General features: G+C 47.8%; 8 protein-coding genes across 46 annotated transcripts; 4 read left to right on the top strand and 4 right to left on the bottom strand.

Annotated features, from left to right (window-relative positions):
• Positions 1–9,355: 9,355 nt before the first annotated feature.
• On the top strand, positions 9,356–20,867 carry ATP5MC2 (ATP synthase membrane subunit c locus 2). Of its 2 annotated transcripts, none has more exons than XM_084802875.1 (5): positions 9,356–9,703; positions 13,679–13,747; positions 16,393–16,470; positions 16,951–17,144; positions 20,589–20,867. In XM_084802875.1, exons 1-5 carry the CDS (start codon positions 9,371–9,373, stop codon positions 20,701–20,703), a joined length of 789 nt encoding a protein of 262 aa, XP_084659001.1. In that variant the 5' UTR covers positions 9,356–9,370; the 3' UTR covers positions 20,704–20,867. The 2 variants fall into 2 exon arrangements, with proteins under 2 accessions (XP_084659001.1, XP_084659002.1); XM_084802876.1 differs by lacking the exon at positions 9,356–9,703 and adding an exon at positions 10,108–10,285.
• A 29,791-nt stretch (positions 20,868–50,658) lies between these two features.
• Positions 50,659–149,192, top strand: LOC311579268 (cyclic AMP-dependent transcription factor ATF-7). Of its 5 annotated transcripts, XR_014773101.1 has the most exons (13): positions 50,660–50,813; positions 76,491–76,559; positions 108,770–108,866; positions 114,531–114,649; positions 120,627–120,764; positions 124,269–124,426; positions 125,675–125,774; positions 126,271–126,384; positions 126,945–127,097; positions 129,515–129,712; positions 132,229–132,337; positions 140,335–140,668; positions 149,071–149,192. XR_014773101.1 is itself a non-coding variant. In XM_084749646.1 (12 exons), the coding sequence occupies exons 2-12, from the start codon at positions 76,512–76,514 to the stop codon at positions 140,547–140,549; spliced, it is 1,449 nt and encodes a 482-aa protein (XP_084605772.1). In that variant the 5' UTR covers positions 50,659–51,142; positions 76,491–76,511; the 3' UTR covers positions 140,550–145,783. The 5 variants fall into 5 exon arrangements, 4 of the variants coding, with proteins under 4 accessions (XP_084605772.1, XP_084605771.1, XP_084605773.1 ...); XM_084749646.1 differs by lacking the exon at positions 149,071–149,192 and having other exon boundaries at positions 50,659–51,142; positions 140,335–145,783; XM_084749645.1 differs by lacking the exon at positions 149,071–149,192 and having other exon boundaries at positions 140,335–145,783.
• NPFF (neuropeptide FF-amide peptide precursor) lies at positions 146,176–149,472 on the top strand. Its single transcript, XM_084749724.1, has 3 exons — positions 146,176–148,838; positions 149,071–149,192; positions 149,283–149,472. Exons 1-3 carry the CDS (start codon positions 148,707–148,709, stop codon positions 149,383–149,385), a joined length of 357 nt encoding a protein of 118 aa, XP_084605850.1. The 5' UTR covers positions 146,176–148,706; the 3' UTR covers positions 149,386–149,472.
• Positions 149,473–149,615: 143 nt separating this feature from the next.
• TARBP2 (TARBP2 subunit of RISC loading complex) lies at positions 149,616–154,832 on the bottom strand. 2 transcript variants are annotated; one of them, XM_084749709.1, is made up of 9 exons: positions 154,635–154,832; positions 153,982–154,151; positions 152,748–152,850; positions 152,205–152,297; positions 151,337–151,409; positions 151,039–151,156; positions 150,658–150,785; positions 150,172–150,373; positions 149,616–150,059 (listed from the first exon to the last, which is right to left on the bottom strand). In XM_084749709.1, exons 1-9 carry the CDS (start codon positions 154,685–154,687, stop codon positions 149,902–149,904), a joined length of 1,098 nt encoding a protein of 365 aa, XP_084605835.1. In that variant the 5' UTR covers positions 154,688–154,832; the 3' UTR covers positions 149,616–149,901. The 2 variants fall into 2 exon arrangements, with proteins under 2 accessions (XP_084605835.1, XP_084605834.1); XM_084749708.1 differs by having other exon boundaries at positions 153,982–154,259; positions 154,635–154,765.
• On the top strand, positions 154,805–172,288 carry MAP3K12 (mitogen-activated protein kinase kinase kinase 12; the record flags this gene model as incomplete). 3 transcript variants are annotated; one of them, XM_084749594.1, is made up of 14 exons in its annotated part: positions 154,805–155,028; positions 166,522–167,000; positions 167,409–167,592; positions 167,747–167,938; positions 168,327–168,485; positions 168,560–168,718; positions 169,260–169,368; positions 169,564–169,673; positions 169,758–169,874; positions 169,952–170,089; positions 170,189–170,813; positions 170,935–171,005; positions 171,090–171,363; positions 171,568–172,288. In XM_084749594.1, the coding sequence occupies 14 exons, from the start codon at positions 154,805–154,807 to the stop codon at positions 171,661–171,663; spliced, it is 2,937 nt and encodes a 978-aa protein (XP_084605720.1). In that variant the 3' UTR covers positions 171,664–172,288. The 3 variants fall into 3 exon arrangements, with proteins under 3 accessions (XP_084605720.1, XP_084605722.1, XP_084605721.1); XM_084749596.1 differs by lacking the exon at positions 154,805–155,028 and adding an exon at positions 155,775–156,302; XM_084749595.1 differs by lacking the exon at positions 154,805–155,028 and adding an exon at positions 161,789–162,471.
• Positions 172,289–172,729: 441 nt separating this feature from the next.
• Positions 172,730–198,920, bottom strand: PCBP2 (poly(rC) binding protein 2). Of its 29 annotated transcripts, none has more exons than XM_084749661.1 (15): positions 198,676–198,896; positions 196,087–196,204; positions 195,501–195,524; positions 195,377–195,409; positions 194,780–194,896; positions 191,288–191,419; positions 188,322–188,450; positions 187,395–187,481; positions 185,648–185,740; positions 184,604–184,645; positions 183,408–183,480; positions 182,871–182,909; positions 181,920–181,975; positions 180,924–181,093; positions 172,730–173,167 (listed from the first exon to the last, which is right to left on the bottom strand). In XM_084749661.1, the coding sequence occupies exons 2-15, from the start codon at positions 196,153–196,155 to the stop codon at positions 173,131–173,133; spliced, it is 1,101 nt and encodes a 366-aa protein (XP_084605787.1). In that variant the 5' UTR covers positions 196,156–196,204; positions 198,676–198,896; the 3' UTR covers positions 172,730–173,130. The 29 variants fall into 29 exon arrangements, with proteins under 29 accessions (XP_084605787.1, XP_084605789.1, XP_084605791.1 ...); XM_084749663.1 differs by having other exon boundaries at positions 181,920–181,972; positions 198,676–198,895; XM_084749665.1 differs by having other exon boundaries at positions 181,920–181,972; positions 187,395–187,469; positions 198,676–198,894.
• Positions 198,921–206,814: 7,894 nt separating this feature from the next.
• PRR13 (proline rich 13) lies at positions 206,815–209,786 on the bottom strand. 3 transcript variants are annotated; one of them, XM_084751451.1, is made up of 5 exons: positions 209,645–209,742; positions 209,080–209,175; positions 208,948–208,986; positions 208,365–208,714; positions 206,815–207,398 (listed from the first exon to the last, which is right to left on the bottom strand). In XM_084751451.1, exons 3-5 carry the CDS (start codon positions 208,964–208,966, stop codon positions 207,351–207,353), a joined length of 417 nt encoding a protein of 138 aa, XP_084607577.1. In that variant the 5' UTR covers positions 208,967–208,986; positions 209,080–209,175; positions 209,645–209,742; the 3' UTR covers positions 206,815–207,350. The 3 variants fall into 3 exon arrangements, with proteins under 3 accessions (XP_084607577.1, XP_084607575.1, XP_084607576.1); XM_084751449.1 differs by lacking the exon at positions 209,080–209,175 and having other exon boundaries at positions 209,670–209,786; XM_084751450.1 differs by lacking the exon at positions 209,080–209,175 and having other exon boundaries at positions 209,645–209,765.
• A 6,070-nt stretch (positions 209,787–215,856) lies between these two features.
• On the bottom strand, positions 215,857–225,185 carry AMHR2 (anti-Mullerian hormone receptor type 2). Its single transcript, XM_084749611.1, has 11 exons — positions 224,958–225,185; positions 224,571–224,753; positions 224,193–224,384; positions 223,879–223,950; positions 223,588–223,706; positions 223,235–223,465; positions 217,800–217,914; positions 217,490–217,662; positions 217,170–217,317; positions 216,885–217,021; positions 215,857–216,250 (listed from the first exon to the last, which is right to left on the bottom strand). Exons 1-11 carry the CDS (start codon positions 225,004–225,006, stop codon positions 215,993–215,995), a joined length of 1,677 nt encoding a protein of 558 aa, XP_084605737.1. The 5' UTR covers positions 225,007–225,185; the 3' UTR covers positions 215,857–215,992.
• Between the last annotated feature and the right edge of the window lie 7,462 nt (positions 225,186–232,647).

Below are 232,647 nucleotides of genomic sequence, written 5' to 3' on the forward strand. Positions count from 1 at the left end.
CTACCACTGAGCTAGCTGATCTTCTGGCCTTAGATCCTTATTCCTAGCTGAGCTCCCAGTCAGATGCATAAAGCAAGACATAGTGACTCAGGGAAGGCTGGAAAAGCAGGGACAAGAGCTGGGCATGGTGGCGCACGGCTTTAATCCCAGCACTCAGGAGGCAGAGGCAAGAGGATCGCTGTGAGTTCAAGGCCAGCCTGGTTTACAAAGTGAGTCCAGGACAGCCAGGACTACACAGAAAACCTTGTCTCGAAAAAGCAAAAAAAAAAAAAAAAAAAAAAATCAACAAGGAAAAAAATTAAGGATATCTAGATGAGGTTTCAATTTCATTTAGAGGGAAGGAAAGCTGGAGTAAAGAAAAGATTAAACAAATGTGGATATGAGAAGGTCAGCAGGGAAGCTGAGGAGGTTAGGGAGCCCTTGGAGTTTGGAGATGGGAGGACCAGGCTTGGAGAGTAGGGAATGGCGCCACTCGGTGGCCCAGGTCAGAAACTGCACAGCACAGCACAGCACAATTAGTCTCTGAGGCCTGTTAGGCATCGCTTTTAAACCAGAGCTCAGCCTGCGTCTCTTCATCCTGCTATGACCCAAGGCTACACAGAGAAACCTTGTCCTGAAAAAAAAAAAAGCAAATAAACAACAACAAAACAAACATAAACAAAAAAACATCAAAAAACCGTGAAGCTAGTTTCAGGCTAGTCTGTGACCTGCAATGCAGTCAGATGCCATGAGAGAGAGAGAGAAAGATAGGGAGGGAGGGAGACAGACAGAGAGGGAACCAATCTTTGTATCCCCCTACAAAAGCACAATATCTCTCTCTCTCTCTCTCTCTCTCTCTCTCTCTCTCTCTCTCTCTCTCTCTCTGAGATAGAGTTTCAAGGACCCCAGGCTGGCCTGGAACTCAATATGTAGCCTCCATCTCTCAAATGCTGTGCCATAGGCATGTGCTATAATACGGTTTATGAGGTGACTGGGCTCAAACCCAGGGGCTCACACATGCTAGGTAAGCAGCCTGTAAACTGAGCTATGATTATAAACTGTACATCCAGGCCAAGTGTGGTGGCACACACTCACACTTCCAGCACACAGGACATCTAGGCAGATGCATCCTGGCTGGGCCGTACAGTGGCACCTGCCTAAAATAAGACAAAAATGAGAAAGAAATGGGCTCTCTATTGCACAACGCTCATCATTCACAAAACTGAACAAATCCATTGCCCTAGGGGAGCTTATAATCCAGAATAGAAAAAGAGCAATAAAATCGAATATAGGGGGAGGCAGAGGCAGGCAGATCGCTGTGAGTTTGAAGCCAGCCTGGTCTACAAAGTGAGTCCAGGAGGACATCAAAGGCTGCACAGAGAAACTCTGTCTCAAAAAAACAAAACAAAAAAGTAAATATAGGGGTGGTGGAGATGCCTGTCACACAAACATGAAGACCTGAGCTAGGATTCCCAATGACCACATGAGAAAGCTGCGTATGGTGTGCACCTGTAGTCCCAGCTCTTGGGAGGCAACCAGGCAGATCTTCGAAACTGGCTGGCTGGCCAGGCTAAGTGTATAAACTCCAGGCTTAGCAAGAAACTGTCACAGAAAGATAAGACGAAGAGCGATCCAGACAACATCTGACATTGACTTCTGGCCTACAAACACACACACACATACCACACACTCACATACACACACACCACACACATACACACACCACACACATACACCACACACACACACACACACACCACACACATACACACACACCACAAACATACACACACCACACACATATACACACCACACACACATACACCACACACACACACACACCACACACATACACACACACCACACACATACACACACCACACACACATACACCACACACACACACACCACACACATACACATACACCACACACACACACACCACACACATACACACACCACACACACATACACCACACACACACACACCACACACATACACACACCACACACACATACACCACACACACACACACACACCACACATACACACACCACACACACCCACACACCATACAAACACACCACACACACACACACACCACACACATATACACCGCACACATATACACACACCACACACACACACACACACACACACACACACACACACACACAAATAAAGACAGACTGGAGAGATGGTTTAGAGGTTTAGAGTACTTGCTGCTCTTGTAGAAAATCTGGGTTCGGTTCCCAAAACCCATACGAGGCAGTTCACCGCTGCCTGTCAATTCTAGTACCAGAGGAATTGATGCCCACTTCCAGCCGATGTGTGCACCTGCACCCATGAGTTCAAGGCCAGCCTGGGCTGCAGACCAAGACACTGCCTCTAAGAAACAAAACAAAACAACACAAAAAATAGCCAAATGAGAGGTCTTGTGAAATTTTAATAAATGTTAGAAAGAAAAACAACGGGTTGTCAAAGGGCCCGAGAAGGGAGTATGGTAGTTATTTAAATAAGGTGGCCAGGAAAACCCTGAAGAGGTGATCTCTGAGAGGTTCAGGGAAGAGTGCGTCAGTTCCCTGAGTTCTGTGTGTCTAACGAGCAGTGGGCACCATTACAGCTGGACTCTGTTTGGTTTGTTTGGCATAAAAAATATATTATTATTATTATTTATTATTATTGTTGTTGTTGTTATTATTATTATCATCATTATTCATTATTATTATTGTTGCTATTGTTTTTTGTTTCTGAGACAGTGTTTCTCTGTGTAGCCTTGGCTGTCCTGGACTTGATTTGTAGACCAGGCTGGCCTCAAACTCACAGTGATCCGCCTGCCTCTGCCTCCCGAGCGCTGGGATTAAAGGCGTGCGCCACCATGCCTGGGCGAGAGACCTTGTCTTAAAGGAAAAAGAGAAGGGGCTGGGGAGATGCTCTTCCAGACAGAGGTCCTGAGGTCAATTCCCAGCAACCACCTCGTGGGTCATAACGATCCATAATGAGACCTGGCGCCCTCTTCTGGCGTGCGGGTGTACACTCAGGGAACTGGCTCCGCGGTTGAGAGCACCTGCTGCTCCTGCAGAGGACCTGGGTTCAGTTTCCAGAACCCACACGTCGGTTGACAAGCATCCGTCTGTAACTCCAGTTGCAGGGCACCAGGTGCCCTCTTGTGACCTCCTCGGGCATCGGACACACATGTGCTGCACAGACACGCATTCAGGCAAAATACTTGCACAGGTAAGAGAGTTTAAAAACCTTTACAAATAAAGGAAAGAAAGAAAAGGTGGGTTGAATGACATGAAAGGTTATCCTCTGGCCTCCGTGAACATGTGCTCACACACACACACACACACACACACACACACACACACACACACACGATTCATCGTGATCTAGTCAACTCCTAAAAGTCAGCGAGGAGATAACAAATAACCCAATAGGAGTATGGGCAAAAGACATACATGCCGAGTCATTTCACAGAAGACAGAACATGAATGGCCAATAAATATATGAAAAGATGCTCTACCTCATTAATAATCAAGGAGATATGAGTTCAAACTGCCATGAAGTTCCACTTTATGCACAATAAATTGATTAAATACCAATGTTGGCCGGGATGGTATAGCAACTCAAACTCTTTTATACTTTGGGAGATATAAATGTTGAAAAACAAGATGAGGTTAGCTAGAAAAGTTACATTAAAACTTTTTTTTTTTAAGACAGGGTTTCTCTGTGTAGCCCTAGCTATCCTTAACCTCACTCTGTAGACCAGGCTGGCCTCAAACTCAAACACTCAGAGATCTGCCTGCCTCTGGAGTGCTGAGATTAACGGAGTGCGCCACCATGCCCAGCTCTGAAATATTGAATTTTCTATATAGTTTGGTTGGCTGTTTTTGTTTTTTGAGACAGGGTTTCTCTGTGTAGCCCTAGACTCACTGTAGACCAGGCTGGCCTTGAACTCACAGAGATCCACCTGCCTCTGCCTCCCAAGTGCTGGAATTAAAGGCGTGCGCCACCACACTTGGCTAAGCAACATAATTTGTAAAGGTAAAACCAGGGAACAAATTTAAATATTCACCAGCAGGATAAATCAAAGTGCAGCTATCTACATCAGCATGAAAAAGTCTTGAGGGGCTGGAGAGGTGGCTCAGAGGTTAAGAGCACTGACTGCTCATTCAAAGGTCCTGAGTTCAATTCCCAGCAACCACATGGTGGCTCACAACCATCCATAATGAGATCTGGTGCCCTCTTCTGTCGTGCAGGCAAGCACTGTATACATAATAAATAAGTAAATCTTGAAAAAGTATTTTAAAAAAAAGAAAAAGAAAAAGTCTTGAAATATAGAGTAGAATGAACAGAGTAAGCCGGGCCATGGTGGCGCACGCCTTTAATCCCAGCGCTCGGGAGGCAGAGGCAGGCGGATCGCTGTGAGTTCGAGGCCAACCTGGTCTACAATGAGGGTTCCAGGACCGCCAAGGCTACACAGAGAAACATTGTCTCAAAAAACAAAACTAAACAAACCAGAATGAACAGAGTATGCAGAAGTTACAAACACTGTATGTCACACTCAGAAAGGTTCACCAATAAAGGACAAAATCAATACAGTAAAAACCGAAATGCTAAATATGCAACTCCTGGGTTACTGTAAGAAAGAAGCACTGGGACTTGCAACGGTAGCTGCATGTTGGTTTGTTTTTTATGCTGGAGGATTTTTTATAGGCGCCCATTTTGTTTTATTATTATGCCTCATGGTTTATATAAACTGTCAGCTCTCTGGATGGACGAAGGTTTTTGTTTTTTGTGATGGTAGTTCTGAATTGAACTTAGGTCCTCACACACACGCTCAGCAAGTGCCCTACTGATTTTTTTGGGGGGGGAGGGGGGTCTTGTTTTGTTTACATCTCTTCTTTTCTTTCTTTCTTTCTTTTTTTGTTTTTGTTTTTGTTTTTGTTTTTCCAGACAAGCCTCGTGCCTGCCTCCTGCCCCAACCTTTGCAGTGTTGGGGACTGAATCCAGTACAAGCTACCTCCCCAGCCCAGTGCAAATACTTGCGGGGACCTAAGCTTCCCACTGAGCTTCCCACTGACCCCACCTCCTCAGAAGCTGAATATCAACAGCCCCTTCTTGTACTGTTTCTCTCTGCCGGGGTCAAGAAGTTCACTAGAACCTTCCGTCCTGCTATCTGGGGAGCTGATTTAGGAACCAAAGAGGAGAGGCCAGCATCCGTCTCACCCCAGGAGCCTAAGCAAACGCTGACATCAGCTATCACAAATGGGCCGGGAGTATACGTCAGTGCCAGAGGCACTGCTCAGGGCGCTGGAGGCACCGGGCTCAATTCCCAGTACCAAAGCAACTAAGAATGAAAGAGAGGAAGGAGTTCAAGACCAAGGAGGAGTCGTTATTGGAGTGCCAAGCCCTTAAACGTGTCAAAGGACGACTTCTGGAAAGTCAGCACTGGGTAGGTCCTCCCTTCTGTAAATCCTTTCAGACTAGGAGACTAGGGTGTTGAGGGTAACAAGAGTAATTCTTGTGGGTATTCAGCCAATTAGTGTAGACCTGGAACTGGGCTCCTCCGTTCCTGCCTTGAGGACAGGTGCTCATCCTGTGCCCACTGCCTCTGGCAAAATAAAGTAGCCTACTTTTAAATCATCAGAATGAAAAACAAACTATGCAGCCCTTTACACTTCTGTCTGAAAAGATATATAATATTTATAAGACTAATATAAATATATTATTATATAATAATATTATATATATTAGGGTTTTTGTTTGTTTTGGGGGTTTGTTGTTTTGTTTTTTCAAGACAGGGTTTTTCTGTGTAGCTTGGCTATCCTGGACTCACTTTGCAGACCAGGCTGGCCTTGAACTCAGAGAGATCTGCCTGCCTCTGCCTCCCGAGTACTGGCATTACAGGCGTGCACTACTGCGCACAGTTTGTTTGTTTTGAGACAGTCTCTGTATTTAGTCTTGGCTATCCTAGAACTTACTATGTAGACCAGGCCAGCCTTAAAGTCACAGAGATCTTCCTGCCTCTGCCTCCCAAGTGCTGGGATTGAAGGCACACCAGCTCTCTGGAAATATATTTACTTCTATGTATATGAGTGCTTTATCTATATGTACATCCACAGGCCAGAAGAGGGCATTACACGGCTGTGAGCCACCATGTGGTTGCTGGGAATTGAACTCAGGACCTCTGGAAGAGCAGACAGTGCTCGTAACTGCTGAGCCATCTCTCCAGCCCCTGGAAATACTTTTAACTGACAAATAATAATTGTGTCTATTGAGCAGGGAGTGGTGGCACATAATCCCAGTACTCAGAAAGCAGAGACAGGTAGATCTCTGTGAGTTTGAGGGCAATCTGGTCTGTATAGTGAGTTCCAGAACAGCCAGCCAGGACTAAGTAGAGAGAGACTCTGTCTCAAAAAAAAAAAAAAGAAAAGAAAAGAAAAGTGTATCTTTATGGACATAATGTGATGTTTTGATCTACATATACATTATAGAAAGATTCTACCTAGCTAATTAACATAATTATCCAATCAATTCATTTGTGTGAGAGAAACTTAAAAATCTATTTCAGCAGCCTTGAAATATCCAACACATTAAGTGTAGTCACTTCCAAGTAAAATTTATTACTAAAACTTATTTCTTAACTCTAACTGAAACTTTGTATCTTTTGACCAAAATCTTTCCTTTCTCCTTGTCATCACTTTTTTTCTTTCTTTCGCTCTGTCTCTTTTATGTTTCTTCCCTAAATCCTTCTGTCTGAGCTTTCATATTGAACAGTGGGTGTGCCTGTACTATCTTTATATTGATTTTTTTCCCTCTCCAAACTACTGTGTCTCCCGGCCAAAGAAAATATATTCAAGACAGTCAGGGTTCTTTCTTGGTGACCTTCGTGGAGAAGAACTCCTGGAATTTCGGTGTGAGGGACGGCCGAACCTCCTTCCTACCTGTCAATTAAAAGGAGTCTCTGTGGCCCCCTGAGGGTTGTTAACCAATCCGCGGAAAGGAAAGATCAATCTCATGTCACTCTCGCGCAGGGAGGCGGCTAACCAGTTAGCATCTGCCACTAGAAGGCACTAGGAAAACTGACCAATCAGGCCCGGTGGGAAGAGCCGGGGACGGGTTGGACGGGATGGTTCTGGCCGGGCGCCCTCACCCTTTCCTTCCCGCGCCCCGGGTCCCTCGCTGTGGTGGACGATGGACCCTTCCCAGCCTCCCCGGACTCTCAGCAGATCTTCCCTGGGGTCGCCCCCTCCCTCACATGCCTCGACTCACTTTTGGTCACGTCCCTGCTCTTTTATTGTCCAAGTTTCCTGCCTCAAACCTTTGTTGCAGGAGTCGCAGACTACCCACCCCAGACGTCAACTAACTGGCTTGGCGGGGTTCGTGCGGTTGGAAAGTTTGGGCGGTGCTTGAGTCCCTTTCAGGAGATAACTGTGCAGGGGTCTCACGATAAACAGTCTCACGGGAGCAGGCAGAAATTGAATTTGCCATGATCCTAGCCATAATACTGATGATAATGACTATGGCGGTTATTGAACTTTTTACTGAGTGCCAAGGCCTTTGCGCTAAAAGCTTCACGCTCATTATTATCTCAATATAGGCTGCAGGGTAAGCGTGTTATCACACCCGGTTTTAAAAGGAGGTGGGGGTGGGGGGCGAAGATGATTTAAAAGGGTTAAATAACTTGCTCAAGGTCACATGTGGTTTGGGAACCCAGGCTCGTCTTAACCTGAATCCCACCACTGGGGATAATGAAGTACCAGACTCGGCGGGGTTCGGGGGAACCAGGCTTAGCCTCCTCGCCAGACCCTTTCCCTCTGATCCATCCTCCCCTGGGATTTTTTGCTAGCGCTTATACGGGATTCTCCTAAATTGTCGCAACCGACGACAGCTGCAACAGGCCATTTGGCGGCGGCGGCCCCCAAGAACTGTGGGTTGTGCCTCTTTAGGGTTATGGAAGCTGCGAGCTGAGAGGAATTAATTCAGTTTTGGCGGGCGGGGTGTCGGGTGGGACCCTCGAGGGATCAAGCCCTAAGCGAGCCCTTGCTAGCCTGTCTTCCTTTTCCTCACACCGCCTAGTAGTACAAGGGGGAAAATAACCTGTTGATTCCTAAAGATCCCGATCCCGCCCCTGCCCGGGTCAGCCACTGGCACTGGAGGAAGATTTGGGGGGCCCCCGGGAGAACCTGTGAGAATCCTAGCCCAGCTGAAGTCGAGGGTTTTTAAGAAAGGCGCGTGTTTGGGGGGGGGGGAGTGGGGTGGTGTCCACCACCCTCTTCTTCCATTTCTCCCCCACTCCTTTTCCCTTCCCTTTCAGGAGCTCGGGGCCATAAAAATGCAGATGGAGGATCGGTGTGAAATAACGGGCCCATATAAATCCCTCTGCCGCCCGCCTGCAAGATGGATTGGCCGCATTGAAATTCCTCCGCGAGGATAATTAAACTCGGGGCCTCATCCGGGCAAAATTACATTCCTGTAATGGCGTCGCTCGGGGTCCCGGGAAATTGCTCCGTGGGCTTTCAGCGGCGGTTTTTATCGCCGGCCGGGGTGTGCCTGGCTGCGGCTCGCCTCTCCTCCGGGACCGTAAAGCTGCTGCCGTGATTTATCCTCCCCTTCTCCCAAATCCGATTAAATGGAGGAGCTCCGGGCCGGGGGGCGCCGCGGGGCCGGGGCGGGGGTAGGGGCGCCCGGGAGGGGGTGGCGGGAAGGACGGGGCCAAGGAGGGGAGGACAAACGGCCCCTCAGAGGGTGGCGGATTTGCCTTTATTTACAGCCGCGGCTTCTTTCTTTTTTTTTATTTATTTTATTTTATTTTATTTATTTATTTTATGGGGGTGGGTTTGGTGAGCTCTTCCCGTCTTTCTCGCGCTGCGCCCAGGCACCCGGCCCGGACAGCTGGGCTTGTGGGCTTGGGTCAGCCTGGCAGCCCTGGCCTAGGCCTCGCCTGGTCCCGCGTGGACACAAAGGCTTAGGCTGGGAAGGACGGACCGAAGAAATCAGGGGCTCGGGGAGAGCACCTCAAACCCCTACTGCAGGTCACAGGTGCGGTTGTTCCTAGCTGGGCCCGGGACTTAAAAAAAATAAAAATAAAAAATAAAAAAGGAGCTTCGGGCCATGTTTACGCCACCTCGATCTTCTGACTCGCAGGTGCTGGGTTTTTTTGGGGGGGAGGTGTTTTATTTTGTTTTGTTTTTCCTTCAAGCTCGACAAGCGAGGTAAGGAAAAACAGAAAGTTAAAAGTTAAAGGCCGCAGAAACAGCCGTGGCCCATTTGGTGGGCAAGTTGTCATCTCCCACCAAGGCGACGTGGAGTTCCGAGGTTTTATGTCCCCACCCACCCACCGACCCGTTACATTTTAGGCACTGAGCCCAAATCCCCGCTTGTATGCTACAATTCCAGGGTCCAAGCCTCCCGAGTGCCGCGCCGCCCACGAGGCCCGCGGCCACGTTGCGGGACGGGCTTTCTCTGCAGCGGAGCTGGCGGGTCCTCCGAGGGGCTCCTTTTGTAGTTCCCCCGGCTGAACGCCAGGTGGCGCGCTTGTCCCGCAGGGACCTCCAACCCGGTAGGGGGCGTCGCTGTGGCGCCGCGGGCTTGCGGTCACTCTATCCGCGGAGGGGGGGGGGGCGCGACTCGTTGGTGCTGGCCGCGCGTGCGCAGAGCCTTCCCCCGCGCCGGCCGCGCCCCCGCCCCTCTCCGTCTTCTCCACCCCGGGAGCAGGTAAGGCCTTGAGGCCACGCGTCCTCCCCGGGCCGCGCAGGCGCGCGCAGCCGTGTCCCCCTCGCGAGGACGCGTGGCCGCCCTGACCTTGCTAGCTCCCACCCGGGTCCCCGCACCCTCGCGGCCGCGGGCCTCGCCTCCCCGCGCCGGGAGCGGCCCCTTCCCCCGCGTCGGTGACCTCCAGCCGCGCGGGCCTGGCGCCATCTTGGCCGTCGTCTCCCTGGGGCCGTGGGAGCCCTTTGCTCACCCTCGCGCCTTTTCACCATCGTCACCACCCCCAAATCTTCCCCTCCTATCCCTGCTTCCTCCTGTCATCCTGAGTCAAAATAGCCTTTTTTTTTTTCCCCTTAAGCCTGCAGACTGGGAACCTGAGGACCTCTGGCGCTCAGAGTAGCTTTAGCTCACTGCCCACAGCCCCCATAGAATTTGAACTAAACTGACCGTGGTAAAGAGGGACAGAGCAGTGAAGACTGCCCGATGGGCAGGGGCCTTGGGGAAGGCAGAAGTGAGCCCCGTCTCCTCAGAAACTGTGATTGGTTGCCCAGTACGGACCTGTGCTGAGAGCCCTGACGTGCCAGTGAGGTTGGAAATAAAATCTTAAATGGTGGGCCAGGATGGGAGTCTCTGTCAGGCGGCAAGCCCAGAAGGTGGGAGAGGTCCAAGCTGTTACAGTTTACACCTGCCAGGTGTCCCGGTCACATGCCCCTCGGATTTTGCTAGCAAGAGGGAAAGGTCTAAGGAATGCAGGAGTTCTGAGTTTGAAAGGTTTCTTTGCTCTGGTGTGGCCTTGGCCAGGTTAGGTGACCGCTGGAAGGGCTCGAAGATTGATGCTCTTTTGGGCTTATCATATGCCAGCTACAGATTGTACTATTGACATATGTTAATTTGTAAATTGCCAAATTTAATCACCTATACACACACATATATATATATATTTTAGAATAGTTTATTGAGTACACTGCAAGCAAGCACTGGGTTTGGCAGTAACTAGAGTGTTGCAGAACTGCACTTCAGAAGTGATAACGTTGGGGCTGTTTTGAGGGGAAAGCGGCTTCTCTTTTGTTTTTGTTTCTTGAAGACTGTCTCCAAATAGCCCACGTCGGCCTGGAACTCATGATCCTTCTGCATCAGCCTCCCAACTGCTGGGATTTCGTGCGTGCACCACCATGCCTAACTTCACACACCTCCCTTTATTGGACTGTACAGAATCACGAGTGCACACTGAGAAGTTAATTTGGAGGGTGGGCAGCCGTCACTTTGAGACAGGATGTCTTACTGACGTGAAGCTCGTAAACTCTGACCAGACCGCAAGCCAATGAGCTTCAAGTATCCACCTGTTTCTGTAGACACCCAGCACGGAGGTTACAGTAAAGAGCCCCTTGCTCTGTATGTGTACTGTGGTGTGGTAGGACTGTTCACTGAGCCATCGCCCCGTACCGCGCCTCCCTTTATTCTAAACGCTTTAAAGCATTTTGGGTTTTGACTTGATAGAACCAGAATAGTTGGGCAGCAAATTCGTATTTAGGTTGCATAAAGGCAAAGGCAAGATTTTGTTTGTTTGTTACAGGGTCGCACTGTGTGGCCTGGGATTCCCTAGGTACCCTAGGCTGGCCTTGAATTCATAGAGATCTGCCTGCCTCTGCCTCCTAAGTGCTGGGATCACGGGTGTGTTCTACCATGTCCAGCAAAAACTGAAGTGTTAGATAAAACAAGACCTGAAGACCAACCTAAAAGTAAAATTCAGGACTTATAAGTAGCATACCTACCCTGTACAGGTTGAGTCCAGTTTACTTAAGGGAGCAGTGTTTGTTTGTTTTTTCTCTTATGTATCCTTGGCTGTCCTGGACTCACTTTGTAGACCAGGCTGGCCTCGAACTCACTGGGATCCACCTGCCTCTGCCTCCCGAGTGCTGGGGTTAAAGGCGTGCGCTACCACCGCCCAGCAGAGCAATGTTTAATGTGCTCTTGAGTATCGAAGTTTGTGGAACATTCAAACTTCAGAGTGAGAAAAAGAGCGAAGGATGTAGCTCAGGAGAGCATGGACCCTAGTATGCACCAAGGTCCTGCTTCTGCCTCCAGGGTGCTTCCCCAAAAGTGAAATTACAGAGTTAAAACCCTTGAGTGTTGTTGAGACCATGTCATTGCACACCTTAAATATAAAGGTGGTGGCGCACGCCTTCTATCCCAGCACTCGGGAGGCAGAGGCAGGTGAATCACTGAGTTCAAGGCCAGCCTGGTCTACAGAGTGAATCCAGGACAGCCAAGGCCACACAGAGAGACCCTGTCCACACAGAGAGACCCTGTCCTGAAACAACAACAAAGATGACTGGAGAAGTTGTTTAAAATATTGGCAGCAGCCAGGTGGTGGTGGCGCACGCCTGTAGTCCCAGCACTTGGAAGGCAGAAGCAGGCGGATCTCTGTGAGTTCGAGGCCAGCCTGGTCTATAGAGGGAGTCCAGGACAGCCAGGGCTACACAGACCCTGTCTCAACAACAACAAGGCACCAGAGATCTTGACTAGATCTAAGATCCAGGGGCGCCCTAGAACTTTCAGGGGCTGGAGAGCTGGTTCAACAGTTAGGGCACCTGCTGCTCTTCCAGAGGCCCCAGGCTGGTTCCCAGCACCCACAAGGTGGCTCACAACCATCAGTAACTCCAGTTCCAGGGGGTCTGGTGACATCTTATGACCTTCTTGGGCACTAGGCATGCATGTGGTGCACATACATACATACATACATATATACATAAATACATAAACATATACATACATACAATCAGATAAGCATACACACAAATCTAAAAATGTACTGTTTTATCCTGTGTGTGTATGTGCATGTCATGGTGCACATGTGGATAGCAGGCAACAGCTCCTCAAATGTTTTTTTGTCAGGCTTATAGGTGCTTTCGTTCTATGAACCATCCTGCTGGCCCAGTGACATGCACTTTTAATGTATATACTGCCACTCGGGTAATTCTTGCCCAGGTGGGCTTCTCGCTTCATTGGGGTGAAAACAGTCTTAAGTCTTTAACTCGCCTATTTTTCCTTTGGATCTTGAGGACAAAAAAGAAAAAAGTAAAGCCCCTTAATGGAGTGGTGAAGTGAGCTTACAGTCTGTGCTAGTTAGAGTGATGCCAGGTTCTCACTGATTGGCTGCACGCTGTTAACATGGACATCAGTATGTAAGGAGTAAGGTGCTTCAGATAATAATTCAGCACTGGAAAGCTTGAGTGAAGTGTAGGGATTTCACAGGGTGAAGGACTAGCCAGCGCTACCTCGTATGCTGAGGTCTTGCGTCCTAGCCCTACTGCCCCTGCTTCCACACAATGAGGAAGAGTACTAGTTCTTCTTGTTTTGAAATAAGGTTTTAACTCTGTATCACAGGCTGTCCTGGCACTTTGGGCAGCCTTGTCCCTGCGCCCTGAGTGCTGAGGTTACAGGGTTAGAACCCCCACACACTGCTAAGATTCTAGTCTCTAAGAGACATCTTTTCTGGGCCCAGACACTGAGGCCAGGGAGGAGAGCCTTTTGAACCTTAAAGAAAAGGAGCTTAAGCAAGGGATGCTGGGAAGATGAACAGTCCCAAATCATGAAGCTATGGAATGGGTGAAGGGTTTTTTAAAAATATATTTTATTGATTTATTCATATTACATCTCAATTGTTATCCCATCCCTTGTATCCTCCCATTCCTCCCTCCCATTTTCCCCTTACTCCCTTCCCCTATGTCTGTGACTGAGGGGGACCTCCTCCCCTGTATATGCTCATAGGGTAACAAGTCTCTTCTTGAGGGTGAAAGCCCTTAAAGCAGAGACAAAGTGACTACTTGTGCAGGCCATAAGAAAGTCACTTGATGTCAGGATTCTGGTGTTGTGGTGCCCTGAACCCGTCTGAGCTAATGAAGCTTCCTAGAGCTCCTCGGGTGTGCGGATGAAGTTTAGCAAGCAAGGAAGGTTTATAATGCTGCTGCTTCTTTCCAGCTGTCCTGCCTTGGCCCCTCACCCCTGAAAATGTATGCCTGCTCCAAGTTGGTCTCCACTCGCTCCTTGGTGAGTACGTTTGCTGGAACAGCTTGTTTCTTCTTATTAGTGCCAGCGTGTCCGGTCTCTTGGTATGGGGACATGCACTGTCACGGACAGATGTGAAGTGGTGCCTGCAGCCTGTGGCCATGGGTTGGTCATGCCTGTTAGACTTTGTTCCTCACAGATGAAACGGGGGCGATGAGTGAGAGGCTCTGGGAGAGCAGGCCCTGTGCGTAGTTGCTGGCAGGAGTGGATGGTTGCTCGGCATTCCCCTGGCCCATGTGCTCCGGAGGCCAGTTAGTGTACATCCAGGTCACGTCCTATCCCAGTTAGTGTACATCCAGGTCACGTCATATCACTGTTGGTTTGTGGTATTCGAACTCAGCCAGTTTGGTAAGCAAGCTGTTACATAGCTTGGGCAGGGTATGTATTACATACGGGCTTTTGACTTGAGTGAGCATTAGCTAGAACTTTACTGTGGGAATGTAAGTCTGGAAAGGAAGCTGGATACTCTCTGGGAACGTGTCAGGTCAGAAGCAGCAGGACGCTGGGCATTTAAAACTAATAAGATGGAGCCGGGCGGTGGTGGTGCGCGCCTTTAATCCCAGCACTCAGGAGGCAGAGGCAGGTGGATCATGTGAGTTCAAGGCCAGCCTGGTCTACAAAGTGAGTCCAGGACAGCCAAGGCTACACAGAGAAGCCCTGTCTCAAAAAACTAAAAAAACAAACAAACAAATAAAACTAATAAGATGGTGCGGGGAGTTCATAAGTGCACCGGTGTGACGCTCTTGATAGGTACCAAGTGTGCCTGACACTGTTCACCAGTCTGTATATTCCCCATCTATTCGTCAGAATCCCCCACCCCCACCCCCCGAGATTGCTCCCATTTGACAGATGAAGAAGTAGGCTGAAAACCATGAAGTAACGTAGCCCTCAAATCGCATGCTTGACAGAAAGTTAACATTCCAGGTTGGAGAGATGGCTCAACAGTTACCAGCCCTGTTGCTCTTGCAAAGAACTTGGGTTTGGTCCTGGCACCCACATGGCAGCTCATAGCCATCGCAATTGCAGTTTCAGGGGATCCAGTGGCCTCCGGCCGCTGAGCACCAGGTACCCACAAGTCCTCTTAAATACTTGTAGGCAAAACTCTAGTGCACACGGAGGAGTTAGAGGGCCGGGGACATAGCCCAGTGCACAGTGCTTACCTAACGTACAAATCCCAGGGTCAACTCGGTCCCTGGTACAAAAGAAGAGAAAAGACCAGACATAGTGGCTCGTGTGTGTAGTGGGGAACTTGGGAGGACGAGGCAGGAAGATTGGTTGGCACACTTTAAGACCAGCTTAAGCTACACCGAGACCCTGTCAAGAAAAGGAAAGGTATGTGTGCATCTCAGTTCCATCTGTCAAGACCTGACTGTCAGCTGCGTGTATCTTAGAGACACTGTCTTGGGCTGAGAGCGGAATCCATGACCCCCTGTGGCCACGTTCCTTCCTCAAAGCAAGAGGGTGCTGTGGCCCTGAGTTGAGGGTTTGCTGACTCAGCATGTGTGAAGTCCTGACACCCGAGACCCTGAGGCTGCAGGGTCGCCTGGGCCTTTAAGGCCAGCCTGGGCAACACAGCGAGATTTTTGTTTGTTTCGGTGTTTGTTTTGTTTTTTAAGATTTTCTGTAGAAAAGTATTTCATGTGTCTGAGTGTTTTGCATGCATATTTGATGTATGTACCATATGTGTGGCTATGTACCATATGTGATGTATGTACCATATGTGTGGCTATGTACCATATGTGATGTATATACCATATGTGATGTATGTACCATATGTGTGGCTATGTACCATATGTGTGGCTATGTACCATATATGATGTATGTACCATATGTGATGTATGTACCATATGTGTGGCTATGTACCATATGTGATGTATGTACCATATGTGTGGCTATGTACCATATGTGATGTATGTACCATATGTGTGGCTATGTACCATATGTGATGTATGTACCATATGTGTGGCTATGTACCATATGTGATGTATGTACCATATGTGTGGCTATGTACCATATGTGTGGCTATGTACCATATGTGTGGCTATGTACCATATGTGATGTATGTACCATATGTGTGGCTCGTACCCAAGGTCAGAAGGTGTTGGAAACCCTGCAGGTGGAGTTAGGGATGGTGGGGAGCCACTGTGTGGGTGCTGGGAATTGGACCCGGGCCTTTACAAATGCTCTTAAGTACTAAGGAATCTCTCCAGTCCCTCTTTTATTATTTTTTTTTGTTTGTTTTGTTTTGTTTTTCGAGACAGGGTTTCTCTATGTAGCCTTCGCTGTCCTAGACTCGCTTTGTAGACCAGGCTGGCCTCAAACTCACAGCGATCCACCTGCCTCTGCCTCCCGAGTGTCTTTTATTATTATTTTGTTGTTTTGAGACGGTCTCACTATGTAGCCCTGGCTGGCCTGGAACATGTAGAAATCATCCTTCCTTTGCTTCCTGGGGGCCTGAGATTAAAGGTGTCTGCCTGTCTCTTAAACAAATGAAGTTTGCTAAAAGAAAGAATGAAACTTTGAAAGAATGGAAGGCGCATCAGAGAGCATCCTACTGGGTGCAATGACATGCTTCAGACAGTCACCTCCAGCCTTCCTTGACCCTCCTGCCCGTGTCTTTCCACTAGGTCAGGAGCACCTCCCAGCTGCTGAGTCGTCCACTCTCTGCAGTGGAGTTGAAGCGACCACAGGTGCCAGCAGATGAGGTACCTTGTTGTGGGGTTGGGACTGTGGTTTGGGTGGGGGTAAGGAGGGTTTCCTCCCAGGGCCAGCAGGGGGAGTGCTGAGGACAGGCACCGCAGACTAAGGTTGGCTTTAGGTAGAGATGGAAGGCAGTTAATACTCTGTTAGCCGTTACCACCGGCACTTCCTGCTTTGTGTGCCGCTGTCAGCTCCCATTACTAGGCCTCATCTACTGACTAGGTGCTGGGTGTCAAGAACAGGCTCGTGTCTCAGATTTAACACTTCTACACCATACCTGAGTCATGAAGTCATTTGAACTCGACTTCCTACATTAAAACGTTCTCTCGCCGGCATTGTAGGGAGGGTTTCAGGGAAATAAATGATTTTCCGTTGGGGGAGGAACATCAGATTTGACAGCCCAGCAGTTTGAAATAGTACAGTGTTTCCAACGCTAGACAGTGGATTGATAACTAACCTGCCTCCTGCCTGCCTCTTCTTCGCAGGGCCTCCGTAGCTTGGCCGTCCAGCGGCCTCTGACCTCACTCATCTCTAGCCGCAGCTTCCAGACCAGCACCATTTCAAGGGACATCGACACAGCCGCCAAGTTCATTGGGGCTGGAGCGGCTACAGTTGGGGTGGCTGGCTCTGGGGCTGGGATTGGGACTGTTTTTGGGAGCCTCATCATTGGCTATGCCAGGTAAGGTTACCTGGGCCCTCAGTGGCTCTGTTTTGTATTCCAAAGGACGGGTCTAGAGCTGCACTGTCCTATTCAGAGGCTCCTTTTTATTTACATTTCTGGGTTTTGTTTGTTCTTTGGCTGGGTGTGGTGGTGCACACCTTTAATCCCAGCACTCGAGAGGCAGAGGCAGGTGGATCACTGTGAGTTTGAAGCCAACCTGGTCCTCAAAAGCGAGTCCAGGACAGCCAAGACTGTTACACAGAGAAACTCTGTCTCAAAAAAAACCTGGGGAAAAAAATGTCTCACTATGTAGCCCTGGCTGTCCTGGAGCTCACTCTGTAGACAGGCTGGCTTCAAACTCACAGAGATCCACCTGCCTCTGCCTCCCAAATGCTGCTTTGTTTAAATTTTAACTAATTAAAAATACAAGCTAAGCTAGGCATGGGTAGCACACACCTTTAGTCTCAGCACTCAGGAGGCAGAGGCAGGTGCATCTCTTAAGTGTGGGGCCTGCGACTCTACAGAGTTAATTCCAGGATGGCAGAGGTACACAGAGAAACGCTGTCTGGGGGGGAGAGAAAACAAACAGTAAGGTGTCAATAAGATGGCTTAGTGGGATGGGCACCTGACGCCAAGCCTGACAACGTGACAAAAGAGTAAGCCAACCTGTACCAGTTTTTCTGTCCTCCACATGCATACATATGAGCACACATATGAGCACACACGTGCATATACACCCACACCTAGCTAAACATAATTTTTTTTCCTCATATTGCCCTAGCTAGCCTAGAACTCAGAGTTCTGCCTGTTTCTGCCTCCTGAGTACTGGCACTAAAGGCATGTATAGCCACACCTTGCTTTAATTTTTTTTATTTATTTTATTTATTTATTTATTTATTTTACTATAAAGACAACAAACTAAGTATGATGACACAAACCTATAGTGGTGAGCCTAGGCTACATGGTGAGTTCAGGCCAGCCTGGTCTACATCAGACCCTGTCCTAACATAGAATGGAGGTTTTCGGGCCTTCTGTTGTGCAGTTTCAATGCTTTGGGGCTGGAGATAGTTAGCAGTACAGACACAGCACAGTTGTATCACCAAAGTTCTGTTGAGTGGCCACAGTGTGAGCAGGGGTGGCAATCCACGCCCGAGGCCTGTATGTGGATCACAACCTGGTTCTCTCCCTCCCGATACAGGGTTTCTCTGTGTGTCCCCAGCTGTCCTGGACTCGCTTTGTTGACCAGCTGACCTCAAACTCATGTTGATCCTGCTGCCCCTGCCTCCCGGAGCGCTGGGATTAAAGGCGTGTGCCACCACACCTGGCCATAGCCTGGCTTTCTTTTTTTTTTTTTTTTTTTTTTTTGAGACAGGGTTTTTCTGTGTAGCCTTGGCTCTCCTAGACTCACTTTGTAGACTAGGCTGGCCTTGAACTCACAGTAATATGCCTGCCTTTGCCTCCCAAGAGTGCTGGGATTTAAAGGTGTACGCCACCATGCCTGGCCCATAGCCTGGTTTTCTTTTTCTTTTTCTTTTTCTTTTTCTTCTTTGTTGTTGTTGTTGTTGTTTTGAAACAGGGTCTATCTGTGTAGCCTTGATTGTCCTGGACTCGCTTTGTAGGACAGGCTGGCCTTGAACTCACAGCGATTTCACCTGCCTCCGCCCCCACAAGTGCTGGGATTAAAAGTGTGCGCCACCACAGCCCAGCATTTTTTTTTTAAGATTTATTTATTTATTATGTATACAGTACTCTGCCTGCATGTACACCTGCAGGGCAGAAGAGGCACCAGATCTCATTGTAGATGGTTGTGAGCCACCATGTGGTTGCTGGGAATTGAACTCAGGACCTTTGGAAGAGCTGACGGTGCTCTTAACCTCTGAGCCATCTCTCCAGCCCACGTAGCCTGGTTTTCTATGGTTGAATTAAAAATGGTTTTTACTTTGTTTTTTGTTTGTTTGTTTGTTTGTTTGTTTTCGTGTGTGTGTGGGTTTTTTTTGTTTTTGTTTTTGTTTTTTTTTCTGAGACAGCATCTTAACCGTATGCCTCTGGCTGCCTCAACTCCTGCTTCTCCAATGCTGAGATTACAAGTGGAAGTACCATCTAGTTTATACATTCCTTAAAAGTACTTTTAAAAGCAGCAAGAGGAGGTTTTTCATGTTCTTACAACGAAACAACAGGGTTAAAGGCTGGCTTGATATGTATCCGTGTGCTCCATCATATGCACAGTCATGTTTACACTTTAGAATTTTAGGACAGTAGACTCTGTGGTCAAAAAGCCTAAAGTGAAAATTTTCTGGCCCTTCACAGAGAAAGGTTGCTGTCCCTGGGCTAGAGCTCAGTCAGTGCCACAGCCTTACGGCTGTTTTCCTCATCTCTGGGAGTTCCTCGGTTGCTCCTGAGACAGCTGCCTCTGCTGCCAGCCCAACTGGGCCAGGCACCTGGGACTACCTGGTCTCTACCACCTCTGGACAAGTCACTGAAGAACTAAATTAACCCTCTAGAGACCAGCAAGTTATCCTAATGTCTGGGGAAATAGGGTTATTTTTTCTGAATTTGCACTAAGCAAAAAGCCTGATTACGGGGCCGGAGAGATGGCTCAGTGGTTAAGAGTATCTGGCTGCACGTCCAGAGGTCCTGAGTTCAATTCCCAGCAACCACATGGTGGCTCACAACCATCTATAATGAGGTTTGGTGCCCTCTTCTGTCATACATGCAAATAAATAAATACACTTAAAAAAAAAAAGCCTGATTACTTCAATGGCTACAATTCTGCTAAGAATTTATTGATTTACCTTACTGTGCTGTAGGTACCAGGATAAAGGAAGTGAAAATTATATATTGACTTTCAAACTTAGTGATTCATATCATAAATACATACCACAGCTACTTTCAGCATCTTAAAGCCTAAAATCAAAGCTGTGGTGACACACACCTTTAATTCCAGCACTCAGGAGAGAGAGGCAAATGGATCTCTTAGTTTGAGGCCAGTCAGGTCTACAAACTGTCGGGATAGCCAGGTCTACACAGAGAAACCCTGTATCAAAATCTAAAACCATAACACACACACACACACACACACACACACACACACACACACACACACGTTGACTGTTTTCAGATAGCCAAAGAAAGCCAGCCTTTGTCTCTGCTGCGTTCCTGGGACACAGGTGTGAGCCACAGCCCGCCTGCACTTTGCCCCGTGTCCTGTTAGGCTCTTGAGAATGCAGCCTGCAGGTCTACGCTACTGTGGTACGGGTGATCAGGGGAGGGTGACATTTACCGCGTGGCATCTAAGACGGTCCCCCTCCACCCTTTTTACCCCTGCTGAAATCTCAGTGCTAGAATTTGGGTACAATGGGGTCTCCCTATAAATAAACTTAAAGGGAATTTTCTCCGTCCTCTTAGACATTTGGCATTTTCCTTGTGTGGACTAGAAACTCAGTCTTCTCTTTTCTTTCCCAGGAACCCTTCCCTGAAGCAGCAGCTCTTCTCCTACGCGATTCTGGGCTTTGCCCTCTCAGAGGCCATGGGGCTCTTCTGCCTAATGGTGGCCTTTCTCATCCTCTTCGCCATGTGAACCCGCTGTCTCCACTGTCTCCGCTCCCACCTCCCACAGTTGTTTTGTGTCCCGGCTGCCCTGTGTGCGCCTTTTCCTGTCCCTCCCCAGGAAGTCTTGGGGAAGTGCTCGGCTCAGGGTTTGACAGAGAGAAGACAAATAAATACTGTATTAATAAGATGTTCCTCGAGTCTCCTGTGTATATTTCTTTTCTGCAGTTGGCAGAGTGCCTTGGTGAGAGTACAAGGCCAGGGTAGTGGTGGTTCTGAACTGCAGGGATCTGGCTGGGTTTGTTCTTTTTTTTTTTTTTTTTTTTTTTTTTTCTTTTTTCTTTCAAGATTTATGTATGTGGGTGTTTTGTCTGCATGCACATCTGCACACCAGAACAAGGCATCAGATCTCATAGGACTACAGTTATAGACTGTTGTGAACTGCCATATGGATGGTGGGAATTGAACTCAGGACCTCTGGAAGAGCAGCCAGTGCTCTTAACTGTTGAGGTTAGCCTGGGCTACATGTACGACGCTGTCTCAAACCTGAAACCTGTATCAGAAACTAAGGTGGGCGATCCTTGGTGATGTCTTCTGGCCTCTACATGTGTGCACACACTAGGATACACAGAAAGGGTCTGCTGTGCTCAAGGGTTGAGAGCAATCTCTCCTCTCAAGGCTTGGCTCCCGAGCACTGAGCTGTCTGCAGGTAACTCTTGTGGGCTATGGGCCTGACTGACGGACTTCTCCAGTCAGCAGTAGCCCTCGCTGTGGTGGGGGCACTTGAATTTGGCGGGAGGGGAGGCTGCCCCGCCCCAGCTCCCCCTTCAGGCATCAAGCCCGTTGTTTCCCCTTCCTGACCCTGACTTGACTTGAGCTGACCCCTTAGGAGAAAGCAAAGCTTCCCCGCCCACATGTTTTTCTTCTAAGGTGATGATGAAATGGTTCTGAAGACACTTGCAGATTTATTCAGGAGTCCTCTCAGCTGAGGCCCCAAGGGAGATTGATTGGAAGCCCGAGTTGCCAACAACTTGGGGTGAAGGAGTGTTATGTTTAGCAGAGCAGCTTTTCTAAAGACCTGTCCAACTTTGGTGACCTTGGTTTCTGCTTGGCCTGAGTTTTAAATAGTCCATAATTTGTCATCAAGACGCTTGAGGAACTGATTTCTCTTGTAACAGTAACTGGTTTTAACCAGTGACTCTCCAGGACTTGTGGTTTTTCCCATCTGTGAACAGGAGCAGCAGTCCTCATCCTGGGAATTGTGCAAGGATGTGTAAAAGATAGTTGGAGTGTTCAGAAAGGTCAGTGTTGTCAGAGCTTGGCGTGCTGGTTTCAGTTTGTTTTCTCATTCTTCACGGCCTCCGTGTCTGTCTGAGCCATTTTCTAGGCAGATTCCCCTAATGATTGACATAAGGAAGGGAATTGAAAATCATCTAAATGTTAACCTGGGCCTGGTGGTGCAGGCCTTGAATCTCAGCACCTGGGAGGCAGAGGCAGGTGGATCCTGAGTTTGAGGCCAGCCTGGTCTACAGAGTGAGTTTCAGGACAGCCAGGGTATCACACAGAGAAACCTTGTTTCAAAAACAAGAAAGAAAGGCAATCAACCAAAATGCCACATTTTGGAGGAGCTGTTTCCCATGCCTCTGAGGATGGGGTAGGGTTAGGGTAAGATTTTCTCAAGGTCATTAAGCCTGGGCAAACCACAACCAGCAATCTGTGTGACTTAGCTTGTGTTGGTATCCAGGAAGCTGCGGCTACTGTGACCTCCAGTCAGGGAGCTAAGAGGAGGAAACACCCTAGTTATTCCTGCTGTAAGAACAGCCGCAGTAGGGGGTATTGCTGTAGTTCTCCAAGGTTTGAGCAATAAAACTTTATTGAGGAGCTGGAGAGATGGCTCAGAGGTTAAGAGCACTGGCTGCTCTTCCAGAGGTCCTGAGTTCAATTCCCAGCAACCACATGGTGGCTCACAACCATCTATAATGTGATCTGGTGCCCTCTTCTGATGGCAGGCACACATGCAGGCAAATATTGTATACATATAAAATTTTTATTTATTTATTTATTTATTTATTTGGTTTTTCAAGACAGGGTTTCTTTGTGTAGCTTTGACTGTCCTGGATTCCCTTTGTAGACCAGGCTGGCCTTGAACTCACAGTGATCCTTCTGCCTCTGCCTCCCAAGCGCTGGGATTAAAGGCGTGTGCCACCACCGCCTGGCTTAGTAAATTTTTTTTTTTTTAATGGAAAAAAAAGTCATTGAACCATATCTCAAAATACCTTGACTTTCCCAATCTGTTCTGAACACACAGCACTGGTCAATCTGGTAAGGAAAAACTAAAGCTTGAGAAGATCTTAGTCCCCAGGCATTCCTCAAATTTTCCTTATTTTGCCAGGTGGTGGTGGTGCACGCCTTTAGTCCCAGCACTCATGAGGCAGAGTCAAGCAGATCTCTGAGTTCAAGGCCAGCCTGGTCTACAGAGTGAGTTCCAGGAGAGCCAGGGCTACACAAGAAACCCTGTATCAATAAATAAGTAAATAAATAAATAAATAAAAGCAAACCATCAAAAATCCTTACTTTTTGAATATTTACTTCAGGACACTGTGGACAATCATACGTTGTGACCAAGAGGCCACTTTACAAGCAGCAAAGGCCATATATAGCTACAAAGGTCTACAAAGTGAGTCCAGGACAGAACTCTGTCCTGTTATACACAGAAACACTGTCTTGAACCCCACCCCCCAAAAAAAGAGCTAAGCCAGGCTTGGTGGCACACGTTGGAAGGGTCTGGAGTTTGAGGTCTGCCTAGGGTACATAGTATGACCCTGTTGCCCAAACAGAAGATAGGGCCCTGGAGAGACCGCGCAGCGGTTAAGAGCACTGATGGGTCTTCCAGAGGACCCAGGCTCAATCCCCAGCACCCACATGGCACCCACTATCTGTAACTCCAGAATCTGACACCCTCACACAGACATACATGCAGGCAAAACACTAATGCACATAAAATAAATAATTTTTTAAAAAACCCATAAGATAAAGGAGCTGAGGGTATAGTTCTGAGGTAGACTGTTTGCCTGGTGTGTATGCTATGCCCCTTGTTCCATTCCCCAATACCTCAAAATAAACCAATGACTCCTTAGACATGCCCTGCTGTGAGCCCCAGATTTGCTGCATTTGACACCACTCTCCTGCTTAGGTGCTGGGAGACTGCATGGGCCACATCCAGTCACTCACATTAACAGTAGCGAGCTTTCTTTCTTTTTCTTTTTTAATTTTTTTTTTTTTTTGTGGTTGTTGTTGGTTTTGGGTTTTTTTGCTTTGTTTTTCGAGACAGGGTTTCTCTGTGTATCCTCGGCTGTCCTGGACTCCCTTTGTAGACTAGGCTGGCCTTTAACTCGCAGTGATCCGCCTGCCTCTGCCTCCTGAGTTGCTGGGATTAAAGGCAAGAGCTTTCTTATACTGTCAGGGTTAGAGGAAATCAGACTCAGGGTTAAGAGGAGAGGATTTAACGGACTATTGCTTGCTTCGTAGCCAGAGAGAACCATTGCAACAGACAGAAAGTAGTCTCTCTGCTGAGAACGGCATCCTGACTGGTGGCCAGAGTAAGCAGAGAGCTTCGCCTCACGGCTGCAAGAGGCTTTTGTCGGCGGGTAAATCGAATTCGGTTTTTTCTCAGAACCTCCAGAGAAAGGCCCAGCGCCAGACAGCAAGCCTCCTAACTTCATCGGGTCAAATGTAGCACAGAAGGCTGAACAGGAAAGACACTCAACCCAGAGGGGCGCGCACGCTTCAGAGCCGAATTTCCATTCGTGTGAAGTAGGTGCCTTTTACTCTCGTGTTTAACAATCAAGGCTTGTCCAGGCGTGGTGGCACATGCCTGTCCTTGCGTCATACAACACTGCCCCCAGGATGCCATGGGACGCAAGGAGAAGAAATCTGGACAATTTCTGAGGTTTCTCAAGGAAGACTATTTTTAAAATTACCACCCCTGCCGCTATCTTGCAGGCGCGTCCTTTTTTTTTTTTTTTTTTTTTTTTTAACCACACTGGGGGTTCTGAGCGCGCTCAGTTTAGCTGGCACAGCTCTGTCCCCTTGGTGGATATTTTTAACCGTGGAGGATCATGGCCTTCCAGGAACTGCGAAGCTGCTTTTTACAGAAAGGCTCTCTCTGCACGGCTTGCTGAGGTGGGGGTGGGGGAGCTGGCTGGCGTGAGGCGTCTGTATCCTGGGAAGGGATGGTTTCTTCTGCACTGCCCCTCTGCACTGCCTATGGCTTCTCCATCCACATCTCCCAACACCTGGAGCCGGAACTACAAAGTTTCCAAAACATAGCTGCAGACTAACAAACAACCCTGGCTCCCTTAGCAACAGGGGAACCACCGCCAATAGGGATTTGAGGTAGGGAAAAAAGTTTACAGCAGGCAACAGTTGACTCAGTTACAAAAGACACAAGGGCTGGGGTTGTTTTCTGGTAGTAGAATGCTTATACAGTGCGAGCCAGGCTGTGGATTCGATCCCTGGAACCACGAAAATAAATAAATAATTAAAAAAAAAAAACCTGAAACCATAACAGACTCATGCAGTTTTCAGAAAACAGCTTGGCCCTGTGGAATCATCTAGATGGAAAGTTCCAGAATCCTGGGCTCAAGTTACTCGCGGAGCTTTTGTTAACTTCCTGCTGCGCTGCTGTGTGTCCCTCCCTTGTGAAATGAGGGGGCATCTGCCCCCTGGGATGTCACAGAACTAGATGAAAGTAGTGCATCTTTAAATCTGTTTTTTTGTTTTGTTTTGTTTTGTTTTTTGTTTTTTACTTTTTTGCTTTGCTTTAGTATTTGGTTCTGGTCATTGAACCCAGGGCATCACCATACTAAGCATATGTTCTACCACTGAGCTGTGCAGAATTAGCCCTTAAAACTTGTTGGAAAGCTAGACTGTAAATTCTTGCTCTCTGCTGTTTCCTAGTTACCAATTTACCAAGAGTAACTTAACACTAGGATTCCCTGCCAGCACTAAAATTAGACTCTCCCACTCTTCTTTTCCCTCCTTGCTTTTGTTTAGAAGATGTGGGAGAGACATCTGCCCTGCTAGATCTAGTCAGTAATGCGCTGAGGACTAAAGAAAACGTTTTAGGAAACACTTTACCCAGCCTGCTATCATCTTTTCAAAATAACCCAAGGCTGCCCTAGATGATTTGACTCTGTTGTAGAAATGTACATGAGAAAACCTGGGAAACGAAAAAGGATTAGCCCGGCATGGTGGTGGTGGCGGTGGTGGCGCACGCCTTTAATCCCAGCATTCGGGGAGGCAGAGGCAGGAGGATCTCTGTGAGTTCCAGGCCAGCCTGGTCTACAGAGTGAGTCCAGGACAGCCAAGGCTACACAGGGAAACCCTGTCTCAAAAAAAAAAAATAAAAATAAAAATAAAAAGAAAGAAAGAAAGAAAGAAAAAGAAAGAGGACTGGAATGCTGGGAAAGGAAGGGAAGCTGGCCTCCCTCCCTTTCCCAGCCTGAGAGGCTTTTTCTGCCACTAGAACTAACCCCCCTGTCATGTCACCAAAGGGCCCAGAGTTACTCCCGAGTGCGCGGACATCTCTAGGGGTGGGAAGGTCGAGTAGTGGGCACCTTTCCTGCCCAGGGACACAGGACTAAGGAACAGGCGAGGGAGGAACGCAATCCTTTCCAGCTGCAACCCAGAGAGAAAAGGAACAAATTCTTCACCAGGGAAGATTGTGTAAACAGCGCCTTTGGCTGCAGCAACAGCGCTGGGGAAGGAAAGAAAGGGATCTTTGTTCTCCCTGGCCGAGCCTGAGCACAATCGGAGAGCTGGGGTTGTTTGCTTTGGCAAGGGACGCCGGGCCTGGAAAGACTGGTGAGGCCTCTGCCGGGTTTCCCTGCGGTGCTGGGAAGAAGACAGCCCCCCAGCCTAACGCTTCCACCTAAGGAAGTAGCTGGGGAGCAGCAAGCCTCAGGCTTCTGGCACGTTCCCTGGCTTTGTTCACCGCCTTCCTTCTGACCCTCTCAGTACAATTTGTTACTGTACTTGACTTCCATTTCCTGTCTTTGGGGGAGCTTTCGGTTCTTGGCACTCAGTGTTTGACTGCTAAGGAAGCCACGTCTTTGCTGGGCATGGTGGCTGTGGTCCCAGCTTTTGGGAGGTGGAAGCAAGAGAGTCAGAGGTTCCAGGCCTCGCCACACAGAGAGTATGAAGCCAGCCTACACTGCAATGCACTGCCTCAAGCACCCCACCTCACTACTGCCTGTCCCCCCCCCCAAAAAAAAAGCCCTACATTTTGATAGAGCAAAGTAATGTCCAGGCGTCTTCTGTAAGGAGTCCTAGCTCTATAGGTAGAGACAGGAGGAGCAGGGGTTACCCTGTGGCTACTTTGTGAGTGTGAGGCCAGCCTAGGTTGCATGAGACGCCAGAGGGGCTCCCGGGTCATCTTGTTCATCCTGTGATCTGTAGGTACACCTCCAGCTGATGCTCACAGACAATTGCAGTAGTAGATTTTAAATATGAAATATAAGCCACACTACAGATATGATATGTAGGAATTTATTATATAATCATGGGGTGAGAAGATGAGAGGCCTAAAAGATTTTTAAGAACAACTGAGTGGTGGCGCACGCCTTTAATCCCAGCACTCGGGAGGCAGAGGCAGGTGGATCGCTGTGAGTTCGAGGCCAGCCTGGTCTACAGAGTGAGTCCAGGACAGCCAGGGCTACACAGAGAAACCCTGTCTTGAAAAACCAAATATATATATATATATATATATTGCCCAGCAAAGACGTGGCTTCCTTAGCAATCAAACATTGAGTACCAAGAACCGAAAGCTCCCCCAAAGACAGGAAATGGAAGTCAAGTACAGTAACAAATTGTACTGAGAGGGTCAGAAGGAACTGGCTAAACCCCAATACAGACAGACCTATGGAGTAGCTGGGGCGCTCATTCCCTTCTGAGCTAGCACTGGGGAGTGCGTGAGCTAACAGGCCACCACAAATGACCTTGGCACCTATCTGAGGGTCACCAAGTTCTTTGAAGAAACAGACTTAAAAGGTGTGTAAAAGAGAGAGAGAGAGAGAGAGAGAGAGAGAGAGAGAGAGAGAAAGAGAAAGAGAGAAATTTAAAAAGATAAGATTTGAGCTCACAGCTACAAAGAAAAGCCAGCAGAGATAGCGTTGTCTGGTAGTGTCACCAGCAGAGATGGGATTACTAAGAAGACACTTCCCTGAGCATAGAGAACACAGACAGTCACTCCATAGGTGGTCTTGGCACCTTTTTCTGTAGCTGGTTGGACATTAGACCCCCTTCTGTTAACTAGGACCCCCCCTTGCTTAGGGGGCACCTAAGGGAAGTGAGGAACTTATAAAAGAGTTCCCAGGTCAACGCCTGGGGTTGCTTCCAGATACTTTAGATTTGGTGTTGGCGGATCCAGCTTGAGCTGTAACGTTAAAGATTCCTCTTGTATTTACAGCGGTTTTGAGTCTTTCTGGTTCTTTTGGGGGATCTCAGGATCTGGGTAATGGCCAGGCGGTGGTGGTGCACACCTTTAATCCCAGCATTTGGGAGGCAGAGGCAGGCCGATCGCTGTGAGTTCGAGGGCAACTTAGTCTACAAAGCGAGTCCAGGACAGCCAAGGCTACACAGAGAAACCCTGTCTTGAAGGAAAAAAAAAATCTGGGTAACATGTGGTGCTTCAAGGGGAAGAAGGAAGAGGGGCACGAGAGAGAGAGAGAGAGAGAGAGAGAGAGAGAGAGAGAGAGAGAGAGAGAGAGAGAGAGAGAGAGATCCTGGGCAGGGGCCCACCCAGTAGTGACGTCCTAGGTTGCTAGGCAGGCTGGGGCCTGCATGTTAACAGTGCACCTAGGCCGTCATCCAGCATTACTCCTGTATGCTTATCCACGTGCGCATTCCCCGCTTATCATGGTTGGGGGCACAAAGGGTTAATCCTTCGCCTTATTAGTTGTGAGGTGGGTGCAGTTCAGCCCCTAGTGAGAGGTAACCTGGCTCCCTTCGCTGTGCTGCGCCACCTCCTAATAATCAGAAAGTGAACGCAGCGTCGCCGGACCTCCAGCGCCTCCCTTGGAATTCACGGTCCACATTGCTGCTCTAGCTACCCTGGGAGCCACGGGCTTGACCAACTACCCTCCTGCTAGAAGAGCCACTCAGGGAGTTCCAGTGACTAAACAAAGTCCAGATCACTTTTGGTGGTAAATTAAGTCAGGGCATGCCAAGGGATGTCTTCCTCGCCTCTTTTCTCTCCGCTTCTCAGCGCTCCTTTGCCCCATCACTACAAACTCCACGTGCCCCGCCTTCCTCCGCCTTCCTTCGCGGTGTGTCCGCGCCCCCTCCTTCAGATCTCGTTCCCCGCATGCATGGCTTCTCCCAGTCAGTTGCTTTTATACTCCAGAGATTCGCATGAAACCCAGCAGGCGTCCTTGGTTTCCTTCACTCCGCTCAGCCACCTGGGGTGGCAGCCACTATGGCCTGTGGCTTACAACATCCTCACAGTCTCCTTGCCTCTGTCTGTGCCTGCTCCCTGGTATAGCCATCATCTATAGCAAAGTTGTGTTATTCAGGATAAAACTAACTGCAACAGGGCTGGGGAGTGTGCGTGCGTGTGTGTGTGTGTGTGTGTGTGTGTGTGTGTGTGTGCGCGCACGCGCACGTGTGTGTGCGAGTGCGTCTCATTTGGTTAAATGCAAGTGTAACCAAAGGGACTTGACTTGGGTCCCCTCTTCCCTTAAAAGGAGCAGACATGTAGTAGTTCCTACCCTACAGTCTCAGAGCTGAGGAGGAGGCAGACACACACACATGGTCACGTTTCCTTTATAACTGTGTGATTTGGACATTTTTTATTCCAACAAGTTCTTTTGAAGCTTCTGTAGGAGTCCCACCCCACCCACCACAGCCTCCAGCAAACACTGATCTGGTTTCTGTCCTTCAAGTTTGCTTTCTCCGGAGTGTTCTAGAAGGCTTCCGAGAGTCAAACATAGAAGGGCAATGCCTCCATGCGTTTGCTCCTTATTGCAAATGCTGTCTCACTGACGTGTGCGCTGTGACTTTTTATCTGGTTGCCGGTTGGTGCGCGTTTGTGTGGGCTGTAATTCAGGGCTGCTGGAGTAGAGTCGCTATGAGAAGTCATGTGCAAGTCTTTGTTTGAATGTTTTTATTTCTCTTGGATTTCTGGCTTATGTGGTAATAAGTGTAGGTTGAACTTTATAAGGGATTGCCAAAAACTGTTTTCCAAAAAGTGTGTCTCTCTCTCTCTCTCCCTCTCTCTCTCTCTCTCTCTTAATTTGGCAAACTCTCTATTCAAATCTTTGTTAATACTTAAGACTAGTCTTCTTCTTTTTTGTTTTTGTTTTTCGAGACAGGGTTTATCTGTGTAGCTCTGGCTGTCCTGGATTCACTTTGTAGACCAGGCTGGCCTCGAACTCATCTGCCTGCCTCTGCCTCCCGAGTGCTAGGATTAAAGGCGTGCGCCACCACGCCCGGCTGTCTTAAATCTTGAAATCAGGTAGTGTGAATCCACCAAGATTCTTCTTTTTATTATGTGTATTTATCCTGTGTTGAGGTGCAAGTACCCTGGTACGTGTGTGGAGGTCAGAGGTCAGCTTGCAGGAGTGTGTCCTCTCCTTCCGCGTGTGTTCTAGGGATTGATCTTGGGTCCCCAGGCTTGGTTGGTGGCAGGTGCCTTTGCCTGCGGAGTCACCTTGCTGGCCCGAGACACACCCTTTTAGAAGCTGTTTTGGTGGGCTTGGGCGTGTAGCTCAGTGGATAAAGTTCTTGCCTAGGAGGCACAAGGCCTTGGGTTGGATCTCCACAGACATTATACACAGACTCACAATAAGACTTAATTTTTAAAATTATTATTATTATTATTATTATTATTATTATTTTGGTTTTTCGAAACAGGGTTTCTCTGTGTGGCCTTGGCTGTCCTGAACTCACTTTGTAGACCAGGCTGGCCTCGAACTCACAGTGATCCACCTGCCTCTGCCTCCCAAGTGCTGGGATTAAAGGCGTGCGCCACCACGCCCGGCTCAATACTTCATTTTTTTAAAGGATGATGGCTCAGTGGATAGAGATCCCTGTCGCCAAGCCTGACTGAGTCCAATTCTCAGCCCTCAGATAGTGAAATAAGTTGTCCTCTGACCTCCACACAGGCACCACGGCACATGCATGCTCACACACCGGTCTGAGCACACAAAGTATATAAAAGAAAGGAAGGGAGGCAGAAATTCTGGAACCATTTAGTTTAGAATGAATGCACGCAAGCCTGGGGCTGCAACTCACAAGTGTTTACCTGGCATGAGCACCACAAAATAAATAAATAAATAAAATTTAAAAAATCAGATGAGGAGTCAGAAAGGATGGGCGTACCTCGGAATTAGGATGCAGCTCAGCACTATCACAGATGTCATGCTCAGGGACCTGGGTTTGCCCCACTACACAGACACTCCTGGGCACATCGCCCTGTGTTGTGCTCAGCGTGGGTGCTTTGCCTTGCACCATGTGCATGCAGTGCCTGAGGAAGGTAGAAGAAATGCCCTAGCCTAGCACTGGCTTAGAGATGTGAGCCCCTGACATGGGTGCTGGGGACCGAACCCAGGTCCTCTGAAAGAGCAAGTGCACTTAGCCACTGAGTCATCTCTCCAGCCAGCCATGGCTTTTTTCTTTTATTTGTTTGTTTGTTTGTTTGTTTATTGGTGGGTTTTTTATTTTTTTGAGACAGTTTCTCTGTGTAGAGTGGGAAACGAAAGAAACAGCTGCAAGCCGGGCGTGGTGGCACACGCCTTTAATCCCAGCACTCGGGAGGCAGAGGGAGGCGAATCACTGTGAGTTCGAGGCCAGCCTGGTCTACAAAGCAAGTCTAGGACAGCCAAGGCTACACAGAGAAACCCTGTCTCAAAAACAACCAAAAAGAAAAAAAAAGAAAGAAAGAAAGAAAGAAAAAATTAGAATGAATTGTGTACTCTTGGGTCAGAAGAGAACTGCAAGTACAAATGTGATGTACAAGGAAATATTTCTCCTATGTAACGTACATTTTACCCCTCTAATTCTGTTTACTGAGGGCTTGGGAATCATAACATCTTTACATTATCAGTCACACCTGGTCTTGGTTTCTAACGAACAAGCTCCATTAAAAAGAAGCATTGCCCCTTGAAAAAGATGGATCCCAAGGCTGGGGTGGGAAACACGATGTGACTCTGGAACACCTGGGTGAGGCAGGAAGTGCAGCACTTAAATTGATAGGGATGTGTCGGGACTGAGGGCTGGCTGAACCCGGAGTGATCCAAACAAGTGAGGTGGCCCACGAGTGCCACAGGGATCCATGAGCCGTGCTCCAGGGATAAAGGGAAGGAGATAAGGCTTCTCCTCCGACATGAGAGCTAATCCATGTGGCAGGATTGTAGAATTTAAATACAGCATTTAGTGGGCTGGGCAGATGGCTCAGTGGTTAAGAGCACTGTTTGCTCTTGCAGAAGACACAGGTTCCATTCCCAGCACCCACCTGGGTTGAATGTGTACTTTTGTCCTCTGTGGGCTTGCATGCACATAGTGCATACACATATACACATACATGCAGGCAAACACTCATACTGTTTTTTCAATTTTACAAGAATACATCTTTTTTTTTCTTTTTTTGGTTTTTGAGACAGGGTTTCTCTGTGTAGCCTTGGCTGTCCTACACTCACTTTGTAGACCAGGCTGGCCTCGAACTTACAGAGATCTGCCTGCCTCTGCCTGATCGAGTGCTGGGATTAAAGGCGTGTGCCACCACGCCCAGCCCAAGGATACATCTTTAATAATCATCATAGTAATAATCTTAGAAGCCACACAGATCTACAAATACTAAACCAAGTGAGTAGAAATGTGATGAGAGATTGGATGGACCTAGGTCTCAAAATACTCTCTCATAAAGTCCTCATTAATTACCAAGGAAAATGTAATTTTATGGCAGAGAGACTTATCAGACATTGCCATGATCAGTGGCTCAAGGTTGCTAACAGGACACGTCGGAACATAGTCTTCCAGGAAGGCAATCAGAGCATGGATCCTGAGCCAGGTGTGGCTAGCATCTGGGGCCCCAGGTGGGAACGACCCAGGCACAAACTGGTGGTAGCACACACCTATAGTCCCAGCCCTTGAGAGAGAGGCAGAGAGACCCGAAGTCTAACGTCATTATCAGCCACACACTCAGTTTGAGGCCACCCTGGGCTGCATGAGACCCCGTCTCAAAATAAAGATCCAAAAACATACTAAATATCTGGGACGTCTGGTGAGACACTAAAGGCCTGACTACAGGCTGGTGGGGGGCTCCGTGGGGAGAGGCACTTGCTGAGCAAGCCGTGAGCGCCACGCTGTTTTGGACGGCTGTATGCATGATACTGGGGATCCCATGTAAGGCCTCACGTGCACTAGGTAAGTGCTTAACAGGGACACAGCTCTAGACCTCTGTGTTTTAATTGCTGAAATTTAATTGATTTCGTGTGGGTAAATTAGACACACACACACACACACACACACACACACCCCAGAAACAGAAACAGAACAAAGAACGTACTTTTCAACAAAAGGTTCTGGAGTAATGTGTGAGATGACATCACCTTGCTGTTTGCCTCATGGTAAATATAAAGGTCAAGAGGTCAACATGTCAAGGCGGAGCCAGGCATAGTAGCAGGTGCCTATAATCCTAGCACTCGGGAGGCTGAGGCAGGAAGCTCGGAGTTCAAAGCTCACCTAAGCTATATATCAAGAGTCTAACAGACAGATGGAAAAAAAAAAAAAGAGAAAGAAAGGGAAAACCTGTGTAGGTGCAATGGTACATGCCTGCAGCCCAGTGGTGGAATGCACAGGCAGGGTTATTTATTTATTTATTTATTTATTTATTTATTTATGTGAGGGGTGTGCGCTCATTTGCACACATCTGGCACATGTGTGAATGTCAGAGAACAAATTTTTAGAGTCAGCTATCTCCTTCCACCATGTGCGTGAGATACAACTCAGGTCACCAGATTTGGCAGCACGTGCCTTTGTGACTGAGCCACACTGCCGGCTTACAGGGAGCCAAAGCACTATGGAGAGGATTCAGCTGGTAAGTGACTGTGACACGAGCCTTCAGGACCCAAGTTCAGATCTCCTGCTCACAGGAAAAGCCAGGCCACTGCTCATGACTAAGTCTCAAATCTGGGGGGGCAAAAGCATGAGGATGTCTGGGGCCTGATGGCCAGCCCAGCCAATCAGTGGGGTCTGGTTTCGGTGAGAGAGCCTGTCTCAAAAATAAAATAATAAAATAAAATAAAATAAGGTCTAGTGTTGGAGAGGTCCTGATCTTGGGTTCCACCACGCATGTCAGGCAGCTCCCAGCTCTAGGAGCTCGGAAGCTCCTGGCCTCCTTGGTCACCCTCACACACATATGCATAGCCCCCCTCATACATACATACACAATTAAAAATAATAAATTAAAGGGCCGAGGGTCGTCTTAGCCGTTAAGAGCAATTGTTCTTGCAGAGGACCTAGGTTCAGTTCCCAGCACCTGTGTCGGCAGCTCACAACCATGTTAGGAGGAAAAACCCACCTTGAATGTAGGTGGCACCATAGCACAGGGGGAGGGGGAGGGGAGAGGGCGAGAAGCCAGCGTTCCACTTGTCTGCCTCCTGATACACAGGCAATGCAACACTCCGCTTCCCATGCTGGTCACCGTCCAGGTGGACTTCAGTTCTCTGAAGTGTGAGGCAGAGTAAGCCCTTCCTCCCTCAAGTTGCCTTTCGTGAGGTATTTGGGCCGGAGCAAGAAGGAAAATAAGCAGCAAGCACGAGAGACAGGGGTCCTCTCCCCTGTGCAAGGCTGGGTGCGCTAATGTTTTGTCGTGGCAGAGAGGGGCTCACGAGGCAGTCAACACCTGCTGGAGGGCAGAGACGTTTTCTTCTTGTGTGGTGTATCCATGCTCACCCACGTAAGTCACCTCAGTTAAACTCATTGCCTCACCAGGCTTGTGGAACCCCGTCTTAGGTCTGTCGTCGGTGCCCTCCCAGGGTGAAGAGGCATTGGCTCATCTCCCCCCCAACAAAAAAAGCCTATGCAGCATCACACGGTGAGCCGTGCCTTATGCAATCATAGAGACAAGGAAGTCCTACAGCCTGCCATCTGCACCTGGGAGCCCCAGGGAAGTCGGTGATATTAATCCTTGTCTGAGTCAAAAAGCCTGAGAGCTGACGACTCTCCCTTAAAGAGCCAGGACCCACACTGAGGTATGTCTTGCTTTCCCTGACTCTTTCTGGGAGAAATTCACACCCATGCTTTCTGCTGTGTCTTACTTTCTTCTCAGCACCTCTCTTTCTCTTAACCCCTTGGGCTTAAGCCTATAGTCATTAAATCTCAAACTCTACTTCGCTTTTAAAAAAAATATTTATTATATACACAGTGCTCTGCCTACATGTGTGCCTACATGACAGAAAAGGGCATCAGCTCACACCAAAGATAGTTATGAGCCACCATGTGGTTTCTGGGAATTGAACTCCGGACCTCTGGAAGAACAGTCAGTGCTCCCAAACCTCTGAGCCATCTCTCCAGCCCTCTACTTCACCTTTTTAAAAAGACCCAAAAAGAAGTTGGTTAGCTGTAGCCCTCAGGTAAGAGAAGACGTATATGACGTAGGGCCTGAAAACAACCAGGCGGAGTGGCTTCCCCCGAGAGCTGGCCTTGCAGGTCTGGGCCACAATGCTCAGCCTACCTTTCTTTTCAGTTCAGCCTTCTAAAAATACTGCCTAATATGCTACAGCTGTACCGAGTCCAACTAAATGGAACCTTCCAGTCTCCTTCTCCTGAAGAGGAAATAGCATCCCTGAGTCATGTGTGTTCTCTTCGAAAATCATCTTTCTGAGGTTCACCCAGGGAAGGCTTTGCCAGCCTCCCAACCCCCCCCCCTGCGCGGGGTGGAGGCCTTGGAGTCCTTGCCATGGTGGCACCCATGTGAACAACACACACGCTCTCCCAGGACTTCACTTGGTCTCCACAGCGCCTCTGAGGGAGTGCAGCGAGAGTGTATTGCTAACCTTGCAGGCAATCTGCTTTCTTAGCCGACAACTGCCCAGCAGCTTCCCGATGGGCGTTCAGTTTCCTAGGCAGTGAAGTTGTGTTTGGTACAGCAGCTACAACTGGTGTCAACATCTGGTTGTCCTTGAGACTCGGGGGCACGGAGTGAGTGTTCTGTCACTGGACTACACCCCGGCTTCTCTGCTCCACCTTTCCTACCACAACAGCCCTCACTTCACAGGTCAGGGAATTAACCAGCTAGAGCTAAGAGTATCTGTGTATTCTAAGTCAGGCGTGGTGGCGCACGCCTTTGATCCCAGCACTTGGGGGACAGAGGCAGGTAGATTGCTGTGGGTTCAAGGCCAGCCTGGTCTACAGAGTGAGTCCAGGACAGCCAGGGCTGTTACACAGAGAAACCCTGTCTCGAGAAAAAAAAGAAAAGAAAAATCTATTCTAATTATTCAAAATGTGGAAAAAAAAAACCCAGAAGACCTTCATAGAGACATAGAGACCCACCAGGTCCACAGTGAGACCAATCTTAAAACTCCATTGATCACCTGACCCCTGTAAGCCCTAACTCCCACTGCTGGACCTCAGAGACATTTGGTCCACTTACAGATAGTGTCAGGTCAGAAATAGTGTGCAGTATTGTCTAAAGGTCTTCTTATTCCCTTTTCCTCAAAGTATAGTTACCCTGTTAAAAGGTCATAAGTTTTTCTGATGAAAACAAAACAAAACAAAAAGACCAAAAGTATAAATTTTTGTTAGCGTCAAGGGACTCTCCATCACTCAGGGGGTTCTGGGCCTATAAGCTGCCTTGGGTCTAGGAATTGATTAGGGGGGGGTCTGTGACTTTTTATGACTCGGGCTAGACTTTTGTTCACTTGGTCTAGGCTATTTCTACATATTTCAAATAAGAGAGTCTGGCCTTTGGGGGCTGGCAAGATGGCCCAGCAGATAAAGGTGTGTGTTATCCAACCTTAAGAGCCTGAGCTTCGTCTCCCAGTCAGTCCTACGTGGTAGAAAGAGACTTCCAAAAGTTGTCTTCCAACCTCCACACGTGTCCCTCAGTACACCCAAATAAGCAAAATGGGGGGAAAAAAGATGTTTTTGTAGACTTCCTCTATTTCACTTCTAGGAACCATGGTCAACAAAATTTCACGAGTGTACACACACACACACACACAAGCCTAGCAAACCACAACAGATCAAAATGCTGAGATACCTGCAGCGCAGCTCCCGCACCTACGGCTCGGGCCTCATTGCCGAAGAGAGACAGAGGACTAGATCGTGTCTCCTGGAAACACCAGCAGCTGCATTCGCGAAGATTCACCAACCTGGATGTTTAAATAAGACCTGACTGAACAAGCACAACACCAAATAACAAATTAACGTGGAAGGGAAAGACCCTAGGATGCTTCGGTCATAGGTAAAGAGTTACAGGCTGCTGACAATCAAAAACCTGATGGCCTATAGCTTAGGCGGGAAATAAATAGGCGGGGCATACGGCAGGCAGGGAGGATTCTGGGATAGAGCCAAGTGCAGACTGGCCCGTGAAGATGCGAAAAGGTCAGACACATGGAACCTGAGCAGAGGTAACCAGCTGTGTGGCAGAATGTATAAATGGGTTATTTTAAGTTATGAGCTAGTCAGAGAAGAGCCTAGCTATATGGCCTAGGTATTTGTAAAAAGACTGAGTCTCCGTGAGTCCTTACTCCGGAAGCTTGGGGCCAGGGAGGAAAACCACTGCAACTACAGGCGACTAGGGAACGCTGGGAGCCGGGGAGGGAGAGGGCACACCGATTGGCTAGCTGACCCCGAGAGGTCAGCCCTGAGAACATCACACATGTAACATCATGCAGACTGAGCATGCTGTATCTGCGTGTGTTTGGGAATATATATGTAACAAAAATTAAAGAAAAGAGGCTGTGAATTTGGAAGGAGAGGTACGTGGGAAGGTTGAAGGGAGAAAAGGGAAGGGGTAAAGATAAGATTTATAATCTCAAAAAATAAAAGTTTTTTAAAAAAACCTATCAAATTTTATACTTTAGATGTGGCTTAATTATTAACTACACCTTAATAGATCCGTGAAACACAATTTGATTAGGGCGTGAATGTTTATAGAATAAAAATATTAATAAATTATTTTTTTGTTTTTTTGAGACAGGGTTTCTCTGTGTAGCCTTAGCTGTCCTGGACTCACTTTGTAGACCAGGCTGGCCTCGAACTCACAGTGATCCACCTGCCTCTGCCTCCCGGGTGCTGGGATTAAAGGCGTGCGTCATCACGCCCGGCTTTTAATAAATAATTTTAACAATTGGATTTAGCCTTTTCTACTAACTTCTCTCCTCCCTTTTGACGTCTAAGGTTGTTGCTGATCATTACTGTGAACGCTTTACACTTTTACAATATACGAAACCCGCAAACTGTGGTTCTGTAAAAAGCATATGAGGTATCTATCCCTCTGCGTGTTTTTACTCAGTAATTAGAACTATACCGTTTTTTTGTTTGTTTGTTTGTTTTTGTTTGTTTTTGTTTGTTTGTCTTGGTTTTTTGAGACAGGGTCTCTCTGTGTAGCCTTGGCTGTCCTGGACTTGCTTTGTAGACCAGGCTGGCCTCAAACTCACAGCGATCCACCTGCCTCTGCCTCCTGAGTGCTGGGATTACAGGCGTGCGCCACCACTGCCTGGCCCAGGGTTTCTCACTGGGACTGGGATTATGAACATGTGCCACCATGCTGTTATGTAAGGAATATGAGCGCTGGGCCCCTCTTGCTTATGTGTAATTTACCAGCTGAGCTGTCTTTGTGGGCCCTGTGGTGTTTCTTGGTGCAAAGAACTTCAGCTGTTTCTTTTTTTTTTTTTTTTTTCTCCTTTATGACTTTTTAAGTAGTTCTGGGGAACTCTGATCCACATGGATGCAGGCCAGTCTCTGACCTATATCCCTAGTCCATGTGTATTTCTTTTTATTCTTCTTTTAGGATCTTTCCCTATCCTGATATCATTAACATAGTGTAAGTATGAACTTACAGAGATCTGCCTGCCTCTGCCTGATCGAGTGCTGGGATTAAAGGCGTGTGCCACCACGCCCAGCCCAAGGATACATCTTTAATAATCATCATAGTAATAATCTTAGAAGCCACACAGATCTACAAATACTAAACCAAGTGAGTAGAAATGTGATGAGAGATTGGATGGACCTAGGTCTCAAAATACTCTCTCATAAAGTCCTCATTAATTACCAAGGAAAATGTAATTTTATGGCAGAGAGACTTATCAGACATTGCCATGATCAGTGGCTCAAGGTTGCTAACAGGACACGTCGGAACATAGTCTTCCAGGAAGGCAATCAGAGCATGGATCCTGAGCCAGGTGTGGCTAGCATCTGGGGCCCCAGGTGGGAACGACCCAGGCACAAACTGGTGGTAGCACACACCTATAGTCCCAGCCCTTGAGAGAGAGGCAGAGAGACCCGAAGTCTAACGTCATTATCAGCCACACACTCAGTTTGAGGCCACCCTGGGCTGCATGAGACCCCGTCTCAAAATAAAGATCCAAAAACATACTAAATATCTGGGACGTCTGGTGAGACACTAAAGGCCTGACTACAGGCTGGTGGGGGGCTCCGTGGGGAGAGGCACTTGCTGAGCAAGCCGTGAGCGCCACGCTGTTTTGGACGGCTGTATGCATGATACTGGGGATCCCATGTAAGGCCTCACGTGCACTAGGTAAGTGCTTAACAGGGACACAGCTCTAGACCTCTGTGTTTTAATTGCTGAAATTTAATTGATTTCGTGTGGGTAAATTAGACACACACACACACACACACACACACACACCCCAGAAACAGAAACAGAACAAAGAACGTACTTTTCAACAAAAGGTTCTGGAGTAATGTGTGAGATGACATCACCTTGCTGTTTGCCTCATGGTAAATATAAAGGTCAAGAGGTCAACATGTCAAGGCGGAGCCAGGCATAGTAGCAGGTGCCTATAATCCTAGCACTCGGGAGGCTGAGGCAGGAAGCTCGGAGTTCAAAGCTCACCTAAGCTATATATCAAGAGTCTAACAGACAGATGGAAAAAAAAAAAAAAGAGAAAGAAAGGGAAAACCTGTGTAGGTGCAATGGTACATGCCTGCAGCCCAGTGGTGGAATGCACAGGCAGGGTTATTTATTTATTTATTTATTTATTTATTTATTTATGTGAGGGGTGTGCGCTCATTTGCACACATCTGGCACATGTGTGAATGTCAGAGAACAAATTTTTAGAGTCAGCTATCTCCTTCCACCATGTGCGTGAGATACAACTCAGGTCACCAGATTTGGCAGCACGTGCCTTTGTGACTGAGCCACACTGCCGGCTTACAGGGAGCCAAAGCACTATGGAGAGGATTCAGCTGGTAAGTGACTGTGACACGAGCCTTCAGGACCCAAGTTCAGATCTCCTGCTCACAGGAAAAGCCAGGCCACTGCTCATGACTAAGTCTCAAATCTGGGGGGGCAAAAGCATGAGGATGTCTGGGGCCTGATGGCCAGCCCAGCCAATCAGTGGGGTCTGGTTTCGGTGAGAGAGCCTGTCTCAAAAATAAAATAATAAAATAAAATAAAATAAGGTCTAGTGTTGGAGAGGTCCTGATCTTGGGTTCCACCACGCATGTCAGGCAGCTCCCAGCTCTAGGAGCTCGGAAGCTCCTGGCCTCCTTGGTCACCCTCACACACATATGCATAGCCCCCCTCATACATACATACACAATTAAAAATAATAAATTAAAGGGCCGAGGGTCGTCTTAGCCGTTAAGAGCAATTGTTCTTGCAGAGGACCTAGGTTCAGTTCCCAGCACCTGTGTCGGCAGCTCACAACCATGTTAGGAGGAAAAACCCACCTTGAATGTAGGTGGCACCATAGCACAGGGGGAGGGGGAGGGGAGAGGGCGAGAAGCCAGCGTTCCACTTGTCTGCCTCCTGATACACAGGCAATGCAACACTCCGCTTCCCATGCTGGTCACCGTCCAGGTGGACTTCAGTTCTCTGAAGTGTGAGGCAGAGTAAGCCCTTCCTCCCTCAAGTTGCCTTTCGTGAGGTATTTGGGCCGGAGCAAGAAGGAAAATAAGCAGCAAGCACGAGAGACAGGGGTCCTCTCCCCTGTGCAAGGCTGGGTGCGCTAATGTTTTGTCGTGGCAGAGAGGGGCTCACGAGGCAGTCAACACCTGCTGGAGGGCAGAGACGTTTTCTTCTTGTGTGGTGTATCCATGCTCACCCACGTAAGTCACCTCAGTTAAACTCATTGCCTCACCAGGCTTGTGGAACCCCGTCTTAGGTCTGTCGTCGGTGCCCTCCCAGGGTGAAGAGGCATTGGCTCATCTCCCCCCCAACAAAAAAAGCCTATGCAGCATCACACGGTGAGCCGTGCCTTATGCAATCATAGAGACAAGGAAGTCCTACAGCCTGCCATCTGCACCTGGGAGCCCCAGGGAAGTCGGTGATATTAATCCTTGTCTGAGTCAAAAAGCCTGAGAGCTGACGACTCTCCCTTAAAGAGCCAGGACCCACACTGAGGTATGTCTTGCTTTCCCTGACTCTTTCTGGGAGAAATTCACACCCATGCTTTCTGCTGTGTCTTACTTTCTTCTCAGCACCTCTCTTTCTCTTAACCCCTTGGGCTTAAGCCTATAGTCATTAAATCTCAAACTCTACTTCGCTTTTAAAAAAAATATTTATTATATACACAGTGCTCTGCCTACATGTGTGCCTACATGACAGAAAAGGGCATCAGCTCACACCAAAGATAGTTATGAGCCACCATGTGGTTTCTGGGAATTGAACTCCGGACCTCTGGAAGAACAGTCAGTGCTCCCAAACCTCTGAGCCATCTCTCCAGCCCTCTACTTCACCTTTTTAAAAAGACCCAAAAAGAAGTTGGTTAGCTGTAGCCCTCAGGTAAGAGAAGACGTATATGACGTAGGGCCTGAAAACAACCAGGCGGAGTGGCTTCCCCCGAGAGCTGGCCTTGCAGGTCTGGGCCACAATGCTCAGCCTACCTTTCTTTTCAGTTCAGCCTTCTAAAAATACTGCCTAATATGCTACAGCTGTACCGAGTCCAACTAAATGGAACCTTCCAGTCTCCTTCTCCTGAAGAGGAAATAGCATCCCTGAGTCATGTGTGTTCTCTTCGAAAATCATCTTTCTGAGGTTCACCCAGGGAAGGCTTTGCCAGCCTCCCAACCCCCCCCCCCTGCGCGGGGTGGAGGCCTTGGAGTCCTTGCCATGGTGGCACCCATGTGAACAACACACACGCTCTCCCAGGACTTCACTTGGTCTCCACAGCGCCTCTGAGGGAGTGCAGCGAGAGTGTATTGCTAACCTTGCAGGCAATCTGCTTTCTTAGCCGACAACTGCCCAGCAGCTTCCCGATGGGCGTTCAGTTTCCTAGGCAGTGAAGTTGTGTTTGGTACAGCAGCTACAACTGGTGTCAACATCTGGTTGTCCTTGAGACTCGGGGGCACGGAGTGAGTGTTCTGTCACTGGACTACACCCCGGCTTCTCTGCTCCACCTTTCCTACCACAACAGCCCTCACTTCACAGGTCAGGGAATTAACCAGCTAGAGCTAAGAGTATCTGTGTATTCTAAGTCAGGCGTGGTGGCGCACGCCTTTGATCCCAGCACTTGGGGGACAGAGGCAGGTAGATTGCTGTGGGTTCAAGGCCAGCCTGGTCTACAGAGTGAGTCCAGGACAGCCAGGGCTGTTACACAGAGAAACCCTGTCTCGAGAAAAAAAAGAAAAGAAAAATCTATTCTAATTATTCAAAATGTGGAAAAAAAAAACCCAGAAGACCTTCATAGAGACATAGAGACCCACCAGGTCCACAGTGAGACCAATCTTAAAACTCCATTGATCACCTGACCCCTGTAAGCCCTAACTCCCACTGCTGGACCTCAGAGACATTTGGTCCACTTACAGATAGTGTCAGGTCAGAAATAGTGTGCAGTATTGTCTAAAGGTCTTCTTATTCCCTTTTCCTCAAAGTATAGTTACCCTGTTAAAAGGTCATAAGTTTTTCTGATGAAAACAAAACAAAACAAAAAGACCAAAAGTATAAATTTTTGTTAGCGTCAAGGGACTCTCCATCACTCAGGGGGTTCTGGGCCTATAAGCTGCCTTGGGTCTAGGAATTGATTAGGGGGGGGTCTGTGACTTTTTATGACTCGGGCTAGACTTTTGTTCACTTGGTCTAGGCTATTTCTACATATTTCAAATAAGAGAGTCTGGCCTTTGGGGGCTGGCAAGATGGCCCAGCAGATAAAGGTGTGTGTTATCCAACCTTAAGAGCCTGAGCTTCGTCTCCCAGTCAGTCCTACGTGGTAGAAAGAGACTTCCAAAAGTTGTCTTCCAACCTCCACACGTGTCCCTCAGTACACCCAAATAAGCAAAATGGGGGGAAAAAAGATGTTTTTGTAGACTTCCTCTATTTCACTTCTAGGAACCATGGTCAACAAAATTTCACGAGTGTACACACACACACACACACAAGCCTAGCAAACCACAACAGATCAAAATGCTGAGATACCTGCAGCGCAGCTCCCGCACCTACGGCTCGGGCCTCATTGCCGAAGAGAGACAGAGGACTAGATCGTGTCTCCTGGAAACACCAGCAGCTGCATTCGCGAAGATTCACCAACCTGGATGTTTAAATAAGACCTGACTGAACAAGCACAACACCAAATAACAAATTAACGTGGAAGGGAAAGACCCTAGGATGCTTCGGTCATAGGTAAAGAGTTACAGGCTGCTGACAATCAAAAACCTGATGGCCTATAGCTTAGGCGGGAAATAAATAGGCGGGGCATACGGCAGGCAGGGAGGATTCTGGGATAGAGCCAAGTGCAGACTGGCCCGTGAAGATGCGAAAAGGTCAGACACATGGAACCTGAGCAGAGGTAACCAGCTGTGTGGCAGAATGTATAAATGGGTTATTTTAAGTTATGAGCTAGTCAGAGAAGAGCCTAGCTATATGGCCTAGGTATTTGTAAAAAGACTGAGTCTCCGTGAGTCCTTACTCCGGAAGCTTGGGGCCAGGGAGGAAAACCACTGCAACTACAGGCGACTAGGGAACGCTGGGAGCCGGGGAGGGAGAGGGCACACCGATTGGCTAGCTGACCCCGAGAGGTCAGCCCTGAGAACATCACACATGTAACATCATGCAGACTGAGCATGCTGTATCTGCGTGTGTTTGGGAATATATATGTAACAAAAATTAAAGAAAAGAGGCTGTGAATTTGGAAGGAGAGGTACGTGGGAAGGTTGAAGGGAGAAAAGGGAAGGGGTAAAGATAAGATTTATAATCTCAAAAAATAAAAGTTTTTTAAAAAAACCTATCAAATTTTATACTTTAGATGTGGCTTAATTATTAACTACACCTTAATAGATCCGTGAAACACAATTTGATTAGGGCGTGAATGTTTATAGAATAAAAATATTAATAAATTATTTTTTTGTTTTTTTGAGACAGGGTTTCTCTGTGTAGCCTTAGCTGTCCTGGACTCACTTTGTAGACCAGGCTGGCCTCGAACTCACAGTGATCCACCTGCCTCTGCCTCCCGGGTGCTGGGATTAAAGGCGTGCGTCATCACGCCCGGCTTTTAATAAATAATTTTAACAATTGGATTTAGCCTTTTCTACTAACTTCTCTCCTCCCTTTTGACGTCTAAGGTTGTTGCTGATCATTACTGTGAACGCTTTACACTTTTACAATATACGAAACCCGCAAACTGTGGTTCTGTAAAAAGCATATGAGGTATCTATCCCTCTGCGTGTTTTTACTCAGTAATTAGAACTATACCGTTTTTTTGTTTGTTTGTTTGTTTTTGTTTGTTTTTGTTTGTTTGTCTTGGTTTTTTGAGACAGGGTCTCTCTGTGTAGCCTTGGCTGTCCTGGACTTGCTTTGTAGACCAGGCTGGCCTCAAACTCACAGCGATCCACCTGCCTCTGCCTCCTGAGTGCTGGGATTACAGGCGTGCGCCACCACTGCCTGGCCCAGGGTTTCTCACTGGGACTGGGATTATGAACATGTGCCACCATGCTGTTATGTAAGGAATATGAGCGCTGGGCCCCTCTTGCTTATGTGTAATTTACCAGCTGAGCTGTCTTTGTGGGCCCTGTGGTGTTTCTTGGTGCAAAGAACTTCAGCTGTTTCTTTTTTTTTTTTTTTTTTCTCCTTTATGACTTTTTAAGTAGTTCTGGGGAACTCTGATCCACATGGATGCAGGCCAGTCTCTGACCTATATCCCTAGTCCATGTGTATTTCTTTTTATTCTTCTTTTAGGATCTTTCCCTATCCTGATATCATTAACATAGTGTATGATGGCCAGGCGTGGTGGCGCACCCCTTTAATCCCAGCACTTGGGAGGGAGAGACAGGCGGATCTCTGTGAGTTTGAGGCCAGCCTGGTCTACAAAGTAAGTCCAGTTCAGCCGGGGCTACACAGAGAAACCCTATCTTGGAACACACACACACACACACACACACACACACACACACACACACACACAAAACACACAACACACATACCCTTTTCCTAAAGGTAAATTTTGGCTCTGTTACTAACTAGCTGTGCAATCTGAGGCAGATTTCTTCATCTTTCTGGGCCAGATGTCACCAAGCAAGACTTCAAAGTAAATGGTTTCACTCTCAAGTTAGGATTCAGTAAAGAGATATTTACAAAGATACAGGGTGGTGGGCTATATATATATATATATATATATTCATTTTTTTCTATTGGTTCTGTTTGTCAAGAGAACCCCAACTAGGGGCTGGAGAGATGGCTCAGAGGTTAAGAAAACTGGCTCCTCTTCCAGAGGTCCTGAGTTCAATTCCCAGCAACCACATGGTGGCTCACAGCCATCTACAATGAGATCTGGTGCCCTCTTCCAGCCTGCAGGCATACACGCAGGAAGAATACTATATACATGAGAGAGAGAGAGAGAGAGAGAGAGAGAGAGAGACAGACAGAGAGACAGAGAGACAGAGACAGAGAGACAGAGAGACAGAGAGGAGAGCCCTGACTAGTGGCTTAGTGGATGGAGAACTTTCCAGTAAGCCTAACAATCTGAGTGTGACCCCTGGGACCCACATGGTGGAGAGCTAACTCTCACAAGTTGTCCTCTGGCTTCCATGTATGTTCCATGGCACATGAGCAACACTACCTGCCCTGTCAAAATAAATAAAAGTGACAAAAAAATAAATAAATAAACTTTTAAAAAGAAAGGAAAAAAAAATAAGAAAACAGAAGCAGCAGCACTAGCAAAAATGGTGGATTAAGAAGTATTAAACAAGCGGGCTTAGTGGTGCACGCCTTTAATCGCAGCATTTAGGAGGCAGAGGCAGGTGGATGTCTGTGAGTTCAAGGCCAGCATGGTCTACAGAATGAGTTCCAGGACAGCCAGGGCTACACAGGAAAACACACACACACACACACACACACACACACACACACACACACACAGAGTAAAAACAAAATTGTCAGGACCAGCTTTTAAATTAAAAGCATTGTTTTTGGCAGGGCAACATATGGTGCACATCTGGTGGTCATGAGTTCTGGAACTTTAGCTCAGACCGTCAGGTTTGCTTGGCGAGTGCTATTACCTGCTAAGCAATTTTGCTGGCCCTGTAAGGATCAGCTTTTTCAGAATTTTGGAAATTAGCCTGGGTGTGGGGACTCAGAACTGTAATTTCAGCACTCAGGAGGCCTCCATAGGGAAACTGTTACAAGCCTGGCCTATACAGTGAGTTCTAAGCCAGCCTGGTCCAGAGAGTGAGACTGTCCCAAAAATGAAAATGGAACAAATGATAAAAGCACAAAGTGTGGAAATTGTCCAAAGATTTGCATCGATGAGTGTTTCCTCAAGGAAAATGGTAGGCCTTAAGAAGACAGTGAGAGTTTCTTTGTGTTTGTTTTTGATTTGTTTGTTTTGTTTTTCGAGACAGGGTCTCTCTGTGTAGCCTTGGCTGTCCTGGACTCGCTTTGCAGACCAGGCTGGCCTCGAACTCACAGTGACTTGCCTGCCTCTGCCTCCCGAGTGCTGGGATTAAAGGCGTGTGCCACCACGCACAGCTAAAACAGTGAGTTTTGAGGCAGTTTAACTTATCCTTTCCAGCTTCCTGCCTCCCGAGTTCTGTAGGAGCCTTGAAAATCAACATCCTGCAGCAGATACAGTGAAAGCCAGCAGCTTGACAGCCTGTGAGGCACAGAGTGGGCTCAGCGTCCCCTCAAAGTCACATTCACAGCAAACTTGTTATCGGACGTCCTTAAGGCAACCTTAAGGATTTCCGTGTTCACTGCAAGGACCCCTGAGGTAGTTTTTCACCAAACCAGCAGATTCCAACGGCCACGTTTCTCTCTTCAACTCCATGTTGTTCCCTTTGGCCAAAACAGCACTGAGTTACTCACCTCCAGCTTCGAGGCATTCGGCAAATGGTGGCAATGCGGAAACACCGAACACACGCACCCGATGTCCTAGAGCAACTAGGAAGGCTGTGCTAGAGTGCAGCTGCCTTCTGCTTGCCACATGGACGGCAACAGACACACAAACCGGAACAGAGCAGGACCCAGCCCTGCTGGCAGAGTTGCTCCAGAAGAGTGTGCAGACCAGTGACCGTGCCAGCTGCCTCAGAAACTCTTTCTAAGCCAACTCAGGATCATGCCAACCCATGCCAGCCAGCAGCCCTGCGTACCACCCGCCAATGACCGCATGTGAAAGAAACAGAGTACACGTAAAGTCTGAAAACGAGAAGGCTATCTTTTTTTTTTTTTTGACCTGACTTGCCAAGAACAGATTTTGTTTGGGAACCGTGGGGAGCAGAGGAAGTCCTGAATGAGTGTGTGTTGTTGACAGGGGGCACAGCCACGTCACTCGCCCCCCCCCCCACAGCCGCAGACCCATGGTAGAATGGTAAGACCTTGCTTATCTGCACGTGACAGTCCGCCTCCTTGTTCAGCGCCATACAGTGAGCCCACTTCTCTGTTCAAGCACAATGAAGTACCTGAGCTTCTTCATCAGAGAACCCAGGCTACCGGATCCTAGGTTTTCTGAAGGCCTGTTTGCCTTTTCTTCATTTCCTTACTGACCTGGGGCCGTGCTGGACATGGCCAGAGACGTTCGTCTAAACAACGAGAGGGGACTGTTTAATGTGGTGGCTTTCTGTGATGGCAGATAACAACTGGGGGGAAAAGATAAGCTAATCAACATGTTCACAAGGAAAAATTAGGGTGTGTGCTACCTGTATGGAGCTTTGGAGAGTCTTGAGGTGTTCCTGGAAATCTAGGACACACACGTACATTAGGTATGTGCATGCTCAGGGCTGTGTGTGTGTGTGTGTGTGTGTGTGTGTGTGTGTGTACAGGAAAAACCCGGGGAGTTCTTATTTTCTTACCATTGATTAAACTTCAGGTTCCATCCCAGTAGGAAGCAAAGTAGTGTTATAAACTGCCTGACTGTAGGCTGAAAGCATGCCTCAGCAAGCACTAAGTCCATGGGCAAAGACTGAGAAACTTACTGGTCCTGGGCATTTAAGGAAATCTCTAGAAAATAAGGAGTTGACCTCGGAGATTTCAGAGGGTGTAAACATGAAATAGTATGGAACATCTGAAACATCTCATGCAAAGAAAACCAGTCATAGTGGCAAAGGACTTTAATCCCAAGACTTGGGAGGTATTAGACCGGAAGATCTCTGAGTTTGAGGCCAGCCTGGTCTACAGATCAAGTTCCAGGACAGCCAGGGGCACATATGGTGACCCTGTCTCAAAACAAAACAAAACACAACAAAAAACAAAATACAAAAAATGAATAAAAATATTCAGCAAGTTTGTCTAAATTTACTGGACAAAGGCCTTTACACTATGGTTTGGGCCTTCAATGTCCCTCAAAGGCCAGTGTAGTGGAGGCTCAGCCTACAGAGTTGGGTAAAAATTGAGGAAGACTCTAACAATCATCCAGAACACTCATATGCATAAAAATAAATGCATCTTTTTTAAAAAAGTTAAGAGTGATGTCTTAGTTGCTTTTCATTTGCTGTGACAAAGCACGATGACCAAGGCAACTGATAAGAGAAAGCATTTAATTGGGAGCTCATGGTTCCAGAAGGTCAGCGTCCACGACCGTCATGGGGAGGACCGTAGCAGCAAGCAGGTAAGCATGGAGCAGCCGCCGAGAGCTCACATCTTGATTCACACGTACCAGGCAGAGAAAGGTAACTGGAAAGGGCAGGGCTTGAAACCTCAAGGCCCGCCCCCCAGGAACACACCTCCTCTGACAAGGCCACACCTCCTGATCCTTCGCAAACAGCTCCACCGACTGGGGACTAAGCGTTCAGATGTATGAGCCTATAAAGGTCATTCTCACTCAAACCAATGCAAATGCAGACTTATATGACCCAGCAACCACACTCCTAGGTTTTGGGAGGACACATAGTTAAGTTGTACATGAAAGTTCAAGGCAGTATTGGTAATGCGCCGGAAGTGGGAATCACCCTGAAGTTTATCGCCTAGTGAATGAATGAGTAATCAGAGTATGTCATGTCCACTCAGTGGAATATTATTCAGTCATTAAGTAAATGAACTACAAAGACAATACTATCATATGAACTTTCAAACTACTATGTCAAGAGAATCCAACCACAAAAGGCTACATATTACAAGATTTAATTCATATATAAAATTCACATACAAAGTTCTTTTTTTTTTTAACTCCATTTCACTGGTGACTAGAGAGATGGCTCAATGATTAAGATGGCAGCTCTTTCAGAGGACGCAGGTTCAACTCGCAGCAACCACATGGCAGTTCACAACTGTCTGTAACTCCAGTTCCAGGGGATCCGACACCCTCACACAGACATTTAAAACATTAATGCACACAAAATAAAAACAAGCATAGGGAGATAGGGAGAAATCACCTGTATTCTTCTCCATTCAGAGGATGCTGTGAGGTTAGACATGGTCACAGACAGGAAGTTCAGAAAGCGGAGTGAAAAAAAAGCAAAAACAAACACAGAGCTGCCAAAGGGGCCAGGTCTGGTGAGGCATGCCTGTAATCCTAGCACTCTGGACAGCGGCAAGGCGTGAGGCGCTCACTTCTAGGTGATCTAGATAGGCGGATCCTGGCGGGGTGGTGGGGCTGGGGGTGGGTACTGGGTATTGGGATTTAGTTCTCTGGTGGATTGTAAGGCCCTGGGCTCGGTGCCTAACACTGCCTCCCTGATTTCGTCTGCCCTGCGACATACAGCCACACACTCGGCAGATATGGCCGCCCTGTTGCTACTGTTAATTCTAAAGAAGAAAACCCGTCTAGTTAACCTGTCTGGAACCCTGGACTCCCCTAACTTGTCAACTCTGCTTAGAATCTGTTTGATTTTTTAAGTTTTTAAATGACCATCTTAACCATATCATTAGTGTGTGTTCATTACGCATCCCAGGCTGGTCTCAAAAGTCACAGAGATCCGCCTGTCTCTTCCTCATGATAATTTTGTTTTTGTTTTGTTCTGTTCTTTCGGTTCTGTTCTGGAGACAGTGTTTCTGTGTAGCCCCGGCTGTCCTGGAACTCGCTCTGGATAGACCAGGCTGCCGTCCCGGTGCGCGCACACGCACACACGCGCACACACGCGCGCACACAGGCACACACGCGCACACACACACACACACACACACACACACACGGTTCCCCTCCTCCCCGTCCTCCTCCTAGCGCTGCCTGCGTTAGGTCGGGCTCCCCTCCCCACATCTGCCTGGCCTCGGGGGTCCCGCGCGGGCCACGCCAGCCCTGCACGTGTGAGTCGTGTGTACCGCACTCGCCCGGCCCTTGCACGCACGCACGCACACACGCACGCACGCCCGAGCGTGCGTGCAGGCCCCGCCCCCAGGTCCAACTCAGCCCCCACGAATCGCGCCCTCATCCGCCGCCGCCCCCCCCCCAACCCCCGACTTCTCGCGAGAAGTGAACACGCCTGGCCGGACGGGAGGAAAGTATCTGCTCCGCGGAGGGGGGAAAAGGAGGAGCAGGAGGCAGATTGTGGGACCGAGCGCGGGCGGGCGGGAGGCGCCGGAGCTGCCAGCGGGTGAGTCCTGAGAACGTTAGCTGGTCCGCGGGCTGACAGGAGGCTCCCCCTTCTGCGCCGGCGGGGCTCAGCGTCCCGGGCCGGGGTCTCCCCTCCCAGTCTGTGTTGGACGGGGGCGCTGAGGCGGTGGCCCGGGCCTGTCTGAGGAAGAGGGTGGGGCGTAGGCTGAGGACAGCCAATAAGAGAGGAGGAAGCCACAATTGGCGGCCATGAGCGCTAATGGGAGATCGCCTTTACCTTGCGGAGTGCCGCCCTCTTCTCTTCTCCCGCCTCCTTCCTTTTTGGAGGAAGGCGGGGCCAGAGGACTGAAGTGTGGGGAGAACTTGGGGGTAAGTAGCCCCGGGGGTGGTGGCGGCGGGGGGGAGTGCAGGGCGTGGCGAGGCGAAGGTGGTGGTGGGGTGTTGAATCCTGAGGGAAGCTGAAGTGTAGTCTGGAAGTCTGATGGAAGGGTCTTGGCGTGGAAGAAAGAGAGGACTGCTAAACTATGCTGGAGACTCAAGGGTTCCCAAAAAGTGGGCTTAGGGCTCGGCTGTGCGAAAGGCAGAGGTAAATAAATGTCACGGGGGTAGGTCTGGGTGACGACGGGAGCCTTGCTCGGCTCAAAGCATGCGCCGCTTGGCTGCAAAGCAGGTCGAGCGAGGGTCCCGGCGTTCCTTTCGATTGGACTCGTAAGAATCAGCAGAGGCGTTGGTGTCAGAAAGTATGAGCTTGGAGAGATCAAGTGGATGAGTTTAGGAAGAGACAGTGTGAGGAGTTGCTAGAAGGCGTTGCTTCGGTAATGATCTGGAAGTCCAGAGCGCAAGGGGCGGCGGGGGGGGGGGGGCGACATTTGGAAAAGAGACAGCAGCTGACAGAGACAGGTCTTTAGTAGGACGGCAACCGGGATATTGCTTCGTGGTTGTTGTTGTTGTTGTTGTTTTTGGTGGATATGGCACCCAGACTGGTGACCAGCCAGCGAAAATGTTGGCATAGGGGTTAAGAAGAAGAAGAAGAAAAATAGGACGCTGCTCTGATTTCGCCCCCTTCCCGTTCCCTTTTCCAAGTTTCATTTATTTCAAAACACAGGGATGTGGGCCTGGGACTTCGTCGGTCCAAGTTGGAGGCCCGTGGGGACTTGTTAGGTGTTCTCACCGGGGTGCTTGCCACCCAGGGCACCTCCTACCCAGATTCCCGTGTTACTACTTTCCTAACTTTGTTTTCTGCCTAGCAGAGGGTGCTTTAATATCTTTCAGGGTTCATATGAAGTATATAGGTTTGTGGAGATGTGCAAAAATTTTCCCCCAGCAAACTCATTTGTGCCCTATGTTTAAACTTTTTCAGCAGTATCATTTCTATAGAAACTGTATAGATACTCTAAACACTAACAAAATAAAGTTTGTTTTCTTTTTTTTTTTAAAGATTTATTTATTATTTATACAGTGTTCTGCCTGCATGTGTTGTCTGTAGGCAAGAGGAAGGCGTCAGATCTCAGTGTAGATGGTTGTAAGCCACCATGTGGTTGCTGGGAATTGAACTCAGCACCTTTGGAAGAACAGTCAGTGCCCTTAACCTCTGAGCCATCTCTCTAGCCCCAAGTTTGTTTTCTTGAATGTGGCTTTTACTTTTCATTCATAAGAGTTATTTAATGGATGATGGAACTTACTTATCCTGTATATTTTCTTATTTATTAGTCAGGGCAGGGTCTCCTGTAGCCCAGGTGTACCCCAAACTGAGGTAACTCAGGATGGCCTTGAGCCCTTGATTCTCCTCCTCCACCTCCCACGTGTTAGGATTGTAGGTGTGTGCCACCATGTCCAGTTTATGTGGTACCAGGGCCTTACGCATGCTAGGCAAACACAGTCTTAGCTCTCAGTGAGTGTTTGTGTGTGTGTGTGTGCGCGTGTGAGTATCTGTGTCCCGTCCTCCCCCCCCATGTGCATGTTTTGTGAAGTATGTTCTGTAGCCTGTGCTGAACTCGCACCCTTTAGTTTCTGATCTTCTATCTCCACCTCCCAAGTGTTGTGACTACAACCATTCACTCCCATGCCCAGTTTATCAGTTTATGTGCTGCTGGGGCTTTGTGCACGCACTGTGCCAACTGAGCTACATCCCCAAAAGTCCCCTCTATATATTTTAAATGATGTGAATAAAATAGCATTTCCCCATGTTTTCTTTGCATCCAGACTTAGAAACTAAAGAGTTATCATAATATTTTAGGACAAGGGTTGAGGAACTCAAATACAATTTGTTTTTAAACATAGGGGATGTAAAGTAAGTGGAAGCTATTGCAAAACTTCACATGAGTGTAAGAAAAGAAGCGAAAGAAAAGTTTGGCAACTATACGAAGTAGTCTTACCAGTTTGTTCTTAATTCTGTACAGAAAAGGGACAGGACATTGCCCTTTTTTCCTTTTGTCTATCTGTCACCCTACCACCACCTTTGTGTGTGTGTGGTACCTGTGTGTATGTATGTGTGGTGTATAGTGTGTGTGTGTGTGTGTGTGTTTGTGTGTGGTGTGGTGGGGTTGTGGTGTGTGTCTGTTGTCTGTGTGGTTTGTGTGCACGCATGGTGTGTAGTATGTGTGGTGGGAGGGTTGTGGGGGTGTGGTGTGTGCTCATGTGTGGTGTGGTGTGTATGTGTGTGCAGTATGTGTGGTGCGTGTGTGCACGTGTGTGGGGGAGTGGGGGGTGCTGGAGTTGGAACTCTCACCTGTGCTTGTACATGACAGGCAAATAGCCTACTACTGAGTTACAACCTTGCCTCTTTTTTTTTTTTTTAAGATTTTATTTATTATTATGTATACAATGCTTTGCCTGCAGGTACACCTACAAGCCAGAAGAGGGCATCAGATCACATTATAGATGGTTGTGAGCCACTATGTGGTTACTGGGAATTGAACTCAGGACCTCTGGAAGAACAGTCAGTGCTCTTAACCTCTGAGCTATTTCTCCAGTCCCTGCCTATTATTTTTGAGAATTAAAGTACTAATGAAGAAAACCAGATCATGTGGTTTTGTAATAACCTTTGTTTTTCAGCAACCAGTTGAGGTGTTTTCCCCTGGCTGGAAATTGTCCCTACTACAAAAACACTGAGACCAATCAATTACTGACCATTAGCATTTTCTACTGAAATGCGTTCCAGTTGGGAGCATTTGCTACTGAACATTCAGATGAATTTTCAGTTTTCTAGGCAGTAGTCTTCCCCTCTTCGCTCAAAAAAAAAAAAAAATCCAGTGACAGAACAAAGTCCCTTGTTTTGGTCTTCCAATCTAGAATTTGTAACGGCTTTAACTTATTTATTGTATATGAGTGCTTTATCTGCAACAGAGGGCATCAGATCACATTATAGATGGTTGTGAGCCACCATGTGGTTGCCAGGAATTGAACTCAGGACCTCTGGAAGAGCAGGCGCTCTTAACCACTGAGCCATTTCTCCAGCCCATTATTTTTATTTTTTAAGACAGGGTTTCTCTGTGTAGCCCTGTCTGTCCTGGACTTACTTTATAGCCAAGCTGGCCTCAAACTCATAGAGATCTGCCTGCCTGTGCCTCCCTGAGTGCTGGGGCTGCAGGCATGCGGCACTTTGATTGGCCCCTGAACACTTGTTAAATGCAATATATATTTTTTTCTCCCTTGGGCAGTATTTCTACCTGGCACAAAGATAGACATTTGGGTCTGGATATGTAGCTCAGTAGGTAGAAGCCTTGCTTAGCACGTACGAACCCTGTTGCTTTATAAAAGTGGGCATGATGGAGCACACATATAATCCCATCACTGGAAAAGTGGAAGTAGAACCAAGATCATTCTGGTCTGCTAGGCCAGTTTAGGTCCATCTTGGGCAAAATGAGACCCTAGCTCAAGGAGCAGGGCATGATGGCGCACACCTTTAGTCCCAGCACTTGGGAGGCAGAGGCAGGCGGATCGCTGTGAGTTTGAGGACAGCCTGGTCTACAAAGTGAGTCCATGACAGCCAGGGCTACACAGAGAAACCCTGTCTGCGGTGGGGGTGGCGGGGAGAAGAAGAGGTAAGAATGAGTTTCCTGGGCTGTAGTGGGAAGAGTCAGTGTTGGCACCATCTCTTGTCCAGGCCTGATGAGGAGGTGACTTTTTCTTTCAAGTAAATTTTATTTATTTATTTATTTATTTTTGAGACAGGGTCTCTCTGTGTAGCCTTGGCTGCCCTGGACTCGCTTTGTAGACCAGGCTGGCCTCGAACTCACAGCAATCCGCCTGCCTCTGCCTCCCCCAAGTGCTGGCAGTAAATGCGTGCGCCACCACTGCCCGGCCTCAAGTAAATTTTAGGCGGGGCAAGTAGTACTGTCTTCCAGTGTGTGAGGAAGACAGCTCTTCCTGGGACAGCCTGGACTATAACTGCCCTTGTTCCTTGATGAACGTGCATATTTTGTTTCTTTGAGAAAAACAAATGGGGTGTTCATTGAAAAGAAAAATCTAAACCGGGCGTGGTGGCACACGCCTTTAATCCCAGCACTCGGGAGGCAGAGGCAGGCGGATCGCTGTGAGTTCAAGGCCAGCCTGGTCTACAAAGCAAGTCCAGGACAGCTAGGGATACACAGAGAAACCCTGACTCAAAAAAAACCAAAAAGAAAAAAAAAAAGAAAAGAAAAATGTTTAATTATTTTTTAAATGTTAGCTTCTTTTGATGTTTTTCTTAAATGTTTCTGTGATTTTGGAGTTCATGAAAAAGTCTTCCTCTTACTTTAAAAATATGCCAAAGATGGGCTTGGTGAGATGGCTCAGAGGATGAAGATAAAGCGGAGGGAGAAAACTGACACCACACAAGTTGCCCTCTGACCTCTCTGTGTGTGCTTGTGGCCCTTCTCCCTGTGTTCACACATAGTACATATGGATACACAGCAATAGTAAATACATATAAAATGCCAAAACAACGATTTTCTTGAAGATTTAGTTTCACTTTTTATAATTTAAAAAATTTAAATTTATTTTTAGTCCATGTGTATTGGTGTTTTGCCTGTATGTATGTCTGTGTGAAGGTGTTGGATCCTTTGGAACTGGAGTAATAGACAGTTGTGAGCTGTCGTGTGGGTGCTGGGAATTGAACCCAGGTCCTCTGAAAGAGCAGCCAGTGCTAGTGCTCTTAACTACTGAGCCATCTCTCCAGCCCCAGATAACAATTTTTATGCTTCTCTGGTATGTCCTTATTTTCAAATATTGCCTTCTCCTTAATTGACTTGTTTGGTAATAATTGCATTCATATGTGAAAACACATTGTAGTAGGAATTTTCTTTCTTTTTCTTTTTTCTTTTGATACAGGGTCTCTTTGTGTAGCCCTGGCTGTCCTGGAGTCAGGAGTCACTCTGTAGACAAGGCTGGCCTCGAACTCACAGCGATCCACCTGCCTCTGCCTCCCAAGTACTGGGATTAAAGGCGTGTGCCACTCTTTTTTATTCTCTTAAACTGGGTCTCTCACTGAGCCTGAAGATCACCAATTGGCTAGCTGAGCGGCCAGTGAGCTGAAGAAATTTGACTATTTCCTTCATTCTGGGATTATGGAGGCACGTCTCCACAGCAGGCCTTTTAAATGGCTGCTGCTGATCTGAACTAAGATCTTTATGGTTGCCTAGCAGGGCTTTGTCAGCTGAGCCATCTCTTCAGCCCAGTACCTTTACTCTTTTCTTCTTCTTCTCTTTTATATTGTCTGGCCTGATTGTGTTTTGTGGGGAGGGGGTGGCTGTGCACATTCATGCCGTGGCTTCTGTGTGGAGGTCGGAGGGCAGCTTTGAGGAGTGGGCTCTCCTCACACCTCTGCATGGCTTCTGGGGATTGCACTCAGATCATCAGGCCTGAGCAGCAAGTGTTTTCATCATCTGATCCATCCTTTAGTCTTCTTGGCCTTTCATTTGTTCATTTTCTTAAGACAAGGTCTTGTGAAGCCTAGGATCACCTTAAATATACTATTTAGCTGAAGATGACTTCAAGATTGATGGTTTGTTTGTTTATTGGGGTAGGGTCTCTACACAGTCCTGGCTGTTCTGAAACTTAGTGTACAGACCAGGCTGGTCTCGAACTCTCAGAGATCCAACTGCTTTCTGAGTGCTGGGATTAAAGGCTTGAGCTATTACAGCAGACCCAAAGATGAGCTCAAACTTGTCCATGCCCAGTTTATGTAGTGCTGGGGCTTCATACCTATCAGCTAAGCACTCCACCAACTGAACGGCACCCCGTTCCTCAAGTCTAAGGTGTATTGAGTCCTCCTCTTCCCCAGTACTGGGACTTGAACCTAGGGCCTCATGTATTAGGCGAATGCAAGCATTTTACTATTGAGCTATGTATATAGTCTTAGACCTCTTGTAGCTGATTTTTAAATTTAAATGAAAAACAATATTTTTTGTAGGTATTATCCTGCTGGTATGACCTTTTTTTTTAAGCTTAATAATATATTTTACTTTCTTGACCATTATTCGTATCCTTAAATTATTGATAAATTTGATAAGCATAATGACTGTATTTTCATTTTAGGTCACTGGTTAAATGTGGTTTAACCACTGGTTTAGGTCACTGGTTAAAGGGTGGGGCTGTATTAGGTTGTCCATTGTGTTTTTCCACTTCCTTCTCTTCCTTTCTCTCCTTTTCCCCCTCTTCTTTCTCTCCCTCCCTTCCTCCTTTCCCTTTCTGAGCAGAATTTAATCCATTGAGTCACATCCCCAGCCCACACCTCTATATTCTATGAAATACCAAGAATGTCTTGTTGAAATTCAAATATGTTCTGTTTCAGACGTCTCTGAAGTCCTAGGCTGGTGACCACTGGGTGGGAGACTATAAAGTTAGATATTGTAATTATTGTTTACTTTTGTTTGTTTATGGGTTTTTGTTTGTTTTTTGTTTTGTTCTTTTGAGACAGGGTTTGGCTATGCTACCTAGTGTGGCTTCTGGTCTCACGACTCACAATCTTTTGTTTTTGTTTTTGTTTTTTTGTTTTGTTTTGTTTTTTTAAGATTTATTTATTATGTATACAGTATTCTGCCTGCAGGCCAGAAGAGGGCACCAGATCTCATCATAGATGGTTGTGAGCCACCATGTGCTTGCTAGGAATTGAACTCAGGACCTTTGGAAGAGCAGTCAGTGCTCTTAACCTCTGAGCCATCTTTCCTGCCCTGTTTTTGTTTTTCAAGACAGGGTTTCTCTGTGTAGCCTTGGTTGTCCAGGAACTCGCCCTGTAGACCAGGCTGGGCTCATACTCAGATATCTGCCTACCTCTACTTCTCAAGTGCTGGGACTAAAGGTGTATGTCATCACCTCCAGGATGCCAGCTCACAGTCTTACAGGCAGATACACCATCACTCCTGGGTTTTTTGGTTTTTGTTTTTTTGAGACAGTGTCTCTTGGTTTTTGTTTTTTGAGATTTATTTTTATTCTATGTATATGACTGTTCTGCCTGAATACATTTCTGTACACCATGTGTATGCCCCTGGAGGCAAGAAGAAGGCATCCGATCTCCTAGAATTAGAGTTACAGACAGTTGTGAGCCCACATGTGGGTGCTGGGAATTGAACCAGGCTCCTCTAGAAGAGCGTCTCGTTCTCTTAACAACTGAGCCGTCTCTCCAGCCTCAATCACTCCTGATTTTAACTTTTATATTAATGTGTCTGTCTGTCTGTCTTTCTCTCGCTGTCTCTCTCTGTGTCTCTTTCTCTTTGTCTCTCGACAGGCTCTCACTGTGTAGTTGATAGATGTACCTGCCTTGGTACCGAGTGCTGGGTAGGCCATCGTGCCTGGCCTTACTCTAGTGTTTATAGCTCACTGAATGAGCTATAGATTGCCAATAGATCATAAACAATCTACTCAGTTTGTTTTAGAGTCTTTCTGGGAAGTAGTATCTATTCCATCAGTCTACAGTTTCTTTATTCTACCTCCCTTGTCTCAGTTTCTTTTTGACTGTGTGATGACAGAAAGTGTTAATTATAGTGCCTTTTAAAATCCCCTTCTGCCTTGTCATTAAATATAACTTATAAGTCAGAAGATTAAAGCTCTTGTCTCTAGAGCGTTAGTTATCCTGCAGCTTCCAGTTTGGCCCTCTTGTCATATTCTGTTTGGAATATAAACTAATACCAGTTATGTGCACGGACATACATAATTTCCATTTACAGTTGAAGTTTCAAGGTGTGATGGTCTGCATTCTAGAGGGAAAATCCGATGCTACCTGCCAGACAGGGCATCAGAGGATGTCTGGGGAATAAAGTCTTTATATTGGTGACCAACAACTCTTCTGCATGTTAATTTTAGACTTGACAGTTGAGTTTATGTTTGAGCAATTTTCGGTGATGACTATGTCTTTAAAGTACCTTCCTCTTTTGGGGTTTTAATTTTTACTTTCACTATTTAAAATTACAAGTTATACTGGGGATATAGCTCAGTTGGCTGATGTTTGCCTAGCATGCAGAAACCCCTGAGTTAAAATCTGCAGGCCTCAAGAACTGAGTATGGCAGTGTACACCTGTAATCCTAGCCCTGGAGGTCGTGGCCAGAAGATCTGAAATTCAAGGTCACCCTAAGCTACACATCAAGCTCCTGGCCAGCCTGGGCTGCACGAGACCTTGTGAACGGAAATGTTTGCGCTAATTAAGTAGTATGCTACAAGGGATTGGGTACATTTTCAAAAAGTATGCCCACCTGTTCATCCTCTGATAACAGTTAGTTCTGGTTTCTCCTGGAGAGCATGGCATTATTGATCACCCCTCAGGTCTTTATAAAAGCTCGGATCAAAGAACTGACGAAGAATCAGGACGGAAAATAGACTATAAAGAAAGTAAATTGACATGATTTTGCTGACCCATTGGCAATGTTTTTTTTTTTTTAAAGGGCACATAAATAATAAGGAATAATCATGTCTTTGAACTAAAACCAAGGTTTTTCATTGGATCGCTTCATGTCTTAAAATACTTCATCATAGCCGGGCGTGGTGGCGCACACCTTTAATGCCTGCACTTGGGAGGTGGAGGCAGGGGGATCGCTGCGAGTTGAAGCTAGAATGGCCTACCCAGCCAGCACAGCCAGGGCTACACAGAGAGACCCTGTCTTGAGAACAGAAACAGCAGCACCACCACCAGCAAAACAACTAAAACCCAAAACTTCACTATGACTTTTTCTCTGCAGTATTTCCCTGGTGGACACTTGCTTCGAAAGGGTGTTTGGTGGTTTTGTTTTCTTGTTAAATCATAGTGCTTTGTTTCCTTCTCTTACTTGTCTTTTTATTTATTTACAAACTTGTCTTTCTTCTGTGGATATATACTGACTGCCTGTGTATGATGAAGCAAATTCAGTTTAGTTTTAGGAGTAGACATTTGCTCTCTGGCTTCTTTGGACAGGGATATATATAATAAGGGTTGCAAACTCAAGAAGTCGCGTGGGGCTGGGGTATACGTCTGTTGGTGGAGGGCTTGCATGCATGAAGCCCTGAGTCCCCCCTCAGCACTGCATAGACGCTGTGGTGGAAACGTGCCTGTAGTCCCTGAACTTGGAAGGGGTGAGCAGGAGATTAAGGTCATTTTCGGGACCTTCTTTGAGACCTAAGTCAAAATAAAACAATTGCTATATTAGAAGGTAAACATTTTATTCTTAAAACCTTTAGACTGAAATTTAGGAAAGCTTCCTAACTAGATCCAAGGTTTAGTTACTGGCCTTTGAAATGTTGTGTTTGAAACAAAACTCATTACAAATTTACAATTCTTTTGCTTTTTCTCATCTTTTGGCAACCTCAATCCTAAATGCTCTCTGAATACAGACTTTGCAAAAGTTTTTTTTTCTCTTCACTATTACATTTCTTTCTAATAAGGGCCATTCTGTGAAAGTCTAATATCAGCCAAGATTTAACTTAAAACGTTAGTTGTTACGCTTGTGATTTGGGCCTCTGTGGCAGCAACGTTCTTCCGTAGTCTCTCCTTGAAAACCCTAACCTGCCTTTGAGCTGAGGTGCTTGGTGTGACCATCCTGTCAGGCGCAGTACTTCTTTCTGAAGTAGACAAGTAAGATTTACATGTAGGCTGGTCAGATTTTATTTAGAATTTATGATACAGTAGAGACAATGCATTATTTTTTTTTTCAGATTAAACGAAGCAGAGAAATGCTGAGAATGTTTCTCAGTTGTAGAACCCATTAAGGTTCAGTCTCAGGGCCAAGAACCACCACCACCACCACCACCACAAGCCATCTTTTGAAGAAATTGTTTGTGCACGATGCACGTGTGTGTGAACATGAGATGTTCTCTTCTGTGGCTTTCTGCCTGGTTCCTTCAGAGTCTCAGCGGCGAGCTCCAAGTGTCTCCCGACTCTCCTCTCCCAGCCTAGTCATGTCTCCTCACCACCCCCTTTGTCCAGGGCTTGCAGGCTCATGGCCACACCCTGCTAGAGGTACAAACTCAGGTCCTCGCACTTACGCGGTGGCTGTTCTCACCCATGGTGTGTCTCTCAGCCCAAGAGCTGTAAGAATACCCTGGACTACATAAAATCACGCTTCGTTGAATAGAAGATAGGATTGCTAAAAATGGCTTATGTTGGAACCGAATTTCCTGCCAGTATTGTGTCTTAAACCATCAAACTTGAATAATATTACATTGGTTTTACTTTAATATGTTTCTAATATGAGCATAGGTTGGATAAAACCATCTTTAATGAATTTAAATTTTACATTTTTGCTCAAGCAATAGTTCGCTAACCCTGTGAGACACTGGTTGAAGCTAGTCAGTGAGTGTTGGACTCTCCAGATCCTGTGCTGCAATGAGAGTGTAAACTTAGAGAATAGAGTATAAATAGATAATTTTCGCTATAACTTCTGGTTTTCCCCATAATTATCATTGTGCAGTATTATCACTTTTTTTCTATCCAGGACAAAACTTAGGCTGAGGTCTTAATGCCCAGTCCCACATGATGGCTTTAGCACTCAGGAATCAGATGGGAAGATTCCTGTGGGTTTGAGGCAGCCTGGCCTAGCTGTGTAGTGAGTGCCAAACCAGCCTGTGCTACAGAGTGGGACCTTGTCAAAAATTGCACAAGAACAAAAACAATTCCAATACTACCAAAAACCTCTTGAAGGGCAGAGAGATAGTCAGCAATTAAGAGCATTGACTACACTTCTGGAAGACCCAGGTTTGATTCCTAGCACCCACCATGGCAGCTCAAGATAGCATACAAACATACATGTAGGAAGACACCCATATGGGCTAGAGCTCATCAGTTAAGAGTACTTGCTCTGGCAGTTCCTGGATTTGACTCATAGCACCCAGATGGTGGCTCACAACCAAACGTAACTCCAGTTTCAGGGGATCCAGTAGGTCCCTCTGGACACCAGGAATGTATGCAGTGCACATATGTACACACAAAACACTCATACATATAAAAAAAAATAAATAGAAAAAAATTTAAGCCGGGCGTGGTGGCTCGTACCTTTAATCCCAGTTTTTTAAGTACTTTTTAAGTAGTTCTGGAGAACTCTGGTCCACACGGATGCAGGCCAGTCTCTGGTCTATATCCCTAGTCCATGTGCATTTCTTTTTATTCTTCTTTTAGGATCCTTCCTTATCCTGATATCATTAACATATTGTATGATGGCCAGGTGTGGTGGCGCATGCCTTTAATCCCAGTACTCGGGAGGCAGAGGCAGGTGGATCTCTGTGAGTTCCAGGCCAGCCTGGTCTTCAAAGCGAGTCCAGGACAGCCAAGACTACACAGAGAAACCCTGTCCCAAAAAACGGGGGGAAAAAAAAAGAAGAAAGAAAGAAAGAAAAAAATTAAAACCTATAAACATAAAAATAAATCTTTAAAAAACTCCACAAAAGAAACAACCCCCCCCCCCACAAAACAAAACAAAAGCTGACTCATTTGTTTGTTTTCTAAATCTATAAGACTTTTAAATTGGTCCTTAAAGATCGATGTTTTAAACCTGACTCAGTGGTCCATGCCTATAACCCCAGCTACTTAGGAGGCCGATGCTTCATGAGGAATGCAAAGTCAAGCCTAGTCTAGAAAAGATAGCAGAACCCTGTCTTTTCAGAAAGGGAGCAGGAGAGGCATTAGGAATGTAGCTCAGCTAGTGGAGTGATGGCTTATTGTGCATATTGCCCTGGGTTTGGTCTTCAACCCCAAGTGGTAGTGATGCCTGTAATCTCAGGATTCAGGAGACGCAGGAAGATTAGAAGTTGGAGGCCAACCTGGCTTATGTAATGGCCAGCATGGGATACTTGAGACCGTATCACGAATATTTAAGAAAGAAAAAATTTCTGTGTTGATCACTGTTGCTTTAGGGATCATACTTGATTTAAAAATGAGCAGGGGGGGGGGGGAAACTATTTATTTATTTATTTATTTATTATTGAAACAGGATCGTGTGAGGCCAACTTAAGCTGGCCTGGAACCTCCTATATATTCCAGGCTGGCCTCTTAAATTGTGATCCTTCTGCCTTTGTCTCCCAAGCACTAGGATTACAGTCATAGGCTACCATACCTGGACACACAAAGCTTTTGTTTGGTTTGTGTGTGCGTGTGTGTTTTGTCTGTATATGTAGTGTATGTCTGTGTTCCTGTGTTTGCATACACACATATAGAGGCCAAAGGTCAATGCCCTGTTTTGCCCTTCACTTTATTTTTTGACTGTGTCTCACTGAAACTGGAATTCACAGATCGTCTAGACTGGCTAGCCAAAGAGCCCCAGGCGGCTGCTGATCTTGCCCCTCCCCCATGCGCCCAGAACTCTGGTTACAGACATGTGTTGCCTCGCCCCGCTTTTATGTGGGTGCTGGGGATCTACACACAGGCCCACACACTTGCCCATCATGTGCCTCACCAACGAAACCGTCTTCCCAACCTGTTTTTTAAAAAAGATCTATTTATTTATTTATTTATTTATTTATTTATTATGTATACAGTGTTCTGCCTGCATGTGTGCCAGCAAGCCAGCAGGGGGCACCAAATCTCATTGTAGATGGTCGTGAGCCACCATGTGGTTACAGGGAATTGAACAAAGGTCCTCTGGAAGAGCAGACAGTGCTTTTAACCACTGAGCCATCTCTCCAGGCCCTGTTTGTTTTTGTGGAGATTATAGGCTTGCCATTTCACATCTGGCTTTGCATTTTCTTTATTAATATCTTAATAGTTTTCAGGAATTCTTCTACCTCAGAATGCACATTGAGAGAAGTAGACTATAGCTTAACACTGAGCACTTGGTGAGTGTGATTAAGACCCTGGGTTTGCTCTTCAGCACTGAAAAAAAATTAAAAATTGAAACTAGGGACTGGAGAGATGGCTTGGTGGTTAAGAGCAATGGGTGCTCTTCTGGTGGACCTGGGCTCAGTTCCCGGCGCTGACATGAGGCTCCCAGCCATCTGGAACTCTACTTCCAGGGGATCTGATGCTCTCCGCGGCCTCCGTGCACACCAGGCATGCACATGCTGCACAGGCATGCATGCCAGCAAATACCTGTTTACATTTAAAAAAAAATCAAACCACATTTAAAAAAACAGTAAGATCTACATTGAAGTTGAAGATATGTTAATGTCTCCCCCCCCCTTTTCTTTTATACAGTCTTACCATGTGACGCTAGCTGGCCTGACTTGCTATATTGATAAGGCTGGCCTTGAACTCGAAGAGGTCTGTCTTTTTCTGCCTCCCAAGCACTGGAACTAAAGGTGTGCACTCTCACACCCAGCTTATTCTTTTTACTTTGCTTCCTGCTGTCATTTTACTTTATTGATTATTATTACTACTGTTAGTCTTGGCTGGTCCAGAACTTGCTGTGTATACCAGGCATGTGTAGCCAGGGCCTACTGCCATCTTAACAAGCTGTAGTTTCCTGTCCTCCTTACTAACATTTCTAGTTAGGGCTGTAGAAATGGCTTAGTGGCTAAGAACACTGGCTGCTCTTCTAAAGGCCCATGTTCAGTCCCCAGCTCCACACGGTAGCTCCCAGCCGTCTAACCTCCAGTTCCAAGGAGTCCGGTCACGTCTTCTGGTCTTTGCTGGTCCTAGAGACACAGGTATACAGATACATACACATAGACAGAAGATTTACACTTATAAAAATGAATATTTTTAAAAATATTGTTTAAAAATTTTTGCCAGGCAGTGGTAGTGCCTTTAATCTCAGCACCTGGGAGGCAGAGGCAGATGGATAGCCGTGAGTTCAAGGCCAGTCTGGACTACAGAGCCAGTTCCAGGACAGCCAGAGCTGTTACACAAAGAAACCCTGTCTTGAAAAAGAAAAAGGAAAAAAGAAAAATTTTTAAAAATAAAAACTTGGGGCTGGAGAGATGGCTCAGAGGTTAAGAGCACTGACTGCTCTTCCAGAGGTCCTGAGTTCAATTCCCAGCAACCACAGGTGGCTCACAACCATCTATAACGTGATCTGATGCCCTCATCTGGCATGCATGCCTACATGTAGGCAGAACACTGTATATTTAATAAATAAATCTTTAATAATAATAATAATAAATAATAATAAAATAAAAACAGGTTAGTTGGCCTTTATAACCCTGCCTCCAGATGGGCTGTAAGCATTGGCCATTTATTACATAACTTATGATTCAGCTTAGTTGTTATTGGCATCTGTTTTCTGTCATTTGCTACAAAGCTATTTTGTCTACTTAGCTGGCTGTCTTTGAAACCTGTTCTTTCATGTCTGAAACCCTAATACAGAAATTAACTTAAATATTTTGTTGATTATTCTGTCTAGGTACTGTACTATTTTATTTTTTAATTACATTTTAATGTATTTAATGTCAATATGCCATGGCACAAGTGTAGGGGTCAAAGGACAACTTGGGGAAATTAGTTCTCTCCTTCCACGTGGGTCATGGAATTGAACTCAGATTGTCAGGCTTGGTGGCAAGTACAGTTCCCTGCTGAACCATCTTGGGGGGGGGTTGTATTTCTTATATCAGTGTATCTGCAACGTTTTGGTTTGGTTTTTGGGTTTTTTGGGGAGGGGCGCTGTTTGTCTCAGTATTGCCTGTTTATGCTCTCACAAGTCACCACTGCTGGTGCACGCTTATAACGCCTGGTGGTGCACGCCTGTAACTCCTGGTGGTGCACGCCTGTAACACCTGCTGGTGCACACCTGTAACTCCTGCTGGTGCACGCCTGTAATGCCAGTGCTTTGGAGCCTGAGGCAAGAGAAGCATCAAGGCTGGAGAGATGGCTCAGAGGTTAAGAGCACCAGCTGCTCTTCTAAAGGTCCTGAGTTCAATTCCCAGCAATCACATGGTGGCTCATAACCATCTGTAATGTGATCTGATGTCCTCCTTTGCCCTACAGGTGTACATGCAAGCAGAACACTGTATACATAATAATAAATAAATAAATCTTTAAAAAAAAAAAAGAGAAAGAAGAACTGAAGGCTGGTATGGGATGCTTAGGAAGTTCCAGGCCACCGTGGGCTACAGAGTGAGACATTGTCTCAGTGTTCCCTCCAGAAAAAAAGTTACTAAGGATTTTAAAAAACTCTCTGCTTATCTAGATTAATATCTATTGATGTTTACATTATTAGAGATTAAAATATAGTTTTAAAAATAATAGCACACCTGTTATACTATAGCACAATAATTGCATCTGTATTGCCAGGAAAAAAATGGGCTGGAGATGAAACTTAGTAAAAGTGCTTGCCTAGCATGCATTAGGCCCTAAGTTAGTTCCATAGCACTGCATAAACCTAGTTAGTGGCATGCACCTGCAATCCCTGCTTTTGGGAGGTAAAGGCAGGGATGTCAAGTTCAAAGTTATCTTCAGCTACATAGAAATTTTGAGGCCAACCTGAGCTAGAGGCTCTATCTTAAAAAAAGAAAAAGTTGAGCATAGTAATGTACATCTTTTTTTTTGGGGTGTTTTTTTTTTTTTTTTTTTTTTTTTTTTTTGGTTTTTCGAGACAGGGTTTCATAACATACATCTTTAATTACAGTATTTAGGTAGATCTCTGAGTTCCAGGCTAGCCTGGTTTACATACCAAACCCTGGCTCTATGTAGCCAAAGCTACAGAGAGAAGCCCTCTTCCAAAAAGAGGAAGGGCAAAGGCCCTTCAGCTGGTAAAGGCGCCTACCCCAGAAGCCTGGTGACCTGGGCTTGACTCCTGGACCCTCCGTGGAGGAGAGAACTGACTCCAAAAAGTTGCCCTCCAAATTCCACATATATGCTGCTGCATGTGCGCACACCACACACACAGAAAGAAAGGAGGAAAAAAACTAAGGGAAAAGCTTCTCATCACTTTAATGTCTGGCTTAACAGAAAGCATCTGGCTTCTCATACCCACTTCTGCATTCAGTCTGTTAAGATATGCTCTTCTGCTTTAAGTATATGAAAGACACACACACACACATCCCAGAAGGATTATTTCTAGGTAGTTGTAACCTCCTTTGGTATAGTACCAAAATCTAGAAAATGATTTATTTTTTTGTTTGTTTTTTGAGACAGGGTAGCCTTGGCTGTCCTGGACTCTCTTTGTAGACCAGGCTGGCCTTGAACTCAGTGATTCGCCACCCTGTGCCTCCCTGGGTGCTAGGATTAAAGGTGTGTATTTTTTAAACTAACTAATTAATTAGGCATTCCTAGGTACATAGTTGAGGACGAACTCTCTATTCCTCCTCTTGGCTTCACCTCTCAGGGCTGTGCCATCAGCTTGTGCACCACATCTGGTTGGGGTTTTATGAGGATTGGACCCAGGGTTTTTTGTATGCTAGGCAAGCACTTTGCCAATTGGCCTACATCTCCATCTCTGTTTTATTTTATTTTTTAATGAACTAGGGCCCATCCTAGTTAGGCCTCATTAGCCATATTGAAATCATATACAACTTTATTTTAATTTGTATGTTGCTGGTGATTACTGGTACCTTATAAATGGTATTTTACAACTGAGCCTTGTTTCCCAGCAACAACGTGTGAACGTGTGTGTGTGTGTGTGTGTGTGTGTGTGTGTGTGTGTGTGTGTGTGTAGAGGGTGACACAGACAGACTGACTGACTTCAATTTTGGCTTTGACTCTTAGAATATATTTACATGATGTTGTATCTGCACATCCAAGTACTACAGTCACTTGTGAAGGTCAGCAGACGACTTTAGGAAACAGATTCTGCTATGAGTTCTAGGGATTGAACTCAGGTTGTCAAACTTACACTGCGTTTTAGTTTCATTTCTGTTGCTGTGTTAGTTTGACTGCAAGCAACGTAGGGGAGGACAGCACAGTCACTCACTGAGAGAAGTTAAGACAGGAGCTCAAGACAGGAGCCTGAAGGCAGCCTGTTTGTTGTTTCACACAGTGTTATCTTTGCAGCCAAAGAAGTACAGCAGGACCCATGAGGAGCCATGAGGAGCACTGCTTGTTAGCTGGCTTGCGGGCCACCCTACACCCAAGGTCAGAGCACTTGCCTAGGGGTGATAGAGCCCACAGTGGGTTATTCAGTTCAGTCAAGACACACCCTCCCCAGACACACCCGAGGCCGTCCTGAGGGCTGAGTCCCTCAGCTACAGCTCTCCTCTCAGAAGAGTCTAGGCTGCGTCCAGTTAAAACCAACCGCAAAACGTGCAAGTACTTTTCCCCACAGAGTCATCTCACAGGCCCCAAGGTCTCACTTTGTAACCCAGGCTACCCTCATTCTTGCAATTCTCCTGCGTCAAGTTCCCTCCTAAATGTTGGAATTACCATGCAAGTTCCTGGGCCTCAGTGCTAAGAACAATCCAGAAGGCCTAGGAATCTGTTTTGTTTTTTTTTTTTTTACAAGGAATCAAAGTGATTATGCAATGCTTAAAAACCTCTGTGCTCCCTTCCCCTTAGTTAGTTAATTTTAGATTTGTTTTACGTGTCCTGAGTGTTCATCCTACGTGTGTGTGTGTGTGTGTGTGTGTGTGTGTGTGTGTGTGTGTGTGTGTATGCATCATGTGCAGGTCTAGTTCCCATGGAATTCAGGCTATGGTGTCAGGTCCTCTGGCACTGAAGGCAGGTGATTGTGAGCCACCATGTGGGTGCTGGGAATTGAACCTAGGAGCTGTGCAAGAGCAACAAACGCTCCTAGCTGTAGAGCCATATTCCTGCCCCTATAAGCCCCTGAACCTTATAACCAAACCCCACTTAGTTTATAAAACTTGGGAATTCAGACAAGAAGAAATTAATATTTAGCTACACTTTATGACTTAGTATTCATGTGTTAATAATTAACATAAATTCTGATGTTCTCCCTAGTTAGGATATGTTATGTAACTATATATTTTGGGATGGGAGGACAAAGGCCAGTCAGCCAATATGGTAAGCGTTGTCGCATGAAGTCTGTGTCATACTTACTCAAATGTGCCATTGGAACAAAAAGTAGACATGGGTGCTATGCTAATGAGTAAGCATGGATGCATTGTAACATAACGTGGGAGGGGCTTCTGAAATCAAATACATACGGGGGGTTATGTAGGCCGGGCAGTTTCCTACCACTAAAATACGTTACCAGCTCTATAACCTTTTTATAGGTACTAAAATTGAATTATAAATTTCATGTGTCATAAAATATTTTTTCTGATAATTCAACCATTTAAAAATTATTCTTGGCTTGTAGGCCGAACAAAGTTAGGTGGCAGACTGACAGGGTAGGCCCATGACCTGAAACTTCCTGATATTTAATATATGCTATAGCTAGATTACAAACTTCAAAATAATTACAAGAAAATACTGCGCTTAATTTTAAAATGGAACATTACATAATAATTTATTTGTCTGCTTATTCATAGTTTGATTTCCATTTCAACTATGTCTATCAACTAAGATTTGAAAATGTTAAGGAAAACTCTAGAAATAAACAATTCACTAACTTTAACTATTATTAATAGTGTGAGGAAATCTATGTCTGTCCTATTCCATCCTGCTCAGGACCCTGAGGTGTGAATTATCCCTCTGATTACCCAGTCCTCAAACCCATATTGCATGCTGCCTGGTAGTCAGTAGTCAGTACTCAATATTGTCTGCCATGATACTGCAATGTAAATGTAAATATAAATGAAGTGGCCTTATTTTACTTAGTGATAGTCTCAGAGTGCAGAAGGTGAAAAAGACGCACAGGACGCTGTCCACTGAGGAGTGGCTGAGGATATAGCTCAGTGGGGAGAAGACCTGCCTGGCATGTCCTGGTTTCCATCCTCAACTCCACAGAAAAGCACGCAGGAGGATGCGAAGTTTAAGGTTACCCTTGGCTACATAGCAAATTTGAGGACAGCCTGGGATGTTTGAGACCCTGTCTCAAAACAAAAACAAAGGCTGGGTCTGGCGGTGCACATCTTTAGCCTTCAATCCCAGCACTCAAAAAGAAGAGGCAAGAAAGTATGCGTCCAAGACTAGTCTCTCTACATGGTGAGTGCCAGGCCGGCCAAGACTATAAAGGCTGCTGCTTTCTGGTTCTCTGTGGCCATGCTGCAGATCATACAGGAAAAAGCAGTGTGTGCCACAGCTGGTGCTGTTACAGTTGGTTGGGAGTCCTCCGCTAGGAGTCTGGGAATGTCTCCCTGTGAGGGAGAGCTGTTGTATTTCATTCCCTTGACTCTTCAGGCTTCGTGGTAGCCGAGCGTGGCTGCCACCCAGCGCTGAGGGTGAGGCAGGAGGAGTAAGAGTTGGAGCTGAGTGTGGTGGGTTTCAGAGGAAACCCAGACCAGCTCGGCCTACACAGTGAGATCCTGTCGAAAGAAGAAGGAAGAAAAGAAAGGAGGTGGCAAAAAAGACAAATCAGGAGCTTATCCTTAAATTCATGTCTCTGTATATTTATTTTGTATACTAAGCATATAAGAAACCCCTGATAGGTGCTGAATTGTCCCATACAACTTTCAGAAGTCACAAGACATCTTGTGAGAACAAATAACTAGCATTCATACTAGCCTCGGCATTTTTGTGCCTTATTTGCCAATTTTTTTTATAATTCTCTGGTTTTTTTTTTTGTTTGTTTTTCAAAAGTCTCTTGGCAAAGACTTTTTACAAAACTCCGATCTAGGAAGGATGTGGTGGGGCAAGCCTGAGCCCAGGCAGGGACGGGCAGCTTGCAGCTTGGAGACAGAATGAGGAGACGCTGCCTCAGACAAACAGGAAGTGAGTACAAGGCTGGCAAGACCCCTCATTGGTAAAGGGCTTCTCTGAGAGCTTGAGGACCTAAGTGTGGATCCCCACAAACTGTGCAAAGAGCCAGGCAAGGCAGCACCATCTGTAGCCTGGGTAGGGGTGTGGGGTAGGACACGGACAGAGGGAACTGGCTGGCACTGAAGTCTGCATTCCACACGCCTGCACACACCACGTGAAGACGTACATACAACACTCCAATACACATACATACATACAAAACAAACCAACTTTGATATGAAATAATAAAGCTAATTTGTTTAAGGTTATAGTAGTATTTGTGATTTTACATTATCTTTCTGGGTAGGTTGATTTACCCTCTAGTGAAATAATGTATGCTGAACTGTGGTGATGCCAAAATGCTAAACAATACAATGGAAAATTAATCCAAAATTAATAAGATGAGTTTCCAATTCCTGAATCTACTTGGCAAAATTTGAGTGCACCTTGTTTTCTGAGGTTCATATAGCCGGCAGTATAATTTCATAGTTTATGTTTACTGGAATCTTTACCTTAGGAAGTTTTCTAGAGACCATGAAAACCATTACTGAGTGTCCTTTCGGAGGGTAAACTGTGGAGACTGGAGTAGGAAAGATGGCTCTGTGGGTAGACACTTGCCACCAAGCCTAGCAGTCTGAGTTCTGTTCTCAGGACCCATATGGTAGAGAGAGAACTGACTTCCAAAAGTTGTCCTCTAATGACCACACACGTGCTGTGGGATATATGTATTTATGTATGTATACATAATGTAATTTTTAAAAAAGTATTGGGGGCTGGAGAGATGGCTCAGAGGTTAAGAGGACTGACTGCTCCTCCAGAAGTCCTGAGTTCAATTCCCAGCAACACCTGGTGGCTCACACCATCTAAACTGTGATATGATGCCCTCTTCTGGCCTGCACGTGTATGTGCAGGCAAAGCACTGTATATACAATAAATAAATAAATCTTTGATGTTGACTGATTAAGAATGTCAGTGTTTTGTTTTTTTGTTTGTTTTTTTGTTTGTTTTTTGTTTTTTGTTTTTTGAGACAAGGTTTCTCTGTGTAGCCCTGGCTGTCCTAGACTCGCTTTGTGGACCAGGCTGGCCTTGAACTCAAAGCGATCTACCTGCCTCTGCCTCCTGAGTGCTGGGATTAAAGGCGTGCGCCACTACGCCCAGCATGTTTGCTGCTTTTTATATAGCTTTCAAATTACAGTGCATATGAAATTTTATTTATCTAATTTTTTTTCTTTTCTTTTTTTTTTTTTTTTTTTTTTTTTGAGACAGGGTTTCTCTATGTATCCTAGGCTGTCCTGGACTCACTTTTTGTAGACCAGGCTGGCCTCGAACTCACAGCGATCCGCCTGCCTCTGTCTCCCGAGTTCTGGGATTAAAGGTGTGCGCCACCAGGCCCGGCTTGTTTTATATATATATAATCTTAGTTTTATTTTGTGTGCATTGGTATGTATGTGTCTGATCCCTTGGATCTGGAGTTACAGACAGTTGGGAGCAGCCATGTAGGTACTAGGGATTGAACCCAGGTCCTTTGGAAGAGCAGTTCAATTCCCATGCAGGCAGAATGCTGTACAAATAATAAAAAAATAATTTTAAAATAAATAAGTAAATAAAAAGACCTCTGGTGGCTCACAGCTGACTATTCCTCTTATCTACAGGGACATCTAATACCTCTCTTGTCTGTAGGCACCTGTACTAACTGCAAACGCGCACACAGACCACACATAAATAAATGAAATATTATAGGGGCTGGAGAGATGGCTCAGAGGTTAAGAGCAATGCCTGTACTTTTAAAGGTCCTGAGTTCAATTCCTAGCAACCACATAGTGGCTTACAAACATGGACAATGAATTCTGGTGCCCTCCTCTGGCCTGCAGGTGTACATGCAGGTGCACATGCAGGCAGAGCACTGTGTACATAATAATAAATAAGGTTCAGATCAAGCCCTTCTGCTTGCTGAGCCAATCTCACTGGCCCTCAGCCTTGCCTGCTCTTGTCTTCCAGCACTCAGAGGAGTTTCATTTTCAGGCAGATACTAATTGTATCATTTACACATTCTGGTTGCTCTGAATGCATGAGCCTTTCCCCTGTAGATATGAGCCTCTAAGGACAGCCTTCTAATGCATCTTTGTTTTCTTGTCCCGAGATCCTTTCAGAAAGCATCCCACTCAGTCTTGGTAGTATCTCTTAATGTTATATTCCTCTCATCATTTATTGTTTAGTCCTATAAAGTTCTTACATTTTACCCTGAAAAATAGATCAGGGAGCAGACAACAGGCTCTGAGTGCCATGCCTAGACACACGATCTGCTTGTCAAGCAGTGGAGTTACAGATGAGCAGTGAGTTAAATTCACGTTGAGTGGCAGCAGCATCATTCAAGATCTCACTTCTGTCTTCATCTGTTTATATGATAGAAATGTTTTGTGTGTCACAGTTGATGTAGCAGATGGAGAATGAGAAAAATTCAAAAGCTGCAAGTGGGTTTATTGTTTGTTTTGTTTTGTTTTGTTTTGTTTTGTTTTTCAAGACAGGGTTTCTCTGTGTAATAGCCTTGGCTGTCCTGGATTCACTTTGTAGACCAGGCTGGCCTTGAGCTCACAAAAAATTCTCTTGCCTCTGCCTCCGGAGTCCTGGGATAAAGGCGTGCATTCCTGGCATGAGTGGAATTTTGTAAATAAGGAGAGAGATTATTCTTATTGTTAAATACTTAAATTTTCTTGAATGCAGAAATGATGGAAATGCCAAGGGACACAGAATAAAGGGCCGATTTAAGAGTAACCAGGCATTTAAGAAAGACTTTTTCCTCCCTATGTGATCTCTGTTAAAAATGGTAAAACAAAGGCTTACAAATTGGGATGGAAGCAGGAAATCCTATTAGTGGCTACCCAGTTTAGTATTCACGACCAAAGAAAAGCTTACTTCTGTTAGATTTTAATGCTTTTCTCCCAAAGTCTTCTTTTTCTTTTTTTAATAAGGCATCATTTTGTTTTATTTTATTTATATTTGGTTTTTCGAGACAGGGTTTCTCTATGTAGCCTTGGCTACCTAGACTCACTTTGTAGACCAGGCTCAAATTCACAGCAATCCACCTGCCTCTGCCTCTCGAGTACTGGGATCAAAGGCGTGTGCCACCATACCTGGCCCCTTTAATTTTGAATCATATATTTTTCTTTTTGTGTGTGTGGGTTTTTTTGTTTGTTTGTTTGTTTTGTTTTGTTTGTTTCAAAACAGGGTTTCTCTGTGTAGCCTTGACTGTCCTGGACTCGCTTTGTAGACCAGGCTGGCCTCGAACTCACAGGGATCCACCTGCCTCCCAAATGCTGGGATTAAAGGCATGTGCCACAGCTGCCCGGCTTGAATCATATTTTTAGTAAAGACTCTAAATTATAATCATCCTCATTTTTGAAGGTTTGAAATCTGTGGCTTGAGGAAAATTGTTCCTGGATTTGTATAATCATTTCCTGTTTCCCTGTCTTACCAGAAAGAGCCTTTCCTTCTAATAATCACCAAAGCAAACAGTTTACCCCAAGTGCTGCACTCAGTGTAAAAGAAAGGATATCTGCCTAAATCTTGGTCCACTTCTGCTGTGACGCAAGGAGACAGAGGAAGCCCTGACAGTCAAGCTCTGACCTTGATGACTAGGAGTGGTGGTGTCGGCAGCACAGCAGTTTGGGTCCCAGAGATAAATGATTTGCTTTCCAGAGACATCTGAGTTTTCAGCTATAATGACCATAGTTTTTATATTTATTTGCTTTTATACTTATTTTTTGATACTGTGTTATGGTTCTAGAAAGTACTAAAAAGTAATTTATTTGTTTTTTAAAAATGCATTTCAAACAAACAAACAAACCAGAAAACCGTGTTGCCCTGGAGCTGTGTGAGGAAGAACAAGCTCTCATTACCAGCACTCGTCCTCGGGTTGAGCTGGCCTCTCCTAGGGACAGAATTTATTGAAGCAATTTATCCTGGCTAAGTGTGACATAAATCTGTGTGTACGTATGTACATACAGAGTCTGTTCCATTACGGCGGGCAGAAGCATCCGTTTCCTTCATAGTTAGACCATGTTCCTATCACATTGAACGATGACCAAGCAGCCCCTTCTATTTTATGGGGCACCTCAGACTTTTAAACACCGATTAGTTGTGGAATTACTGATTAGACAACCAGAAATACTGGTTTCTAACCCAAAAGTAAATCCTAGGAGAATAGGAGCAAAATTACCTAGTTGCCCTCTATTTTAAGCATGGTTTTCTAGTTACTAGATTCACTCTAGCATGTTAACATTTTATTTTAATGCAGGTCCAACTGAGATTGACCTGACATTTTAGTTTATCTCCAATATAAAATTTGAGATTTGGTTACAGTTTTGACTTTGTTTCCAGACATATTCCAGCGGTCACCCCTCACTCCTCTTGCTCACATCCTTTATGTGTCACTCTGTGTTGTGAAAGCTGTGTGACAGTGTCCTCAGAGCCTCGCTCTGTAAGATCCTTTATCCTTCCTCCCAGTTTTCTCTTGGACTCTTCCAAAATACTGTTTATTTTGGGGGGATAGTTTTTTACTGTGATTTGCATTCTAATCATTATTCATCTCTGCTTTGCTTTTATTCTTAGTTGGAATATGAAATTTTTCCTTAATATATTCAGATTGCATTTATTGTTTTTTACAAGGAATTTTGATAGACATTTCAAGAGATTAGCTTTAGTCTTTCTTAAAAAGAAAAAGCAATATAAATTCTGTTAAATTCTTCTGAGAAATAGAGGGGATGCATGGTGGCGCCTGTAAGTGCGTTTTGTTTATCCCCTGCAGCAACACACATCTGTTGGCTACAACAGAGCAGCCCAAGAACTCTGGCCGAGAGCAGCACAAACAGCCGGAACGTATTCACCCAGTAAACCCCCAAAGAGTCGACATTTGTTTTATTGCTGCTTTTAAAAACCTAGCCATAAATAGAATCAGAGGGGGGAAGGGCACTGATATTTCTTCATTTGCCACAGACAATTGGTGGGGGGAGGGGGAGGATGCTCCCAGTGGGGAGAGGAAGTTTTTATTTTTATTTTTTTATTAATGAAAATCATTTCCCATGTAGTCCAATAGGATGGGTGCTTTGTTTTCTTTGGCAATAATCTGGGATAAACGACCCTTGCCAACAGTCTCGTAGTTTATACACCAGGGAGCCAGATTATAGCCCTGTAAAATGGAGCACCCCTCCTATAATCCCTTAATTAATTAAATGACAAATTTTGGTCTTCTCTAGTTCAGAAATATGGCTTCCGCATCGAGCGTTCAGTGAATTTATTGACATGGAGGGCTGCACTGATTGTAATTCAGTAGACTGGAGAAGTATGTTGTTTTCTGTAGCAGAAAGAGGGAAAACCCAGCAAAGGCTTAAAATTCCTTGACTATTTCAGTCTGAATTTTCCTAATTAAAAGTTTCCATTGAGGCACAGTAGATCATATGCCACCTGTCTAATGGGTCTCCCCAAAGTAGCCAGTGTTTACAGCGTTGATAGATGGCATTCTTGGAACACCTGTTTCTAGGCTTGATATTTTTGAAGCGCATTTTTTTCTCCAGCGTATTTAACATAACTTTTCCCTACTCCTGCCCCCCTAGCTCTGCTCTGCTTTATGAAATATGGGAGACGACAGACCGTTTGTGTGCAGTGCCCCGGGCTGTGGACAGGTACGTTTACAATATACTTTATTGTGAATGTCTTGTTGTGAATCAAAGTGGCTGTTTTATCACTAAGGCAAAGAGTTTAAAGCCGGTATTTTACGTGATCACTGGAGGTAATCAGATCAGAGGATTTGCAGCGTGTAAATCCAAGTTATGAGGAAGTGCAGGCACTCCACCATAATGAAATCTGCCTTGCTTGCTTCCATCTTGTTATTCTACTGATGTTGGTTTTCTAGCACACAGTGTTAAAGAATACATGTTACTCTCTCTTCCTTCTAAACACAAAGCAAGTTTAGAAATATCTTCTTGACTGTCATGTATATAAAGGTCTGCTTGACATATTTAGAGAGTCAGCTAAGAATGTTCCCATTCATTGTGAGCTTCCAATTTCAGAGTCTATGTGGATTTCTCAATAAGAAAAAAAAAAAAAAAGAAATGTTCTTCTGGTTGATCCTGAGACATCGTGTTAACAGCTCAGGCAGGTGTCCATCGGGGACAGACAGACGCAGCGTAGAACTTGAGAGAGCCCAGTAGTGTTGTACAAACGTTTCCCTGTCTGAGCCCATGACATGTGTTGTTCTGTGTGTCAGCTCCCACATAATTGTTTGCATGTGTGTGGGTAGTATGTCAGTTGTGTTTCATATACTTTTTCAATAAAATCGTTCTGTTGAAATTGCCTTGTTTTTTTTATTTCGTATTAACTTTTTTCCTAGATCTTTTTCTAATGCTTCTATAAATTATATGAAATAAATAAATAGAAGTTTTATTTGCCTTCATTGTATAGAACCTGGGCTATATTCAGTTAGGAATATGTCACGTAGATAACTGCTCAGTCAGTGACACTCACTGGTGGTGAGTGAAATTGCAGACTAGTTCCATAATGTTTTGTAAATACTTACAAAGAAGAACTAAATCCTAGGAATTCCTGAGAATTGGAATTTGAGAGGTAAATGAGATGGTGATGGGATAAGAAATAGAAAGATCCTAGATTTCAATAAATGCTGCAGATTTCTGATAAGATACGTAAGCCAAATTGTATTCTGTAGCATTCAGCATCCTAGAGTGTATTTTCTTTCCTGTTAATTTTTTTTAACATATGTAGGTGTGTTTCTATTTTCAAATAGCATTATTAAAATGACATGTAAAATGACCCCTCTAAATTTGTTTTTATGACTTTCATATTTCATAATGCCGTGTGCTGTGACTCTGCTGATGATACACAGTAATACTGTATTGTTTGAAAAAATCTGAATTTTCAGTGAGTTTATTTTCCTCACATTTGACTTTTCTTTTTTTTTTTTCTTTTTTTGGTTTTTCGAGACAGGGTTTCTCTGTGTAGCCTTGGCTGTCCTGGACTCACTTGGTAGACCAGGCTGGCCTCAAACTCACAGTGATCCGCCTGCCTCTGCCTCCCGAGTGCTGGGATTAAAGGCGTGCGCCACCACGCCCGGCTGACTTTTTTTTTTTTAAGCAGCATTTCTCTGTGTAGCGTTGGCTGTCCTGGACTACAGGTGTGTGCCATGCCAGGCAAGACAAGATCTCACCATGTGGCCCTGGCTGGCCTGGAACTCTGTGTAGACCACGCTGGCCTCACATTAAAAAGATCTACCTTGGGCTGGAGAGATGGTTCAGTGGTTAAGAGCACCGACTGCTCTTCCAGAGGTCCTGAGTTCAATTCCCAGCAACCACATGGTGGCTCACAACCATCTGTAATGTAATGCAGGCCCTCTTCTGGCCTGCAAGTGTACATTCAGGCAGAGCCCTGTATACATAATAAATAAATAATAAATCTTTAAAAAAAAAAAAAAAAGATCTACCTTAAAGGTGTGTGTCACCATTCCTGGCCAGCCCAGGCTACATGAGACCTTGCTCATAAACAAACAAAGAAACAAAACTTTGTGAGCTGGATACAAGGGTACACTCAGAGACAGAGGAAAAATTATCTTTGCAGGGTGGAGCCAATTGGTTGAAAGGGTAAAAGCACTTGCTGCAAAGACCTGGCAACCTGAATTTGATAACAGACCCCATGGTGGAAAGTTGAAAAGAGAGTTTGGACTGTTAAATTATCCTCTGGCGTCCACACGGACACTCTGGCATGTGTGCACCCACATGTTTCATATACACAGAAACAACAATAATAAATATAAATAAAAAATTTAAAAAGTTTTAAAAGGCCAGGCTGTGGGAGTATACTCTTTTAGTCCCAGCACTTGAGAGGCAGAGGCAGGAGGATCTCTGTGAGTTTCTGGTCATGCTGGTCTACAGAGTGAGCTCCAGGACAGCCAGGGCTACACAGAGAAACCCAGTGTCAAAAAAAAAGGGGAGGGGGTGTTAACATGTGTTTAGTACTGGAGAAGGAAGGGCCGCACGTGTCGCCTATGTGTGGGGCTCTTGGACTCAGGGTCACCTCAGGCCAGACTTGGGAAGCTTTTCCTCCCCAGGGGGAGCTGAGTACGGAACTCGGGTGGAGGGCACCACTGCCTTTTTGGCAGAAGGACAGAAAGTGCCATCTGGAGTTTTTGGTGGCAGTGTGACGTTATCTCCTTTGCACATCAGAAACTGTTCTTTCAGGTCAAGTTACAGTCCTCCAGGTGTAGTTCGTCTTTTTTAGGTTTCTTCTGAGATCTGGTAGCAAATAGCTCTGCAACAGGATTTCAGCAGACATATATGATCACCCCATGCTGTGCGAAATGGTAAAAATGTGGCAGAGGGTGCAAATTTGGTAAAGCCAACTACCTCTTAGCATGCCATGCAACTTCCTTCAATATTGGCTTCATTTTGGAACCAGGCAGAGGCCTTTGAATTACTTGTAATCTACTTGTTAATTGACTCAGTTATTTGTTCCGAAAGTGGTAGAAACAAAAACTGCTCCCAGGAAGGAGCCATGATAACCTCTGGAAGGCCTGGCGCAGAGCTGTCGTTAGCCAAGTCCCAAAACGCAGCGGTGAGGAGGGAGAGTTGGCTCAGAGGCTAAAAGCACCGTTGATCTTGCAGAGGACCCGGCTTTAATTCCGAGTGCCCCTACGGCAGCGCACAACCGTCTCTTAACTGCAATTTCAGGGCTTGCAGCGCCCTCTTCTGACTTCACAGGAACTGCATGCATGTAGAGCACAAACATGTACAGACAAAACATTCATACATGTAAGATTTTTTACAAATTCTTTTAAATAGTTTGGATATTTAGGTCAATAGAGCTACATGTGCAAACATTTGTACGAGGCTCCTGGCTCAGTCTTCAGCTTTAAAAAAAGCACCAAAGAGAACTCTGGGAGCTCTGCTTTGTTTCTGCATCTGTTCCTCTTGCAGATTCTATCATATGCATCTTTAAACTCAGAAATCATCCTGTAGTTCAATAGTAAGGGAAGGTGAAAGGAAATTTTACCTAAAATAGACTAGTGGATTATCCCCTCCTCTATATAACCAGAGCCCCCAGGCTTTCAGTGGGTAAACATGTTTGGTTGCTAGGTTTCTAATGGCTGTTATTTTTGGGTTGTGTTCATGATCTACTTCCCAGTAGTCTGGTGTGCCACAGCTGAGCTCTGAATACATGTACTTCCAAGAAGGCTGCTGAAGGTTGTGCTGTCTGCATTCTTGTGTGGAAAGACAGGTGATTAGCTTCTAGCCCTCTCATTCCTGTTGTCCTCTTGAGACTATTTCTCTTGAGGCCTCATCACCCTCATGAAAGATAACTTGGGGAAAAGAATATTCTTGCTAAAACCTCTCTATGGAATGTGGAACAAGCAGTCATTTGTTGAGGTGAGCTGCCTCCTGAGAATGGGTTGGGTTGTTACAGCAACAGTCTCCCAGATACCCTTTTGACAGAGGCCTAGGTAAATAAAGTTGTGTGGGCTTTTGAAGCAGTTATAGGCCCAGGGCACTTAAATATACTGAGATGTACTTTGTGTCAGAGTGCTTGCCTAGCAGTCTTGAGACCCTGGCTCAGCAGTTAAGAGCATGTGCTGCTCCTGCAGAGGACCTGAGTTCTATTCCCAGCAGCACATGGTGGCTCACAGCCAGCTGTAATGTGATCTGCCGCCCTCTTCTAGCCTGCAGGTAAAGCACTCATATACATTAAATAAATAAATCTTAATTTAAAAAAAAAACATGCCGGGCATGGTGGTGCACGCCTTTGATCCCAGCACTTGGGAGGCAGAGGCAGGTGGACCGCTGTGAGTTTGAGGCCAGCCTGGTCTACAGAGTGAGTCTAGGACAGCCAGGGCTACACAGAGAAACCCTGTTACGAAAACAAACAAAACCTAATAAGGTTGTAATGAGCCAGACAGTAGTGGAGTACGCCTCTAATCCCAGCACTCGGGAGGCTCCGCCTTTGTTAAAGCATCTAGACAATCTTGTAAGAAAAAAAAAATCTTTTTTATTTCTTCGAAACAGGGTTTCTCTGTGTAGTCTTGACTGTCTTGGACTCACTCTATAGACCAAGGTGCCTCAAACTAGCAGAGATCCCCCTGCCTCTGCCTCCTGAGTGCCGGGATTAAAGATGTGTGCCACCATGCCTGGCTTGGGGAAAAAACTATTTAAGATGGGTCTTCATTATATTGCTAATCTAAAACTCCTGGACTCAGGTGATCCTCTTGCCTCAGCCTCCCAAGCAGCTGGGAGTATAATTATATACCATCCATCATACCTTGTTAGTTCTGTAAGTGTTTAATATTTTGGGTACCACTTTTACTTTGTCTATTAAAAAGCCAATAGAATGGATGTATATGATGCCATTATCAGAAATACTGAACTTGAGATGTGCAGCTGTATATCTTACTTTTTAGTCACTTCTGCCCATTTCCTGTGTGTGTGTGTGTGTGTGTGTGTGTGTGTGTGTGTGTGTGTGCGCGCGCCTGTGTATGTGTGTATGTGTGCGTGCGCGCCTGTGTGTGTGTGTGTGTGTGCGCGCCTGTGTATGTGTGTATGTGTGCGTGCGCGCCTGTGTGTGTGTGTGTGTGCGTGCGTGTGTGTGTGTGTGTGTGTGTGAGAGAGAGAGGGAGAGCGCATGCCTGTGTGCGTGCATACGTGCATATGTATGTGTGTATATGTGCATATGGAGGGAAGAGATCAGCCATCAGCCATCGTGTTATTTTTATATTGACAATTTTACATGTAGTGTATTTTGTTCAGTTCTGTCCTTCGTTTCCCTTCCTTCCACCTCCTCCCTGCCCCTCTCTCCTCCTAACTTTCAGGGCCACGTCCCTAGGAACACTGGTTGTCTCCACCCCAGCAGCCGGCACTTGCCAGTAGCTCCTCAGCCAGGAGTGGAGCTTCATGTGGCACTTCCCTGGCCATGCTGGAACTTTGGGCGGCTTGATCTTGTGCAGATCTTGAGCATGCAGTTGCAGCCACTGTGGATTTGTGTCTTCAACAGCCTGATAGAGGATCTCTCACTGGCGCTTGGAGTTCGCTGATTAAGCTAGGCTGGCTGCCTGGCCAGAGAACCCTGGCATGTGCATGTCTCCGACTCCTCAGCTTTGGACTTAGAAGTGAGAGCCGCTACAGCTGGGTTCATGAGGGTGCCAGGGACCAAGCTCAGACCTTCATGCTTGCTCACCAGGCACGTTACCATTGGAGTATGCCAGCATTTATTACCAAGGAATCAACAGATCCCGTACTGCTGTGTTATCTTCTCAGGAACATACACTGGTTTGCAGAACAAATTATGCAGGTTTAAGTAGAAATTACAGATATCGTCATCAAGTCTTCAAGGAGAAGCTGGTCATATGGGTTCACTGTGTGGGCAGGACGTTTCTCCTGAGGACAGTATTCATTGTCAACCACTGAGAAACGGTTCTGTTGTAGCTATGCTTAACAGTCCTGTCCTTTAAGGGAAATGATTATTTCTCTGTCTAGTGTAGGCCTAGGTATTTACTCTCAACTCTTCTTTTCTCCTAGTGGCACAGACTCCAGGTCAGTTGCATGGAAAGTTTGAGGTCAGCCTGGGTTAAATGAGACTGAGAGAGAGAGAGAGAGAGAGAGGAGGAGGGAGGAAGAGAGGGGGACAGAACAGTGGCGTCCTGTTGTTTTAGTGGGATTGAGAGCAGCTTCTTGTGCCTCCACATTTTGCCGTAGTAGGAATGATGTTTATGTGCAGCGCTGGCTCCACTTGGCATTTAACCAACCTCCAAAGCTGTTTATTGCTTTGTATCTTTTGCCTCCATAAGCATCAGCCCTTAAATCTCCATTGCTCTGTAATATATGAGGCAGCACATAGCTCCTGTGATTGGTTAAACGCTGCCATGCTACAAAGGTACATGTTTTACTGTCTATATAACACAGATCTATAGATTATTTCTGTTACCCTGTTAAAAGGCCACACTGGTACTATGGGACTCTAGATCTTTGATTCCATCCCTCTGGCAAGTTTCCCTATTATCTGTCAAGAGCACAAAAGAAAAGCAAAAAAGAGTGACTTGATGTTGATTGCTCATTCTTTATGTTCAGGGAGCATCATGAATTGAAAAATAACCAGGGAAGAAATGGGTTAGGTAGGCAAGTGCCATAGTAGTGGTGTATGCTGTGTTTACATGGTATGGCAGGTGAAGGCAATGTCAGGCAAACAAATAAGCTCTCCTTTCTTACCCCTGCTAAGAGCTGTTTTTAAACTCAGGATTTCATTTAATAATTCATCTATTTCATTCAATAATTCATTTAGTTCCCATCTGGTAAGAGTGACTGCATGCTGTCAGGCGCTGAAAAGACACTGCAATTTGCACAGTTAGGCCAAATGTTAACCTTATTTTTTGTAAAATGTTGATTTTGTGATAATTTCCAGCCTGCTTTTGAGACTTTTGTGGTTTTATGTAACCTATGATGGGACTGGGCCACAGTCATGTATTATGCACAGAATTGGGACTAGGATTTTAAAATGCCCATGGAATTAAGAGCAAGGAATTAAACTCCAGTTTCTTAATGTCAGATCTGATCTCTTCACATTCTCAGTAAACATGTAATTGGTTAATTTTAGCTCTTTGTGTTATTATTTATTATCCCCACCCCTACCAACCAACCACACAAAAACCAAGAGCTATAATCAGGAAATTAAAGTGAAAATTTTCTTTTATTCACTTATTTTTCCTGCATACATACAACTGAATACTTAAAAAAAATTGGAAGCATTGGAATTGTCCTCGGAGCATTCCTGGTAAAATGAAATCCTGTGTCTTCCTGTTTTAGTAGTTCTTCCGAAGCCTAAACTCCACCGCACACCCACTTATTTTACCATCTATTTATTTGTTCATTACTTTAAAAACAACAACAACAAAGTGACGAGCTGATAAAACGCCGTCTGGATCTGATAGTCTCCTCCCTCGTTCCTCTCACTTTGCCACCATTGCAGAACCAGATATTGCAGGGTTTGACTGGCTGGATGCTGTCTCGCTGTGAGAACTCACCGTTCTTTAATCAGATGATCTTCCAGCTAGCTTGGCATATTAAAGAAGAAAAAGCTAGTGTTCTCTGTCTTTCTGGTTAATGCTTATTGACTTGCTCAGCAGTCAACATTCTGTCTGAGCCCTTGTTAGGGGCTCTCCGTGTGTGGATTCATAACACATCTGTGTGTGCATCAACAGTGCTGTGTAAATAATAATAAGTAATCACCAGATGGCCTGTAACTGCCCCTCTGCACCCGCTGGGCCTCTTGGAGCTGTTAGTAAAGTCTTCTGGCATTTTGCTGGCAAAAACTTGTCATAGATTTATTTCTGAAAAAATTCAAACTCACAACTGGGTGTTTAGGACTAGATATTGCTGTCTGTGCTGTAAATATTTAACAGGCTTTGTACAATGACAAGTGAAAATGCCGTTACTAGCTACACACAGTGACTATGGAGTGCTTTTTCCTTCCCGGCCGTTTAGAGAGAAGAAATGCTGATAAGCTATGCCTTTCTGAAGAACAAAATGTTAACACTCTGTTCACAGGCTTCTGATTGGGCTGAGTTAAGTTAGCTGGTGACTTCGATAACACACTAGGGTTTTTGTTTTTTGTTTTTTGTTTTTTTTTTTTAATTGAACTTTACAATGCTTTGAGGAAAGCTTCTTCAGGAGGAGTTTGGCAAAATCCTGAGCTTAATTGACGTTTTATTAGCAAATGACAAACCTTTTTGAATGAGTTACAGTGGCCAGTGCTAGTAAAAATTTAGCTCAAGGACATGTATTGTTTTGCTAATATTATTATAAAACAAACATCTTTGTGTTCTCTTTCCATTAATTTCTATGGAAAGGTTTGGTATGGTTGCTGGGTAGTCTTGTCCTGTGTTTATGTGCAGTGCTTCCTTAGCACGGACCCCTTTGCTCCTGGGTTGTTCAGCACACTGATGCACACTTACAACATTAAAATAGATTTCATTACATTTATGGTTCCCCTTTTCTTTGTTTGTTTGCTACATATAATCAAAATATTTTAAATCAAAACGTGATTGTCTTTCCTCTCAAGCCTTACTTTGTTTCCTCTTCTGACAGTTGCCTCTGTTTAGCCACAGAGGTGTGCTGTCCTGTACACTGTAGCTCACGGCTGTTACTTTTTACTTACCGTGTTTGAAAGAAAGCTTTCCTCTTGAAGAGATGAGACAAACTGTGAGGGAAAATGTGTTGATAGCTTATTTTAGCAAGATTTTGCTTTTAATCTTTCTAAACAAAATTATCGTGTTTAAGTTAAGATTTTTAAGATGGGAAGTATCATGAAGAAAAAGATTTGAGAGCAGTATCTTTGTGTTTTGACTTTGAAATTTCTTTACAGTAAGATTTGCTATCTAGGATTATGCTTGGGTAAGAACTTGGATTGTTTGTGGTGCTCTGTGAAGTCGGAATGAGAAGGGGCTTGGGAGGCTGTCGGCTGCAGCCTGGCGCCCGCGGGCCTCGGTGGCTGCTGACGCGCTGCACGGGCTTCTCTTCCGAACGCTCAGATTCCCAGCCGCCATTCCAGCGTTTACATCTTGTTCACATCCATGATGTCAGATTTTGAGCAAGCATAGCTGTCTTTAGATCTCAGACAGAATTTATAACTCCCTGCATTAGAAGGAAAGAGTCTTTCCTTTTTGCCTTTGAGAAATCTGAGAGTGGTGCTGCAGAGTAAATCTAGCCTCGCTTTGTCCTCGCAGTCACTATAGAAAGCTAAGCGCTCTGTTTGGCATTCAGCAGATTGGCGGTCAGCATTGCAGCTCTGCTGATAAAAGACAGTTTCTTGAAGAGACATTTATAGTATTCTAGAAAAAAATCATCCCAGAGCAAAAGGAACAGCTCCTTATCCTCCCAAGGGCCAGATCTTCTGATACTAAGCAATTATCCCTTGATTTCCCTGAAAAATAGCTCAATCTACCATAGAGACTGGCACCAGCACAGGTTCCAGCGACAAGCTGGTTCCTTACCACATGGGCAGGCAGCAGGCTGATGCCAGAACCTTAATTGTGGTGATTTTTCTGCAGTGAATCTCAGTGTCCCTTGTAAGCCTCTTGGCTTTTTTTTTCCCCTTTGAGGGAAATAAGTTTTTGATGCTTACCCGTTAATCTCCATAAGATGTCCTTGTGCGAGGGCTGTTCTCACATTCCTCCTTTCCTCAAGCGTCTTTTCTGCTCTTTGGTTGCTGTCCTCTCTGGGATGAAAACAAGCTATAGTTTTTCTTTCTTTTTTGCCTTCTTCTTTTGGTCCCTATTAGTTCCTATGCTGGGTGGACATTATTAATCAGGGTTTCCCTCCTTTTTTTTTTTAATAATAGATTTAATTTTTTAGAGCATTTTGTACATGAGCAGAAAACACTGAGTGTGCACAGAGTCCTATATGTCTTTTTTTCTCAATCCCAGTTTCTCTAGTTAATATGTCACGTGTATGATAACTGATTAGAAAATATATATTATTAGTGACTAAAGTACATGGTTTTCATTAGCGTTCACTCTGTGTGTACCTTCTGTGGATTTTGACAAGTGTATAAGGATACGTATCTTTCTTTATTATAATATCATGCCAAATAGTTTCATTGTCCTGAAAATATCCATTGTGGGACTGGGTGTGGTGGCACACACCTTTAATCCCAGCACTTGAGAGGCAAGACAGGCAGATCTCTGTGAGTTTGAGGCCAGCCTGGTCTATGGAGCAAGTCCAGGACAGTCACTGCTACACAGAGAAAGCCTGTCTGGCGGAGGGGGGGGGGATAAATAAATAAATAAATAAATTTTACACACACACACACACACACACACACACACACACACACCTACCTTGTGTTCCACTTATTCATCCCCTACTCACTGTTCTCCCCCTCCTTCCTCCTGAACTCCAGTTACCAGTCATTTTCAGTTTTCTGTTTTTGTTTTTTTGGTTTATTTTGTTTTGTTTTGGTTTTTTTGTGATAGGGTGCTTGTGCACGTAGGTGTGTGCACAGGTGTGCATTTGTTTATGTTTGTGCATGTGTGAGTGTGTGCATGTGCTCCTGTTTACAGATGTGAGTCAGATCCTCGGAACACATGTGAAATTGCTGGTGTGATGGAATGTTTTATAATCCAGTCCCAGTGTTAGACGAGTGCCGACACAGGCTTCTGGTCTCACTAGTCAGCCAGTGCACCCTGCTTGGTGATTCTAGCCCAGTGGGAGACTCCGTCACCAAAGGGAATGAAAGATAGGTGGCACCTGAGGAGTGAAACTCAAGGTTGTCCATTGCCCTACACACATGTATACACACATGTACATCACATGCATGTACACACACACATACACACACGGAAAAGGCTGTGGCTTACAACGTGAGACCAACCTTGCCTACCTAATACAAGACATCCACCCTAACCCTGACTATACAGTGGGACCCTGTCTTACATACACACAAAAAAAGAAGTATGAAGCTGGGCGTGGTGGCGCACACCTTTAATCCCAGCACTGGGAGACAGAAGCAGGTGGATCTCTGTGAGTTCGAGGCCAGCCTGGTCTACAAAGCAAGTTTAGGACAGCCAAGACTCCAAGAGAAACCCTGCCTCGAAAAACAAAACAAAAACAAACAAACAAAAAATAGGCAAGGAGACTAATTCTTAACCAGCTAGATATATAGGCAGAGCTAGAAAACTAGAGTCTAAGAGTCATGGCCTCACCACCTTCTGCTAAGCACTGCGGTGTCACCTTGGCGAATCCAGGCTGGTTACTTCCTCACGCGCATGCATTGCTTGAAGCCTGTGAGCTCCTAGAAGCTGCCTGGTTACTTGCTTTTGTGTAGTTGTAGGTAATGGTGATTAGAAGTGTTGTAACACTGCACTGAGATGTATTTTCTCTCTAGTGATCAGTCGGTTGGTGTTTTTGGCATGTGATCATATGGAGGATCTTACATACTGAATACCAGATTTCTTCCCTACCTTATCGCGTCTTCCTCTTCTTTGGCATCATGGCGTCGCTTCAGAGCTGTTTTCCTTCTACATTGCACACTGTGGTGCGTAAATGTACTGGCTGTTCTACTTGCATTATTATTGAAAATAAATGGCTGGTTAGGTACGTGAAGATACTCATGTAGAATAATTGTGACAAAATGTATAGAGGTACAGATAAGGGGATCTCAGGGTTAATAGTTAGGAAGGGTTTCTATAGTTTTTGTCTGAATGTCCTTAGCTTCTCTCAGAAATTCTCTCAATATGCACTTATTTTATTCTGATAATTATTCAGTTTATAAATGTGGATCATGTTAAGTTAATTCTCTATGTAATAGTAGGAAATATATCACTAGCGCCTTCAATGCTATGAGTGTATCATTTGACAGTCACAACCTATCAAAATGATCACTCTGGGTGACTCAAACTGCCATTTTATTTTACTTGGTGCTTCTGATAGACCAATTAGTTGTATGAGAGCTGTCTGTCTGTGTGTGTAGGGAGTGGAGTGTGTCGCTAGGAGTGTACTGGTGGTACATACCTGTAATACTAGTACTGGAGGCTGAGGCAGGGGGATTATGAGTTCAAGACCAGCCTGGAATGCATAGCAAGATTTTGTCTCAAAAACAAGACAGGAGCTAAGGTTGTATTGGGTTTTGCTAGCATTCATGAAGTTCTGGGTGTGATCTCCAGCACTGCAGAGCTACATAAACAGGCATGGTGGTACACTGTTTTTTGTTTTGTTTTGTTTTGTTTTGTTTTTTTGAGACAGGGTCCCTCTGTGTAGCCCTGGCTGTTCTGGAACTCACTCTGTAGACCAGATTGGCAACGAACTCACAGAGATCCGCCTGCCTCTGCCTCCTGAGTGCCCAGCTTTTGTTTTGTTTTTGTTTTTGTTTTATTTTTTGTTTGTTTGTTTGTTTGTTTGATGGCACACTCTTACGATCTCAGCACTCGCTGGGCAATGGTGGCACAGGCCTTTGATCCCAGCAGTCGGGAGGCAGAGGCAAGCAGATCTCTGATTTTGAGGCCAGCCTGGTCTACAGGGTGAGAGCCAGGACAGCCAGAGCTACACAGAGAAACCCTGTCTCAACAACCACCCCCAAAAGATCTCAGCTCTCAGGAGGTGGAAGCAGCACAGAAGCTCACAGCCGTACTCAGGAGTTCAAGGCCAGCCTCAGCTGCGTGATACTCCATCTTTAAAAGTGAAGGAAAAAGCCCAGTGTGGTATCTGGGGGTGTCAGGGAGGGGGGAATGACCTAAATACAAGAACAACACAAAAATAAACCTATAAAATTGTCTCCTAAGGGGTTATCACATGCCAGGCATAGTGGCTTAATCCCAACACTGGGAAGGCAGAGGCAGGCGGAGTGCGGTGAGTTCGAGGCCAGCCTGGTCTACAAAGTGAATCCAGGATAGCCAGGGCTACACAGAGAGACCCTGTCTCAAAAAACAAACAAACAAAAGGAGGCTATTAGGTAGACAGTGGCCAGATAGTGGAAGGCTACTTAGAAAGATTATTTATTTATTGGTGTGTGTGTGTGTGTGTGTGTGTGTGCGCGGCGCGCGCAAACCACAATGCATACTGAAGGTCAGAGGACAATTTTTAGGAGTTGATTCTCTTCTTCCACCCTCTCGGCCTGGGAATCGAACTCATTGTAGAGCTTGGCATCAAGTACTCTTACCCAGTGAGCCATCTTATTTGCACCCGAGAACTGTTTTGTTGTTGTTGTTGTTGTTGTTGTTGTTTGATTTTTTTTTTTTTAAGACAGGTTCTCTCTGTGTAGCCTTGGCTGTCCTGGACACTCTTTGTAGACCAGGCTGGCCTCAAACTCACAGTGATCCGCCTGCCTCTGCCTCCGGGGTGCTGGGATTAAAAGTGTGCACCACCATGCCCAGCTCTGAAGACTGTATTTTTAAATTTAAAAAATTTTTTTTTATATTTATAGGTGTTTCCCCACATTTACAGCATGCTCTACGAGGCCAGAAGAGGGCTGTGTATCTCCTGGAGGAGTTACAGAAAGCTGTGAGCTGAGCTATCTCTCCTGCCCCCAAAGGGTCCATTTTAATGCTCCCAAACTCACCTGCCCCCACAAAAGGACATTGATAATTAATGGAACCCAGTGAGAAGAAGTGTGATAGCTCTAAAGCTCTTGGTTGTGGCACATGCTCGGAGTTGACAATCTAATGCCAAAGTGGTTACAGACGTCTGTCTCTTGAGTGGCCATCTGTACATGTGAATTTTTTCACTGTATATGTTCTTAACTTAAGATATTTGCTATTTACTTCAGCTTCTTGCGTGCTCCTTATAGTTAAGGGAGAGACTGTAGTTCCCGTAAGTTGTTTTGAAAAAGGAATAAGTAGTTACTTAGCGTCAGTTCTGCTCTTATCTTTTAAGTCTTTCCTTTGAGTTTTACCTAGGTAGTTGCAGTTGTAGAAGGAGACGCTGTATTTCAGCATTTTTCCCTTCCTATGAATTTGAACCCACAGCTAGCGAGGGCCCTGCGGAGGCTGTGCCTTCTGTCACACATATCGTGGCCCAAGGGAAAGGACCGTGGACACATACACCAAGCAGTGCCTGACAGAGCAGTGCTTTAAGGTTTGAACATATTGTGCCTTGTTGACTAGTTTTGTTGTCCTCAGGGACACATTTGGCTCTTCTGTGGACAGTAGTCAGGCTTGTCAGAGTTGAATGGTTTTTTGTTTTTTCTTTTATCTGAGCCTTTCTGGGAAGCCATTTCTTCTACCACATGAACAGAAGGTCATGAATACTGTGTCTGAACAAAGGAGGAGGAGCAGCAAGAAATCAGTGGCTAGAGCATGGCGTGATGGGAGCTCTGTCAAGGGCTTTGCTGCTGTGCTTCAGCTGCTTTGTTTCAGCTAGGGTCTTGCTATGTAGCCCTGGGTAGCCTGCAGTTCACTGTGTAACCCAGATATTGATCTTCCTTCCTCCCTCCCTCCCTCCCTCCCTCCCTTCCTTCCTTCCTTCCTTCCTTCCTATTGTTGTCCTCCTTGTTTTTGAGGTAGGGTTTCCTGTAGCCCAGGCTAATTCACAGTGTGACTTTGGCCTCAGTCCCTCAAGTGCTGGGATTGCAGGGGTGCCCTACCACATAAGGCAGAGGATATATATATTCAGTTGATCACATATATGTTATGTATTAATAACATCTATTTATCTTTGTGTGTGTTATGTAAGTATGGTGGTACATACATGCCATTGCACACTTAATGGAGGCAGAGGACAGTTTGGGGAGTCAGCTCTCAACTTGTTGAGGCAAGATATATAAATACACAACATCCACGCCTTTAATCTCAGCACTGAGAGGCAGAGGCAAGCCTGTCTGGTCTACAGAGTGAGTTTCAGGGCAGCCAGAGCTACACAGGGAAACTCTCTTTCAAAAACAACAACAAAAAGATTACAGGTGTGAAATACCATATCCAGTTTATGCTGTTCTGGAAATTGGACATAGGGCCTCTGCATTCCAGACAAACACTGTACCAACTGAGCTTAATCTTCAACTCTATTAATAAAAAATTTAAAGACAATTTTAGGTTCATACAAAATTAAGTAGGAAGTAGAGTCCTCATATACCCCCTGTCAGCACAGCGTACAGCCTTCCTCACCGTCAGCGTACTAAACATTGATACATCTGTTATGTAAGATTAACTACACAGACACATTATCACAGAGTCTGTAACTTAGATTAGAGTTCACTCCTGATGTTGTACGTCCTACAGGCCTTTAACAAATGTATAATGACTTGTTTATGTCATTGGTATATTGTATGGAGTAGTTTCACTGTCCTAAAACTCCCTTGTGCTGTGCTTGTCCGTCCCTCCCTCCCTCTCCTGGCCACCGCTGCTCTTCTTTATTATCTATGCCTTTGCTTTTCCAGAGCATCATATGGTTGGAGTCGTACAGCCTGGAATCCTTTCAGATCAGCTTCTGTCACTTACCAGGGTACACGTGCATTTCCTCTATAGCATTCCTCACCTTGAATAGTTAATTTCTCTGTAGCACTGAATATGTCCTGGCCTCGGGGTGTCACAGCATACTTACCCACTCACTTAGTGAAGGGCATTGTGGTTGCTTCCAGGTTTATGTAGTTATGATTTCTAACATGCACAGGCCTTTGTATGGACATATATTTATAATTCGATGAGGTAAATATCCAAGAGCACAATCATGAGACAGATCATTTAGAAAGAATGTGTTTAGATTTTTGAGAAACAGCCAAACTGAGCCTTTGAGAAGGCTCAGCAGGTAAAAGTGCTTGCTTCCAGCCATAGTCTGTGTCCCACATGCTAGGAAAGAAAATGGACCCCCTAAAGTTGACCTCTGACCTCCATACACCGCCCCCCACACACACGAAAGCTACCAAATTGTCCTCAAAGTACAATATTGTCGTCCCAGCTGCAAAGAGTGTGGTGCCTGCTGCTCAGCTCCATAACTGTCTGTTGTTACTAAGGGGTTTGGATTTTGGCCTATCATGTGGATGGATGGGTGTTAGTGTCTTCTTATTGTTTTTAACTTTCTGTTTTTAATAACTTTTATTTTATGTGCATTGATGTTTTGCCTATATGTCTGTGTGAGGGCGTCAGATTCCCTGGAACCAGAGCTACAGACTCTGCGTCTCTCCCTCCTTTCCCCTCTTCCTCTTTTCCCAAATATACATTTATTTATTTATTTATTTATTTATTTATTTATTTATTTATTTTTAGTTTTTCGAGACAGGGTTTCTCTGTGTAGCCTTAGCTGTCCTTGACTTGCTTTATAGACCAGGCTGGCCTCGAACTCACAGCAATCCACCTGCCTCTGCCTCCCGAGTGCTGGGATTAAGGGCGTGCACCACTACTCCAGCATCCAAACATATATTTATTCAGGAAAGATAATGAAGAACTCCTGAGATTGGGGAGGGCTTCATGGAAGTAATTAATGCTGGAGACATTCTCTCACCCAGTTTGGACCTCACTACTTTGGCTAGACTTGCAGCAGGTTCCCGTGAACTACCTGCCACTGCCTCCCAAGCTCTGAGATTACAGGCAAGTGCTGCCACACCTGGGTTCTGTGGGTGCTGGGGATCCGAACTCAAGCTTGCCTGGCGAGCACTTTGTCAACTGACCCATCTCTCAAACCTTAGCTCAGAAATTAAACTCAGATCACCGAGCTTGGTGACAAGTACCTCTTTACCTACCGAGCCATCTCACTGGCCCCCAGAGTATTTTCTCACTTTCCACTGATTTATTGGTGTGTGTGTGTGTGTGTGTGTGTGTGTGTGTGTGTGTGTGTGTGTGTGTTGTTTCTTTCATTTTGTAAATTAGCACACAAAGTAATGTGTTTCATTAAGTAGTTTTCATATGTAGTTTTTCTTTGTTGATCCCGCCCCCATCCCTTACAGTCTTTTTTATCCCTAGAGGTTCTGCTTCAGTATTCTGCTACCTTCTTCCTTTTCCTCAAAATCTTCTGTTTCGTGGTTTCTTTTCTAGTTTCATAACATACACTATATTCATATCTACATATATGATATGAATATGTTAAGTTAGAAGTTTAGGATCTACATACGAGAGAACAAACACATACAGTGTCTGCCTTCTGAAGTCTAGGTTACTTCAGTATCTCAGTTACTTGTGCTGTTGCAGTGCCAGATGCCTTAACAAAAGCAGTTTAAGGAAGAAAGAATTTATTTTGGATTACAGTTTAAGATTACAGTCTGTTGCAGCAAGGGGTCATGGGGACAGCTGCCTGGAAGCAGAGCTGATCAAAACTATTGCTGTGCGCGCGCTCTCCCCCTCTTCCTCAGATAGGGTTTCTCTGTGTAGCCCTGGCTGTTGTGGAACTCATTCTGTAGACCAGGCTGGGCTTGAACTCAAATATCCGACTGTCTCTGCCTCCCGACTGCTGGGATTCAGGGTGTGCACCACCACGCCCGGCTGACTTTCTCCTTCTCACTCAGTCTATGGCCTCAGCCCATGGACTGGTCCTTTCCACCTGAGCTAACATGTCCTAGGTAATCCCTCACAGGCGTGGCGGGAGATCTTTTCCCATGGTGATTCTCAACCCCATCAAGCGACCGTTTTGACTATCACACTCACTTAATAAACAATATCCAGATCTGTCTGCTTTTATGCAAAGTTCATAATTTCGTTTTTCTTCATGACAGTCGAATCCCATTGTGTATCTACACTGTGTTTCCATTATCCATTCACTGGTTGGTAGCCGTAGGCACCTGCTGATTCATCTCCTTGCTATGCTAAATAGAGCAGCATGAACAAGGGTTGTCATTGGGGCTGGAGAGACAGCTCAGTGGTAGACAGCACTGGCTGCTCTTCTAGAGCACCCAGGTTTGCTCCTCAGCACCCTCATTGCAGCTCATAGTCATCTGTAGCGCCCGTTCTGAGGGACCCAACATCTTCTGCTCTCCACAGCACTAAGCGTGCATGTGGTGCACATACATACATGCAAGCATAACACTAATACACATAAAATATAAAGTAATACACTTAAAAGCAGACAGAACCTTTCCTGGGTTTGGAGCTTTTAACTGTAGAGAGACCTAGCTGAGCGCTAAGCCTGCAAACATCGTTTTCTCTGCTTTTGACCTTGGGTGGGATGTGACCAGCTGCCTGAAGCTCCAGCTGCTGGGATTTTCCCACAGTGGTGGAACACAGCCTAGAACTGTGTGCAAAAAGAAAGCCTTTCTCCCCTACATTAGTTTTTGTCAGGGTGGTTTTATCACCGCAACAGGCAGGAGAGTAGGTACCACCATGCTGAGTGATCTTCGCAGTGCCTGGGTCAGGGAAGCAGTCTCTCCTTCCTCACACTACTGTTTCCTTCAAGTCCTTTCCCCCTTTCAATTTGCAGTCCTGGGTTGTTTGTTTGTTTGTCTGTTTGTTTTACCTCATTCTGACCTCAAACTTGCTATGTAGCCAGAGCTGATCTTGAACTTCTGACCCTCCTATGTGCTGGGATTGTAGGCCCGTATCACCGCATCCGGCTAAGTGTTTCTCTTTATTTCTTAGAATGTCTCTTTTTGTCTATCATTTTCATTAAAGCTCTTGGTAAGTCAGTAATGTTTTGTTGTTGTTTTTCTATTTATTTGTGTGTTTGATGCCTGTGAGTGTGGGTATTGTGTCGTAGCATGTGGATGTCAGAACAGCTTTCAAGAGTCAGCTCTGCAGTACTGTGGTCTTGAGGATTAAACTCAGGTTATTAGGTTTGGACAATAAATGCTTTGTCCCCTTGGGCTGTATTATTGGACCTACGCCTATTTTTAAAGTGTATTTTTGTTGTTGTTGTTTTATAGTATGCTTGGTGACTTTATTGGAGCATCAGCATAGGGCTAGCAAGATGGCTTAGTGGGAAAAGGCATTCACCACCAAGCCTGAAACCTGAGCTGATCCCCAGGACCACATGCTAGAGAGCCTACATGCTGTTCTCTGACCTCCACATGAGGCCTCCACACAAAACAAGTAATTGCTTTTAAAAACAAAAAGTAGATACAATGTTCCAGATAAAAAGACCTGTGACAAATATACCCTTAGTGATGCAACGGGGTGGTCTGCAGCACTGCCATCAGGTCTCAGTCTTTAGGTGAGCCCAGACCCCGAGCCTGCTAGTTCACTAGTACTCGCTTTTGTTGTGGGTTTGTCACATTAAGTGGGACAGGATGGATGGCTCAGCCAAGCTTGATGGTTTGTGTTCAATCCCTGAGGGGCCCATGCTGAAAGAATACACTCTCACAAACTGCCCTAGACAGCCACATGCAGTGGCATGCATACACATACACAGTAAATAAATGTAATAAAAAACGTAAGCACATGGGGCTAGAGAGATGGTCCAGCAGTAAGGAGCACTTGCTGCTCTTGCAGAGGATCCTGTTTTGGTTACCAGGACCCCTGTGGCGGCTTACAACTATTTGTAATTTCAGTTCCAGAGTATCTGATGCCCTGTTCTGGCCTCTCAGGACACCAGACATCCAGGTGGTGCTCATACGTACATGTAGGCAAAACAATTATATACATAAAATAAATATAAATATATAGCCGGGCGTGGTGGTGCACACCTTTAATCCCAGCACTCAGGAGGCAGATGCAGGTGGATCTTTGTGAGTTCGAGGCTAGCCTGGTCTACAAAGTGAGTCCAAGACAGCCAGGGCTACACAGAGAAACCCTGTCTCAAAAAACCAAGAAAATAAACGATAAATAAATATATTATAAAAAGCGAAGCAGCAGCAGCGGTGTAGTAGTGACAGTACAAACTATGACTCTCCCAGCCTGTCAGAAGCTGGGAGTTGCTCCCTGGTGTTCACTGAGCTCCCTCCTGGTCCTGGGTCCCCCTGGAACCACACAGACTTGCTCATCCTGAGCCCGTAGCTTCATCAGTTACAGCTCAGGTTTTCCTGTCCGAGCAGTGATTCTCGGGGGCTTTTAGCTGATGGGTTTCTGCTATTTAGTGGGTAGGTTTCAATTTGTGTGTTCATCTGTATTTACTCGCCTTGAGGAATGGGAGATAGCAGTTTCCTTGTGATGTCACGTCTCCCATAGAGCTAAGAACTGCTGGCTTTTCACTCGTTGGGCTTTTTTCTTGTTGTTAGGATGGAGTGATGATTGGAGTTCCTTAGATGCTGGGCCACAGACCAGAATTCTCGATCCTTTTGGCTTGTATATAGTTTATAACTAACATGGTAGTAGCACATGCCTCTAATCACAGATGCTTGGAAGACTGGATCAGCAGGATCACGTGATTTTACCTTTTCCAGACCAGCTTGGGCAGCATAACAGGACTTCATTGCAAAAGGAAAATAAATCCAGGCTGGGAATGTAGCTCAGTTGATAGAATGCTTACCTTACCTAGCGTGCATGAGGTCCTAGGTTCATCCCAAAGCATTACGTAAACTGAGTGATTTCGTGTGCTATAGTCACAGCGCCCAGGAAGGCGGAGGGAGATCAGAAGTTCAAGAGCATCCTCATTATAGATGTAATTAATCTGAGGGCCTTACAGAGCAGAGTGGTCCTCAAATCCAGTATGACTGGTACCATATGAAAGAAGAACCTGGGCACAGGTGCACCTCAGGGAGAACACTGTGGAAAGATGGGGTCTGTTTTGCCACAAGCTGAGGAATGTCAGTCATACTGCCAGCAAACCACCAGAAACTCAGCGAGAGAGGCTGGAAGATATCCCTGACATCCTTGATCACTTTACTTTAGTTACATGTATATTGGTTTGGGCATGTGAGCGCAGTGCCCTCAGAGGCCAGCAGATGGCGTGAGAGCCCCTGAAGCTGGAGTTTTAAGCCAGTTGAGAGCCAAACATTAGGGCTGGGGACTGAACTCAAGTCATCTGCAAGACTGAAGGAAGTCTTAACCACTGAGCCATCCTTTGGAAGGGAGCAACCAGCTAGGAAGGTGGCCTATGCCTGTAATCCCAACACTTGGGGCGGGGGGCTGAAGTAAGCCTGAGTTAGGAATGAGGCCGTGACTTCTGGCATGAGAGAGTTGGAGAACTGGCCCCGTTCCTCTCCTTGTCAGCGGGAAAGCCAGCTCTGATGGTATGGGTGAGGCAAAGCTGGCAGGCTGACCAGCTGCCAGCCCAGGCCCAGATGATCCAGGGCTCTGAGCTGGACCAACATCTTACCCATCTTTGAGCTGCTGGAGCCCGTGAAGGAGCCAGTCGTGCAAATCCATATCTGTAGGATCCCCACAACTGCGGGCAGCAGCAGGATATCTGATTCTCTATGAGGGTCCAGCATTGTTGTAGCAGAAGTGAGAGGACTCATTGCAATGAGTTCAAGGCCAGCCTGGTCTACAGAGCGAGTCCAGGACAGCCAGGGCTACACAGAGAAACCCTGTCTCTAAAAAAAGCAAGCAAACAAACAGAACGACAACAAAAAAAGTCTTGTCTAGAAATACTACCTTCCATTCTGCCCCCACTGACTTTCTGTGTGGGAGACTGGGAATGTGAGTACATAGCTTTTCAGCCTTTATAGAAGAGGCAAAAAAGAAATGTTCAGAAGGGGCCAAGACACTAATTATGTTTTCCTGAGACCATTGCACACCCCCAAGCAATCGAGTTCAGCAAGGTGCTGTTTGGTAGTGGATAAGTTAGCTTAGGTTTTACTGAAAAATATAGCAGGGTGTCACTAAGAGGAGAGTGGGCAGCAGGGGACGACAGGATGGCGGCTCACACCCTTGTTCCTAGTGCGTGGAGAGGGCTGGCTCTCTTGGCTGCCATTCTTTTCCTTATTACTGTCATCTAGACTTCTCAAATAGAATGTCCCTCCACCATCCACAGACAAGCTCACCTCAGGAACAGTTAGAGGACGTGTTTGTCCTCCTCCAGTTCCCTGATACCATTTTCTCTTTGAGTATTTTGGGAAGAAGTTTCCTGTCCTTATTTTTCTTCTATAAATTACCTTCCTCCCAAAGCCACATATGAGCTGCTGCTGCTGCTGCAGTTGTATTTGTTGAACAGTCCTGTCCTTTGAAATTGACTCATTCAAAGGCCATGAAGCATTCAGAGCAGGATGTATGACTCGCTTTGCAACAGCAGCATCTTGAAGGAGAAAGCAGGCACCTCAGGGTGGCTGAAATGAGGATGAAAGCCGCGTGGCTTTGCGCTGTCTGTCGGCGGGGACTTAGTGCCTTCCCTTCTCCTTCCCACGCCTCCAGACTGTCCCTATGCGCTGGGAAATGAAGCTCTTCAGCAATGGTGACAAGCCCCGTCAAAGTCATGTCTAAAGAGTAGCACTGTGCTTTCTACTGCTCGCTCAGCACTTGCTCTCTGGTCGCTCAGGCTCCCAAAGCCTTTCTGACCACTGTCTTTACCAAGATATGCCACATGCCGCAGATCCTGTAATAGAGGGGAGCTGTTCTCTCCGTGCAGTGCCACCAGACACAGACGCGAGAGAAAGAGGTGGATTTCAGCACAAGTGACTTTTCAGATACTACAAACATAAACTGGATTCGTTGCGTTACCCCTTGATGGTCTGTGTATTCAGGGCTCATTTCCCAAAGAGCGGTGCTTGTCCTCTCCCCTCAGTCTACTCACTCCTCTAAAATAGGGCAGGTTAGGCTGAACTCCATCTATTCAAGAGGCTGAGGCAGGAGGATTAACAGTTTTAATCTGGATTACAGAGGGAGTAGATAGCAAGATGGTTTATTAGATACATTTTCTTTTCACACCTAATGACCTGTGTTGAAACGCTGGGACCCATTTAAAGGGAGAAGAAAACTGACTTAACAAACTTGTCCTCTGACTTCCACAAATCTGCCGTAGCACGATGCCCCCATCATCATCATCATCATCATAACAACAACAATAATAATACACTTAAATTTTTTTTTTACTTTCACATGCATTGGTGTTTTTCCTGAATGTATGTCTGTACGAGGGGTTAGGGTCTTCTGAACTGGAGTTACAGACGGCTGTGAGCTGCAGTGTGGGTGCTGGGAATTGAACCCAGGTCCTCTAGAAGAGCAGCCAGTGCTCTCAACAACTAAGCCATCTCTCCAGCCCCAATAATAAATTCTTTTTTTAACAGTTTAATTTTTTTCCTTTATTTATTATTATGTATACAGTGCTCTGCCTGCACATACACCTGCAGGCCAGAAGAGGGCACCAGATCACATTATAGGTGGTTGTGAGCCACCATGTGGTTGCTGGGAATTGAACTTAGAACCTCTGAGTACTCTTGACTACTCAGGAGTAGTCAGTGCCCTTAATCTTGAGCCATCTCTCCAGCCCCCAATAAATTCTTTTAAATTAAAAATAAGCCAGAGAGACATGTGGTCGGAATACTATGTAAATAATAAATAAATCTTTTAAAAAATACTATGAGAATAAAAAATAAGCCAGAGAAAAGAAAAAATGAGGGCTAGGAATATAGCTAAATAAGAGAGTGTTTCTTAGACTGTCAGACAGAGCAAGCACACATGAGCACACATGTGCGCGCGCGCGCACACACACACACACACACGAAAACATACGACCATGTAGCAAATCGACAAGGAATATTGCACAGAAGTTCATTGATCAAAGTGTTTTACCAAGGATTTATCATGGAACTTCAATAATCCTAATGCCAAAATAGTTGTCTTTGGTTCAGCCAAATGGCAAAACATTAGCCATAGTTTGGCCTGTGTCTCTTTAGTTCTGTTCAGAAATGCTATTCAAAATACTTTGAGAAAACTAAGCAAAATTAGTTAGCAAAAAAATTGTAAATACTGACTTAGAATTATTCTGCAAATAACTTACTTTTTTTTTTTTTTTAGTATACCTTTCTTTCTTGATATGTAAAAAGGGAAGGGGAGACAACTGACCTGACCATACGCTTCACCCAGCTACTATACTACCTTGTTTAATTATTTTACTTAAAATGTACATGCCCTTAATCCCAGTACTGGGGAGGCAGAGACAGGGGAGCTCTGCAAGTTTGGGCTAGCCTGGTCTACATAGAGAAGTTAAGACAGCCAGAGCTACATATTGTCAGACCTTGTCTCAAAAGGGAAAAAAAGTAAGGGAAGAAGAGCATAAGGGAGTTTTAATATCTTGATCTGGGTGGTGTTTACTCAGGTGTTTACTTATATACAATTTCATTGAGACAACGCTTAAAGTGGCTAAAGGTTCTTACTGCAAACCCTGGCAACCCGAATTCAATTCCAAGAACTGGTGGAAGGAGAGAAACCACCTTCATAAAGTTGAACCTCACACACACTCTGGTACACATGTGTCCCTCACAGTAATAATAAATAATACTTTTTAAAACTGCCGTGACGTGCATGACTTCGGAATTGACCTGACTGAGGAAAGGAGGCATGAAAAGGGAGACACAGAACAGCTGGGCTGTGTGCTCTGATGGAGCCGCACCAGCAGCAGCCTTATGTACAGACTAAGGAAGAGGCAGTGGGTTAGCTAATGGCCAGGATCTCGGAAGGGGAGCATCTTAGGTTGTAGCCGGCTGCCAGGAGAAAGCTGTGCTTGGTTCTTTCTGAACGCAGTATCAGCACTTGTACCAGGACCAGGGGAAGGCTTTGCTGTTTACATGAATCTGGGACACTGGGTCCTTGACATGGCTGTATTCATGTCAGTAAGATTCATTCAGGACTTCATTCACGCTTAACAAAAGAAGAATTGTGCATTTTCTGTGTTACACCTAAGGTTTTGTTTTTTGTTTGTTTGTTTTGTTTTGTTTTGTTTTTCGAGACAAGGTTTCTCTGTGTAGCCCTGGCTGTCCTAGATTCACTTTGCCCCAGGCTGGCTTTGAACTCACATCGATCCGCCTGCCTCTGCCTCCTGAGTGCTGGGATTAAAGGCGTGCGCCACCACGCCTGGCTGTTAACACCTAAGTTTTAAAAAGTTAAAATTGAAGCCAGCTGGTGGTGGCGCACACCTTTAATCCCAGCACTTGGGAGCAGAGGCAGACGGATCTCTGTGAGCTCAAGGCCAGCCGGGGCTGTTACACAGAGAAACCCTGTCTTGAAAAACAAACAAACAAGAAGGTAACTGAAGGTAGCCTCTGACTTTCACATGCACTCAGGTGAGTATGTTCCCCTGCATAGCAGGCGGGGACTGGAGATGGCTCAGCAGTACCAGTTCTCTTGTGTCCTGTAAGACCACAGATTATTCCCAGAATCCATTATTGGGCAGTTCACAATCACCTGTGACTCCAGCTTCAAGAAATCTAGTGCTCTTTTCTATCTTTCTTTTCTTTTTTCTTCCTTTTTTTGTTTTTTTCAAGACAGGGTTTCTCTGTGTAGCCTTGGTTGTCCTGGACCCACTTTGTACACCAGGCTGGCCTCGAACTCACAGCGATCCACCTGCCTCTGCCTCTCGAGTGCTGGGATTAAAGACTTATGCCACCATGCGAGGCTTTAGTGCTCTTTTCTAAACATATGCTCATGTACACACACACTCACACAGTAAAATAAATTTTTTCTTTTTTTTTCTTTCTTTCTTTTTTTTTTTTTTTTTTAAGAAAAGAACAAGCCAGTGGTGGTGGTGGCACTCACCTTTAATCCCAGGGGAGGCAGAGGCACGTGGATCTCTCTGAGTTCAGGGGCCCTCCTGGTCTGTTGTCTTTCCAGAACAGCCAGTGCTACACAGAGAAACCCTGTCTCAGAAGAAGAAAAGAAAGAAAGAAAGAAAGAAAGAAAGAAGGAAAGAAAAGAAAAGAATAGCCAGAGTTGGCTGGGCTTAACCTCAGCACTTGGGAGGCAGAGGCAGGTGAATCTCTATAGATTCAAGGACACCTGGTCTACAGAGCAAGTCCAGGACAGCCAGGGCTATATAGAGAGACCCTGTCTCAGACAAATAACAACAGCCAAAGCTGTTAAATGGTGAAGCTTGTAGCCACAGCACTTTGGAAGCTGAGGCAGGAAGATTGCTGCTAGCTCAAAACCAGCCTTGACTACAGAGTTCAAGGCTAGCCTGATCTAAAGAATGAAACACTGTCTCAAAAAACAACAACAACAACCAAACAAAAAAACGGGATGAAGAAAAGAAACAATCAGGTATAGTGGCACACAGTTCCAGGATTCAGAAGGCAAAAAGGTTATGAGTTCAAAATCAGCCTGAGCTACATAGTCCTTGTTTCAAAAGAAGAAAAGAAAGACGAAAAAGGAAGAGTCTGTTCTCTGTCTACTACCAGTTTAGAATTGCCCTCATGGTGCTGTCTTGACCTTGCATTTTATGCCTATTATTTTTTAATAGTAGTCTTTCTTAAAAATTAATATTTATATATTTTAAGCCAGGTATGATGATACACACCTTTAATTCTAGCACTCAAAGAGGCAGAGGCAGGTGGATCGCTGTGAGTTCGATGCCAGCCTGGTCTACAAAGCAAGTCCAGGACAGCCAGGGCTACACAGAGAAACCCTGTCTAGAAAAAATTTTAAAAGGAGAGCCTGGCAGTGGTGGCGCCCATCTTTAATCTCAGCACTTGAGAGGCAGAGACTGGTGAATCTCTGTGAGTTTGAGGCCAAGCCTGGTCTACAAAGCAAGTCCATGACAGTTAAGGCTACACAGAGAAACCTTGTCTCGAAAAAGCAAAAAATAAAATTAAATTAAATTAAAATATTTACGTATTTTATGTGCATGAATGTTTTGATAACATGTATGTGTGCACTGTGTGCACGGGTGGTGCCTGCAGAGGTCAGAAGAGGAGTGAAGGACAGTTGTCATACAACATGTGGGTGCTGGGAACTGAACTGGGTCCTCTGCAAGAGCAAGAACTGCCCTTAAATACTGTCCTTCTCTTTATCCTCAATATCCCCCCTGCCCCACCCCACCCCACCCCACCCCCGAGACAGGGCTTCTCTGTGAATCACTGGCTGTCCTGGACTCACTGTGTAGACCAGGCTGGCCTCGAAATCACAGCAGTCCTCTTGCCTCTGCCTCCTGAGTGCTGGGATTATAGGCGTATATCACCATGCCCAGCTCATTCCCAATATTTCTTATTTAAACTAACAGAAAAAAAAAATCTTTTGCTGGTTTTTTTTAACCCATTAGAGAGGGGGGAAAAATCGAAAGGCCCCAAAATTGTTTTGACTAACTTCTGTGTTACCTTTTTATTAACAAGGTCATGAATGAGCATCCCATTTATATGTTTTCCTAATTACATTTGATCTGTTTTCTAAATCTGTAATTCTGTCTCCATTTTCCCATTTTCATACCCTAAGTGTTTGCAGATTACAAAACTAATGTGGGAGGGTTTTTGCATGTACTTTTTTCCTTACATGTTTCATGTCCAAAAACATATGTTAGCAGTTTGGCAAGGCAAACTAGAAAATAGCCTTTTTTATTCTTCCTCTCTTTCTTTATTGCTCTGTAGTAGAATTTCTTTCTTTGTTATTTATTTTGCTGTTTTGTATGTATGAGTGTTTTGCCTCATACACGGTTGTGTGATGCATGCATGCCTGGTGCCTGAGCTGATGGTGAGCTTCCGTGTGGGTACTGGGAGTTGAAGCAACTTGACAAGTGCTCTTAACTACTGAGAAGAGCAGGGCGTGGTGGCGCAGGCCTGTAATCCCAGCGCTTGGGAAGCAGAGGCAGGCAGGTTGATATGAGTTCGAGGTCAGCCTGCTCTACAAAGAGAGTCCAGGACAGCCAGGCCTACACACAGAGAAACCATGTATCAGAAAAACAAAAACACAAAACAAAACAAAAAAGCCAAAAAGCAACAACAAAAAACTACTGAGAAGACTCCCCAGCATTAGAATTTCTTTTCTTTTCTTTTCTTTTTTATTAAACGGGGTTTCTCTGTGTAGCCTTGGCTGTCCTGGACTCGCTTTATAGACCAGGCTGTCCTTGAACTCACAGAGATCCACCTGCCTCTGCCTCCCAAGTACTGGGATTAAAGGCGTGCGCCACCACGCCCAGCCAGCACTAGAATTTCTTAACAGAGACACAAAAGATAGTTGAAACTGGGCAATTCTTTGGGCTGCTGCCTGTGCAGTATCCGCTGTTTATCGTCATCCCAGGCCTGGACCTTCTAGAGCTGGTTACATCCCACAAGCAAAAATGTCTCCAGATGTTACTAAATGTTTTTCTAGGAAGTGTAGGGAGTTGCTGCTGGTAAAGAAGCCCTGTCACAGTTAAGCTGCGTGTAGAGAAAGAGGGCGTAAAAGGAAAGAGTGAAGAGTCACGTGTGATTAATTAAGGTTTCCATGGTTGCTTGGTTGGTTTGTTTTTGCAGTGCTGAGGATTGAACCCAGGGTCTAGTGTGTGCAGGGGTTTTCACTGTGCTGCCTGGACTAGCATCAGGCCTCCCACCTAGCTGGGAACTCAGGAGTATGCCGCTTTGCCATGCTGTCTTTGTGCATACTATCTAAATCAGAACTGTCCAAAAAATACAATGGGCTGATGATGACTCAGCAGCGCAGAGCACATGCTGCTCTGGTATCATCCCAAGTTCACTCCCTGGCAGCACAGAGCTTCTGGCTTCCTCAGGTGCCTACAAACACACACACATACACACACACACACACACACACACACACACACACACACACACAAAGAGCCATATACACCTATACTTAGTTTTAAGAAAAACAAAGATAGATAGGCAGACAGACAGACACATTTTTTTAAAGCCAGGTGGTGGTGGTGCACCCCTTTAATTTCAGCACTTTGAAGGCAGATGGATCTCTGAGTTCAAGGCCAGCCTGGTCTACAGAATGAGTTCCAGGACAGCCAGGGTTATACAAAGAAATCATGTCTCAACAATATTTTTTTATATTTATTTATTTATTATGTATACAGTGCTCTCCCTGCATGTACACCTGCAGGCCAGAAAAGGGCATCAGATCACATTATAGATGGTTGTGAGCCACCATGTGGTTGCTCTGCTGAGGGTTCAGAGTCAGTTCCCTGCGCTCTCGTGGCAGTGTATAACCACCTGAGATTTCTCTCCTAGAACACATAATGCCATTTTCTGGCCTCTGAAGGCATCCCTCATGCGTACGGAGCACAAATGTACAAGCAGGCAAAACACCTGTGTGCATAATATTAATTAACTACAAATGAGAGAAAATGAAAGATGATCATGATGGAGACAGGATCTCACTGTGCAGCCCTGGCTGACCTGCAACTTGATAGGAAGACCAGGCTGGCTACTTCTTACCTGTAATCCCAGCATTGGAGAGGCAGAGGCAGCTGGATCTCTGTGAATTCTAGGCCAGCCTGATCTACAGAGTGAGTTCCAGGACAGCAGGGCTTTGTAAAGAGTCACCGTCTTTGAAACAAAACAAGCAGCCGGGCGTGGTGGCACACGCCTTTAATCCCAGCACTCGGGAGGCAGAGGCGGGCGGATCGCTGTGAGTTCGAGGCCAGCCTGGTCTACAAAGTGAGTCTAGGACAGCCAAGGCTACACAGAGAAACCCTGTCTCGAAAAACCAAACAAACAAAAAACAAAAAAAAACAAGCAAACCCTAACCAGAAGGCAGGAGTTACTGTGCTCCCCTTTAGGCAGAGGCAGAAATAAAATAAATGAAACAGTAGCCAGAGTGACACTCACTCACCTTCAGAAAGCCTCAGTCAGCTGTCACACACTCACTCTTACCTCAGTTGACAAGACCTGTCAGAAATAGCAGAAGGTGCGTGATTAGAGTCAAGACCAGGCTAGTTCCCTGCTTATAATTAACCCAGCAGATACCACTTCCTGAAGTGTACTGTATTTTGTTTTTGTTTGTTTGTTTGTTTTTTACAGGGTTTGGTTGGTTGGTTGGTTTTGGGTTTGGTTTATTTTTTTAAGTTTGATGAAGACCACAAACCTTCTCTCAGAGTATATAAGTTAAGTGTTTTCATCAGAGTAGTGGGATCTGTTTTGGCTTGCAGGATCAGGTCTTTCTTGCTCAGCTGACGTCATCACTGTGGGTCTATACTAAGGCAGAGCATCATGGCACAGTGGAGCCACTGCGGACCTCACCTGAGGCTGCAGACTGAAAGGCAGAGAAGGGCCAGAGCTGGAATGCAGTCCCAAATAAGGCCTTAGCGTTGCAAGCGTCCTCACCTCCATATCCAAACTATACACAGTAATGTTTTGTTTCTCTGTTTTACCTTTTTTCTTGTTTGTTGTTGTTGTGTTGTTTTGTTTCTGTTTTTTCAACATGGCAGCTCAGTATGTAGGCCTGGCTGGCCCTGAACTCACAGAGATCTTCCTGCCTCCCATTCCTGAGTGCTAGGATTACAGGCGTGCACCACCATGCCCGGCTTCTACAAACCTATTTAATCTAGTATTCTTCATATCCACCATAAAAGAATGTTGTTTTCTCCATTGCCAGCTAGGTTTGACTGATTTTCTTTTTCAAATACAGGCCAGACCCAGCTTCTTAGAGTGACTTATGTAACCCAGTAAACAGACAATTTCTCTCCTATTCCATTCCTTAGGGGCAAATCTATAATTGAAAAAGCTGGTGCACAGACCTTCTTTAGGGAACTTTTTTTATGTCCGTTTTGTCCTAGATCTCTTTTGTTTTGTTTTGCTTTTTGAGTCAGAGTTTCTCTGTGTAGCCGTGGCTGTCCTGGACTCACTCTGTAGACCAGGCTGGCCTCGAACTCACAGAGATCCGCCTGCCTCTGCCTCCTGAGTGCTGGGATTACAGGTGTGAGCCACCGTGCCTGCCCGGTACCCTAAATCTCTTTTATTTGAACCATGTTCTTCAGCCTGTATGCTTTACCTGGAAGGATCTTAGTTGTTAATGTTGGCCTTAGTTATAAACTGGGTAAAGAGGCAGGCTCAGGGTTGGAGAGATGGCTCAGAGGTTAAAAGCACTGGATTTTCTTCCAGAGGTCCTGAGTTCAGTTCCCAGCAACCACATCAAGGCTCACAACCATTCTATGGTAAGATATGGTGCCCTCTTCTGGCATGCAGACAGAGTACTGTATAAATAAATCTTAAAAAAAAAAAAAAAAAAAGGTAGGCACTGGCTGCTCTTTCCGAGGACCTGGGTTCAGTTCCCAGCACCCCATGGCAGCTCACAGCTGTCTGTGACTCTAGTTCCAGAAGATCCGACACTCTCTTCTGACCTCTGTGGGCACCAGGCACGCACATGGTGTATAGACCTATATGTAAATAAAACACCCGTACACATAAAGTAAACTTTTAAAAACTTTGAAGATTTGGGTAAAATGTGGGAGACAGGACCAGTTCAATGCTGTTACCTGACCTTATGAAAGCTAGGATGGGGCAACTCGTGTGTATATGTTTTGTAAGGGGCTGTGGGAAAAGGGCCACAGGTGTGGTATTTAGTGGTAAGTATTCTTTCAAAGTATTTTTAGAGACATTATATATCTAATAAAGAAAGTAAAAACAAGAGACTGTGCGGTCACTATTTTTAGAAACAAGACAACAAGAACCATGCTTTAGAGCTGTTCTGCTAAGGGGCTGTGGGAACCCGCAGCATCCAGGCCATTTCTGTGGCAAGGATGTTCTAATGAAAGAACAGGGCCAGCGGCCTCCAGGGGCTTTGAATTGCTGCTCTTCATCTGCTCTTTTCACCTCTGCCTTTTAAAAGTAGCAACAGACCCTGTTGTGCAGTAGTGGCCTCGCCTTAGCCACAAACTAGGGCAGACTTTGCTTTACCCTGGACAGAAATCTGTGACATCCTGCCTTGGGTCCTCTCTACCCTTTTTTTTTTTTTCCTTGCACTTTTATTTGTCATTGTACCGCCAGCAGCATTCCTGGCCCCTCTGTGGCTGTTGGAGCCCAGGCAGACTGCCTGATGAAGGGAGACAGCATTTGGCCAATGGGGCTGGTGTGTGCCATTAGTGCTGGCCACTGGGCCTCTGTCAGCTACAGTTCTGTCCTGGCTCATTAAAACTGTGAGCCAAATAGCCGCAAAGGCGCCTGCTGCAGCACTGCAGGGGGCCAGGAAGTTAAATGGTTCTCCTAATCCTGCATAATTTATCTCCTGTTAGTCCTCTCGTAAAATACTCCAGTTCAGCCCCACCACAGAGAGCTCCGGTCTGAAATTTCCTGTTTTTGTGATGACCACTGAGTACCCAGCCTTTCCCTTCTTCTCTCTTTATTGTTACTATTAAAAATTGTTTTACCCTTGTTCACCACAAGTTTACCTTAATGTTTTTTTCATGCCTACACTGCACCTCAACAACAGTGTGTCCACTCCTGTTTGCGCCTGATGGTATAAAGCAGTTGGTGATGTGGTCTCCTCTCCTCTCTTCCCTGCCATCAGTGCCATTACTTTTCATCTCTTCTATAATCTCCATCATTTTTCGTCTTTCTACTCTTTTTCCATTCCCTCTTTTTAGGGACCAGCATCATCCTGACATGTTTCTGTTTAGTAGGTCATTTAAAAGAGCACGGGATGGAGGAGGTTCCCCCCACTTCCTTTTTTCACAACTCCATTTCTGTTTTGTTTCAGAGATTTACAAATGAGGACCACCTGGCAGTTCATAAACACAAGCATGAGATGACACTGAAGTTTGGCCCAGCCCGCGCGGACTCAGTCATCATTGCAGGTATCTGCTGTCCCCAAAATCGTGTCCTCTGCTGTCACGAAACAGTTGAGATTAGTCCAGGGCCCAGATGTCCCCTGTCACGGTCCCTTCTGTGACCTGCACTAACAGCTCCTACTGCAGGGCTCCGTTCTATTTTTAATAGCACGCTTGTGCTCTGTGCTTGTAGGCAAAGGTGTTTGAGATTTTGTCTTTACTTTGATCAGTCTGTTCTCCCCTTGCCTTCTATCTACTAAGATTTTGGAAGAGCTACAGTCAGAAGACCGTTGGCTTATTTCCTCACCCTCAGTGGAGGGGGAACAAAAGAAGGCAAACCTCTGCCACTGGGTGTCAGCTCCCTCTAGCAGGCTGATTACCAGTTCAGAAACCAGCTTCCTTGTGAACCCAGACACCACCGAGGGCACGTTTCCAAAATACAAACAGGACATCTAGTCCCTGGGACTTTCCTGCCCAGTTGCGTGACCTGGAACCTCTTATGGTTACAGATGTTGTCTGTACTGTCCTCAGGAGCAGTCTTAGCCCTCGTTTCCAAGCTCTGCAGTAGTTCTTTTGTACACTTTGCAGTTTGCAGCTAGACAGATGTGCAAAGCTTGCTTGCTTGCTTGCTTGCTTTCTTTTTTTCTTTTTCAAAACAGGGTTTCTTTGTGTAACAACGTAACAGCTCTGGCTGTCTTGGAACTTGCTCTGTAGTCCAGGTTGGCCTTGAACTCATGGAGATCCGCCTGCCTCTGCCTCCCACGTGCTGGGATTAAAGGCTTGTCCCACATCACCTGGCGGGCTTTTTCTTTTGATACTATAAGAGTTTCTAATTTAGGGGCTGGAGAGATGACTCAGCAGTTAAGAGCACTGGCTACTCTTCCAGAGGTCCTGAGTTCAATTCCCAGCAACCACATGGTGGCTCACTACCATCTATAATACGATCTGATGCCTTCTTCTGGTGTGCATGAAGACATAGCACATATACATGAAATAAATAAATAATCTTTTTAAAAAGTTTCTAATTTAGCCTATTGCAAACAGGTTTAGCTTAATAGTTAATCAGTAGTGTATTTAGTTGATGGTTATTACATCAGTTAATAAATATAGCCAATTTATAATTTTAATTACTGCTTGTAAACGTTACCTTAGACTTATAAGAGGAGGCAGAACCTTGAAAAAGCCTTGTCCTTGTTTATCTCCTCCTCCTTATTAATTCATTGCGTATTAAATATCTAATGCTGTACTGTGTGGGCTTGTCACTTTTCTTGGAGTTTATAGATTATTAATCCCTGGAAAAGGATATGAGCAGTGACAGTATCAATGATTTTTAAAAAAGATTTATTTTATTTATCATATATGAATGCTTTATCTATAGAAGAGGGTATCAGATAACATCCTAGATGGTTGTGAGCCACCATGTGGTTGCTAGGAATTGAACTCAGGACCTCTGGAAGAGCAGGTACCCTTAGCCTCTAAGCCATCTCCAGCCCCGATTTTTTTTTTTTAAAGACAGGGTCTCCCTGTATAGCTCTGGCTGGCCTGGAACTCAATATGTAGACCAGGCTAGCCTGGAATTCACAGGGATCTACTTGCCTGTGCCTCCTGAGTGCTGGGACTACAGACAGGCACCACCACACCCTGCTGTAGATGCCAGGGAGGGAGTCAGATATCCTGGAGCTGGGTTACAGCCGCTGTGATCTGCTGCCATGGGTGCAGGGAGCCAGACAGTGTGCACTCCTAACCACTGAGCCATCCAGCCATCTGCCCCTCTTTGAGATTGGATCTCACTAGCTCAGGCTCACCTTGAATTTGAGATTGTCTTTCTTTGACTTCCTGGAAACTGGGATCAACGGCAAGTGCCACCACTGCCCAGCTAGTGGCACACACTTGTAATTTAAGGTGTGTGTGCTTGCTTAGGAGGCAGAGGCAGGTGGATCTCTGAGTTTGAGGCCAGCCTGGTCTGCAGAGTGACTTCCAGGACAGCCAGGGCCACAGAGAGAGAAACCCTGTCTCGAAAGCAAAACAAGTGTGTGACACTGTGTTTGGCAGAGAAAATGTTCTTTGCTCTTCATTCAGTTTTTGAGTACTCAAAGCAACATCTGGGACTTTACCCCTCCTGTATAGACGGGTGGGTCTATCTGCTGTTGAGGCACGGTATAGATCTGCCACATACATTCCAGCACGGTAAGTTGGCTGTAATCAGATCTTCACTTTAGTGACTGAACATGCCTCCTAAAGCAGCTCCTCCTCACTGCTGCTCGATGGCACCAGCGTTCTCAGTCTGGGGTTGTTTGGGTTCCTCTCTTTCTGTTCCAGCCCTTCCGTAAATCAACCTGTAAGTAGAGAAGGCCTCAGCAGGGTGTGGTGGTGCCTGCCTGTGACCTCAGCACTTGGGGAACAGAGGCAAGAAAACCCAGAGCTCAAGACCATCCTCAGCTCATAGCAAGTGTTACTTTGTGGCCCTGAGTGAGGCAGCACATTATAGTGGGGAGTGTGTGAGCGAGCGAGCCTGTGGCCAAGGCGCACGCTCCCTTCCGAGCAACGCTTCTAGTGCTCTTACAGGTCCCAGGAGTTAACACGTAGATGTTTGAGCAGCGTCCCAGCCATAGCTTTCCTCCTCTTCCTGCTGTTGTTCCCATCATGCTCTGCTCCTCGCTGGCCTCCCTTCTGGGCTCACTCTGCACCATCCTGCATGCTTTTCAGAAGCTAGTCTTCATGGTGACGCACGCCTCTAACCCCAGCACTCGGGAGGCAGAGGGCAGGAGACCAGCCAGAGGGACCCTCACTTTCAAAAAGTTCCAGTCAGCTGTTACCCCAGTCTCTACAGTGAGTCCAGGACAGCCAGGGGTCTTGTTACACAGAGAAACCCTGTCTTGGGAAAAAGGAAAGAAAAAAGAAAGCTAGTCTTCACACTCTGTTCTTACGTCACAGGCTCTCACTAGTCGTTCTCTTCAAGGTGAATTTATACCTGACTCTTCAGACTTTCCATAACCTAGCCTCATGGTACTTACCCAGTTTTCTTTTCTTTTCTTTTTCTTTCTTTCTGCCTCCCAAAAGTACTTACCCAATTTTATATGCAAATTGTATGTATAAAATACAAATCTTTTGCCAAGCGTAACAGCGCACGCCTTTAATCCCAGCACTCGGGAGGCAGAGGCAGGTGGATCGCTGTGAGTTCGAGGCCAGCCTGGTCTACAAAGGGAGTCCAGGACAGTCAAGGCTACACAGAGAGATCCTGTCTTGAAAAACCAAATACAAATCTTTTCATCAAAACAAATGGTTTTCTCTTAACCCATGTAAGATGACCATTCCCTTCCTTCTCTGTGCCTTTACCAGCATTATTTTTCTTATTTTGCTTAGCTCTTTCTTTTCTTCTTTTAAAGATTTATTTATTTTGTGTATATGACTGCTCTACCTGCATGGCAGAGGAGGGCCTCAGATTCATTATAGATGGTTGTGAGCCACCACAAGTTGCTAGGAATTGAACTCAGGACCTCTGGAAGAGCAGATAGTGCTCTTAACCTCTATGCCGTCTCTCCAGCCCTCTTTTTCTTTCCTTTTTTTTTCCCCTTTGAGACAGAGTTTCTCTGTGTAGCCTTGGCTGTCCTGGACTCACTTTGTAGACCAGGCTGGCCTCAAACTCACAGCAGTTCACCTGCCTCTGCTTCCCGAGTGCTGGGATTAAAGGCGTGCGCCACCACCTCCTGGCTATTTATTTTATGTTTATGATAATTTTATTCTACATCTTAAAAAACACTTAATTTTGGCACAGTATGGTGCTACCTACATATATTAGTTTTATTTACTTAACTAAAAAGCATTCTCTTTAGAAAGACCTATGTTTTATATTTGGCCTTCTTATCTCTTCTCCAGATGGGCATCCAAGCTTATGGGTGTAACACCAAAGCATACAGAAGTATTCAATAAATATTTAGGAACCATCAGAACAGACTAGGCATTGTTATATATTTTCAGATTGTTTGTTCAGGAACCAGAGCATTGAAGGTTAGAGGCCACCTGGAAGATGAGGAATCAGGCTTAGTACAGGGGAGATTTAAAATTACGCCAAGAAATGGGCATGGGTGGCAGCAGGGTGTAGACATGTGCAAGACTCAAGCCTGAGCTCCCACCCTGGGTGTAGACGTTTGCATGACTCTGGCCTGAGCTCCCGAAGGCCGCCAGCTTCAGTCGCCCGCCCTGCTCCACCATAGCTGTATCCAGTGTCCATCCTCACTAAAGAAGATTCCATCTCTCCTCGCTTTAGGATGGAAAGTGGCTTTGTCTTTAGCCAAACAAGGGGCCAGAGAACCTTTTAGAAAGGTTTTAGGAGGCAGTAGTGACTTTTCTAAACACACTGACTCAGAAGAGCCTTTGTGTAAGTTTAAAAAAAAAAAAGTTTCCATGGAGAATCCCACTGGACTATTTCCAGTTAATCATGCTAAAAGGGACAACTTTAGCCCCTCGGTCTTTTCTTAAAATATAATTGAAACATTATTCTGTTTGCCCGAGTAGTAGTTTGGGGTAGGAAATGAATCCTTGAGGTGATAAGCACATCAAAGAAAACCATCAAGGTCAAGGTTCAACTTTAGAAAAGCAGGGAAGGCGGAGAGAGGAGCTGAGATCTGAAGTTCAGTGCAAGTTAGTTGGAAATCCCCATACTGCACGAGGACGCCTCACCTCCCTCAGAGCACAGGCGCCGGTCCTGGTGGCACGTTGCTGTAATCCCAGTACTTGGGAGGCAGTGGCAAGAAGATTGCAAATTCCAGGATAACCTGAGCTTCTCTCCAAAAAGTCAAAAGAAAAGGCAGAGCCAGTGTGTTGAGAAAAAGTTTTGCACAGCTCCTGTGGGCATATTCTGACTAGTAAATCTAAGGCAAATAACCTGGTTTCCGGAATTTGCTCTGGGCTCATGTCTCTAAGAAATAAGCCCTATTGTTCGTAGTTTCCTTTTCTAACTCTAACATGACTGTGTTGTTCCCAGTCCCTAGTCTTGCCTAGAACAGCTTCAGAAAGGAACAGGCCTGCCACTCAGTGATACATGGCTGCCATTCCTTGCTAGGTGCCAGGGCCTGAGCAAACTCAGCAGTCTGGTCCTCAGTTTGTTTTCTGTCAGACTTTAACACCTGCCTGCTTTCTGCGTACTCACTGTAAACCTAGCAGGATGTACATTTAGAGGGAAACAGTGCTTGCATTTAGTTTTCCTATTTCTTTTCTTTCTTTTTTTTTTTTTTTTGTTTTGTTGTTGCTTTTTTTTGAGACAGGGTTTCTCTGTGAGGTCTTGACTATCCTAGAGTCCCTTTGTAGACTAGACTGGTCTTGAACTTAGGCCTGCCTCCGCCTACCTGAGTGCTGGAATTACAGGCATGCGCCACTGCGCCCAGCTTAATTAATTTTCAAATCTAGAGGTTTTATGAATCTTTACTTCATGAATGGTTTTTGTTTTTATTGGAGTGAAAGATGTAAATATAGCAATGAGACAACAAAACATTGTCCTGTCTCCCACCTGCTGGCCTTGAGACAGGGCCACACACAGGCACCCTCTGGTAGCTCAGAACCACCATCCATCCACTAAAATTCCCAAAAAGCCCTTTGCTAACACAGACTCTCTGACTTCCAAATAGAAGAATAAAAATACAATCCCTGTTACCCTCTCCGTCTTATACTCTCCTTTTCTTCCCATGTGCACAGATCAGACGCCCACCCCAACTCGCTTCCTGAAGAACTGTGAGGAGGTGGGCCTCTTCAACGAGCTGGCCAGTTCCTTTGAACATGAGTTTAAGAAAGCTTCAGATGAAGACGAAAAGAAGGCAAGTGTGACTAAAAAAAGACTTAGACTGTTTTCATTGTGCTTTGAAATAGTTTGCTTGACTGTTTAGGATCCCAAATCATGAGCCTAGGTCGATCAAGTCAGACATTACTCAGTGACCCTTGTCACTTGTCCTGATCTTCCAGGGCAGGACTGAGACAGGCCTCACCATTTAACTGGGGATAGCCTCTCTGTCACTGTGTAGCCCAGGGTGACCTCAAGACCACGGAGATCCCTTGCTTCGTCATGCGAGGCCTGAGATGACAAGCATGTGCCACCGTATCGTACCTGGCATCAGGTAGAGATTTAGCTGATCTACCAGCAAAGGTCTGTCTTCACCAGAACTCAGATCTCCTACCCTCCAGTGAGGCATTAAGTGATATATTTTAATTAATTAATTTCTCTGTGTGTGTGCTGTATGGTAGTATATGTATGTGTCCCCGACTTTACTCACACATATGGAGACCAGAGATCTACACTGACAGTCCTCCTTGTCTCTGTCCACCTTGTGTGTTGAAGCAGAGTCTCTCGCAAACCTGGAGCGCATTCATCCCGTTTGGCTTGCTGGCCAGCAAGCTCCAGGTACCTGAGCACTGGAGACAGGTTCTCTGGCCTTATGGGCTGAGGGTCTTAACTCAGCCACCAGGCACTTCTCTAGCAGTTCCCTTATTAATCTATTGTTTTCTCTTGTGATATGTTGAATTTACTAAAAGAATATGACTTGAGGAGCTGGAGAGAGGGCTCAGTGGCTGAAAGTGCTCACTGCTCTTGCCGAGGGTCCAGCTTCAGTCCCAGCGCCCACTCTGGCCGCTCACAGCCACTCCGGGAGACTGTATGTACTCTGGCGTCCTGTAGTGCAATATTCATATGTTGTACACCTAAATGATAATAAAAATTTTGAAGAATATCAATTGGAAAGTTGAGGCAGAGGATTACAATAGGCTAAAGGTCAGACTGAGCTAAATAGTAAATTCCAGGTCAGCTTGAGCTACAGAGTAAGACACTCAAACAACCAAACAAAAGTATGAATTACTCAGATGTTCATTTGCCAAATATCCTTTTGTGGAGGAGGGTGTTAGACCTGTAGCTCCATGGTGGAGTGCTAATCCCCACAGGGCCTGAGCTCACCCACCCAGCCATAGACAGAGACAATCCCACTGTTAAACACTGACTGTTGGCGGATGGATTTATTTATTTATTTGAGAAAGGGTTTCATTGCTGTGTAGTCCTGTCTGGCCTCAAATTCGTAGATATCTGCCTGCCTCTGCCTCCTGAACGCTGGGATTAAAGACTCCTTTGGGTTATTTTTATTCAATTACTCAGCCAACAAATGTGTTGAATTTCCCCCTTTTTTGTCTCAGTACGTGTAGTTTTGCATTCAAGTAGCTTTCTAGTACTACTTGATACATAGGACAGTAGTTCCCAACCTCCCTAATGCTGTGACCCTTTAACACAGTCCCTCACGCTGTAGTGACCCCCAAAATTATTTTCATTGCTACTTCATGACTGTGACTTTGCTACTGTTATAAATCATAATGTAAATGTCTGATCTGCTACCCCTGCAGAAGGTCTGTTGGAGAGGTTGAGAACCACTGACGACAGCATTAAAGAAAATTGTTTTTACCTGAGTGTGTTAGCACACATCTGTATTTGCCACACTTAAGAGGTTGAGGCAATATAATCACCACAGGTTTGTGACTCAATTACAGAATAAAATAAAGCCAGGCACGGTGCAACACACCTTTAATGCCAGCACTCAAGAAGGCAGAGGCAGGTAGATCTCTGAGAGTTCAAGGCCAGCCTGATCTACAAATCGAATCCAGGACAGCCAAGGCTACACAGAGAAACCCTGTCTCAAAAGACAAACATACAAACAAGGAGGAGAGTTCTGAAAAAGCAAAATCAAAAGAAAGTGATCCCAATGGAGTAAGAGGCTTGTAGGAGAAAGAAATACGGAAAGATCAGGCAGGTGTGTATTACCCGGCAGTGTACCCATGTAGCACTTATGAGGCAGGAGCAGGAGGTCACACATCCTTGGCCAGTCTGGATAACACAACAAGACCCTGTCCAAAGTAGGCAGGGAAGAGGAAAGGTCAGTTTACTCAGTTAGCATTCAGGGTTCTCAGCCGCTAGTAAAGTCAGGACTTGAGGGCCAGAGAGATGACTCTTCCAGAGAACCCAAATTCAGTTCCTAGAACCCATACTGGACAGCTTACAGCACCTGTAACCCAGCTCTAGGAGATCCAGTGCCTCCACAGACACCTGTACACAGGTGTACACACCCACAAAAAGACACACATGACATAATTCAAAATAATAGTAAAATCCTTAAAACCAGGCCTGTAATTATATCTGTACGCTAGGATTTATATATTAACACATGGATCTCACATGTGAGGGTTTAACACATGAGGAAAGTTTCCACAAGAGCAGATAAATAAGCATACTTATAACTGATGTTACCATTCAATTTAAATTGTAAAAGTGTAAGATAAAGTATCAGTGTTGGTGCTGGGATGCCTTTCTCAAGTGCTTCTCCACATTTCACTTTGGGTTTTGGTGAGTCTATATGTGTCCACAGAAGAGGGCATCAAATCCTCTGGAGCTGGAGTTACAGGAAATTGTGAGCTGTCTGATGTGGGTGTTGGGACTGAAACTCGGGTCCTTTGCAAAAGCAGCAAGTGTTCTTAACTGCTAAGCCATCTCTCCAGCCCCTTCATCTTATTTTTTTGAGACAGGGTCTGAAACTGAGCCTGAAGCTTGCACGAGTCATTGACCAGCAAGTCTCCAGTGTCCTGTCTCTCCCACCAGCGTTGTGCTGGGTTACAAGTTCCTGCTGCATGATCAGCCCTTATTTAGGTGCTGGAGAGTCCAAACCAGTTCCTTGGACTTGTACAGGAATCCCTTTACTCCCAAGCCACCCTCCCAGCCCAAACTCACTTTTGAAACTAGGAAAACTCAGTAGCATGTGTTTGCATTTCTATTTTCAGACTTTTTGTGATTGTTGTTTTTAATTTTTTAAGATTTATTTATTTATTATATATACAGTATTTCCCCTGCATGTATGCCTGCAGGCCAGGAGAGGGCACCAGGTCTCATTGTATATGGTTATGAGCCACCATGTGGTTGCTGGGAATTGAACTCAGGACCTTTGAAAGAGCAAACAGTGCTCTTAACCTCTGCGCCATCTCTCCAGCCGTCGCCGTCGCTGTCGTCGTTGTCGTCGTCGTCGTCGTCGTTTTGGGTTTTTCGAGACAGGGTTTCTCTGTGTAGCCTTGGCTGTCCTGGACTCACTTTGTAGACCAGGCTGGCCTCAAACTCATGGAGATCCGCCTGCCTCTGCCTCTCAAGTGCTAGGATTAAAGGCGTGCACCACCACTGCCCGGCTCAACCTTTGTTTCTTACTTAAATTTTTAAATTATATGTATGGTTGTTTTGCCTGCTGCGTGTGTGTTTGTGCATCACTAGTGTGCCTGGTGTCCAAGGAGGCCAGAAGAGGGTGTTGGATCCCCTGGAACTGGCGTCACAAATGGTTGTAAGCTACCAGTTGGAACTGGGAATCAAATCCAGGGCCTCTGGAAGAGCAGCAAACACTCTAACTTGCTAAGCCATCTCTGCAGCCCCAGTTACCCCCTTTCAGTGTATGTGTCCTGAGATCAGACTCAGATCATCAGTTTGTTGGCAAGTGTCTTTATCTGCATCTTACTCACCCAGGGAACCTGCTTTTCATGAATTTGCCTATAGAGTTTGATATGTCAGGTGTGGTAGTGCATAAATACAATCCCAGTGCTTGGAAGGCTGACATATAAAGGAACTTGAAGATAGCTCAGAGTTCCAGGACAGCCTGGGCTACTTAGCAAGAACCTCTCTCAAAACAGTAATAACGAAAAGAGGTTGAGTGTCGCCGAGATGGCTCAGAGGGTGAAAGGCATAAGCTGGATGAGCCAAGGTCAAGTCCTAGAACCCAGAGTGGAAGGAGAGGACTGACCCCTGTCCTGACCTCCACTTACAGGCCATGGCATGTACATATGCATGCATGCAAACATTTATGTCTACACACACACACACACACACACACACACACACACACACACACACACACACACACAAAGAAAATAATTTGCTAGGGGCACTGGCACACACCTTTAATCCCAGCTCTCGGGAGACAGAGGCAGGCAGATCTCTGTGAGTTCGAGGCCAGCCTAGTCTATAGAGCGAGTTCCAGGACAACCAGGGCTACACAGGGAAACCCTGTCTGGGGGGGTGGGGGAGGGGTTCTCCATCCTTCATATGCATACATAGCATACACTTGATCACACACATGTACACACTAAATAAGGTAAAGAAAAATATGAAAGAAAAAAATTTTTAACGTTTCCTGCCTTACAGCTAGCTCACTTGACACTTGAGGGAGTAGTTCACAGTTTGGCAGGCCTTTCTTTGGTGTTTATCTTTTAGTGTTTTTGTCTGTCTGTCCAGTGGTGGTCCTTACCTCCCCTTGGAGAGAAGCACACATAGAGTGGAGTATCATCTCCAAGGTATTTAATGAGCTGGAAACTTTCTTGAACCACAACTTCTGTAGGAGATAGCCCTCGGGAATTGTAAAGGGCACTTACTTTTTCTTAGCAGCTTCCCTTCTCATCAGTGCAGTCTTCAGAGATTGCAGAAAGAGCTAAATTTGCTCTGACATTTTAGCAGTGTAGAAAAAATGAAGCAGAAACAAAATCCTTTGATGTTTCTTTCTTTTTTTTAAAAGATTTATTTATTATGTATTTATTTATTTATTATTATGTATACAGTGTTCTGCCTGCGCATATACTTGCAGGCCAGAAGAGGACATCAGATTACATTATAGATGGTGGTGAGCCACCTGGTGGTTTCTGGGAATTGAACTCAGGACCTGTGGAAGAGGAGACAGTGCTCCTAACTGCTGAGCCATCTCTCCAGCCCCTTTGGTGTTTCTTACCCTTATGAGATGGAGCAGAATCACTGCTACCTCTTCAGCGTGGTACACTGGATTAGTGTGCTGCTCAGGCTTCCAGAGGTGAAGAGGGCAGATGATGGTGCACATCTGCCATCTTGCACTTGGGACATGGAGGCCAAAAGAGTATGAGTTCAAGGCCAGCCTAAGCTACATGGTTGGGACCGTGTGTGGGGATGGGGAGGGAGCAAAGGAAATGGTAGGAACAAACTTCCTTTTCACCAAGAAGCCTAGGACATAGGAAGAGAACAAAGGATACGCTTTGACGTGAGACTGACCTGCAAGGCCGGCCCTCTTGTCACGGTGCGTCAGGTTGTTTCCCCTGTGAAGCCATTTATAGCTCTAGTTAGGTCAGGTAGTTGCACTTCTGCCAGGACACTTCTTTTCTTCTGCCTTCTCTGGTACTGCTTCTAAGGACAAGCTCTACTTTTCTTTGATTGATGAGATGACCCGCCTTTCCTTTCTTTGTTTTTCCCAAACCCTGTGCCTGATGTTTCTAGCCTCCTGCCCTAAACAGACTGTGATCACCATCTCACATGCGAGTTCCCCAGAAAGGATCCTTCTGCTTGTTTGTAGTGCTTTAGTCACTAGTTTGTCTTCTGTTGCTTTTGACAACTTGGTGACCGAGTGTTCTGGTTGGCAGAGAAGCTGTTCGCAGCTTTCCAGTGGCCAGAAACACTAGCTGGGCATTGACAGGGGCTTGATTCAAGAGTCTTTTACTTTGCTGGAAAATTGTGTGGATTTAAGTGGTATTTATTGTACTTGTTTTCAGGCATTAAAAGTACTTGCTTGCAGCTGGTGTTATCTTTGTTTTAGGAATGAAAGCCCCAAGAAGATAGAGTGACTTGGCCAGTGTCTATATAAAGCATGAATCCACATTTTTTTGGTACTTGCAGTTCAGTGCTTTGGCCAAAAGCTGAACTTTTTTGCAGCATATGCCCACATCTCATCACTAGCCTTGTGAGCCTGAACTCTGTTTATCTTTTGTTCCTATCAGGGTGCTGCTGGGCCTCTTGACATGTCTCTGCCTTCTACACCAGATATCAAAATCAAGGAGGAAGAGCCAGTGGAGGTTGACTCATCACCCCCTGACAGCCCTGCATCTAGCCCCTGTTCCCCTCCATTGAAGGAGAAGGTAACTTTCTCTCTCAGGAGTCATCCCAAGCGTTAGTTTTGATCATAAATGGTATGAGAAGGATTGATGAGATTCAAAGAAATGAATGTGTTTTTCTTTCTCCCTTTCATTTCTTCTCTCCCCATTCCTTCCTCGACAGCATCTCATCTGTATAACCCAGGCTGGACTTGAACTCGGTCTCCTGGCCTAGTTCTTTAAAATGCTAAGACTATGGGTGCATATCTCTGCGCCCTATTTGAAAGGAATATTAAATAACTTAAGTAATGTATATAAACTACACACACTCAGCCATACATCAGTTTCACTTCCAGCTCTGAATAGAAGAGCGATTAGTTTGTATGTGTACCAACAGAAATAAGTAAGAACATGCATACAAATATTATTCATTTTAAAAAAAAGTGTCTGGCTAGGTGGTGGTGGCACACGCCTTTAATCCCAGCACTCTTAGGGAGGCAGAGGCAGACGGATCTCTTGAATTGGAGGCTAACCTATTCTACAAAAGAGAGCCCAGGACAGCCAAGGCTACACAGAGAAGCCCTGTCTTGTGGGTGGGTGGGTAGGGTGGCCAGACAGTGGTGGCGCACGCCTTTAATCCCAGCACTTGGGATGGGGCGGATCTCTATTACTTCAAAGCCAGAGTAGTGTACAGGTGAGTTCCAAGAAAGCCAGGGCCACACAGAGAAACTCTGTCTCCGGGGGGGGGGGGGGGGGGGGCAGGGAAATGTCTGGGAGGGAGAGAAATAGCTTAGTTCCTGCTGTACAAGCATGAGAGCCCACGTTCAAACCCACAGACCTAGGTGGACATGCTACCAGGGCACTTGGCAGTGAGGCAGCAGGTGCGGATGAGTGGAGGAACACCTGCAGGCTCCATGGCCTGGGGCTCACAGTGGCAAACCAAGCCTCTGCCTCAAAACACGGTGGAAGGGGAGGAACAAGCCCAGTGGTGTCCTCTGACCTCCACATGTGTGCTGTGGTATGTAGGTGCCCACACTCACACACAAACATATAACATATCACATACGTACTAAGATGAGAAACAACTAGTAATAATGAGAGCTGGTGGTGTAGCTCAGGGTAGGCCCTTGCTTAGAATTCACACGCCTTGGGTTCCATCCCAGTGGAACATGATGCATGTGCACCGACTGAGCTAGGCTGGGAGTGCGGCTCAGCGGCAGAACTCCTGCCTGTCCTGTGTAAGGCTGGTGGCTCAGCCCGGAACAGCACAAAGAGGAGGGGAAAGGGGGAATGATGGCTGGGTGGGTGGGTGGCATTATGCATAAATCTCACAAACACTAAATAATAAAAAGATACACAAGTACATACTACATGGTCCCATTTACAGGAGGTTCAAGAAGATACAGAAATATTCAATGGGAGATCTCAGAACAGTGTGGTTGGTGGTGTACACCTGCAGTGCCAGCTGTGCGGAGGCTGAGGGGGAGGGTTACTGGAGCTAGTTTCAGACTAGCCTGGGCAACACAGCAAGATGCTATCTCAGAGGATCCCACCAAGGGGACAGAGAGAAGCAGGGTAAAAAGAACAGTGGTTCTCATGATGGGAGAGTGTGAGTTAGGAAAGGACACAGGGAAGCCTTGTGGGTGCTGGAAATGGTGTCCATCCTGTTTTTGTTAATTGAAGGCTTTGTTGACTAGACAAAGAGGATCAGTGATGGAGGAAAGCGGCCCAGGTGAGAAACATGTGCAAGTATTATGGGATATAGGGTGGGAAGTAGCCCAGCTAGGAATTATTAGAGCAATTGGCATGGCATGTGGTATGGGGAGGTAAAATGTAGCTTGGGGGATAGTTTCTGCCAGCTCCAGTGTATAGACATATTAAAAATCTAACAGGAGCTGGAGAGATGGCTCAGTGGTTAAGAATACTGACTGCTCTTCCAGAGGACCCAGGTTCAGTCCCCAGCAGCCGCATGGCAGCTCACAACTGTCTGTAATTCCAGTTCCAGAGAATCCAACACCCTCACACTAATGCACATGAAATAAAATAAGATTTTATACACACACACACACACACACACACACACACATACACATACACACACACATATATATATATATGCCAGACGGTGGTGGCACATGTCTGTAACCCCAGCACTTGGGAGGCAGAAGACAGGTAGATTTCTTTGAGTTCGAGTCCAGGACAGTCAAGACTACATAGAGAAACCCTGTCTCGAAGCAAAACAAAACAAAAATATCTAACAGATGTCTCTGTCTTATATTGATATGATAGTGGGTTAAATAATTAACTGCCGTAATAATGATATGTAATTAATAATAGATGCTATTTTCTACAAATAAATTTTGTTGTAGAAAATATTGGCTATTAATATTTGCTACTAATTGCCTATGATTATTAATTAGACATGTCTTAGGGCTACTATTGCTGCGATGAACGCCATGGCCAAAACAACTGGGGGAGGAAAGACTTTATTTGGCTCACATTCTGCCTCACAGTTCAAAATCAAGGAAGTCAGGACAGGAACTCACAGGGCAGGAACCTGGAGGCAGGAGTTGATGCAGAGGCTGTGGAGGGGTGCTGCTTACTGGCTTGCTCCTCATGGCTTGCTTGGCCTGCTTTTTATAGAACCCAGGACCACCAGCCCAGGGGTGGCCCCACCCACAGTGGGCTGGGCCCTCCCCCATCAATCACTAATTAAGAAAATATCCTGCAGGCCTGCCTACAGCCTGATCTTATGGAGGCACCTTCTCAATTGAGGTTCCCTCCTCTCAGATGACTTTACTTGTGTCAGATTGACAGGAAGCTATCCAGCACAAGGCATTAAACTTATTAGGAAAAAGCCAGGTTTGGTGGCATATGCCTTTAATCCCAGCAGAGGCAGGCATTATCTCTCTGAGTTCGAGGACAGCCAGGGCTACACAGAAAAACACTGTCTTGGAAAAAAGAAAAGAAAAGAAAAGAAAGGCCCTAACTAGTTAACACTAAGTATTGTGGTTTTTTCTGAGCTAAAAGCTGGTTAAGCGTCTGTCAACCTTGTTTAAAGAATTCTGTTGGAAACACTGGTTGTCCCACCACCAATATACTTTCCTTTTTCTCAGTTGGAGGTCATAGGACACTTCAGCATTATTTAGAATGAGAGTATTTATAGTGTAGAAAAGTCACATGGCACTGTAGTGTGGTGTGGCACAGAGCATCTCCAGTATAGAAAATCCCTAAAAGTCACATGGCACTGTAGTGTGGTACAGAGCATCTCCAGTGTAGAAAATCCCTAAAAGTCACGTGGCACTGTAGTGTGGTGTGGCACAGAGCATCTCCAGATTTCAAGGGATTCTCCAGTTGTCTCCTTGGTGTAGCCATCATCTCTGAACTCTTAAACCGTCGTCCCTCTGCGTGACTGCGGTGCCAGTGCGTGATCATGACAGCACAGGGTCATGATTATCTGTCACTGATGCTCCTTCAATAAACTACCAACTGTATTTCCCTGTACATGGTTCTGAAAGCTCTTTGCGATTTGTTGTCTCTTCTCCCTAGGCAGTTGCCACCAAGCCAGCCGTGCTCTCCACCCCTACACCCACCATCGTTCGTCCTGGCTCCCTGCCTCTCCACTTAGGCTATGATCCGCTCCACCCCACCCTCCCTTCCCCAACCTCTGTCATCACACAGGCTCCACCGTCCAGCAGGCAGATGGGGTAAGTTCAGAGAGTAAGGAAAACAGCGAAACCAAATTTTTCTTTCTTTATGATTTATTTTTATTATATTTTAAAGTATGTGTAGGTCTGTGTGGCTTCCTGCGTATGTGCGTAAGTACAGGGGCCCTCAGTGGTCAGAGGCGTGGCCAGATCCCTAGGAGCTGGGCTTGTGAGCGGCCTGAGGTGGTGCTGTTGGTTGGACTGACCTTCTGCAGCTTGTGCAGAACCAGCTCTCCAGCCCTTCTCAGTCTTGTTCTACATTTTGAAATGTTTAATAAAAACGGAAACCGTTCTGTTGTTCTTGATCTTAGATTTGTTGTTGTTTTGAGACTTGAGCTTTCTTTTTTTTTTTTTTAACATTTATTTATTAATTATTTATACAGTATTTTGCCTACATGTATGCCTCTGTGCCAGAAGAGGGCACCAGATCTCACTATAGATGGTTGTGAGCCACCATGTGGTTGCTGGGAATTGAACTCAGGACCTTTGGAAGAATAGACAGTGCTCTTAACCTCTTTAGTCACAAGACTTAGTCTTTCATTCTTTTCTTTTCTTTTCTTTTCTTTTCTTTTCTTTTCTTTTCCCAAGAGAGGGTTTCTCTGTGTAGCCTTGGCTGTCCTGTACTTACTTTGTAGACCAGGTTGGCCTTGAACTCACAGCAATCCACCTGCCTCTGCCTCCCGAGGGCTGGGATTAAAGGCATGCACCGCCACGCCCGGCTTGAGACTTAGTCTTTCTAAATAGCCAAGGTTAGCCTCAAATTCCATCACCCTGCTTCTGCCTCCTGAGATTATGCTCCCAAAGCTGGCTCCAGGAATTTATTTTTGCGTACCAAGAAAATGAGTTGTGGAGATTATTTCCTAAAATGAAACATGTGTTTGCTGGTAGAGATGTTTAATCTTCCCAAATTCCTAATGGAGTTAGCACCCAGCTATTGAATTGATTAATTTGAAAAGTATAAAGCTTTGCCAGACTGTGGGGCTGGATATGTAGCTCAGTGTAGAGCCCTTCCCCGACAGCAGCGTGCCAGGCTCTTCAGGTGGACCAGGCTGGCCTGACATGCTCTAAGGCACTTTGGTCCGAGCCCTAGAAGGCAGACTGCCATTTCTCTCCTTCTGTTCTCCCTGTTCAAGGGGATGTCAAGGTGTCACCGTGCTGCTCTAACCTGTCCCCGATAAGAAGACTGTCAGCCGTTACCTGGTTGTAGGCAAAGGGTCGCGATTGTGATATTCCCTGTGTCCCCTGCAGCTCTCCTGCTGGCTCCCTCCCTCTCGTCATGCACCTTGCTAATGGACAGACCATGCCTGTGCTGCCAGGGCCTCCAGTACAGATGCCTTCTGTTATTTCGGTGAGCTTTGTCGTTGAGGCACTCAAACCTACCAGCACACCTCCTTTCACCTAACGATCATAACCAGAGGACCCCCAGGGAGACAGGGGCCTGGGCTGTCTTGGTTGTCTGTGTCAGTGTACCCAAACTCTTTACTAACCTCTGCCAGTGCAGCTCTGGGAAGCGCTAGACAAAGGCTCATCTGGACAATTGGCTCGTAGTCAGGGAGTTGATGTTGCCAACCTGCTGATTGGTCAGCCTCCCTGGGCCCTAGCTTCTCCTGCATGAAGATGCATAACCCCAACCCCCCCCCCACACACACACACACAGAAAACGGGGAGGAGTGAGAGCCCTTCACTCTGGGACACTCCTTGGGGAAGGTGTTTCCTAGGCTGTTCCTGCGTGCCCTGTGAGCAGGCTACACAGAACAGGCCCCGGCATGCCAATCTCAAAGGCATTGCATTAGGGGAAGACAATGCTACCGTGTCTCCTGGTTTTCGTCCTTCTCTCGGTTCAGCTGGCCCGACCAGTGTCCATGGTGCCCAACATTCCCGGCATACCCGGCCCACCAGTTAACAGCAGTGGCTCCATCTCTCCCTCTGGCCACCCTCTGCCGTCAGAAGCCAAGATGGTGAGTGCATCGCATCCTGAAGCATTGCGGGCTTCTTCTAAAAGGAGTAGTGCCAGGCTAGATTATTCAAGTAAACTGAGCAAAGGAACTTTCTGAGGCTTGTGTAGCTAAAAACATCTGCTGTGGGGCTTGGAAAAGACCCTGATTCCTCGGTCTCCTGCCCCACTCCCCAGCCTGGCATAGGCCATGGCACAGATTGTTTGGATGGAACACTTGCCATTTCAGTTCCAGGATGACAGATGGAGGGGTGAGTGGCAGGGGGGCTGGCCAAGTGGTGAAGAGCAGTAACCAGCATCTGGCCAGGCTCCAGGACAGAGCTTCCATGTGGGTCCTATGGCTTCCACAAGCCCCAGCCCCCAGCTGAGCCCAGGATGAGGGCCAGGGAACCAGAGTGTGCACTTTAGGGATGCAGGTGGGCACTGTCTCTCCCTGTCATTTTCTTTTAGTTCCTCTGTTAGGAGAAAATTGAATTCTGTAAGGTCAGTAATAAAATACAAGTTTATCCTTCCTATCCTTGACAGAACCTCACTCCTGCCTTTTTAAATAATCTTTCCACACAGAGACTAAAAGCCACTCTGACCCACCAAGTCTCTTCAGTCAATGGAGGCTGTGGCATAGTGGTGGGTACTGCCAGCACCATGGTGTCAGCCCGTCCGGAGCAGAACCAGGTCCTAATCCAGCACCCCGATGCCCCATCCCCTGCCCAGCCACAGGTCAGTGGTGCCTTTTGCCGGGAGAACCAGATTGTGTGGCCCTGACTCTGTCTCTTGTATCTGGAGAAGAATAAATGTGGCTTTCTGGGTGCCTGCTGCTTTGGATGTGTTTGGTAGGTTGACCACAGCAAAGCAAACTATCTGTTATCTACCCGACTCTGTGGTAGACATAAATCAAACAATCTGGGGTGTGGGGAGCTATTGCAGAGGACGCCTCTGCATCTCTTGCTTCTGTTAAGTCTTAACAAAAAAGTTATCGGTCACCTGATTAGATTTTATAGCATTAGGATCGTTATAAGAATATATTGATGCTGGGGCTGGAGAGACAGTTGAGCAGCTGAGAAATTCCCAGTACCCACATGGCAGCTCACTCGTGTCTACAGCTGTAGTCCCATGGGACCTCATACCTTCTTCTGGTGTGCAAGGGTCCAGGCAGTGATGATGATGCACGCCTTTAATCCCAGCACCCGATAGGCAGAGGCAGGTGGATCGCTGTGTGAGTTTGAGGCCGGCCTGGTCTACAGAGTGAGTCCAGGACAGCAGTGCTACACAGAGAGACCCTGTTTAGAGGGGCGGGGGATGTGTGTGTATGTATGTATGTGTGTGTGTGTGTACACACACAATATAATGTTATACTCGTAAAATAGATGGTTCATTTATAAAGTAAGGAAACATACACACAGCTTCTCATTGCCAATCCAATGGTCCCTTTTTATCACAGAGAAGTGAAAAAATTAAAAATTAAAAAAAAAATGTTTAAAGCCAGAGGCGGTCCCATCTACTTGCCCAATCTCTTCTCAGTGAGGTCTCATTTTAATATGATTGTTTAGGAACTGAACAACCTCAGTCTTCATAATTGTCTTCACTGGACAGGTGACAGCGACCTGAGGTTGGTTTCTAGTGTGCCATTCGTTGCCCAGTCTCCTTTTTACTGATGTCACCACCTGCTCCATTGGTTACCACCACATGTCCAGACATTTCATGGCCATATGCTGCCTTAAGCCTTAGCCAACAACACGAGCTCTCATTTGTGTTTTCTTCTCGGGAGCTACGGCTTCCCACCATTCTGCGCCCCTCACTCCCTAAAGCCAGCCATCGCCGGAGACGGTAAAGTGCCAGGCACTGCGGAGCTCTTTTCTTTCCTTTTCTTGTTTGTGGTCTGGAGTTTCTAAGAGACTGCAACACACAACCCTCCTGCGTCAGCCTCTTGTTGCTGAGGTGTAAGGTGTGTGCCGCGCCCAGCTGGACTTTGGAGGACCAGCACCCAGGCAGGTGTGTGTTAGCTGTGTGAGTTAGAGATTCCCTAGTCTAAGTAAGTAAAGCACGCCTTAGTTCCTGATACTACTGGAAACATAGTTCAGTATAGCCTAAGTACATGGCCTCACTGTGTACCCCTGGCTATCCTAACCTCACTACTTTTTTTTTTTTTTTTGTAGTTTCTTGTCTTTAGGCAGCTGAGTACTAGGGGCCCGGCACAGTGTTGGCACACGCCTTTAATCCCAGCACTCCGGAGGCAGTAGCAGGCGAAACTGTGAGTTTGAGACCAGCCTGGTCTACATAGTGAGTTCTAGGACAGCCATGGCTACACAGAGAAACCTTGTCTTGAAAAACCTAAATAAATAAACTAATTAATTAATAATAATTTTTTTAAAGTAAAAATTTAAGGAACTGGGCCCAGTTGTGCACACCTGTAATCCCAGCATTCAGGGAGGCAGAGGCAGGCGTGGATTGCTGAGTTCGAGGCCAGCCTGATCTACAAAAATGAGTCCAGGACAGCCAGGACTGTTGCACAGAGACACCCTGGACTCACTCACTCCATAGTGAGTGTGTGTCAACCAACAAAAACAGTAGCATTGTAGCTCAAACCCTAGGTTCAGTTCCCAACCCATCCCCCCAAAAAACAAACACACCCCCAAGTGATCCTAGTTTCAGTTCTGTGTCTCAGAAATAATCAGTGTCCAACATAAGTGTGTATGTCTGCGTGTGGTACTGGGAGGAGACGGAAGACAGCGTAAGAAGGCTGTGGACTTGGTGTGACTGCAAGGCCTTACAAATCTACCTAACGCAAGTTTGATTTGGAAAAAAAGGATTTTCCCATCAAGCACTTCTCTGTTCTTCTAAACGACAAAGCCCAAAGTTCCAGCCTGTGAGCCCCAGCACTCTGGATGCCCAAGCACAACGACCAAACGCGGGTCTGCCTGGGCTGCGGAGAAAGACTGCTCCCAGACAAGGCAGAAAAGGAGGAAGAAAAAGATATTATTGAGCCGAGCAGTGGTGCTCACGCCTTTAATCCCAGCACTTGGGCGGCAGAGGCAGGTGCATCTCCAGGACAGCCAGGGCTACACAGAGAAACCCTGTCTCGAAAAAGAAAAGAAAAGAAAAACAAAACCAAAAGCATTCTTCTTTCTGGGCAACAGGTCTCTCCAGCCCAGCCCACCCCTAGCACTGGGGGACGGCGCAGGCGCACAGTGGATGAAGATCCCGATGAGCGTCGGCAGCGGTTTTTAGAAAGAAACCGAGCTGCAGCCTCCCGGTGCCGCCAGAAACGGAAGCTGTGGGTGTCCTCCCTGGAGAAGAAGGCAGAAGAACTTACTTCTCAGAACATCCAGCTGAGCGTGAGTGGTACTGGGTGACTGTCGGGCCTGAACAGAGGATGGGCATCCTTTAACTCGTTTAGATCCGGAAGTGTGACAGGAAGTGTAAAGAATCCCATAATTGTCAGAATTGAAACTCCTCCCCTAGCAATTGAGAATGAGACTATCTCCTTCCAGATTTGCCTTGGCACAAGTCATTCAAAGATCTGTTTGGGGTCCAGGGATGTAACTCCTACGGAGTGCTTCGCCGACGAAAGAATGGAGAGAGGCCACGAGGGGGCCATAGACCCATCTCCATGGCGGGAAGCAGGTTAAGCGCCCGGGGTGTGCTCTCTTAAGTCACGAGTACAACCGACTGCACTCAGAGAACACCTAATGGAAATGTGTACTCGCACTGCAGGTTTCTTAGTTAGGTTTTCTATTGCTGTGAAGAGACACATGAGAACAGCAACTCTTTGGTTTGGTTGGTTGGTTGGTTGGTTTTTCGAGAAAGGGTTTCTCTGTGTAGCCCTGGCTGTCCTAGAACCCTCGTTGTAGACCAGGCTCGCTTCGAACTCACAGAGATCCACCTGCCTCTGCCTCCCAAGTGCAAGGATTAAAGGTGTGCGCCACCATCACCCGGTGTTTTTTTGTTTTGTTTTGGGGTTTTTTGTTTGTTTGTTTGTTTTGGTTTTGAGACAGTGTTGGATGTTCTGGAATTCACTCTGTACACAAGACTGGTCTTGAACTCACAGAAAGTGCCTGCCTCTGCCCTCTGAGTGCTAGGATTAAGACCGCAGCAATGCTTTTTTGTTGTTGTTTTAGGTGTTTGTTTGTTTGTTTGTTTTTCGAGACAGGGTTTCTCTAGGTAGCCTTGGCTGTCCTGGACTCGATTTGTAGACCAGGCTGGCCTCAAACTCAAGTGCTGGGATTACAGATGTGCACTACCATGCCCAGCTTTGATAGCAATTCTTATAAAGAAAAGCATTTAAGCTGTGCATGGTGGCACACACCTTTAATCCCAGCACTCGGGAGGCAGAGGCAAGCAGATAACTGTGAGTTCGAGGCCAGCCTGGTCTACAAAGGGAGTCCAGGACAGCCAGGGCTACACAGAGAAACCCTGTCTCGAAAAACCAAAAAGAAAAAAGGAAAAAGAAAAGCATTTAATTGATGCTGGCTTACAGGTTTCAGAGCTTTAGCCCATTACTGTCATGGTGGAAAGCATGGAGCACACAGGCAGACAGGATCTGGAGAAGCGGCTGAGGCCCTGGGCCTGGCTTGAGCTTCTGAATCTTCAGTGCCCACCCTCAGTGACACACGTCCTCTAGCAAGGCCACATGGACTCCAACAAGGCCGCACTTCCTAATGGTGCTACTCCCTATGGGGCCATTTTCATTCAAACGACCACAGTAAGTTAGTTAATAAAAGAAAGAAAAACAAAGGAAAAGAAAAAACAAAAACATAAGCACAAACAGAACAATTATAATCCAAGCATTCTCTTGAATAATCTTTCCTTTCTTCTGTTTTGGTTTGAAGTATTTTTCGTGGATCAGGAGATGATTCAGTAGGCAGAATCTCCTGCCATCAAGCCTGACAACCTGAGCTCTACCCTTGCGACCCATGTGGCGAAGGAGCGTACCTAAGACCGCACACGTGCAGTGTGGTGTGCACGTGTCTATCCGCCCACACACACAACAAAGGAAACTTAAAAAGGGGTCTCCAGGCGGTGGTGGCGCACGCCTTTTATCCCAGCACTCGGGAGGCAGAGGCAGGAGGATCTCTGTAAGTTTGAGGCCAGCCTGGTCTACAAAGTGAATCTAGGACAGCCAAGGCTAACACAGAGAAACCCTGTCTCAAAAACAGTCTGACAACCCAAATTTGATTTTCAGATTGCATAACTTATTTTCTGACTTACACGCATGCGCACGCGCACTGTGATATGCACATGTGCGCGCACACACACAAAATAAATGTTTTAATTTTTTCTTTGATAATGTCATCGTGCATACAGTGTATCTTGTTCATATCCACAGCAACTTTTCTTTTCTTTCTTTCTTTTTTTTTTTCCCTGTGAGACATGGTTTCTCTGTGTAGCCTTGGCTGTCCTGGTCTGCAAAGCAAGCCGGCCTCAAACTCACAGAGATCTGTCTGCCTCTGCCTCCCAAGTGCTGGTGTTACAGGTGCCAGGTGCTCCTGGCTTCTGTAGTGTTTGGTGTAACACAGCCATTAGCAGTCCAAGAGAAGAAGGTGAGTTCTCTCCCCAGGTTTCCGAGTCAGAGTTTCTCTGTGTAACAGCCCTGACTGTCCTGGAACTTAAATCTGTGGACCAGCTGAGATTAAAGGCGGGTGCCACCATCCCTGCTTTTTTTGTTTGTTTGTTTGGTTGGTTTGGCTTTTTTGCTTTTTCGAGTCAGGGTTTCTCTTTGTAGCCCTGGCTGTCCTAGACTCCGCTTTGTAGACCAGGCTGGCCTCGAACTCACAGTGATCCACCTGCCTCTGCCTCCTGAGTGCTTTTTTTTTTAATGAATTATCTTAATCTTTTCTTCCTTCCCCTTCAGAATGAAGTCACATTACTACGCAATGAGGTGGCTCAGTTGAAACAGCTACTGTTAGCTCATAAAGACTGCCCAGTCACTGCACTACAGAAAAAGACTCAAGGCTACCTAGGTGAGTCATTCATAACCTAAGCAAAGTCAGGCTATTGGTAAACCACAAGTACTGAGTATCTTAGCTCTTTATAACGACATTCTTTCTGGTGAATCAGTCCTACCAAGAACAACAACAACAAAAAAGATTTTTTTTTCCTCATCTGCAATCCTATCAAGCAAAGATTGGGAGTTCAGGGTCCTCAATTATAGCCAAAGTTTGAGGCAAGCTGAGCTACCTGAAATTTTCTTTCAAATAAATAAAAAATTAAGCTTTGACAGTAATGCAGAGTTAATCAGAACTATCTGTGACAACTGGGGAGAAGTAGCAGGCAGTCTTTCTTAGGCCTGTTTTATTAAGTGGTTTACTGTCTTCCCAATTCTCCCATGATAGGTCACTTACCGGAAGTCAGAACATAGGAAAGTGGTAGTTTTTGTGGCAGAGCTGGAGGGACTGTGAGCTGGCTTAAACATGGGTGGTCTCTGTAGACCAGGCTGGCCTTGAACTCATAGAAATCTGTCTGCCTCTGTCTCCCAAGTGCTGGGATTATAACTCACTGGTTGTCTTTATCATTTCAAATATGTATTCTGACAAAAATGTTAAGAATCTCTATTGAATTATTTAAATTTTAATGTGTACTTTAGGGGTATTTTGATTTGTTCAGCAAGTACTCACTGAGTTCCTGCTCTGTGCCTGGCACACACTGCATAACAGGAATTAAACAGATTAGGTTAGATCACTGTCCCCAAAGAATTTATAGTTTAGTAGGTAAGACAAGTAAAAGAAATAAGTGAAGGCCGGGCATGGTGGCCCCCACCTTTAATCCCAGCACTTGGGGAGCAGAGGCAGTCAGATCACTGTGATTTTGAGGCCAGCTTTGTCTACATAGTAAGTCCAGAACAGCCAAGGCTACACAGAGAAACCCTTTCTGAAAAAAACAAACAAAACAAAACAAACAAACAAAAAAGAACTAAGTGAGAATGTGGTTGATACTAAATGTAAAAACAAAAAGTAATATAGCTGGAAATGGTGCTACAAGAACGGAAAGGTCAGGCATTGTGGCCCACACCTGAAATCCCAGCAGTCAGGAGGCAGAGGTGGATAGACTACAACAAGTTCAAGGCCCACCTCATCTATGTCATGAGTTCCAAGGCAGCCAGAGATACGTGCTGAGACCTGCCTCAGACACAAACAATAGAAGAGGCTAGTGTGGCTGTGTGTGCATAGTGTGTCAGGGTGAGGCTAGTGTGGCTGTGTGTGGATAGCGTGTCAGGGTGAGGCTAGTGTGGCTGTGTGTGGATAGTGTGTCAGGGTGAGGCTAGTGTGACTGTGTGTGCATAGTGTGTCAGGGTGAGGCTAGTGTGGCTGTGTGTGGATAGTGTGTCAGGGTGAGGCTAGTGTGGCTGTGTGTGGATAGCGTGTCAGGGTGAGGCTAGTGTGGCTGTGTGTGGATAGTGTGTCAGGGTGAGGCTAGTGTGACTGTGTGTGCATAGCGTGTCAGGGTGAGGCTAGTGTGGCTGTGTGTGGATAGTGTGTCAGGGTGAGGCTAGTGTGACTGTGTGTGGATAGCGTGTCAGGGTGAGGGTAGTGTGGCTGTGTGTGGATAGCGTGTCAGGGTGAGGCTAGTGTGGCTGTGTGTGGATAGCGTGTCAGGGTGAGGCTAGTGTGACTGTGTGTGGATAGCGTGTCAGGGTGAGGCTAGTGTGGCTGTGTGTGGATAGTGTGTCAGGGTGAGGCTAGTGTGGCTGTGTGTGCATAGTGTGTCAGGGTGAGGGTAGTGTGGCTGTGTGTGGATAGCGTGTCAGGGTGAGGCTAGTGTGGCTGTGTGTGGATAGCGTGTCAGGGTGAGGCTAGTGTGACTGTGTGTGGATAGCGTGTCAGGGTGAGGGTAGTGTGGCTGTGTGTGGATAGCGTGTCAGGGTGAGGCTAGTGTGACTGTGTGTGGATAGCGTGTCAGGGTGAGGGTAGTGTGGCTGTGTGTGGATAGCGTGTCAGGGTGAGGCTAGTGTGGCTGTGTGTGGATAGTGTGTCAGGGTGAGGCTAGTGTGACTGTGTGTGGATAGCGTGTCAGGGTGAGGGTAGTGTGGCTGTGTGTGGATAGCGTGTCAGGGTGAGGCTAGTGTGGCTGTGTGTGGATAGTGTGTCAGGGTGAGGCTAGTGTGGCTGTGTGTGGATAGTGTGTCAGGGTGAGGCTAGTGTGGCTGTGTGTGGATAGTGTGTCAGGGTGAGGGTAGTGTGGCTGTGTGTGGATAGTGTGTCAGGGTGAGGCTAGTGTGACTGTGTGTGGATAGTGTGTCAGGGTGAGGCTAGTGTGGCTGTGTGTGGATAGTGTGTCAGGGTGAGGCTAGTGTGACTGTGTGTGGATAGTGTGTCAGGGTGAGGCTAGTGTGGCTGTGTGTGGATAGTGTGTCAGGGTGAGGCTAGTGTGGCTGTGTGTGGATAGTGTGTCAGGGTGAGGCTAGTGTGACTGTGTGTGGATAGCGTGTCAGGGTGAGGCTAGTGTGACTGTGTGTGGATAGTGTGTCAGGGTGAGGCTAGTGTGGCTGTGTGTGGATAGTGTGTCAGGGTGAGGCTAGTGTGGCTGTGTGTGGATAGCGTGTCAGGGTGAGGCTAGTGTGACTGTGTGTGGATAGCGTGTCAGGGTGAGGCTAGTGTGACTGTGTGTGGATAGCGTGTCAGGGTGAGGCTAGTGTGGCTGTGTGTGCATAGTGTGTCAGGGTGAGGCTAGTGTGACTGTGTGTGGATAGTGTGTCAGGGTGAGGGTAGTGTGGCTGTGTGTGGATAGTGTGTCAGGGTGAGGCTAGTGTGACTGTGTGTGGATAGTGTGTCAGGGTGAGGCTAGTGTGACTGTGTGTGGATAGCGTGTCAGGGTGAGGCTAGTGTGACTGTGTGTGGATAGTGTGTCAGGGTGAGGCTAGTGTGGCTGTGTGTGGATAGTGTGTCAGGGTGAGGCTAGTGTGACTGTGTGTGGATAGTGTGTCAGGGTGAGGGTAGTGTGGCTGTGTGTGGATAGTGTGTCAGGGTGAGGCTAGTGTGGATAGCGTGTCAGGGTGAGGCTAGTGTGACTGTGTGTGGATAGCGTGTCAGGGTGAGGCTAGTGTGACTGTGTGTGGATAGTGTGTCAGGGTGAGGCTAGTGTGACTGTGTGTGGATAGCGTGTCAGGGTGAGGCTAGTGTGGCTGTGTGTGGATAGTGTGTCAGGGTGAGGCTAGTGTGACTGTGTGTGGATAGTGTGTCAGGGTGAGGCTAGTGTGACTGTGTGTGGATAGCGTGTCAGGGTGAGGGTAGTGTGGCTGTGTGTGGATAGTGTGTCAGGGTGAGGGTAGTGTGGATAGCGTGTCAGGGTGAGGCTAGTGTGGATAGTGTGTCAGGGTGAGGCTAGTGTGACTGTGTGTGGATAGCGTGTCAGGGTGAGGCTAGTGTGACTGTGTGTGGATAGTGTGTCAGGGTGAGGCTAGTGTGGCTGTGTGTGCATAGTGTGTCAGGGTGAGGCTAGTGTGGCTGTGTGTGGATAGTGTGTCAGGGTGAGGCTAGTGTGACTGTGTGTGGATAGCGTGTCAGGGTGAGGCTAGTGTGACTGTGTGTGGATAGTGTGTCAGGGTGAGGCTAGTGTGGCTGTGTGTGGATAGTGTGTCAGGGTGAGGCTAGTGTGACTGTGTGTGGATAGCGTGTCAGGGTGAGGTTAGTGTGGCTGTGTGTGGATAGTGTGTCAGGGTGAGGGTAGTGTGGCTGTGTGTGGATAGTGTGTCAGGGTGAGGCTAGTGTGGCTGTGTGTGGATAGTGTGTCAGGGTGAGGGTAGTGTGGCTGTGTGTGGATAGTGTGTCAGGGTGAGGCTAGTGTGACTGTGTGTGGATAGCGTGTCAGGGTGAGGCTAGTGTGGCTGTGTGTGGATAGTGTGTCAGGGTGAGGCTAGTGTGACTGTGTGTGGATAGCGTGTCAGGGTGAGGCTAGTGTGACTGTGTGTGGATAGTGTGTCAGGGTGAGGCTAGTGTGACTGTGTGTGGATAGCGTGTCAGGGTGAGGCTAGTGTGGCTGTGTGTGGATAGTGTGTCAGGGTGAGGCTAGTGTGACTGTGTGTGGATAGTGTGTCAGGGTGAGGCTAGTGTGACTGTGTGTGGATAGCGTGTCAGGGTGAGGGTAGTGTGGCTGTGTGTGGATAGTGTGTCAGGGTGAGGGTAGTGTGGATAGCGTGTCAGGGTGAGGCTAGTGTGGATAGTGTGTCAGGGTGAGGCTAGTGTGACTGTGTGTGGATAGTGTGTCAGGGTGAGGCTAGTGTGACTGTGTGTGGATAGTGTGTCAGGGTGAGGCTAGTGTGACTGTGTGTGGATAGTGTGTCAGGGTGAGGCTAGTGTGACTGTGTGTGGATAGCGTGTCAGGGTGAGGCTAGTGTGACTGTGTGTGGATAGTGTGTCAGGGTGAGGCTAGTGTGGCTGTGTGTGCATAGTGTGTCAGGGTGAGGCTAGTGTGGCTGTGTGTGGATAGTGTGTCAGGGTGAGGCTAGTGTGACTGTGTGTGGATAGTGTGTCAGGGTGAGGGTAGTGTGGCTGTGTGTGGATAGTGTGTCAGGGTGAGGCTAGTGTGACTGTGTGTGGATAGCGTGTCAGGGTGAGGCTAGTGTGACTGTGTGTGGATAGCGTGTCAGGGTGAGGCTAGTGTGACTGTGTGTGGATAGTGTGTCAGGGTGAGGTTAGTGTGGCTGTGTGTGGATAGTGTGTCAGGGTGAGGCTAGTGTGACTGTGTGTGGATAGCGTGTCAGGGTGAGGCTAGTGTGACTGTGTGTGGATAGCGTGTCAGGGTGAGGCTAGTGTGACTGTGTGTGGATAGTGTGTCAGGGTGAGGCTAGTGTGACTGTGTGTGGATAGTGTGTCAGGGTGAGGCTAGTGTGACTGTGTGTGGATAGCGTGTCAGGGTGAGGCTAGTGTGACTGTGTGTGGATAGCGTGTCAGGGTGAGGCTAGTGTGACTGTGTGTGGATAGTGTGTCAGGGTGAGGGTAGTGTGGCTGTGTGTGGATAGTGTGTCAGGGTGAGGCTAGTGTGACTGTGTGTGGATAGCGTGTCAGGGTGAGGCTAGTGTGACTGTGTGTGGATAGCGTGTCAGGGTGAGGCTAGTGTGGCTGTGTGTGGATAGCGTGTCAGGGTGAGGCTAGTGTGACTGTGTGTGGATAGCGTGTCAGGGTGAGGCTAGTGTGACTGTGTGTGGATAGCGTGTCAGGGTGAGGCTAGTGTGACTGTGTGTGGATAGTGTGTCAGGGTGAGGTTAGTGTGACTGTGTGTGGATAGCGTGTCAGGGTGAGGGTAGTGTGACTGTGTGTGCATAGTGTGTCAGGGTGAGGTTAGTATGACTGTGTGTGGATAGTGTGTCAGGGTGAGGTTAGTGTGACTGTGTGTGGATAGCGTGTCAGGGTGAGGGTAGTGTGACTGTGTGTGCATAGTGTGTCAGGGTGAGGTTAGTATGACTGTGTGTGGATAGTGTGTCAGGGTGAGGTTAGTGTGACTGTGTGTGGATAGCGTGTCAGGGTGAGGCTAGTGTGACTGTGTGTGCATAGTGTGTCAGGGTGAGGTTAGTATGACTGTGTGTGGATAGTGTGTCAGGGTGAGGCTAGTGTGACTGTGTGTGGATAGCGTGTCAGGGTGAGGGTAGTGTGGCTGTGTGTGGATAGTGTGTCAGGGTGAGGGTAGTGTGGATAGCGTGTCAGGGTGAGGCTAGTGTGGATAGTGTGTCAGGGTGAGGCTAGTGTGACTGTGTGTGGATAGCGTGTCAGGGTGAGGCTAGTGTGACTGTGTGTGGATAGTGTGTCAGGGTGAGGCTAGTGTGGCTGTGTGTGCATAGTGTGTCAGGGTGAGGCTAGTGTGGCTGTGTGTGGATAGTGTGTCAGGGTGAGGCTAGTGTGACTGTGTGTGGATAGCGTGTCAGGGTGAGGCTAGTGTGACTGTGTGTGGATAGTGTGTCAGGGTGAGGCTAGTGTGGCTGTGTGTGGATAGTGTGTCAGGGTGAGGCTAGTGTGACTGTGTGTGGATAGTGTGTCAGGGTGAGGGTAGTGTGGCTGTGTGTGGATAGTGTGTCAGGGTGAGGCTAGTGTGGCTGTGTGTGGATAGTGTGTCAGGGTGAGGGTAGTGTGGCTGTGTGTGGATAGTGTGTCAGGGTGAGGCTAGTGTGACTGTGTGTGGATAGCGTGTCAGGGTGAGGCTAGTGTGACTGTGTGTGGATAGTGTGTCAGGGTGAGGGTAGTGTGGCTGTGTGTGGATAGTGTGTCAGGGTGAGGCTAGTGTGACTGTGTGTGGATAGCGTGTCAGGGTGAGGCTAGTGTGACTGTGTGTGGATAGCGTGTCAGGGTGAGGGTAGTGTGACTGTGTGTGCATAGTGTGTCAGGGTGAGGTTAGTATGACTGTGTGTGGATAGTGTGTCAGGGTGAGGCTAGTGTGACTGTGTGTGCATAGTGTGTCAGGGTGAGGTTAGTATGACTGTGTGTGGATAGCGTGTCAGGGTGAGGGTAGTGTGACTGTGTGTGCATAGTGTGTCAGGGTGAGGTTAGTATGACTGTGTGTGGATAGCGTGTCAGGGTGAGGCTAGTGTGACTGTGTGTGCATAGTGTGTCAGGGTGAGGCTAGTGTGGCTGTGTGTGGATAGTGTGTCAGGGTGAGGCTAGTGTGACTGTGTGTGGATAGTGTGTCAGGGTGAGGCTAGTGTGACTGTGTGTGGATAGTGTGTCAGGGTGAGGCTAGTGTGGCTGTGTGTGGATAGTGTGTCAGGGTGAGGCTAGTGTGACTGTGTGTGGATAGTGTGTCAGGGTGAGGCTAGTGTGACTGTGTGTGCATAGTGTGTCAGGGTGAGGGTAGTGTGGCTGTGTGTGGATAGTGTGTCAGGGTGAGGCTAGTGTGACTGTGTGTGCATAGTGTGTCAGGGTGAGGGTAGTGTGGCTGTGTGTGGATAGTGTGTCAGGGTGAGGCTAGTGTGGATAGTGTGTCAGGGTGAGGCTAGTGTGGATAGTGTGTCAGGGTGAGGCTAGTGTGACTGTGTGTGCATAGTGTGTCAGGGTGAGGCTAGTGTGGCTGTGTGTGGATAGCGTGTCAGGGTGAGGCTAGTGTGACTGTGTGTGCATAGTGTGTCAGGGTGAGGCTAGTGTGACTGTGTGTGGATAGTGTGTCAGGGTGAGGCTAGTGTGACTGTGTGCATAGTGTGTCAGGGTGAGGCTAGTGTGACTGTGTGTGCATAGTGTGTCAGGGTGAGGCTAGTGTGACTGTGTGTGGATAGTGTGTCAGGGTGAGGCTAGTGTGACTGTGTGTGCATAGTGTGTCAGGGTGAGGCTAGTGTGACTGTGTGTGGATAGTGTGTCAGGGTGAGGTTAGTGTGGCTGTGTGTGGATAGTGTGTCAGGGTGAGGCTAGTGTGACTGTGTGTGGATAGTGTGTCAGGGTGAGGCTAGTGTGACTGTGTGTGCATAGTGTGTCAGGGTGAGGGTAGTGTGACTGTGTGTGGATAGTGTGTCAGGGTGAGGCTAGTGTGGCTGTGTGTGGATAGCGTGTCAGGGTGAGGCTAGTGTGACTGTGTGTGGATAGTGTGTCAGGGTGAGGGTAGTGTGGCTGTGTGTGGATAGTGTGTCAGGGTGAGGCTAGTGTGACTGTGTGTGGATAGTGTGTCAGGGTGAGGCTAGTGTGACTGTGTGTGGATAGTGTGTCAGGGTGAGGGTAGTGTGGCTGTGTGTGCATAGTGTGTCAGGGTGAGGCTAGTGTGGCTGTGTGTGCATAGTGTGTCAGGGTGAGGGTAGTGTGGCTGTGTGTGTTTTTGTTTTGTTTTGTTATGTTTTTTGTTTTTGTTTTTGTTTTTTTGAGACAGAGTTTCTCTGTGTAGCCCTGACTGTCCTGGACTCCACTTTGTAGACCAGGCTGGCCTTGAACTCACAGCGATCTGCCTGCCTCTGCCTCCCGAGTGCTGGGATTAAAGGCGTGCGCCACCACGCCTGGCCTCTGTCTTGTTTTCCAACCACGTGCTCTCTACTGTCTGCCCTCCTTCCTGTCAGAAAGCCCCAAGGAAAGCTCAGAGCCAACGGGCTCTCCAGCCCCAGTGATTCAGCACAGCTCAGCAGCCCCGAGCAACGGCCTCAGTGTTCGATCTGCAGCTGAAGCTGTGGCCACCTCAGTCCTCACTCAGATGGCCAGCCAAAGGACAGAACTGAGCATGCCCATACCGTCCCATGTGATCATGACCCCACAGTCACAGTCTGCCGGCAGATGATGCCTCCCATGATGGAGAGGTCCCCAGCCAGAGCTCGCCCGCCTGAGCCCAGAGAGATCATCTTAGCCCTCCCACCTGCCTTGGACTTGGCAATATGGGAGAGGAAGAAATTGTGTGTTGTGAGTATGGACAGATGTGGGGTTTTTCTCTTCAGCCACGTGATCATGTACGCTTGACACCTGTACTACGGGCCGCGAGCCCCAAAGCCACATAGATCATCCCTCAAGGGTGGGGTTTCTATGTACCTACAGCCAAAGGCCTTTCCGTATGGTCCGAGCAATCACCCCCGCCCTGATGCATGTGTGCCTGTCTCTTAACACTAACCCTTGCACTTGTAGGTTGGGGTTTCTCCGTGTCCTCTCCTCCCATTGAGCTGTGGCTGTTACCTTCTTATTTCTTACTAGCATGCCACTTCCTGCCAGATAAAGGGAGACTAGATTTGATGGCGTTTTACTTGCTGTTCCATCCCCAGCCACCCCACGCACTCAGGACTTTGTCTCCCAGTAGCTGCTTATTTATCTCTTCCCGTTCTTAAACTGCAGTGAGCACACTCACGCCCTGAGCGTGCAGCACATGTGATGTATGAAGTAGCAGCGTTCCCGCCTCTCCATGTGCTTCCCTCCTAATCCTACCTGCTACCAAAACAAACACAGACAAAGAAAAACTCTGAGAGTTTGAATCATTTTTCATTTCCAAATCTATTGGGTACCTCATTTTGCCTCTTGCTTCCTTAGTCTAGTAGTGGGGTCTTTCCTGCCTCCCCACTGTGCCTTGGGAACCTCATCTTGTGGCCTTATTGTTAGTGGCAATGAAAGGGAGAGAGCCGGGATCTAGCTGGGCTTCCCTGTCGCCCTCTGACCCTCCAGTTCCACTCATCAGGACAACAGGAACAGCCTAGTCTAAGACTCCTTCCATCGCGTTAACTGGATTAACCGATTCAAGAGTTTCCTGGCCAAAGTCTACAGAACACCATCTTCGGGCCTCCGTGCTCCTGCCTGTCCCTTCCGTGTCACGGCCTGTCCCTAGTGCAGCGTCTGTAGCTAGCCCTCCTCTGACTGTTAAACTGGAGCTGTTTTCTTTGGTTCTCTTGTTCCTCCTCCCGCTTCTATCTGAGGTGTCTTGAGCCCACCAGTGTCTGTCACGCTCCACTCCCCTCTTTTCTCACCAGGTTCCTAGCGCAGCCACTAGGTGTCTCTAGTCCTGAAATTTCTATCAACTAGTTTTTAATCCTCCATGACACAGTCTCCAGGGCTCTGAAGCATCATGGTCATGAGTGGCTTTTGAGTGGAGAGAGGAGAGGAAAATGTATAATCAGGATGTGGCCTGTCTGTGAGTTTGCTGACTGTGGCTGTTGTCTGCCCTTATTTGGTGGGTTATAAGGAGAAAAATAACCACCACCACCACCACCCCTGTCTTTCCTTGGCTCCAAGCTATTCAGGCACTTGCAGAGCCAGAGGCCTGTGGATAGCTGGGTCAGCTTTAATAGCTCTTGAGTAGAGAATCCTCCCCGCTGTCCTAGAGCCGCCTTCTACCATCTGCTCAAGACAAGAGTCCTCTTTTCTGCCTCCATCTTCAGTATACAGAATAACTGCTTGCTTTTTTTTTTTTTTCATTTTGTCTTCCAAAATTCACTGTCATAGAGGAATGAGAAAATGTTGTACCTTACATGATTTAGACTAGTGAACCCATCCAGGGACAGGCTCTGCTGCATCTTCAGAGCCAGTTACTAAACAGGCCACACCCAGTGAGAGCCAGGAGATGGCTTTGTTGTCCTCTTCCACAGGGGCTCAGCAGGGATAGCCCTGAGGGAACAAAGCTAGCAAATGTCACAGCAGATGGTCAGGGGCAGGTTACCGTCTCCAGGGCTTTCACTTGGCTTTAGAAACTCACAGCCATACTTTGAGCTCAGGATTTTTTAGATGGCTGTTTCCTGGGATTTTTTTTTTCCTGTTTATGAATTTTGTTCCTCCTCTTCCTCTTCCTCCTCCTCCTCTTTTTAAAACTCATCTTGACTTCCCACTAGCAGCCTCGCACTAAAACACGGTTGAGTTTATGGCTCCTGAGGAGCCTTGACAGACCCTTGGCTATTTTTCTTCTCCCACCTGTCAAGTATTTTTTAAGTCACGTCATATGTGCCCTACCAGTGTGCCTGTGTTGCATGTCTCCTGTCTGTGCGGTTCTTTTTCACCTCCGTTACCCTCATGTCTGCTTCTCTGGAGTCTTTGTTTTTATAACAGGAGTTAGTGTTGGGGACCTGAGTGATGCAGGGCACCCCCAGGAGCACAGAGGGAAGCAGCTGGAGAGGGGGCAGGGCCAGGGGCACCCCCGGCTCCTCTGCGTGGCTCTGTTTCACTGTGAGAGCAGAGCAGCTGCTTACACGGACTCCTTACCGTTGCCACCTGCGTCGTTGCTGCCAGTGCTCACAGCCCTGACCGCGGCCTGCAGGTTTATGTGAACCAGAGCAATACCACAGAGTCAGGAACCCCTTCTTGACGCTGACTGTGGTGTGTCAGAGAGGGGTCTCTGGACATGTCTATTTGAGGTTCTAGATGCTCCTAGTATTTGGATATCAATTCCTGTCTCTAGATTTAAGAAATTTTGTGGCATAATTTCATTAAACAAGTTGACTAATTCCTTTTCAATTGATCTCAGGTCTTCCTCCTGCCCCATGGGTTTGGAGGTCTGTCTGCTCTTTTGAGCATACCCCAAACTGGTTGGAGATACTGCTCATGTTTATGTATGTGTGTATATATGTGTGTGTATGTATGTATACACACATATATGTATATGCATATGTCTGAGTATACTATTGTCCTGACTTTATGCTCCATCCCAAAACTGCATGATCTTATCTCTTGGGGACTCTTTTCTAAGAGGGTTTTCATTAGATCATTTCTCTTTGATTCCTTTTCCATGTTCAAATGCCCTCGCTAACATTTCACTCCATATTTGTGACTTTCTCCTCCAACTTACCCACTCTTTTGTTCCCTCTTGTATGCAATTCCTCAGTTCATTTATGTGTATTTGAGACTTCTGTATGATCATTCATCCTTTTCTAAAAATATGAGGCTCTAAGTTCTTTCTCCGACATCTCAGTCCCTTTGGTCATCAGGGAGAGGCCTGAGTGCTCTGGTGGCTTCTGTGGTGGTCTGGCATCGGTCAGGGTAGATGTGTCCCTCCAGTTTTAACTCATCCTTGCCCAGCTCTGTGTAGTTTTATGTGAGTCCACTGAGCCCTTCTCAGAGCCTTACCTAACCGAGAGGAGCTGAGAGGGTGATTGATGTCTTAGGACTGAGTGATCCCACTCCATAGCACAGCGTGTTCAGAGTCTCGAAGGCTAAGAAGCCTCCCAGCACCGGGCAGAACCAGCAAGGGCGTGGCTCCTTTCTTCCTTTCTCCACTGCTGTCCATGGCTGTACACACCAGACCACATACTAAAGGGAGCTGTGCTGGATAGCCTTACCTTGCTGCCTGCCTCCCCTCTACCCTCTCCTCAGGACCTGCCCCAGCACCCATGTCCTGAGAGGTGGAGTGCCTCACTGGAACCTGCATTATCTATAGCCTGAACTACCCAGCACACACACACACTTCTTCCCCTGGCTCCTGAGAGGCTCCTTGAAGGTGCTAACTCTTGAGGTTACTCTGCCCACTTTGTCCCCTTGCTAACTTTCTTCCCCTCCTCAGATTACATTTTCATTAATATTGTAACCACAAGAAGAAATACATATGTCCTTTGGGGGGAAAAATCATAGTTAGACTTGTCTCCTAGCGATGTCACACATGCCTTTGTGTATAAGCTCTTTCTACTTTGTTTAGACATGTTTGACCACGGGGGAGATGTGGGGAACAGGACAGGTGGGATCCTAAGCCTATCAGAAGGCCCCCCCCACACTGCAGTCCAGCCAGCCATTCTCCTTAAAACCCTGCTTGTGTCTGTACACGTGCATGCGCACAGAAACATCCCCTGGCTCCCGCCAGCGTGGTGACCCCACAGGAATGACCATTCCCCCTCCTCACTGTTACCCTGGTGGGGACAGGGCAGGCAAAGGTTGCTGTGTCCTTGTCCATGAGAGTTTCTATCTCACTGCGGGGTGTGTGCAGCTGGCAGGCTCTCACCCTCTCTGGAGGGTGAAGTGAAGCTGTGGAGCAGCCTGAGCACTAGTTCCTCAGGGCAGAGGCTCAGCAACGTCAGCAGCACCATCGCCTGCAGCATGCTGGAAATGTGCTCTTGGCCACCCCAACCTCCTGAGGATGAGCCTGACCAAGCAGGCTGTGCTGGGGTACACACTAATGTAGGAGAGTCCCTGGGGGCAGGCTGGGAGTATCTGGCATGACAGGGGTTACTTTAAACGTCTCTTCTGCCTTAGAACTGGCTTTTTATTTCCCCCAGTTCTTCCTCCACTTCATTAAAAACAGCTACCACCAGATTACTCATCTCAATCTCTAGGCTGGTCTTCCTTCTAGTCTTAGCTCTAAAACTCTTTCCTTTAGTCTGGGCAGGACTTACCCTATTTCCTTACAGGCTACTGGTTCTGCATTCTTGGTGACATTAAGAGCCAGCAGGGAGACCAGGAATGGTGGCGCACGCCTTTGATCCCAGCACTTGGGAGGCAGAGGCAGGCAGATTCAAGGCCAGCCTGGTCTACAGAGGTAGGCCACTAAAGAGCTATGCTGTGAGACTCTGTCTCAAAACAAACAACAGAATCAGCCGGAGCCCTAGTTGTCCAGTTCCTCTCTGTACACACACACACATCTCTTGCAGGCAGGGAGATGAGCCTCCACTCCCACAGCAGAGCCTTCTACATCCTCATAGAATATCTGTTGAGAAGAAAGCCATGTGTATCTATGAATATATCTCTGTTCAACTATATATTTTTGACATGTAGCAATACCTCTCCATCCGCAAGGAACTCAACCCAGTCTGGGCCTCCTCAGGCTGCAGTGGGAGACCTGACAGGTGGGAGGGTGCAGTGCTATGGGCTGTTTTGTTACAAAACCGTCTTCTCTCTCTTCCCTCCACCCAACTCAGCATGACCCTTGTGAGCAGGCTCTCACAACCTCCTGGGGCGGGGCTGAGGCAGGGGCTTTGAGCTCTTCTCCCTAACTGTCCCTCCTTCCTTCCCCCATGCTATTCAGCAGTTACCGCCCAGCCTGACCTTCTCCCTCCGTCCTTTGCCCTGACGTATACTGTGCCTTATTTATGCTGCAAATATAACATTAAACTGTCAAGAGAATTCCTGGTACGTTTGGTGTTTCCCTACTCAGATCCGTGGGGCCCACTGGCTTCTGTGTCTGACCATCCTCACCCTTCCACGTCTTAGGACAGGAAGAGTGTGTTCTCCTGTCTGCTTTCTCTAAGGCACATGGTGTTACAGAAGGCACAGTGTTCAGATCTGTGAACCACTGCAAAGACAAGGCATCACAGGAGCACTGGTGGGAGAAAATGTGTGGGGAACGGGACTGCCTGCACACTAGGAACCTCTTCTCTGTTCTGTCCTCACCCACTTCCAACAGTTGAAAGGAAGAAAAGATCCTACTACAATAAGACATTGGAGGGATACACAGAGACAAGCCAGGCGTGGTGGTGCACTCGGGAGGCAGAGATGGGGGGGGGGGGGGACACTGTGAGTTTGAGGCCAGTCTGGTCTACAAAGAGAGTCCAGGACAGCCAAGGCTACACAGAGAAACTGTGTCTCAAAAAAACCACAAAGACAGAATCAAGCTTACTGTAGAGAGGAGGAGGAAGTGCTGGAGAGGTGGCTCAGTCCTTCTCTGTGCTGGCAGAGGATCCAGCTTTGGTTCCCACATACGTGTTTGTTGGCTCACAGCCACCAGACTCCAGCTCCAAGCAATCTGCTGCCCTCTTCTGGCCTCCATGGGCACTGCACTCACTTGCACAACACCCACCTGCCACACACATACATAATTAAAAAGAGGAAAAATGCTGGAAGTTCTAGGCCCACTTTGTTTAGAAGCAGATGAAAGCCCACAGAGCAGGCAACGCTCAGAGGGTGAGGAAGAGGGACAGGTGAGCCACGGAGCCTTCTTGTGTCCGTGCATACTACTGAAAGTGGGTACGGTGAGTCAGACCAAAGGCAGCAGACAGAGCAGGTAGAACAGATGGACCAGGTTGGTGTTTGGTGAGAGACTCAGCCTCCTTAGGAAATAGAAGCACTGTTGTCGTCCTTGCTATACGGGGCTGGCGAGGTGGCTCGGCAGTAAAGGGGCTCACTACCACGTCTGAAGCCGGAGTTTGATCTCTGGACCACATGTAGGAGGAAAGAGCTGGCAAGGTATTCTCTCACCTCCACACAGGCTCTGTGGGGGCGGGGTGGGGAGGGTCTCACACAGCCGACTGGAACTCCCAACTCCAGAGGCTCTGGCCCTGGACCAGCCTTCTCGGGCATCTGCACTTGAGTACATGTGTGTGCAGACGTGAAATTAAAAAAATGAAAATATAAGTCGGACACTGTGGTGCATACGTGTAATCCCGACACTCAGGAGGCAGAGGCAGTTGGATCTCTGTTGAGTTTGAGGCCAGCCTGGTCTAAGCAAGTCCAGGACAGCCAAGGCTACACAGAGAAACCCTATCTTGAAAAACAACAAAAAAGAACCCAATATAGAACTGAGGGTGGCACTCTGTGGTAGAGAATTCACCTAGCAAACATAAGGCCCTGGATTTGGTCCCGAGAACCACAGTTGTGGGGGAGGTGTCAGTAAATATATAGGGTTTCTCTGTGTTATTTTACCTGTCCTGGACTCACTTTGTAGACCAGTGATCCGCCTGCCTATGCCTCTCAAGTGATAGGATTACAGGTGTGTGCCACTGTGCCTAGCTGTAAATAATCAGATTTTAAAATGTAAAGACACCTCTTACCTACAAACCTAAAATGTAAGTTGGTTCCAGTAAAATACTTCCCTGTCGAGCAAAAAGGATGTGGATAACCAAGTCCTCAAATATGTGAGGTGCTTTTCCTCATGGAATGAGAGCTGTTCCGAGACCTCTGACAGATGGCGCTAAGAGGCTTCAGCCCGCTCAGCATCATCAGGAGAAACATGGCCAGGGAACGTCTCCGGAAGTGGCGAGTTCCCAGGCTGAGTGGGAAGAAGGCAGAGGTAATCACGGTTGACACTTGGAAAACGCCAGCTCTGCTTTTCTACAAAAGGAATCCAAATAATCTTTCTCCCAAGAAGTAGTTCATTTTATTGCTCCCATACGTCACTGAGCAAAGTAGGGCTGAGTGTGGGTAGCTGGCTTTGCTCATGGCTGTGGAAGGACCTGGACATGGTTCGAGACATGGCACGCTGCCACCTGTGAGTTGAGGAAGGATCCTTCCCTGACCTGGAGGGATTCTCTCCCTAAAGCAGAACCCGTCACCAGCCCCAGTAGTATATTAGAACCAGAGACAGGTAGAGACTGTGCTGACCCGAGGGAACTGGAGCAATGTAAGGGTCCAGCCCCTCCACCCCACAAAGTACTCGTCCTTAGGTCATCCTAGGTAACAAGGCTTGAAAAAGGAAATGGTTGGGCCTGGCAGTGACAAGTAGTGGCCACAAGGTGGCGGCAGAGTTTCATCTGTGGAGGCCTATTCACCAGTCCTCTCTAGGAAGGATGGGCCTGTCCATAGAATGTAGAACTATCTACCTCTGCTCAGTCAGGCGCCAGAAACCATCTCCTGTATCTCACCTAACTGTCTGTAGGTAAATCTTAGAACAGCGACCTCACATTTAATCCCACCAGAAGCATTGGATTGGGGTGGGCTGTGATCCTGACCACCCAACCCAGGCAGGGGTGGCAGACCCCACCAAGCTGGGTCACCCTAGTTCCTTCCCGCTGGGTCCTGACAGAGCAGCTCTAGCCCTACAACCTGTTGAAGGATTGGGGGTTCCTGTAAGGCTCCCCCAGGGCCTAGCTCTGACAAGCTGTCTGCAATTAATGATGGTTCCCGAGCTCTAGAGACAGGATTTATGCATCTAATAAAGTCTGTAACTCTAGGCTTGGGCTGGAGGTAGGAAGCTGAGAGCACAAAGTCCCCAGGGGGGTAAGGGAGGGGGTCCCAGGTGGCTCTTAATAGAGCTATGCATTTCCAGTGCCTGTCTAGATTTCCCCCGGGCTGCTGCTGAGGTGGGGGTGGGGGCAGCAGGTATAAGAGGGCGATGGTGTGCCAGTGGGGGGCAGATGGCAGCATGGATTCCAAGCGGGCTGCTGTGCTGGTGCTGCTGCTGCTGCTGCTGGACTGGGGCCACACTGAAGAGCCAGGGAGCTGGGGCAGAGACCAGGTCTTCTCAGTGAGTGAAGCCCTGCTGCCCTCCTCACCCACCCACCCATCATTTCCCCCTCAGCTGAAACTGAGGGTTTGATGCTCCTGGACTGCTTAGGTCCTCATGAGGTCTTCTGCGGGAGGGAAATGGCTTCTCAGCCTGTGCAAGTTGCCCCTAGAAGCCCCACCCCACTCCACCCCACCATCTTCAGTGTCCAGGAAGATACTGTCCTTCTCCCTCCCTGCCTCTCTCATCACAGGAAGAAGAAAAGGGACCCCACCCACCACAACATGCCCAGACTCCTGGGTCTCTCTTGCGCTTTCTCCTCCATGCCGGGAAGAGAACTGGTAGGAGCCCAGGCTTCCTGTTTCAGCCCCAGAGGTGAGTTCCAACAGGAGGCTGGGAAGGATGGAGGGAGAGGAGGAATTAGGGAAGGGAGCGAGCTCCAACTAAGGGTGAGTCTCTCCTAAGGTTTGGCAGGAATGCCTGGGGGTCCTGGAGTAAGGAGCAGCTGAGCCCCCAAGCGGAAGAGTTCTGGAGCCTGGCCACCCCTCAGCGCTTTGGGAAGAAGTAGCATCATCCCCTGTAAGATGTCTGCATGCAAAGTCACCCCGTGTGCCACGTGTAACCCCAAATAAAATGAATCCATGTTTGGACAAGACTTTAAGGAATGTTTGGGAGCCCAAGGGCAGTAGCTATAGCCCCTTCACCTCCACTCAGTAAAACAAGCATTGTGCTCAAAGGGTCCCCAAGGCCACTGCACGTAGCCTCCTGCCTAAAGCAAAAACAACAGGGAGCGCAGAGCAAGAAGAAACATACCATATTTATTCCTAACTCTCATGACCCAGGGCCAGAGAGAGCAGCGTTTATTCTAGACTCCAACAGAATTCCAACTTCCTTTCCATTCGTCATCCTGTGCGGGCCGGGGCCCGTGGTTCATGGCTCCTGGTTACCTGTGCCTTCCTCAGTCTCAAGGCTGGCAGGCTGTGTCAGAGGTAGAGATGGCACCTCTGCAGGGCTCCAGAGCCAGGCGAATGCATGGGCCAGGGAGCAAGAAGCGAAAGACACATCCATCACTGCAGCCAGGGTGCTACTTGCTACCCGCCATGATCCTGAGGTACTGTAGGGCGCGTCGAGCAGCCTCACCTCGGGCTGCCTCCCTGGTAGTTGCAGAACCGTGACACACAGTGGCTGGCTGGGTGGACAGTTCCACCAGGCACTGGCAGAGCCCACTCAGGCTCAGTTCCTCTGGAAACCAAGAGAGAGAAGGGAAGCAGTGGGGGGGGGCACCAAACTGTTAAATCTCCCACCTCCCAACTGCTTTATACTTGATCTGATCCAGGCTCCCAGCTGGCCATACCAATATCCAGGTAGCTGACGTGGAAAGCCTGTTCCTCAGAGAGCTCACTGAGGACGCTGCAGCAGGCAGAGCCCAGAGCCCCTAGAGAACCCATGGAGCCACTGCGGAGAGACAGGATCTTTTCTCCCACTGAATTGCGCAGGGAATCCCAGGTGCAGCCTGGTCCCCGGTTCCGAAGTCCATCCAGACGGGAGCTCACACCCTAATGAGATGGGAGTGAGACAGCAGCTTAGGACTGTGGGCCCCAAGCATCAGGCACGCTCTGGAACCTGACCTACAGGCCAGGTCTCCTCCATCCTAGTAAAAGTTGCCTACAGGGGCTTTGCCCTAGGCCAGCTTTCACCAGTGAGCGCGACTACTTGCAGGCTGAGGGGGCTGCTGAGCTTAGGGTTCAAGGAGCCTTGGGGTTTGGTAGGAAAACTAGAAGAGAACTGGGTCCAGACCCAACCCACCCCCACCCCGCCATGTCCCACACGAGCCACTTACGATGGAGAAGTGATCCTCGTCGGGCTCCGCCTCGTTGCCGTCCCGGGCGTCCAGAGGTACCGTGTGCACTCGAAGCAGCATTTTAGCTGCTGCATTACGCTTTGCCAGCTTTTTTGAAGTGCCGCTGCCTGAGGGAGGAGGGGAAGGGCTCGCTGGATGTGGGGACTCCTAACAGACCAGTGCTTTGCCTTCGGGTTAGTCTTGTAGGGGAGCTGAAGGCCTGCTCCTTCTAACTGACGAGTGAGTGGGCCAGAAAGGGGGCGGGGGGGAGTAGCTGTGGAGCAGAGAAAGCTGGGACGGAGCAGCCAGGCAGGCACCCACCTTGTGCTTGGGATTAGTGTGGTGGGGAGAGGGGAGTGAGGCCCCCTTTGTCCCAGTTACCAATCTCAATGAAACGCTCCACCCGGCAGGTCATGGTGAACTCTTTGCGGTGAGCAGGCCCAGACTCCTGGGTCACCATGTACTCTGGCAAACGCCAACCTTTTTGCACCACGAGCTCCTTGAAAGGAAGACGCAGGGAGCCCCAGGCTGAGTGAGGAGGCTCCGCGGTCACGTGGCTCCTACCCAGGGGCCTCAGCCGTGGGTGAGAAGAGGGGTGACCATCCCCTCCAGGTACACACCCCTGCCTCACAGCCCTAGTTCAGAAGACAACACACACAGACAGTGACGATTAGCACACCTGCAGAGCACCAACAGGGTTGCACTCAGACTGCTGAGGAGAGACAGGGGGCTGCATCTCCATGGGAGGGTTCCTGGAGGAGAAAGGGCCCAGGCCAATGCTGAGAACACGCTCACACGCCAGCCACTGCCGTCTTCCAGTTCACCAGGCAGGTAGCTGTCTGTCCAGCCGCGCTCCCTCCCTCACCAAGTGAGGCCCTGCTAGTTCCCAGGAACATTTAGATGTGGAAATACTTTGGCAATATCCCTACGACAGAGGCACAGCCAGTCCTGGAACCTTCTAGTTCTCAAACATGGGACATGTTGTGTCCAACTCATAAATGGAGCCTGACACCTTTAATCCCAGCAGTCGAGAGGCAAAGGCAGGAGGATCTCTGTGAGTTCGAGGCCAGCCTGGTCTACGTAGCAAGTCCAGGACAGCCAAGACTACACAGAGAAACCCTTAAAAAAAAAAACAAATAAAATAAAATAAAATAAAATAAATGGAGCCTGAAAGATGTTAAACAAACTAACAACCTTCACATGGCTACATAAACATCTTAAATTGCCGGGCAGTGGTGGCGCATGCCTTTAATCCCAGCACTCGGGAGGCAGAGGCAGGCAGTTCTCTATGAGTTCAGGGCCAGCCTTGTCTGCAGAGTGAGGCAAGAACAGCCAGGACTACACAAAGAAACCCTGTCTCAAAAAAACAAACAAAACAAAAATCTTAAATTACCTATCTCAAGCTTACCAACCAGATAGTACAAAGCTTTCAATTATTCCATTCTGTGTTACTCTCAGGCTCCTCATCCTGACCTGCCTGGGTCTGAGGGCTATGAGGCCAGGACTCCCTCCCACCTTCCCGCAAGATGTCGGGGGACTCACGATACCTGGTTAGTACAGCAGATGGGACAGGGGCAGCAGCTTCTGCAGCAATGACAGGAGCGTCCTCAGGCAGTGAAGCGTCTAAGAGAGAAAAAGAACTTCCCGAGGGAAGGGGGGGCCTTGGATCCACACCCACATAGAAGGGGATGAGGGTGTGAGGTCCTTCCCCCTGTTGCAGACTCAGGGAGCCTCAGCAACAGCTCTTCCTCCTGGGAGCCTCTTCCTACCCAACAAGCTCCCACCTGAGTGTGGAAGAGGGAAAGCCATCCTGCTAGAGAGAGGGGGCATGCCGGGACCAGCTTCTCAGCCTTGGCCTCCACCCCCGATACCCTACCCCAGGCCCCAGAGCAGCCACCACCTATCAAAGGGGCTGGCTATTACCCTGAGGTGCCTAGAAACACCCTGTTCAGCTTTAGAGGAAATTCTCAGGAAGGGACCAGGTGAGGGTGGCCGTGAGTCACCAGACCAGGCTTAGGGAGAGAGGTAGGTAGTGCGGAGCCTGGGTTCTCAGCAAGGCGTCTAGAGTGCCTTGGCTGTTCCTCCCTCACCTGCTGTCCTCCAGGGCTGCTTCCAGCATGCTCCCCCCTTTGAGGTGTTTGAGGGCCACCTCAGCTGCCTTGTGCTTGGCTGCCTTCTTGCTGGGGCCCTGACCTAAGAAAAGGGGTGTGGGCAACACTGGAGGTCACCAGCAGGACAGAAGAGAAACCAGCCCCCACCGCCATTCTCCTCACTGCCAGAGGGAGTGAACGGCCCTCCGAGGAGCCCCCAGCCAGAACTGGAAGAGTTCTGTTGATTGCTGGGATGGCCTCTGTCCTAGTTAGCTTTCACTGTCAACGTGGCACAACCTGGGATCATCTGCAGAAGGGCCTTAGCTGAGGAGCAAGCGCCTGTACCAGACTGGCCTGTGGGCGTGTCTGTGGGAGGACGGACAAATGCAAAGCCCACCATCCCTAGACAGTGGGTCTGAACTGTGCAAGAAACCTAGCCACGCTGGGCGTGATGTCAGGCGCCTTTAATCAGGAGGCAGAGGCAGGTGGATCTCCGTGAGTTCGAAATCTGGTCTACAAATCAAGTCTAGGACAGCCAGAGCTGTTACACAGAGAAACCCTGTCTCAAAACAAAAAACAAACCCCAAACAAAACAGAAAACCTCCAGCATGTAGCCGCTGCCATTATCCCTGCTAGCTTCTGTGGCTGTGAAGTGAGTTTCTTGGTCAGAGGCAACAAGGCTGAGTCCATGCTCTCTGCTTTGCACTGGGGATGCGTTTCTACCCAGGGCGAGTGTAACCCGGAACTGTAAAGCGACCGACCCTTCCTCCTAAGCTGCTTTTGGTTAAGGAATTTTATCAAGGCAGTAGAAACGGGCCTAGAACAGCCCTTATCTTTCAAATAGCTCCCATAATTAAGCCAAGCCAGGTAGGACTTCTGAGCTCCAACACTGTGGGGTGTTTTTTTTTTGGGGGGGGGGTTCGTTGTCTTCCTTTCCTCTGCAAAAGCACTTCCTTTTCCCTCAATAAATAGGCAACGGAGGGTTGGCTCTGAAATCAAGGCTCTACTCTGCCACTTATTAGGCGTGTGGACATGAGCCACCCACTTAATTTCCGATACTAAGTTACTCGTTCGGTGTGAGGCACGAGGACACCCAGGAGCGGTTCAGTATCTAACATTTCCTGTCCTCCTTGAGTCTCTCCATCCCTCCCTGGGGTTACAGGAGAGGACTGTGAAGTTAAGCCACGGGCCCTGTGAGCGCACACCCCAGGCAGGCCGCCCGAGCCTTCCTCACCAGTGCAGCTGGTGTCGCCGACGGTGACCCGGAAGGTGAAATTAGGCTGATGGGCTTGGCCCTCGGCTTTGAGGAGGTCGTACACGGGCGTCTTGCCTAGTCTGGTCCCATACTCCTGAAGAAGGCTGATCGGGGTCTTGCCCGGGTTGGCGGCCAGCATTTGCTCTATGCTGGGGAGGGGCACAGACCGACATCATCACACTTCCCCTTTCGCCCCCCGCCACGCACTGTCACGTGAGACCACAGGCCAGGTCCCAGGCAGGGTGGCGTCCACTGGGCTGAAAGTGAAGGTGCGGGCGGGAAGGCACGGGGCCCCAGCGAGGGCACCATGTACTGCTCCCGGGCGCGGCGAGGGAGCCCGTGCCGCAGCGCCGCCTGCACGTGCGTCTCCCCCGGCACAACGCAACTCGGGGACCCAGTACCCACCAAGCACACTGACTGAACGTGGGGGCGCGTAAAGCCCAGGGCTCCAGGGCAGTCTGGGAGCCAAGCCAACCCCAAACCAGACGGTGGCGACCGCCGCAGCGCATGCCCGGAACCCGCTACCCCAGTGCCTGCCGGGAGCAGCCCTCGGGCCAGGTGCATGCTGGGGCCGCGCGCCGCTACCCCTTCCGCGGCGCCTCGCGCTTTCCGTCCTGCGCGAGGCCGCTCACCTGGGCAGCCCGCAGCCCGTGGTAGTGCCGGAGCCCTGCTCCTCCTCACTCATTCCCTCCTCCGTCCCCGCGGGCGCCACCGCGACCACAGCCTCCGCGCGCGCCCCAGCACACCGCCGGCCAGCTAGGGCCCGGCCGGGAGCCGCGGCCGGTGGGGCCCGCCGCGGGGCATGCTGGGACCTGCAGTCCCCCCCGCTCCCCCGACTCGCAGCGTCTCCCCGCGGAGCCGAGCGGCCCACACCCCACAGCCCCGCGCCGCGGGGCTCGCCCCGGGGCACCGGCACCGCCCTCGGGGAGGAGCCTGGGCCGAAGCCTCCCGAGCTACGAGTGGCTTTTGTTTTCTGACGTCATCCCGCCTCGGTCCCGGCGCGGCGCCGCCTCCGGGGCCGACACTGTGAGCATGCGCACTAGCGGAGTGTAGGCGGCTGGCGGGGAGGAGAACTACAGGACCCAGGCGCCCGCGCGCCCTCCGGCTCCGCGGCCTCATTGGCTGTGCTGAGAGCGACTCCTTCCCGAGGAGAGGTTGTGATTGGCCTGGGAGGCTGCCGGCGCGGAGCTCCGCTGCCCCCCCCCGGAGGGTGGGCCTTACCTGTGTGTCCGCCCCCCGCCCCACAGCCCTGGGCCGGGGGTGGGGGGGGCTGGTGTCCAGTCCGAGTTTTTCTCGGACACCGTCTCCCCAGGTCCCTCTGGCTCCTCTCGCCTCCGTGTCAAAAGATCCCACTGCTCCTCTCTTCTTCTTCACGCGGCCCGTTAGGGTTTGCGCCTCCTTAGCTCGGCCCTAGTGAACCCCTCCTTGGCCGTCCGAGAACCGTTAGATGGATGGACCTTCTGCTGTGTTCTTTAGTTACAGCTGAAAAAAGCAGCTGAGAGTGATGAGCGAACCCAGATGGGCGCAGCACTGTCCCCCAAAGTCTTGATAGCGCCAGAGTGAATGAAAGATGCAGGGGAAATCTTGTGACCTTGGGCAGATGGAGAGAGATGCCCCGGGGGGGGGGGGGACGTGGTTCCGACGGTGCTGTTCGGAGTGGGCCTGGGGAGAGGCGCCTCGCTAGGAGGCAGGAATGGGGTTGCAGGGAGAGGGGTCTGCAGCACTGGGGTGGGTTCCAGTCGGGCGAAGCCTTGAGCAGTGGAAGGGAAGGGGCAGCTGGCGCTGGCGGTTTGACCAGGGACCGACGCCAGACCGTTGTGTGTGCTCTCTGAGGGGCCGCTCTCTCGGGGGATAGGAGTCTAGAAGACGGGGGTTCAGGGGGTTCCTACAGAATCATTATGCGGCCCAAAGCGGGACTGCCGTGAGACACCTCCAGAAAGGGGGCGCGGAGCCTGGAGCGCGCCGGATGGCAGCCGCGGGCTCCTTTAAGAGGCCGGCGGCTCCAGCGCTGCATCCCCCGCTCAGGGCGTGTCCGTCCCGGGGGGCCAGGGGCGGGGGACTCGCAAGGAGCGGGAGTTCAAGTCGAGAGGGGACGGGGCTTAGAGTAGGTGGGTGGGGGCCAAAAGCTGGGGCTGACACCCGTGCACCTGAGCGTCACTCGAGCATCGCCGGTGACAGCGCCCCGGGTCCGGTGGAGGGCAACGGGGGGAGGAGGGAAGGAGGAGGAGGAGGCGGGAGCAGCATCCGGAGCGGAGCTGCAGCAGCGCCGCCTTTTGTGCTGCGGCCGCGGAGCCCCCGAGGTGAGAGCCTGGGCGAGTTGTGGGGGTGGGGGGCATGAATGGGTCGGGTCTTGGGATCCTGGCGTGGAGGGAGGGTCGGGATACTGTTGTGGCGTGGTGGGGGAGGAGGTGACTCGAGGATGCTGAGGCCGTGGGATGGAGGAACTGGAGACCTGGACCCGACGCCTGGAGATAGAAAGGAGCAGGGCGAAGCTGAGGGATGCGGCGGCCCAGCTTGGAGACCCAGAGCCTCCAGAGCTGTGGTGGATTGTGTGGGGTGAGGGTGGCCTGAGGAAGACTGACTGGGCAGCGGGCAAGAGCACCCTCAAGAGCGAGAGAAAAGGAGGTAGAGTTGTCCCCCCTCCAGGGAAGGGATGGGAGGGCAAGGCCTAACGTACCCACCGCCCCTCCCCCACAGCTGCACCTAGTAGGCTCCGCCTACTCCTGCCTGCCCTGGCGGGGTCCTTCTCCCCTCGCTTCTGAAATCCTCTAATCTCCAGCTGTGGCGGTCCCTACCATCCAGCTGTTGCTCCCCTTCCCCATATTATGTGGCTTTCGCTCTCTTCTGCTTTCCCTAACCCATTTCCCGGGTCAGGCGTTTCAATGACCCCCTCTTTTTTCTCACATAGTCACCAAACTCCTTGGCTTACCGTCTTCATAGCCAAGGCTTTGGCTGAGGGTGGAAAGAGAAGGGGCTCCATCAACAGTAGTAGGAACGGAGGGAGGAGCCGCTGACCCAGAAGAGCGTGTACGTGAGGTCTAACACACCCCAGCCCCCTCGACACAGGCCCCGTGGTTCTGGGAGCTCTGGTTTTCAGCCAGATGATCACCCCAAGTTTACACCAGCAGCAAGGATTTGGCAAGGAAGGAGCCTAAGTGCCCTCAGGGCCTTGCTGCCCTGATACTGAAGTTTCCAAGTTCAAGAGCCACCTCTTGACTCACATTTAAGGAGGGAAAGGTAGGGCCAGGTGCACACATTGAATCCCAGCACTCAGGAGGCAGAGGCAGCCGAATCAAGGCCAGCCTGGTCTACAAAGCAAGTCCAGGACACCCAGGGCTACACAGAGAAACCATGTCTCAAAAAACCAACAAATAAAGGACGGAAAGCTATCAGGGTCTCTAGCTTAGCCCCAACCAACTGTTGATTTCTAGGAAAACCCCAAGGCTACATAGAGAGCCTGTCTCAAAACACTAAAAAGTCCTAGGTCATTGGTGGACAGAGGTGGAAGGTGTGGCTCAGGCTCCCTGGCCTTCATGGGAGCAAAACCCTGTAGAAGGCTTTTACTGCTGGGGGAGGGCAGAGAAGTACATGAGGTAACACAGGACCCCACATTTCAGTACCCACTTCTGCCTCTCTGCTGCCCATGCCGAGGGCGTGGTAGAATGGGAGGAGGCAGTTTTTCAGGGAATGCATGGAAAGGATGCCAGCAGAGGACATGATGGCTTTATCCATGTGTCCCCAGAAAGCCTGGTCCTGTGTGTACTGGGAGGAGCCAGGGAAGACCTCCGATCCTCAGGCCTGTCTGTTTAATCAAGGTATTAGGACTCCACTCCAGGGCCTGGCACACTGGGCAAGCTCTCAACCACCAAACTACACCAACTTTTTAAAAATACAAATTCTATATTGTGAGACAGTGGCACTAAGTTGCCCGGCAGGCCTTGATACTCCTGCCTCAGCCTCCTAAATAGCTGAGCCTTTGAGCACTGTGCTAGCAGGCCCAGCAGGTTGCCCCCACCGCACCCCTGTGTGTGTGTGTGTGTCTGTGTCTGTGTCTGTGTGTCTGTCTTTGTTTCTCTTTTTCAGCTCTGTTTCTTTACCTCCCTTCCTTCCTCTGTCCTTGGTATGGTGTTACCTCTTGTTTTGAGGAGGAAAAGAAGAGCCAGTCATGGGGGCTGGTGCAAGATTTTAATCTCAGCACTGTGGAGGCAGGTGGAGACAAGTGGATCTCTGTGAGTTCAAGGCCAGCCTGTTTACAAAGCAAGTTTCAGGGCAGCCAAGGCTACATAGAGTTTGTCTCAATAAACTAAAAAGAAGCCAGGCAAGGTGGTGCACAACTTTAATCCCAGCCCTTGGGAGGCAGAGGCAGGCAGATCTCTGTGAGTTCGAGGCCAGCCTGGTCTACAACATTAGTCCAGGACAGGCAAGGCTACACAGAGAAACCCTGTCTCAAAAAACTAAAACTTAAAAAAAAAAACTAAAAAGAAAAACCAACATGGGTTGCATAAAGTCTGCTGTAGTGTCCCACTTTGGGGAAGTGGAGGCATCAGGATCAGGATTCATGATCATGTCTAACTAATAGTAAGTTCACGTCCAGTCTGGGTGGCACAAGACCTTGTTTCCAAGAAAAAAACATTTATGTACTTTGTGTGAAAGCATCATGAGTGCTGTTTATAGAGAGCAGCAGCCTGTGTGCCAGGCGCGAGGCCAAGAGCTGCTTCTGGTTCCTTCAGCAATGTCTGTAACGTCATTGACCTACCCGGCCTGCATCTCTTGCTTTAGTGGTGAGGAGACTGAAACTGGGGGCACCTGTCAGTAATCAATGAGCTAAATAATCAAAGTGCACGGAAGATCAGGAGTTTGAGGCCTAGCACGGCATGACAGCAAACGCTTTTAGTCATAGGACTCAGGGTGCAGATCTCTAAGTTTAAGATTAGCCTGGTTTACACAGCAAGTTCCAGGCTAGCCAGGGATACATAGCCCGCACGTGGCTAGAGCTAAGACTGAAGCCAGGCCTGCCCCGGATGATGGTCTTACCCACAGTGTGCACAGCAGCTTTGTCAGCAGATCTGATACTGCAGGTCACCCAGCCTGTCAAGTAACTATGGCCTCTGCTGGTCCTGAGGCCTGTGACTCCCCCATGCCTAGGCTGGGGGCAGGTAGCGCAAGGATGGATGGCTGTCAGTCAAATTCTAGTTCTTTCTTTTTTTCTTTTTTTTTTTTTTTTTGCAATTAAAAAACATGTAAAAGCTGGGCAGTGGTAGTGTAAGTCTTTAATCCCAGCACTTGAGAGGCAGAGGGCAAGTGGATGTCTGAGTTCTAGACCAGTGTGGTCCACTGAGTTCTAGGACAGCCAAGGTTACACAGAAAAACCCCATCCTGTTAAAAAAAAGAAAAAAACAAACCATGTTTTTTATTAAAGGAAACTCAAAATTCTACTGAAACACTATAGACAGGCCAAAAGAAGAGCATTGCTAAGCTGGTTGCAGACACACATGTATTCCCAGCAAAAGGGAGAAAGAGCCCTGCGAGGGCTCCATGAGGCCTTTTCTTATTTAAAGAAGGAGTTGTGATGTCCACACCCTCACCTGGCGCCCTACTTAAGACAGGGCCTCGCCGTGTAGCCTAGGTTAGACCCGAGACCCGCCTGCCTGAGCGTCTGAGTTTGCAGGCACTGTGTCAGCTCACAGGATGCCTTTCAGATAGTTGTAAGTTCTGTCTACTCAGCTTCTTCCAGGCCTGACTTCCTGTAGGGGAGACCTGTGGTCCGTGATCTCCTGAGCAAGGCTGCGAGCTGATTCCAGCCATGACATCAGAAGGACATAGTGACATTCCTGCATAGTTAAGCAGAGGGGACAGCAGGTATGGGCCCACTGTCATGTCACCTCTGTAACCTGGAACTGTCAGTGATTCTGGGGTAGCAGAAGCTCAGAGACAAGTCTCCCGTTTTGTCTGGATGGACAGGAGAGCTGGCCTCCCAGCAATCCACAAAGAAAGACCATGCCCAGCTAGTTGGGAAGAAGCAGAGCCAGGAAGGTGGCAGGCATAGCTCACTGCACCTTCCCCCGCCTCCTCCACCCTTAAGGCCAGGTAGGAGTCTCACAGACTTGACCCAAGACAAGGCTGCTGCATCGGCTCCCCTCGCTGGCTCATACACTCTGAGCAGAGCACCTCCAGCCCCCTCAGAAGTTTGGTAACGGGGCCTCAGTGCCTGACTGGTGAGAACCTGGGATCTCAAAAGGCATCTGTCTCTCTTCAAGGACCCTAAGAGAGTGTGAGAACTCTGAGGTAAGGGCCTTGGACCCTGTAAAAAGGGGAAGTAAATTGCCGGGCAGGAGGCACAGCTGCACTCTGTCACAAACACCTTCCCTTCAAGGGCCTCAGAGCCTGCGAGGTAGAGAACCCGGGACCCCAGGTGATGATCACTCTCTGCAGCTTCTCCTCAGACTAATGAGGGGAAAGTAGGATCTCTCTGCCCTGAGAGGAAAATGAGGTCCAGGCAGAGAGAGAGTTGAGTGCGGGAACTCAAGGCATGGACAGATGGCCACACCTCTGAGCAGAGCTTCCAGGATCGGCCACCGCAGGAGCCATTGGGTAGAAGGAATCCAGAGTTCACTTGATGCAGCCTCATGGCCTCCTCAGGCAGGAAAGCTTAGGGAGACTGGGAGGAGTAGGTGACTGACCCCTTCCTGTGGGGGAACTGGCCTTTTCCCAGCTTCTCACGTGGTAGATTAATGCTGGGACCACCATGTTCCCTTGAAGTTTGATACACAGTCCCCACTTAGTCCTTGTGGCTTAGAGCGACAGGAGCTCCCCCCCCCCCCGCCCCCCAGGCACTGCATAATGGATGGTCAGGGAGACCGGTCCCCTCCCCCAGGGTGACTCAATGTCTGGGCCCGGGGCTTCTAGTCAGCCACCCCCCAAAGCCCTGGCGCCAATACCCAGCTGGGGGCAGTGAGACTCAGCTGGTGGGTCAGGACTCAGGGAGCAGAGAGGGAGGCATTTGCTGGGAAAGAGGAATCTCAAGTTTACATGGGCTCCCTTGGGGCCCAGCACCCCTCCTTGTGTTCTTCCAGGTCAATGTGGAACAGCTGCCGTCAGCCTTAGGGATGGTAGGGTGCCCTCAGCGCTACACGCCACCTTTCTCCTGCCTCCCCAGCTATTCCCACCCCCCTAAGAGGCCAGCAGGTGGGATGGCTTCTCTCGCCCCAGCTGCTGGCCCTGGATACCGCAGGGTCCTCTGGGGATGCCAGTGTGATCTGAGGTAGGCAGAGCTGCGAACTGAGCCTGAGGATGTCATCCTCTCTCTCACTAAACCTAGTTGTGATCCAGATGATGGGGGCAAATGTTAAGACGCTTGGTGTTGTAATGCCCAAAACAACGCTTCCAGATAGGAAACAGACTAGGAAGGGGACAGGTGGCCTGTGGTTTTCATTCCCCTGTCCGTCTCCATCTTCCCAGGGTTCTCTGCTTTCAGACCATCCTCCGGGTTTGACGCTGTTGGCCATCCGCTCACCCAGTCCCTTTACTGCTCCTTTCTTGTCTCCCCATCTCCGTGTCTTAAATCCTGTGTGGTAGTGCATCCCAGGCGCCCTCCCCTCCGACGCCAGCCGCCTTCCCTCCACCAGGTGCCTCGCCCAAGCAGAGGCGCGTGCGGAGGTCGGAGGACACAGGTGGGGACCCGCACCTGCACGCGGGCAGCGCCTCGGCCTCCACGCGCAGGCCTGCCCGGGTCGGGGCGGGATCCGGCGCGGCCCCGCCCCTGCCTCGCGTTCACGTGACCCTGGGCTAATCTTGTCCCGGTGACTTCACGGGCCCAGTCGTCATGGTTACGCCGCAGCGCCCAGCCCTTCCCCCAGCCGGCTGTGCTCCCTTCTCCCCTCCTGGACCCCTCCCCCAGCCGCGCCCCCAGCCCCGCACCGCGTGACGGCCGGGAAGGAGGTCGGCAGGGGAGGGGGCGCAGGGCCGTAACCCCTTCTGCTCCGCTCGCCCGCCGCCGCCGCCGCCGGGGGTCCAGCAGGTGCGCCGGGAGAGCGAGCGAGAGCCCCAGCCTGGAGCTGGTGAGGGAGGCTGAAGCCTTGGGCCGAGTGCAGGAAATCCTCGGGAGTGTGCAGGCTGGTCTGTTTGTACTTAGCGTTACAGTGGACACCCTCGCGCTCAAGCCGCTCGTTTTGTGGGACATGTTGGCAGTTCAGAGGCTGTGGCTCCTGATTTCTGGACCTCGGTTTTCTCCACCATAAAAGAACCAGTAATGCTTTCCCTGCTAGGCTGTTCTGAGGGTGCAGGGAACTGAAATACAAGACACGGAGCATGTGCGGGCCTGGGTGGGTAGAGCAGGGCTTCCAACTCAGGGTGAGAGCTGAGCAGGAGCCACGGAGCGGGCAGCATTAACCAGACAGGGCTGGGCCTGCACGGAGACTTCCAGGTTGAAGCCAGACTTGAAGACAAGAAGAGATAAACAGCGCACCTGAGGTAACCTTGTTGCCTGTGGGCTAATAATACCAACTGTATTCATATAATTTTAGGATTTGGGGGGGGGCAGGTGACGAGACAGGGGATCCAACAAGTTCCCTGGTATTTGTCCTCTGTAATAGTGCTGGCTATCCTGGACTAGCTCTGTCACCAGGCTGGCCTCGAACTCATAGAGATCCACCTGCTTCTGCCTCCAGAGTACTGGGACTAAAAGTGTGCACTACCATGCCCGGCTTTAATTTTTAGTTCTTAAATGTCATTGTGTGTGTGTGTGCGCGCGCGCACGCCCCCGCCCCCCCCCCCCCCCATGAGCTTATGGCACCTCACACGTGCAGGGCCTTGGATCCCCTGGAACTGAAGTTAACAGGGAGTGTGAGCCACCATGTGCGTGCTGGGAATGAAACCCGGCAAGAACAGTCAGCACTCTTAACTGTATCTCCAGACCCTTGGCAGATATTAATTACACACAGTAATGGGTTTCGTTGTGGCATTTCAGTACTTGAATATCACCCGTGTTCTCCATTCCCCAGCCCATCTCTCCCACACTCCGTTGCTTTCCTGACCCTTTGCGTCCGCACGTCTCTCTGTGCGACCCACAGAGTTGAATTAGGCTTGATAATAGGCTTCTGGTGCCCGCTGACTTGCAGTAGCACAGGCACCGTCTTCCCTCGCCACAGCAACCGTGGTCTCAGCACGGGAGGCCAAAGGGAAGGCAGAAGTGAGGCGGCGTTGTGAGCCCTCCGTACCTCAGGACCGCATCCTGACTTGTCCAGTATTGTGCAGGTCTAATGCTGGTGACCACCACATCCCTAGAGTTTATGGGGTTTTTGTTTGTTCTAAGATGGCTGGCCTGAAACTATGAAGCCAGAAATGATCCTGAACTTCCTGAGTGCTGTGTGTGTACCTCTGGAGTGTGCCGTGTGTGCGTGCGTGCGGGCATGCGCGCGTGTGTGCGTGCGTGTGTGTGTTGTTGTTGTTGTTGATTGACCTTGGGCCTCCTCCACGCCGTCAAGTGAGCTACTGACAGCGCCTTCCTACCTTATATGGTTTATTGTGTTGTGCATTGGTTGTGGCAATACATGTACATGAAAGGCTAACATGCAGCAGTTTTTGAAAAGTTGACTTTGTCTTTGGACAACATAGTTCATACCATGACATGGCTTCGTGTCCAGGGTGGCCCAGGTATCCTCTTAAGTGAGCCACTCAGGGGCCTACAAACACACAGGGCTGATGGGTTTGTGTCTTACGTCTTCCAGAAGCTGGAAACTTAAAGAATTTAAGAGGAATTTGTCCGAGGCCAGGTGGTGACAGCTAGTGAGGCGGCGGCAGCAGCAGCAGGGTGACAGTGTGCAACTTTTCTCGTGTTTTGTTTATTGTGCTTTCTGTATATGCCTGTTCTGCCTGCATGCGTGTGCACCACGTGGTGCCTGCTGGATCCCTGGCACTGATGGTTGTGAGCCACCATGTGGCTGTGGCAATCACACCCACTGAGCCCAGCCCAGTGCTTGTTAACTGTGCAGATCCCAAACCAACCCTCCGCACAAGTGACTAGATGATGGTTAGGCAGGCGGAGACGCTCAGTTCCCCAGACTTTGTTTCTGCGTCCCGCTCCAACAGTGTCCTTCCGCAGCAGCCCGACCGCTGCTGCAGGGGCTAAGGAGGCGTTAGATTACTACCAGGAACCTCACACCTCATCCTGTGATAACCCAACCAACTGCAGGGCTGCGACAAGGGTACAACTCTAGGTGTCAAGTTCTGACGTCAGTCTGAAAGGTTGGAAGAGTTTGTCGCTGCTGTTTTTACAGTGCTAGGTAGGGACTAGATCCGTGGCCTCTTCCTGTGTGTTACGGCACTTTTGTCTGTCTCTTCTCTACGTGAGGTCCTGTGTAGCCCATGCTGGCTTCAGATTCAGAATCCTCTCGTCTTTGCCTCTCAAGTGCTGGGATCTGGGTATGGACTGCTCGGCCCAGCTAGATTTGTGGGGTTTATTATTTATTTTTGGAGATAGACAGGATCTCATAGGTCAGGCTGGCCTCAGATTCACCGATGATCTTGAATGTCTGATCCTTCTGCCCCCCCCTCCCAAGTGCTGGGTCACACAGGCCTGTGTGCCATGCCCAGTTTTATGCGGTCCAGCAGGGCCTTCTGCATTCTAAACAAGCACTCTACCAAACTGAGCCACATCCTCAGTCTATTTATTTATTTGACACAGAGTCTCCTGTATCCAGGCCAGCCTCAAATTTGCTATGTAGCCAAAGATGACCTTGAACTGGTTCTTGCCTCCACCTCCTCAGGGTTGGGATTACAGGCAGGTGGATTTGGTGCTGGGGCTTTGTGCATGCTAGACAGGCCTTACCAGCTGAGCCACATCCCAGTCCCTAGACTTGGGTTCTGAACCGGCGCTATTTAAATAGCACAGACATGAGCTGAGACGCATCTCGATTGCCTGAGAGCTAGGGTTAGGATAAGAGAACAGAAATGATAATCCCAGCACTCGGGAGGCAGAGGCAGGTGGATCGCTGTGAGTTCGAGGCCAGCCTGGTCTACAAAGTGAGTCCAGGACAGCCAGGGCTACACAGAGAGACCCTGTCTCAAAAAAAAGGGGGGGAGGGGGAGACAGAAATGAGGGGTCTTCTGACCCCCAGGAAGCAGCTCATGAAGGACAGACTCCTGAGAATGCAGCCGAAGCCCAGAGCCTCACACAGCCCCATCAGCTATTCCCGCCCCCAGCCTTCGATTCGCCAGCCGTGCTGAGGGGTGGTGCAGCTCTGTGGTTCTGGCTCTGCATACAAGATCACATCTCACTGAAGAGGCCTGTGTGGGCACCTGCAAGCACAGAGAGGCCCAGATGTAAGCCCTGACCTGCGTGTGCCGCCCAGGGACGTAGTCTGGGTGCTGCCACTGTGTGCCTCAGACTGAGTCAAGGTAAAAGTGTCTGACTCCTGGACTGGACTTAGTGGTGCACATCTTTTAATCTCAGCACAGGGAAACAGAGGTGGGCAGATCTTTGTAAGTTTGAGGCCAGGCTAATCCACATAGAGTTCCAGGACAGCCAAACCTACATAGTGAATAGGGAGGTCTGACGGTGAGCCTCGGCTGACAAGAATGAGCACTGCAGGGGTTAGTGACAAGTACTCACAAAGCACTGTTGCGGCTTCTTCTTTTCTTTTTTCTTTTTTTGAGACAAACCAGACTGGCTTTGAACTCAGATCCACCCACCAGCCCCTTCCTCCCAAGTGCTAAGATTAAAGGTGTGTGCTACATCAGGCCTGCTATATTTTTATTACTAAAAAGAATTTTTTTAGATGTCTGTGTATTGGTGTTTTTCCTGTACGCATGAGTGCATCAGCTATGTTTAGTGACCAGAGAAGCTAGGAGAGGGTTCTAGATCCCCTGGAACTAGAGTTTCAGGTGGTTGAGAGCCAAAGCCAGGTCCTCTGCAAGACTGCAGGTGCTCTTGCGTGCTGAGCCATCTCTCCAGCCCTGGCTTTTGTCGTGAAGTGAGTTGACTGACGCCATGGTCCCACCACCTCTCCTACCAAGCACCTCGTCGTCCACCACTCCGGCCTGCGTGCTTGAGTTGTGCGGGTGTGAACATGTGACTGCCGCAGGGCCTGGGCAGAGGGTTGGTGCTCCCTTCAGCTGAGGAGGATCAAGCAGGCTTGCACAGCAAGTTCTTCTTCCCCACTGAGCCGTCTCTCCAGCCAGCCCTGAGAGTTTCTGTAACAACACCTGAGTGGGCTTGTTACTTCTCTTTGCTCAGGACACTGCTTGTGTACATGTGTATGGTTTGCCAAGAAGAAACTCAACCGTATATGGTTGTCTCCCGTTGGATACTAAGAGGGACACTCCAAGCCAGGCAGAGGCAGGCAGATCTCTGTGAGTTCGAGGTCAGCCTGGTCTAGGACAGTCAGGGCTGTTACACAGAGAATCCCTCTCTTGAAAAACCTTTTAAAAAAAAAAGTGACACTCTAGCCAACTCCAGCTAGGTACTGAGAGCTCTTTGCAGTGACTGTGGCTGATGTCCCCTCCCTCCTCAACTCTTCACAGGGCCCGCTGCTCAGCACACCTGGCTCCAGAGGCCATGGCCTGCCTCCATGAGACCCGAACACCCTCCCCTTCCTTTGGAGGCTTTGTGTCCACTCTGAGTGAGGCTTCCATGCGCAAGCTGGATGCAGACACTTCAGACTGCACCCCTGAGAAGGACCTGACACCCACCCAATGTGTACTTCGAGATGTTGTGCCCCTGGGTGGGCAGGGCGGGGGAGGGCCCAGCCCCTCCCCAGGCGGGGAGCCTCCCCCAGAGCCCTTTGCCAACAGTGTCCTGCAGCTGCATGAGCAGGATGCGGGTGGGCCGGGGGGCGCCACTGGATCGCCTGAGAGTCGAGCATCTAGAGTCCGAGCTGATGAGGTGAGGCTGCAGTGCCAGAGTGGCAGCGGCTTCCTTGAAGGTCTTTTTGGCTGCCTGCGCCCTGTGTGGACAATGATCGGCAAAGCCTACTCCACAGAGCACAAGCAGCAGCAGGAAGGTAGGCCAGATCCCTGTGGGGACACTAGTACCTCCACCCCTCCACAGTCCCACCAAACCCACCGGCCACCTCTCCCTTCTCCAGGCCACTAACCAGCTTTATTTCCCTTCACATTTGTTTCTGGTGCTGAGACAGCTGAATCCTTAGCACTTCCCCGTTTTCTCCCAGTGTGCTGGGAAATGGAACTCAGGAACTTGGGTTTCACACTTCTAGCCAAGTGCTTTACAAATAAAATATCCACACCCTTGCGGGCGCGCACCTTCCCAGAGGTCACCCCAGTCATTTCCTTCACTCGTCTTTCCCGCCTCCTTTGTTGTCTCGCCATTGGCATAGCCAGCCCTTGAGTGTCTCACAGGGCCTACAGTGCACATCTTCCTGAGCCTGTGGCACTGTGCCTCCTACCTACAGACCTCTGGGAAGTCCCCTTTGAGGAAATCCTGGACCTGCAGTGGGTAGGCTCAGGGGCGCAGGGTGCTGTCTTCCTGGGACGCTTCCATGGGGAGGAAGTGGCTGTGAAGAAGGTCCGGGACCTCAAGGAGACCGACATCAAGCACCTGCGGAAGCTGAAGCACCCCAACATCATCACCTTCAAGTGAGGAACAGGGGGGCAGTGGCTGGGGCACCATGACACCCAGGACTCCCCTCACCTTCTTCCTCAAAGGGGACCCCCAAATGGCACGGGTGGGAATGTGGGTCCCAGGTACACAAGGCAGACACTGATCAAGGGCTGCCCACGTGGCCCTCAGGGGTGTGTGCACACAGGCTCCCTGCTACTGTATCCTTATGGAGTTCTGCGCCCAAGGACAGCTGTATGAGGTGCTCAGGGCTGGTCGCCCTGTCACCCCCTCCTTGCTGGTTGACTGGTCCATGGGCATTGCTGGTGGCATGAATTACCTGCATCTGCACAAGATCATCCACAGAGACCTTAAGTCCCCCAAGTGAGTAAGCAAGCTCGTGTGCATGTAGGTGGCTGCCTGTGGAAGAACAGGCATGTCCCTGAGTCCATCTCAGCAACTTCTCCCAAGTGGCAGCCGTCCTTTGGAGGGCTGTGGTGACCTCTTAACATTAGGTGTCCCAAATACCACCATAGGCAGAAGCCGGGGGTAGTGGCGCACGCCTTTAATCCCAGCACTTGGGAGGCAGAGGCAGGTGGATCACTGTGAGTTCGAGGCCAGCCTGGTCTACAAAGTTAGTCCAGGACAGCCAAGGCTACACAGAGAAGCCCTGTCTTAAAAAACCAACCCCCCCCCCCCAAAAAAAAAACCATGGCAGCAACTAAAGGGGTGTGGTGGGACGTGGACCCTGACCGACTGCACTCTTTACCAGCATGCTCATCACCTATGACGACGTGGTGAAGATATCAGATTTTGGCACTTCCAAGGAGCTGAGTGACAAGAGCACCAAGATGTCCTTTGCAGGGACAGTAGCCTGGATGGCCCCTGAGGTGATCCGAAACGAGCCTGTGTCTGAGAAGGTCGACATCTGGTAAGCACAGGGGTGGCACGTCTAGGACTCAGGCAGGTCTGCAGTAACCTCCCAACTGATGCTCTTGTGCCCAGGTCCTTTGGGGTGGTGCTATGGGAGTTACTGACTGGAGAGATCCCCTACAAGGACGTAGACTCCTCGGCTATCATCTGGGGCGTAGGAAGCAACAGTCTCCACCTGCCTGTGCCCTCCAGCTGCCCAGATGGTTTTAAAATTCTGCTTCGACAGTGCTGGTAAGGATGGCCTGGCCAGGAGACTGGGCTGACAAGGTTAAGGAGCTGAGAGGGGAAAGCCGGCACCTAGAACCCTAGGCCCAGATCCTTAGCAAAAGCAAGCTGAGGCTCCCTAATCTCCAAGGGAACTACAGCAGACAACAGGCTGTGCTGATGTTATCCCAGTGAGCAGGCCTGGTGCATCACGTGGACAGACCACAGGGTACAGGGAGGAAGGCTGAACTGTGACTGACATGCCCAGCGTTTCTCTCAGGGTTAGACTAAAAAGTGGGGTGGAGGGGTTGGAAGGGAGGCACTGGCTGGCCTGAAAGTTGCTATGTAGATAAAGGTGTATGCCGCCACACGGTCACCAAAAGGCCTATTTGGGCATATGAAAAACATCAGGGCCAGGCAGTAGTGGCTTTTATTGTCTTTAATCCCAGCACTTGGATGCAGAGGCAGGCAGATCTCAGTTCAAGGCCACCTGGTCTACATACCAAGTTCCCTTCTAGTCCCCGCACCCCCCCCCCTCCTAAAATTTCACCAATTCCCTTCATTTCAGGAACAGCAAACCACGAAACCGCCCATCATTCAGACAGATCTTGCTGCACCTGGACATCGCCTCAGCTGACGTGCTCTCCACACCCCAGGAGACTTACTTTAAGTCCCAGGTGTGCTGTGGGTGGACGAACAGACCCCTGACCCTTGGAGGCATGGCAGAGCCTTCGACGAGGCCAGGAAACGTGGCGGAATAGATGAGTCCCACTCCATCTAAATCCAATCTCTAACTTAAAAGTGGCCTGCCCAGGCGTGTGACCTGACAGGGACATGGTTCTCACCCCTCCCCCACGGCTCTCCATCCCTAGGCAGAATGGCGGGAAGAAGTGAAACTGCACTTTGAAAAGATTAAGTCAGAAGGGACCTGTCTGCACCGCCTAGAAGAGGAGCTGGTGATGCGGAGGAGGGAGGAGCTCAGGTAGGTGCCTGTTTAGGAAAGTGAATCTTAGCCCAGCAGCAGGAGCCACTCAGCATGGAGTCAGAAACCCGTCTGCCCTTTCAGACACGCCCTGGACATCAGGGAGCACTATGAACGCAAGCTGGAGAGAGCCAACAACCTGTACATGGAACTCAACGCCCTCATGCTGCAGCTGGAGCTCAAAGAGAGGGAGCTGCTCAGGTAACTCTGCACTGCACCCCAGTTTCCATGGCGCCACCCGTCTCAGGAGACCCAACTGGAGGTGTCTGCATTTTTAGGCGGGAGCAGGCCTTAGAAAGGAGGTGTCCAGGTCTGCTCAAGTCACACCCTTCCCGGGGACTCCTGCACGGAAACACGATGGAGAAGCTCATCAAGAAAAGGAATGTGCCGCAGAAACTGTCACCCCATAGCAAGAGGTAGGACTCGGGAGGGCGGAGGCTCACAGGAGGCTGGGGGAGGCTCCCAAGCGTCCATCTTAACCTTGTACTTTCCTTCCTCCTCCCCCCCCCCCCCAGGCCAGACATTCTCAAAACGGAGTCTTTGCTGCCTAAACTAGACGCAGCCCTAAGTGGGGTGGGGCTTCCTGGGTGTCCTAAGGGCCCCCCCTCACCTGGAAGGAGTCGCCGTGGCAAGACCCGGCACAGAAAGGCCAGCGCCAAGGGCAGCTGTGGAGACCTGCCTGGGCTTCGTGCAACCTTGCCACCCCATGAGCCTGGAGGACTCGGGAGCCCAGGGGGCCTAGGAGCGGGCCCTTCGGCCTGGGATGCCTGCCCCCCTGCTCTGCGTGGACTCCACCATGACCTTCTACTGCGGAAGATGTCTTCATCATCCCCAGACCTGCTGTCAGCCGCACTGGGAGCCCGGGGCCGGGGGGCTGCCGGGGGAGCTCGGGACCCCGGCTCCCCTCCTCCACCCCAGGGGGATACTCCTCCAAGCGAGGGATCAGCTCCTGGTTCCACCAGCCCAGACTCACCTGGGGGGGCCAAAGGGGAGCCACCTCCAGCAGTGGGACCCGGTGAAGGTGTGGGGCTGCTGGGAACTGGAAGGGAAGGGACTGCAGGCCGGGGAGGAAGCCGGGCTGGGTCCCAGCACTTGACCCCAGCTGCACTGCTGTACAGGGCTGCTGTGACTCGAAGTCAGGTAAAGTGTGTGCACAGGTTTCTCTCACTCCTAGGGGTCCCACGCTGCACCCCACCCTGCTCCACTACAATGACTTGTTGCCATGTTCTGACCAGTTTACGCACACCCATCTCTACTGTAGAAACGTGGTATCTCATCTGAAGAGGAAGAAGGAGAGGTGGACAGTGAAGTAGAGCTGCCCCTGAGTCAGAGGTGAGCAGTGGGTGGGGTCAGCATCATTTGCTTTGGGAGCTCTCTGAAGGACCACACGTGCTCTAACCACGCATCAACGTTTAGGTGGCCTCAGGGCCCGAACATGCGTCAGTCACTATCTACCTTCAGCTCAGAGAACCCGTCGGATGTGGAGGAAGGAACAGCAAGTGAGCCGTCCCCAAGCGGCACACCAGAAGTTGGCAGTACCAACACCGATGAGCGGCCGGACGACAGGTCTGACGACATGTGCTCCCAGGGCTCGGAAATCCCGCTGGACGTACCTGCCTCAGAGGTGGTCCCTGAGCGTGAAGCCAGCTCCTTGCCCATGCAGCACAAGGATCTACCCAGAGATGCGCAGGTGGGTCTGAGTCCGAACCACCAGACACGAACAGGAATTGAGAGCAGACACCCAGTCATGTGAAAATCATTACGGAAGACAGCTGTACCGCAAGAGATATAAGTAACAACCGCCACAATTAATTGAAAGCACCCCAGTGAAGGAGTCTGTAATGCTGAGAGATGCTGGGCTCCCACCTCACTGCATTTCTGCTCTTCCTCACAGGGCCCTAATCCTGAGGACTCCGACTGTGACAGCGCGGAGCTGGACAACTCCCACAGCATTGATGCCTTGCGGCCCCCAGCCTCCCTCCCTCCATGAAGGACACTCTCATTCCTTGTACATAGAGAAATATTTATATACATAATATATATGCGCCACATAATCAACAGATAGATGGGGCTTTCTTAGCCTTAAGCCAGGCTTGAGTGAAGGACCCCACCCCCTTGACCAATTACCGAGTAAGTTCTAGGGACAGTGGCGGCGGCAGCTGTGGCAAGTGCTGCCCTAGAAGCTGTGGATGGGGAAAGGAAACCGGTCCCTTCTTGCTCCACCTCATTCCTTATGCTCAGCAGCAAGAGAAGAGCCAGGCTGGTCTCCACACCGTCTGCCCCTGAATGCTGGGCAGCAGGAAGAGGGTCCACTTAAAATGGCACTTTTATTTTCTGTTTACATATTTTGCACTTGGGAGGAGGGGAAACTAAGGCTGGGTCCTCCCCTCTGGGTTTCTCAGGTGGCAATGTAACCCATTCCTTTGTTCCTGTTTCTCTGCCCAAGCCCTGGCTTAAGGGCCCAGAGGCAAGTTAAGACTGATAGCATGTGATGGCTCAGGCTGAAGAACTGGGGTGCTGTTTAAGTCCCTGCGGTCGTCCTGGTGCCTGGTAGGGGTGGGGACTGTCATTGTAACCCTGTGAACAACCCTGAAATATAGCCACCCTACGCAGGCCCAGCTGTTGAGGGTTTTCTTGGTGAATGAATGGCTAAGTCTTGGATTTTATCCAAGGAACTGAATTTTTCCTCACTGAACGTAAGTGGGTAGCAGGTAAACTTTTCTAGATGATTTCAGGATAAGAAAACAAGTGTGTCTCAAAGTATGGAAACTGACGTAAGAGGCAGCCGTTCTCAAGTTGCCATCAACCAGATAAATGTGTGCAAAATACACAGACAGACCCCCTTCCCTGCCCGGCTGCGGCCGCTGCTCTACCATCCTTGGGTAAGTGTAAAAAGGCCACCCAGAATCATGGGGAGGAAAGATGAAGGGCAAATGAGAAATACAGGAGTGGTAAAACAGAAGAAAGTATCTTAATTCTATTTTAAACCCAGTCAGGGCTCTGTGAAGGTTAAAGGTATAAAAACAACATCCAGACAGGAACAACACCCACGGCAGTCACTGTGGCATCCAGTTTCTATTCACAAAGGAAAAGCTCCAGTCCATCTTTTAATTTTTTTTTTGAAAAATTCCTGACATTACAGAACTAAACTGAAATGTATTAATATTCCACTCTTACATTTCCATGACAAACAAAAATTCATGAGCCAAAAAAAAAAAAAAAAGGAAAAAAAGGGGAGAAGCTTATAAAACTAAATATGGATTTCAGCATAACTGCTGAACAGAGAAAGGAATTAAAACACTTTAATTAAAAAATCATGAGTGGATGATAAAGTGTGTAGAAACTGAAAATTTACAAACTATTTAAAACCTGGAATCGCTGACTGTTGAGAAACTACACAGATGGATCATGGGTGGTGGTGAACAGCAGAGAGGGTTATGGGTGAGTCTGCACTGTTCTAGCTGCTCCCCATGCCACCTGTCTCCGAGGAAAGCCTGAAAAACAGAAATAACAGGACGTCAGTTACCCAGTTACAACCCCAGTTCTTGACACCAAGGCCTCTTAGGTTAACTCGCACTGGCTACGCTGTGCTGCGTCTGTCACAGCTCTCAAGTTTCCTGAGGTGTTCTCAAGAAGAGCCTAACAAAGCAGCATGCCAAGTTGGCAACAGAACTTGTCTATGCAAGTTTTATTCTTTAGAACCCTTGTTACAGAGCTGCTAGAGCTTCTCCACTCTGTCATGGGAATTACACAGAAGCTGTTCCACTTACAGCAAGTACAAGTTTGGGAAGAACACTAGCCTTCAGGAAGTAAAGCCCGCCATGTGCGTACATAGCACAGCCTGGGTGGTGAAGGGATTGCTTTGTGTTGCACGCATGACATCTGAAGACATCACATAAGTGCTAAGTGGTGTCAGAGCGAGGACAGGAGCCAGTGAGTATTTCAATTACTGTTTTTTCAAGCTTACAATTTAGGAAAATATTAACAGGAAAGCAAGTTGGCAGGGCTTCACTTTGTATGTAGCTCACTCTTCGGAATGCAAACCCCTACTTGTAAACACACCTGGCTGCAGTGCCTTTCTACTTGTCTCACAGAGGTCATGTGGGGTCCTGGAATCCAAGTAAGCTTTGAGGAGTGAGCATTCAGGATGTTTCACTATCACTAGGTAGGCAGCAAAATGCTGTTTTGAGGACAACTGAAGGTGTAAGTCTCAGTTCCACACCATGAGCTTAACTAGATTCACAAACAGTTGCCTGACATGCACTGGTAACGTTGGGGGGGGGGGAGAAGAGTGCCGGGAAGCAGAGGCCAATTCCCTTCAAAGTCAGAGAAGAGCGCTCCTGCCTATCTTACCCCCTACATTAAGCACATACGTGAGATCTCGAAAACCATGCAGAAGTAGGCCTGGTTAGTCCTGAAATTTAGCACAAAGGGAAATATTTTGGTGTTTGTTTTTTTAAGGGAGTAAAAAATAAAAGGGGGAGAGGGCAGCACTCAATCAAGGACCACGCAGCACCCATGTAAAAGTGCCAGGAGTGGCAGCACACACCTGGAATACCAATAATGCAGGGAGGTGCAGAGGAGGGCACACCTGTGGTGCTGGTTAGCCACATCAGGGAATCCCAAGTTCAAAGAGCTCATCTCAGAAACTAAGTTGAAGGGTGACTGAGGACAGTAACCCATTTTGACCTCCTGCACCTGTTCACACACACCCACACATAATGTACACGCATGGCAGGATGCATGGGCTATGGAGATGGCTCAGTGGATACAGTGTTAGCCATCTAAGTATAAATATGATTTTAAGCCCCTCGAGGCTCACGTTAACATATCCACAGGCAGCGTATAGTGTGTCTGTAGTCCCAGCACACCAAGCACAGATCAGAGAAAGAATTCCTAGAAGCTGGAAGTCAGCTACAGCAGTGATCAAAGACCATCTGAAGAAACGGGGTGAACAGTGACCCCCACCTGTGCGCACTATGGCACACCCTACGGTTCACCCTGACACAGGAACCCATGGGCAGCAACAACAAACAAAGGGAAGATTCCTGACCATCTCAAAATAAAATTACCCTATGGCAAGGTAAACAGTAAGTGTGAGGGACTCAAAAGGCTGCTCAATGGTTAAGGGCTCTTGTTGCTCCTGTGGGGATCCAGGCTTGGTTCCCAGAACCCACACCATGGCTCACAAATATCTATGACTCCAAATCCAGGGGATCCAACATTTTCAAGCCTCCAAAGGCCTTGCACATGCTTACACAGACAAACTCTGAACGACAGAACTCACTGGGAAACAAAGGCTCCATGGAACTAGTTAGGTTAAATCTAGAACCTTGAAAACCACTATACAGGGTGCTGTCCTATGAGCAGCTCAGTAAAGCCTGAGAAGGGATATAAAGGGCGAGATGCAGTGGACGACATCAGACCCATACATGAGCACTGAGCTCTTAACAAATTCTCAGACCAAAAGCTCTGTTTAGTTTTAATACCTCCTTGAGCATATGGATTACTTCCCAGCAATTCTTTGTTCAGGGATATTTGTTAGATCAAGAGGCCTTCAAACACACACAAAGTTAAAAAACAAATCCAACTGGAGATGGCTGTCAGCATAGTAAGTTTCAACTATACACAGAGTTAAAATGGCATAAAACAGGAAGTAGCCAGCGTCCAAGCAGAAGCCTGATGTGAGTGAGGCCAGTCTGCAGTAAAGGAACCACAGTCTCCCCAGGGACTCAGGACAAGGCACTAAGAATGAGCAGCTTTCTGACGGTCAGCAGTATCACTCTAGGGATGTTTGGAAAAGGCCATCAGAGAAGATCTACATAGATCTGAACGCCTACCAGGAAACAGAACTCACGATATGCACGTGCTTGGATGGAGAGAACCAGGCGGCTCTCTCATTATGATCTGCATCTGTTCTGTTTTCAAGGCTAGAAAACAAACCCAGGGCCCAGCAAATATCCCACCACTGCCCGAGCCGGGAACCCGAGCCCTAGCACACCAAGTGGTGGTGCAGGCCTTTAATCCCAGTACTAGGGAGGCAGAGGCAGGTGGATCTTTGAAGTCAATACCAGCCTGGTCTACAAAGTGAGTCCAGGACAGCCAGGGCTGCAGAGAAACCCTGTCTTGAGGGAGTTACAATTTTTAAAGTGGCTGAGGTGTACATCAGAGTAAACTACACTGTACAAGGTCTGGGATCAAGACCCAGCACCAGAAGTAAAGGTGAAAGTAAGGACCTAGAGTGAAGTGCACTGTTGTGTTAAAAACTCAGCACAAACAGTCCTGGCTGACCACGTACACCTTGTTTATATTCTCTTAGGGCATCTTTTCATTTCCTGCTACAGAAGAGCTAAAGCCCTAACCATCATCCACATCTACAGTTGTGATCCCCCACTCACCACAGTGTTGCTAGTGAGAAGGACAAGCAGGTAGGAAACAGAAGGTACTGGTTTAGAAGGACACTCGACAATCAGGTCTGTAAGCCCGCCCTATCGTCACAGGATATGTTAATGACCCGTTACAGGAATATAGACAAAAGCTACCTGACTGTGGCACTGCCCATCATCGTGGTGAAGTTAGTCCTATGTGTGCCCACTCAGCAGAGGCAAGTCAGGCAAGGGCACCTGACACCTGGTGTTAGCAAAGGAAGGAAGCCGTGCGTGACTCAGGGCTTCTGCCCGTCATGAAGGATCATCAGCATTTCAACTGCTGAAGCCCTTCTACTTGCAACACTGACAAAGGGTTCTAAGATTCATGTGGGATGCAAAAAGGCCAAGTAGGCTACACAGCCATCCAATCTGACAACGCTCGGATCACAAGTCCCCACCCCTTCACCCGTCACATCACACAGTGAGCTACTGTTCTTACTGTGGCAACTTTATTATAACTAGAAACACAGATTTGGCCAAGGCCAGCCAACACCTTAACCATTAAATAATTGAATGTTTAAAAAAAGGAAAAAAGGAAAAAAGAAAAAAAAAGAAAAAAAAAAGGATGAAAGGAGAAGCTTTTATTCATCAACACAGAGCCTAACACATTGTTTATATTGCAAGGCAGAATAAAACTACAAAAAGTGTAACAGAGTTAGAGAGTTAAGAACTGTGGCTCTAGATAAAGATTTAAATCAACAAGTCAGACTCTGAAACAGGCACTGAGCTGTAAAGACCTAAACCTAAACAGGAATTTCCCATCCCCACCCCCACCCAGTTATCCCCCAAAGTAGTAAAAAGAAACCGGTCACAAGCTCACAATAGTTTGGTTCTCACCAGTGTTAACAAAGAAAAACAAAATGAACCAACACTCGAGGAGGTGCCAAGAGATGCACTCAGTAGGGAGAGAATCTCTGTTTCTCGCCTTTCAGTTTGTTAGTTACACAGGGCACGGTAGAGGTGGTGGTGCTGGCAGCTGAAGCCCCGGAACCCTTAGCAGCAGACACAACATTTAGAGCCAGGAGAGGGATGGGTTTCATGCCAAGCAGACTGGAGACACAAGGGGCAGTCGGAAGAGGGTTGGGGAGGCTGGAGGGTGCGTCGGAAGTCCCCGCTGTGGCGAGCGAGGGGGTGGTGGTGGAGGAGGAAGAAGAAGAAGAAGGGGTGGAGGGTTGAGAGAGGTTGATGCTGAGGTGATCAGGGATCGTGACGGAGGCTGCCTGGGAGGAGGGTTTAGCGTTTTCTAAACTGTAACAGAGGAAAAAAGGAACAAAAAAAAGGGTGGGTGGAAGGGAAGACCACAATAGGGAAAAAGTACAGGACAAAATCTGCTTCAGTTATATCAGTAAGTGCCTCTGGCTGCCAATTAGGAAAATCTAGTATCAATTTATAACAAACTCTTTTAGCTTGTGCCCCACCCTCTAAATATCTATTATCATCACCTCCCCCCCCCCCCACTCAATGCTGTTTAAAATTACTCTGATAAAGACACATCTGACAAGACTGAGGGGGGAAAGAAAGAAAGAATTTAAAAAAAAAAAAAAAAAAAAAAGAGCACATCCTTCCATGGATCTGATATTAGTGACCCAACCCAGAAACCAGAATAAAGTGGCCAGGCCCTGGTGGCACAGCTACTTACTACAGAAGCTAAGGCAAATAAGAATCAGAGGTCCACAGCTGCCTGGGCTACATAGCTGCCTTTAGGGCAACTTTAAACCCTTCTTTCAAAGGCTGGAGATGGCTCAGAGGTTAAGAGTACTGCCTGCTCTTCCAGAGGTCCTGAGTTCAATTCCCAGCAACCACATGGTGGCTCACAACCACCTAAAATGACATTTGGTGCCCTCTTCTGGCCTACAGGTATAAAGCAATCATATACATCAAATAAATTAATTAACTAATTAAAATCTTTAAAAAAAAAACTTTCAAAAGTGGCTGGGAATTGCCTAATATACACAAGAAGGTCTAAGTTCAACCCCTCAACAATGGCTAAAAAAAAAAATAAATAAACTTTTTTTTTTAGTTTGAGTTAACCTTGTAAACAAATTTCATAAACCAAGATATCAGTTTCCAGTTTAATTTAACAGACCAATTACCCAATTATTTGAGAAAAATTACATGTCACATGACAATCATTTAAAAAAGTTTGAGCATGGCGTGGTGGCGTACGTCTTTAATCCCAGCACTCGGGAGGCAGAGGCAGGTGGAGCGCTGTGAGTTCGAGGCCAGCCTGGTCTACAAAGCAAGCCCAGGACAGCCAAGGCTACACAGAGGAACCCTGTCTCAAAAACCAAACACATAAAATTAAATAAATAAATAAAAACCCGTTTGAGATGGGGTCTCCTGTGTAGCTGGCTTGGAACTGGAGCCTCCTGTCTCAGCCTCCTTGGTACTAGGATTACTGGTGTATATCACCATGACTGCCTAAGAAGAATTTTCTGTAGACATTATTTTTATTGATTTAAATTCTCATGGAAATCAACCAAAATGTTAAATGGGAGGCAAAAGGAGTCTAAAGTAGGTCACTAACAGACTAACTTCAAAGGAAAATGCTAGAAACAAGTGTGGGTAAGATATAGGGAGGCTTTTCTGGTGGAGAGCTGGCTCTTCATCTTACCTGGGCATTCCTATACTTTATAATAGTAAAAAAACAAAAAAACAAAAAACAAAAAACAAAAACAACTACCTTTGTGTTTAAAAAACAAATATAATGTGCTTCTATTCCTAAAATATGTCCCAACAGTCCTTATCTCAGACAGCTGTCCTACAGGCCGACTTCCAAGGACAGGAGAGCTGCTCATGACCCGTGTTTTTAGTTTGTTCAGAGCCAGTTCAGCCCATTAAGGCATTGTCACAGCAAGGAACACGCAGACAGAGCCCCGTAAGGAGAGCTTAGGGGGCAGCAGGAATGCTTTGAACCCAATAGTGAAAATAAAACCAGTTTGTTTTCTTCAAACTGAGCCAAAAAGAGAAGTTAAAAAGTAGGTTTGTGCATATATCCTGGCACTAGTGATAGGCTTTTAAAAGCTCTCATGCAGGTGGTGTACACCTTTAATCCCAGCACTGGGGAGGCAGAGGCAGGCAGACTGCTGTGAGTTTGAGTTCTAGGCCAGCCTGGTCTACAAAGTCCAGGACAGCCAAGGTAACAAGAGAAACCCTATCTTGAAAAAACCAAAAAAATTCTGATCCAAAGCCACAATTTGGGTATTTTCACTCAGCTATATAATTAAACAATTCTGAGGCAGGCATGGTGGTGCACAACTTTAATCCCAGCATTCAGAGGTGGAAGCAGTGGCAGGTGGACCTATGTGAGTTTGAAGCCAGCCAGGTCTACAAAGAGAGCTCTACAACAGCCAGGGCTACACAGAGAAACCCTGTCTCAAAAAACAAAGAGAGAGAGAGAAGAAAAAGAAGAAGAAGAAGAAACCAAACCAAACAAACAAACAAAAACCTGAACAAAATTCTGCATTTACTTCAAATAGTAGAGTTTTGTTTCCTTACAATGTAGACACTAACTTATTAAAAACACCAGTCAAGAAAGACGAATTTAATGTTATAACTATCTCATTTAAGGTGAGCTTACCAAAAGCAGAAGGTAACAATTTCCAGCATTATTTTTGCCCAAAAGCCCCAAAAGCAAAGAAAAAAGAATCCCCCCAAAAAAATCCCTTACCACCAATGTGAACTAGAAACAAGTCTTTACTAACAGACTCTGTATAAGATTACTATTTCACTCAGTATTAAAACTTGATGTGATGGAAAAAAAAATAAATAAAACAAAAGTATGTCTAGATATAGTCCTTTCTATATAAAGAACAGCAGTCGCTCAAGGCATGAAAATATAAAGAGTCAAGTCTACAACTTCGGGATTGGCAATGCTTTCAACTAGGGATGGAAGATTCTGGTATAAATGCATAAGCACATTATAACATGAATATAGACTTTCTATCCCTGAATCCCTTTGTTATGTAGATTCAGAACTTTTTTTTTTTTAATTTGTTTTTCGAGACAGGTTTTCTCTGTGTAGCCTTGGCTGCCCTGGATTTGCTTTGTGGAGCAGGTTGGCCTCAAACTCAGAGATCTGCCTGCCTTTGGCTCCCTGAGTGCTGGGATTAAAGGAGGTCTTAATTCTTACGTAGAAGAGAATAAATACAAGAAAAAAAAAACTTCTTCCCTTTGGGAAGGGTGGAAATGGGTTGCTATTACCAATGCTACTGAAGCAGACCCTCAGCAGGATGCTCCTTTGACTATATGCAGCTGTCCTACAACAGAACCTATGTAAAACCCGAGGAAGTCACTTTTGGATGGGTGAGGAACGGGATCTGCTGTATCTCGAACAGTCCTAAGCCTGTGCTTTATCTTTCCACAGTCATCTGAAAAATATGTTTGCAGAGCGAATGGTAACAGCTGTCTCCAAGAAGCTACTTAGATGTCTCATTATCCTTAAAAATTCAAGGTACTTTGACTTTGAACTCCAAATTCATAAAAGTAACGATCTGACTACATGAGGTGTGAAACAAGGAAAACATAAGTGTTCCAGTGTCTGCTATCGCTAGAGCACTGCCCTACTCAGCAAAGGCCTAGGCTGCCACCCTTCCACGCCCAAAACATCTAAAGTGAAAAAGCAAGACATTTATGCAACTCCACACAAATTTACTCCAAGCTGGCTATTTTTCTCTGCTACATTAAAAAATAGAAGGAAAGCAGACCTCAATAAAAAAGGGAGGGAGGGGTTACATCTGAACCGCCCCAAGCTAACCCACATTTACTCTACATGGCAGCGCCCCCTCCCCACTAATAAAGCAGAAGGGCAGGTCACACGTACCTGACGTTGATCAGATACTGAGCCAGGCTAATGCTGGCAGCAGATCCCGTGATGGTGACCTGACGATCAGTAGACCCTTCCACTGGGTTTGCAATTTTGATCTGCGCCCCAGACATCTGACGGATCTCATTGATTTTAGCGCCCTGACGCCCAATTATGCAGCCAATCAACTTGAGAAAAAACAACAACAAAAGAAAACGTTGAGCACACAAGAATACCACACACCAACCAAAGCTCTACAATTTGTGCCTACAAGTACACCCCATGACCTTTCTGGTATACTACTATCAAAGCCTTGAATTACAGATCTCACTTTAATTCCTAAACCATTCGTGTGATTAATTACAAATCAAGGCCAACTCCAAACCAGTTTCTCAGTCCAAGCATTAGCTTTTGTTTGTATCCCCACAGCATTGCCTCCACTCCATAGATAAATTATCCAGAGCCAATACTGAATCTAGTGAGATAGCTAGGAATAAGCATATAGTGCCTTCAGTGTCAGGCCAAAGGCATGAATTCATTCTGTCACCATCACCCTATGACTCTGGCAATAATTTCAAGTATGTTTTTCAGTATGGGGGAGATTATATTTGCATTATCTAGTATTAAACAGTTATCTGCTTGCTTACTTAGCATGTTATTCTAGAACCTAAACAGCCCCACTGATAGAAAGAGCAGATACACAATCATTCAGGAATCACTTCTCCCAAAGCCCCAAAGTTAAATTCTGATGTTCTTTTGGGGGAAAGAGTCTGACTATATATTCCAGGCTGCCTTGAATTCAGAGCGTGCTGGGATTAGAGGCACACCTCAAGTTCCAGATGCTTTAAGAGAAAAGTAAGACCTTCTACAGGACAGGATCTTCAGGAGGTTTGGATAGCTCAATTGGTAAGGAAGGGGTTCCTCCACCTTTGAAAACTGTGAACACAGTTAATTGTATCAAATCTTTCTAACCAGGTTTTCCTCAGAATTCTAACATACTTTCGTCACACTTACATCATTTGGAATGGTGAGTTCATGAGAAGTCGTTTGAGCAGATGCATCCAAACCTGCTAAAAGACAGAAAAGAGCAAAGAAGTTTAATGCACAGCACTCAGACCAGTGAGTGCACATCAGACTAACAGAAGGAAGCACAGTGGAAGCCCAGCATTGGCTGTTGGGGCGCATCACTAACTCTGAGGCCTCCAAGGAGCAAAGACAGGAGAGAGGTAGCGAAAATGCTGCAGAGACTCCTCTGCACAATCAGAAGAGCTGACTTCATGCCATGGGACTTCTGTGAGCCCAGACTAACAGTAGGGAGACAATGGGGGCAGCAGAGTGTGGTGTTCTTAAACAGGAGCAATCTAAACATCAAACGCTCTGTACAGCTACCCCTCTTCTGGTTGACACTGTTGAGTTCCCATTTTATTTCACCCAGTGCTTACTAGAATCAGTGCCAATTTCATTCTCGGTACTGGGTATCATGGGTTCTTGGCACAGAGTTGCTTTCTTTATCCCTGTATCAGAACAGCGCCCTCCACCTCTATCCTCCCAAGCTAGACTTAAAGATCAAACAGATAAAATGGCAATCAGTTTGACGGGAGTTTATCTCTCCAGATTTATTCTGTCTTTTGCTCTAATTAGTCTGGCATTTGTTTGGTTTTCCAAAGAAAAAAGAGAAAAAAAAAAACAAAATCCCATCACAAGCCCCCTACAGTCCCTAAGAACAGCAGGACTGGGCCGCTCTGGCTGCCTAACCCTACAGTCTGGTCTTGCTTTCACTACACGTTTACAAGGTGGTTGGCTGGATCCATCAAGGGACCCTCAGGAGCAGCGGCCCACCCTGTGCTCTCAGCTCCTCTCTGCCATGTGCATGTTGCTGGTACGGTTTATGGGCAGTGAAACAAGACTCCCACCAGTTTATTAATAGAACAGTAGAATACTACAGATTTTTTTTTTAATCATTACCCCAATAGCCTTTCACCTCTGGAGAGCTGGATTCAATGCCTGTTAAGATACAAGTGAAAATGAGTTTGGTGGTCTCATTCTAACCCTATCGGACAAGTTATTCCTTATACAGAAAAAAAAAAAAGAAAGAAAGAAAGAAAAAAGAAAAAAAAAAAAGCCCCAAAACAAATAAAACAAAACCAAAAATACACTACACAATTTGGAACAAATGGACACCTGCTGGAGGGAAAGGGGATGCTTGTCAGATCTAGGGGGCCACATCAGGATGGTACAGGAGTGTCAGCCTACCCCTTTCCTGACAAGCATCCCCGGGCTCACCCCAAACCTTCCAGGGCTTCTTACTTTTTTACAATTAATTCGCCCCAAACAAAAATGTTACCAAACACATTACCTCCTTTAGCCATGGTAGGTCAAGTTTAAACCAGCAGATGCTGGATGATAATGGAGTTTGTTTTGATCAGCTGTCAAACTGAGACCTTGGGACTGGCCTCTATCTTGTACTACACCTTACAGAAATACACACTGAGGCATCCATACCACTGAATCCGGTGTTGCCATGGGTCATGGGAAAATGGGACTGTTGCATTGCCAACTGGTGCAGCTTGGTCAACTGTAGGAAGGAGACAGGAGAGGCCAGCATTAGGAGGGCAACCTAGCCAGGACTCAAGTGCACTTGTGAAAATGCAGATAGCTTCAGACTCCCAAAATTGAGTCTACTCTTCCAACTATAACAGAGGATAAGAATGGGGCTTACAGTACAATCCAGAGGACACGCACAATATGACAGGTAAGGGTTAGAAATAGAAAGGATGTCATTATACAAGAATGAATGCATTTGGGGTATATGAAAAAGAAAGCAGTAACAAACCAGCCCAACAACCATTCCCTGTGGACTGTTTAATAAAGGTATACGCAGCCATTGCCAACGGTTGCCCCGGGGACAAGCACAGACAGGCTAGATAAACAAACTGTGCGGTGGTGCTGGGGGAAGCACACCATGCAGGGTTCCACCAGTGTTGGGGAAAGGGAAGATGAGGGGACAGGGAGACTGCAAGGAGGAGAGAAGCTTAGCAAGAAATCAAACTGGGCTGAGTCCCCAAAAGTTATTTTTCCAACTATCTTATTTGTAATACACTTAGGTAACTGTCCCAGGGGGTAATGGAATAAGCCCCTTCCCAGTCACTTCACACCTCACCTGGGGGCTACCACTAACCAAGCACCAAACTCAACTCTCCAAGTCTAAAGCTTGGCACCTGAAAGGGTAAGTGTACAGAAAAAAGCTGTCCTTGGACAGAAATTTATATACTAGTACTTTAAAGTAGGAGACTCTTAGTAAAGTTTAAATTGAATTCCAACAATCACTTTTCTAGCCTTCGCAATGTAAATAAATCCTCAGTGCTTTTCTGACCTGTCACCTCAGACTGAGGAGCCCCTAAAGGAAACCCCACCTCCCATTCCCCCATGGGGTCACCTAAGGAAGTGCACTCCGCTGACAGTGCCGAGATATTAGCAGTGTGCTGTGCACTGTTTCGTTTAGCATCATCTGAAAGGTAACTTGTAGGGTTTTACATTCAAAGGCAAACAAGTTGATACTGTGTGGTTCACCTTGGAAGCCATAACAACACTGCAAATGTTCAAGACCCAACTTACTCCTGCCCACTAAGGAGAAAGGAATCAGACAATTTTGGATGGAGAAAAGAGTTTTCAACACAGGAAGTAAAGTCACCACTTACATCTGGCTGTGGAATGGCGTACTGTCCTTGAATGGTGTAGGCCTACAAGAGGAGACAGTTCCTATTAAAGTCCAACCACGGACAGCGGCCCACAGGGGGAGACAAGTTCTCAATCAGCCAGGAAGCCAGAGTGAACTAGAGAGGTAGGCCAGAGCCTGAAGCAGTAGGTGCAATCTCACAAATGCTCAGACCCAAGCTGGCCTTCTCTGAGCCCTAAATACAGTAACTTTATTATTCCAGGGATCCTCTAAGAAGAACATACAGATTCTCTTTAATTAAGGCAAAATATACATATATATGTGGCTGTTAACAAAAATGTGAAAAACAGCAATGCCTCGACTGACCAAAACCCCCCACCCCATGTATTCAATATCAGACAGTAATCACGCTAATATGAATAATTTGCATCTACACAAACCTATACAGCATATACTCAAACACTTGAACTTTTAAGTGCACTAGAAAGCTAGCTAGGCGTCTAACACTAGGGACCTGACCACAGAAGCATTGGTAGGGAGAAAAAAAAATCAATTTGCTTTAAATCCTGTCTTTGACCAACCCCTACACATAAAGGCACTTGCAGCTCCCACTATGCCCTCCTCCCCACACCATATTCTCCCAAAAAGGGATCTTGGTCCTTAGGTCAATGGGGAGAACAAGGAAAGAAAGGAAAAAAAGAAGGGACGGGGAGGAAGGAGTGGCTGGTTACTTAATAGGATGTGGCCAGTACCCCCAAAAACCCACCCCAGGTGGGATTGGGAAGGTGAAAATGGGATGGGAGAAGTGGGGGAGGGAATAGAGGGATTGAACAACAGTAACAAAAAAACAAAAACAAAAACAAAAATTAAAAAAAAAAGTTGGTGTTACCATCTGGTGGGCTACGCGGCCTGTGTGAACTGAGGTGGGGAGGTCAGTCCAGGTCCCCGTGGACAGGTGGTGTCCACAGCACAAAAATCACCAGCGCCACTGGCCCCCCGTGTGTTGGCAGTCTCGGCTGAGGCGGAAGGATTGAGTGAGCCTTGGAGACTGAACATCCCCTCTCACCTCTAGAGGTGGTCCCTCCAGGTCAGGGTTGAGGCACATGGACGGGGTGGTGTGGGGAAAGCTCGCACTGTCGCTGCCTGTGCTGTACCTGTCCTGTGGATAAATAGAGGATTTCAGTCTCCAGGGCTGTCAATCCGGCACCTTGTCACCAGCATGAAATTCACACCCAAAAAAAAAAAAAAGGTTGTTTATTTTTCTTTTTTTTTTTTTCTTTAAAAAGGAGCTCACAACACAGATTTAAAACGAGCTGAAGTGAATTTAATAAAAAAAAGAAAATGAAAAAAAAGTTACCTAATGGCAGATGACACTGCACAATTGGGTTATTTTCAGTAAAAGTGAGGGGTGAGGTAAGAGAGCTGATGCCAGGTCTTGGTCACTGTAGGATTAAGTAGAACCTACAGAGCCCACTTTGCCACAAAAAGACACAGGTCTGTCTGTAGACGCTGTGTGAACTGGTCCATTTATAAAAAGGCCCATGGGAATGACCCATAACAGGACAACTCGTGGAAGAAGCTGTAAGCTTTTGAGGGCAATTAACTGAATAAAGGGGAGGGAGGGAAAGGAAGCAAAAAGGTACAATGAGAGAGGAGTGACAGGGAGTGAAGATAAGGAGGACGGCAGGACTGGTGACAGCACGGGAGGACCTAGAGTTCCGTGGGAGGAGGGAGGACTCCAAGGCTAACCCGCCTGGCTACAGGGACTCAACCGGTGCTTATCTTGCCCCACTGCTTACACTGACCGCCCTTGACAAACCTGTTTAAACAAAGCTAATGCCAAAACAAAGTTCTAACGCATCTCAAAGTAACACTAAAACATGACTGCTACCTGTGAAGGCTCTCAAAAGGATAGAAACTTGTTCACTTTTATTAAAACTCAACATGTGAGATGGACTCCAATCTGATGCTTACCCCTCTCAAATGACTCTCAGACCAAATACAAATAAATGTAACTAACTAGATATAGATGTGGCAAAGGTGACTATTCCAACCTAAACTTTAACACTGGCTCACCTAGTACCTCGAGTCAACACTATCCCATCAAAATACACTAGGACCACGACATTTATCATGTTCTTCGCACACAACCCTGGCTTTGGAGTCAACCATGTGTCAGAGATAAATGGCTTAGGCTGGTGAGGACCAGAAGCACCCAGAGAGCCCTGGGACCCACTACAGCCCGGCATGCCCTCCCCATCCTATCCCTGTACGTGCCTCTTACTCCAGCTGATTTCAATTATGCCACAGGGCTTCAAACCGGTGTTTATGAGGTTAAGAGTCTGGGGGCAACACACTGGAGTTTGGGGGTGAAAGGGTAGGAGTGAGGGAGGTGAGGTGAAGGGAGGGAAAGTTTGTAGGACACTCAAGTTCATTCAGACCTCCAGGGTCCAACTTCTCTGCCATCATTACTCAGACCTCCATCACCCGACACATGCGAAAGCACGGCGGGGATGGTAACACAGGGAGAGAGGTAATGACACTGAAGCAATTTAACTCTAACCCAAACCACCACAAACCACAAAATCAATTACTGTTCTGAGTGTCTACAAAACTTCCATTGCCTGCTAAAAATAAAATAAGGTCTTGGCATTCAAAACTTTCTCCAGTATTAAAAAAAAAAGCAAATCAAACTATGACCAAAAGTACATGTTTTCAGCAAGCATGCAAAGTGGCTTGGTGTGCCGCTGGCAAAGTTGGCATTTAAAACATAGTCTTTATTCATTCTAGCCCACCAATAAGAATTTTCTTACCTGACCACCTGCAAAGATGACTGGAGAACTGGAGGGCTTGGGCCGGTACGGGATGGTCACGCCCTTCGGGGGGGACTGGGAGAGAGTCAGAAGGGAAAAAAACAAAGAGAGATAAGGTTTCAAAGCTGCTTCAGCTGTGTGGCTATAGCACACACAGGTCAGTTAAATAAAAATTATTTCCAGTCACTTAACTTAAAGCTGTACAATTATACAATCACAAATACCTGAAGTTATTTTTCTTTAAAGCAAAGCACTAACTCTTACTGAAGATGCTTTGAAATAATTTTAGTCAGAGTTTCCACACTTGTAAATATATTTTAAGTGGCAAATTTTAGGATCCCACATTTTTGTATAAATAAGAAATAAAGCCAAGGTTAAAATGAAATTACCAGATGATATATTTATGGCTCAAAGACACAAGATCTTTTTCCTTTCAGACTGGTATGAAGCTAATTCCATGTAACTCAAAAAAGATTTAACTTCCCTAATTTTTTTTTCTTTTTGCAGAACATATAGGACTTCACGATTCACTCAGAAATACCACTGATACTTTTTCTATGATAACTATTGTTTGTAATATACCCTGCTTCAAAGTGCAAAGTAAACAATGTGTCAATGTCTAGCAATTCAAAAGGTCAGTTAGCACTTCAGGAACCTGAAGTCCTTGTGGTCTCTCTTCCCTCCCCACACTACTTCAATTGTTCTGAGCCACAAGACCACTGGTATTTATTTAACAGATCCTATTTTTCCCCCCAGACTGAGATATGTCAAAACTGGAAGAAGGAAGGTATGGACTCAGGGAGCCTCTCTGACACCTCGACTGATAGACCTACTCACAGCTTCACCTAAATTCTAGTCTTACTAAACACAGACCCGCTTCCTGTTCCCATAATCCCCCTCACCTCCAGCATGAGCCTGAGGGCTTACCTCCAACATGACCACGCAGATCTGTTTGACACACTCAATGATGGACTGCGGAATGCCAGCAATAGTGATTGCTCGCTCAGTTGAGTTGGGGAGCATATCCCCTGCCACCTGGACCTGAGCCCCTGTACTCTTTAAGGTAAAAGAAAATTTAAAAAAGAAATCAGAAAATATTTCACCTTTCTCATCTCCCACTTTTTTCTTATTTCAGACACTACTGCTTACTAAATTTACAACTTACCTCTGAGGGGCAAGAATAAACCTGGGTAACAGCCTACATTTAACCTGCACTCAGAAAAGTCCCTTGTTGACTATGACAGCTTCGTGGGCCAAGCAAAACCCTCATCAGAACTGCCCACCTCTCAGTCTCCTGCTGAGCAGTTTCATCCGGCCACTCCAAGTAATAAAACACACATCACCAAAACAAGAACTAGGTGTTGCTGACACCTACAATCTCATCACTAAAAAGCTGAAAGAGGAGGGCCATGTGCCATGTTTGTGGGCAGCCTGTGAGACAGTCAGTACCTCAATACACCTAACCAAAACCATCTCCCACCCCACACACACCTCCCCCTTCACAAAAGACTTCAAAATACTCCATTCAGTAACATTCCATTTAGACATGAAATTTTTTCATGAAAACTTGATGAAATTTGAAAAACTTGAAAGAAATGGAAAGTAGAGATTGTCTTAATGTCAGCAAGATGGCTCCATAGGTAAAAATGCCTGCTGCCACGCCTAACAATTTAAATTCAATCTCTGGGATAGTCACATGGTAGAAAAGAGAGCCAACCCTGTCTGGGGGAAGAGAAAAGAAACAAGGCCTGTAAGCTGTCCTCTGACCAAGCACATACAAACACAAATAAAATGGTTTGCAGAGATGATCCAGGTGGCTCATGACTTTAATCCCAGCACTCAGAAGGCAGAGACAGGAAGGTTAAGTGCAAGACCAGCCTGGTCTACAGAGTGAGTTCCAGAACAGCCAGGGCTACACAGAGAAACTGTGACTCAAATTTTAAAAAAAAATTATATATATACAAAATATAGGCCGGGCAGTGGTGGCACACACCTTTAATCCCAGCACTTGGGAGGTAGAGGCAGGTGGATCTTTGTGACTTCGAGGCCAGCCTGGATTACAGAGTGAGTTCCAGGAAAGTCAGAGCTGTTACACAGAGAAACCCTGTCTCGAAAAACAAAAACAAAATATATATTATATATATTTTAAGTTTTAGTGGTTTACTGGGTAAAGACACTTGCCACCCAATCTAACAACCTAAGTTAGATGCCAGTGAACCCACAAAGCACTGACTGCCACCTGTGCTTAACTATGCACTAGATAAATACAAGTAATGGGGGGCAGCACCGCTGAGTCCTGCAGCACCAGAACCAACAGCACATAAGAAGCTGAGAGGAGTTTTGCACTTGCGATCCCAAGACTGGGAGACAGGCAGGGCCTTAACTGACTTGCTGGGCCAGAAAAATTTGTCACACACCCTCCCCCAAAAAAGTGGGGTGAGGAGTTAAATAGAACATGAGACACCATTTTTAATCCCAGTACTCAATAAGCGAAAGCAAACTTCTATGTAAATTCCAGCCAGCCATAGCTGAACAGTGAAGCTTTATCTCAAAAAAAGAAGGGAAACTATATGCAAAGTTAGAAATGCTAACTCTCTCCTAGTCTGACTCATTACTGAACAAGGCAAAGGCTGTATGGAGCCCTAGATACTTGGGGGGCTGAGGCAGATTACTAGTCAAAGTTCCAGATTAGTGGATTCTATTAACAAAGGAGTGACCCCACATTTTAAAATGAGTGGTGTACTGGAATGCAGGATCCACCTAGCATTTGTGTGGCCCTAGGTATCAACCTTGGACACCGCAAAATTTGAAATGTATGATTTCTTTTAAAAAAACTTATAAGCCAGGCATGGTGGCAAATGCCTTTAATCCTAGCACTCAGAAGACAGAGGCAGGTGGACTGCTGTGAGTTCAAGGCTAGCCTGTTCTACAAAGTGAGTCTAGGACAGACAAAGCTACAAAGAAACCGTCTTGAAAAACAAAAATCAATCAAACAAAAAACAAGAGCCAGGCATGGTGGTGCACGCCTTTAATCCCAGTACTCAGGAGGCAGAGGCAGGCAGATCTCTGAAAGTTCGAGGACAGCCTGGTCTACAGAGTGAGTTCCAGGACAGCCAGGGCTGTTACACAAACAGAGCAACCTTGTTGTCTCAAACAACCAAATCATTTTTTTAAAAAATTTTAATACATATATAATATAATAAAAACACTAACTTCAGTATCTTCACAATACAATCTTTATGGGCTGCTAATGGTGACTGGGAGCTTCAGACAGAAGCAGTACTAGGGACACACACACTAAGCAAAAAACTGTACCACTAAGACCTAAACCCTTAATGTTTGCTTGTTTTTGTTTTTTCCAGACAGGGTTTCTCTGTGTAGCCTTGGCTGTCCTGGACTCACTCCGTAGACCAGATCCCCCTGCCTCTGCCTCCTGAGTGCTGTCATGCACTACTTCACCCAGCATCCCAAGCACCCTTTTTGAATCCCACTTTATTCATTTTTTTTTTTTCCAAATTGAGAGGTTCTCACTGCATATCCCCAGCTGGCCTGGAACTTACTTTCTAGATCAATCTGACCCTCGGGCCCCCAATAAACTGGCCTTGAACTCGGTAAAGGAAAGACATAAACTTAGCGTCTCCCTTCTCAGTCTCCCATGTAGCTGAGATCACAAACCTGCACTACCACCAAGCCCAGCTTCAATCTTTACGTATCAAATGATAGCCTTTTTAGCTAAAACACAATTTGGTATGTGTGTAATGGCACACCCATTCAGGAGGCAGAGGCAGGTGGCTCTGGTAGAGCTCCTTGGCCACATACTCAGGCCAATCAAGGCTAAAAACAAAACAACAAAAGCTAAAAGACATTTGAAAACAAAGGCAACACACACCAACCTCTCTTATTTCCTTGATCTTGCAACCACCTTTTCCGATGAGGGAGCCACACTGACTAGCAGGGACCACCAGCCGTAAGGTCACAGGGGGTCGACTGGCAGCTGTGCTATTGGTCATAGAGCTGCTTATGTCCTGTAAAAAAGAAAACGGCTCAGAACATCTGAAGAACCAAAAGAGAGAGAGAGAGTGTGAGTGTGTGTGTGTGTGTGTGTGTGTGTGTGTGTGTGTGTACTTGGAAGCCTAACCTCCATAAAGGAACCACAGACCCTTGGACTTAGGGACATACATGTATGCTAACTATGTGAAGATTACAATTTCTGAGTCCAATGTGGTAGCACTGCCTATGATCCAGCACTCACAAGGGTTAAGATCTCGAGTTAGAGACCAGTATGAGACAGCAAGCTAGATGTTCCCCATCCTCAAAACAGGACCTGGGGAACTTGCTCATCGTTAGGATGCTTTCCCAGGAATCAATCCCTAGCAGCAACACCTAACAGAAAAATGAACTGTAGAAGCCGCCATAAACTTGTTTTTCCTCACTGCAAGAGTATGGAGAAAAGCTGACCTTCTTTCCTCTTGGTTTAAAACCAGAGCTTAGTAAGGAAGAACTACTGTCATTCATGAACTCAAACCTCCTAATCCTAGTACCCAAGATTTTAAGGAAGTAGAGTTCAGGGACTGGGAGATGGCTCAGTGGATGGAGAGAGCTCGCCATGCAAGCAGTAAGAACCAGAAATCTGGTCAGATTCCCAGCACCTACATAAAAAGCTGGAAGTATCCTAGGAAAAGACAGGATTCCAGTTCAATGAGAGACCCTTTCTCAAAGCTGTAAATAATAATGCGATGGAAAAAACACCTGATTATCTTTCCTTTGGTCCCACAGTGCACACAGTCATACTCATAGGCACAAAGAGTAATATAAGAGGAAAAAATTTTGTCAAAATTAAGTCAAATTATTAATACATGAACCAATTTCAAATTAAATATCCTCTTAGAAAACCAATACTAGAAAGCTAACATGATTTATGGTCTGTGTTTTGCAGTGCTACGCCTCTTACATGCTTACCAAACATTCTACCGAGCTATACCCAAGTTCAAATTTCAACTTCCCCCATAACAGTTCTACTATTGAGTAAGTAAGCAAAGTATTCTACAAACAAAAAAGTCAGACATATCTAAAATGCTCTGAAATGAAGTTTTGTGGTTGGCAGGAGATGAGTTACAGAGTCTAAGCGTGCCCAGCCACGACTGCACATGCTCTGGGAGGCAAAGGCAGGTGAGTCTGAGTTCCAGGACAGTGTGGTCCACAGAGAGAAGTCCAGGACAGCAGAGCTAGAGAAACCCTGTCTCTGAAATAAATAAAAACAGCCTGCGCATAATATCCACGGTACCTTTGTTTCTATTCCAGCAGACAAAGCAAAACCAAAAAACAATCAATCAATCCCCAACAAAAACCCTCTATTAATCAAAAAGGCTTTCCAGTACATTGTGTCTCAAATCATAAGATTTTCTATTGTTCTAACTATTAATACAGGAGTATGTGGGTAGGTCAGAGAACACTTTGTGCAAGCTAGCGGGAAGGACCTCTACCTGCTGAACCCACTCACCAGAACAACAAAAAAATTACTTTGTAATTACTTTTTTGGGGGGTTTTTTGTTTTTGTGACAGGGTTTCTCTGTGTAACCTTCGTGTCTCAGACTCACTTTGTAGGCCAGGCTAGCCTCCAACTCACAGCAATCCACCTGCCTCTGCCTCCCAAGCGCTGGGATTAAAGGTGTCCACCACCATGCCCAGCACATAATTAATTTTTTAAAATGTTTTCTGAGACAGCATTTCTCTTGTGCAGTCATTCTGTAGACTGGGCTGGCCTCAAATTCACTATGTACATGAGGCTGTTTAGCTTTCTGATGAAATCAGCAGGTTAAACAAAGACACTTCTGACAGGCATGGTGGTGCATACCTGTAATCCCAGAACTCCAGGAGGCAGAGGCAGCAGGTGGGTCTATGAGTTCAAGGCTACTCTCATCTACAAAGCAAGTCTAGGACACCCAAGGCTACACAGAGAAACCCTATCTCAAATAATAATAATAACAATAACAACAACAATAATAATAATAATAGAAGAAAAGGGAGAGATTAAAGGTGGTGCACACCTTTAATCCTAGCACTCAGGAATCAGAGGCAGGTGGAGCTGAGTTTCAAGCCAGCCTGATCTACAGAGTAAGCTCCTGGACAGCCAGAGCTAAACAGAGAAGCCGTCTTGAGAAACCAAAAAACAAACAACAAACAAGCAAACACAGTATGTAAGCATGTATTGCTAAGTGTTCTCCTAAGCTGCGCGCTCTGGAGTTGACAGCATCCTGCAGGCCAAAACACAACACTTCTGACCTGGGCCAGGAGAAGATGTAAGAGAGCAGGAGGTGCCAACCTAGAAGTGCTCTTCTGCCTGTGCTGTCAGCGCACAGTTAAGGGGTGCTGCTACAAGGAGGAGGACGCTCAGCACGTGGCCTAAGGCAATATTCATACAGCCTCTAAAGGGTCGTAGGCAGAAAGAACTTCCACTGAGTTGGTGTGGTGGCGCACACCCATGATCTCAGCACCCAGGAGGCAAGAGGCAGGTGGGGTTCTGAGAGTTCAAGGCCAGCTTGGTCTGCAAATCGACAGAGTCCGGGACAGCCAAGGCTACACAGAGAAACTGTCTCAGAAAAGCAAAAAAGAAAAGAAAAAGAACTTCCTTTTTATAAAACCAGTAATGGTTAATTTGCTTCTAGAAACCGAGGGATTGACCTCTTAACTTTTCATACAGTCTTTTCGGTGTCTACCAGTACATATAGCTTAGAATACAAAAGCACACTGGGATGAAACTTATTTACAGGATTTCCTGGTGTTCTGCAGGATTCTAATAAACAGCACATTAAGTTCACTCAGCCTTCAAACAATTACTGAAGACATTTAAGATGGCACCATTGGAAAAGGTGATGCTCATCTCCATGTGATCCCAACACTTAGAAGTGTTGAAGTGCAGGCCAGGTGTGGTGGCACACCCCTTTAATCCCAGCACTCGGGAGGCAGAGGCAGGCGGATCCCTGAGTTTGAGGCCAGCCTGGTCTACAAAGCAGGTCTAAGACAGCCAAGGCTACACAGAGAAATCCTGTCTCAAAAAAAACCCAAAACAACCTAAAACCATACCACCCCGCCCCAAAAACAGTGGGGGTGGGGTGGAAGATGGCTGGCAGGTCTTCCAAATGAACTGGTTCAGTTCCTAGCACATCCATGACAGCTCACAGCTCTATTTAACTGCAATTCCAGGACTTCTGTACACCCTCACAAAGACATACACATGGGCAAAACACCAGTGAACATAAAATAAAAATAAATTATATTTTTTAAAAAGTCAGCTCAGGGCGTAAGCTCAATTACCTAACATGTTTTCTGAACTTTGTTTTTAATGCCTGGTATTAGGGAGAGGGAGCAATCCTAAAGGAACAAACCTCTTCCAGTTTGTCAATGATCATAGCAAAGGCTTTGAAGATGGCATTTGTCGGTCCAGCCAAAGTGATAATTCTTTCAGGACAGTTTCCTTCTGAGATGTTGATACGTGCACCACTCTGGATAAGAAAAAGAAACAAATAGCTTTAATAGATAAAAAGATCTGAAATTGCACAGGATTGTTTGTCCTAGATAACACAGGCAAGAAGCTGCCCACATGAAAGCATGTCAAACATTGCTCCACTTGCCAGGTGTGGTGGCACACGCCTTTCATCCCAGCACTGGGGAGGCAGAGGCAGGTGAATTCAAGGCCAGCCTGGTCTATAAAGAGAGTACAGGACAGCCAGGGCTACACAGAGAGACCCTGTCTTTAAAAACCAATAAATAAGTAAATAAATAAAACATTGCTCCAGAACCCACTGCAGAACTGCTGCCTAGGGTTCTGGGACTTGTCACAAAACTCATTTCCTATCATACTACTTGTCATTACAAATAAGCCAGGAAATGCTTTTGCTCTTTCAGCTCCTTCCCGTAACCTCACACAGAACTGTTTCAGGGCTCTTCCAAGGCCAGCAATTCCAATGTTCCTTGTAACTTACCTCCTCACGCATCTTCTTAACAGATTCTCCTTTCTGCAAGAGGAAAATTCAAGCATGAGCTCCCACCACTATTTCAACTCACAATGACTGAATAGGAATTAGTGTTGACGAGAAACTCACTTACCTTCCCGATGATGCTGCCAACTTCCTGCAATGGAGAAAACTAAGTGTTGATACAAGGAAATTCAGAGTTCACATCATAATGAGAAAAAAATGCTAAGTGTTCAGCTAACCAAGTCCTAACTATACTAATTACCAACTCAAAAGAAATAAGAAGACTTTAAGATTTATGAGGGGAGGCACTTCTTTGTACTGAAGCTATCAAAGAATTGAGAATCAGAGTGGCTAAACTCCACGCCTTTGTGTAATATATAAAATGTGGCCTGGATGTAGCTCAATGGTAGTGAGCTCCAATACCACCAAAAATAAAATATATCTTCCTTTCTGATATTATAAGTTACAGATCGCACATCAGAATATATTTATTACCACCAGTTATGACTGTTTTCTGGCTCTGCTTGTCAAGTCTTTCTTGCTCACTGAGGCTTCCTCGTAAAAGCTGTCCATTTTCCCACCACCCGCCATTAGAGAAAAGTGCTAAAGCCAGATGTCCCACAGCGCTAATCTGATGAGCTCCAAGGTGCTTGTCTGATTTCCCTGGCCCCTCCCGTGGCGGTTACTATGACCCAGTTTTCCAAGCTGGTGCATACCTTTCCATGCATAAGTAGTCTGATGGTGAGAGTGACATTTAATCCACCTTCAATCACACCGGTGTCCATTTCTAGCAGTTACAGGGAGCTGGACTTTGAGTGGTCAAGTCTTTGGTCACTGGTGAGTGAAAGCCAAAAACTGAAATGTAAGCATTACCAAAATAAGGGGGGAGGGGATAAAAAGTAATTCCTTTCCAGTTATTTTCAATTTTATCCAACTGACTCTCTTCCTTAAGTGTTAGCCTACCAGCCATGTAAACACACCCAGCACAACTGCACAACACTTACAGATCAGGTTTTGTTTCCAGTTTTCTCATTAATGATAGGGTTTCCACTGATGCTTGGGATGAGAAAGATTCGCTCCTTCCACTGGCAATGGTTCTAAGTGAACTGCTTAAGAACATGAAGTTGTCCTTCAGCTAAATTTTGAAAATGATTCAAAAACTGCTAGGAAAACTACGTAGTGAGGGCAGCTGGAAGTGAAGAGTATAGATGAAATTCTCTTAGTGGTAATGATTTCTAAAACTGAGATGTATACTTCATATCTCAAATGTTGATGGAGAACACCAAATGATCTTAAAATTGTTTACTTCAGATTTGTGGATGGTGGTACATTTCTGTATATCATCAGGACGTTAGAGGTTTTGACAGATTTGCTGTTAAATTCAAGGCCACCTTGAATGACATACTGAGAACCAAGTCAGCTGCCAGACCCACACAGTCACAAAATGACAAGAAAGTAATTTTGTTCAGGAGTCTCACTGAAAACACACTCCACAGCTGACTGGCTCCATGCTCCTTTGACGTTGATTCTGCACATCTCAGTTCTTCCCTCCCCCTCTTTCTAAACTTGAGAAATGTCCCTCGTGTTTGTATGTTAACTTTGACTGAAGCAGTTAAGTCTTTTAAGCCTATTTTCTTCCAAATACAGTAAAAATAAAACTGATGAAACTAAAATTTTACTTCATATTTTCCTTGAACAATCAGTAGTGAGATTACCAGAATGACCCTGTGCACTCATCCTCTGTTTAAACAACTTTGGAGTATCTACTCATATAGACAAAGAATTTGGATTTTGCTGTTTTAACCTTTAATAACTTTTTTTTAAAGCACCAAACACTGATAATTTCAAGAGTCTCAAGCCCTGAAATCTCTCCCGTAGCATGGCCAGTATTCATCCCTTTAAATGAATTATCAATGAATTCTCTCCTCCTGCTAATTTTGTCCCTTCATAAACCAGTCATTTTTCACTGTGCTGTATGTGTACACAATCACTATACCCTCGAGCTTGCTTTTTGAGACACCTCACTAATAGCCCAGCAGAGGCTATCCACACCAGGCTAGCCCCCATTCGGAGACCTGTCCCAAGTCCGTACCCCAAATACTTTTAAAGCACTTTAAAGTTGCTGTCACAGCACTCTGTCTTCCCTTCTAGTTGCTTCAGGATGTTAAGTGGTTATATAAATGCATCACCAAAGCACATCAGTTCCTTCTTTCAAGAAAAGGGTTAATTGCTGTCAAAACCCGCACACATCAACACCTAACCTGTGGAAAAACTGTGCTTGTTGACTAGGTCTGTAAGACTAATTTCCCTCCTCAAATATATGGTATAAACCTGGTATCTTTAATTCTGTATCTCTAACTCACGTATATTAATCATTTTACAAATACAGTAATACAAGCTCAAAGGGGCAAGGAAACTGAAAACCCATCTACTACAAAACTATTTCCCAAATACAGAACGAAGATGCTTTTTTTAAACTCCAACTCCTCTGAGTTATCCCAGGAACCTCTTGTCTCTTCCTGAGTAGGTCAATCTAAGTGTACCCCACCCCGGGAATCCAGCTGTTAATCCTGCAGTCAATTACCCCACTATAAATAGCTCGGTCTGGTTTATAGCGGCAGGCATTTTGTAATTTCAAAATTCGTTACCCGAGAGAACGTCAGAGTAACTCGGTGGTAAACTGGGAGTCCGCCTACCCTTTTAACTCTGCAGCTTCCCCACTCCCCCTCCCCCGGCCCCCGCCCCCCCCCCCCGCCCCGGTCATCCAAGCATTTTCCACTTAAAAATAAATAAATAAATAAGCGCCCCCCCCTTTCCCTTGACTGGGGGGGTGGGGGAGAATAAACGGTCCGGTCGGGGGGGGGCGCTGCGACCTAGGGGGAGGGGCTGGGCAAGGAGCGCCTCCTCGTGTGTCTGCGCCAGCGCCTGACCCCCGCGGGGAGCCGCGCTCACCCGCCGGGCCAGCGAGCTGACCATCGCCTCCCCCCTCCCTCCCCCCACCCCCGCCAACCAACAAATCCACCGCCGCCCCCCTCCCTCGCCGCGCGCGCGCCCTCCCGAACTCCTGCGCAGCCGCCACCGGGAAGGGGGGGGGAGGCTCCGCGCGAGGCCTACTAGGCCGCGCTGGAGCCAGGGCCTCGCGTGAATGGCCGGCAAAGCAGAGTCAAGTGGGAGACGCTCGAGCGGGACTACGGGAGGCCGAGGCTCCACGCCAGGACCCGGAGCCCGCGAGAAAGATGTCACGGGTGGAAAACAGAAGCTACCCCCGGGGGCGGAGGGCTTTTTTGTGTTTTTTTTAAGCTTACCTGGAGGGCGCGAGTCGACTGAGGGGAAAAGGGGAGCGGGCGGGAAGGGGAAGGGCGGGAGGCCGGGGGCGGAACAATGGGGCGGGCGGGAAGGCGAGGGGGGCCCCGCTGGCGGGCGGAGGAGGGGGGGTGGAGGAGGAGGAAGGGGGGAGAGAGACCCCGGGGCGGGTGGAGGGCGGCGGAGGGCGGGCGGGCGGGCGGAGGGCGGGCGGGCGGGAGAGGGCGCAGGCTGCGGCTGCTCCGGCTGCTGCCTCTGCTGGTCTGGGAGGGGGACGGGGCGGAGCGGGCCGCTTTCAACCCCGCGCACCCTTCGACCCCGGAAGCGCTAACCGCCCCGGGGGCCGGCGAGTCGACGGCGTCGTCCACACCTTCCCCACGCAATGCGGACCGCCTCCCCGCAGCCTAGAGCGGCTCCGTGGACAGCGTCGGCACCAGCGAGACGACGGCCGGCGGCCAACGGCGAGGGTGGTATAGAGCGGCAGCCTAGAGGCGCGGAGGGTCCTACCGGCCTCTAGCGGACGACCAGGAAAGCTCAGGCCTAAATGCGGGGCGACCCGGTGGCCATTGCCTTGGGTCTGAAGCAGAGAAGGAAAAGGGACGGGAGGGAAAGGAAAATCCAGCTGTCCTAATAAATAAATAAAGAAAGAAAGAAAGAAAGAAAGAAATAAAGAAATAAAGAAATAAATAAGGAAAGAAAGAAAGAAAGAATTAATTCACCAGACTGAAAGTCTCATACAACCTGCTTACTCTAAAAATAATGATTAGTAAGTGCAGAAGAAATGAAAACATCACAAGTTTGCATCCCAGAATACTGAATCGGGCAATAAGAAGCATACATGATGAAGAATTATTTTGAAAAAAAAATTTTTAAGCCAAGGCCTTTAATCTCAACAGTGGGGAGGCAGAGGCAGGTAGATTTCTGAGTTCGAGGCCAGCCTGGTCTTCAGAGTGAGCGCCCAGACAGCGAAAGCTACAAAGACACCATCTCTTGAAAAACCAAAAGACGAAGAAGATAAGAATAATGTTCTTAGGGAATAAAGTGTCATCATGGTGCTAAATACCACCACACAGATTATCTTCAAACTGTACAATAATGTACGTTTAAATGGAGAGATCTGACATAACCAAGTTATGCAGACGTCCCTTTGATGTTATCATACTATTAGACTGCACAAGAAGTATGTATAATCTAGAATTCCTGCCCAAAAATGGCTCATCTTATAAGCTCTAATTTGCCATTTACAAGCAAAGGAACAAGTTAAACATCAGTATAAGAAGAAATTCTGGCCGGGCAATGGTAGCGCACGCCTTTAATCCCAGCACTCGGGAGGCAGAGGCAGGCGGATCGCTGTGAGTTTAAGACCAGCCTGGTCTACAAAGCAAGTCCAGGACAGTCAAGGCTACACAGAGAAACCCTGTCTCAAAAAACCAGAAGGAGGAGGAGGAGGAGAAATTCTATGACCAGGTACAGTGAACAAGACAAGCCCAGGATCATACAACCGGGGAGATTACGGAAGACAACAGTGACTCCCAGGCCACACTGGGATGCATAACCATACTATTTTATCATTGCTTGTTTTGTTTTTAAGACACTTTTAAAAACTCCAGAATGTTATGTGCTCCACAACTATCCTGGTTTCTTTAAAAAGGCAATAAACTTTCTAACACATTACTATAGCAGGCATGAGGAGGCCAAAGGAGTCAATTCTCTCCTTCAACCAAGTGGGTCCAGAAGATCAGGCTCAAGACCTCAGGCTCCGCGATGCCCCATCTCACTGGCCCTCAGGGCTGGAAAGAAGTCTCAGTAGTTAAACGCACTGACTGCTCTTCCAGAGGACCAGGGTTCAATCACCAGCACCCACACAGGGTCTCCCACTTAGTAGAACTCCAATTTCATGGGATACGGTGCTCTCCTCTGGACTCCACAGGCACCTGCATGCAAGTGGTGCACATACTTACATGGCAAGCAAAACACACATTAAAAACAAAACAAAGCTGGGCATGGTGGCGCAGGCCTTTAATCTCAGCACTTGAGAAGCAGAGGCAAGCAGATCACTGTGAGTTCAAGGCCAGCCTGGTCTACAAAGTGAGTCTAGGACAGCCAAGGCTACATAGAGAAACCCTATCACAAAAAAAAAAAAAGAAAAGAAAAAGAAAGAAAAGAAGAAAAAAGAAAAACAAAGACAAAACAAACAAACAAACAAAAAAGGTTGCCGAGCATGGTGGCACACGCCTTTAATCCCAACACTGGAGAGGCAGAGGCAGGTGGATTGCTGCAAATTCAAGGCCAGCCTGGTCTACAAAGTGAGTCCAGGACAGCCAGAGCTATTACACAGAGAAACCCTGTCTCAAAAAGCAAAACACAAAACAAAACAAAACCAGGTAAATCTGTGAGAAGTAAGGACACATGCCTTTAATTCCATGGAAGGCAGAGGCAGGCAGATCTGGTTGAAGTCAGCCTGGTCTGCATAGCAAGTTTCAGGACATTGAGAATTACATAGTGAGATCCACTCTCACAAAACAAAAAAAAAATAAATAAATAAATAACTTACTCCCTTGTACAAAGGAGACAAGTTCAGTTCCCAGTAGAGGAGTCAACTCCAAGGCTCTGACACCCTCTTCTGGCCTCCTGGGGCACCTACACTCCCATGAGCACATTACACCATCAGACAGAGGGAGAGTAACTGAAATTTTTTCCCTTTTGTGAGACAGGTGCTTCTGCCTACATGGATGATGTGCACCAGGTGTTCAGGGTGGGACAGGTGCTTTGCCTACATGGATGATGTGCACCAGGTGTTCGGGGTGGGACAGGTGCTTCTGCCTACATGGGTGATGTGCACCAGGTGTTCGGGGTGGGACAGGTGCTTCTGCCTACATGGATGATGTGCACCAGGTGTTCGGGGTGGGACAGGTGCTTCTGCCTACATGGGTGATGTGCACCAGGTGTTCGGGGTGGGACAGGTGCTTCTGCCTACATGGATGATGTGCACCAGGTGTTCGGGGTGGGACAGGTGCTTCTGCCTACATGGATGATGTGCACCAGGTGTTCGGGGTGGGACAGGTGCTTCTGCCTACATGGATGATGTGCACCAGGTGTTCGGGGTGGGACAGGTGCTTCTGCCTACATGGATGATGTGCACCAGGTGTTCGGGGTGGGACAGGTGCTTCTGCCTACATGGGTGATGTGCACCAGGTGTTCGGGGTGGGACAGGTGCTTCTGCCTACATGGGTGATGTGCACCAGGTGTTCGGGGTGGGACAGGTGCTTCTGCCTACATGGGTGATGTGCACCAGGTGTTCGGGGTGGGACAGGTGCTTCTGCCTACATGGGTGATGTGCACCAGGTGTTCGGGGTGGGACAGGTGCTTCTGCCTACATGGGTGATGTGCACCAGGTGTTCGGGGTGGGACAGGTGCTTCTGCCTACATGGGTGATGTGCACCAGGTGTTCGGGGTGGGACAGGTGCTTCTGCCTACATGGATGATGTGCACCAGGTGTTCGGGGTGGGACAGGTGCTTCTGCCTACATGGGTGATGTGCACCAGGTGTTCGGGGTGGGACAGGTGCTTCTGCCTACATGGGTGATGTGCACCAGGTGTTCGGGGTGGGACAGGTGCTTCTGCCTACATGGGTGATGTGCACCAGGTGTTCGGGATGGGACAGGTGCTTCTGCCTACATGGGTGATGTGCACCAGGTGTTTGGGGGGGGGGACAGGTGCTTCTGCCTACATGGGTGATGTGCACCAGGTGTTCGGGATGGGACAGGTGCTTCTGCCTACATGGGTGATGTGCACCAGGTGTTCGGGGTGGGACAGGTGCTTCTGCCTACATGGGTGATGTGCACCAGGTGTTCGGGGTGGGACAGGTGCTTCTGCCTACATGGGTGATGTGCACCAGGTGTTCGGGGTGGGACAGGTGCTTCTGCCTACATGGGTGATGTGCACCAGGTGTTCGGGGTGGACAGGTGCTTTGCCTACATGGATGATGTGCACCAGGTGTTCGGGGTGGGACAGGTGCTTTGCCTACATGGGTGATGTGCACCAGGTGTTCGGGGTGGGACAGGTGCTTTGCCTACATGGGTGATGTGCACCAGGTGTTCGGGGTGGGACAGGTGCTTTGCCTACATGGATGATGTGCACCAGGTGTTCGGGGTGGGACAGGTGCTTTGCCTACATGGATGATGTGCACCAGGTGTTCGGGGTGGGACAGGTGCTTTGCCTACATGGATGATGTGCACCAGGTGTTCGGGGTGGGACAGGTGCTTCTGCCTACATGGGTGATGTGCACCAGGTGTTCAGGGTGGGACAGGTGCTTCTGCCTACATGGGTGATGTGCACCAGGTGTTCAGGGTGGGACAGGTGCTTCTGCCTACATGGGTGATGTGCACCAGGTGTTCAGGGTGGGACAGGTGCTTTGCCTACATGGATGATGTGCACCAGGTGTTCAGGGTGGGACAGGTGCTCACACTTTAATCCCAGCACTCAGGGGCAAAGGCAAAATCTCTGAGTTCAACACCAGCTTTGTCTACAGTTCCAGGACAGGGATCTCCAGAGAGAAGCTGTCTTTTAAAAAAAAAAAAGAAAGAAAAGAAAGAAAAACAAAAAACAATCAAACAACAAACAAAAACCTTACCATTTGGCCAATGGTAGAAAGCAGAGAGGTGGGTGTGGTGGCGCATCCTTTAATCCCAGCACTCAGGGTTACAGTTAGGGTTAGGGTTAGGCAGAGGCAGAGGCAGAGGCAGAGGCAGAGGCAGGCAGATCTCTGTGAGTTCGAGGCCAGCCTGGTCTAAAAGGGGAGTCCAGGACAGCCAGGGCTACACAGAGAAACCCTGTCTCAAGAGGAAAAAAAAAGATTTTGTGGGTGAATCAGTCAAACTGGCAGGGCTCCAATGACTAGAGTGCTATTCACTATGCACTGCATAGGGCAGAAGAAAGACCATGCTATTAGGGCTGGCCACTTAGAAAGATGGAGGCCGGGCCGGGGAATAACGTTGAGCATGAATGGTCATCCCAGACACGGAACCAGAGGACAGGGCTGCTAATGGGGCTCAGCTGGCAAGCCTGATGGTTCAATTCCAGGGTCCGACATGGCAGAAGGAGCGAACTAACTACCCCTAATTATCCTCTGATTGTCACACTTGCACTACAGTGCGCATGCGCAGGTAAAATAAAAATGTAGTTTTGTAAAGAGAAAGACTGGCTGAAGAAATGGTTTCATGGTTAAAAGCCCTACTGCTCTTCCGGAGGACCAGGTCTCCACCCCCAGTGCCTGCAAGGAGGCTCAGTCACCTGCTGCCACAGTGGTGAGGATCAGACTCCCTCTTCTGGATTCTGCATACTAAGCATGTGCACAGGAAACATGTGGGCAGAACACCCACACAAATAAAATTAAAAGGGTTTCCTTTTATTTTGTTTAAAGCACATCTACTGCTCTTGAGGAGGACCCAGTTTCTGTTCCCAGCACCCACTTCAGGCAGCTTAACCTGTAACTCAGTTCCAGGGGATCCAATTACCTCTGGCCTTCACAGGCACTAGCATAGAAGTGGTACACATAAACTTATGCAAGCACATACACTATACATACATACATACATGCTAGCAAACAAGCAGGGTGTGGTGGCACACACCTGTAATCCCAGCACTCAGGGAGACAGAGGCAGGCAGATCTGTGAGTTTGAGGCCAGCCTGGTCTACAAAGCAAGTCCAGGACAGCCAAGGCTACTCAGAGAAACCCTGTCTCGAAAAAACAAAAGACAAAACAAAACAAAAAAAACTAGTTGAGAGGCTAGAGAGATGGTTCAGCACTTAAGGCACATGCTGCTTTTGCAGAGGATCAGAGTTCAATTCTTAGCACCAATACCAGGTTACTCACAACTACCTGTAGCTCCTGCTCCAGAGAATCTGATACCAATGACGTCCTAGTACATCTGAATTTATATGCATAAACTCACACACACACACAGGATTTGAAAATGAAATCAGTCAGGTGGTAGTGGTACATTCCTTTAATCCCAGCACTTGGGAGACAGAGGCTAGCCTGGTCTACGGACTTTCAGGACAGCCAGGGCCACACATAGAAGACCTGACTTTAAAAAGCACCTACCCACCCCCTCCCCCTCCAAAAAAAGGAATGAAAAAAGTCTTAGCAAGATGCAGAAGCAGACAGATCGCTGTGAGTTCGAGGCCAGCCTGGTCTACAAAGTGAGTGCAGGATAGCCAGGGCTACACAGAGAAACCCTGTCTCGAAAAACAAAACAAAACAAAATTAACAAAAGCAAAATAGCTGGGTGTGGTGGCACACGCCTTTAATCCCAGCACTTGGGAGGCAGAGGCAGGCAGATCGCTGTGAGTTCAAGGCCAGCCTAGTCTACAAAGTGAGTCCAGGACAGCCAGGGCTACACAGAGAAACCCTGTCTTGAAGAAGAGAGAGAGAGAGAGAGAGAGAGAGAGAGAGAGAGAGAGAGAGAGAGAGAGAGAAAGCACACTGACTGCTCTTCCAGAGGTTCTGAGTTCAATTCCCAGCAACCACATGCTAGCTCACAACCATCTGTAATGTGGGTGCCCTCTTCTGGCCTGCAAGTGCACATGCAGGCAAATACTGTATACTTAATAATAATAATAAATAAAAATCAAAACAAGTCAGGTGTGGTGGTTCATGCCTTTAATCCCACCAGGTGGATCTCTGTGAGTTTGAAGCCAGACTGCTCTACAAAGCAAGTCCAGGACAGCCAGGACTACAAGAAAAACTGAGAGATCCACCTGCCTCTGCCTCCCAAGTGCTGGGATTAAAGGTGTGCTGCCACCCACTGCTGCTGCGTCCCTTCCCTCTCCTCTTTAATTCTGGGCACCATGGCATGGGTTTATGATAGCACCTGGGAAGCTCTGCCAGGAAGATCTTAAATACAAGGTCAGCTTGGGCTACATAGCAAGACTGTTTGTTTTCAAGACAGGTTTTCTCTGTGTATCAGCCTTGGCTGTCCTGAAACTTGCTCTGTAGACCAGGCTGGCCTCGAACTCACAAAGATCAGCCTGCCTCTCCAGTGCTGGAATTAAAGGTGTGTGCCACCACCGCCAGGCTAGCAAGACTCTTAAATAGAAAAAAAAGGGGGCGGGGCGGGCAGTTATGGAGACATGACTCTGTGGTTAGAACACTGATTGCTCTTCCAAAGGGCCTAGGGTTCAATGTCCAAAGACTCACAACAGGCTGTAACTCCAGTACCAAGGAGCCCTCTTCTGGCAGCTGCAGGAACTGCACCCATATAGCGCACATATATGCAAGACCAAACACGTGTACACATAAATTTTATATATAAAATGAAAAGTTTTTTCGGTTTGGTTTGGTTTGGTTTTTCGAGACAGCGTTTCTCTGCATAGCCCTGTCTGTCCTGAACTCACTTTGTAGACCAGGGTGGCCTCTAACTCACAGCGATCCGCCTGCCTCTGCCTCCCAAGTGCTGGGATTAAAGGCGTGCGCCACCACGCCTGGCTAATTAAAGTATCTTATACGGTAGATCAAGGGCAGAACTGTAAATTGCTCCCTTAAAGTTAATGAGCAGCCAAGTATTGAAAACCTCTGCAGCATGCTGGGCACAGCGGTGGTGCGCTTTTAATCCCAGCCTTAGGAGGCAGAAGCAGGTAGATTTCTGTGAGTTTCAGGCTAGCCTGGTCTACATATTGGGTTTAGGCCAGCCAAGGCTACATACTGAGGCCTCGTCTTGAAGAAAAACTCCATAGCAAATGAAAACACATGCTAAAGGCCTGTATTTAGGAGAGCAGTGCAGATTCAGTCCGAGCGGCCTGTCAATTATTCTAAAGCCTCCTCCCCTCGTAGGACAGTGTCGTGCCCTCCTCGCTGGCTGACCGACTGACGCACTGGCTCCTTGAAGCAAACAACCCTTCAGGCTGGTGATGCAGTGTAAATCATTAGTAACGGTGCCTCCTTAGCAGGTTCAAGCCCATAAACTGGTGTGGGTGTGGCACACCTCGGCCACCCTTGATTACACAGTGAAGCCGGGGTGATGACAGACTCTCAGAGGGGTTAAAAAAAAAAGTGACACACTTTAAAAGTGTGTGACCAACAGTAGCAAGAGTAGCCCAGGGTGTTGAGCCCAGTCAAGGTAACGGTACAGACGAGCAGAGTCGGGGAGAGGAGCATTTATTTGGGACTTAGAGCCATGTGAGATAACATATTGAACTAAAGAATAGATTAGGTTCCAAACGAGCTCGCCAGGCAAACGGACTCTACTTCCCGGCAGCTTCGCCTGCTGGGGGGAACATAGTTGCCACTCAATCACCATCATGTGCCACCGTTGGAAAAGTACAGCTTTCTCATCGTAAATTTTCATACACACACACACCCAGTCACAAGTATTAGGAAAGAAAATGAAGGAGAAAAAAAAATCACATTGTGCAGATCTTAAAATTGCTTTCACCATTCAGCTCAGAGATTTCCCTTGCTGACCTCGTCAGCTACATTGATATTATGAAGCAGGGGGAAGGCAGCTTTCGATAGCCCGGGGCAGTCTCCCCGTTCACCCTGGACAGCCAGGACTGAACAGCCGGGGAAGGAAGGCACAGGTGGGCGCAGGGTGGGTGCAGAGGGCTGACAGCCGAGGTTTGCCGGGAGCCTGGCGCTGCTGCTGACACGTGAGGGGAGGAGGGGCCAGACCCTGCGCTCAGTCAGAGTCACTGCTGGAAGAGGAGGAGGAGGAGGAGGAGGAATGCTGCAAGGGGAAAGGACATAGCATCAGATCCAAATGACCTCTGACCGGCCCAAAGGCCATTCTTTGATGCCCCACCCACCCCTCCACCCAAATACCCAGCAGGCAGGAGTCTTATACCGTACTGCCCTAAGCCAACAGAACCCAGGGCTTCAGGCCGGCATGGTGGCGCACGACTTTAATCCCAGCACTCGGGAGGCAGAGGCAGATGGATCGCTGTGAGTTCGAGGCCAGCCTGGTCTACAAAGCAAGTCTAGGACAGCCAAGGCTACACAGAGAAACCTTGCCTCAAAAAATAGAGGGTAGAGATGCTGGAGGTTTAAGCCCCACCAGGGGAAAGGGTGGGAGAGACAGACGGCTGGATAAATCCCACCCAGGGGTCCATGCAGACACACATCCATCAACTACCATCAGAACATTTTTAAACTCTCCTCTCCGTTATCCAGCCTCAACTTTGTTTCTTTCCTCCTCACATGTCTACCAAGGAGCCTGGACTCAGGGACTACATACAGCCCAAAGCCACAGAGCGAACACTGGGCACAAAAATCAAACTGAAGCCTCAAGATCTCTGGTTGGTGGTTGGTGTCCCCCCACGTCCTCAGGGGAACTCCCACCCTCACTAATAATAATTAGAGTCCCTGTGGGAGGGAGATACTTGTAAAGGGGGGGGAAAAATCCCCCTTTGCCCCAGTCTTTGCTGGAGGCTGAGTCACAGCAGGAACGCCCTAGGCAATTAGCACACCGCCCTGAGAATGATAAAGGAAATCAGGAACTAGGGCCCGATGGCCATTCTGTAAGTTAGTGACATTTAGATGACCTCAGTGGCTGTGTCCAAGTTTGTCCAAGGGCTACAGCTCCCCGGAGCTGGGAAGATCGGGCGCCAAGGGATACACCCGGAGCTGGGGAGACGGGGCGGAGCTACTGGTACAGAAATCAGGCAGAGGAGGAAAAGGCTCCCAGGATACTGACCTTTCCGTGTTTGTGTTGCTTGTGCTTCTTTTTATGCTCTTTCTTCATTTTCTTGTGAGTCTTCTTGTCCACCACTATGCCTGGGCCTACCATGCCAGGAGCCAGAGGATTCACAGGGCACATGCCAGGAGCGGGGGGTGGGTACGGGGGAGGGTAGGGGCCTGAGGGCCGGTACCCTGGACAGCCTGGTTGTGGTACAGGGTAAGGTGGCCGACACGGAGGGAATGCTGGGTTCCCCTGGGGAATCCCTGGCGGGCAGGGGCCAGGAGGAAAGGCTGGATTGATAGGCGGTGGGCAGGCGGGATTGGAACCTCCTGGGCACACGGCCTGGGGTGGGTATGGATTCGGCCCTGGAGGAAGAACCGGAGAATAAAAGATTACAGCCGCCCAGAACCTCTGTCAGCAATATAACAGAAATGACTGGTTTTCTTTTCAACACGTTGGGAAAAGCAGAACTTGAGAGCAGCGGTCCAAAGACTTCGCTTTTGCTTGGGGTTGGGCAGGTGGACCCAGAAACTTCCTGCTTCACGTCATTTCAAAATGGGCTGGGGGTGGGTCTTGAGGGGAGCCCCCAGGTACCTACCAGCGTTAGGGTTCCACATGTCCAGATGTTGGGTCAAGCCTAGGAAGTAAAAAAAGGCAAAAATCTGAAGGTCCCAGTTAGGCAAGGGGATTTTTCTAGAACCGGAGCCCTACCCTCCAGCCTCCGCCTTACAAAAGGCTCTCTCCCTGCGCTGGGCGCACAACTTTCATGCCAACACTCTGGAGGCAGAGGCAGGTGAATCTCTGAGTTCGAGTCCAGGCTGGTGGTCTAAAGAGAGAGAGTTCAGGACAGCCAAGGCTACATACACAGAGAAACCCCGCGTCTAAACAAAACAAAACTTTCCTTCCTCTTTTGAGCGTCCTCATAAGAGACCCTAGCCCAGGGTCTCTAAACCACAGGAATTCTGTCCCCAGGGCCCCTCCCCTCCCGCTTTCACCATTTCACCTGGCTGGAGGGAGGCCTCTCACTCTCCCCTCCTTTCCCGCTCCCTGAAAAGGAGCCGGGGGGCCTTTAAGCCTCCGCAGTGAGAGACGGGTGCAGAGGGGCGGAGGGCGCCCTAAAATCCCAGCCTGCCAGCCCCCGGGGGGAACCCCTGGAGTGGGGCTGAGGAAAGGACCCCGCCCTGAGGCATGCAGAGAAGGGCAACTCCAGGTCCTCAAACGCTTAGATGAGGACACACCCACCCACCCACCCAAGAAAGGGCAAATGGAGTCCCGGGCCCCAGGTGCGGGCGCACCCCTGGCCAGCTGATGCCCGGTCACCTGCCCAGAGTCGGTGCGGTCCGGTCCTCACTCCCGGTCTGGGCTCGCACTTCCTCGTCACTCAGGTTCATTCCACGCTTCCGCCCCGCCCCGTGACGCAGTAGGCAAATATGCGGTCACTCGGCAGGATGATTGGAGAACGGACTTGTCAATCCTACAACCGAAGTGGGCGGAGCCTGTTGCTCTAGCCACCGGGCTGACCTAGCCTTTTAGGAAAGCTTGATGAAATACAGAAACCCTGCAGAAATGCCCCTTAGGGCAGGGCCGGGGCAGGGCCAGCAGCAAGCAAGACCCTGGACCGCCGGACGTAAACTCTCCCTAGTTTTTATTTGTTTGTTTGTTTGTTTGTTTATGATTTTCCGAGAGTGTAGCCCTGGCTGTGCTGGACTCGTTTTTTGTAGACCAGGCTGGCCTCGAACCTACAGAGATCCGCCTGCCTCCGCCTCCCGGTGCTGGGATTAAAGGTATGCGCAACCATGTGGTTGTGGAGAATTGAACTCAGTAGCCAATGCTCTTAACCTCTGAGCCACCTCTCCAGCCCAAGTGCTGGCTTCTTAGAGAGTCTGAGGCCAGCCAACCTACATAAAACCTCAGAGAGAGCCTTGAGGCTGTGGTGCACTGCCTCCAATCCCGGTACTCCAGAGAAAGAGAGATCTCCGAGTTCGAGGCCAGCCTGGTCTACAGATGAGTCCAGGGCAGCCAGGGCTACACAGGGAAACCCTGTCTTGAAGAAGCAAAAAAACAAAACAGGCCAGACGTGGTGGCGCAAGCCTTTAATCCCAGCACTCGGGAGGCAGAGGCAGGCGGATCACTGTGAGTTCAAGGCCAGCCTGGACTACAAATCGAGTCTAGGACAGCCAAGGCTAACACAGAGAAACCCTGTCTTGAAAAAAACTAAAAAAACAAAAACAAAAAAAAACCCAAAACAAACAAACAAAAAGACCACAGCCTGTGAAAGGCAGAAAGGCATTCTTGAGTGAGAGACAGATTTCCTAATCTCTCAGAAGCTTAAAACCTTTTTCCTGAGATGGGGTCTCACTGCGGAGGCCATGACAGTGGCTCCCCTGCCTCAGCCTCCCTAGTGCGATGGCATGCAATAAGTCATGCCACACTTAGGTCACCCACCCATGATGCCCCTTCCACACGTCTCTCTCACCTAGACCACACTGCAGCACAAACCGTCCCTTTTTCTCACAAATACATCTGGGATCCCATCACTTCTGCCCTTCCCGCCCCAGGCTGCCAGAAGCTCCTGTTCTGCCTCTTTCTTGGTTGGTTGGTTGGTGGGTAGGTGGGTTGGTTGGTTGGCTGGCCAGTTTGCTGGTTAGTTAGTTGGTTGCCTGGCTGCCTGGTTGGTTGCCTCTTTGGTTGGCTGATTGGCAGTTTGACTGGTTGGTTGGTTGGTTGGCTGGCTGGCTAGTTGGTTGATTAGTTAGTTGGTTGGTTAGTTGCTTGGTTGGCTGCCTGGTTGGTTGGCTGGCTGCCTGGCTGGCTGGTTGGTTGGCTGGTTGGTTTGGTGAGTCCTAGGCAGCACACAACATTTAAGGTTTGCTCATTTCTCTTAAACATATTGGGTTTATAAAATGAGTTACACAAAAAACAACACAAAACAAAACCAAAAAAAATCCATTACAAACTAAATCAACTAAATTTCAATTAATGTAATTCAACTATCAGAAGATTGTATATTATACAATTATATATATATATATAATTAATTATATATATAAATTTGGTTTTGGGTTGTTTGAGATGCAGCCTTCCTATGTAGTCATTGCTATATAGACTAGACTGGTCCTTCCTGCCGCTGCATCCTTAGTCCAAGGATTAGAGTCATGTGTCACCACACCCTGCTCGCTCTTCCTTCCTTCCTCTCTCTTTCTTTTGTTTTTTAAATTAATTTATTTATTGTATACAATGCTTTATTTGCACGTTCACCTGTATGCCAGAAGAGGGCATTAGATCACATTACAGATGGTTATAAGCTACCACATGGTTGCTGGGAATTGAACTCAGGACCTCTGGAAGAGCAGACAGTGCTCGCTCTTAACCACTAAGCCATCTCTCCAGCCCTCTTTCTTTCTCTCTCTCTCTTTTTTTTAAGATTTAGTTATTATTTATGCAGTGTTCTGCCCACATGTGTGCCTGCACAAGAGGGAACCAGATCTCATTACAGATGGCCGTGAGCCCCCTGTGGTTGCTGGGCATTGAACTTGGGACCTTTGGAAGAGCAGAGGTGCTCTTAACCTCTGAGCCAGCTCTCCAGCCCCTCCCCTTCTTTCTTTTATGTAACCCAGGCTCCCCTGTCTCAGCCTCCCAGATGTTGCTGTTGTAGTTTCACGCCATTGTCCCTGGTACCTCAGGAAATTCAGTTTTGTTTTTGTTGTTCTGAGACAGGGTCTTCCTGTGTAACTCATGTAGACCTTGGATGAATGAGAGGCCATCGTCCTACTTTTGCGTCTCTTGGGTGCAAGAAGAAAAGGAGGGATTCCCCCACTCGGCACTTTATGAAAGATGGTTGGTAGGACTGCAAACATGAGCTTCAGCTCTAACAGGTGGACCAAAACCTGTGAAGCAAGTGTCTTGCCACTGAGCTATATGCCCAACCCATAAATGTCACTTGAAAAAATATATTTTTTAAAGATTTATTTATTTATTATGTATACAGTGCTCTACCTGCATATGAGAAGAGGGAACCAGATCTCATTATAGATGGTTGTGAGCCACCATGTGGTTGCTGGGGATTGAACTCAGTACCTTTGGAAGAGCAGTCAGTGAGTGCTCTTAACCTCTGAGTCATCTCTCCAGCCCCCTTGAAAAACTATTTTATGCAGGCTTGAAAGGCTGCTCAGAGCTTAAGAGCACTGGCTGCTCTTCCAAGGGTCCTGAGTTCAATTCCCGGCAACCATATAGTGGCTCACAACCATCTATAGTGAGATCTGGTGCCCTCTTCTGGCCTGCAGATGTACATGCAGGCAGAGCATTGTACACATAATAAATAAATAAATAAATAAATAAATAAATAAATAAATCAATCTTTAAAAAACACACACATGGGCCGGGCGTGGTGGCGCACGCCTTTAATCCCAGCACTCGGGAGGCAGAGGCAGGCGGATCGCTGTGAGTTCGAGGCCAGCCTGGTCTACAAAGTGAGTCCAGGACAGCCAAGGCTACACAGAGAGACCCTGTCTGAAAAACCAAAAAAAAAAAAAAAAAAAAAAAACCACACACATACACAACACTGTAGCTGGGTGGTGGTGGTGCATGCCATTAATCCCAGCACTTGGAAGGCAGAGGCAGGAGGATCTCTGTGAGTTTCAGGCCAGCCTAGTCTACCAAGAGAGTCCAGGACAGCCAGGGCTACACACAGAGAAACTCTGTGTCAACAACAACAACAACAACAACAACAGACAAACAAAAAAACAGCCAGGAATGGTGGTGAACACCAGAAGGCAGGCAGATCTCTGTGAGTTGGAGGCCAGCCTCGTCTACAGAGCGAGTCCAGGACAAGCAAGGCTACAGAGGGAAACCATGTTAAGGTCACCTTTGACTGCACCTTGAGCTCCATGAAAACCTATCTATAAATAAAATGATAAACAGATGAAGCACTTCACCACAAGGCTTGGACCTTGTTCTCTCTACATTCCCTCATCTCTCTCAATTTATCCCTTCTACACTTTTTTTTTTTCAAGACAGGGTTTCTCTGTGTCACCCTGGCTGTCCTAGACTCAATTTGTAGTCCAGGCTGGCCTCGAACTCACAGCGATCTGCCTGTCTCTGCCTCCCGAGTGCTGGGATTAAAGGCGTGCGCCACCATGCCCGGCTTACCTTCTACACTTTTTTTTTAAATGTATTTATTTATTATGTATACAGGGTTTTGCCTGCATGTACACCTGAACATCAGAAGAGGGCACCAGATCTCACTATAGGTGGTTGTGAGCCACCATGTGGTTGCTGGGAATTGAACTCAGGACGTTTAGGAAGAACAAACAACCCTCTTAACCTCTGAGCCATCTTCCAGCCATTCACTTTCTTTGTTGTTGTTGTTATTGTTGTTGTTAAGACAGGATCTCATACTTAGCCTAGTATGGCCTCAAACTCGCTATGTAGCCAAGATGACCTTGGACTTTTTATAAATATGTAAAACAATTGTTATTAGGTGTGGTGGCTACATCTGGAATTAACTAAAATTCAAAAAATGGAGGGCACACCTGTGAAGTGTTTCTGGCTTAATTGGAAGTGGATGGGTCCATATTTAACCTCGATCTTCAGGTGGGAAGATACAGCTTTTTATTTTTTTAAAGATTTATTCATTATTATATAGTGCTCTGCCTGCATATACACCTACACACCAGAAGAGGGCACCAGATCTCAGTGTAGATGGTTGTGAGCCGCAGCCGTCTAAGCACCTTCAGGGCAGTGGCTTCCTTGTGACGGCTCGTCTTCATCCAGCAGGTGATGCCTCCATTTGAAAATTAACCCTGGTGGTGGTGCTAGAGAGATGGCTTGGAGATAAAAAAGCTATGTAAAGCCGGGCCCTTTAATCCCAGCACTCGGGAGGCAAAGGCAGGTGGATTGCTGTGAGTTTGAGGCCAGCATGGACTACAAAGCGAGTCCAGGACAGCCAAGGCTACACAGAGAGAGACCCTGTCTCAAAAAACTAAACTACTACTACTACTACTACTACTAATAATAATAATAATAATAATAATAATAGATATAATAATAAAATAATAATAGCAGCCCTGTATTGCTCTTCCAGAGGACCCAAGTTTAGCACTCAGCACCCATATCGAGTGGCTCACAACTCCAGCTCCAGGGGTATCCAATGCCTTTGAGCTCCACAGGCATCTGTGCCCATATATGTACAACACACACACACACACACACACACACACACACACACACACAGAACTACACATAGTTAAAATAATACAAATAAAGCCGGGCTTGGTGGTGCATGCCTTTAATCCCAGCCCTTGGGAGGCAGAGGCAGGAGGATCACTGTGAGTTCGAGGCCACCCTGGTCTACAAAGTGAGTCCAGGACAGCCAAGGCTACAGAGAGAAACCCTGTCTCAAAAAACAATAAATAAATAATACAAATAAAATCTTCAGAAATACCAGGTGTAGTGGCGCACGCCTTTAATCCCAGCACTCAGGAGGCAGAGGCAGGCGGATCTCTGTCAGTTTAAGGCCAGCCTGGTCTACAAAGCAAGTCCAGGACAGCCAAGGCTACACAGAGAGACCCTGTCTTGAAAAACAACAACAAAAAGGCAAACCAAACAAACAAAAAATCTTCAGAAATAAATATTGGTGCCGGCCGTGGTGGCGCACCCTTAATCCCAGCACTCGAGAGGCAGAGGCAGGTGGATTTCTGTGACTTCAAGGCCAACCTGGTCTACAAAATAAGTTCCAGACCAGCCAGAACTACATAGTAAGACCTTGTCTGATAAGTAAGTAAACGCCAGTACCTGGATCCCAGAACCCAGTGCTGCAGATGCTGAGGCAAGAGGGTTGTTGCAAGCTTGAGACTAGCCTAGGCAATGTACGGGGTAGTAGGTCAGCCAAGGCTACAGAGCAAAAATAAGCAATGAATAAAGGGCTGAAGAGATAGCTTAGGAGTTCAGAGCAATTAGTGCTCTGGCAAAGGACCTGTTCCCAGCACCCACATGGTGGCTCACAACTCCCTGTAACTCTGACATCCTCTTCTGGCCTCCAACGTGTCCTGCATGTATGTGGTACACAAAACTCACAGAAAAACACAAGTTCTATAAATATACACATTTTTGTTTGTTTGTTTGAAACAGGGTTTCTCTGTGTAGCCTTGACTGTCCTGGACTGACTTTGTAGACCAGGCTGGCCTTGAACCCACAGCGATCCACCTGCCTCTGCCTCCCCAGTGCTGGGATTAAAAGGGTGCGCAACCCCTGCTTGGCTTTTTTTTAAATTTTATCTCCACCTTTTAAAGATTTTATTTATTTGTTTTTATGTATGAGTGCTCTACTCTGCACAAACGCCTGCTCACCAGAAGAGGGCACTGGGAATTGAACTCAGGTCCTCTGGAAGAGCAGACAGTGTTCTTATCCGCTGAGCCATCTCTCCAGCCCCCCAAAAACAGATCTTAAAATAAAGAAATAAATACACATCGGTGGGAAAGAAGAGTAAGGAGGAGGAGAGCCCAAGGCCAACTGGGAAACCTGGCTTTATTCTCTTTCCTGAGCACATCTGCCCAAGGGCTAGAAACCCACAACAACGACGGCGACAGGTGTGTGACCACCACATGTATGTTGGCCTGTGTGGAGAGTCCATTCGAACTGCTCGTTTACACACGGACAGTGGTACCGACAGGCTGAGGACTCTTAGAGCCGGGGCTTGCGTGAACACTAAGGAGGCAGGAGCCCTGCTGGGGCCCGAGGGAGAGAACGGAGGCGGGCGCTGAAGGGCAGCTCTCTGGGAAGGAGGGAGCCACTTGAGGGTAAGCCAGGGCTGCCAGGCGCTGCCGCACACACGCCGCCGTCAGCCGCGCTTCTGGGTCTGCGTCCCAGCAGTCCTGTAGGAGCTCCGTCAGCCCCCCGGGGTCCTGGAGGGAAAAGACCTCTGTTATTGGGCCTGGCCCGGGTGCTCCGCCCCACTCTACAGAGTCCTCGCTAGGCACACGTGTATGGTAGAAACTTGAGGCAGGAGAGTGGGAGAAAGGATATCTCAGGAAATCCTTTGCAAAGAGCTCTGCATCTTCACTATTGGTGTCTTGGTACACCTAGAACTGGGTGTCTTGGTACACCTAGAACTGGGTGTCTTGGTACACCTAGAACTGGGTGTCTTGGTACACCTAGAACTGGGTGTCTTGGTACACCTAGAACTGGCTTTAATTGTCCCACAGCAGAAACAGCCGCATAATACAAAATGATTCGGCACTCGATGGAATTTTGGCATCTACTGTACCTAAAGAGACACGGTCACAGGGGCACAACCCCAAGTAGGAGGAAAGTCAGGGAGGACTTCCTGGAGGAGATGCCTGAACAACAGACCTAACTGATGGAGAGAGGGACAGGACTAAAGGAGGCTGTACAGGAAGGTGTACATCTCAGGTGGGCGGAGCCAACTGTGTGAAACTTCTGGAAGAAAAGGTAAACGGAGGACTAGCGTAGGAGTCGAAGTTCTGGTTGTGGCAGAGAACCCCCTGGTCCCCGGCTGGCACGCCTTTGGCTTCTTACCATGACAGAGCAGCTCCAGGTGGATGGGATGTCGGGGCGTTTCCTCTCCTCTACAGCCAAGGCCCAGAGCTCACAGGCACTGGGACTGCTGCCCAGTTCTGCCTCATAGGCCAGTTGAAAAGGTGGTGGTCTGCGGTCTGCGAAAAGTAAAGGCATAGACCGTCAGCCCATGCTGCTGAGGGGCCTCCCAGGTAGAAAACCTAGATAGGGTCATAGCCTTCTGAGATAGGGCGGGATGCACGGGAGACTTTGCTAGTTAGGGTAGCGGGGAGGAGAAGACTTTACCAGGCCTTAGATCTGAACAGCGGCTCAGGATCTCCCACAGGAGAAGAGCCAGAGAGTACACATCTGCTCTCTGGAGGGCTGTGCCCCAATCCTGTAGGTCCAGAGTCTTGTCCAGGAGCTCTGGAGCCATGTACCTCTGGGTGCCAGCCTGGAGAATAAGACGGGCAATGCCAAGGATGACGGCTACAGCAGCCTGTCCTACAGCTCTGGTCTACACATCCCCCCAGCTGCAGACTCCAGGCCGCACTGTTGCCACAGCGATGGGTACATGGGCATCTGAATCGTCAGCATCTCAGGTCTCAGACATCAAAAACACTCACCTCCAAAATGGCAGCTGGGCCTCGGGGTTGAGTAGGGGCCAAGGCAGGGGGCTGGGCAAGGCCAGGGAGCACCAAGGCAAGGCCGAGGTCGCCAATGGCACAAGACTTATCTTCCCGGATGAGCACATTCTGGCTGCTCAGGTCTCGGTGGGCGATGCCTGGTTTGTACCGGCCTGTGGAGAAATCTGAAGTTTAAGGGACGCCATTCACCTGGTGCCCTTGACCCAGCCCTTCTGCTCTAAGCGAAGGGAGAACTGGCCTCGTCGACGTGGCTGCTGACTAGTCTACCTCCCCGCCGCTGGTCACTCACCATCCTGCCAACGCTCCTCGTGGAGAAATGCCAGGCCCTCAGCCAGGGACAGAGCCATCCTCAGGGAGCTCCCCCAGTCACTCGTGTACTGAGTCAGGTAGTGGCACAGGGAGCCCTGGAGGGAGCAGAGGGAGGGGCGGGGCACACAGAGCTGGGGGAGGACCCTCCCAGGAGCACAGAGCTACTCACACACACACACACACACACACACACACACACACACACACGCCAGCCTGCAGCACCCCAGCAGACAGACATGCTGACAGAACCAGGTCAAGACACCACAGACAGTGGCGGCAATGGGAATAGACATCAGACAGAGTGACAGGAAAAAAATAGTAACTCTAGCTGGCTGTGATCCTGCACGCCTGCCACCCCTGCACTTGTGAAGTGGAAGGAAGAAGATCACACACACACACACACACACACACACACACACACACACACACACTATAATTTTAGGCCAGCCCTGGTGGCGCACACTTTTAATCCCAGCACCTGGGAGGCAGAGGCAGGTGTTTCATTGTGAGTTCAAGGCCAGCCTGGTCTACAAAATGAGCCCAGGACAGCCAGCGCTATCACACAGAGACACCTTGTCAGGAAAAGCAAAAAAAAAGAAACCAAACCAAACAAAAACAAAACAAAACAAAAAAACAGCCTAAGACAAAAACAAAACAAAGAGCCTGACGCCTGACGCAGAAAGCTCCAACATTTCAGGCCAGCGTGGGGCATGGGGGTGGGGGTAGCTTTATCTAGTGGTGATGACTACTTCCTGTGACCTGCACCCTACAAACAGGGTTCTCCTACAGGCTCACGGGGACCGCAGGGTGACGGTGCTCTGATCACTTTGATTTTTGTAGGGTTTTTCTCCCTCTTTCCTTTCTTTCCCTCCTTTATTTAAAAAATTTAGTATGTGTACTTCCTTATGTGTGTGTGGGGTGTGTGTACCTGTATGTGGGTACCCTTATGTGTGTGTGTGTCTGTGTGCCTGCATGTGGGTACCCTTATGTGTGGGTGTGTGCCTGCATGTGGGTACCCTTATGTGTGTGTGTGTGTGTGTGTGTGTGTGTGTGTGTGTGTGCCTGCATGTGAGTACCCTTATGTGTGTGGGTGTGTGCCTGCATGTGGGTACCCTTATGTGTGTGTGTGTGTGTGTGCCTGCATGTGGGTACCCTTATGTGTGTGGGTGTGTGCCTGCATGTGGGTACCCTTATGTGTGTGTGTGTGTGTGTGTGCCTGCATGTGGGTACCCTTATGTGTGGGTGTGTGCCTGCATGTGGGTACCCTTATGTGTGTGTGTGTGTGTGCCTGCATGTGGGTACCCTTATGTGTGTGTGTGTGTGTGTGCCTGCATGTGGGTACCCTTATGTGTGTGTGTGTGTGTGTGTGTGCCTGCATGTGGGTACCCTTATGTGTGTGTGTGTGCGCCTGCATGTGGGTACCCTTATGTGTGTGTGTGTGTGCCTGCATGTGGGTACCCTTATGTGTGTGTGTGTGTGTGTGTGTGTGTGTGTGTGTGCCTGCATGTGGGTACCCTTATGTGTGGGTGTGTGCCTGCATGTGGGTACCCTTATGTGTGGGTGTGTGCCTGCATGTGGGTACCCTTATGTGTGGGTGTGTGCCTGCATGTGGGTACCCTTATGTGTGTGTGTGTGTGCCTGCATGTGGGTACCCTTATGTGTGTGTGTGTGTGCCTGCATGTGGGTACCCTTATGTGTGGGTGTGTGTGTGCCTGCATGTGGGTACCCTTATGTGTGGGTGTGTGCCTGCATGTGGGTACCCTTATGTGTGGGTGTGTGCCTGCATGTGGGTACCCTTATGTGTGGGTGTGTGCCTGCATGTGGGTACCCTTATGTGTGGGTGTGTGTGCCTGCATGTGGGTACCCTTATGTGTGGGTGTGTGTGCCTGCATGTGGGTACCCTTATGTGTGGGTGTGTGCCTGCATGTGGGTACCCTTATGTGTGGGTGTGTGCCTGCATGTGGGTACCCTTATGTGTGGGTGTGTGCCTGCATGTGGGTACCCTTATGTGTGGGTGTGTGTGCCTGCATGTGGGTACCCGCATGCTACATGGCATATGTGGAGGTCAGAGGACAACTCGCTAAGTCCTAGGGACTGAGCTCTGGTCTTTGGGTTTGGTGGGAGCACTGTTCCTGCTGAACCAACTTGGTGGCCCCCTTTCCTTCCTTCCTTCCTTCCTTCCTTCCTTCCCTCCTTCCCTCCCTCCCTCCTTCCTTCCTTCTTCCCTTCCTTTCCCGTCCCAGCCCTCTCCTTTAGGCAGGATCTCACTATGCGTGTATGTTACCCTGGCTGACGCAGGAGGTCACTATGGAGCTCTAGCGGAAGCCCAGTAAGCTCGCTTGAGGTCAAAGGAGGAGAGAGGAGCTGAGTGCTAATCCAAGCAGTCTGCTGACTCAGACGACTCAGGACAGGTGGTCAAGGGCGTCTCGCCCCTCAAACCACCTGAGCTGAGGTATCAGGCCTGCACAGACAAGGGTGGGTGAAAGGAGCCGGGGGAGAAGCAGCAGCTGGAATAGGCCTCGCGTTAGCAGGCTGAGCAGCTTAGCATGCCAACAGCTGTGCCCAGGCAGCACCGGGCCTCAGGACGGGTGATCATGATGTGAGCAGAGAATTCAATAAATGCCACCACATAAAAACGAACTAAATAAAATAAATTAAAAAAAAAAAAGAACTAAATGTCATGGCTGTAAAGCAGCTTACAGTACGTGTGAAAGTCAGGGGAAGCTAAGAAAACAAGGAGGATTTGCACGTCCATGTGTGCTTCCCTGAGGCAGGCTCTCTCACTACCCTGGAGCTCTCTCAGCAGGCTGTGCAGCCAGCAAGCCCCACAGCTCTATCTCTACCTCCCAAGCATGTACCACCACGCCTGGAGTTTTCTTCTTTTTATTTTTGATTTTTCTGGGGCAGGGGGATTACAGGTGTGCGCCACCACCACACCTGGCTCTCTTTTATCCTTTATTTTTTTTAACAACTTATTTTACTTTTAGCCAAATGTGGTGGTGCACACTTTTAATCCCAGCACTCGGGAGGCAGAGGCAGGTGGATCGCTGTCAGAGTTCCAGGCCAGCCTGGTCTACAAAGCAAGTCCAGGGCAGCCAGGGCTACACAGAGAAACCCTGTCTCAAAAAAACAAAAACAAACAAACAAACAAAAAACATTTTAAAACACTGTTAAAAATAAATAAATAAATAACCTTTTAAAAAAGTTAAGTGTGGGGCTGGAGAGATGACTCAGTGGTTAAGAGCACCACCTGCTCTTCCAGAGGTCCTGAGTTCAATTCCCAGCAACCACATGGTGGCTCACGACCATCTATAATGTGATCTGATGCCCTCTTCTGCAGATAAAGCACTCATATGCAATAAATAAAAAAATAAAAAATAAAAAGAAACCCTGTCTCAAAAAAACAAACAAACAAAACCCATCAAAAACACTGTTAAAAATAAATAAATAAATACACTTTTACAAAAGTTAAGTGTGGGCCTCTGTGCCTTCATGTGTGAGACAATGTGTGGTTGCAGGTGCCCACAGACACCAGAAGAGGGCACTGGATTCCCTGGGGCTGGAGTTACAGGCAACTGTGACGCCTGACATGGGTGCTGGGAGCTGGGGTCCTCTGGGAGAGCAGCCAGTGCTGTTCCCTGCTGAGCCATCTCTCCAGCCTCCCATATCTGGCTTCATAACATGTAATTTCTGAGAACTGACCTCGGGCCTCATGCTCGCACACCATGGGCTTTATTGACTAAGCTATATCACCTTTCAATAGGGCCAGGAAGAATGCGGTCAAAAAGGGAACTTTCCAGAACTCAAGATCTCAGCAACGAAAGACTAGTAAAGGTTGCTAAAGCCCCAGGAAACTGTCTAACCCCTGACGCAGACTGGGTCTGAAGTCGGACTAGAGCGGGGGTGGGGGGTGGGGGGGGTGGGGGGGGTGGGGGGGGTGGGGGGGTGGGGGGGGGTGGGGGGGTGGGGGGGGTCTCAGGGACAGGGATGGCCTGCGCTGAGGTGGGTAAGCAGGAGACAGGAAGTAGCTGCAGTGAGGGGCAGGACTCTCGCCTCATCCATCCTGAGCAAATGAGTATCCCTTTCTCATCTATGGATGACAACTTCTACCTCATATATGCTTATAAAGGTAAAGATCGTAGGCACATATCTTCAGAGAGCCCAAAGCAGCGCATGGAACTTAAAATGCACCCCAGTCTTCAGGGGGCCCAGGTTCCATGTGGCCCCGCCTTGGCCTACTTCCTCTTCACTTTTTTTTTTTCTCTTGCTTTGGGGTTTTGTTTTGGATAGGGTCTTGCTATGTAACCTTGGCTGGCCTTGAACTCACACAGATTTGCCTGCCTCTGCCTCCCAAATGCTGGGGTCTAGGGTGTATACTCCTGCACTCGGGCCTGTTTTGTTTCCTTGAGTCAGGTCTTATGCAGCCCAGGATGGCCTGGAATTCACTCTAGTCCTCTCATTTTAGCCAGCAGAGGCAGGTGGTTCGAGGCCAGCCTGGTCTACAAAGCGAGTCTAGGACCGCCAAGGCTACAAGAGAAACCCTGTCTTGAAAAACAAAAACAAACCAAAACAAATCTTCCTAGAGGGGGGAATCTCTGGGAGCCCACATCACAGCGCATGTGTGGAGTCCTCTCCTTCTACGGGTTTGAACTCGGGTCACCAAGGCTTGCACAGCGAGCATCTTTACCTGAGCCATCTCAAGAGCCCCTCAGGTCGAACCTCAGTATGATTTCTTTTTTTGAAATGATTTTATTTTATCTGCATTGGTGTTTTGCCCCCATGTAGGTCTGTGTGAGAATGTCAAATCCCCTCAAACTAGAGGTACAGATGGCTGTGAGCTGCCATGTGGGTGCTGGGGGGAATTGAACCCAGGTCCTCTGGAAGAGCTGCCAGAGCTGGACTCGAACTCAGTATTATTTCTTATACTTATCCAATGCCCACACTGGATATATATGGTACTTGTATTTGTTTTTACCCATTTCTGTGACCCATTAGTCTATAGGGACCGTGTGTGCTTTTCTCAGCCATCTGCCAGTACTTGCCATATAGTTTATAAATATTGGTTAATATAAATATTGGTTAATGGGCTTGGAAAGCTATGCCTGGATGAATGTTTAGCAACGGCTCACTCCTCGCCAGGCAGAAGTAGGGCACGCCTGTAATCCCAGCAGAGGCAGAGGCTGAAGAATCTCAGTGAGTTTAAGGCCAGCCTGGTCTACAGAGTGAGTTCCAGGACAGCCAGGGCTACAGATATAAGGAAACTGTCTCAAAAAAAAAAAAAATCAATCTAAGGAAAGTGCAAAGCAGGAGATCAGGCACAGGTGGACCCCTCCAACCCCCCAACCCTCCCCCGACGTAGAGCATACACACAGGCATAGTGCATAGCATAGATGACAGAAATTTCTTGGTGCTCACCTTAGGGTACAGTTCCAGTACCAGCAAAGGCCCAGAGGGCAGGGGGCCAGGGCCCCCGTGGCCAGCAGTGATAAAACGAACAATGTGGTCATGCTGTAGGCCGGGCAGCTGATACACAGCTCTCTCCGCTCGGAATTGGGCCACAGCCCTCGGTGGAAAGGCCTTGATGGCTACCATCTCACCCTGGAGCCTCCCGGCCCAGACGACGGCATGACCTCCTTCCTGGATTACCTGGTGTATGTGTGGGGACACTGCCCTGAGTGTGGGCCTCAGAGCTAGTCCCAGGGCCAGGCTCCCTTGCCAGCAGAACCTCCAGGATTACCACAGGAGCCCACCCTCCTTCCCCAGGGCACCTGGGAGAAGCACAGCTCAGCCAGCTCGGGCAGTTCCTCACTGCTGTCTTCGCTGGAGCCCGTACCCGGCTCCGGGTCGGACCCACTGTCCACTCGACAGGGCTTTCGTTGTAGCAGGGCTGAAGCAGAGAAGAGCTCTGGGGTAGGGCACACAGGGACGCGCGCAGCCAACGGGGGCTATGCGGGGAGAGCCCCCCCCCTTGTGGGGCTACACAGAGCCCAGGACTAGACAAGGCTTGGGACGTTGGGAATGCTTCTTGCTGTCACAGAGGGAGGGGCGGGAGAGGTTACCCAGGATGATGCTGGCCAGCAGCAGGACGAGGAACATTCCTAGCAGCAGTAGTGCCATCCAGACGGGCCCACCTGGTCACAAGGCAGGAAGGCACGTGGGTGAGCACGGGGGCCTCTCCCCTCTTCAAAGAGTTTGCTCTCCTAACCGTGCTGGTCACAAGCCCCCTTATCTCCCAGTCACTAGGGCAACCAACTTCCCAAGGCCACGAGGAGGAAAACTTTGGTTGGGGGAGTGGGGTGAGAACTGCCCCCCCCTCATCCTGACCTGTGCTCCTGCCCCATCCGGGTTCTAATACCCTGAGGAAGGCAACTACCTGAGGTAACCTGGGGATCCTGGGGGCCAGGAGCCCCTCCGTTCCCCAAAGGAGGCAAATGGCTGTAATTGGCATTGCAGAAGTCGGCGCCACAGGAGCACGTGAAGAGAGTGGAGGCGGGGCTGGGGTGAGCTCGAGGGACCAGGTCACACTGGAGGGACTCACAGCCTGGCTCGTCACTGTCTCGGCATCCTGATGGGGTGGGATTAAAGAGAGTCCAACGCCGTTTGGGGGACAGAGAATGAGTGAACCCCTTCTCTGTGGAAGGCAACCCTTCCCACGGCACGCCCCATGGCATCTCCCTTCCTTCTAGGCATCCACCTGGGCATGCCTGCTCCGGCACCCTAGCTCTCACCCACCATCTGCTTTGCCACTCACCTTGCATCTCCACTTTCGCCCGGCCGTTGGTCAGGTTCCAGATCCCAAAGCAGCAATGGCTGTAGAGGCAGCGGATACCCTGGCCGGGGCCCGGGCCCGTACCTAGCACTTGCCCGAGTGTCTTTGCGCTCCCCCGCACTCCGGGAGCCTCAAAGAACACACAGGTCCTCCTGTTTGGGGATACTGATGTCCGAGGTAAAGAAAAGGGGGTAAAAAAGGCAGTGAAGGGCAGAGACACACAGCAGGCGAGGGATAGACAAAACATGCCGGCTACATCCCAGGGTCCGGCACAGCAGAGGCCCGAGGTCCGATCCCCGCCATGGGGACACGCGGCTCTGCCCTTCACCCAGCCCACTCACCTCCGCTTCCCTCTCTGTAGACACTTACCTTGTGCAGCTGCATGAAGCAACGGCCTTAGCCCCAGTGTCCTCAGCATCCTGGTTACGGACGGCCGGCAGTGGGACAGCACAAGCCGCCACAGCCACCCAGCCAAGCTTCCAAGCCCTCAGTCCTCAACTCCGACCAGGCTCTGTCTGTCCTGTCCCAGTCTCTGCCCTGGGAGAAGGGCTGCTGTGTGGGAGAGGTGGGTGTGAGGAAAACGGAGAGAAAGGGAGGAGCAGGGAACCAGCCTCATATCCTTTCCCCAGCCACCTCCTCTTTTCTCCGCAGAGGGGGAGGAAGGGACCTTGGCTGCCCGGCTGTGAGCGTCCTGTGATAACTATAGGTGGGAATCTCAATCTCTACCCTCGGCTGACCTTGGAAGAAGGTTCTGGAACTTCTGCCTTTCTCGGACAGATGTCAACTGTTCAGAGTCGCTCAGCGCTGCCCAGATGGTTCCCACAGATTGAGGGCTCAGATCCGTAGCGTTCTGAACAGATGAAGACTTCACAGTCCATACTAAAGTTGACCTCATTTTTCAAAATCAAAAATCAAAAAGGAGCCGAATGGTGGTGGTGGACACCTTTAAACTCAGGAAGCAGAGGCAGGTGGATCTCTGTGAGTTCGAGGCCAGCCTGGTTTATAAAGCAAGTCCAGGACTATAAGAGAAACCCTGTCTCAAAAGAAAAAAAAAATCAGAAAGGTTATGGGAAAAAAAAATCATGCCAGGCATGGTAGCACAGGCCTGTAATCCTAGCACTCAGGAGGCAGAAGCAGGCGAATCGCTGTGAGTTCGAGGCTAGCCTGGTCTACAAAGTGAGTCCAGGACAGGCAAGGCTACACAGAGGAACCCTGTCTCAAAAAAACCAAAAAGAAAAGAAAAAGAAAAAAAAAAGCCGGGCGTGGTGGCGCACAGACCCTGTCTCGAAAAACCAAAAAAATAAAAAATAAAAAAAAAATAAATAAATAAAAAGAAAAAGAAAAAAAGAAAAAAGAAATCAGAAAGGTTACAGAAAAAAAAAATTATGCTGGGGCATGGTAACACAGGCCTGTAATCCCAGTACTCTGGGAGGTAAAGGCATGGGGATTTCTTTCTTTTTCTTTTTCGAGACAGGGTTTCTTTGTATAGCCTTGGCTGTCCTGAACTTGCTTTGTAGATTAGGCTGGCCTCAAAGTCACAGCTATCCACCTGCCTCTGCCTACCAAGTGCTGGGATTAAAGACGTGCACCACCAGGCCCAGCTTTCTTTTTTTCTTTTTTCTTTTTTTTCATTTTTGGCAGGTGGATTTCTGTGACTTTGAGGCCAGCCTAGTCTACAAAGTGAGTCAAAGACAGCCAGGACTATTATACAAAGAAACCCTGTCTGGAAAAACAAAAAACAAAAGACAAAACAAAACAAAAAAGTTTGAGGCCAGCCTAGTCTACAAAGAGAGTTCTAGGACAGAGCTACACAGAGAAACCCTATATTGAAAAGCCAAAACAAAAGAAAAAAAAAATCACAGGCCAGGTGTGGTAGTGCACATCTTTAATCTGAGCACTATGGAGGCAGAGGCAGGAATTTGAGATCAGTCTGGTCTAAAAGCAAGTCCAGGACAGGCAGGGCTCTGTTATACAGAGAAACTCTGTCTCAACAAAACAAAACAAACCCAACAACAACAGCAACAAAAATCACATGCCGGGCATGGTGGCACATGCCTGTGGAGGCAGAGGCAGGTGGATCACTGTGAGTTCGAGGCCAGCCTAGTCTACAAAGTGAGTCCAGGGCAACCAATGCTACACAGGGAAACCCTGTCTCAAAACAAACAAACAAATCACATTATAGGGCTGGTCAGATGGCACAGTAGTCAAAAGCACTTGCCACTCTCAAAGGACACCCAGGTTTGGGTCACCTACGCAGCAGTTCAGGACTGTTTGTAATTCCAGTTCCAAAAGATTTCAGCCTCCATGGGCACCAGGCATGAGATGTACAGACAAACATGCAACCAAAACAACCAAGCAAATAAAACAAAATATGGTCAGCAAGTGCTCCTTTTTGCTTGTTTGTTTGTTTTTCGGCACAGGGTCTCCAAAACAAAACAAAACAAAACAAGAAAATATTTCCAATGTTTACAATATCTCAGTATTTGAATTTGGATTGCCGAGAAGTGGGTTCCTGCCAGCATGACGTTTTTTCAATAGGCGAACAGCTGGGAAGGGAGCCTGCAGTTTAGAATCTCACCACCGGGGGTCAGCACACATAGAACCGGTGGTCCCTGCTGGTGACTCACAGATGACACCTCCAGAACGTCCCAAGCACTATAACATATACAGGGAGGCCAGAGGGTGTGAGGAAGGCGTGTCCATTGGAACAAAGGGTCTGCGGCTTGTGTTGCAGGTGCTCCTTGCACGCCTGTGGGCGGCTGGCTTCAAAGAGCTGGTTCCCTGCTCTCCTAGCTTCTGTCCTCATTGGAGCTGCCTGGAAACTTTGTCTCAGAATGACCTAGCTGAGGTCGGAGGTGAAGGCACCAGCTCGCCGCAGGGCCTTTGCCCCGGGGGAAACGCACCGCGGAAGCCCTAACTGTGAGGCTAGGCCGGCTTGGCATCCGTCTGTAGGCGGGGCCGCGCTGGTAACCAGTGTGGGATGCTGTACTCGGCTCCCCCGTCCTCCTCCGCTGGCTCCCAGATCAGATAAGTGGGGCTGTGGGCAGCTGAAGATCAAATGGCTCCTTTTGTCCGGAATGTCTCTGGAGAACCTCTCCTCCGGAGTGGGAGCAAGGCAAGGATGCCGCAGCAAGGCCGTCGCTGCCTCAGTCAAAACAACCCAGAGGGCAGTGGCGGTGCTCGGTCCTGCGATTTCAGCATTTGGGAGGAGGAGGCAGAAGACTGCAGCAGGTCTGAGGCCACCTTGGTCTACACAGTCAATCCCCAGGCCACCCTGGGCTAGACTGAAACCTTTTCTCAAGGTGGTCGGGGTGGGGGTGGAGAGACAGAACCTGCGTAGTTGGCATCCCAAGCACCGACATGGAAAACCGTATGTGGCTGCGTGTGCGCGTGAGCACACACACATACCCAGGCTTAGCAGATCCTTGCTTTCTACAAAGGATCCGAGTTCAGTTTCCAGTTCACAAACACCTGTTAGGTATAGCTCCAAGAAGGCAGCACCCTCTTTTCCGACACCTGCACCCTTGTGCCAGCACACACACATATACGTCTGTCTCTACCCCCACGTGTGTGTGTGTGTGTGTGTGTGTGTGTGTGTGTGTGAAAGCAGAGATCTAGGTCAGGGGAAGGAGAGACCATGCTAGAGTCAATGAGACTTGTTTGAAAAAGATGGAGGCCGGGCTTGGTGGCGCACGCCTTTACTGCCAGCACTTGGGGGAGGCAGAGGCAGGTGGATTGCTGTGAGTTTGAGGACAGCCTGGTCTACAAAGTGAGTCCAGGACAGCCAGAGCTACACAGAGAAACCCTGTCTCAAAAAACCAAAAAGAAAAAAAAGAAGATGGCAAGGGCCTAAGATCAGACACCAGTCTTAAGTAATGTCTCTGAAAGAGACTAAAGGGGCTGTTAGTGTCACGTTCTGCTTTTCACTGCCAGATACACACACACACACACACACACACACACACTCAGAGATGGAGTGCCACTCGTAGGCCAAGTGTCCTCTCACAGAGGTCCACTTGTCTCTGCCTCCTGAGATCACAGGTGAGAGCCACCATTGGCTTATGTTTGGTTATTCTTCACACCTATTTGAGTGTTTTGTGCACGAGTGCAAGCCACAGCACAGATGTCAGAGTGAGAAGGCAACGCTCTCACTTTTCCTAGGGTTCAAATTCTTGACTATCAGCCTTAGGGGCAAGCACCTGTACTTGTTGAGCCATCTAGCCAGCCCCCTTTAAATCTAGTTTTACTTAAAAGATTTACTTTTTAAAATTATTATTATTTTCTTTTTTTGTTGTTTTTTTGTTTTTTGTTTTTTGGGTTTTTTCGAGACAGGGTTTCTCTGTGTAGCCTTGGCTGTCCTGGACTCGCTTTGTAGACCAGACTGGCCTCGAACTCACAATGATTCACCTGCCTCTGCCTCCCAAGTGCTCAGATTAAAGGCGTGTACCACCACCACGCCCGGCTTATGACTGGCTTTTTTTTTTTTTTTTTTTTTTGGTTTTTTGAGACAAGGTTTCTCTGTGTAGCCTTGGCTGTCCTAGACTCGCTTTGTAGACCAGGCTGGCCTCGAACTCACAGCGATCTGCCTGCCTCTGCCTCCTGAGTGCTGGGATTAAAGGCGTGCGCCACCACGCCTGGCTGGCTTTTTTTTAACCTACTTTTTAGAGTGCCCCAAGATTTATTATTATGTACACTGTGCTCTGCCTGCATGTACACCTGCGGGCCAGAAGAGGGCATCAGACCACATTATAGATGGTTGTGAGCCACCATGTGGTTGCTAGGAATTGAACTCAGGACCTTTGGAAGAGCAGGCAGTGCCCTTAACCTCTGAGCCCAGCAAAGAACATCAGATCTAAAGCTGGAGTTACAGGCAGTTGTGCGCAGCCTGATGTCGGTGCTGAAAACCCAACTCCGGCTTTGAAAGAGGGGCAAGCATTCTTTAGTTTTTCAAGACAGGGTTTCTCTGTAACAGCCCTCACTGTCCTGGACTCACTTGTAGACCAGGCTGGCCTTGAACTCAAGGCAATCTACATGCCTCTGCCTCCCAAGTGCTAGAATTAAAGGCGTGCGCCACCACGTCCGGGCAGCAGCAAGCATTCTTAAGTACTGTCTCTTTGGCCCTTACAACATTTTTGTTTGTTTGTTTGTTTTTGAAGCAAGATGTTTTGTTTTGTTTTTTAAAGATTTTTATTTATTATGCAGGTTCTGAGCCACCATGTGGTTGCTGGGAATTGAACTCAGGACCCTTGGAAAAGCCATCAGTGCTCTTAACCTCTGAGCCATCTCTCCAGGCCCCTAAGCAAGGTTTTACTGTGAAGCCTTGAACTCCCCAACATCCACCTGCCTTTGTTTGCCTCAGGAGTGCTGGGATTAAAGGCGTGCGTGCCTACAGGCTGTCTGAGTCAGCAGCAAGGGCCTTTACCCCACTACACCCTCTCACTGGCCCATGTCAGACTTGCCACAGGAAGCTTAGAGAGAGGAGGAGTAGACTGCTACAGAAAGGAGTCACTGGCCTGCATCCAGGTGGCTGGCAGTAATATGTAAACACCCCAAAGAATGGATGCTAACAAGGTGGTCTGAGAGGTGAATGGATTAAAAAAAAAAAAGGGTATAAATTGCTTCAACTAACTTTGGGAAGGACAGTAGTTAGATTAACAACCTGAAAAGGAAGCAGGGCTGGGTAAAGGGAGCCTGGGAACAATCTAATAAGCTAAGGAGGGAACCAAAGGAAGGCTGAAGATGAAAGGAGAAAAATCACATCAAAACAAAGAACAAAGAGAAGTCAAACGAGAACAAAATGGGGTGGCCTTCAAACAGAAAAAAACAAAAAAACCCCAAAACAGTTATTTCTTTCCTAGTAAGAGGGGATGGGGCAAACTAGTGGGGAAACATCTTTGTGATGAGGTGAGGGGCAGTTTGAAGAAATCCCAGCATCCATTTTCTCCATGAAGTAAAAATGAGGTCCAGATAGAAGGAGCAGCAACTGACAGTATCTGTCTCGCAGGCCCAACTGCAGAGGCCCTGGTGGGAGAGCCTGTCTCATTTAGCATGTTGCCTTAGCTTAGTACCAAATAAATAGCAAAGGCTCAAAAAGACTTAATGGATGAGTAGATTACACTACCCTGAGCTTGGTTTCAGGCTGTTAAAACACATTTCTGGCCAGGCGTGGTAGCACTCACCTTTAACCCCAGCACGGGAGAGAGAGAGACAGGCAGACCTCTGAGAGTTGAGACCAGCCTGGTCTGCACAGAATTCCAGGCTACAGAGGGAGACTTTATCAAATGGCTCAGTCAGTAAAGTGCTCACTATAATAGCAGGAACTGAGTTAAGATTCTAAAAATCCACCTCCAGAGTAGAAGGATTAAAGACGTGGGGCCACCACCACCTGACTTCAATTTGTTTTGGTTTTTGTTTGTTTGTTTGAAACAGGGTTTCTCTGTGCAGCCTTGGCTGTCCTGGATTTACTTTGTAGACCAGGCTGGCCTAAACTCAGTGATCCACCTGCCTCTGCCTCCTGAGTGCTGGGATCATAGGCATGCAATACCACACCCAGCTTTCTTTGGTTTAATTTCTCTGTGGAGCCCTGCCTGTCCTGAAACTACCTTTATACACGAGGCAGGCTTCAAACTCTGAGATCTGACTGGCTGTCCCTCCAAAGTCCTGGGAATAAAGGTATGTGCCATCATGTATTTATGTGCAGGCCTCAAAACAAGGTGGAAGACAATAGATACCCAAGGTGGTCCTCAGCGTGCACGGTGACACACACATACCTGCATTCACATGCAGAGTTGTTTCGATTAAATTTTTTTTTTTCTGTGTAGCCCTGGCTGTGCTGGACTTGCTTTGTAGACTAGGCTGGCCTTGCACCTGCCTCTGCCTCCCAGAGTGCTGGGATTAAAGGCCTGCGCCACTGTGCAAAGACCATTCGGTGAACTTTTGAGTACAAGCCTGTAATTTGAGTCCTTGGGAATCTGAGGCAGAAGGATTGTCTGAGTTCAAGGTCAACCTGTGATACACAGACCTTATACCAACAAAAAAAGAAAAAAAGGGTGGGAGGCTGGGTTAAATGAAAACTCTTTGCAACTTTTCTGTAAATCTAAAATTATTTTTTCTCCCTAGAAGAGAAAGTATTCCAAAAATAAATAGCTTATTTAAAAGGTGGGCAGAGGATTGGAGAGGTGGCTCAGAGTGGTCAAGAACACTGCTCTTCAGAAGTCTCACAGCCATCTATAATGTGATCTGATGCCCTCTTCTGGCCTGCAGCTGTACATGAAATAGAGCTGTAGTTCCGTTGGTCATGTGCTTTCCTAACATACATGAGGCCATTAGTAGAGGCTTGTAAACTTAGCACTAGGGAAGTGGAGGCAGAGAAACAGAAGTGCACAATCCTCATCTACATAAGGGGTCAGGAGGCCCATCCTCTGCTGGACTGTCAAACAAACAAAACCCAGGGTGCAGTGGATGGAGGAGCTGGAGGGACGGCTCTGCTCGGCTGAGAGCATGCCATACTGGTCTAGAGGACCCAGGTTTGATTCCTAGCACCCACATGGCAGCTCACAGTCATGTGTACCTCCAGTTCCAGGCTACCTGACGCCCTCTGATCTCCGTGAGCACTGTACATATGTGGGGCACAGACAGACAAAATGCCCATACACATGAAGTCTTAGATCCCAGCACTTAAGAGGAAAAGGCAGGTGGATCTCTGTGCCTTCTAGGCCAGCCAGCTCTCCTCCATAGTGAGTTCCAGGACAGTCAAGGATACATAGACCCAACCTGTCTCAAAATACCCAAAGAATTTTTTTTATATATAAAAGGTGTGATGGTGATGAAAATATGGCTCAGGGCTAAAAGCCTGTCACCAAGCCTAACAACCTGAGTTATCCCTGTGCTCCCTCGGTGTCAGAATAGATGGACTCCTGCAAGTTGTCTCTGACCCCCACAAGCACTGTGGCCCCGCCACAAATGCGGCCACAAGTCACACAAGTCAGGGCTGTCCCTACTCTTCCAGGTCATCTCAGCCATCTTTTCTAAGGGGCCAGGAATCAAACCCAGGCATCAT

This window comes from Acomys minous, assembly GCF_964271855.1.
Source record: "Acomys minous genome assembly, chromosome: 12".
NCBI lineage: Eukaryota > Metazoa > Chordata > Mammalia > Rodentia > Muridae > Acomys > Acomys minous.

Coding starts and splice junctions, on each gene's coding strand:
- LOC311579268 (XM_084749646.1), top strand. CDS start 76,512: ATGGGAGACGACAGACCGTTTGTGTGCAGTGCCCCGGGCTGTGGACAG. Junction 108,867..114,530: donor GGACTCAGTCATCATTGCAG/GTATCTGCTGTC, acceptor CCATGTGCACAG/ATCAGACGCCCACCCCAACT. Junction 124,427..125,674: donor CCGTCCAGCAGGCAGATGGG/GTAAGTTCAGAG, acceptor TGTCCCCTGCAG/CTCTCCTGCTGGCTCCCTCC.
- PCBP2 (XM_084749676.1), bottom strand. CDS start 196,155: ATGGACACCGGTGTGATTGAAGGTGGATTAAATGTCACTCTCACCATC. Junction 187,482..188,321: donor TCTGCGTGGTCATGTTGGAG/GTAAGCCCTCAG, acceptor TTTTCCCTTCTG/ACTCTCTCCCAGTCCCCCCC. Junction 184,646..185,647: donor TGGAGGGACCACCTCTAGAG/GTGAGAGGGGAT, acceptor CTCCTCTTGTAG/GCCTACACCATTCAAGGACA.
- PRR13 (XM_084751449.1), bottom strand. Junction 207,399..208,364: donor AGCAACACAAACACGGAAAG/GTCAGTATCCTG, acceptor TTCCCCTTGCAG/CATTCCTCCTCCTCCTCCTC.
- ATP5MC2 (XM_084802875.1), top strand. CDS start 9,371: ATGCTACAATTCCAGGGTCCAAGCCTCCCGAGTGCCGCGCCGCCCACG. Junction 9,704..13,678: donor CTTCTCCACCCCGGGAGCAG/GTAAGGCCTTGA, acceptor GCTTCTTTCCAG/CTGTCCTGCCTTGGCCCCTC. Junction 13,748..16,392: donor TGGTCTCCACTCGCTCCTTG/GTGAGTACGTTT, acceptor TCTTTCCACTAG/GTCAGGAGCACCTCCCAGCT.
- AMHR2 (XM_084749611.1), bottom strand. CDS start 225,006: ATGCTGAGGACACTGGGGCTAAGGCCGTTGCTTCATGCAGCTGCACAA. Junction 223,707..223,878: donor GCTGGCCAGCATCATCCTGG/GTAACCTCTCCC, acceptor TCTCTGCTTCAG/CCCTGCTACAACGAAAGCCC. Junction 217,915..223,234: donor TACTGGAACTGTACCCTAAG/GTGAGCACCAAG, acceptor TGCTCCCTCCAG/GGCTCCCTGTGCCACTACCT.
- NPFF (XM_084749724.1), top strand. CDS start 148,707: ATGGTGTGCCAGTGGGGGGCAGATGGCAGCATGGATTCCAAGCGGGCT. Junction 148,839..149,070: donor GCAGAGACCAGGTCTTCTCA/GTGAGTGAAGCC, acceptor CTCTCATCACAG/GAAGAAGAAAAGGGACCCCA. Junction 149,193..149,282: donor TTCCTGTTTCAGCCCCAGAG/GTGAGTTCCAAC, acceptor GTCTCTCCTAAG/GTTTGGCAGGAATGCCTGGG.
- TARBP2 (XM_084749709.1), bottom strand. CDS start 154,687: ATGAGTGAGGAGGAGCAGGGCTCCGGCACTACCACGGGCTGCGGGCTG. Junction 150,786..151,038: donor GGAGCGTTTCATTGAGATTG/GTAACTGGGACA, acceptor CTCCTCCCTCAG/GCAGCGGCACTTCAAAAAAG. Junction 150,374..150,657: donor ACGAGGATCACTTCTCCATC/GTAAGTGGCTCG, acceptor CCATCTCATTAG/GGTGTGAGCTCCCGTCTGGA.